Genomic DNA, 288,358 nt, shown 5'->3' on the forward strand with positions numbered 1-288,358 from the left:
TTCCGCTTTAAAATTCAACATCTTTTTCTTATAAAAAAGAATAAACCTCTCAAATCCTTTTCTAAAATATTAACTAGTAAGTGGATTGTCTTCAGGTTCTCTGAATCATCTCACGGGAGATGCCATGTCTTCCTGAGTTACCCTGATGCCAAATACTTTTGCCAAGTGAAAGGAGAACCTGCATTCACTGTTAGGAGTGGCATTTTGTCAAAATTTATCATTGTTATGGTAAATGTTATCACTTTGGTGAATCCAGTATACTGCAATTTAAATATTTAAAACTTTTAAAATATTAAAGATACATAATTTTTGAAGATGCTGAACTTTTATTCATTTCCTTAAACTGATTAGAAATACAATCTGTAAACTCTTACACATCTTTCATCTATTTATGTCTTTTATAATAAAGTCATAACTCTATCACCTCTCTACTAAACAAAATTACTATCACAGATTGTATGAACATGGACCCTAGTTCTGCTGTACTCCTTCTTTAAAGAATTATTTTTCTTCCTCTTCCAGCCCCTGTCACCTTCCTTTCATGACTCTTGCCTTTTAGTGACAGAAAAATCATATGTAACACAAGAAATAAATTGTCCTCAGTTACTGTGATTCCAGATTTCATAGTATTCTGAAGTCAAGTCTAATCTAACTAATCTAAACAATTCCTTTCAGTGTAAGAAATACTATGCTTATTTGTGAATATATTACTGTTTTAGCCTGGACAAATGAGGAACAGAAGCAATTCATCTTTCATCTCTCCTTTTGCATGGAGTTCACTGTTGGTTTCAAACATGAAACTGTTGGTATGTACTGAGTGTAACTCTATACTGGAGTAAAAAGATGCTATTCACTTTGCTATAATTCCATTTATTTTTATATTAGGGATCTATTTTTTTTTCCTTAATTCTGGTAGTTTTTAGCTTTAATAGTCCTTAGAGTTTGTCTTGCAAGCGCTATCAAATTCTTAAAGAGACAGAATTAGCACACTTCAAGGATTAAGTTTGAATTTAAATATTTAGCACTTTACATGAAAGTGACCCAGTTTCAAAACTCTTATCAGGAAAATTCCACATACGACTGCAAAGCTGGCATTGCTTTCTATGTATAGTTACTTATACCATGAGCAATTTCCAATCTAATTCAAGGGTATCTATGAGAAATATTAGAAATATGTTTCTCCACATGCATCTTTTAGGAACAAATTTAGGCTATTTCAGAAACACGCAGTCATACAGGAAATCTGACTTTAAAATTTTTACTGATCCTAGGGACTAGACATCTCCATTTTGAATGGGATATGTAGCTGATGTATCACTTTCACCACCATGTTAGTGATTAACCAGGAAAACTCCCATTCCAAAAAAGCATCTTTGATGGTGGCCTAGCCGAAGGTAATAAAAATGATTTTCACTTTAAGTAGTTAGGTTTGAGATGGAAAAATCTGAAATGACAGGAAATATTAATCATTGTCTTTAAAAATGAAATTACTAAAGAACATCATGACATTGGAGTTTCAGGAAAGTATTTATTACATTTATTTCAACAAAATTTAACACTCAAGCACTACCACCAGAATTTTCAAAGGGTCTTGTCTGGGCAACAGCTGGAGCCGCATCACAGAAAATGCAACATGACACCATTCAGAGTGACTTGGAAGAGCTTGAGAAGTGCAGCCATGTGAACCTCATGAGGTCCAGTAAGACCAAGTGCAAGGTGCTGCACCTGGGTTGGGGCAAGTCCCACTGTCAACACAGGCTGGTGATGAACAGATCCAGAGCAGCCCTGCAGTGAAGTACTTGGTGGTTCTAGTGGATAAGAGGCTGGACAGGACCCAGCCATGGGCACTCACAGCCCAGAGAGCCAAACATGTCCTGGGCGGCATCCAGAGCAGTGTGGGCAGCAGGGCAAGGGAGGGGATTCTGTCCCTCTGCTCTGCTCTGCTCTGCTCTGCTCTGCTCTGCTCTGCTCTGCTCTGCTCTGCTCTGCTGAGACCCCACCTGCAGTGCTGCATCAGCTCGGGGGACCCAGCACAGGAAGGACATGGATCTGTTGCAGTAGTTACAGAGGAGGGCTATGAGGATGACAAGAAGCATGGAGCACATCTCCTATGAAGAAAAGCTGAGAGACCTGGTGTTGTTCAGCCTCAAGAACAGAAAGATCTGGGGAGATCTTCTGTCCCAGCACATAAAAAGGGCAGATTCAGACTAGATATAAGGATGGAATTTTTTACCATGAGTGTTGTGAAACACTGGAACAGGTTTCTCAGGCAGGTGGAAGACACCCCATCCTTGGGGCTTATTAAAGATCAGGCTGGACCAGGCTCTGAGCAACCTGATCTAATTGAAGATCTCCCTGCTCATTGAAGGTTCTAGCTGACCTTTAAAGGTCCCTCACAACTCAAATATTGTATGATTCTATGAAGAGAGGAGATACACACAGTGCTGCAGCTCCCTGCAGCTTTGAATCCCGGGATTCAAAGCCACCCGGTAAGAGCTGGAAAGGGGAATTCTGCAACTGAGGTGGAAAACTCTGAGCTGGCCCACAGCAGCAAGCACACTATGCACACTAGTCACCCCAGTGGGGTTCCTGGATAATGCATGATTGGTAAGTGACTGTATTTACTTAACTAAGGCAAAATTGCCTGAAAAGGTGATGAGGTGATACAGTAAGATTTTAAAAGAACAGGTTGTCATATCTCAGTTACAGTTTTTCAGGGAAAAGAGAAGGCTCTAAATGCATGTGGAATAATTACAGACTATAAGGAGGGTACAATGAATATGCAGAGTTGGTCCTGGTGGGTGTCACAGAAAGGGATTGGGTTGACTTCTGTACAGGGCTCTTCAGGACACTTCAGGACAAGTGTGAGCCTGCTGCACTTCACACTGCAAGGGCCTTGTAAGGTGACAGACAAGAAAGGGTACATATGAGAATTCATATGTGCTGAATTTCTGATAATTTGTTTTCATCTGTTAGAAGCATATAATTAATCTTTAATAATAATTTTATTATTGGTATTCCATAGAACATTTAAACTCCTGTCCAATACCAACATCTATCTAAGGGTTTATAAATGTTTGCACTTTACTTTGGATAGATATGATCTTATAAAAATACTAAGTACAGATCTAAAAGCTGGGAGCAACATGTCATAGAATCATATATATCTTGGGCAAGACCAGAGAGTTTCTTACAAGGGAGAAATCACATTATTTTTCTATCTGGTTGAAATCTACATCTTCTGCAGAAAAGTGCCATTGTTTGGAAATGCATTCCTGTTGACATACTCTAGAAGCAGAGAGAAAAATGAAACCCTAAAAGAAAAAGCTCAGATGAAAATCAAATGGCATATTTATATCCACAAAGGGGCTAAGAAAGAATGTCAAAAATTGCAATCCAACAGAAATTTATTTTCCGGAGAAATCTTTGAAATGTTGATGGAATTTCATTAAAAGGAAGGATCTTAGCTTACCTCAGTGATACAATACTACTCAATGCAAACTGCTGAGCTTTGTAAATGGCAAAAAAAGAGATAAAAATGTGGAAAAGCTCTCAGGTAATAAATCACATCCTTGAGCCAATACAGGTACTATGTTTGTCCACTTGGACTAGTGAGATTCCTTAGTAAAGCACTAGACTCTGATCTGTGATTATTTATCTGAGCAAATAATACTGCACTGTATATAATACTAGTATTAATAATACTAACTAATACATGTCTAATATTGATTGTGCAGCAAAAGTAGGTTATGTTGTCACCAGGCTGACTGGTCTTTAACATACAGCTTCACATGTAACACCAATCTCACACCAAAAGACATATCAACTGTTAGATGAATTCCTGTGGTCATTCAGCCCTTAGAACAAACCCCCATAGAAGAGGGAATATGTGAAATGCTGGGCTTCTGCATGTACTTTTAATTTTTTCTTACGCAGTGTATTTGGATTGGAGGGCTCCTCATGCCTCTGGTTTCCTGGGATAGAAGAATCAAATCTGGACCACAGAAAAAAATTCAATGATCAACTTTGTTTTCTTACATACCAGTTTAGGTTGGAAAGACAAGATTTTGTAGCAGAAAGATGAAAGCAGAGATAATACTAGGATTAATGGTCTTGTGTTTGCCTTCATGGAGGTCTGCTGAATATTGATAATCTTGTTTGGGGAGGACATAACGCTGCCCATTCCTGGTGTTCTAACACCAGCTAGGGTATCTAAGTGTCATTGATCTAAAGTAAAAATCAATGCATAGAGGATGTCTTAATCCAAATAACATATTAATAACATATTTTAGGCAGACCTAGGAAGAACTCTTTTTCTACACACCAACAATATTTAGACTTATCTACCTGGCAGCTTCCTGGACAAGGTATTACTGAGCCATCCTCTTGACACAACTTGCTCCAATATGCCATTTTGTGCTTATTAAAAGTAAGTTTTTCCCACAGCCTTACACAATTATTATCAGTCATCCAGCATGGCAGGTATTTTGCAGTGACACAACTTCTCTTTACCAATTATTCTGATATGAATACTTTACACTTATGTGTGTAGTGACTGGTCATTGTTAAGGATTATTACAAATTAAAGAGATTTCTGTGAACACAGTAAAACTTCATGCAAAAAAATCTGTACATTGTTCACCATGGGTCTGCCAAGTGCCGTCATCACCCAGAGTGATTTTGTTTGCCTCTTATTCGGTGAACACTGGGAAATCCTGGAAATCTGGCTTAATAAATATGTGACAATCTATTAGATAGTCACAGAATGAAGTTATGAGATGGATCTTCTATCTCAGGGGCACATAAATTGAGTCTCTATCTACAATAGCTCATTTGTAGAGTGCTTAGTACCCACCCTTGTATCCATAAGGCCTATGAAATCAAATTCTTCAAAGATTTTAAATTAAAATAAGAAATCACAGCTGAGAGGGAAAAGTTATAGTTTCTATAAGTTAGCCCCTGTAAACTAATCACCATTCTCTAAAATCTGTGGCAACTTCATGGGTAGATTACAACCCGTAGAATAGAAACCTGTATGTCCTCCATTTCAGAGTCTTTCAATATGCTGTATTATTTCACTAATTTATTTTACTTTAAGGATGAACAATTTGTGTAAAAATCACCAGTTTACCTAATCCTCTTTTTTTCAGAAGGAAATTAATATAAAAATTTGTAAGTTGTGAAGACAGGAAAGTTACAGGATGGGGATTTATTCTCATCATAACTAGGTCTTGCTACTTTTCTATTTGCTTTGTATTGATGGCTGTTGACATCCGAGCAAAGAAAACAACTTTTCTGGGAAATTTCTGATATAGGTGTCCATGTATTGCATATCTGGAATTGTCTGGGTTAGCCTGATTTTGTCTGTTGTTTCTGATTTCCTTAGACAAGGTTATAACCTCAGAATCAGAAATGAAAAATGCTAGTAACTCTTAAAACCTCAGTTATTACTAAGTAAATTCATTTTAATGCCACTGAAGGGCACTTAGATGGTTTTGTATATAATTATATAGAAAAAAAACCCTCCACCTCTTCTGCCAGCATATTGAAAGGCAGGGATTCTCTCTTCAAATTACTTAGCTGCATGCTAAGCTTAAGCTACCAGGTAAATCATTTGGGCGGTGGTTGAATACACAGCATCAAACTTGTTGCTAAAATTATAACAGCTATGAAGCTCAAATGAAATCTGTTAATCCGGGTGGGGGAGAAGGTTTAAGCAGGAGAAAAAGGATTTGTCATGATTACAATAGAAATGTAAGGTTGCAAGGATCTGAAAGAGGTAATCTAGCCCATCCTCCTGCTCAGAGGTATACACCATCTCTAAGAGATACTTAATCTCTTCTTGAATCACCTTCACTGGAGAATTATGACAAACACTTTGTATAAGTGTATGATCCAAGGTTTAATTACACTCAACAGAAAGGATTTTTTTATATCTACAGTGTACCCTACGCTGTTCTTCAAGAATACATCCAGCCTGAACTCACCTCTGTTTCTGCAAGAGCAGCTTGAAACTAGGTTGTATTAAGTGCAATTATTGTATATATTTTGAGAATTTTCAAGACGCGTCACACATTTCAATATTTTACTTCTCATTTGTGAGTTTAATATTTCAAGTATGACATACTGACATATATATTGACATATATAAATGCTGATATATTAATTTTTGGGAATTGTAACTTTCTTCTACATGCCCAGTATATCTTTTGGTAAGAAGAAGGAAAAATGTCTCTTTTAAAATGAAACTTCAAAAAAAAAAAAAAAGTCCTGTGAATGAGCTTTTGAGGGCACTCTACAGAGCATCTCATTGTTAGAAAGTCTAAAGGAGATAAAATGAAACTTGCTTGTGTTTCAGAAGCTTTTCTGCCATTTGCCTGGATGGCAATGCTGCACAAAAAAAGGAGAAAATCAGTTACACCTTTGCCAGAGCAAATAAGAAAAAAAAAAAAAAGAAAAAAGAAAGGATCTTTCTTAGGGTAAGCTCTGTGACTCGGCTGGTACTTTATAGCACTTTACAAGTATGTCTCGGAAGTTTAGTAACCAGAAATTAACACAAATGCATTTGTTTAAGCCGACAGAAAAGCACATCTTCAAAACATTTCCTACCTATCTTCAGAGCTAAACATAAAAAGCAGTTTTCTCCCCAGTATATTTTCACTGTCTGTATACTATTTAGTACAAGTATAAAAAGCTTAAATATAGTTAAATATGTTTCACTGGGTGGGCCCAAAAATATTCTAGTTTCTTCCTTCATGATTTTTACATAGTGAGCTTGAAAACATTGTACTCAATTATAAATATTTAGGTGAAAAACTTTACACTATATTCATAGTGTATTGAGGCATGCTAATATTTTCAAATAACCGGTCTCCTGTGCCACTTGCAGCTGTCTTTGTCTGTAGCCATGCCAGGCCTTTCAGCCAGCCAGTGGATCTTCTTCAAAGGTGCCTCTGTCAATGTGACAGATTTTATGCCTCTAGCTTGTGAGAGATGGAGACCTCCCACCACCTCCTCCACAAGAAAAGGACTTGCCCAAACACTAATGCCTGCTGGAGTCCTTCCACACAAAAGTGCAGCTTCTCGCCATTTATGCTTTGATCCTGAGAGATGTCTGTGACACAGAATCCATTCTGGTACAGTTTATTCCTTAAAAATGGGTAGGATTTCACTGCCATAAAATGCCAGTTCTTTCAGAGTTGCCCTTCTACACCCTGAATCTAAAGGAATCCTTAATTTCAAATGATCCCAAAGTAGCAGTTCAGCTGCAACTGTACTGAGGTAAATATCTGCTTTGACTGGGAAGTTACTGCAATAAGTTCTTCAAATCAGAACATTTCATTCTCATTCCTTTGGCAAAGTAAGAAGTGGTAAGACATTTACCTGGGGACTGGAAGACAGTAGGGTTTTCAATTTTAAAAGTTTCACCATATCTGAAACCCAGGAAAAAGGAACACAATTTGACCATAATCCTTTAATAAAGAAAAAAAAAATGGATTGTTTCACAAAAAAAAGGTAGGGTATATTAATTGTGGTTGTTACAATGAGTAGTTACAATGTCTAAGACTCTTTTTTAACTCTAAAGACAAAACCATTATGCTTACTGTGCTTATAAATTATAAGAGCTCCCTAAACACAAATTTGTTACAATATTCCTAAAAGTCTTCATTTTGATAAGACAAGCAACTTAATTTTTCAAATGTACAATTGTTCAGAATAGCCTGCATGTATCATTTCTCTATAGTTTCTGAGATTAATAGGAAATGCAGTGAGATTTGAATTGGTATATAGAAGTTGATAAATCTTTTCAAATTTATTTTTTCTCTGACATTAACAAAGACAAAAATATGCATGAATCCATTTGCATGCAAATTTATTAATTTTTCCAATGAATCTGTCAAATTATTAACAAATGCATTTTAAGAAAATAATTGTATGTAGCAGTGATTTTTTAAAAAGACAACTTCTGCTATTTTTTCTTTTTTAGAAGACTTGATGAAAGTTTGTTTTCTGAAAAAACACAGGGAACAAAAATGCACCTGACTGCTTTGTAGGAGGAAATGGATGAAAAGTGCTGTTATAATTACTTCGATTTTTAAAAAAGTTTTCTCACAATTTTTGCTTCATAAAGTTATGCATCACTATATTTAAAAGTGTGCTCTAATTGCACAATCAAGTAAAAGGATATCTACTATCAGAAGTCTGTGCTAGTGATTGGAAGAAACCTTGGGATTGCTGCGCCATCATACTCATTTCAATGTTTCTATCTTCCAGGATTTGTGTAACCAAATCCACTGCCTGTCTTCCTTTAGAATAAATATCCTTTTAGCTTGCATTTAGGCCCTGACTATTGAATGGGCCCTGACTATCGAATGACTGAGGAACTGCAATATAAATAAATAAATAAATAAATAAATAAATAAATAAATAAATAAATTTTTTTTTCACTTGTATGTTGAGGAACAGGTATTTTCAGGATAGAACTCCATGTCCTCCGGGCAAGCCTGGTGTCTGTTTGGATGCTGACAGAGTATGATGCCATGCAGTTCTAGCTAGTTACTCAAATGTTACACTGGATGTATGAAAGGACATCAAAAAGGGGTGAAACTACAAAACAAGCACACTGACAATCTACATTAATTCAAATTTCAACATAATAACGTGCTAAAGTGCTGTGTGTTAAGAAAAATTACCTTATGTATGAATACCTGGTTTTGCTAACACTGTGTGCTACTAGTGCAGAAACCTACAGACAGCTATAGAATAACCTTTAAGGACAATTAAAGAAACTCCTCAAGGTTTCTTTTCCCCAAGGTGGAATAGCTCTACATGATTTGTTGCAGAAGCCTTACTGGTGGTGCAAAGATGGGATGAAAATATTGGATTAAGCTCTAAAATAGATGCATACATGCTAAAGTTATTTTAATGGGTAATATGTCACTGGATATTTCCTTCTGACAGAAAAGTGAAATTAGGTAGTAAGAAATGTCTGTTTATCACTCAGTCAAATTGCCTGATTGGAACACTGTTTTACCATAATCCCTCTGAGATTTTCCATGACGACTTGGAGAGGAGTGCAAAGAGAGAAAAGAAAGGAGCAAGAGTAGGGTGAAGGTTAAATATCGACATTATAGTTGTTCTGGGCTAACCTGTAGAGAGCAAGAAGCTTGGACAGAGGTTCACCTTCTCCTCAGTTTTTCTCCAAAGCAGTTTGCAATCTAATAGGAAATCTGCCTGTCTTTAGTACAATCAACAGGGAAGCATAATGAAACATGACCCCAGATACATAGCTGCCCTGGGCCAGACACTCAGCAGCAGCATATGGAATGAGTAAGAGAACACATAATGTATGTGCCAGAGCTATAATGACCACATTACTGTCTACTGCAATAAGCACACCCAGCTTTCTTATTCTTCAGTGCTTCCCCTATTATTCTGTGACTTTTCAACCAGTGTAGTTTTTCTTGGACTGCCATTTTCACCTTGACATCTTATAACTAATCCCAGTGAGTGCAGAAGTAGCTACCAATACAGGGAAGAGCAAAAGATGTTGCCATCACTGCTACAAATGCAGAGCTGGAGTAGAGCATGGTAAGAGAGGGAAGTGTGCTTTTTCCGAAAGCACTTTGTTTCTCTCATGTCTCCCAGTCTGAAAGCACTGAAATACATTCACACTCTTTTCACTTCTTGACTCCTTTATCCACCCAGCGATGCTCTGATTTTATGCACACAGAAGCTCTTTAGAGTGCAGCTCAGTCTGGAATAACAATGCAGTAAGTGAAATAATTATTTTATTTCTGTAGTTGCATTTGCTTTGGGAACAACTTTGCTCAGTGATTACTTTTCTTCACATTTTTGGCTGACAATTCAAACCAGTAGAGGTGTACAAAAACTTGTGGAGTGTTGGTCTTCGCACATGTGGAGTGGTGCCTGCAAGGGCAGAGATCAGTCATCCTGGGTAGCTCACTGACAGCTCTATTAAATTAGACATATGGCAAGCATGTTTGAGCTTTACAGCAATGGTTTCAGCACCTACATTTTCTATACAGAGAAAGCTATTATGGCTAGACATATTTGTTTAAATCTGAAAATCTAATAATGTATGTTGTTTCTAATACATAAGTAGTTAATTATAATCCTGAAGCATTGTAACTCAAATTTGTTAACTTGTTGAGGATTACAAGCAGATTTGTAGATATTTAAAACAATGTAATCTAGAATGTATGTGAGGAAGATGAAAGGTTAGTTATTAAACTTTGAGTGCCTAATTGAAAGCATTTTGACTCTCAGATATGGCAGCCATGCAAAATTCTGAATAGTTCATTATTCAGAGGTAGTTACATCAAAATCATATTTTTATATCTAGTAATGCAGTGGGAAATACATTAAAGTATTCTATCTTCAAGTAAGGCAGTTCTCTTTTTATTACTTTCTGACACTCATGCATACTGCAATTACCCAGGAAGTGCTATGTCCATCAGGGGGTAGCTTTAAACAGTGATACAATACAGATGAAGAGATGCTTAAAAGGAAAAAAGAACAGGAAGGGATCTGATAGACAGCTCAGTGGAACTGTTCTCACCAACGTACTGAAGAGGACAAGATGAGTCTATCAGCCTAAATGGGAAAAGGGGGATGTCAGACTAGTTCAGGCTCTTCTTGCATATTTTCTTATCCTCAAGTGAAAAAAATCTTTTTTTTTTTTTTTTTTTTTTTTTTTTTTTTTTTTTTTAACAGGTTCTTATGATGATCTGGGAAGATATAGTTGTATAATGCCTCCTTTTAAAATTTGTTCCATATAATAAATATGTTGACTTACTTTTTTAATCTTACAAGTGACCACATGTTCTTTTAACCTGACTGTTGGCTGCCCTTTTACACATTTAATTCCAGACGCATTCATAGAAACAGAAATATATTTTCAGATTTGAGCTTTAAAAAGAAATTACTTCATATCAGTATGATTATAAATGTGTACTGTGATTAATCATATTTGTTCACTAGTGCTGTGAAATAGTTAAAATACTTAATAATAAATGACTTCTAAGTTATCAAGCAGGTAGACTCACAAATAACTTAATTTTTATATTGAAATACAGTAAATTGACATTTTTAATTAATATAATTGTGTCTGTGTGAAACACAAGCAGATGTTAATGTTTGTTAAAGACTGAAGAATTCCTGCTAACAGTTGAAACATAACTGGTGCACGATCATTTTCCAGTATTTTGGATGACTAATCCAACAGCAGTCTAAGTTTTGAACTGAATGCCAAAGCTTCAGTAATTGTATTATTTTCCTGTATTGCCAAGAGCAATATGTACTGATGCTCTTGATGTATAAAAAGTAGACACATACAGCTCTTGGAATTTTGTAAACATTACTTTGGAAGCTAGGAATACACTATCTATAAATGATCAGAGTAATTCTATGTTGGGAGCCAATAAAATCCTATATTCTATACAATAAATTTTTCTTATACCTCAATTAAAAATGTGTGTCTAGGTTTTGGAACTCAGAACACTATTCTTCTCTATAAAACTGGATTGAATATATATTAATATTGATTAAAATTTTGAAGACATATATATTTAGAATACTAGATAAGACCAGGTATTCAAGAGTAAGTTTTGCAAAATTTTTCTTTTAAAAAAGACCAAAAAACCAAAGATTCTTAAAAAACCCCAACCAGTTAGGAATCTTCAATTTCATACAGAAGCTCCCTATAATGGTTGGTCATATATTTTAAATATTTTGAATTTATTTACTATTTGCACTGTTCATTTTCTAGGCACAAAAAAGCAGTTTTCTGGGCATTGCTGACTTTCTTTGTGAATGCTTCTGTGTGTATTTCATGACAAGAACAAAAAAAATCTCAGTTATCACAGCATATATAGCAAAACTGTAATTGTGGGTCTCATTTTTTACTTCAAATACATGTTTAAAGTTTAGAATATTTTAAAAGTATTTGCTGTACTAAGGTAAAACTGTTCCAGAGATTACAGGGTTACGTCCAGATCTATTTGTGCTTAAGACCTATTTTATTTTAGAGTAGAGCCTAATTTTGTAAACACTTAAGGTTGTGTACATTTTTCTCAGATACACCTTTGTTTACCTTAATGGGATGATTTGCTTGTAAAAGCAGTCATCTGTTTCTGCAATGACAGAAGTCAAAATAATTTTCCAGAAAAGCATATATAGTTTATGGCTCATATGTTAACATTTATGGATTACACAGAGCAAATAATATGAAAAAATAATATCTTGTTTCTTATTTTACTATTTCAAATGAGGCGCTTTTCCATTACTCCGCATCTGACCTGAGAACCTGAATTTTCACGTTACATAAAATGTGAAAATTATCACATTATGTATAAATATCAGGTAAGGTTAAAACAAACTAATCATAAATAAAACAGTGCAGAGGAGCACAAAGGGTCTCATGAACTCTGTGCATTGGGTTGGTCACAAGAGAGTGGGCTTTAGACACAGGAATTTTCCATCCTGGCCACAATTCAGGTCCATAACTTTCCTTGAAGGTTTAACGACAAAAGTGTTGTTTGACTACAGTTGTTTTTCAGGCAATAAAAATGAGTTTCCAAGCTTATTGATTAAAACACAGAAGCTCATTAGACAAGGCAAGTTCCTGAGAACAGACAGTGTTTCTGATAAGCTCAAGAAGCTTAGCCCAGGTGCTGTTCATCAAGGCCTAACGGGTATTTCTAAGATCATAGTGTGGTGGGGGGAAGCTGTTCCACCACAGCTGCTACTCTACATGTACCAAGGTTGTATGAATCGGGAGCCCTGCTTTCTTGACTCTGACTTTCCAGGTATCATCCTGATTTCAGTACGAAACTGACCGTGGAGGCAGGGAGAAGAGGTGAGGCAAGGAGAGTGACAGGCTGGCTGGGAGGACACAGCTCTCACAGTGGTGTGACAGGGTGTCAGCTGTCATTCCCTATAACCAGTTGATGTGTGGATTGGGGGATTATTTTTACTAGACTAGCTTTTGCATGGCAAGTAATTAGGGAGTTTATTCTGATGCTGCTTAAGGTCACCAGAAGCTGTGCAGGAAGGACAATTTTAAGCCAGTGGGGGACTCATCATGTCAGGAACTGCCCTCAGAGGAGAAACCCAAGGGGCAATGTGTAACACAGTGGCCTGCCTGGGATGAAGGAGTCACAAAAGGGAAACATGGAACACGAATTGTGTTTTTATTTAACCTGTCTAAAGATACGGGGCATGAGGCAAAGGTCATGGAATCATAGGATGTTAAGGGGCTGGAATGGACATTAAAGAACATCTGGTTCCAAACCCTCTTCCATGGGGCAGAGATAGACCTCACAAGATCAGGCTGCTCAAGGCCTTATCCAACGTGGCCTTGATCACTGCCTGGGTAGGGACATCACTACAGGCTCCCTGGGCACCTGCTCCAGTGGTTCCAGAATTTCTTTCTAACATCTAACTTTAATTTCCTCTCTTTCAATTGGTACCCATTTTTCCTTGTCCTAACACTACAGTTCCTGACAAAGAGCCCCTCTCTGGCTTCCCTGTAGGCTTCTGAGATGGATGGATGCAGTTAACGAGGTGACCTTCATAGATTAACGAAATATTCTGAGTTGGAAGAGATTCACAAGGATTATCTAGTCCAACTGTTAACGCTGCACACACATCCCCAGGAACCACACCGTGTGCCTTCCTTGGGACACAAGAGCTGCACGCAGGTTGGGGAGCAGGACGACTGCTCCTAAGCTGCTCTGCTGTGCACATGGGAGCCGCATGAGCAGGCATCAGGTAGATAAAGCTATTACATTAAGGCTCCAGAGCAGCTCGACCACCATCTGGTGCCGCAGGGGAGCGTGCGTGCGCGTGTGTCGGTGTGTGCGCGAAGCACGCCAGCCCAAGGCCCACAGCCGGCCCAGCACTGCGGCCGGCCCGGGCCTGGCCCCGCCCGGCGCCTCCCGGGGTGCCCGCGCCCCCTGCGCGCGCCCGCGGGGAGGGGCGGGCCACCGGGGCGCGCGGGCTGCGGCCGCGCGGCGCCCCCGCCCCCTCCCGCGAGCCGGTGCCGCCGTGACGCCGCGGCGGCCGCGCAGGCGCAGCAGCGCCCACAGCGCCTGTTGTATCCGGCCGGCGCCTTTTCTCCGCTCCCCGCCTCCTCCTCCCCGGCCGCCCGTCTCGCCCGCGCAGAGCCGCCGCCGCTTCTGCCGTGCGCGGCCTCCCCTCCCTCCCCGCGGTGTGCCCGGCCGGCAACGCCTCCGATCTCCCCCGCGCGCCCCATGAAGCGATGGCAGCGGCCAACTTCGGCAAGATCCAGATAGGGATCTACGTGGAGATCAAGCGCAGCGATGGTGAGCGGGCCGGGGGGGGGCGGCGGCCGCGGACACCCTCCCCCCTCCGCGCATCCCGGGCGGGCGGTGCCGCGCGCGCGGGGCGCGGGGGGCGGGCGGGGCCGCGCGCTCCGGGGCCCATTGTGTGCGCGGGGCCGGGGCGGGGCCACGCCCGGCGCGCGCTGCGGTTGTCAGGGGAGCGCGGGCGGGGCCGGGGGGGCCCGGCGGGGACACGGGGGGGACCCGCGGTGGGGCGGGCACCGAGACGGGCGGGGTGGCCTGGGGTGCGGGGCTGGGGTGGGGTCGCGGGCGTGGGTGGGTGGGAGGAGAGCCGACGAGCTTTTGGCAGGGAGGTAGGAGGGCCTTCGGGGAGGGGATGAGGTGATGGAGAGAGGGAGGGAGAAAGAAAAGGCCTTTCGTTTGGAGGAGGTAACTTCTTGTCTGCTCCGGTGCTCTGCAAAATGACACAACGGTAATGCCGTGACAGGAATGCCTTTGGACATTTCCATCACTTGGCAGAAAGCACGATGTTGTTATTTCAGATGTTCTTTGTGATTAAAATGTAGGAAGAGTACTTGCTATTTATGCCTGTGAGTTGTAATTTCTCCGTTGGGGATCCAGTGTTTCTTGTCTTGCCCAGCTTCTCCTGGTGGGAGGACGTGTGATGCTATCTGGAAATACATGTGAATCAAGGAGGCGTGTGTGACAGTTTTAGGGTGCTAACTCTTCATATTTGTCTCTGGAGATATTCAAAGCCCACCGGGACGTGTTCTTGTGTAACCTGCTCTAGGTGACCCTGCTTTGGCGGGAGGGTTGGACTAGATGGTCTGCAGATGTCCCTTCCAATATCAACAATTCAGTGGTTCTGTCTGTTAGGAGACAACTGATACGGGAAGTTCACTGAACCAATGGCAGGTCACTCATGACTTCAGCTCTTGGATTTGAGTGGGAATATGTAATCTGTTCTCAGCCTCTGTGAGGTCTGTGAAACCTGCTAAACTGGGGTGGGGTTCTGCTGGGATTTTCTGGGAAGTTGTTGTTGTTTTTGTTTATTTGTTTGTTTTTTTTCCCCTGGGATCCAGAAGCTTGCTTAAGAATAAGCAGATGTTTCTAAGGGAAGGGAGATGTGGTGGTCCAAGGCTCTGAAGCTAGCATGGTTCTGTCATGAGGCAGGAAAAAGGCCGCCAACAAGCCTTCTGCAGCTTGTCTTTCTTATGTTCCATGCTGCAATTCAACCCTACGATAAAATGATGGTTGGTGTTGGCTGGACACTGGATTACACCCAGCCCGTCAATTTGTGCTAAATGCCTTGTCTGCCACGTGAGGAATCTGATCAGTCTGGCAATTATTTGCATCACTCCTGTGGATCTCTGCCTGAGGTTTCAGAAAACCTCACAGTAGCAACTTTTTCTGATGTCTTTGTGAACTCCCAAGAAACATTACTGTTTGGTTTGTATTCCTTTGGAAATTAGGCATGAAAATGCTTTGCTGCTCTTGTTTTTTGCTCTGTAGGGTTCTACACACTCCTTAATATCAGAGGTGGTTTTGGTAACTCTCAAATATAACAGTATTTATTTTCATTACTGTTAGTAGTTTATGTATTTTGCTGTATTACTGAAAAAGGTGATGCAGCACATTAAGTATATTACTCATCAGTAATATGTATTTGGGGGATGTCTTCACAGCAGTTGCTCAAACTGTAGGGTTTACAGTATTTGTTTTAAGTGGGTCCATGTGTGAGCAAGACTGCATTGTCGTAATTAAATGGTGGGTCCTGGTTATTGTGAGGTGTCCTTGTTTTTCTTTGGGACTTGAAGAGATATACTGTTCTGGCTCAGGCTATGGCAGCTAAATGTCACTCTCTTCCCATGAACTGTAGGAGAAACTGTCTTAGGTATGTGGAAGGAAGCATTTTGAGGGATATATGGAAGGACAGCCAGCACTAGATTGCCTTGCCTCATAGAAGGTAGTTCTCTAACCTCAGCTGCAGTTCCTCAGCAGTGGAGATTAGTCTTGTTGCTGCTGACAAGGTGAGGATCTTGCTGCTCGTCTGTCTGTCAACTGAGTTGTCCTACAGACTCTCTCCATTCAGTGTGCCTAATGATTATTTTCTTCTGATTATTTAATATGTTAATTGATAATTTGATTAACTAAACACAGTAGAAAACATTGGAATGTGCTAGTTTTCTGCACAATTAGTTTGTTCCAATAGCTTACAGAGGATCCGTGACTTCAGCAGTATCAGTATGTAGGAAATACACATAGTCATATCACGATGACATGGAAGTCTTTACATGTGATCTTCTGCATCTGCTCTCCCCAGAGCTGTGTCCTAGGAAGAAACAGGGCTGTCTATCAAATCAGCTGCTGTTGGCTGAGAAAGCACCATTAAAACTGTTTAGGAAACTTTTGGAGAGAGGAATGTGTTCATATGGGCTTTCCTTTTTACATATTTTCTTGCCTGTGGTAAGTCCTTTCTTAAAACTAAATATTGTTTTGAGAGGTAGACATAATAATTCTTTAAGTTTTTCTTACTTTTTATCTATTTGCTGAATCTAGAGAAGAATAGTTTCACTTAGTTGGTGGGGTCAGTGAAAAAGTGTGTGGGTTTTTTCATCTATCTGCCAGTAATCTTAAACATTTTTTCTGAATACAGAGTTTTATTGATTCCAGAGAACTCTTGTTCTTTAAGTTAAAAGGAAAGCTAAAAGAAATGCATTCTTTTAGTGAGATGAGATGTGATTGTTATAAGTAAGACCAGAACATTCTGGAAAAAATAAGTCACAGATTCTCTCATTTCGACAAGTTCCAATTAGCCTGAAGTGAGAGATTTATTGTACGACTGAATAGAAAATGAATGTTGTACAAAAGAAAGGCATTGTTAGAAATTATGGCCAAAAACACATGAAAACCAGTTTGGATAAACCCCTGCATTTTCAAGGGCTGATGTTGCAGAGCTGCTTGCTGTTTTTTTTCAGTGGGTAAATATCCTTATGGCTGTTACCTACAACTGCAGATAGTATTTCCAGTTACAACTGGAATAACTAGTTATGTTCATGAATCATGAGAGGTACGAAGTGGCCACCTAGTTCAGGTTTTTTTAATAACTTCTGAAATTTACTGCTTGGTTTAATTTATGCATATTGCTTGAAATATGACTTGGTAGTCTGTCTTGGAAATGGGAAAGAACTACGTTGTTTTAAGTTGCAAACTGCTAAGAATGGACTGCATTTCCACATTTGAAAAATGTGCCTTATCATGTGGAAGATTAGGGCAGTTAGTAGGAAACCAGAAGGTACCTGCCAGACTTATGATAATGATCCTCTCCAGAAGATGTTCCTTGTTGAGGTCTAAAGATAGCCATTTTTCTGTTGATGAATTCCCTTTACACTAATAACAATAATAAAAGTAGCCTGCTGCTTTATATGTGAACTTACACCTGTATCTACACTTCCTGTACATTATCCCATTAATGATCACAAAGACCTGTATAAGTACTTGTAGAAAGAATCTTTCACGTTTTTTTCTCCATAAATGCAGTCTTTTGCTGAAGCAAGATAAATCACTTCTGACCTGCAGCCCTTTAGTAGGTTGATTAATTTTTTTCTTTTTCTGTCCATTTCCTCTTCAGACTGTTCCCATTCTCTCTGTCTTTACATATCTGAAATACTACCTAGAAAGGCAGATAAATTAATTATATATTTGCTCATTTTGAAAGTGGCATGGGAGGGAGGGACAGACAAATACAATTCTGACCTCACTGTGTCAGAAATAATGTACAGGCATGAGGAGATGGGACACTCTTGCAGTTAGGAGACTAACTTAAGATTTGACTGAACTTTCAGGAAAGGAAAAATGCTGAATTTTTAAGCCATCAAATGATGTAAAAAAGAAAGATCATGACTTTATGCTCGTGTTTTTCATAATATGAGAGTTGGAGAGCTGTCAGTGTTTGAAAAGGAAAACTTGGAACTGTTAAAAGAAAAAAGGACTAGGTACAGTTATCACATGAAGCTTGTTACCAGAGGAGATTGAATCTAGAAGTGCAGGATTTTAAGAAGGATGGTAAGAATATCCAGTTTTACAGTAAAAACTAAAAAAACCCCACCAACAACTGTGAACAATTTCTGTTCTTCCTGCATCTGTAGTTTAAATAACCTCTTACTGATGTGAGGTAGGAAGACATCTTGCCCATGGCTGTGATGTTTTTAACTGCCTACCTAAGAATTTTTCTTCATTTGTATCTGGAGCAGATAGGACTGGTCATGGTAGAGGATAATCCATTCAGTCCAAAAACCTACTGGGAGCTCCTCTCTCCCTAATCGTGCTGAAACATCTTGTTTTCACCTTCAAACACAAATGAGGCTACATTTTAGCATCAGTCAGGGGTATACTTTGTTTCTTTAAAACCCACCTTCTGTGGGACTCATGCTTCTCAAAGTTGAGAGGTCGATAGCATCCTCTGTATTCTGAGTAGTCCTGTATCTTCATGTGCAACTCCCAGCAGCAAGAATGATTTTATAACAGGAGAGAAGGTTTAATGATGCTATAAAATTTCTGTTCAGGTTTGGGTAGTCACCCTATTTTACAAGCTCTTGAGGATAGATTTAAATAGTAATGTGTTTTTACTCTTTCCTTTAGTGACATACATCTATTTGTTCCCTGTGATTAAGGTTTTTGTTACCACATTTAAATCATTTGACTCAATTACCTAATCCCTGTGTAAGCTGTACAGACACAATGTGTCTTTGTGCTTCCATAATAGCCAGAACACACCCATGGTTTCAAGTCTGCTGTCTCTGGTCCAGTTAATGGGTCCATCATTTAGGCTTATCTGGTGTAGGTTCTCATTGTTACGTCCAAAGTTTCTGGGGATTGTTCCCGAAGAAAAATTGACCAGGAGGATATGTTAAATTTTCTGTCTCCATTTTGAAGTCTCTTTAAATGCGTTCAGCTTTTATTAAGCTGTGAATTTTCATTGTAACTCTCAGATTCTCAGATATTATGTAGGCCTTCTTTATTTTGTGGAAATAACTTTTTGCAAGATGAGTAACAAAAGCTGAGTCCTGATCTTCAGAGAATCTTCTCATCTCTCTTCCATAAGTGTGTTTAATACAGGATTATTTACTGTCAGTAATGTCTTTAGAGCTGTATGTGGCAAATAAGATCACACAGCTTGTATTGCATGTTTTTCCCCCAATAATCATGTTACAGGGGAATCTGTTCTTTGTTTCCGTTTTATAGGTAAAATTACTGTTCTTTGCACCCATGCTCTGTGATGTCCTGTTGCCTGAGCCTAGTGTTGCTCGTCTTTTTTTCTTATGGCTTTGTGAATGGAGGACTTTGCTGTGCCGCTGTGTCACCAGGCATCACTTTTCCCCTTGTTGAGGGGGGAAGACAATAAATCATGGGGAAGAAGTCATGCTTGACTGAAGAGTAATGTCATTGCAAAAGTAACTCTTTCTGTTTGCCATAGGAGATAAACTAGCCTTTTGCATTTTTTTTTTAATACACTGACTTACTTTGGAACAAAATAGAGAAATGAGTGTGAAGTATTTACCAGGTGAGCTCTTTTTCTTGGAGCACAAAATCTGTAGCATATTTATTGCGTTGACTTGAAAAGTGTGCTAGTATGGTTTTTTGTTTTTTGGTTTTTGTTGTTTTTTTTTTTTTTTTTTGTACTTGAGGAATAAGTAGCAATGGAGTAAATTAACTTCATTGCTCCATTGCTATTTAGGTTCTTCCTTTCTAAACATTTACTGCTTATATCATAAACTGGGATTTTTTCCCCAACTTTTCTTCCTGTCTTATATTTTGTTGGGTTTTCTTGTCTTCCTCACCATATTTTATGACAGGATCTGAGATCAGGAGGAGAATGTTCCTAGTGGTGCATTCTCCTAGTGATGAATTCTCCTAGTGGTGCACCAACCTATGGTGACCACTAAAGTGTGCTCTCTATAATTGTTCACAATATGTGTATTCCATAGAGGAGAAGAACTCAGTTACTTTTAATACATTAAAGGTTTATGTTAACCTCAGAATTAAGTTAAATTTCTAATGTGATACAAGAAGTAAGATATGGAAGTTCACAGTAAGGACTATTAAGCTGTCTTTACATTGTCCAGTAGTGAGATTGTATGCAAAATATAATACGTGGTCAGGCCATGATGATGTTTGTGATTCAAAATAGAGGCGTTTTTAAGAATACATTAGATTTTAATAGTCAATTTCTCATTATGCCTCTGTAGCATAGATTAAACTGTTTGGAGGTGTATATGCTTTCAGTATGTATTTCCAGATGTAGGATAGAAGATTTTTGTGTAGCTGTAATACGTTGTTATATCTCTTCACCTATTTCAAAAACACGAAAAAGCTTTCAGATATATGAACAGTTCTTTTTCATTGCTTGAAATCTTGTGTATGTTTTCCAGATTTACTACTCATGTCTTTTTGGAAGTCTTTTTATGTTTTTGAAGATCCTTCTAACAACCTTTTAAAACATTTGCATGTAATTGTATATTCCAAACCTTTAGGTTTTATTGTGACTTGGTATTTGGGGTTTTATTTAAATTATTATCAGTAATAGACTGAATATAGACATAAACCAGATATTCCTAGCTATAGTTTTTTTGAGCATTTTTTCTTGTGTTTGAGCAGATACTTCCCTACTTAGGTAAGACTGTTAGACACTTTTCGTAATTGAGTTAGCTACAGTTAGTTTTGACTACTACGATGTCTAACTTTAGACTGCTTTTCTCTGCCCACTGCATTGGGGTTAGCTTTTAGTTAGATGTCTTGTAGGGAAATGAGGAAGGGAGGGCAGGGAATTAAAACTATGGTTTAGATATGATGTTTACATAGAGACTGTCTAAAACTGCTATTAGCTATATCCTCAAACCCATTCATATTGTGTATGTATGGCACATGTGCTGTTTTCTTTTCCTACCCTAGTTCCTTTCCCAAAAACATTTACAGTTTTGTATTGCTTGTGGGTACAATTTTTTAAAATTTTCTTTTAAAGAATTAAACAGTCTGTATTTTCTGTAGTGTTCCAAATATATAGATGGGTAATTGACATGGTTTTCCTACACCTTTGACTTCTGTAAAGGGTTCATTTGAGTTCTGTATTAAGTGTTCAGCCATCAGACAGTGTTGCCTGTGTCTGATAACATGGAAACACGGTTTGTTTGTATCCCCAAAAGGTATCATGATAAGGTCAATTTTGGCCTTAGAAAATTCACATAGCATTGATTTGCTAGAAGTCAGTGAATTCACCTACCATTGTTAAATTGTTTTCCTGATGTGGAGACCCCTGTGGAGGTAGAACAGGGCTTGATGCCAGTCTCTTGTGCCCCGCTTCTCCATCCCTGGTAATTGCTCCAGGGAAGTGGTGCAGCTGCAGGTAGTAGTTCTCAGGGAAGGTGTTACAAGGATGGCATTGCTGTTTCCTCATTAAAGAGTGTTCTGCAGAGCTAATTTTGCTGCATTTGAAATTGGTCATTGCTAAATATGTGAAACTAGGTTTTACATTTGTTACACAAAAGGCAATAAAGCTGTGTGTGAAAATGCATTAGATTTACCTTTTCTGGATAAGGAAGCATATCAGGCTATGCTTATGTGTTTTTATTAATGTATGTAGTGCACTGAACCGTTTACATGAACAGCACATGCCTAGAAGACTTCTGATAACTCTACTATTACTGTCTAAATTCAGCTGTTTCTTGTTGCTAGGATCCCTAGTTAATTTTAGAATTGCTTAAAGGAGTAGGTAGTGAGTCTTAAAGACAACTGTGTAAAACTGTGTCTAACCAAAACTTTTAATGATGGTTTTCAGAAATGTGAGTTATCAATTAGGTTTAAGTAAGCTACTTGATCAGTTTTTTCCTTTTTTTTTTCTTTTTTTTTTTTTAATTGAATCTTGTGTAGCAACGTTGGATCTGATACTGTGTTTTGACTCTTGAAAGAGGAATGAGGAATTTTGTTGCTTTAAAGGCTTGAATGTGGTAGTAGAATTTTTTATTTTGCTTTATTCAAATAAATATGCTTTCACAGTAGCTTAGTTTCTATTTGGTGGCAGCTCTTGTTCCATCAGGCGTAAGCTGCTTTTGGGTTTCCCAGGCTTGTGAAGGGGGCAGTCTGCTGCAATTTCTGCTGCTGATGTAACACCAGCACCCTGTAAACTAATTGGCTTCTCTGAATCAGTAACAAAGTGACTTGTAGCTAACAAAAAGTCTTTTACTTTGTTTTCATTTTTAGGCCTCTGTTGTAATTCTGTTCACATACTGGAATGTTACTTACTTTCAAGTTATCAGAAATCGCATTGAATCTTTTCGAAGTTAACGAAGTTTGATGTTCTCTTGGCTCTCAAGCACTCCCTGACTTGTGTAATCGCGGATATCAGAAGTGCTTTTTTAGTCTTTCCTGTTAATTACAGGATTATGTATTTAGGAATTGCCTTCCAGTGGAAGAGCACACTGGATGTGTGGGTGGAGGGAGATGGACAGTGGGCTTTGAATAAAACTTTCTCGTTAGAAGCATTGCATACTTGTGCTCTTGCAGAGTTTGGCTCTAGAAATTTTGTTGCACATGGCCGCACATTTTGCAATCACTAAAATGGATTACTTTTATTCTGTACCTAAACTACATATGGCATTTGAGGACTATTTCCAACTGATCTATGGTAGTGTTTGCACAGCTGATCTGTAGAAGATGCAGGAATATATAGTGATGTGCTAATGAGGGTCTCTGGCTCTAGGAAGAGGGCAGTGGAAGTAAATTCAGCTTGAAAATCACGTGAACACTTAGGTTTTTGAATACTCAAAATTTCTGTTTCCACTTTGGGTTTTCTTGTACTAATGTATTTTTATGATTTGAACTTCAGTGTAAATTTTGGTATTATAGTACAATAGGAATTCAGGTGATGATGAATAATGTCAATATTTTAATCACGACCATATGACTTTTTAAGTTATGATAAGCTTTCATCAAACACAGAATTAAAATACTACTTAAAGTTTTCTTGTTGGTTTGAACTTTTAGAACCATTTTAAGCTAAAATGCATACTTTAAATTTGCATGAGAATCAAGTCTTCCCACTTTTAAACTGAAGCAACAGTTGGCAGCATTGTAATGAATTAAGTAACAGTACATGTTCTTATTTAATATGGTTTTGTGAAGTAAAGGGAAATAAAGCTCCAATAAACAACAAACAACTGTTTGATGGGATGGGTCATGAAAAGCTAAGCGTTCCATTTGAAAATACCTGTAGAAGGTGCTGTTAAAACTTTCCTGTGTGATGCAAGAAGCTGTTGTTTTTAGGCAGGTATGGTTAACTTCAGAGAAAGTAGAGAGAACCATCAAAAGGAGGTCTCTGCCATTTATTCAAACAACAAACAAAATGAAAAAAGAGGAAAGAGATGGAAAAGACTAGCCAAGTAATGTTAGTCTTTTGTAGATGATATTCATTGAACTATTTTAATCCATCACAATCTTAAATCCTGTTACTAAACAAATTTCAACAACCACTAAAACCAAATGCTGTTTGAAATGCTGTTTAGGTTTAATACCAGGCAGCAACTGAGTACAACTGAGCTGTTTGCTCAGTCCACACACCTCCACACTTGGTGGGATGGGGAGGAGAATTAGGAAAAAAAGAAAAAGCCGAAATGTGTAGGTTGAAAAGAGAACACTTCATTGATTGAAGAATAATAACAATAATCCTAGTTGTAGTAGTGGTGGTGATGGTAAAAACAGTAATGTAATTGTAATGAAAGCAGAGACAACAGTAGGAGACAGCAAAATAAAATGCCAAAAAAGGCAAGTGATGCACAGAATGAGGTCTCACCACCTGCTGACCAATATCCAGCCTGTCCCCTTACAGCAAATTGGACCCTCCCAGCCAACTCGCCTAGTTTATTTACTGGGCATGACATTCTAGGTAGGGAGTGACAGGATCTCAGTCCTAGAATGATTTGGGTTGAAAAGGACCCAAAAATTTATCTACTACCACCTTCTCATCACCCCCGTCACTAGACTTGTTTGCTCAGAGCACTTATCTAATCTGGCCTTGAAAGCTTCCAGGGATGGGGCATTCCCAGCTTCTCTAAACAACCATTTCCAGTGCCTCACCACCCTCACAACAAAGAATTGTTTTCAGAATATCCAGTCTAAACTTATTCTCTATGAGTTGAAGGCTGTTACCCTAGTCCTATCCCTATATGCTATTGTAAAAATATAGAATATCCCTTTAGCTAGTTCAGGTCAACTTTGTCAACCTTCCTGATTATGCTTCCTCCCAGGCTCTTGTGCACCTACTCAGTGGCAGAGCGTGTGACATTTAATATGTCCTTGATTTGCAGTAAGCACTAACTAGCAACAACCAAAGTATAAATATGTTAGCAACATTATTCTCTTACTGTGTCAAAAACACAGCAGTATGCGGGCTGCTAGGAAGAAAGATAACTTTCCCACTCAGTGCTTTACCAGGACATACTTGAGCTCAATCTAAGTTTGCTTACATGTCAGAAGTGTAATGAAATTTATACTGAACGCGGAGGACCTGGATCTGCAAAAGTATATGAAGAAGTATTTTGAGAGTAACTTTGAGAAGTAGTTTTAGAAATTTACAGGAGCTGCCTGCAAAATTGTTCTAAAGGTCTCCAAAGAACTGCTGACTAAATGCACAAAAATATGTCAAATTACATTCAGTTTTACAAAACTATGAAAAAAATAAAAGATACTGAGCTATTCCTGCAACATGTTACCACATTATAAACTCATGGGACAGGTAGAAATGTTCTTACCAGAAATTGATTACCTTCAATTATGCAGCATCAGTAAAAGAAAAATTTGCTAGAGAGCAGCAAATATGATCCGGTAATATGTTGATGTGTTGTTCTCTTTTGAATAAAATTTGCATCCCTGATTGGTTAATCTTTCTTAAATTTGAGAACTGAAGGGGTTTGGTATGGGCCATGGAAGGGACCAGCAGGTGCTGGAAAACCTCACAGGAATTTTGGAAATGAGTAGATTATTATTGTTTTATTTTGGTTGTTCTTTACACCTTAAAGGAATATTGCTGTGTGAATATGTGACAAAACTTTACTTTATGAAAGGTGAATGAAAACATTTTCCTTCTCTCCATATAAGACTTACTGAAATTAGAGAAAGTTGGGCTTTTTTAAAAATCTTCTGAAGTATTTTTGCTTTTGGGGGGATTCTTCAGTCTCCTTACTATTTACAATATTTCCAGTAAGCTCACCACTTTGTATGAAGTACACTAGTGAATCAGATGGGTGGTTCATCTAACCCAGCAACTAGAGGCTATTGAGGAGAAGCACATCAGCCTTGTCTCTTTCCAAAGTCTCTGTCTGCCCCCACTATCCAGAATTATATCTAGGATGTTAGAAGTACAACTTTGCTTAGTCCTAGCCATTTATGGACGAGTTGTGGATTTATTGACTACCTTTGTGACCAGACTTACACTGCCTGCCTCTTGCAGACATAAGACCGAAAAGTTCCCTGATTTCTGCAGACAAAAGTGCATTACCACTTCCATCTATCTGTAACCTATGCCTTAAGAGACCACTCTCAGCTTTAGTGTTGCAGAATTTGGTCAATAATAGTTTTCACTCATTTTGTCTTTTTTGGTTGTAAAGCATAACAAAGTCCACCCTCAGTGTTCTTAAAAGTGAGCAGTTTTTCCCTGCTAAATATCCTCATTCTCTTTGTTTTCTTAATTGTCTTTTTAACCGCCTCTAATTCCACTACATCTTTTTTTGAGGTGTGCCATAATACTTGAGCTGTGAGTGTATCAAAGTTTTATATATAGTTTGAAAAGGATACTTGCTTTTAAGTTTCAACAGCTTTTTTTGTCAATGCGGGTGCATGTTTAGGCAATGGTGTTTTGAGAGAGCTGTGTCAACTAAAGGATTTCTAGAGCTGTAACCTCTAGTTCCAGATTCCGCATTATAAAGCTTTAATTAAGATTTGTTTTTTCTGGGTGTGTATTTTTCCTTTAATGTGTGTCTTGGATTACAAGACAGGTGTCTGCTAAGGAAAGCTGGAGTCTTTCTTGGAATGGAAAATGTAAACTGTTTTCCTCCGAATTATTATAACTTTGAAATTAAGGGGCTTTCAGGCAGAGATATGAGAAAAGGAATAACAGTTCTTTACAGTAAGTGTACATATAACAAGGCAAACAGTCAACAACAATGGCAGCAACAACAAACAAGAACAGAAAACCCCATGAAATCTCTTCCCGCTCTTTAAGCCCTTCCCCATCGCTGCTGTTTCGGTCACAACCAGCAGGGGCGCTGCTGGCTCCCGTCCAGTCAGAGGGTGTGACTAATCCTGCACGCCTGCAGGGGGCACTGTGGCGCGGGTCCGGCCATCTCCCTCACGCAGTGATGGTGGACGCAGCCGGCGGAAGGGATGGGAAGGGACTTTACAAACCGTCAGTGTCGTCTGATCCCAGTGCCCCTCTGGATAGCAAAAGGAGCTGCTGCAGGAATCTCAGAGTGGCATGGCAGGGCAGGCTCAGCCAGGGCAACAGGCAAGAGGCTGCAGAAACTCTGCAGCTGTAGCTGGAACCACAGGGCATCCCTTGTGTGTCTACAGTGCAGCGAAATACCCAGAGCAGTGGCAGAGGTAAGGGAAGTGGGCAGAGGCAGCCCAGCACCTGAAGAGCAGGGAGAGGTTCCCTGGCAGAGGGAAGGGGCTCAGGGATCCCGGGATTTCCCCTGAGGCACCCCAGCAGATGGTGAAGGATCCTTTTTTTGTGTGTGTGGCAGGGTGCCAGTAAGGTCCCAGTTCAGCGGCTGCTCTCACAAGCAGAGGCTCACCCACAGCACAAGAAGCAGAGCAGGGCTGGGCTCCGGCAGTGGCAACGAGTTTACGCCCCAAGCAGCAGCTTGGCTGTTCCCCTCCGAAACTGAGAGAGCAAGAGACCTGGGAGCTGTCCTAGCCGCTTTTTCCCCAGCCCAGTTCTCGGAGAAACCCCTCAGCCCACACGGTAAAGCCGTAAAGCCGGCTGCACTCCTCCCCCTTCTGTGTAGTTACTTCTTTTGTCACTCCTAAGTACGGATCGTTATTGTTTCTTAGCAACAAAAATGGAAGAAAATTCCCTAAGAGAAAGAAAACAAAATGAAGAAATACTAAACCCCAACAATGTTGAAGCTCATCTGCCATTTTTTTCTGTAGTCCTGTATTTTTGGGATGACTCTTCTGAAGTCATCTAACTACCCAAAAACCTGTCTTGTCAAAGGGTCAGATGACAAATTGAGTGTAATACGGAGTGTTACTAAACACCAGGCTCAAGATGTTCTGTAAGTTTGTAGCTAATGTTTTGAAAGGCCTGTATAATAGAAGAAAACATGCTTGTCTTTCCCGATGCCCTGCTTCTTTAGAACTTGTTTGCATGCAGTCTTCCTGTACAGAGGATTAAAATTTCACAATTTGCACTCTTTTGGCTGTGAGTTCATCTTGCATCTCATTTTAATCTAGTGTCCTGGTACTATGGTAATTCTCAGTGCACATGTGCTATTTCACTTCCAGGCTCCCATCTGGAGTGAACCAGATGACCTGCCTCCTACAGAAAGCCTGAACTTCTCTGTCTGGTTCTTGGGGAGAGGCCTGAATTGCATAATTTTGTCTGTCACTGCTTGGACAATCCTTTACTTTAGTAAGCATCATAGTTTCATACTTGTGCATGGGCATGCAGCACATGCACCTATTCATGCTCTTGAAGGCACCATAGTGGAAAATTGCAATGCAGTTCTCTCATTTTTGTGTAGGTCAAGGTGAATTAATGTCGGAGTCCAGGGCAAACCCAACAAATGAAGAGGTCTTGATACTCTAGATGTGCCATTTGGGACCACAGGTGCATCTGTAACAAGGGTTCAGTTCATATAGGAAGTGGACTTGAACACATATCTTGTGATCATCATTTACTTCCTTTTGCTGTGCTTTAGTTGACACAAAATTCCTTTTGGATTAAACATAACTGGAGGGTACATCCAAGATAGTTGCATGATGCCCTCTGGCAAAGGGTGTTCAGACTGTGGTGCTAGACCCAGTCCCGTGCACACAGTATGAGATATGAGTGGCTGATCCCAAGCACCACCAGGTTCGTGCTGCAGACCTCTCTTCACCTGCTGCAGCCGTGTGCTGCTTGCTACCACAGGCACAACTGAGGGACCTGAGCTGAGCACCAAAGTGTTGTACATCCAAGCAATATGCCATGAAAGATGCTATTCTAGGGCAGTTGGGAACATGAACCAGCCCCATACCAGTTGTCTTGGGGTTTCTGTCTGTAGTGTGGTCTGAAAGAAAGACACAGAAGGGATTTTCAGGACATTTTCTCCTACATATCCTAGTACTGCCTGGTGCTTGAGAATGAAGATGTTGGTCATGGGTTAGTTAATCCATGGTTCAGTCAGAGCATAACACTATTTACCCTGACAGTAAATGCTAGATCCTCCTCTGAGTTCCTTCTCCTCTTCATCACAAAGAGAAAGACTGTTGTAGTACCCCAACAACAAAACCAGCGTAAGTGAATAAAAAGATTTTAGGCCATGGAGCAACTGGCCATTGCTTTAATATCAGTTTCAGAGGAGGTTAAAGCTCATCCTACTTGATCTTGCACTAAAGTAAATGGAAAAATTACAAATCTAATCAAATCTTTCTAGGAATGTACAGTATTTTGACTAAAATAGGAGCAGTGGAGAAGAGATACTGAAGTGCTTCTATTCTCTGTGTCCTAAATTAGTGTGATAGAGATGATGCAGGTTAGCATGATGTTGAATCCTGGAATTGAGTGTGGGGTGACCTGAATTTGGCCCTGCCAGGGCATCAAGGTAGGAGAGACTTTGTGCAGCATTGCCAGTATTGACCATTTTGTGAAGGTAAGCCAGAAGTTCCTCTGAATTTAATAAACTGTTTGGTAGTGTATGAAAAATGATTCTGATGAAATTTAATACAAGAAAGGTAATGTCGTTAAGACAACTAATGATAGTGTACCTAGTAATTTTTAACTAATAACATACCTTGTGGGATCAGTTTTGGGACTTGCTGGCTAGTTTTTCCCATTCCTTAGTTATTAATTCCTGGTCATAACACAGAAAGTGACACTGCTTTTGGGAAGCTTCATTACTTTGTTGGAGTGTGATTGCCATCTGTCTGGAGATGTGTGTCGTACCAGAAGATTGAGAGGTGTGGAGCAAAACAGTTGGAGTAGAAGTGGCACAAAGTGAACATGCTGTTGCTATAGATTAGGAGATCATAAACTGTGAAGGACAGGCATAAAACCTTCGTGTTCTAGCTGGTCACAAAGTAAGTGTGGGCAGGGTGAAGTGCCAAGAGGAAAAGTAAGTGCTATTTCAGAGTTACTGTTATTTGGCAATAAGTACCCCTGTAGAAAGTGATCTGGAGCTTCTCTGGGATATTTCGTCTCTTGGTTCATGGTGTTGGAAAAGCAGATACTCTGAAAAGTCTGAAATAGATGGAGATGGTGCACGTACAGGTGTGTTTGTACAAGACATTAAAAAGAGCATAGAGTACAAAATGACTGTGGACCATAAAATCTTTTTAAAAGTTTGTATATATTGACATTAAAGTGCTAGTTTTCGAACATTTCAAAGTGAAATGTTTCCAATTTATTGAAAATTTACTAGGGGACTTAAAACAGCATGTATTAGATATGACTCAATGGCACTTCCTTCCAAATGCCTTTTTCTGTGGCGAAGTTAGTAAGTTGAGAGCTCACTCACTCTTAAAAATAATAGGATGACTGGCATGGTACAGCTGAGATAACTTGATGGTAAATATCAAAACATCAGTGCATCTGTTGTCATCATAATGGGACAGACACTTCGTTGTGAATTCAGCTGCTTTAGTTACATGTATCCTCTTCCTTTCTGACACTGGCACCTCCAGAGGCAATATGTAGTGTAAACTTCCAGTGCCACCAGGGTGAGATGCTATTGAAAACCTTTTGTGATTGTATGACTGCCATTGATTTCACTGGCAGTTGAAGCTTCTGAAAGCAAATAAAGACAAGATGTTTTAAGCAGAGCTTTTTAGTGTAAAATAATGCCATTTGAAATCTGCTTAAAGAGATACTAACACCCCAAAAGAGACTGGAGCTGCCTTGAAGGGAAATAAAAAACAAAGTGTTCCTCTAACTGGGGAAACCACAGAAAACTTGTTTTGAATGTAAAGGGTAATTTTAGAGATCAGCCTGCAAAAAAAAAAAAAAAAAATCAGCAGAAAACCCCACCAAATAACAACATGACAAGACTGGAGATAGAAAATTATTAGACTAGCAAAAACTATGACAGCAATGTGGGGATACAGCTTTTGGTAACTTTTTTAGAAGAAATGTTTCAGTATGGACAGCTAACAAGTTCCACTAGGCTGAGCATGGTGAGTTGTGATTTAGTGGTTCACAGTGGAGGGGGTGGAGGGACACGTTGGTGTTGGATGGATGTGGAACCAAAAAGTCACTTACATCTAGTTTGCTCTATGAGGAACTGTAGCATTTCACTGTGGCAGGATGGTGAAATGCTGCTACTTTCTCAAAGCTTCTCCTCCAGAAACTGCTCAGAGCAGGCCACAGGAACAGCCATTTCAAGTCCATGCACACACACATGCCTCAGTGGAGGAAAGACAGAAAGGGCCTCCTGTATGGTATGTTGCAGCAAAGTTTATTTCAGCGTGGTGAAGGGACCAGGGACAGAGGACGAAGGACTGTGTGGTGCTCAGTGGTTAAGCAGGGGTCAGGGACCAATGATCTCAGAGCACAGGGGCAGTACAAAGGCAGGGCAAGGCAGCAAGCCTATAGATGGGGATGAGGGATGAGCATTTAGGATGGGCATGGTTTAGTGACCAATTAGGAAAGCAGTCCGGGGTAGATTGGCAGTAGTTGTGCAAGACACCATGAGAGAAGTCTTTTCTTTCAGCCTGGGCAGGGAACTCTATGGTAAATCTTTCCAGGGCAAAGCCTGGACGTTTTGCTGAAGGGATTTTTAGGGTTCCTACAAAGAACATTAAATGTACTATTTGTACTTTGAAGCTAAATGTTATACACAGCTCAGTGACATGTCTGTGTGTTGTTTATTTCTCCCTTCCTCATTTCTTTGTGGACTGTCAGTAGTATTTGTGAACTCTGTTTTTCTAAAGCGCTATGTTTGATTGGTCCTTGCACAGAAGTTACCTACATATCTAACTTGGAATATTTCTGAATTTGGTAGCTTTTTATGTAGGGGCAAGAGTAGATTAAGTTGGATTTTAATTCAGAAGTGGAACTTAGAGGCAGAAGTGGGAAAGTTGATTTGGGTAATACTACTTTCTGTTCTCAAAATCCCTGTCTGTTACATTGTAGATGTTTACAGAGATAAGATGTGGTTGTAATATATGTGTCATATGAAGGACTTGAGTATTGCTGTGATTATTTAGATAATACAACAGAATGAGTTGGTAGCAGCTAGGGATAATTCACAAAAATAAATATTAAGATATGTATTAATTAAATTACATGTTATTTTTTGTATTTAAGAACTTGCTTTAGAAATATTGTAAGAACTCTGCATGTTTAATGTCCATTTGATGCTGTGATAACACTAACTAAAGTAACAGACAAGACAATAGGGAAGACTCGCAAAGCTGAAATAAATGTGTGATTAAGTAAAATGAAAGTGGTAAAAGTAGTAGTTACAATGAAAATCAAATACTAAATCCACTGATTTGTGAATAAATGAAACTTTGAAGCAAAATAAAATCAAATACATTTGGGTTTGTGGAGAAAGTAACGTCAGTCAGCAGTACCTGCTGGTTTTTCCTTCAGGGATGAACAGCATGAAGTTCTGTGTAGTGCAGGGAGGACTATGACAGGTGTTAATAGGAACAGCCCCATAGTTGACACTGATGGAGACACCAAGCCAGGAATTCTCTTTTTCCTTGAGAGTCTTTCTTTAAAGTTTTCTACAGGCATTATTTGGATTGGGTTTTTTGTTGTTGTTTTTGTTTTTGTTTTTTCTTTTTTTTTTTTTTCCCCCCTCCTTGAGCTCTGTGAGAGCAGGGAAACTCTTCCACCGGAGTTGCCAGGACTGGAACTTGTAGCACAGAGGATAATTTTCTGGACTACAATAATTCTGTCTGGTATGTGCTGCTCCTGTATTTCCAGCCTCATGCTTCTCCTAAACTTTTTTTTTTTTTTTTTTTTTTTTTTTTTTTTTTTTTTAAATATATGTGACTTGGAGTTTATATTACTTAAAAGAGAATGAAGAAAATTGTATTTCTCACAATTTTAAATTCTGACTATCAGTTGACAGAGGGTGAAGGTCAGTCATGTCCAGGTGTCTCTAGATGAGGTAACATTCACATTAGTCACTCATGAACATGAATAGGAAAATCATGGCTATTTCACAAATGTGTATTACAATCTTTTAAGGCATGAGTAGCTTCTGTTGTAGTGGTTGTCCTACTACAGCAAGACTATAGTAGGTGTGAAATTGTAGTATATTTTTGCATTCACCGAATCTGTTGATGCACTTGATAAAGCTATGTGCTTGGTTGATGGTCCACTGCCAGAGCTAATATAACACATTTGTGCTCCTGAAGATGTGGCAAGTACAAGGGATATAATGTGAGCCTGCCATGAGCCACCGTGAGGTCTGTTAACATTGCCACAGGCTGGTCCTGCTAAAAATAGTTGCCTGTGTTTGAGCTGCCAAGACTTAAACTGTATGATGGTCATAATGTAATACTGCAGGGTAGGGTCCTCCTACTGTTTTGGGGGTGGAATGGGAGGATCATAGTGGAAATTATGAGCCTCTCTTCTCCATAATCAATCTTCTCCATAACCCAGTCCAGAGCCTGAGTGCAAATTTTTAATTATTACAGCTCAAAGCTATTTCTAAGATTTCATAAAGCTTGTGCATAGGGTGAGTACAATGTTTTTTGGGGCAGACACTCTTCAATTATGTGGACGGGTGGGGAGGAATGTGGTCCAGCTCTATTTCTTGAGTCACTTGGAAGAATACAGAGGAGTCTGTCACATGTCAGCCACTGCTGTAGTCCAGACTGTAATTTAAACACCAACCCATATTTCACACTGATAACTTACGTTTCTGAAAAGTAGTAGGAAGATGATGGGGCTGTGGGTTTATTACTCTGATTGATCTCTGCTTCAAAATTGTGGTGGTTTGGAGAAGCTGGGCAGGTAAAAAACATTCTCTTTGCTTAGAGGTAAGGATCTAAGTACACTTGGTATTTGCAATGAGTTGGCACTGCTACCTAGGCTAAGGGTTAATTAAAATGTTTGATTTAGCCTTGGTTATTTGCTTTCACTGCTCTTCCTGAACCTTTTTGTGCACCACTAGCTGTCCTAAGAACTTTTACAATAGGGGATATTTATATCATATGTCTGCAGATCAGATCAGTATGCTTGCTTCCTTCTGTTTGTCAAATGTTTATCAGATGACTAGGAAGAAAGGGAATGGGGAGTTGACGTTTTTCACTTGATGGGAATGAGAATATTGTAATGTCTGTGTATTTAAAGTAATTATAATGTGTTGGCATCACACATTTTTCTGTTGTACTGCTGTACTGGCAGCAGTATTTTTTAACACAGCAGTATTTTCTGGTCACTAGAGATGAGCCTGATGTCACGTGCTGTATGACAGAGCATACCTAAATAATTGCTTTTTCAAATAACTTCTCCATTAGTTTTGAGCCCCATAGAATTATAGAATATCCTGAATTAGAAGGGACCTGCCAGGATTATCAAGTACGACTCCTGGCACTGAACAGGACAAGAGTCATAGCATGTGCCAGAGAGTGTTGTCCAAATGCATCTTAAAATCAGACAGGCTTGGTGCTGTGATGGGGAGCCCTACAGAAATGGAACAACTCAGAAAAAATCTGTTGCTTGTGATCTGAATTCTAATCATGTGAGGAGAAGCACTAGAAATTAAGAAAATGCTAAGTGAAGAGTTGTATCCGCTCTACTTGTCTTGGTTTTAATGTGTGTGTCTTCTTGAATTACTTGTTACTTCTTCAGCTTATAATGCTGGTTCATGTTTATATGGACATGCTTACGTGTCAAATTTTAATACCAGCTCTAGAAAGTGTACCAGAAATTAGGGCCATTGCATTGAAACATTCTCTGCAGATTGGCTCTTATGCTTTAGCATTTGTAGCTTGGTCTTGCTTTATATGCTAGACGAGGTTTATGCCAGCCTAATTGGTTGCTGGCATTCCTGAATTTCCCAGCTGCTGTATTCAGCTGTGTACTAGAAAAATATAATGGAATACTGTTTCCAGAGAGCAAGAGGCAATTGTAAAGATGTAAATGCTTTATCTGGCACTTCAATAACATGTAAACTTTTAGTAACAAAAAGAATTTTTAGGAACAAATTGTATGAGTACATTGCCAGTTTAAGCAGTGTAGAGAACATTTTCTGTTTAAGCTCAGAGTATTTGGAAGATGAACATTACTTTTATTTTTGTTAGTATGTGAGCTTTTGTGGTTTTTATTCAACCCTGACTTTCTTGGCCAGAGAAAGGATGAAATCTGGCGCAGAGATGGAAGATTTATTATGATTCTTTTGTTACGGCATGCTGGCTTACTGTGTTAGTTAGAGTGTGGGGTATTTTCTGTTGGTTCATCAGCCTGCTTTGATCTGTTTTCACTTGCTTTGGCAAAGATGAAACCTTTTTTAAATATTATTTGTTCTCTGTCAAAAGTAACAGAGCACAGAAACACGTAGCAGGACTTATATGATGGTTCTGTGACCGTTCGCAGTTACAGTGTCACAGGTTTCAGCTGCAAATAGTGGTTTTCTTCAAAAATTTTAAAATTGGATAACAGACTAAATATTATTCTAATATTGTATAGAATATGTTTTGCTAAACATATATTTTTCATACATTGTTTTTCTCTTGATTCTGAATTGGGAGCTGGCCAGACCTTAAAAAAGCAGCAGAAGATTATACCAATGTAAGCTTACATTCCCAGTTCGCAGAGTTTTTGTGTCCTTGCAGCCTGGTCTCAGCACACTCTTTGCAGAAGAGGCAGGAGTGACATTTCTATGGGAAGACAGCCACTTCTGTTGCTACTTTGCTGAAGGACCAGATAGCTCATTGAAGCAGTTCTACAACAGAGTTCTTGCGCAGAATTAAGTCCCTAGAGGTTATTAAATGCTGAAATATTAATGGAGAGATGTATTCAGGATGGTGAGGGTGGTGGTCAGGAAGCACAAATGGAAAGGTTTGTTCAGAAAAAAGCATGGGTCAGGGAAATAAAAACATGAGAATGCCAGAGGACAGAAACCATGTGAAGCAAAAAGGGGTGGATGGTGGGGAGACTTTTTATTTAGAATGTTAAGAAACTACTTAACCTGCTTTAGCATGGGAGTGACAGTTATGATTTGGGCTGGGAGAAGCGTGGAGGTTCTAAATGCACGTGTAATGTGTGTTCCTGGCGAGGCAAGTGCTGCAGATGTGTAAGTGATGCTGCCCAGGGCTGCTCTGCGAGTTCCCTGAGTGCTGCACCTCACCTGAGCTGCACCTGGTCTCTCCTCCACACACTGTCTGACAGGACAGGGATTTGCTGTTACCTTCCGTGATGCCTCCCTGTATTCTTCCTCCTTATTGAATCTTAACTGGATGTGAATGTTTAGACAGCCTTTGTAATAAAAGAAATATTAGAAGTATACATTTGTTACTCTCACTGTTAGCTGAGGATATCACTCATGGTTTTTCTTTCTTTCTGTTCCTCTGCATGCCCTAGAATGTTTAGACTGTAAAAACCCTTTTTTGGGGGTTTTTTTGTTTGTTGGTTTGGTTTTTTTGTTTGTTTGTTTTTGGAAAATTGTCAAATTGTGACTGAATTGGCTAAAACAAAAAGTTGAAGCAATCGATGGAGCAGAAAACTAAAGGGGATTTGTGAGGCCAGTAGCTTTAGAAAAGAAGAGAAAGTGCAAGGCAGAGAATGCCCAGGCTGAAATGTGTGCCAGTTGTGATGTGTTTTACCCTGAGCAGGTGCCCAGCAGCAGCAGCATATGCACAACTGCTCCAGGATGATCACTGATACTTTAGGAGCTGCACGTACTCCTAAGGGGTGACTCATGGCAGGTGGAGCAAAGGATTGCTTCTTCATAGTATGGACCCTTGTTATAGGAGGGTGTGTGAGGAGCAGTTCCTTTGGATTCGTGCTCTTTAGAAACCTCAATTCTTGGTACTTTAGGGCAGAGCGTGGATGTGAAATCAATGTGACACTTGGGTCTTGATCCTTTTGTGTCAGTGCATGGCTGTCCTGCTCTTCCAGTTGCTCTTCTGTACTGTGCATAGGAAAGAGGACATAAAAAAATTGCGATGTACTATATATTTTAGAAGAAAAATCCTTATTACTGCTGAAAATTTACTTGTTTTATATTACTCTATGGGGGCTTGCTTCCTTTGGGTCTTGCACTGGAGGAGTCAATGCAAAAGCACCTTAACTCAAGCTTAGCAGTCTGTGTAAGTAGCTCTTTCTAAAAGAATGGTTTGTGTTGTTCCAGGCAGTTTAATTTTTGTTGGACTACCACCTGATTGGTGCCTATAAAAATATGTATCACAACACAATTTTAAAGGGCTTAATTACAGTGTTGAGATGTGTAATGTTGTATCAGCCAAGAATGGGGATCAAACAAGCCTTTGTGAAGTGCACCTAAGGGGTCTTTGGCACCTGTGGCATTCTTGTGGTATTGGAGTTTTCTGCTCTCAGCGAGAGAGAGTCTGATTGGTGTGGCTTTCCTGAGAGGTTCTGTTTACTTACCACTCAATTTTCTGTTCATTGTGCTTTTCACTTGGATGCTGACTGTCCCATTAGAGCCTCCACTGGTGGGTCAGGTCTGAATCACTTCACACTGTGTGGTCTGCAATCACCTTCTATTTATCACCTCATTTTTTTCAACCATCTTCTTCCTACCTCTCTCTATATCTCAGTGCAGGGATGAAAATAGGTTCTGGAAATTTTTTCCACAAGTTAATAAATTATCACTTTTGTGTTTTCTTTCTAGGCCGAATTCACCAAGCTATGGTAACATCCCTAAATGAAGATAATGAAAGTGTAACTGTTGAATGGATTGAAAATGGAGATACTAAGGGGAAAGAGGTAAACTTATTTATTTAGAACTTTAAAAAACAAAACGTGTAATCTATGTGAATTTGCACTGGAAACAGAAATGAGATATGAATCTTAATTAACTTCACAATTCTTAGGTTACAGTCTGTTTTGTACAGAAAGTGTTGAGCAAATTCTGTTTTCTGTTGTAAATTTGAATTTCTGTGCTCTGTGTCATAGCTTTTCAGCAGGTGTTTTCATCTGTTGATTTTGAACCAGATTAGAAAGGGTGACTTTGTCACCCAATTTTTACAAGTAGAAAAATGAAAATTTTAAGAGGAGAATGACACACAGGAAGTGTGGAATGACAGGAAACTAGTAGGAGAGCTAAACTAGAAATTTTCTTGTGTTTGTGTTCTTGAGGAATTTAGCTGCCAGTTCATTTGCTTATTCATTTATTCTTGGTGGCCATTTTCCAGCCTTGCTTTCATGAAGAAACTGTGTCTTTCTGTCTAACACTTTCCTACCACATCTTCCTTTAAATTTTGGACCACGTTAGCCAGTTTCAGTTTGGAGAAGCATATCAGAAATAATTGCGCTTTACACTTTACTGGTTTTGCGAAAACACAGGAAAAAGGAAAAAAAAACTCCATGAGAAAGTCCTGGAGATTTTGTCAGCTGAAGACCCACAGAATCTATACAGCATTGAGTGAGGTCTTTGAAAGCTTCAGCCAAGAGAAGTAGAAGTCCACAGAGACAAAAGCTCTTCAACATTTCTACAAAATCATGTTTTTAAGATCCTGCCCCTCTTCCCTTACATTTTACAGCAGTTGGAACAACACTCAGTAATACTTTAAAAGAAAAAAAAAAAAAAGATAAATTTAACATGGTTTCAGCCGTGGTTTGATTTTTTTTGGTTTTTGCAATTTTGTTTCTTTTGCACTGTCTGGGAAACGTGAGGTAACTGAGATCTCCTCCTCTTTATTTTACAGAATGTCTTACATATTTTGCAGTATTTGTCGAAGTACCATAATAATATTAGCTACTTCTCTTTTCATTTGATCACCTTAAAAAATTATACTATCTATGGGTCATTTTTAATCTATCCTGTTACTGAATGATGTGTTTTCAAATAACGCAGAGACCAAGGATTAGTCTATTTTTAGTGAATTCAGATCTTAGAATGAACAAATTGTGGGGTAAAAACACTAAATATATTTACTGTTTATTGTCAAAAATAACAGGAGACAGAGGATTTATGTCAAGTGTCCTTAATGTGTTTTTTGCTTTTTCACAGATTGATTTAGAGAGCATATTTTCACTTAACCCAGATCTTGCACCTGATGAAGATATTGAACCTAGTGCAGAGACACTACCACCACCTGCTTCATCAGCCAAAGTAAACAAGATTGTGAAGGTTGGTAATATCTATGCACAATGTTGATGGTAACTTTAGAATAGCTCTATACATGATATTATACTAGAATTTTTAACTCAACTTTTGTGTCTGTGGTGCTCTTTACTTTTTCCTGTAGTAAATAGGGATTTCTAATTTTTTTAAGAACAAGTTCAGCAGAGAGGGAGGTGGGAACTAATATTTATATAACTAAACATCTTAATGAAGGATAAAGAAAAGGTTTTGGAGTTTTCTGAGACATTGCATACAGTTCACCACTTCCTGCAGCCTTCGTCCCTTCCCCGTTCATGGTGTGTTTTGGCAGTAATAAGATCTCTTTTGTCCGTGTCACGTTATTTTCATTGACTGAAAAGAAGCAGAAGTGAGGCTGCAGTTTATGCTTTCAATAATATGGTGATCAAATAAGAGAGACTTCTTTTTTTATAGAGTCGACGAACTGTGTTGCCTTCTAAGAATGACCTTCCTGCCAGAGATAATAGAGGTAAATGTTATCTCTTTCCATTTCAATGAAGTAAAAAATACAGTAACATTTTAACCTCCTGTATATCTAGTATTCTTTAATAGTTTTGTGTTTCTTATTTGGTATTTATGCCTGTGACATGTAAAAGATATGGTATATAATTCCTAGAATTCTTCCTATATATACTTAAGGATTCATACTGTACAAATAGTATTTATATGCAAGTTTAAACAATATATTGTTATGAAAGTTAAGCTGAATCAACTGACAGTGCAAAAATTTGAAGATAATTAATTATGCAATGTTAAGTCATGCAGGGACTTTTCATTTATACGGGTTCTCGGCTTATTTGAATGTTTCAGTATACACTAAGTGGTGCACATTGAATTGTTAACATTTTCGATTTTTTAACTTTTTTTGTCAACAGTCTGTTGTATTGTAGCAGTCTGTGTGTGAACAGTCATAAGAATATACGAATACTTAAGTCCTACAGGTTTATTTATCACTTTACACTTAATAGTGAAAAAAACTGAAAAAAACTGCTGAAATACCACAGGAGAATACGTGAAAAGTATGTATTGAATGAATACAGATGAAATGCATCTGTAATGTGTGAAAGAATAGTTATTGCTTATTGTTTTCATTTTCTCTCCTATGTTCAACTGAACTAACTTGTATTGATGATGGTGATGATGAGGATGAGGATGATTCTTCTTCCAAACATTAATCCACTAATATTTCTTCAGACTAGATTGCAGTCCATCTGTTTAAACTTGGAAAACAAGTGGGCTTGCATATCTTTGCAAGTGATCAGACTCTTCTGATTGGGACCACTTTTGCCCTTCTGCCATTTGGCTCTGAGGGTATTAAGCAGATGGAAAATACAAGAGTGTTTTGGGGTTTTTTTCCTACCTAGTGTTTAAATATGAGATGTCTTACTGATGGACTATACTCACATCCATACATTTTGTCATTTGTAGTAAATTATCTATTTGGTATGAAATAATCCTGTACCTTGTATTTTAATGAGTACCATGCCTCTTACTATTCACTGTTGGCCTAGATATTTTGTTTTTGGCCTTATAATTCAGCTTTTCTCAGCACAGTGTTTTATTTTGTGTAATCAATTTATACTGTAAGCTAGATCTCCTATATGTGGGATGTTCTGGGCATTTGTCTTGTCTGTCCTGTTCAAAACCTGTTTCTGTAGTTCTTTCTGTGTTACACAGTGTGCTGGCCTTGGAGTCTCATCTCTAGCAACTGATCAAAGCTGATGCCTTCACTTTAGTACTCTTCTGACACACTGTCAGAAGTGTGTGCAGGAAATGGGCCAGCTGAAGCAGGGCTGATCGAAGCAACTATTTGGAAAACAATTTAAAGCATTCAGCTCTATCACACAGGCAGGCATGCTCACCACTCCCACTGCATTCACTGGAAAAAGAAATCACGGCATCTTCAGAAACTGGCATTCTTAGCACATATAGAATCAATGCATAAGTTTAGACATATTGATTGTGTCTGTATCCCTTCTGATAGAGGCAAAAAGGCTTGTTTCTTCCACTTACAGACTGTGCTGCACTTCATTGGCGTTAATTTCTACTGCATTGCTCCTCCAGTGATCATAGGCTCAATGGGATTGGAGCTTTTTTGTAAAATCTAGAGAATGTGAAACAGTGGGGCATTTTTTCTTACTAGTTTTTTGGGTATAATTACAATATAAATAAAATTGAAGTACTTCATGCTTCAGGAATTGCATATCTCCAAGTAAACACTTCATTCTGTGCACATAGTAAGTTGTACTAATTCTGCAGTATTTAAAAATATGCACATGCAGCATTGGTACTTAATTATCATGTTGTGTTAATGTACAGCACTAGGATAAAAAAGTCTGCATACCAGATATTTTTATTAATAGACTTTCCATGAGTATGGCTCCTCCTCATCCAGAGTAAATTGTTGTGTTTAGAAAAGGGCCTCATTTTATCTCATCTTAACAAGGCATTTCAGAAATGTGTGGAAAGGTTACTCTTCCATGTCCAGATGAGCTTTTTGCTTTTCCTTTGCAGTGGTTGGTTCTGCACGTGCACGACCTACTCAGCTTCCCGAGCAGTCTGCCTCCTCTCAACAGAATGGTAGTGTTTCAGATATATCTCCAGTTCAAGCTGCAAAAAAGGAATTTGGACCCCCTTGTATGTAAACCGTGTATCAAGGACTCATTCATTCTGGGCATTACATGTACATTCTCTTGGATTATATTGTTATCCATAAATGACAAGTGGTCTACACGCTCAGTTGTCTGTGAGCTTTCTTGAGGAGCTTTTCAGAAAGCTGTGGCTAAACATATGCTCATTTTCCTCATAATTGTACTAGTATTTGGAATTTGATTTTCCTTTATTTTCTATCAACCATAGTGGTGTTGTTTAGCTTCTTTTTGTTTCCAATTTTTTTTTGTTTTGTCTGGGCTTACTTTTGATTCAAACCAAGAGATCACATGTATCTGTCCAAATATTATTTCAAGGTCATATATTTTGGTTTGTGTTCTTATTGTCCCATTCCCATGGCATTTTTCTAGTAAATTTTATGTATTTTAGAAGTTCAAATACTGTAATGATTCTATATTAATTAGATTTGCTTGAAAATATGGTCGATAGTTGATACATTCTAATTATTGATACATTAATTTAATTGAAGTTTGCAGTGTAAATATGGAAAGTATTTTAAAATTGCATCTTTTTTCTTTAAGCACGGAGAAAATCAAACTGTGTAAAAGAGGTTGAAAAATTGCAAGAGAAACGTGAGAAAAGAAGGTTACAGCAGCAGGAACTTAGAGAAAAGAGAGCTCAGGTTAGTATTTTTAGCTCAACTGGAAGTCATATGCCAGCAAGAGAAACTTGCAAATTGTGCTTTTTTCAGTCTTTAATAATTTTTATTAACTGTGATTATCTTGAAATTAAGTGTTTTCATTCAATATACAGATTTGACAAATATTTTGGTGTTTGGTAGGATTGCTCTCCTAAGTACTACTTCAGATGGTTTCCCCCCTCTTTTTCTTCCTAAAGAAATCATTGCTTTCAACTGCTGTCCTGCTGCGTGTTCTTCAGAGAACAGCTACCGATGATAACTATTTCTCAGGGAAAATGTATTTTTGACCATAACCAACCTTTTGACTTTTAGAGAAGTATATTATTCCACAGGAGGTAATACAACATTATGAAAAATTGTTCATTATGATCTGTGATGCTTTAAAGGTATTTTTGAGGCTCAAATTTTAACAGTGACTTCTGTACATTTGTAATTTCGTCATGGAAGCAGGTTGGCAACCAGTTGTTAAAAACTTTAGTGAAAGAAATGAACTTGCTAATCCTTTGAGAAAAATCTCTTAATATTAAATTACTTTCTGTCACAATGGTGTAAAAGCTTTAGCAAAGCTAGGAGTGTAATCTTGTTGGCAGCTGTGTGGGTATGTGTTAGTCTCTAAAGAGATAGTACCAGTCTGCTGCTGACGTGAGAATTACCACCATCAAGTAAATCATTCATACAATTTGCTTTTCATGGTTTAATGATGTTTCCAAGTTGACCTAAAATCACCTGTGTTAAATTTGTGTTTTATAATTTACATCCATTTACAGAAAACATTAATATGTCTTTATATGTGAGGAATGACCATATATGGTTTTATGTATTAAAATACTTTGAAATGCTGTTACTTGTAAAATTTTCTTTTTATTGCTTCTGTGAACACTTCTCTTGCATCTGAGTTTAAAACTTCTGTATTAGGAAGTTGTTGTGAAATGCAACAGATTCACCAAGCACTGACTTATAGTATACAAGACCTTTAAACAGGTCTTGAAAAATATTAGGTAAATGCTTTCTCCATGATAAGCAACACTCTTTTCTGAATGTTATAAAGAAACATTTTGTGAAGACTTACTGTCAGCAGTTTTTAGTTCAGTGTAGTCAGTGTGAATGACATCAAGGTATGATCAGCTTCTGATCACCAGGACAGTTTTTTCTGTGGTGAGGATTGGCTGTGACACAAGTGCAAAGAATAAGATGGCTCCCTTTCAGCTTAGTAACACAATCCAGTGCTTTTTGAGAGTGCCTACACTGTGTCCATAGCCAGATGTTATTCAGAAATTTTATATCATGTGGGGCAGCCGTGCAAAACTTAGTGGGGTCTGAGCACCAGATCTGGCTGTTTGGCATCAGTAGCATGTCCTGAAGTGTTGTAAAACAGGTATTTGCAGGGAGAAGTGATGGGAAGTTGTTTAATCAATTCTGCAGAAAACAGGGTAGGCTCAGGCTCAACTTATCAGTGCTCCAGGCATACGTAGCCTCTTGCATATCCATTCACTCTTGTACTGGTGGCTCCAGGTTTAAGTTATCTTCTGCTATCTTCGTGTTGTCATGGGCTTAGCTGTCCTGGCTATGCTGACCACCTTGCTGGTAGGGTGAGGATGAAAAAAAGACTTTGCTCTGTAAGTGCTGCTCAGGAGTAGCCAAAACATCAATACATTATCAACCCTGTTTCCAGCACAAATCCAGAAGAGAGCTGCATACCACATTCTTCTGTGGAGAAAATTAACTCTATCTGAGCCAAAACCGTCAGAGCCTGGATGTAGCCTACTGAGTATCCTTGGGATTGCTTCTGCTTTGCTGGGGGTCTGGGACCCTTGGAACGGTTTGCAATGTATCCAAATATGTTTAAATTAACACAGGACCAATAGTTGGACAAGCTACTTTACCTTGCTTGTATCCAGCAGGATTGTATTTAGAGCTGCTGGAGTTCCTGCTCTTTCCTCTGGTGTGTGTTGCACCTGTGTAGTGGAGTATCTGTGCATCTGTCAGAGTGCCATATTTGGGATAATGAAGCATTGACTATATGTTTCTTCAGTGTGAATGTGCTGGCAAAAGCAGGAGTAATTTTTCTTTCTTGAGTAAACTATTAATGAGTCCTCAATTAATAAGTATTTTCTATTACATGCCAACCAAAATGACATGGGAAGCATATAATTGTTTCCTTTATGATCAGTGAATTAGCTATATCAGAGTGGAAAAAGGCATTAAACTTAGACTAAACTTGAAAGAGACGTTTCTGGGGTTTCGCAGAAAAAATAAGATTTCAGTTAATGTGTATTTTTTTCAATAGGTAGTTAATTTAGCCCTTTTCTGGAAACAAAAAGGGTATAATAGAAATCCTGTTGCTTACTTTTTCCTAGGATGTTGATGCTACAAACCCAAATTATGAAATTATGTGTATGATAAGAGATTTCAGGGGAAGTTTGGATTATAGACCACTAACAACTGCAGATCCTGTAAGTATGCTAGCAACATGGAAATGTGTTATCCTTTATGTTTTTGCTGTGTGTTTTCACTTTTTTCCAATGTATGTTTGTATCTGTTAATGCAAAGAACAGATATTTTATTATATATCAGTATTCAGTATTACATGGGTTTATTTTCCTGGTAATTGTTGATACTGAAATGAGTAGGTTTTGGAAGTCCTAGTTTACTAAATTATTAAGTTATTTAAATATCTTTTTATTTTTAAATAATGCCAATATGTATGTACTAAGTAGTCACTCAGCCTTTGTATGGTAAACTTTCCTGGGATGCTAAGGGATGTGCACACAACGCCATGAAACTTATTTGAAAAACATTCTTCAACATAATGATTACTATTTGATCTTTGAAGGGGATGGGGTCTTTTGGTTTGCAGACGTGTCAGAGGAATGGAATCCTTAAATGATCAATATTGTCAAATTCTATGGAAATCAGAGATTTTTGTCAAGAGCATATCTACCCTGTTAAGCTGGATTTGCTTCCATAGTCCGATAGTAGCTGTTGCTCTGTTGGATTAGATCACTGTCTGCAGGGAGTTTTGTTAATGTATGGTTCTCCCTTTTGGGTTCTTGGCTACTGTGCAGGCAGAAGGGGTTTTTATATGTTCAGATGGCTCACTCTCTTAGTTTAAATGATTGGTTATTTAATTCAAAAAGAGAAGTCAAATAAAGTTAGATATTTTGTAAGTGGAATTGGGGTATAGTTCACTGAAAGACTTTCCTTTGCAGATTGATGAGCACAGGATTTGTGTTTGTGTACGAAAACGACCACTCAATAAAAAAGGTATGATTGTTGAAGATTTTGTTTATTTGTTTATCTGAAAAACTGCTTCTGATAGTAACATTATTTGTGTTAAACAATTCTGGAATTACTGATCAAAGATGAAACTCTTACGTTAGACAATATGTGTGATGAACCTAGAAAATTCAGACTTGTTAATACCTGGGAAGAAAAGTAGTTTACGTGCTAAAATTTTATGTATTAGGAGTTGAGGCACAGGAAGAGTGCATTTTTTCACCAAGCTCATCTAGGATGTATTTAGTTGTTCTGGAAATGACTTCTACTGTAATCTCTTCAGTATTCTTTGATTGTATTAGGATCATTGTTATTTGAAAGTATCCTTCAAGTGATCTCCTGAGCAGAGAGTTACACAGTGAAAACTTTCATACATGTTTGTGTGCTTATTTTTTTATACTTCCAAGTGGTCTTGAATCAAGGAAGTATCTTATGACACGGTTGGTGCCTAAACTTGTCCAAGACATCTTCACAGGGCTAGTGGATTACAGGCAAACAGAAGACTTGTACACCCTGGAGTTGTTGCTCAGAGTTACCCTAGAGCATTTCAAATGCCACTAACAAACTGTTAGGTACTAAAAGAACTCCTTTAAGACTTTTTATTTTATGTGATGAGTGTTTGAACTATTTTTATTACTGCCTGCTCATCAGACTGGAGTCTGTATTCAAAAAAACCAAAACCAAACAGCAAAAAACTGTTCAGCCTTCAATTCCAGTTAAATCCCAATCTTCCTAGGAAATTATTTTACTTTCAGTGGGAATTTAGGAACACAAATGCCTACTGGATTGCAGCCTGTCTGAATCCAGTGCTGCTGGATGTTTCTTTCCTTCTCTTATATTCTGTTCAGCTGAAGTGACTCAAAAGTGACTCAAATGACCATCACTCTGATGCTGAAACAACACGGGATGACATTATTTTTGTACTGTCAGAAGTACACATTTAGGATTATCTGAAGCATACCCAGAGGAAAATGGGAGAAATGTTTTCTCTTTCCCATACATATGTTGATAACAGTATATAGTTAGGTTTTGTCTTGTTTTTTCCCTTCACATTGCTGCTTCTATTTCTTCTTTTCATTTTTACTTCTACTGTTGGGAAAAATGTCACTTTCTACCTGTGCTGAAAGTGGACAAAGTCAAATTGCAGTAAATGAAAACAGGTTGTTATGGGACATGAGTTGGGATTCAGAAGTAGGAATCGATTTTGTAAAAGTTGCATATCTTTAGTATTAGTTGTTGGGAGCTATAAAAACGTCGATCAGAGGTGTTTGTAGAAAGATGAATGTCTAAGTAAAAATGAGATTGATATTTAAAGCTGTTTTGCATTTTTAAGAAAAAACTATAGTAAAAAAGGTGTTAACTAAATAATCTGTGTGGGGGATGATAATCCAGTACCCACATGATACAGTCTCCTGAAAACACTCAGTTCATAAGACACATTATTTCTCATAAAATCATAGAGAAGTATAAAAGAATTAAAGATGCTAGGTTGTAACCCTATGATTAGAAAAAAATAAAATTGATTTTTTTTGTTATCTTGAAAATGTAGAATTATCACCAGAAACATTGGGTGTTCTCAGCATCAATTGTTCTGTGGATTGACTTTGCAGGAAGTAGGTATTCAGAGTGACATTTTGAGACTTTAGTTCAATGACTTATAATTGTGAAATGTATGAATTCTCTGTTTCAGAGACACTATTCCTAATTTTCATCTGCAAAGAGTGCAGGTTCTCATACCAAATAGCTGGGAGGAAGTAAATGTCTTACTCCAAACAATTTTTTAAGAAAAATCCTCTTCTGACTGGTTAAAGTAACAGGTTTTTGCTGCAAAGAATTGTCCATCATACATTTCTTTTTGTCACTGTTCCTTACTTTTTATCTGTGATTGCTGCAGAATAATTGCATTTCATTTTATTGCAGTGCTGTTGAAAATTTGATTATATTTTGACTGGAATGTGCATTTCCGTTGGTGTGTAATGTAATGCAATGGTATAACCTGATCAGGATGTTAACTCATGATAAGTTTTTTATCTGGTTGTATTAAGTCATCAAATTCTCAAACTGCATGCCTTAAGAAATTTTACATAGAAATGTAAGTAGGACACATTAGTGAATCCTGACTGTACACACAAAGGGTCTTTATTTTTGTGCATATTATGGATCACTGGGTTCTCTGTTTTGCTGACTCATATACCATACAACAATTAGCAGTAAATTGCAGTGCTGTATAGTAATTATAATCTAGGATCTCACTGTTGAAGTCACAGTGAGAGGAAGGATCATTACAATTTTCAGCTTATTCTGCTTACAAGATAATCTTTAGAAAGGATTTTACTTTAGAGGAATTACATATTAAAGATATATATATACTATAGGTTCCAGGAGGAATACACAAATGAAAATGTCTGTGAGGAATGAAACCAAAATTTAAAGAAAATATCAAGATAAATTTTTAAAATAAAATGTATTATCATAAGGATGTTAATTTCTTTGTCTTTTCAAGTTAGACAGTCTAAGCAGTATAGTATTAGAATCTAGTTTTTCCACTGGAGAAGATATTTATAAATACTCAAAGGGTATGGCAGTGACCTGTAGAAGACTGTATAATTGCTGTGGAATAAGACGTGAAATCCATAGAAAGTGTTATAGAAGACATGACAAGTTACAATGAAAGTGCTGTAATTAATGATCATAGTCTTTCTAAACAGCTTGCTATCTCTCTTTAATTTCTAGCAATTGGTGGGATAGGATGACTAGATTTCCAAAATGAAATCTCTTACTTATCAGATTACTGTCTAGGCATCAGAAGCCCAAATCCATTGCAATGTTGTTACTTGGAGGAGCTGTGTTATCTGAGATGTTATAAGAGTGTAAACAATGGGAAAATGTAAAAAATAATGATGTGTTGTTAGTTAAATATATATTTCACTTATTTTATAGAAACTTTAATGAAAGACCTTGATGTAATAACAATTCCTAGTAAAGATGTTGTGATGGTACATGAACCAAAACAAAAGGTGGATTTAACAAGGTACCTAGAAAACCAAACTTTTCGTTTTGATTATGCCTTTGATGACACGGCTCCTAATGAAATGGTTTACAGGTATGTGTATATGCTTTCTTTTGGTGAATCTTTTTTCTCATGTTTTTTCCATACTAATAACTGCTACACTTACATTGGTCTTAGACTTTATACCTATTCTCTGTGTTACCAGATGGTATATTGCTACCTCCATTCTTTTACCTGTTTACTTTTGTTTTAACTCTTTATCCCTAATTATTCACCTGCAATGTCATTTCCATCTCTGTTGGCCTCAGTCCTACTCTCAGTCCTTCTCCAAGCCTTGCTGCATTCCAGGCTCTAGCAAGTATTGCCTGCCTCCTCAGCTGCTAATTACTTGAGCCACATAATCAGTTCTCCTTTTGCATCCAGGTTATTGTCTTATTAGTGTGTGTGCAGCACCTGAGAGATGTGAGTCATGGCTTTTGATCATCAGGAAACCTGGAAGAAAAGGAGAGCCCTAGCACCAAAGAGCTTGCAGTCTGAATATAGGATAATTAAGAGATGGAAACAAATCAGTAGAGGGTGAGAAAAGAGTACCAATAAAGTGAGAGAGTGTATATTGCAGTATTACTGAGATACCTGAGCTAACTTGTCTTCTGGAATCTGTCTGATGTAATGTGGAAGTGTATGGAGCTAAGTTATCTTAAAACACCAAATCTTTCTAATTAAAAAAAAAAAAAAAAAAAAAAAAAAAAAAAAAAAAAAAAAAAAAAAAAAAAGCCAGCAACAAAGACACATATTCTCTTTTAGGCCCAAGGTGTTTGGATTTCCATTTTGTTCTTTGCTCTTCCGTTTCAGTTCCACTGTTGGTATGGAATAATTCACACAGCACTTTTAAAAAGCGTGTTTAGAAGTAGCTATTTCCCTTTAACTAAAGTAACTAAATGAAGTACATACAATAGTGGGCAAGGTTAGACACCAGGACATAATCTTGGTCTTAGCATCTTAGAATCTTAGTATGCATGTAAATACTGTGGAGCTTTTTGCAGGAAATATTGATACTAAAAAGGAATTTGGTGAAGATAATTTTTCTTATGCTTGGGAAGTGCCTCCCGTAGTCTTAAAGAGTATTGAAAGAGAAATACGTTATTTTCTGTTCGTAATCCACAACTAGAAAATGAAAATGAGGATCATGCCCTGATTGATAGTGGATAACAAAAAAAAGTCATAGTGAAAGAATTCTTTTAGAAGATTGTGAAAATAAAAACTTCTGTCATCTGCTTGTTATAATTAGAGAAGCGGGTGAAAGGAAAATCTTATAAAACTAACAAAAGAGTTGTAAACAGCAAAGCTGTGTCCTTGGACATTTCTGTCTTTGCTGGTTGTCTGCTGGTAGCATCTTTACTTTCCTTGATACTGAAGAGCTGTGGGAGAGCCAGCTGCTTGATGATGCATGAAATAATTCTCTTGCTTGACAATCCATTCTTCTGATCTCCCTCCTTCCTTTATTTATCTGTGTGAACGAAATGTTTAATGTGAGGGGTGGTTTTGGTATGCAATGTTGTGTTTTTGCACTGAGTTTTTATAAGTTATGTAATACATTAATGGCAAAACAGAATATATTTTAAGATTATTGTATTCATACTGAAACGGTATGTCTCTAGTCTTTCTCCTTCTCCCTTATATGGCACAATAGTGATCATTACTTGAAGGGCAATCTCTTTTAGGCCCTTCCGTAATAACAGAAGTAAGAGCAACACACGTGTCACCATGTGCTCTCATCAGAGCCTCAGGGTCATACTGAGGAAAAAAATATTGTGTCAAGGTGCTGCAGTTTTGTCCAATATGCTAAATCTACTGTATATCTATACTGAAAAAATGTTCAATCCAAGGTAGAAAACTAATACTCTATTATTATTATTACTACTACCATTATTATTACCATTTTTACTGCTGTTATTATTTATTATTATTATTAACCTGTATTTAAAGTATTTTTAATCCATTAACCACAACACAGAGTTGCAATTTTTTTTTTTGATATTAAGAAACACTCACTGGTTGGAATTGATAGGCCTTATGAGTTCTTTTTAAAAGAGAGCCAGTTTACATTTCTGAAAGACTAAAATTGCAAATAACAGTTCTAGTAAAAGTAAAGTTGGACTCTTTTAACATAATATCATTTGGAGTTGTGTAATCCTTTATGAAAATATTTTAAGATATATTTGTATTTTGTCTTACTTTAAAATAGATACATTTAAGTCCCTTTTTATTAAATCAGTGAAGTAAATAGTTTCAAATTCAATCAGACAGAACTAATGGAGTGTGCTTCTAAGGTGGATCGACTGTGAGTTTTTAAATTTTTACATGTAGAAAGAACAAACATCAAAGTACAGGAATATCCTCTTGAGAAGATAGAAGGTATATACTTAGAAGAAGCAAAGAAAAAAAAGACTAAGGTTGTTCAGGAATCATCGGGTGTATTCTTGATGAAAATTCATGATTCAGCTAGATGTAGATTCTTTACATAACCCTGGGTTGCTGCTGAAAGGTGCAGTCTTGCCCATGTCATTTTTGTAAGCGATCTTGTGTTTGAAAGCAGAATGAAAGAAGGTTGTAGCATCTCAGTGTTTCTGTAATTATTTTTTCCTTTATTGGTTACTTACCAATTATTTATGTGTAAACAACTGGAAAAAGTTTAAAAAGAGTTTTGCAGAGAGAATCATCTCCATATGTAACTCTCCATTAGTTTACTCTTTGCTTTTGGAGTTTACAATGAAATAATGGTCATAAACAGCTGAAGTAGGAACAATAGCTCTGTGTTTCTTAAGATAAAATTAATTATGTAAAAAAAGAAATGCTTCAGATAATACTTTTGACACAGCAAATAGTATCTCAGGGATAAGTAGATTTTTTCATTCTTAAGGGCTTGGGTATCCATTATCTTGGGCCCTTTCTTAAGTGTATGCATGTTCTCAAAGATGTGCAATGTTGTTTTGGCCTCTTGTTTTTCAAATTTAGTCTTGGAAGTTGATTTGGGGAGGAAAAAAAACTGCAGGAGAATTTTAGTATTGACGAAACTGCTATCTGCTACGCTGTCCTACTTCAATATCTTCTTATTCTGGAATCTTGGGGGAGCTCCAGACTCCATTTAGTAAACTGTGGGGTGTTGGATCATTAAAACAAGGAAATCATTGTTTAGGGTTAGTACTTCAGCTTTTTAAGTACAGATTTTTTTTCATTTAAGGTTTACAGCTCGACCATTAGTGGAGACCATATTTGAAAGGGGGATGGCCACTTGTTTTGCCTATGGACAAACAGGCAGTGGGAAAACCCATGTAAGTAGTTCTTCTACAAGTCAGCAATACTCTTTTCTTACATGACACACTTAGATGAGGTCTAATAAATAAGAAATATGTAAACTACAGTTCTGTGATTTTTATGGTGCTTTTCTTTTTCTCTTTGCTTTTTTTTAATTTTTTTTTTTTTTAGACTATGGGTGGCGACTTTTCAGGAAAGAACCAAGATTGTTCAAAAGGCATATATGCACTTGCAGGTGAGACTTCATTGATCAGTTGGCTTTGGGCAGATCAGTTGAGATCAGTAAATTTTCTACTCTTTTTCATACAAATATAATAGTTTACAGACTTTGCATTGCAGTGGAGCTTTGGTGACATTAGAAGTTTCCCCTAGATGTGTATCCCTTACACAGTAATGTAAATATTACAAAAATGCAATAACAGATTATTTAAGTTTATAATTTTGGTGTCTTCTGCACCTTCCAGTGTATTGTGGCAGTTTAGATTGCACTGCTTTAGGCTTGGTTGACAGACCCTCTCTGTCATTCTTGCAAAATATGAGGTGCTGTAAAATAGACTGTTACACATGAATGAATCTTCACTAGATGAAAACGCATGACGAGACTTCTTTTTATTCTGGTAATGTATTCACAGCTCGAGATGTCTTTTTAATGCTAAAGAAGCCAAACTATAAGAAGTTAGAACTTCAAGTATATGCAACATTTTTTGAGATCTACAGTGGTAAGGTAAGTACCAGGTCTTTTTTCTGAGAAAGAAGGAGTTTCTCATACCCAAAATTTTGAGCTTGTCACATAAAATATTTTTTCCCTCTTTGTATTAAAAGCTGTATTTCAAAGAATTCTTTACATTTCCCTTCCAATCATGTATTTCCATGGAATGTTTTGCATTATTTGAAATGGAATTCAAAACAGGAATTTTTTTTTAAAGCTCTTTTTTAAACTGTTCTGTTTTCCTCCTTCCCTAAGGTTTTTGACTTGTTGAACAGGAAAACAAAATTAAGAGTGTTAGAAGACGGGAAACAGCAAGTCCAGGTGGTGGGATTACAGGAGCGGGAAGTCAAATGTGTTGAAGATGTTCTTAAGCTTATTGAAGTAGGCAACAGCTGCAGGTATCTTTAATGGCTTACACCAGTTTTTCATTGTATGTTAAAAAATTAGAACAAGATTTTTTGGAGGTATCTTTGTAGTGATGCCTTTTTCAATATGCAAGGTATTTTTTGATGATGCTGTTTGCAAGTAAAGAATCTACCTACATTTTAAATAGAGACGTTTAGAGTTTCTCTGTCTCCTAGAGAGAAATAGTTGTTTTTTCAAGAGGATGTGAATTGCATGCATTATGTAAGCAGCTTACGGACTTAAATTCACATAATTTAAAAATTGGAATGCTGCCAGATTCTTCGTCTCTAAAAGGCCTTGATGCATACTGGCAGGGGTTAGCACAACATTTTTTCCTTTTTTTTTTTTTTTTTTTGAAGACTTCAGCTTCATTGTTTTCAAAATTAGCCTTGAGCATGGACTCTTGCGTGATCAGATAAAAGTGCCATCAGCATTTTTTGTGTAAGATCTCTGATAATCTGAAATATTTGATGATCTGATTTTAAAAGGAAGGCAAAACATTACTAATCTTCCATTTCCATTCAAAGAGATAGAAAAAGAGGCGTAATTGTACTATTTATATGCAATTGTTAGTGTTCTGTGTCTAGTGTCCACAAGAGCATTAGACATGCTGTCAACATGTAAGAAAATATAGGAATCTGCCCTGGAAACCTATCATTGTGAGGTGTTGTGTTTAACATGTGTGGTCCTCCACCAGTTAATGTCTTTCTCTGCTCTTCTCCTGTTTGAAGGACATCTGGCCAGACATCTGCAAATGCACACTCATCTCGAAGCCATGCAGTGTTTCAGATTATTCTCAGAAGGAAAGGGAAATTGCATGGTAAATTTTCTCTGATTGATTTGGCTGGCAATGAAAGAGGAGCAGATACTTCAAGTGCCGATAGGCAGACTCGACTGGAAGGTGCAGAAATTAACAAGAGCCTTTTAGCACTCAAGGTAACTGATATGTTTCTATTGCCTTGGAGTAGGTGGAAGCCTACATGTTGCAGTAGTAACAAGTAAAATTATTGTTTTTGCATGCTTGTCTACATTGTCTGTTGATATGACGGGTAAAACGATGTATTGATTCTTCCTCTTAAATGCATGAGGGAACACTTAGTAAGTCCCAAGTAGAAACAATGCAGAAACATTGTGTTATCAACTTCCATGTAGTTTTAGTAAAATAAAATCAGAACATCCCAGCAAAACCAACCAACCAACCAACTGAAAAACAAAACAAAACTCCCAAACAAACAAGAAAACGCCCCTAAAAAACAGGTTCGCAAAAGTTCCCAGTGGTTGAATTTGCAGATATTTCTGATATATATTTAAAATAGGAAGAAGGCAAATGACTTACTTCGGTACTCAAGGTATGAAATACTAACAGGAAGTATTCTTACTGATATCACTATTTATTTCTTTTTTGAAATGAAAAATAGAACTACACTGACAACATATTTACTGCTGTTAATATATTGACTAAAGCAAAATAACAGCAGCATGTCCAGAAAAAAACTAGCAAATAATTGAAAAAAAACCTTGAAAGGTGAAATCCATTTTAGTCAACTCTTCTTAATAGCAAATTGTCTGATGCAGTCAACTTTACACATTTTCATACATCCAATCCAGGACATATAAACAGAGCTAAGAATATTCATCTGCCTTTTTGGTTTGATGTTTTATAGTGATTAAAAGAGGTTCAGTCTAAATAGGGAAGTAATTTTTGATTTCTAACTGAAGAAACAGTAGTTTTGAATGTCTTAGAAGTTCTCTCTGGTTTTGCTTAGTTTTGCTTAGGTTTACTTCTCTCAGCACCATCACTGGTTTTATATAAAAAATCTGAACCCCAAGATCTGTGTGGTTACTTTTTTATTCTCAGTATAAACTAGAGAAAAGACTATCCTCTGACTAAACAGATCTCACCACACCATAAAATTGTTATGTATAATGTGTCATTACAAAATTCTATGGCATGTTGAAAAATTGGAAGCAGCAGTTCCAAAACTTTGGCCTATTCTGATTTAAGATCAAAAAATCAATGCAGGGACCACTGGATTGATGTTACTACTCATTTCCAAATGTAATTGAATAAAGCTATTTTGTTTTAGGGATTTGGTTTGAGAGGGTTTTTTTCAGTTTATTTTTTTGTACTGGATAGTGCTCATACAATGTATTTGGTTGATTTTTATTCATCTTGTCTTTTTAATTGTAGTGAAAGGTTCTGCTGCTGCTGTACTAGTGATTTTCATCCAAATAATATGGGGAAGGGGAAAATAAAAATAAATTGAGGTCTTGCAGAGGTCTAAAACGTGGTACAAAAAGATAGAAGTTTGCCATTTTTCATCTATGCCAAAAACATTGCACTGCCTTTTCACTGGTATTCAGGAGCCATGAAGTTATTTTCAAGTTCCAATTAAACTAGTACATTATGACAAAGTGGTCTTTGTTGCTAATCCAAGATTTGCTCTTTCCACCTAGATATCAGTCCTGTCTTAAACTGTTCAGGATTTTGACGCAGAAAGTAATTTCTGTAATGTCTCTACATGGAAGTAGTGTTGTCATTTTGTTACCTGGTTTTCAGAGATGTAATGAAAACCAAACATTGTTTAAAACTGTATTACAAATTTAGAACCTGATGATGTCATTCTGTAATCTTTTAGTAACAAGGAGATAATCCAATTCTAATTTTGCAAGAGTAAGTAAACTAAAAATCATTATAGTAAATTAAAATATGAATTAAAAACTTTCTGATTGCCATATCAGTAATTCAGTATAGTATGTATCCACAGCTGGAGGATTAGTTGAACTTCTGTAGAATTATTCATGTAACACAAAGACCATTCCATCTATTAGTGCAGCTAAAAGCAAAGCTCTAATTTGAAATACATTTGAAGTATAATTCATTGTAGAATTTCTGTGTGTAGATACATTAAAAGTGCACCAAGGAAACCTTGCATATGAAGAGATGTCTGTTAAGGCAAAGGCACAGTCTGGAATTAACAGTCAAAATATTATGATGACAACAGTGGAAAAATTTTAAATTAAAATTTCTTTGTGTAAGAATAACTTATAGACAATATTGGAGTGCTGAGTGGACAGAAGTGATGGTTAGATTAATGGTATCTTGGTGTCACTGTTGTACTTAGTTGCTGCTGTAACTTCTGTAATATTTACACCTATACAGTATTGCTCACTGGAATCCAATCAGTTGCAAATATTAGTACAGCCCCCTTGCCTCTGGGAATGGAAGAGATCTTGTCCCTGTTTCTTCACATAAAGAGTATTTTACAACAGAGAGTGACTTGATGTTTTTAAATGTATTCCAATGCTAAGTAGAGAGCTTGCCTCCAGTAGAGAACTATGCCTACTTGGTTTGTGACCTGAGGAAGCTTTCAGAATTTTTTTTTCTAAGCTGTAAAGAAAGACAGTGGTAAAATCAGAATCAAAGCCACTACTTTTATCTGATACAGTTAATGCATATTCCTGCCCATACTGCTGTGGCTGGCAGAGGTTGCAGCTCATTCAGGCTTTTGTAGCTGATAATCGGGAATAATTGTTACCCTGAACATTTCACATCAACACTGCTTAGTTTTGTTGGATACAATAGATGTAAACAATCTGGATGACATTGAGATAGTTTTTAGGCTTCTAATCCTTTTTAAATTCTATCTTCTCTACTGAGCTTAATGAGAAGTAGAAGCCTAATGCTTATTGAATCCAAGCTTTAGCAGTAAATTTTAATGATAATTTTGGGTGAGTGCATCAAATATAAAGCATGTGTTTTCTGATTCTGAATTTTTATTATGTTTATTTTACCCATTATAAAGAATTTCTTTGTTCTTTCAGGAGTGCATTAGAGCCTTAGGCCGAAATAAACCTCACACACCCTTCAGAGCAAGTAAACTTACTCAGGTGTTAAGAGATTCATTCATTGGAGAAAACTCACGTACCTGTATGGTAAGTTGATTTGGTTAACTGTTCTAATAATTACAAAGAGAAAAGATGCTGCAAATTTAGGCTTTTATGTTTAAAATGGGTTGCTTGCTACTGGTAGTGTGTTGGACTTAAATTTGTTCACTAATTGACATTTTACATGGAGAGGGATTTCAAAAGAGACATTTCTCAATGGTTTAGATTGAATATTAAGAGAAATTTCTTCACCAAAGGGGTTGTCAAGTATTGGAACTGGCTGCTCAGAGAAGTGATCTAGTCACAATCTGTAGAGATCTTTAAAAGATGTGTAGATGTAGTTAGTGACACAGTGGTGGGCTTGACTGGGTTAATGGTTGGACTAAATTATTTTAGAGGTCTTTTCCAACACAAGTGGTTCTGTGATTTTGCAAACTTGTTCCCTTCTCACTTTTTTATTATTGCTCGTTCTAGTGTTCTAGCTAGGCTGGCAGCTAGAAACACTTCTAGCTTGAGAAGGTTGTTTGTTTTTAACAGTCTTAGTTATAAAAGAGTCTTGTTGGTTTTGCAGAATTCTGGAAAGGAGGGTGTAGGCTGGAAATACTGTGATGACTTGTGATTTTTAAGTGGCAAAGATTAAACTAAAAGTTGATATCAAGGTCATCAGACTATGCTTCAGGCTGTTGAGGGGGAAGTTGTTGGGATAGATGGGATGAATAGCTGTTGTAAATACTTAAAATATATATAAGAATATATAAATATATAAAATAGAACATAAATCAAAATTATTGTAAATATTATAAATTATTAACTATTATGAATATATAAGAATATATAAATATGTAAATAATTGTTGAATAGCTGTAGATGTGCATTTATTTGCACCAGTCTGAAAACAGAATTCTTTTGACAGATGAGTGAAAGGACAGATAAGGGTCCTGATGTACAGTTGTTTTATTTGTGCATCCTTAATATTTCTCTTTATGAGGATGTGAACTCTCTACAATGTGCACTGATTACTAGGCTTGTTTGTGTTGGTTACTTTTCACAGGCTCCTTTGAGTTATTTAATCTAGACGCCAGAGAAGTATGCAGACCACAATGTGAAAACCATGGTCTTAGAACAGCTTAGTCTTCCCTTTAGCTGTTAGGTATGGTTCTAATTTTTGAAAATGGTGGTAAAATAACATTTTTATTAACCTTTTTGTTTCTTCAGTTTTCTAATGAAACAACAGGATAGTTTTCTTTCCCACTGAGAAATACCTGACCAAGCTGAAGATGTTCCTGCTTACCGCATGAGTGTTGATCTAAATGACCTTTAGAGGTCTCTTCCAGCTCAAATCATTGTGTGACTCTATAACCTCATGAGCCCTGTGCAGTATAGATAGTTAGATGGTGCAATTCTAGCAGGTATTCACACTGCTGAAGGAGGTATGAAAAATTAGCCTGTTGGAGGTTATGCTCTGCACATCAAATAATAATTATTTGTGACTTTCATGGAAGTTCTTAATTTATAAAAAAAATCCCCTCTGAAAGTGGAAATATGCTTGAATTCTTGTTTTCGTCTTCTCATTCGCATAACTAAAGTCTCTTCACAATTAAGCTTAAGAACCCTGTTTGAGGATAAGATACTGCTTTCAAATCTATTCTTTTGCTATTTTTCTTAGTAGTAGGACCACTTATGACATTCTGGTTTTAGTGTTTGTTTACATTAATTTTTTAATTAAGAATGTAATCAGCAGAGTTTTGTCTTAAGATACTGTCATGGTTCAACCCCAGCCAGAAATGGGGTTATTACTAAGGACTTTCTCAGCAAGACAGATTTGATCCACTGTTGAAACGTGCTGTTTGAATAAGACATTTTGCAACTATGTGGTGCTTTTCAATATGAAATGTGTATAAAATGATGTAGTAAAATCTTGTGATTTTTAACTCACCAAAGGATTCCTGAAATAATAAAATACCTGCTGTATGTTTTTCACTTGCTTTTTGATACATAAATCTGTAAGGAGGATATTTGAGTAAAACTCACTGGGTAGTTTCTACACTTCATTTTTATGTGACTTTTCCTTTTATTGTTTATGGATGTGTTGCAGCTGTAAAAGGGATGGAGTATTCTCTCTATATATAACATTAAACTATGATTTGGAAACCCTTTGTTTTTTTCAAATTTCAGAAAAATATTTTGAAAATAACTTTATAACATTGACAGTTATGACTGGGATATGCTTCCTTCAGGAGAAATCTAGACACAGTCAGCATAAACATTTTTTTTTAAATTTTACCAGTCATTGCAGTTTTACTATTCTTGTCTTTAAATAGTTTGAGAAACCATTTTAAGTTTTTGAAGAGTTTCATTGTAGAATAATGAATCATCATTTGAAAGTTACAGTGTGACTACACAGAATAGTCTCAGTTTTTAACCAGTGCTGCTCCTTGACATGTTGGATCCTTCATGTGCTGCAGTCTTAGCTGAAGAGGTCAGACCCTTCAGCTCTCCTGGGTGGGAGTAGGAACATGCAGACTTTCATGTCCAGACAGGGCCATTGATGGCATTGTGATGGCTTACAAGCAGTGTAGATAGATTCAACATAGAAAGAATTATTATTGCAGGTCTTAAAGATACTCCTGTCCATAAGTGGTGCAGCTTTTGCATCCTCATTTGGAATTAGGAACAAGAAAATGAGCAACAGAAAGGTCTGTGTCCTCCTGTCCTACCTGGACTGGGCTTGTTGGGGCCTGAGGAGAGGTTACACACCAAGACTTGAGCACAAATTCCTGTGTCCTGAACAGGGTATTCACACAGACCAGGGCACCTACAATCACACTTCCCTAGAGCCAGCTGTACCTTATGCTCTTTAAAATGTTGTAGCAATCTCCTAGTGTTACAGCAGTGGTAGTAAATAGGTGAAGCAAAAGCCACACACACTAAGTAAAGGAAAACATGGAATTCATCCACAACTTCCAATTGTTAGGATAGTTCAGCTGTCCCCAGTCTCTATCACATGTAATGATGCCTTGGGAAGACAAGTGCCATCAATCTAAACATCACTGTCTGTGGCATGCACTGAATGTTAAAGTGCTGGAAGAGATGTATGCGTTTTTCATGTTATTTGAGTTTGTAAGGGCTTTAGGAACTTTCAGATTTTTTTAAATTAGATTTTGTTAATTGTTGTTACCCAAAACATGAGACATGGAGTTGTGTGATCTCAAATATAAGCTTGTTGTTTTCCTTAGTAATTGATGTGTACCAGTATTAGAGGTTTAAACTTGGGTCTGTATGGTCACTTCCACCACATATTTTTCCTTTCTCCCCAGAAGGAGAAATTCCTCATGGTATGACTACCTCTGCTTTTATACAGGAATGTCAGCAGCAGGATGAAAGAGAAGACTGGGATTATTTAGTCACCATCAGTTTCAGTCTCCTGAGTTTGTGATGCCACAAAAATGTTAGTGTGTAGGATCATAGAGGTGTTTGTTCTTGGTAGAGCCTTTATGACTGTTTAGGAAAGAGCACAGGTAGAAAAATTGGACTACTGAGAGAAACTAGGACAAATAATGATCCTGCTTTTCCCAACCACAGTTTTAATTTTTGCTGATTTCAGGAAAGGTGGTGCTATCTTCAGAGTAGTTAATTTAACTGGAAAAAGAAAGACCTTTAGATTCCGGACAGGTCTTGTGAAAGGTTTGCCATGAAGTATTGTTTACAGATAATTGGTAATTGAGAAAAAAATATATCTCAACTTAGGAAAATAGTTAAACTCAAGCTTATCTTTACTACTTTTAAGTTCAGTTTCTGATGTGGCCAAAATCAGCATAGAGTCTCCTTGAACAGAGAAGAGTCTCAAAAGGTACATAAAAAATAATGTGATAATTGTTTATAGGATATATTAGACTTAGGGTCTACTGAGTTGCATTTTCCTTTTTTGAGGAACATTCCTCAAAGATTTTTTAACTTACAATTTCACATTTAGACAATATGTTACCAAGATGGTTGGGAAAATTGAATTTCTATAAATTGTTGATGTTCCTTGTAGGGTTAAACGAATTAAATTGAAGCTTGTACTGGACATCTGTGTCCTTGAGATGTCATTGTATAAGGACAACTGTCCATAGCAGACATTTTTTGTAGAAGATCAGAAATGAAACTGGAGACTGAAAAATATATACTTTTAAATTCATCTACCCTTTCATTTGTACAAAGTGATTTACTAACATGTGGCCTGTTTTCTCCAGATCGCTACAATTTCTCCAGGGATGGCATCATGTGAAAACACTCTAAATACATTGAGATACGCAAATAGGTATGAAAAATGTTATTTCTTAAAGCTTTACTGACTGTTGATGACTGACAGTTGAAATAGTGTTGTTCCATGATGTATGATTATTTTAGCTACTTTAATAATTCAGTGGTAGTTGTGTTTCTTAATAAGATTAAAACCAAATTACTGATCCAGGCTCACATTTAATTTAAATTGTCACTTTGTACAACCATTACAAAAGAATGTATTAAAACCGTATCTATGCCATTATCCAGAGATAGATGATGTGGATTGCAAGGTATGTGGGACATGCTACTATTAGTTTTGCCCTTGCTTTGAAAGCACCATCTCTTGCATTAGGGATAGTTTGTGTTCATGATGATTCCCTGGGGTGTTGGCTAAAATACCTTTCTGGGACGTGATTTTTTTTTTCATCCTTTTGGTGGAATAGTGTGCAGTTGCCAGTCTGTATTATATATACATACAAAATGTTGTGCTTCCCAAATTCCGGCAAGTATTTGAGGACCCTAAGTAAAGCTTAAGAAGGCAGAAAATCCAACAGGCTTTATGATCGCTGTAGAGAAATTAGCACCTTCAGAGGCAGATGCATCGCTTGAGACCTGTACTGCTCTAAGAAAGTGTTGAACTCTTTCCAGTGAGTGAGAAAGGAGCCCTCACCTGCTGCAGTTCTCCTGTGTTTAAAATCTGTGGAGATGGTGCAATAAGGTCCTGTGTGTCTCTGCAGCCAGACCTGTGACTCAGAGACGCCCCACACTTGGCTGCAAAGGACAAAGGTGGCAGACAGCCTCTGGGCCAGAAAAGCCCTGGCTTTGCCAGAAGAGACCACTATCTGGGGGTCTGTTTGCCCCAGTGAGAGTTCAGGCAGAATTGCAACTGCTTCTCCATGGCCTACCAGGAAGGCTTACTGCCTGCTTGTCTCAATCTCTAAATGTCCCTGTGTCTGGGTTAATGGAGCTAGTAGTAAACCTGCCTGGCTTGGACCAGTCTCTGTCATTTTCTTCCTGAAGAGAATGAGGCATCTACTCCTCTGCTTAGAGTAATGTGATGCAGGATCTTGCACATTCAAGTCTTGTTGGAACTTCTACTCCTTATAGAACTTACGTTGCTGAAGTGACTCCATAAAAAGTCACTTCAAAATGAATTAAGTGCCTCTTTGTAGTGTGCTAAATAGTTGTAGTGAAACTATTTCCTCCCCTTACTGTTAAAATTGTATGTTGTTATGGAGTATATACCTATCACTTTGATGTTGCTTCATGTGTTTTGTATAGTTTATTGTTTTCTAACAATACATCATTTTCATAGTAGTTAGTTTTAGGTGCTGGACACTAGTGTGTGGGCAGTGACAACAGGAGATGAAATAAAATTTACTCTTTTGTAGCTGTAATGATTTGATATTTTAACAGAAGTCATTTAGTGGAATACTGAAGGTAGACCAAATCATATTCTATAGAAACTAAAATCAGGAATTACTCTTTTCAAAACCCTGCTGTTATAGTGTAGTCCCCTATAAATTTGCAGCACTGGTTTTGTTCAGTTTTGTTAGTGATCTGAACTGTTTGCAGAGAGTTTAAATATGTCGAAACACTTGTGTTATAACAATAATTTTGTAGTTAAACTATTGAAGAAGTATGCTAAACAAAGAGTTGTCATTTTAACTGTATTTATGAGAACATTTTCTTTTAATTTGCCACTGTATTTTGCTGCTGCAGAGTAAAGGAATTTGGAATTAGTCCTTCGGACATTCCCTTCTCACAGGGTAGTGGCAGTCGCTCTGATCTCTCTCCTTCCTATGAGTATGACGACTTTTCTCCTTCAAACACCAGGTCTACTTCATTCTATACATGGAACTTTATTTTTAAGTTATCTTTTTGGCTATGTAATTTTACAGACCAACCTTTCATTAGTCCCCTTGCCTTGAGTCACACATACTTTGTTTTAATTTTGGTTTGGCAGGTGATGGTTCTGCATGATACGCAATCATCTTCCCAGTATTTTGTTTACCCTCCTTAAACATCCACATTCTGTATCCAGGCTTGCTAGTTTCCTTCATACATTTAAAAAAATAGAAATGGTGATGTCACCTTTGTACATTTAGTGGACCAAATCTAACAATTCTGTGTTTAGGGAAATTTGAATATCTTTGAAAGAGAATTTTTTTAAAAATAAATATATAGATATATAGATATAAATCTATATATATACATATATAGATATCTGAAGATAAATGAAAAATATTTTCTATTGTAGTAAATAAGTGCTACTTAAAAGAACATTTTTCCCATTAAAGAATTTAGAAATATGTTCTAAAACTTGCTTTCAGACTTTCATGCATCTTTCCTAAACTTCATTTTAAATAGGCTTTTTTTGACAGAATCATGATCAATCTTTAAACTACTTACATTCTGTGAGAGCCTACCATTTTATTAAAATATTTTCACCTTTGAAGTTAATGAAAGGATCTATTTGTTCTCTGAAATATTTGGTTGCCAGTTATTATTTTCTTCAGAATTTCTTGGTTGATTTGCTTATAACAGCTAGTGCAGAGCTAATTGACTAACTTGTTTAAAGTGCAACTGTCTATGCAGAAAAAGAAACATTGTGATGTCTGGGGTGCTAAATGATCTTTTCTTTGAAATATCACCCATTGTCAAAGAGTTCATGTTGAGGGGTTTGAAATTTTTGCCCTCTTAACTTTATGAACTAGTAAGATTTCAATCAGAAAATACTTCTTGCTAGATTACTTTTATCCACATGCAAGTAGTAAAAATGCAAGGGTCCACGCCTTTTAGGAACTGGACGAATATCTTTCTGTCACTGAAAGTGCATTAAATTTGTGAAGCTGACATCATCATCTTTCTTATTAAATGAATTGATTGCACATGAACCCATAGAGCTTTATTTTTGGTTGTGACTCTTTTGCACAGGAGGTTATTCATTTTCAAATGAAACATTTTCTGCCCATAGGGTGAAGGAGCTGACGGTTGATCCTAGTGCTGCGGGAGATATCCGATCCATTATACACCATACTCCCAATCAGATGGATGACTTGGAGACACAGTGGGGTGTGGGAAGCTCTCCTCAGAGAGATGATCTCAAGCTGCTTTGTGAACAAAATGTGAGTGGTTTACAGGATTACATGGAAGGAGATGATGACATACAGTGGGCAGGACAAATCCAGATGAATAGCCTGTTAGTAAGATCTTAAATGCATATAGCATACCTCTTCACCTTTTCTCTTTATGGTATTATGCTCATTTCCATACAAAAGAAAAACCAAATCCAGAAATGTTTCTTGAAGGATTTCTGTATCTTCCTTGCTGATTAGGGCTTTTAATGTCTAGGCAGTCTGTGGTGATGATCTATAATATGCATTTTTTTCAACTATAGCATCACATTCTTTTAGGAAGTGGGAAGTATCTTAAAACTTATCTGTTTTACTTAACACCCTTTGTGGTTTTGAGCATTATTTTCCCTGCCTGCAAACCTAATTTCAATTGAGTTTGCCTTTCCCTGCATGTAGAAATTTTGCTACCCATCATTCCTCCTCCTAGCATCTTGGTTTTCCTAGGGTGAAACTCCAGTGCACTCTTTGGGAAGACAGCCACATGATGTTCCCAGTATGTCTCCCTGGGCTGGAGGAGTAGAGAGCTGCCTTCTAAAGGGCATTCTCCCTCATTGCTGATTATCAGATTTAGTCCTGGTCCTTAAATATTCAAAAGGGATTAAAATGCTATTTGTGAAAATGCCCATGAAAAATTGAAGGGAAAAATCCTTACAATCCTAACAATCTAATTTTTCACAAGGTTCTCAATCTTGTCGGACATACATTTGTGATATCTGTGGTATATCTCACTTTAGTAAATGACTTTTTCCAGGACTCTCTTTCATAAGAACATGGTAGTGATTCCTAGAGCTTTCGATTGGATGTTCCTTCCAACCAGAAATCCTATCATATCACTTGTTCATTGCTCGTGTTGAATGCATTTAAGCCTTACTTAATGTTTTAAAAAATATTTCAAAGGCATTGTGTAAGGAACTACACTGTCTTGCTAAACATTAATTACAGCCTACAGTACTTTCCTCTTCTATTGTTGATTGTTAATTTTTAAGGAAGCCTTCCTTGTCCCAGTTTATAAATCCTTGTGTGCATTCTTCTAATTTATCAATCTCTATGTACATTTTAGTTTACTCCCTTCACATTTATTTAACTTTCTTTTTCCCAAAGGTTTAATTTAATTTTGATTTCCTGGAATGTATTGAATGTAATTGCTCTTCTCTTTTTTAAAATTTTTTTTTCTGTCTGTTGCAGCATGCACAACAACAAAAATCCTGACAGAATCCCAAAGTTATCTGTGGGCATTAAAATCTATGAGAAATTATAATGATTCCCTTGAAATTTCCTCTTCCCATTATTTTAACTTGTTATTTTTGTGTGGAATATTCTGATTTCCAGTATTTGCTAGGATTAGTGACTGGAAATTTTTTGGTGAATATTAATTAAATTTAACTCTGTAAATATTTTGAATTTATTGCCCTTCTATTCATTGCTGAAGATTTTCTTAATACTTCTTAGAAGTATTGAATTCTATTTTTGACAGGCTTTGCCTTCTGCATATTTTTTTTCCATTTTCTGTGATGAAATGGGTCACATTCAGCATTTTTCTGTAGTCACAGTTCTTTCTGGGCTAACAAGCTTACCTGTCGTTTTTAGGAAGAAGAAGTTTCTCCGCAGTTGTTCAGTTTCCATGAAGCTGTGTCTCAAATGGTGGAAATGGAAGAGCAAGTAGTAGAAGACCACAGGACTGTCTTCCAGGTAAAAGATGGAGCTCCACTCTGTTTTATCCTAATTCAGGAATTCATATTTTCCCAATGAAAGTGTATACCCTTGAAGATGGAGGAGCATCTGATCTGTAGCCTTTCTGTCTATCAAAGGTTCTTAAACTGATTTATTATGTTAAGCTGATTGGATCAAAGAAATAGGAACAGATTCTCACTAAGATCAGACCTGATCTTAGTCCCCATGATTAAAGAAAAGTACATTTCTTGGTTATTGCAGAAATTTAGTAAAATTTTCCTTTGCTGGGCTAGTCATTAATAGTTATGTTTCTGTCAGCACCATTTCTGTTTGGTGATCTTCCTCCAAGTATTGTGTCTGAATCTGTTTATTCTTTTGTGACATCTCCCTCTCCAGAAGAGGCACATGTATTTCAGACTGCCTTTTTGCTTCCTGTCTTTACAGCCTTGTAAAGATTTCACTTGCTGTTAGTCAGAGCTTTTGGAAGGAATACTGCTCATGTACTGCTGGTCAGTGCTGTGGAACCTTCTACACTCACAAAATTGTGGCAATAATATGAATTACTTGTTTTCAGAAGGAAATGTGGATTGCTTCTGTTCATAACCTTAAAACCTTCAGGCAAGCTGTCTGTTTGGCACATCTGTTCCTAGAGAACAGCAGACCATCAAACCTGTAGGGAATACACATTATCAGCTTAGGTATCTAGCTTAATGGAATGTTGATGTGTGTTCATAATAAAGCAAGATGCTAAATAAAACTTCTTACAGTGAATGTAGAGACCTAGTTATTGTGGAACATTAGCCCTGAAGTAAAACATACAGAAGTATGAAAGTCATGTGCCATGTGCTGTGGCTATGTCCTAATGCAGCTTCTGGAGAGACAAGCTGCATTAGTTTAAGATACAATTGCCTCTGTCTGTCCATCTGGCCTTCTGCTGGAGATTACTGCTCCTTCTGGCAGTCCCTGGGAGGAAATGTCCCAGGAGCCTCAGGTCCCTTGGTTCACAGCCATGGCTTGTTAGTTTAAGCTGTGTATGTCCCTTGGTTCACAGCCATGGCTTGTTAGTTTAAGCTGTGTATGTCCCTTGGTTCACAGCCATGGCTTGTTAGTTTATGCTGTGTATGTAGGTGGGCTGCACTGATAAAAAATCTGACAGCTGTACCAGCCATCTTCTGTCAGCGTTCTCCTGAAAGCAGCTGGTACACAACATCCTTTCCTCAGAAAAATGGCTAAAATACACCCATGCAACTAACTGTGGTCTTCATGTTCAGGAGTCTTTGTCTTCGATATACAAGGTTATGCTAGATGAGATGAATCTTACCCCAGTGTAAGCTCCATCTCTCCTGAAAGCCAAAAAACAGACAAGGAGATTAGACTACTTTTCAGTTTTCCTTGAGCTGTGGAGCACAGAGGGGAAGACTTCATCTTAATATGTCAAACCAAGCTTTCTAGTGTGCCTAGAACTGTCAGCTGCTTTCTTTTCTTTAAACTAAAGCATTTCCAATGGACTCAGTTTTTCTGTTCAGTGTTTTGCACGGTTCTGTAACATTTAAACTCCTGGCTGCATTCTTCTTTGCTACAAGCTTTTTTTTCCGCTCTTGTTTTTTCGTAATGTCCAGAGTGCCAAGATGAGCTTCTTTACCCAACCTTTGTTGTATTCCTGTGTGTGGATTTAGATCATATAATAGTGAGCTTAAAATCGGTATCCTTTTATACAGCTTCTCTCAAAGCAGGACGGAATTATCTTGGCTTATTGAATGTAATAATGACTGGGTGACTACATAGTGGTAAGCAGCCCATACTTAAAGCCTGCCTTCAAAGTTTGACTCTTGCCTAAGGGGGCACAAACATGACAAAGTTCTGTTTCCTAAATTTCTCACAACCGTCTAATGTTCTGAATTTGAAGAGAACTGGGTAGCTGGGGCTTACCTGTGATGATGTGGCCACTGAAATTAAAGAAAAAAAAACGTAGAAAAAATGCAGTTTTGCTGAACTAGGAATAAAGTTTCATTTTTGGATTGAAATCTATTTCATTGAGGTGACTAGGCAGTAGAATATGTGGTCATTGTGCAAAAAAATCTTAATCAGCTCTTGGCCTTGACGCTTTGCTGATGTGTTTTGGTTTTTTATATTTTTAAACTTTTATTTAGGAATCCATTAGATGGTTGGAAGTTGAAAAACTGCTTCTTGAAATGACAGAAGAAGTAGACTATGATGTGGATTCTTACGCTACCCAACTTGAAGCAATTCTAGAGCAAAAAATTGATATTCTGACTGAACTTAGAGGTAAGGTGCTTTTGATCACTTCTCTGTGCATTATTAGCATATGCCATGGAGACTTGCAGTAAAAACAAGGAAGAAAAAAAAAGATAGATGTATTTAGTCTTTTTTTCCCTGCTTATGCTGGCCATCAGTGGAAGGAACTTTTATTCTGCAGTCTAAGAACAAGTTCACATCTATGATCAGTTCATCCTAACATAAGAGAAGAGTCTGTGCCTTACCTCCAGGAAGTACAAACTCAGTCTTGCAATTTTTCTTTTTTACCAAAACACTAAAGAAAGGTAAGAAAATCCAAAACAACTGTATGAAAAAGAACGGAAGGCCATGCAATGAGGGAAGAGCAGCAGGAACGCCCAGTCTCTGCTGTTGTGTTGTGTTGTGTAGTGTAGCAGGGGGCCTGCTGTCATTTTTAAGACTATGCTTAAGAGTGCCATCAGACTCTGAGTATTTTGTTCGTTTACTTTTTTTTCAACAGCCTGTGTTTGAATTTTGTCAGCCTGTCTTTGTTGAACAAACTGCAGCTAATTCTTAGTGCCCAAAATTAACTCTTCCACTTGTCTTGTAAAATCAGCTTGTCAGTTGGGTATGTCCTGGAGATAAATTTTCCTTTTCATTTTTGGTTAACTGTTTAGACTCCAGGAAACATACTGTTATACTGGCAAAAGCTCAAGGGTGGGTTTGAGGGCTGATGGAAAGGTTTTCTTGATCTATGTTAAAAAACTGTAAGTTAAAATATCACTTTTTACTCAGTCTGAGTATCTGCTTGGAATAAAACAAGCAGATCAGATGTGGCCTGCTTGTATCCTGAACATGCTGGTTACACTTTTGCTAGGATTTGGAGTTTCCTTTTGTTTTTATGGATGATGGTTTTCTCTTCAGAAGACAACAATTTGAGACACCAGCAGTGAAAAAATGCAGTTTAGGTGACTACCTGTTCTTCAAACACTTAGCAGATTCTGTTTTTCAAAAGGCTACTGAGGTGAAATGCTAAGAGATCTTGCATCTTTACAGCCAGCTTAGTATAACTGTAGTTTTACAGGATGTAACTTGTATAAAGTCAAAAATGCTGTTTTGTTATCATCTGTGTTCTGCTCATGGCACATAATGGTCACTAAATCATTCACCCTTTACTTCTATCACTGTGGGACTGACATATTTTTGCTAACATTTTGGTTTTCTTCTTCTCATTCTTGGGCATATTACTGGGCAATAGAAGGGACAGGAACAGAAAAATGAGGATGCCACACTTCCTTCCTTAGGTTTCTCCCATTCTTACTGAATTACAATGAAACCAGTGAATGATGCATTTAACTATGTACAGTGAGAAAGCTCCAAAACTTATTCACAAGTGTTCTTCAGATGCATAAGAAAACAGGGAACTAGAATTTGCTCTTCTGGGTTTTAGAATGTACAGAAATGGCAGGCTGTACTCTAAATAAGATTTTGTATGTTCCTAAGCATGGTTTGGAATGTGCTGGGAAGGAAATTATATAGGTGGTGTGTGTCTCCCTAGACTCTCTAAGACAGAAGCAGAATGGAAGTGTGAACACTTTCCATTGTGGGAATACAATTGTGCAGTTTACAAACCTATCTTGGCTAGAGACAGGGGTAGTATCCAAAAAGAGACTAAGTTGCTAAGCAACTTGTTTGTATGGTTTTGAATGCTAGCTTAGCTCAGTCCTCTTGTAGTTTGTAGTGTCAGCTATTTTTGTGGAGGAATGTTCCTTGTTATTTGTTAGGGCTGGGATGTGGAAGATCAGGGCTTGGTTTCAAAATCTGTTGAGCAGAGGTACATCAATACTCATTCTTTTGTTTTTTCCTTAAAGATAAAGTGAAATCTTTCCGGACAGCTCTACAAGAAGAGGAACAGGCCAGTAAACAGATCAACCCGAAAAGACCACGTGCCCTTTGAAAAGGGCCTCTGCTGCTAAAGGAAATCATGAACCTGTACTGCTGTAGCACACATCTGTTACAAAACCTAGTGACCGAGAGAACTCAACTACTTGAAAGTAAAAATGTTAGAAATGTTTGTGGAAATGTCCCGTTTCTTATTCACCTGAATGACATTTTCAGTTTTATGTGAAATGCTCCTATGTCTACAAAATGCTTCTAGACCAGACAGCACAACCATGCAGGGTTCAGATCTGTGAAGCACTTTGTTTTAAGTATTTCATTTATTCAAATAGTGAAATGTTTGGAAATACTTGCCATATTTTTAATAAAGTAAAACTGTGGCCATTAAAAGGCCACAGCACTTCCTTCTGACCATGTTGAGTTTTATGACAAAGACCAGCTGTGCAGTTTAAAATTGTGGCGTGCATGCACACCTCACTAGTGGTTTTATGTAACTTCCACAGACAGCTGTGCTTAACTCTTCCCATTCTGTGCCTTGATGAAGGCTACTTAACCCTAAACATCCTTTTTCTGAAGCACAGCCTTAAAAAATACATTCCTAACTTGTCAATATAAATTACTTTAGTGTGTGTGCATTCTTGATGTGTTTCAAGAAGACTTATTTTTTGGTGGCTAGTTTCATTTCACAGGATGTGCCATATCATTTTAAGAGGAACTGCAGGCTGTTAAGAGTGGATGAACAGCTGGACATTCCATTTTTCTTGTAAAAATCTGGAATCTTGATTTATTAGAATACCATAAAATGGTTATATAATTTTCACATTTCATCTGTAACAATTAAAAAAAAAACCAAAAAAACCAACAAATCAACAAAAACCCACAAAAAATATAAATTAGTTGATGTATATTAAAAGGTAATGTTCTAAGTACTGAGGAGAGTTGTATCTTAGGATAATGCAGATAATGATTATGTGGTATGGTGTGATAATGCTATGTATGGATAAGTTAACTATCAAACTTTGGGGATAAATATGTCCATACTGGCCTTTCACATACTGTTTAAAAACTTGGATTTTAATGCATGACAAAGTTACATGTACATTAACCGTAGTTTGCAGGTAGCTTGAGTAGTTCTGTTGCTTTAAGAAGTAGCTAATACCTATTTTTCCCTTTGTACAGTGCCAGCAGCTAAAAAGTGGGGTAAAATTGCATCATTTGACGATTTTGCACAATACCTCTACCTAGTGCTAATAGAAATCCCACAAGTACCTGAATTCTCACAAATGGCGCCATGTGTATCAGCACTTTTTAGGTGGTGGCACTCAAGTTATTTTTGCAAGTCAGTATCCAAAAAAGATTGACCTTTCATGTAAGAACTTCTTGTCAAATGAAGAACCGTAGACCTCTGTAGTTCTCCCTCCTTCCAGGAGTTTGTGTCAGCAGACTTTCGCTTGGAAATATTTAAAAATTACTTCTGGAATACAAGCCTGTTGTTTGTGCCAGGCCTGGGGGGGGTGGGTGGAATAAAGGGAAGGCAATGAAAAGAAAGTTAAATGAGCCAGAACTTCTTGTAGTGTTTAATGTTTGTATCTCCCATAGAAAAGTAGACTATGGGAAAGCTCTTGTCGCGTCATGGTTAAAAATAAAAAATCCTCCTGTGTGTAAACATGAAAACTGAACCAATGTAGATTTTACATAATGTGTTTAATAAATTAAGCTATTAAATGAATTACATCTGAGTATTTGTTGTTTTGGGAAGGGTTTCAATTTGTAAGCACATAAGCTACATTTCTGAAAAGGCCTCTGATTTCAAAATAAAGCCAACTCTTCTATACAAATTTGTTATATAGAAAGAACTTCCCCAGACCACTTTCCTGACTTTGCAGCAGCAGATCTTAAAATCACACCTCTTTGTGAACACTTTTTTAAGATTGTAGAAGTTTAAGGCAGATTTTTTGGAGGAAACTTCCTAAGGGGGCCCTCCCTCCCCTCCCCCAACTGGATCAGGGAAGAAAAAATCTCCTTTGAGAGAAGTGGAAAGAACCCTGTTTATTAAACAGACAAAGCACTCCCCAGCACAATAAATTCGACAATACCAGATGACAAGAACTTCGTGCTGCTCTGGAGAGATGACAGGATTAGAAAGAAAGTCCTTCCTGGAGGTGGTTGCTCTCAGTCCCTCTGGTGCTGGGACATGCTGTGCAGGATAGACATGGGTGGGTTCCAGGTGCAGGCCCCCAGGGCGCTCCCCCCGAGTCCTCCGTCCAGAGAGATTTTAACAGTTCCAAGGGAAGACGAAAAAAAAAGAGGAAAAAAAACAGGAAAGAAAAAAAAAAAAAAAAAAAGAAGAGAAAAAAAAGTGAAGCTTCTCTTCCTCTGCTAGCTACTGCCTAACTAGCTAACTATTGAAGAAAAAAAAAAAATCTCTCCATCCCTCGCTGTGTGAAGCCGTGCGCCTCTCCCTTCCCCCTGCTCTCAGACCCAACACCAAAGGCGCACAGGGCAATATCCAACAGAGACCCAACAGACAACTGGGGATACAAACCTCACAACATCACCCCACGACACAGATTTTCACCCATCACAGCTAAAAGAAAACAATGGAATGGAAGGCAATAGCTTCTGTGAGCAGGTGGTAGTACAGGTTATGTAATAGAGGTTTTTTCTGAAGCTGCTCTATAGATGTTTCTTGCTTTCTAAAAAGCTTCTGAAGACTGAGGCATCCTACAGGTGTAACAGTGGCTTCCATACAATTTGTCCATGCAATCCTAGCACCACAACCAGGCTGTGGCTTACTGTGGGTCCAAAGAGGACAGAAAGGATAGCTTTCAGCATCTTTTTACAAAGCCCTGTAAATTACATGTGTCAAGTAGCACATGCAAGCAGAAACTGTCTACTGCCAGTCTTTGTGCCAGAGCCTGCTTTTAAGTCAAATCTACACTGATACTGAAACAGTTAGAATCAAGAAAAATGGATAGGGGTGGTTGTGGCATTTGAGTTTCTGCAGCCCATTGCCTTAATGGACTGAAATTACTTGGAAGAGGATTTGAACAAGCCTGTCCTTGATTCCTCTCCAGTAAAAAACAAATGCACTAAGGAGGTTGACACATATCTTCAGCACTTGCTCCTTCTGTATCAGTCCAACCAATGTTCCTTGAGGCTATTTACCTAACTCTTCATCTGGTTCTGCATGAAGTGAAGCAGCACTACAATTGCTAAATTATTAAATTGTGAAATCAATGTGCAATTCATTTTTTGAAGTCAATGCTTCAGGATGCCTGTAAATTTGACTGCCTATTTTTATACATGGCTCTGAATCAATGACTTTTAAAAAATAGGATATCAATAGGGCTGCTAGCTGGACTCAGGACATCTTTTCCAACCTTAATGATTCAATGATGTGTATTAATAAAGTTTTTCTTAGAGGAGGTTTTGCTAATTTGCACGCATTGCTCTAAATCTCACTGAAAGCGATGATCTGTGTTCAAACTTTCTTCTGCCTTAACAGTGAAGTAGTTACCTTAAAAAATAGCTGCTTGAATTTAGTTAACAAAACCCCAACCCTGCTTCTCTGTTTATGAGCCCTGGCCTGCTGGTAGTCTTTTTCCAGTTCCACCAGTGGAGGAGAGGGTAAAGGCAATTTTGTAAATGATATCAAGCCCACAAGATAAATTCTTTTGTTTTCTGAGAAACACTCACTGGGAGTCTCTAAGAGAAGCAGATTACTAACAGGCTTGGAGTGCTGGTAGTTACCAGCGGGATGAGAGGAGACAGGCATCTCAAATCAAAAGGGTTTAAATATACTTTAAACAAACACACAAACGATTGATACCAAAAAGAAGAAATTACTACAATTTTCTTTTTGTTGTCCAGACCCTGTATGTGTTCTACTGTTGAGTATTGTGCATGAATACACTGAGGCGAAGTCCATGATCGGAGAACAGAGATGTCAATTATCATCAATCCATGTTTTGGATATATATAGAAAAACACAGTCAGGAGGTAGCCCAGCACCTCACGTCAGCTCTGAAAGAATTTACTGCATACTGAGCAGCAGCTTTTTGCCTACTGTCTGTGATAAAAGCATATCTAACTTTTTATTTTGAGTCCAAGCATATACGCTGTATTCTGTTCACTGCTTTTATGAGGAGCTTGTCCCATTGCATTCACTCTGGCTTGGGTAAAACTTCGGTGAAAAAATACAGCATCTTTCATTCTTCTAGCAGTATCTATGAAAAATGGATGCCTTCTGAATTGAAGCCATGTAGCAATCTGAAAGAGTGAAATACATATATTACAATTCTAGCAATTTATACTTCAGCTTGAGGCATTTTAAAGATGTGCAAAGAAAACAGCACGAAAGCAACCATCACTGATTAACTGCAAAGAAAGTACTTTTACAAATATGAAACTAGAAGTTATTAGCAAATTTGCCATTTTAGAGATGCAGGTTTATTTTCAGTGCAGTTACTTAGGATGGATCCTATCAGGTTCACTGTGTTTCTTCAGAAAGCATGACCTGTCTTAGTTCTCCAAATGACAAACAGCTAGAAACTTTTATCGTGCATTATGTGAGGATTCAAGATGCCACCGGAAGTAAGAGGGGAATGTAGCAGTAAATTATTCATATTTAAAATTATGCTATAGACTATGGCCTAATCCTCAAGGCAGAGAAAGACTGTGTAAGACTCCAGGGAAATTTTAATAACCAATTTACACTATGGCCATTTTTAAAGGAGACACAGAAGGCCTAGTACAGAAACACCTGAAACAGGGATCCTTAGCTAGTTGGTCCTCAATATTATAAACAGCATTTAAAATACGTAAGTGTAAGCTTTGAGTGTTTGCTCATGTTCAAGACTGGAAAAAAGGAGTGTCTGGTACTGAGAGGGAAACCCTACTATTCCTGTGCAATCCAATAATAATCTGTACCACACAGTACAGATGCAGACAGAATTTAAAGAAGCTTAAAAGAAGGCATAAAGAGAAAAAAAAAAAAAAAAAGAATACCGGATGAAATCATCTATATCCATTGAACGGGCTCGTTTTTCAGAGTAACCTGTATCTTTTAGAACTGTCTGTATTTTCTCTGCAATTTTGAAGTTTTCAGGGATTTCCTGCCAATGAAAAATGGGATAGAAATTATTTTCTACTCATAATAGAAACGGCTTAATTTAAATAATCTAACTCTTTCCTGCTTTTAGAACAGTTCTTGTTTCAAGTGATAAAAAGTAAGTTATACTTCTTCTATTATTAGTTACTGTATTTATTCTATTGTATCTGAATTTTTGTATCTTAGTTTATTCATTATATATGAATCACAACAGTATTGAAAAGCAGACACTAAATGTTTTATGAAATTAGTAAAAAACCTTGAGACACACATATATGGACAATATTGTAATAATATACTTGATTTTAAGCATTTTCACTATCATTTAGTGACCCTTTTGGATTTTTCTCTAAGAAAAAAGGCAAGTTCCTCCCACCTTCAAACTTTTTTGGAAAACCTTTGATGTGTTAAGCTTTTCAAAATTGATTTTTTTTACCCTTATAAAAGTCACTATGCAGGTCACAGGACAAAGAATGTAATAGATTAAGATGGAACTTACTGTATTATGTAAGGAACAATGAATTCGGTAATTATGGTCCAGCAACTGCTCTACAGCACTTGACCTGAAAGGAATACATGTTTAGCATGAAAACTGGGCTGAAACTATTGTTCACTTGATTGGTTGTTAATGTCTGCTACAAAAAACTGTTATGATTACTCAGAACTGTTCTTTTTAAACATCTGACTAGTTTTCTTCTGAAAGAAAGAGCTTGTGACATCAGTACAAATCTTCCACCATAGTTTATCATGGACTACATGAAGAAACACATTTGCACAAAAGAAATGGTTAACTGGATAGGCTTTCAAACTTCAAAGAGATTTCCTTTGACAGAAGTTACTTACTTAAATGCTGCAGAAAGTGTCTTGTTTTTCCTAACAAAAGCTATCCTTACCAGACCATCCCACTCCTGAAATTAAAAATTTCAGAATTTTAGAAAATAACATACAGCCACTACAAACAAGAACAGTCTACTGGCAACTTCAGAACAGTACTCAACACAAAGGAAAATCCTTCATGAAAACGTCCTTCTAAACAACACAAAACCAGCTGTGTCTTGGACAAAGCAATACAAATGGAGGAGAAAATACTTCACCCCCAAAACCCACTGAATTGTACTTTTACGTGCCTAGGCACTATTATATGCAGAGAAGGCAGATACTTGAAGAAAATCTGGCTAGCCTTGGGCAAGGCTGAAATGGTCTTGAAGTGGTTTAAAAATTAAGAATATGGCCAAAATGGTCTTGAAGTGGTTTAAAAATTAAGAATACTCTTCTGTAACTTTTGTCTTCTGAGATTACACACACTCGTCTGAAGATAAATCTTATATATTCCTTTGATCAAAACCTGCAAAATCATTAGCCAGAAACACCTCTGGGAGATGTAAACCATGATGAAAGGGACATTATTACTAGCAGTTCTCCAACTGACCTCGGTCTTATGAGAAATACTGTACACAAAGTTGCACCCAGCTGATGGTGGCATGTTCTATTAATGTCCTAACATAAGCCTGATCAACACAGAAATAAGCATTTTGGAAACTCTAAGGATTAGCTAGCAGTTTGTACTAGAATCAGCACATGGAACTGAGTAGTAAGGGGAGAGAAAAATGAAATTAAGTATTATCACTAGCATGTTATGCTGAGTGTACACTGCTTACCTGGAAGTTGATAGGTGGTGGTGGGTTCTTTGGCTCTATTCTGACAACACTGGATTCTACTTTGGGAGGAGGCCTGAAGTTGTTCTTTCCAACCTGTTAGTTAAGAGCAGTCAAGCAGTTGTGTGAATACGCACCAAATTCCTCACATCCCTTGCAACACTCTTCTTCTGTGTTTGGCAGCTGAGCTACCTAAATGCAGAATGACATACCTTCATCAGATGGTCCACTCGGGCCAACAGCTGAGTGTTAATGGAGAGCCTGCAGTACAGTTTACTTCCTGGTTTTGCAACCAAACGAAGTGCAAATTCCCTTTGAAACATAAGGATTGCACACCTGAGAGTAACAGAAATGAGAAAATCAATTCTAAGTAATCAAATTTTATGTCAGAAGCCAACTAACACACCTGGATAACAAACAATTTGCCTCAGCACTAAGAAGAGTAAGAAGTTCATAATAAACAACACTGCCTTAATTAGCGTGTTGAAAAAACCCCAAAACCCATCACAGAACTTGGTGAAGCCATCTAAGTCTCCTTAAAGCTGTTACATAATTTGATTATTTATACTGCTAAATGGATCAGGATCAAAGAGACAGTCTAGTCTCAGAGTTCCCTGACTGTAATAAATCATTTTGAATAACTCTATGCTAAGTCCTTCAAGTCCAAGCTTTCCAAAAATTGACTGGTAACATTACCAATGTTCCTCTCAGAGAAATTAAGAGCTGCTGACATACTGATGTCTGACACAGGCAAGGCAGTTACAGTTTTAGATCAGACAACAACAAAAGTGACTTGGCATTGATTCTACCCTTTCTAGCCTAACTTAGGTAGGAAGGTATTTGAAATGCTATGATGCTCTGCTTATCCCTGGAATAATGCTTAGTTGTATTACTAAGTAGGTGTAACTCCTGGTTTTATCTGTTGGGCCCTCACTATAGCCAAATTTAAATTTTCTTGTCACGCTCAATACTATCAACATAAATTTAATTTCCAGGCACTGTCAGGCTACGCATTACAGAAAAATTTTAGTGCAGCTCTGATCCATCAAACTGGTATTTTAGGAACTAAAAAAACCCTGCATTTGAAACTATTTTTAAAACTATTTTCCTTCCTCCCAGGTCATACAGAGCTCAGCTGTCCCACATACCTGAAAAAAGGTCTATGAAGCAATAACTTGAAAACAAAAGGTGAAGAAATCTGAGGAAAAAAATTACTAATGTTAGCATAATTTCTAGAAATTAGCATTTAAAAAGAAATTCTTTTATGTTGTATGCTATGTTGTTTGGCCCATACCTGGTAAGGCAAGTTAGCTACACATGCATCAAAAAATGGTAAGTCTGTTTTCAAGATATCTCCAACCTTGATTTCAAGTTTGTTCGCTAGACACCTGGGGGAAAAAGATACACTGTGGTTACCCTCAGGCAAGCAGGTTGTGAAATTTGTACCAAAGTAGTTCCCCTGCTTTAAGTGCTCCCTGTTTCCATAATTGATACTTACGTGCCTTGGACTCTCTTTTGAAGCTCACCAACAAGTCTAGGGTCAATTTCACATGCAATAACCTGAAAGACAAAGTATATATTTGCAACTCCTAATTCGAATTTAATCACAAAAACCCTAACTCTGTATCTATTACTATGGGTTTAAAGAATCCTTTAAAAATCCCTACCGGGCTGTGCACCTTCCTCCCTCACCAAACACATGCAAGCTTTACCACATAAATGGGTAACAGCACTGTAGTTTTATAAAACTACACAAAGTTTACGTGATCAGCTAAAAACCCATTGGGATTGTTCAAATGTTAGGAAAAGTATCAACAGAGTAATTCTACTTACGTGCACCGCGCCTACAAGGAACCTTCTTTTTGCCATAGTCTAAGCTAAAGCGCAGTCAGAACTTGGGAAGGGGGTGTATGTGCGGGAATTTGGACTTACTTTCTTGACTTTCTCCAGCATTTTTACTGTCAGGTTTCCAGTTCCCGGGCCCACTTCCAGAATGACATCCGTGCGGCGCAGGGCAGCCTGAGGACAAACAGCATTTCGACTGCCGCCCTAGTACCCCCTTAGTACCGATTTTGTGCAATCATTTGACTTTGGAATGAAAGTAAGCGCTTTTTACACAGTGAAAAGTTGGAACCGGGTATCAAGGGAAGGTGAGAGTCGTTTACAAAGGAACGAGTGGGAAACGAGGAGAACAAGCATGTCTTGGCGCTGGTTTATGCCGCACCGCCGGCCACGCGTACAGAACCAGCGAGCAGCCACGTTTGGAGGAGAACAAACCCAAAGGGCACCGCACACACCAATGGGCGGCATGACGGCACCGGCCGGGGTTCCGCAGCCCGGACGGGAGATCCGCTCCGGCCGCGCTTTCCCGGCTCGTCCCGCCGGCCCCCGGCCTGCCGCCGCTCCCACCTTATCGATGATGCTGTTCACCACGAGGGGGTTCTTCAGGATGTGCTGCCCGGCCCCGGTGTTGAAGAGGATGCCTAGGGCACAGACCAGCGTGTTACCGTGGGCAGCCGCGACCGGCGAGCACCGCGCCGGCCCCCGCTCGGGTGCGAGCGCCGCCCCAGCCTCGGCTCCCGGGATCCCGCCCGCCCGGTCCGGTGCGGTCCGGTCCACACTCACCGCCGGCGCGGCCCTCCCGGCGCTCCGGCCGCTTCCCGGCCCGAGCCTTGGGCATAGCGGCGGCTCCGTTTGGATCCCTTCAGGCTACTTAGTCCGGCTGGGCTCGGCCCCTCCCGGCAGGGCCCGGCCCCGCTCGGCTCTCCCCGGCCCCGCGCCCCACGTGCCGCGCGGTTCCGCAGCTGGCGAGCGGCCCCGAGGGCAGCGGGCGGTGCGGCGCCCCCTGGCGGACTGGCGGACCCGCGGCATACCGAAGGGCGCGCGTCCCGGCCCGCGCGCGCGCTCGGTCCTGCCGGGAACAGCGGGTCCGTCCCGCCCGCAGCCAGCCCCACGGCACGCCCCGCCCTCTGGCGCATGGAGGCGGCCAGTGACGGCGGAAGTCAGCTGGCTCACTAAAGGTTTCCACGGTTTATGAGTAAGTGACACACGGCGTAGAAACAGGTGTTTTTAGTACCCTGGCCTAGTCCTTAAGCACACGGCAGGGGGCTTTGGAAAAAGGGGCAGGGTGGAAAGGAAAAGAGAAAATGATAGATGAATGAAAGGAGAGGAAGAAAGGGAGAGAAAGAAAGAGAGGGAAAGAAAGAGGGAGAGAGAGAAAAAGAGAGAGAGAAAAAAAAAAGAGAAAGGAAAAGGATTTTGTAGGGCGACCCTCATCAATTTCTGCCGATAAGGTAACGCGGCGCTTTGACCCCCTGACTGCCCAGAAAGCGCCTGTCCGCTCACGGCCCGGAGTCGCAGTGCCGATGCAGTCATTCCCAGCCGCTGGCACGCCAGTAAAATATACTGGCTTTTTTTTTTACATACTTTCTGTACTTTTTGCTTTACTTTCTCATATATATTTTTAGCGTTATGTTCTGAGATAAACACCAGGCGTGTCCGCCGTGATGGCCGGCCCCGCGCGGCTGCAGCCGCCCAGAACTCCGCGGGAGCACATCAGCGGACCGAGGCGCAATTCCCGATTCGCGGGAATCATCCCGCGCGGCAACCGCCGCCTGACGTCAGCGGGCAGCGCGCCGGGGGACCCCGCCTCCGTCGCACCAGGTCCCGCCCCCGGCCCGCCTGTGCCGGCGGAGCTGCGCGGGCTCCGCTCTGAGGTCGCGGGCCAGTGACGTCAGAGCGGCGCGCCGGGGAGGCGGTGGTGGCGCCGCGGCATTCCCTGGTCCCGGTTCGTGGGAGGCCGGGAGGGGACGGGGAGAGGGGGATCGGCGCCTTCCGCCTCCGGCGGGGCAGCGCTCGGCGCATGGGTCCCCGGGGCTGTGTAGCCGCGGGCGGCGCTGCTCCTACGCACTCGCTTCGGCCGCTGCTCCGCCGGTTACGCCCCCGTCTGCGCTGCACGAGCCGGCGCGGCTCCGGTGTGGAGTGCCCGCCGCGGGGTGCCGGCCCCGGGGCACCGCGCCCCAGGTTAAGGCAGCGAGGCCTTCCCTGCCCATTATTCTGGCGGCTGCAAAGGGCCCGCTCGAAACTGGAAGGAAGTAACTGTTACCTAATTCCAGGGAACAGTTTCCCGTTTTCTCCTCGCATCAGTGTTTAATCAGGGAAAAATTAATGGGAAGGCATGGGAGGAGGGTGAGGCGTTAACCTGACAGAACTTGTTTTTTGCGGGAGGGGGCGTGTACTGGCCTTTATTCTAGGTGGTTGTTTTCTTCCTGCAGGCTGAAGAGCAGCCGTTTCTCTGCAGAGCAGTCTTCCCTTAATCAGAGGCAGGCTCAGTGCAGCAGTGGTGAGTTATTTCTCCAGTTTGTTACCGTAGAGGACAGTAGTGTGTGTAAAATAAAAGAACGAGGCCCTAAGTGCAGTAGTAAAGCTGCTTCCCACTTATGCTTCCGTGTGCCTTGCTTCCCATGTATCATACATGGAGTCATCTCTGTGATATATTTGACATGGCTTTTAAATCAGCCCACAGAGCCTATCAGCAAAATGTGGACAAATTCAAATTATATTCATAGTATAAAAGGTATACCTGAGATTTTGCAAATAGTGTGTTCCTTATGGAGTTTGGTTTCTTGAAACTTCATGGCAACACGAAGTTTGTCACTTCTCTCTGTTTTTCCTCTCTCCTTCTTTTTCTTCTCTTTCTTCTTTTTTTCTCTCATTCTTTCTTTGTACTGTACTCATCAAGGGCATTTGCTGTGATAATGATAAAGATTGGTGTCACCCATGCTTTACATAGAACATTTCGAAACTATGACCAGAAGTGGGATTTAATTGTAATTAAAATGAAGGGTTTAAACCCGTTCCGGAGCTTGAAGGCTGACTGAAACTTGCGTTTCCATCTCAGCTGTTTGGCAGTAGTGTGTTCTTATGTGGTGTGTCAGATCTTTTTGAAAATCCATTATATCAGGTAAATTAGGAGGAAGCCAAGGGAATGAGATTGACCTTATAGTACTGGTCATGATGCCTTGGGAAGGCTGACCTGAAACAGAGACTGGACAGAGCTAGAGAATAAAGCAGGTATTTATTGAAAGGTCTCCAGGATCCACCTTGGGCAGGACAGGAGCCTGGCCAGGGCTTCACCCAAGGTGGACTTAAAATGGTCTCAAAATGGGTGACTGGTCACAAGGTCTCACACTTTTGTAAGTTTTGGTCCATTTGCATATTGGGGTTTAATTGTCCAGTTACAGCTTTGGGTCGTGAGGTCTTATCCTTCTTGTTCCTCTCTTCAGTGCATGGTTGTTTTTGCTTTTAGGCGTGAAAGTTGTCCTTGGTCTCCATCTGGAAAATGATTTGTTTTGTCTTCCTACTGTGTGAAGAGAGCTCACTGAGGCTTAATGAGGTTCAGAACTATACCCCTAGGCAGCACAGAATCTGAAAAACATGAAAGCTAAAACTTAAGGCATCAGTCATCCTAGAAATTTATTATTGAACGTTAAAAATACTGTTGTTACTGTAAATACATTGCCTATGTATCCATTTGGCTTTTCCTGTGTCATCAGTACACAACCCCATGACAGAGTAATTTTTGAGTTAATCCTTGGAATTGTGTCACTCATTTCTTTACTCCCTGTTTTTTCTGTTGGGGATTTTTGGTCACTTTGGTGGTTTCTGTTTAATGTGAAAGGTCATTCTTCTCCTACGAGTTTTTTAATATAATCTGATTCACTTTCCTTAATGTTGTCAGTCTTGCTTGTTGGTGTGCTTTATTACTGTGATCCTCATTGTTCTTAGTTCTTGTATCCTTCATGTCTTCTGCATGCTTTTGTGAGACCTAGGTTTTAGTATCAATGTTAAATTCTTGTAAAAATGAAATTTTGGTAATTCTACTCTGGTATTTCTGTCACTAGGAGTATGGGGAAAAAAACACCTCTTGAGTCTTCCTGCTCAGATATTTTTATTTGTCTTCTTTACTGTGGCTTAAATTGGGCAAACTACAGATAGCTTAGTTCAACTACATTAAAAAAATATTAATGTGTAGGTTTTGAAAAATTTTAGTAATGCGTAACATTAGTCATTGTGTTGGTTTTGGTGATTGCTGTGGTTACTACTGAGTTTAAGTAGTACTTCAATAGCCAGGATAGTTTTAGTTCTTTTGGGTGCACTCCTTATTAGGACTACTAGCATGTGACATGATTGATAGAAATACTGCAATGCCAGAAAAGAGATTCATGAAAAACTTTGCAGAGGGCTGGAAAGACATCAGTGTAACTACTGACTTCTCCTGAAGGTGACAGCATGCTTGCTAATGTATCCTATGTGACTGAATGCCAGCATTGGTGTTACTTATTTCAGGAGTTCTTGTGGCTTTTCAGCATGGAAACTTTGTTTTTCCTGTTTTCCTTGAAACAAATGTGCTATAAAGGACAGTCCTAAGTTTCTACTTGAACCTTCTGCAGGGTGTAGCTTTATAGTTGTTCATTAGTTGTATAATCTGCTGATAAGAAGCAAGTCCTCTTTGTAAGCACTCTTCAGGGAGTTAGTTTTAAGTCTCTGCAAAGTCTTCCTTAGGTTCCACTGTCTTAAGTCCTCAGACTCTCCTCACGGATAATTGGTTTTTGACCACACTGTCCCAAGTAGCTCTGGCTTCTCTCCAGTCTGTTCCTTCTTGAACTGGGGAAAGGGAGAACTATGAGAACCAAACTGGAAGTGATGTCCTAGAAGCATCTCAGGCGCTGTGTAGAGAAGGATAACAACATCCACAGAGCCACTTGTGCTCATGAAGTAGTCCAGAATGTGTTTGCATTATGATTAGTGAGAGCACACTGTGTTTTGTGTGATAGGTTTATGGCTTTGTCGTCTTCTGTTTTCTTAAAATCTGGACTGAATTTGTTCTTGCACCTTCTTACTGAGGGAAAGAATTGAATTGTTAACAAAAGAGAACAAAAATACTCAGAAATAATTGTCTGGATATGAGTGAGTTGTTACACTGCATTCTCTTGGAGAAGGTGAAGTATGGAGGTGTTTTAGTGACAAAATCCTTTGTTTTGTACCCCTTTAGATGTTTGGCAGTCACCAATTTCTTTTCATGGCTGATGTGATTTTAAAATTAGGATGTATTTTAGTGTAATGGGAAAAGTACCTAGATACCTTTTTGTCTGTATAACAAGCGTTTTCTGTTAAGGAAAAACATTAAACTGGCATGGCTAGTATAAAACTAGAAAGTTTAAGACACTTGGAATAGTTTTGAAAGGTAAAATGTGTTTGTAGATATCCTCATAGAAAGGGAAGAAGTAAAGAGTAAAGAACAGAAATGAGGCTTGGATTTTTGCCACTTAAGGGAGATGAAGGAGTTTGAAAGTGGGAATGGAAGCGTAGAACATTGGGTGATAATGGTGAGGAACTGATATTGGTATTTGTGGTCTCTGAAGACCCTAACTCATTGTGCTAAGGGGTGGCATTTGTATGTTGTTTTTATTCTAGCTGTAACCACACTTTTTTGCTGCCAGGTGAGACTTGAGAATATGCTCTTGTCAAGTTCAGTATTGTCATACCCAGTGGGATCTTGGAGAGCAGCTTTTTCTTGTGAGGTGTGGATAGTCTCTTTTTCCTTTTGCAAGACAGAATTCTGGCATGGCAGTAAGAGTCATGCTTGGGTTTGCAGCTGACAGCATTGAACACTTTCTAGTGAAAGGAATTTCTTTTCCTTCTTCCAAAATGCCTGTGTGCAGTTTGGTTTTTATAGCTATGGGCATGGACCACAGAAAAGCAGGAGGAAGCAATGAACGTTCCTGTTACTGCTCAGTGTTTATTGTGAAGGCACAGATTGACATTAGTAAGTAAAAAAGGGAAATTACATCCTTACTCAGTATTCAAACCTGAAAATTCTGGCTGTTGTGGTGCAAATACAGACCTTGCCATCCTTCTAGGAATGTGTTGCTTATCAGGTTGAGAGACTGCCAGAATTTCTAGATGTGCTTCATGTCTCTGAAAGTACCCAAAAGACAATATTTAAGTCTTACCTCCTGAGTTTCATCGCTAGGACAGTCTTGTAGAAAAAGCTCAGTAGTGAGTAAAGCTGTAGAAGTCCCATGACCTATGGAGAAAGTCCTTGTCCCTGTGTTTTAACCAATCTATGGGGTAACCTGTGTCCCTTTCTGCCTTTCCCATGCAATAGTGAAGTCGGATATGTAAGAGGTGAAGATTGTCTCTATCCCATAGTATTAGAGCCAATGTTCATAGCCTTTGCAGTTCTGTGGGGTTAAGAACATCTATATATGCACTGTGTAAATTAGGGTCTGAAGAGCCCTGGTTCATCAATTAAAAAAGGAAAAAATAAAAGAGGTCAGTGTGAGGGCACCACAACAAACTAAGATTGGAGAGATCTGGGTTTAAACTCCTGAAGTACAGCTGTGTCTGTCTGCAGGAGTAACTTTCACATGTGCATCTGTACATGGCACTAATTAAAACTGTATTTTGAGCAGATCCCACTAAGATAGGAGCTGATGCCCTCCCTGAGTCAATTGTCTTTACATGGGGCATGCCAAGAATAAGTTCCTATAGAAATCCTGTTGGTGAGAAGGGAAGGGAAGGACTTTGTCAGGGTTGAAATTACGTGCTAGGACCTGATCCTGTAATGGCTTGACATTGCTGGAAGTCACATATTCGTCCTTGCTCCTGTAGTGTCCTCTGTTGTCTGTGGGACAGTGCGGCTTGGCTTCTTGGCTTGAGTTTTTCTGTTGTGTGTGCCCCCAGTATCCCACCCCTGCCTTTTGCATTTTGGTGGGTAGTTATGGCTCAGTCACAATTTGTAAGTTTGTTCTAAGTTTACATCACATTTTGACAAGAGTGTGAAATAAAAGCTGATTTCTATTCTGTCTGCTTTTTTATGCCTAGCACATTTACCTGTCTAGCAATGTGGTGTGAAAATGACTGGAAAACTTGACCTAAACCTGCGTTTTTCCCACTCCTTCCATCTTTGGGTATTTAAGGGGTTCAGGGAGAAGCAGAGGGTTTATACTGTTTATTTTGGTGACCATAGCTCTTTGTTTTAGCTTAACTTACTTGTAGCTAGCTTAAACTGGAAATTCGAGTTTTGTGCAGTAAGAATTGGTTCCAAATAGTTAATTGAAAATTTTTCACATTCTTTTATTTTCTTTTTGCTTTTTTAAATAATAGAAATTAATACAAGTAAAACTAGTCACTTACTAGAAGAAAACAGAAACTGTTCAGAGGAATTTTTATAAAGTAGTAGCAATAGACAGCTTTTTTGCATCTTTGCCATTTGTATTTGTTATGCATTTAATAGATGTTTTTCCTGTTAATTTTTTGCTATCAAAATCATACAGAATATACTGCTTCCTTAAATATTTTACAGTATTTATAAACCTTATCTAAAAGGTGATGCATCTTCAGGGACATTATTATATTTTAATTCAGTTTTTTTCTATTTGGCTTCATCCAGTATTGACAGCCTTTTCCAGTATTGTGTGAGGACGGTTCTTTACATGGCATCAAAAAGCTACTGTGCACATTCATTGAAGAATAAACCTTGAGGGCTGTTAAATTCCCTGCCTCTTAATAGAAAATCCTTGAACCAAGGTTTTCTGGATGATGGGCCAGCATTGTGTAGAAATGTGTTGACACAGGTATCTGCTGTGGTTTTGACAGAGAAAGAACTTTGGGTTAAATAAATTTTTGTTTTGACCCGATAAGTTTGGTTTGATTTTTCTTGCAGTTTTTTTTTGGTTTTTTTTTTTTTTTGTTTGTTTGTTTGTTTTTGTTTTTTTTTTTTTGAGCACTAGCTCAAACAGGAGCTGCCGAGTTTTTATATGGAAATACAAACCTTTTCAAGAGTGAGAAACATTATTAAAAAAGAAGCAAATATTTCACTTTGATTTTTGTTCTTTTTTGTTGTATTTAGAACTGCCAGCTGTTTTAAAATAAGAAATTGAAAACTGTTTTTTGTGCTTGCATTTTACTAAGTTAAATAAGTATGTCTTGTAATGAGGACTGTTCTAGATAAAGTATATAAATTTCCAGTACAATCAAAAGCCATCAGGTTTTTCCTCCCCCTCCTTAATAATGTTATCCTAGAGGTGCTGCCACTGTTGCTGTTGGGTTCAGGCTTGGCCAGTGGCAGGTGTGCCTTGGAGCCATCTGGCACTGCCTCTGGCAGACACAGGGTAAGCTTCTTGCAGCTTTTCACGGAAGACACCCCTGTAGTAACCCCCCTTCTGCACAACTGTTTGAAGCTCAAAGATTGGAAGATTCCTCACATGGGAAGTATAAAGCAGGGATGGAGTCACCTGTTCAATTAGAGATGTGATTTTGTGTTCTGCGGGTTTGAAAGTAGACTTTCTTCAACCTTAGGACCTTCAAATTTGAGTCAGCTTTTGTTGAGGATGATTGGAGATTTAGAGATGAAGATCTTTTTTTTAGGGGTGTAATTTTTTTTTTCAATTGTGCAATGCTATTACTGGTATAAAACGTCTTCAGTATTGTGGCTATTTTTGTTGTTAAGGTGATTTTTCTAAAAAAATCCAAAAAATTTAAAAAGTTTAAACCTATGTCAGAATAAATTTCATTTCTCCCACTTTCTTACCATTACTGCAACAATTTTAATCTTGATTTTTTTCCTGAAGGCGGAAAAATAAGCCTTTTTTTCCCATTAAACAAAAGCAAATCAGAGTCATTATAGTTGGAAAGGACCTCCAAGATTGAGTCAAACCTTTGACCAATTCCCACCTTGTCAGCTACACTGCTGCACTAAATGCCACATCCATTTCTTGGCCACCTCCAGGAATGACAACTCCACAAGTTCCCTGGGCAGCCCATTCCAATGGTTAACAATCTTTCTGTGAAGAAATTCCTCCTGGTGCTCCACCTGAACCTCCTCCTCTCTGCTCTTTGAAGAGAAGCTGTTCTTTGTTGTTTATTTACAAACCTATGTATATGAATATTTAAGTGTGTATGTGTTACTGGAAGTTGACATAGGCTTTAAACAGTCTTTTTTATAAGCAGAAAACAGACTTCATAGTTCCTTTCATATGTGTGTCTTTTTCTTCTTGTGATGTTGTTTGTGTGGTCATTATAAATGTAATCTCTGTCATCTGGAGAGCAGTTTTGTTTTGCCTTCGTAGAATGCAAAGGTGCATAAGGATGTATCTACACTGGAAATTTGGCAATACACATTCATAGTTCAGCTGGTTACGCATTTAGCATTTGTGTACTAAATAAGAAGGAAACCAAATATATTGAGGAAAACTGTTTCATACAGGACTAATTGTGAGACTTAATGCTTTCTTTTTTAATTAGTTTGAATTGTTTTGATGAATTTGAATTATAGAATTTACCTATATGAATGTTTCATTTTCTCTCTTGAAGGAAGAATAAAATGAAAAAATTTTAATAATCTGCATCTTTGCCTCTTTTAGACAACCCCATGGTTTACTCTGCTTACAGCTGAGTAATCATCTCTAGCTGCAGTTTTGCTCTTAGCTGCTGTGCTTCACAGGAGAGGTAACTGTTTTACAATCAAAATACTTCCTGCGGTTCCTCAAACCTAGCAAATGTGCTTCTATTGAGAGATTTAATGCTTGCTCTTTCTGCTAAGAGATTCCTGAAAGCAAATAATCCTATCCGTGTACCAAAACTGCCTGTGAGTGAGTGTCATGCTGTCCTTATACTGTGTAGTATAATGAAAAATGAGCGTGGGGTGTTTGGATAATATGGATGGAAGATACCTGTCTCTGTATTTGCTATCTTTTTCTCCCTATGTGTTTTTTCTCTTTTTTAATGTTTTCAGGTTTTCATGGATCTCAACAGTGCTAGCACTGTTGTTTTGCAAGTCTTGACACAAGCTACTAGCCAAGATACTGCAGTGCTGAAGCCAGCCGAGGAACAACTGAAGCAGTGGGAGACACAGCCAGGTTTTTATTCAGTCTTGTTGGTAAGATACAGTGGAAAAGTGCTATTAAGTAAACTGAATAATTTTGAGTACCGGTCTCTAGAACACAGCTGAACCATGACCTCTGGCTGAGAGAAGCCCTGAGTTATGATCTAGCCACCAGGATCCTTATGCTGAAGAGTATGTAGGAATGATATGAGAGTGGTAGGCACTGTCATCACTGTGTCTGAAGGTAAGCTCTTTTCCCACCCATTCAGAAGGTGGAAATCCAGCCCCTGGCAGTATGAGTGGGTGGTAGTGCTAAATCTTTACTGGCCTGTTGTGAATTGTGGATGGTAGAAGGCCAAGACAGCCCTTGTCAGAGGAATTGCCTTTACTACTTCAAGAGACAGGAGTCCTTTTATACACCAAGACAGTAATAACTTTTTGTTTTTTGTGGAGGTGATGCTTTATGAATACTTTAATAGAAGTCCCCTCATGCTTTCCATTGCATGCCTTTCTGGGACTGCTTTCCTTTTTTGTTAGTGGAGGTAGACTCCCAGGGGGATTATCTGACCTGGCTGTGGTAGTAGATATTGGGATGGGGAAGGTGAATACTTCTAAAAGTACTATGACCATTGCTGAAATGGATGCGCTAATGGGGTCAAAGTGATGACAACACAATCAAAAAGGAAATGAATCTATTTCAGCAAAGACACTTGAAAGTTAACACTGTTGTTATTCTCCAATATCTATGTATGTTTATAACAGTCTTAAAAACACAGGTAAAATATTTTTTCTACAAACATCTGTCCTCAGTCCGTAGACTGAATGACTCAGATTTGTAGGGTGACATGTTCTGGTCTCTGTAGACCTCATTTGTTTGGAAAGTTGAAGGTGAGCCCGAGGATTTCGGGAAAGGAGTAGAAGAAGATATTTGGAGCTGCCACATTTCCTTTTATGGACTGCCTTTGTCACAATGTAGCTGTGGTGGTAAATGTTCTTGGTAGAAAACAGCAGAAATTGCCACTAGTGACTTTTTTTTTTCTGGATGTTTGCCTTGAGACCTTACACCTCAGGGTGGAGACAAGTTGAGCACTCACAAGTGTAACTGGAACAGATACGAGTTGAATTTAAATGTAAAGGCTAAAAATTCAGGAGTTTAGATGCTTATCAAAGAGGATCAAATTCTGATGATTCCTTTGACATGGTTAGGTGGATTTGTTTGGGCCACATCAGCCTTTCTTTAGGTGTGAAATATCAACATAATCTTCCAAACTAAAGTAAAATGTCTACTTCTTTGTTTAACATGATCATGACAGATGGGCTGTCTGGGAGGGAAAATAGTTGGCACCTTCTTGTGGAGCAGAAAAGGGTGCTGGGTAACAGGTAAATGTAAATGGAGAGTGGATAAGACAGCTGCTATCTGTGGGATGTGGCAAGTAATATAATTACTTACTGTAAGATACACTTGCTTCTGGGACAATCAGAGTAGAGAAAATCATAAGTGGAGTTGCTATCATTACTTTTCTGTGTTTCTCTTTTGAAGGTATTACATATCTCTTTTGATTCAGCAATAAATTGGATGGTTTTGAAAAGAACCTCTGTACAAGTTACAGCACTTTGTATATTGGCTTCATACCTGTTATTTTTGTGACAGCATTACTGTGTTACGTTAAATACTTCATGTTTTAGGAAGTTCATATGAAGATATGTGTTATAAAGAGAAGTTCTACTTGTTTTTGGGTAGATTCTTTGGTCTTTTTTTTTTAATCTAGGCCTGGTCTTGTTTTAAGATATTTTTTTATCTGTGGAAGTTTTTCTTCTGTTAAGTATTTTAGCAAGGAGAGGAATAGTTATTTGTAAGATCAATGGAAGTTTCAGTATGAATAGTTTGGGTTTTCCATGTTTCATTTATTTTGAAATTTTTTTTTGTGATATGGAAGTGGTGTTTAAAGTTACCTGTTCATATTTTAATGTGCTTAAGTTGCATTTGGGAAAGGTCAGGTGTTTTAGAGATTCAGTCTGTCTTCCCAAATGAACTTTGGGGAAGGAGGGCAAATTAGGTACAAATCATTTCCATGTTATGTGGTATTCATTGTTGGCCTACCACCTTTCTGATATTTTTCTACAGTTTGCTAGTTTTGAAGTTGATATCTTTGTTGGCATGTAAGTCTGTTTACTTTCTAGTGATTGGAGTGTGCTAGGGGTTTTTTGGAATTGGCCATTACCTCTAGAAAGATGATCCTATTAATTGAAATAGATTTTGAGGGAATGTTAGGTTTTGAATCCATAGTGAAAATGAGTTCCTAGGTTTCTACAGCTGAGTTATTTGTAAGGTTTGTTTATATATATGCAGGCGTGATGCCCAAAAGTAGCAGATGGTTTTGACCAGAATTCCTGCATTTTTCAGGTCCCTTCATACTGGACTTCTAAAAGCAATGAATATAAGTGGTGCACTCTTTCTGCAGTGCACTGTATAGTGAGAACACTTAGCTCTCACATGCTTGCTCTCTTAAGGAGGCAGTAATGATGTCTCACCCCTTGGGGAAGATCCATCTGATGCAGTAGAAAACAGGAAGAGACCTGCTGTTCAGAGTAGTACCTGTGTTGAGATTCAATAGCACACCTTTATTTTAGTTTCTCTTGGTGGGTTAATTTTACAACATTACTGTACAAAATAAATCCTCTGTGTTTGTCTGTATGTACATACAGATATATAAGTGTATACAGATAGATATGTATGTATGTATGTATGTATCTATCTATCTATCTATCTATCTATCTATCTATCTATCTATCTATCTTTTTATTGGTAAAAACTAATTTCGTTGAATAAGCATAGTCAAATTTAGAATTGCAGACCCACCAGGTCATTGTTTAATGAACAGTATTTGTAGACAGGAGGGTTCTTGACACATGACAGCATAATAAATCTGAGGACTGGATTCTGACTAGAATAAGGAATTGTCCTGTATTTTGCAGTGGTGCAAACTTCTGACAGCTATGTCATTAAAGAATGTAAAAATTGTTGGATTCTAGTAACCACCCTTATATTTCCTTTTCTGCTAGACAAGATTAGCAATACATTTGCCTTATATGTTGTTTTTTAAAATACATCAAAATTCGGGCTAGTGATAAACATCTTTTCGGTCTCTAAAAATTTTTGTTTAGCACAGTGTTTTCACATTTCTGTCAAATACAGAGGTATTTCTACATAAACCAGGGCATGTGTTAATACTATTTCTGTCTTGCTTATGGTGTCTTGAGCAGTTTTTAACACTTTTTTTTTCTTTTTTCTTTTTTTTTTTTCTTTTTTTTTTTTGGCAAACAGAATATCTTTACAAATCATAGCCTGGATGTGAATGTAAGATGGTTAGCTGTCCTGTACTTTAAAAATGGAATTGATCGGTACTGGAGACGGGTCGCACCCCAGTAAGTTTTGAGTTCTTCCACTTGACAGTCTTAAAGTTGGCTTTGTTATGGTTGCCAGGCTGGAAAAACAGCAGATCCTTAGTTCATAGCAGTTACTTTAGAATTTATGGTGAAACTGACAACATGCTTCTTCAAACTTCAGGAGTTGCTGATAAAACATTTTGTCTTTATATTCTTGCTTGTTACTGTATTCATGATTTACTTTTGAGAACTGAGTTAGATAGCTGTTTCATAGATAATAGGTTTTGAAGTGATTCAGTGAGTGTTACAACATTGACACCTGGATTTACTGAGAGTAACAGAAGTGAAAGGAGAGTGGGAGAGATATTTCATTTTTTTAAGCTTATTTGAATTGGATGTGTACATGGGGAAGAGGCAGTAGTTATCGTACTAAAAAGTTTAGATCATTTTTTTGTTGTTCTGATATGTGGGCTCTGATAATGCATAACAAAGAGTTCTCCAAAGAAGATAAGTACTTTCTGTGAGCTCCATGTAACTTACTTAAAAACTGCAAAAAGTGCCTTTTTAATATGTAACCTGCAGCATTATATACTTCGCAGTCTTTTGTGTGAAGTGCTTATTTTTCCTTTAAAAACAGGTGTGATTTCACGAAGAGTTTCAATTCCAGAACTCATAAAGGCTTGCAAGTGTTCAGTCCCTCTTAAATGCTCGTAATAGGTGGGGCTGTCACTGTCAGATGTAGGGTATTGGATGGAATTCTAGGTACTGTTTTTCTGGGTCACAAATCTAAGGTAGTGTTATGGTACAAAGTATGATTTTCATTGTTTGTTGTTTGAGATAGTTCAATGTATTTTGCCTTGCATTGAAAGTTTTCCAAAGACCTACCAAAAGAGGGAAAAATTACAAAATTCTCTATCCACAGCTCATTTTAAGTAGTGTGGTACTCCTTCATTATTGCATAGAGCACTTGTGTATTTGTATATGTGAATTAATATATAATTGCAAAACATCTGCAAGCATGTGGGTTCTTTTTTATATGAAAGGAGAATACCATCTCTTTCATGAAAGATGGCATATAGCTTTGACATTTCTGGTTAACAGGATTCTGCTTACAGTAGTGGTATTTTGCAAGAACTGTTGGAAGAAGTTAATAATTGTTTCAATTTGTTAATACTTTTGGACACTAGCATTTCTGGTAAAAAAGTACAGTTTATTTCTTGAAGAACTAAAGACTAGAATTTTACTGTTAGAAGTGAAAATTAAATAAAAATATTTTAATGTAGTTTTCCTGTAGTTTTAAATTAAATGTAATTTTAAAAATAACTTTTTCTTGGCTGTAAAGATTCCATGGGTTAAATCTCTATTAAATTTCCAGTGAAACCCTATTTTCCCCCATTTCTAATTTTTCTGCCACTGATTTAATACAATTAAAGTATAAAATAAATTTGAAAAATTGTTGGCTGCTGTTAAGGACTCAATGTAGTAATGCATACTAAGTTTTTAGTCTGTGTCCAGCTGGTTTTTTTCCTAAATTTGTTAGATGTGACATTTTGTCTGCACTCACCCAGATCACGTTTCTCTTAGTATATGTTGAGGTCATTTTGAGAAATCCTGATTTAAACTAAATTCTCAGTAGATTATTTTGGGAACCAGTCATACTTTGAATGTCATGATTCTTTGAAGGCTTCATTGTGGAGGCTGCATTTTTGTTGTCTTTGCAAAATTCTTGTCTTTCATCTTGTGTTTCACTTCAGCATCTGTCCCCTCTCTGTCTGTGCATCAGAGCATATTTTGATATACAGATGAGGCTTAAAACCACATTTTCCAGCGAGAATGATTTTGAAGATGAGCCTAAGAACTTCCTCCTGCTTTTTCAGCAGCATTTCATATTGCTGTGGTGAAGAGCCTAGAGTTGTCATAGCCTCTTTTCAGGCACAATTTGGCCCCTTTTTTTTGAAATTCTTGTCAGCCTCCTCAAAAGCTGGTCTTACAGGATGATTGTATGCATCCTACTGTATGCATTTTTATTTTCTTCAGAAATAGTTTGTCTTGAACTCAAGAGTTGAATATGTTTTTGATTTTACAGACCATTATTTTTGTATCTTGTCTCTTGTGGACTTTGTTCTCTTATTTGAGTACCATATTAGCAACTTCAACAATACTTTCCAAATATATGTTTTTACTTGTGTGATAACTCCTCATAAACCAGAAATTCAAATCTGAAATATCAGACTTTTTTTCAAAAAGCTCCAAAAGAAGATTTAAAGTATTTGGATGTATATTTCTCCACACCACAAACCCAGAGAAAGATCAAAGTTATGTTGAACTTGAAAATTGAAAATTGTGAATGACTGCAGCATAGCAGATAGAAGTTCATGTGTAGATTAAGTTATTTGAATTTTTTGGGAGCATATAATTCAATGCTGAAGGGAGATAGCCGGCTCAGTGAAGCATATTCTTTCTAACTTCTCACCTGCCTGTAACATTTACAGATGGAATAGTGGGATTGTCTTTTCTTGTAAGGCGCTGGGGGCCATGGTGCCGGTGTGTCCCTGCTCTCCGGCAGATGTCACTCTGGTGTTGCGCAGACTGCGAATTCCTCCACCCAGGAGGAGTTCCAGGGTCACACGGTGCTCTGTGACACTTCCATCAGCATTGATTTCGTAAATCTTTTTTTTTATTATTTATTACTCTTCTCCAGTTTTGTTTATCACAGGCTTGTGTATTTGAGGCGTTTGTCCTCACGAATCTGTTCCTTTCCTTTCCTTTGTTTTGTCTGCAATGGCAAAAGCTTAATTACAGTGTTTTTGTTTACAGTAGGTAATGAACTGAATTCTTGCTGCTCTTAGACCGTGCATATGATAAGTTTACTATAATTATAATTATGAAAAAGTGTTTAAGGCCAGGGGTCTTATGAGCCCACAAAGTAAATGAAGTAATACAGTAAAACAATATTTTTTTTATAAACCAGATTTAGGTGCTTTCTGTTATCTCTGAAAGTGAGGTATTATACAATCTACATTTAATTGAGAATAGATTTTTAAATTTTATTAGTAAGAGCTTCTAAGTTTCAGAAACCACTTAGAGGATGTCTATATGTTTGGAAATTATATACTGCATATTCATATTATTAAAAAAAAAAACCACAATTTTTTTCCTGGAATATAATCTCGTGGATTTAGATTAATAAATTAACATATTTACATGCAGAAAAGCTTTTACTATTGCAGAAATCGCTGTAATTTTTTCACCAAAATGTTTTTACGCCTAATTTAATTTTATGCAAAAAAAAATATAAAATCATAAAGTCTATATCTTGATTTAAAAAATCAAACAAAATTGTGGCTTCTGGGTGCTATAACTACCTTGGAAAATAAGACTTAGTGTAGAGTTTTGAGTTGCCAGTGAAACAATGAATTATGAATTGCCCCCCTTTTGTACTATATTTCAAATGATGAGTCTTTAGGAAATGGTGATTATTTGAGTTTTATGCAGGGGTGAAGGGAAAATGAAAACTAGAATATTTTTGCAGGTGTTTGCTCTTATGGCAATTCCTGCCTCTATTTTTTATTATTTTGAGATTAATATTTAGTATTTGTCTAGATTAGTGTAAAACCTATGCTTTAGGGAGTTTCAGACATCATTTTAAACCTCACTATATAAAACTAGTTGGTTAATATCTGTGCCTGAGGTCAGACAAGAGGACATGTTAGTGTTGGTGTGTTTAATTTTCTTAATTTCCAGCCATTAGTCTTCCCTGAGATATGATGTTTGCACGCATGCTTCTAAGTCATTGCAATGTTAGCTGAAAATTTCATCAGAACAATCTTGGGTGATAACTTACAGGCTTTTTATGAAGAAGAAACATCTTTCTAGATGCTATCAGTAAATGAATATGTGTTGGGAGTTTTTTGTTTGGTTTGGTTTTGGTTTTCTCTTTCCCCAATAATATAATCTATAAATATCAACAAAACTTTTTTTTAAAGCAGCGTGTTGTGTTTCCTCACTGGAAATTGTAAGAAAATTGCATGATTCATATAAAGTCTGAAGTAATACAAGAGTGGTATCATACTGTAACTTGTAGTCTTAAACTCATAGAGATCACTTAAAATGAAGTATTAAGGTGCCACAGTGCTGCACTTGAACAAAAATTAACCTTTATGGCTTAGAATTTGCCCTGCTCACTATTTTCCCCTACATTTTATGGAGAAGGTGTCAACATACTTTTCACACAAAGGTATAATTTTCTACACTTTTAAGTGTAGGTTTATTACTTGCTTGTAGAAAAGGACTTATAATAGAAAAGACTTACTGCTTTTACAGAAAGGCGTCTTCTGATATGGTGATTGCCTTATTCTGGACATTTTTAGGCCATTGTCCATTAGTATACATGAGCAAATTCATGTTCAAATCCTTAATTCTGGCAGTAATAACTGTATAACAATTGTTTATGAGCAATCCATTTGTATTTTGTACAGTTTTGCATTTTTTCAGTATGTATCTGTGCATCCCACTCTGTCACTCTTGCCATTTATCTTTAAAAAGGTCACTTCAGGTCTCAAAATGTGAGACTCAAATGCCTTATAAGTATTTTTTTCACTGTTCCCTCTCTTTTTTAAAGATACTTGAGATAGTGGAAGAACAAAGGATGTTCTTTTGTTAGTTTTGATAGTGTTTTTGATAGTTACATATGAATTGATAGTAGTTTTTAAATTGAAAATAAATAATATTTTAATAAATGTATCCTGGCAGTGCTCTTTCTGAAGAGGAAAAAACTACATTGCGTGCTGGACTTATCACCAACTTTAATGAGCCAGTGAATCAGGTTAGTGGTGATTGTTTGTTACTCTTCCCAGGAAATGCTTTTATTGATAGGTAGTTTGGCTTATTTCTTCACAAAGCATTTAATTATTATAATAATAAAGTTGCAGTTTACGTATTGCTTTTCAGGCAGATCTTTAAGTGAGATCTTAATGACTTATGATTGTAGAAATGCTTTGGGTGAAAAGAACATGTTTTGTCTCTCGTTTGTTTCTTTTGGTGTTGCAGCAGTTTGTTGGCATTTGGTGAAATGGTTCAGGAATGGATGTAGCTCAAAAATAATCTTTCCTTGAGTGATTTTTTTGTTTTTTTTCAGCTGTGTCTGTTCTCATACCTGGCTCCCAGTGTGGCCATACAAGGAAGTGTGGCTGTGGCATAGCAGGAACGAGCTGTTGAGATTGCTGCTGTATAAACCCACCTGAGCTGAATTGCTGTCACATGTCTAGTTACAGCATTAGTGAATTTAAATAAGCTTAGTAAAGCTTCAGTGTGATAGTGTCTTTTTGTACATAAAGTGACTAATTGTAAGCCATGATTTTGATCAAAATAAGAATTCATTATTGTGTTGAGTATAGAACTAATGTTGGGGGCACAGAATATGTCCATACTAGATGAATCAATCCTATTTCTGCTGACTTACTTTTCATGTAAGTATAAGATTCTTCAAGGAAGTATTTGCTAATATTTTGAGCTAGATATTAAATAACTTTATCAAGGAAATACAGAAATGATAGGCATAAGATAAAGATTAAAAAGAAAAAGCTTTGGAAATAAACTTCTCTTCTGCAGACAGTTCAGTTTTAACTTTTCTTGACAGGATTAATGTAACTTCTAGGATTAGAGCAATTATCAAAATTAGGGTAATATAGTCTTTGTAGAAGGCCATTGTGAACTGAAAATTTTGACTAGAGTAAAAAATTTTCATTGCAAATACTATTTTTAAAAAAGCATATAAAGTATTTTAAAATTTGTTTGGGAGGTATAGTTTCAATGTAAGCAATATAACCAAATATTACTTGTTTCTGTATTTTAACCAAAAAGAACTATGACGTATATCAAGCTGAACCATAGTGCATGTCATTTATGCTTCTACTAGGTAGCATATAATTTATCAAATGTTTAATTTTGAAGTTTGTATGTTTTTTGCACATATGAACAGGCAAATTAATTATAGAAGTCTAATATTAACTACACTGTTTGTAAAACAAATAAAACTTTTTATCGATACCTTCTCATGCATTCCTTGGTATTTCATCAGATTTCCTGCTAAGGTGATACCATAGCATGTCTTGCAGTTAAAAATGCCACTTTTGATGAACAGTTCTGGAGTTCTCTGACTGTGGTTGCAGTTGAGATTGGAACCTTTTAAACGGACATTTTAAAGGCTAGTTGTCTTTAAAGGCTAGTTGTCTTCATGTTTTGATTTATGTGTTCTTAGGACATTTTTTGGGATGTCATTTTTTAACATGTGAAGACTTCTGTTTGTTTTTATGGCAGCAGTCTAAATAATTGCCCAAACAATTATGTGCGATACTGAACTATGTTTACAGAGCCGATATCCCTTTCTTTCCCCTTGTTTCCCAATCTGTGTTGTAGGTATCCTGAGGTGTCCCTTCAGAGGAATCTTTTGTTTAGCTCCCAGCCTGCTTGATATGTCTGAGTTTTGATATCCTGTGTTCCTGATAACTGCACTTTTCCAGTCACAGATAATTCATAACAGAGTTGCTATCTGCTTGTGCTTTTTGCATCAGTGAAGGCAGAAAAAAAATGTAACTCTTGTATAGAAAGAAAAACAACACAAAAAAGTGAGAAATAGGCATAATATGGAGATGTGATGATACAACTTGACTTCCAGGGGAGGTGGAGAGGAAAAAGAGAACATACCATCTGTGGAGAGCATAATTTCCATGCCCTCTGAATATATTTAGCATATGGAGGGACAGTGGAACAAAGTTCTTCAAATGTATGACAGGAAATTCTTTTTCTTCTTTCTCCCCATTTAAAAAGCCAGTCCTCAAGATAAAAGTGCTTTTGGCCTTCCTTGGAGGTTGCCTATGTATGACATAGGGAGAAGAATTTATTTGCTCCCCCTGCTCTCCAACTTGATCTGATACTAAGTAGGACTCCCAGCTCTTCCTTGTGAATGTTGACATCATTTTCTTGAAGCAATTCTTCTCACAAAGCAGCATGGTAGGAGTAAATATTGCAGAAGACTTGGTGGGGTTGTCTGACTCCAGATGAAACAGCTCAGGAAGCAGTAAAGAAGGAGCATAGCTCTGTCCTTCTTACGGCTGTAAATTTCTTGGATTCCTTCAGGTAGCCTAAGAACGTGGTTTCTTCCCCAGGTTGAAAGTGTGGTTATTCTAGTGTGTTGAAGGAGAGAGTGTCTGCTTCACTAATCCAGTCCAGGACCTTTTCAATAAGAATGGGATAAGAACTGGGAAAATAAGAATGTGAAACTTTTGGACATTTGAGGTAGGGTTTTGAGGGGCCATAAAAAATATGTTAAGGAATGTTTAGGGGAAGGCAGTTGCGCAGCAGCCAAGTGTGGAATAGACAGAAAGAGGGGATGAGAAGGGCCAGTCATGTATAAACTGTGGATGGTCTGTACCTATGTCTAAACTAACCCTGTGCCTGATGGCTGCTGCCTGTCCTGTGTTCTGATTACATCCCTTACTCTGTTCATCATGCATGTGTGCTGTAAAGGTTCCAGCTGCTGGCAAGACTGGTGTGAGTGGGATTTGGGCCCAACAACCAAAGTCAGATGGTATGAGTGGTGCAGGTGCCCCTAGCCTGTGGTTCTGAAGATCTGGAGCAAGAGAGTCTCAGTTCCAGTTACTGGAATGGGGCTTAGGCTTACACATGTGTGCCTGGGGCTGGGAATGGCTCTGTCTGAAAGTCAGATAAAGTAGAATTAAGGGTAATATGTACTCAGCAGTGTATGGTCATAGAAAGTGATAGAAAAGATCAGTAAGTAAAAAGTGGTTCCCAAATATTTGTTTCTTCATTAACGTGATTTCTAGAATAAATATAGTTACCAGTCTTCATGTAAAATTTAGACAAGGTATTAAGTTTTGTATTTTCTGTAAATACTTGCTGCAAACGTAAAATAGAATACTTTTTCTCCACATTTATTTGCATTCAGCAAACTTAAAAATAGCTTGAGGAAAAGCACACAAAAATCTAGCAATCCTAGTCTTTTTTGGTTCAGGTTTTATTTGGCTGTGGAGCTTGTCATTATTCATTTCCTAAGTGCCCTTTGACTTAATGGTGTCTGTGGTTTTTTTTGCAGATAGCAACTCAGATCTCTGTACTGATTGCTAAAGTTGCCAGAGTGGACTGCCCAAGGCAATGGCCAGAACTTATACCCACTCTTGTAGAATCTGTGAAGGTGCAGGATGATCTTCAACAGCACAGGGCACTACTTACATTTTACCATGTTACAAAGACCCTGTCATCCAAACGGCTTGCTGCAGATAGGAAGCTTTTCTATGATGTAAGTAGTATGATGCAGTATTTTAGAGCCTGCAAACTGTGTATTGTACATGCTTGCCTCTTCCAGAGTTAAGCTGGCAGGGCATTAATGGCATGTCTGTGGACTTTAATGTCTGCCCTTGGAACAGAAGTGCTCTTATGTTGTGGGTATCTTTATACTACGGGATAACTGGGTGAGATGTTTGAGGTCTTTATTAATTTGCATACAGCTTGAATGTTATCTTAATTTGTGTAAAGAGACAGAGCTTCATCTACAGAACAGTATCTGCATTTCAGCCTTATGATGTACATGATCATATTTTTCTAGGAATTTATGAATTTTTTTTTAGAAGTGTGTTCTGAGTTCATAAGTCAGTATAGTCTTTTAGAAATACTGGGGTTTAGACTTCCATACAACCGTATTTTAATTTTTTATCATCAGCAAAAATGTGTTTGAGGTTTTTCCAGGCCATCTCTTCAGGTTAATTAAAAGGCAAGATGTGAATGCAGATGCCAGATCTCATGTAATTCAGCTTGCATTCTCCATTGTAAAAATCCACTGATTAGAACACAGATGTAACTTTGACTGTAGACATCTCCAAACCCATTTGGAGTTGGCTAACGGTGTAGTACAGCTAACTGAATTTAGTGAGTTAACCATTTTTTCCAAACGTGTTACTCTTGAATTTTTGAAATTTTTGTTTATTCCTTTATTTTAAAGGAAGGAGTGAGCACTGAAAATGAAGACTGTTTATGGAGGTTTACCTATTTATCTGTGTAGAAATTTCTGTCTGTGTAATCAATAAGATGAAATTTTAACCATCAGGAGTCTGAGGCATTGAAGACTGACTTGTAAATAGGATCTTTACTAACCTTTACTCAGTCAAAGCAACTAAATAAACAGTCATGTGCTTTCGACTCCGTTGATATAGGGTGTAGCAGACTAAGTGCAGATTTCCATAATTAAGAAGCTGTCAAGTGCCACCATAACTGAGTGAGAGAACCTTTGTCTTCTGTTTGTAATTCAGATATCTTCATCAGTTAAGCTCTGTGTGTGGACTATAATGTGAACTAAGGTTTAGATTTGTTCAGTTCTACTTAAGTATTTGTCATTCTGTGTTTTTAAAAAATTGAGGGAAAAGATCAGTGTTTGTAGCTATCAACAAAGTTAGCTTTGGAGTAGGCATTGTTCTGTACTATTGCATCTGTAATGGTTGTGTCCGAGAGTAAGCTGATTCAGACATTAATTTAACTGTAAGATGGACAGCTTGTCTTTGTGGGAGAAGAGGTGATGAGGAAAGCTGATAATTTTTTGAAGTGTCATGCCATATTATACACCAGCAGCTGTATTTACTGAAAATCGGGTAAGAAAAGAGCCCTAAATAGTTTTCTTTAAGGTGACAGTCATAGACCCAAGTAGTTAGGGAAACCAGTGAGTTTATACTAACATCTTCAAATAAAGACAAGGTATTTTCTGTTAAATATCTTTAGATTAATGCAACTCATTACAACAGTGAAGCAAATTAAACATTGTGGCCTGTGATACATACAAAAAGCTGGATTAAATATTTTAAGAGTCCAAATCAGCCTTTAAAATTTAGGGATTTAATACGGTATAGCAAAAATTAAGGAGAGAAAACATATTCTTGATCTTCCTTTTGCAGCTTACATCAAGTATTTATAGCTTTGCTTGTTCCTTGTGGAATCATCATACAGATACATTCCTGCAGCAGATTTGTACAGGGGATGAAGCTGCAGCTGCAAATTCACTTGAAAGGACCTTGTTGTCATTGAAAGGTAATAATATAGAATGATGTTAAGGGTAAGGAATAAAATAACTTTCTTCACAAGGAATGTGTAGAACTTCTTTGATAAATAGTTCCCATTCTCTAACGAAGTCATGCCCACTGAGAGTATCTTTATTGTTGGTTTATTTTACCAGCAATAGTTGGTAGTGTTAGCAAGGCAGAAGGAGGATTGCTCATGCAGAAGGGAGAGAGAGTGGTGTTGTTTCTCAGTATGAGAAACTGTGCATTCCACTGTGCATGTTGTAAGAAGTCATTGTCTAGGAGGTTAGAAAGTGGATGGCATAACAGGATATTTTCTAACATGTGTTGTAATTTAGGTTTGCATGTCTTTAGTGCTTAATTGAGGAAGCTGAGCTACAAGTTTCATTCCATTAAATTCACCCTGTGTCCAGTGAAAAGCTAGCCTTAGCAGTTAATTTATGTTTTAGGTTGAAGCTCAAAGGCTTATGAATTGAGTCAATGCAAATTCTGACTACTTTGCTGATTTGAACAACTGAGATTTTTGTAGTTACTGCAGGATCTTTCAGGAGTTGAATTCTCAAGAGTTTTGGCAGAATTCTTCCTGATAGAGTGTTTGATAGAGTAATTACTGGAGTTCTCTTCATCATTTTACAAAAGATGTATTTTAAAGTAATTTCAGTAAGGTGAACGATAGGTATGGATGAAGCATCCGGGACCTAAAATTATATGTATTTTTTGAAGCATTGAGTTGAAAGAAAGGCATGGCAAATTGAATTGTAATTGTTTTCTGAAATTTGTTGAAGCAATATCTAATGAATAGCTACACAAGTAATTTTATTCCTAGTGCTTCGGAAACTAACGGTCCATGGCTTTGTGGAACCTCACTGGAATGCAGAGGTGATGGTGAGTTCAAGTAAATCTTGTAAATCTAGTAGTCTTTTGTGATGATTTCAGGTGTTGTTAGAGCTGTGTTTTAAAATCGTTGAAAGGCACGCATTTGTATTATGCAAAGGAAGATCAAGCAACATTCTCTCAAAGTCGTCCTCTCATCAGTCAAGAACTCTCAAATCCTAGATGGATTCTAAACACTATGACACTAATGGCATCATGTTTAAAAAAGGACAAGACACCCTGTCCAATTTATGCACCACATGATGGTGGCACTTTTTGCTTACTGAAAGATGTCTTACATGTGCTCTCCTCCCCTCAGTTAAAAGCATTTTGTTTGGTGAGGAGTGTGATGTCATGCTTGTCCTATCACATTAGTTTGATTGAGATAAGAGTCTGTGGTCTGCAGCCCATGGAGAGGGTAGCATCAGACAAAGAAACCCAAGTACCTTCCTCAACCTCCCGTGCTGCTTGTTTTACTGGAGACATTGAGTACCTATGACCTACAGCCTACACTAGGAAGTTGAGAACAGGGTTGAACTGGATAAACATCATCTATGCAGTCTGCTTTCCAGCTAGTTGTTAATTTCTTGAGGAAATTGTTCAAAATAATCAAGGAGCTCAGTTAAAAGTTAAAAGTTATGAGGTCATGTCTGAGCTGGTAACACATGACTTAAGTCTGACATTGTTCTTATAATACAATGCAGAATAAACTTCATCTTTCAAAGGCATGTTTGTTTCTTAGGGTTTTCTACATGCTGTATTTGAACGGCTGAAACAGTTTCTGCAGTGTAGTAAGTATCTGACTATTTATCTTTGAATCCATTGTTAAACATTAGAAGCTGCATGAAAATATACAGGCTAGTGTATCAACAGTAATCATGTAGGTGCAAGGAATTTTTGTATAAGTCAAAAATATTTCTTTAAATACTGCTGAAACTATCAAAGAATTCAGTAAAAGTGTCTTTTTGTATCAACGGATTAAATCACACTAAAATTGTATTTGGTGTCACATTTTAACACCGCTTTTTACAAGATTAGATGTCTAAACTGAATAGGAAGAATTTTTTAAAAATAAGTTATATGTAATTTTGATTTTTGATGAAATTCCTGGGTTCAGGCACCTGTACTTCAGTAAGAGGGCTGATCTGGGCTTTGAGCCTCATTTTAAAAGAGATGGAGACTGCCCCCCATTTCCCACTTTTGCTATACTACATTCAGGCTCCTTCTGGCTCTTCTTTCATTTTTGACAGGAAAGGTGCAGAATTAAATAGAGGGAGTTTAAGACTATCCCATACTGAAGTTTAGTGTTTATTGTAGTCCCCTAGAATATGTTTAGGATCTTTGTGTTCTAAGACAAGAACTGAGCTGAACCTTCCCATTTCCACTTTTCTGATCACTAAACTGTTTTGCAAAAGCAGGATTAGTGTTTACATTTATTATGTCGTGTTTCTGCCTGTAATACTCAATATGGCCCTTTCTGGTTTTTCTCTTTTTTAATAAAAGTTTTGTCTGGTTTTTTTCCTATTTCAGAATGTTTTCTAATGTCCATAATAAATTATTCTTTAAAGCGGAATTTCTAAAAAAGCATGTAATAGTTTTATTAAAAGGACGTCTTTACATTTTCAATGCATAATTATTTTTTGTCTATACTAGCATTTGCTTGCATTATTTTCACTGCTTTTTATCATTGAATTTTCTATAATGATGTCACAATTATTGTAGCCTGATCAAGTGCAGTGAATTTCACTGCAGTTGAGTGAAACTGTTTAGGATTGCTTATTTCCAGTACTCATTACCTTGAAATTGATTTGGAATTTATTTTGCCCTAGAACTTTTTTCAGGCTCATCTTAATCTCTTAACTACGGTAAAAATAAGTTCTTCAGTGTAAATTATTTAAAACTTATCTATCCAGAAAGAAAATGAAAGTCTAAAAAATTATAGTCATGAGATGTCTGATTTACTAGGTAGAAGTATAAGAGCAGAAAGCATATGCAGAGATCGTCTAGAAAAGACCATAATTCTGTTCACTAAAGTGGTAAGTAAAATTTCCTTTCAGTTACTGTGTAGTTTTTAGTTCTGGAGGAGCAGTCCCCATCCAGACACATATGTGCCTTAAAGTGAATTCCTTTTAGATCTTTCAAAGAAATGGAAGGTACTGCAACTTAAAACTTCTTTGTCATGAGATATATTTTTGAAGAAAAGGGTGTCTGTTTACTCATGCTGATGTAAGTTGCAGCAACAAAGAATACATTTTCTTAACTCCGACAAAATTAAATGCATTCCATAAGTAAATTGTTAAGTTAGGGTTTGTTTGAGGAAGAATTTTGGAAGCATTGATAAAACAATGGTAATTGTATTAAGGAATAAAGCAGACATAGGCTTTTCATCTTATATTTAGTTAGATCACTGTTTCTATGTCTTTGTTAGTTCTGTGGAATTACTGGCCACACTAATTAATCAAAAGAAAATGAACAGCATACTCCCTTGCCGTCTGAGTCTTGTATTGTGCGATACACTTGGACTTGTCAGCTGATTCTGTGTAAATGTTAAATGCATGTTGTGTTGAAGACAATTTTAACATAGACAGTTGGTCTGGTTTTTTGGTTTTGTTCTTTTTTTTATTTTTGAGTTGCAAAATCTATGGAGTTCCCATTGTTTTCAGATTCTGTCTGGAGGCCATGGGTCTATTTTAAATATTTAACATAGTTATCAGAAGTAAAAGGCACCTATCAGCTTCACCCAAATTGAGCTGAAGGTGCTCTAACACATTATTTTTGGTCTTAGTACTTAGATTGCAAATGTGCATCTCTTTTCACAAACCTGAAGAGAAAGTTAACTTGATTAATAGTTAATCTACCACCTATAGAAATTCACATGCAAGAATACAAGTTGAGGCATTTTTGCAGTACTAAAAGAGATAAAAGGAATCCACCGGTTTATTTTAGATCAGTAACTGGAAAAGCCAAGTTGGGGAAGTGCTTGTACTGCAGTGGTGGTGTTGGGGGGGAAGTTATATATCCCTCATAGGTCTTTTGCTTACACTGGTTCTAATAGGGATGAATAATCTGCTGAAATACTGTTTTAAGTATGGCTGATACATTTTTTTTACTATTAGCAAGCTGGTCCATTTGAAGACGAGTATTGTTCTTCGTACTTAAAAAAAAAAGTAATTTTGAACCCAAAACAGAAGTAATGCTTCATTAGCAGTTGATACTGATCTCTTCCTAATTTCCTGTCCATGTTCAGTTTTCTATAATTTTATATAAATTGGCACCTTTTCTTGATAACTAGTTTACTAAAGCATTTAATAAGACTTCATTAAAAGTGTTTTGATTTCTCTTTTTCTACTTCCTTTCTTTTTAAGCTTTTGGACTTCTTGGATCAACATCCTTTCTCATTCACTGCTTTGATTCAGAGGTCACTGGAGTTCTCTGTAAGCTATGTTTTCACAGAAGCTGGTGAAGGAGTTGTATTTGAGCAGTTTATTGTACAATGCATGAATCTCATTAAGATGATTGTAAAAAATTATGCATACAAGCCATCCAAAAATATTGAAGGTACTGTTACTATTTACTAAAATAATTTTTTATGTCTTGAGAAACATCCTGCTAGCTATTCTCAACAGTTAACTCCTTTATTAATGTTTTAATAATTATTGAAATGTGTATGGTTCTGTCGCTATATCAATAATTGTTATTTTAACTTTTAAAGTATTAATGTATATAGATAAAGACATTCCAAAGCAATTTTAAATGCAAAAGGAGCACGAATATATTTTCTTCTTTGATTTTTTTAGTTTCCATTGAACTAATTTTAAAAAGTACTGAGGTACAGAGTTTGGTTTGTTTTCATCAACTAGTTTGTTGCGTCTGTCCCATGAGATGTTTGATAAAATGGTGTATTTTCTGTAATTAACTACTACCAGTACAATGAAATACATAAATACAGTGGATTGGAGATGCAGTTGAATATAAAGGAATTCATATTTTTCATAAAGTAGTTTTGCTTTATGGGAGTGTGTTTCATTTTGAAACTTCATACATTGCTGTATGTGTGAGTTAAAAAAATACCTCAACCTTTCACATTAGTTTTACACATGGCAGTGGCTAGATAACAATTAGCATTCTCTATGAATCTGAAAAGAAGTGTTATATACTGGTACTGGTGTGTGTCAGAATAGATTACTTGTTTAAAAACCTGTCTTACGAGCTGAAAGTCAGTTTAAGTCTGCCATGAAAATACATTTTTCTGGTTTTCTCAGAGGATAAGTGTTTTTTATTTATTGACTTCCTTCTAATTTTACTAGACTAGTCTTTGATCATTAAGCCACTTAATTGTAATATGAAATCTTTGTTTTATTTCAGACAGCAGTCCTGAAACTCTTGAAGCACATAAAATAAAGACAGCTTTTTTCACATACCCAACACTAACGGAAATATGTAGGAGATTAGTCACTCACTATTTTCTGCTGACAAAGGAAGAATTGACCATGTGGGAAGAGGATCCAGAAAGCTTCAGTAAGAAACATGCTATATAGTTGCGTGTTATGTAATTAGATATTTGTATGAATGCTTCATATCCACATTGTCTCTTCAAATTGCCTACTGCAATATTGGCCATTTTACTTCCTGCCATCTTCTTAACATAGACAAATACTCCCTCTAGACATTCTTTTTGTAATAAAAGATTTCTCAGTAGGCTATAATATCCTCTTATCCTAACACTAAACTTTGTTTGTACCATAGTTGAAATAATACTTCCTTCTTTTCTTTGTGAAATAATAGCTGTGGAAGAGACCGGAGGAGATTCTTGGAAGTACAGTCTCAGAGTAAGTGTTGAATTTGAAATAAAAACATTAAAAATTCCTGAATGCAATTCTTGATAGTTTTACAACTGAGATAATATTTGAAAAAAAATCCTTATGTTTCTTCAGATATAGTAAAGTTTAACTTTGTTTTTTTTTTCAGTGTTGAAACTTGCTGAAATACACGGGAATCTATGCACTTCATATTTAGGGGGAGGGGGAAGGCATTTGCTTCAGCGTTGGAATTACGTAGCATCTGGTTAAAGCCAGCAGGAATTGTCTCTTTTTTAAACTGATAACTGATGTGACCACATATGACTTTCTTAGTAGACATGACGAGTGAAACAAGTTCCAGATGCATCTTTTTTAGTTATTTATATTCCTTAATTAGTTATTATATTAGTTAATCTAGTTCAGATCAGAAATACGCTGTTGTAGTATATCTCCCAATTGTAACTGCCATGGTTTGCTTTGCAGAGAGATCTCAAAGTTTTATTTGCTGAATTACTATTATTATAAAACTAAAAAACCCAGGATGGTGCATGTAGTATGTTGTGGTTGTAAAAGAGCGTTCAGTTCAAGTCCCTGACCTAGAGCCAGTTAGCCAATCCAGAAACAACCTGTGACATCCCTACAGTGTGGTCACTGGTGGTGCAGCACCGGCTGTTCCACTCCACACATTCATTGTTCTTCTGCCACAGAACTGGTTGATGTAGATGCAGCCATCAAACCCTTGCTAGAGTTAAACACAATGTGTAGTGGAAAGAGTGGTATTTCTTACAATGTTAGTTTTGCCACTATATATTGTTTAAATTGTGACCTTCAGTGTGAGGTATTCAGCATTTAAAATTATAGCATAAAATGTATTTTAATTGCCTTTATTTTAATAGATTCTAACCAGATCTTTTAATTTTTCAGCCGTGCACAGAAGTTCTTTTTATTGATATTTTTCATGAGTATAATCAGACTCTTACCCCAGTTCTTTTAGAAATGGTTCACAGTCTGCAAGGTAAGTTCTTTAAAAAAATCAGGGAAGTATAAAATGTAGAATGGTATACATTCATAACATACTCTTGTCAACTATTAAACTATTTGACCTTGTAACATATAATTTTATATAGTGCGTTCTCCGTATTTTTGAAAGGACATGTTAATATTCTAAAACTATTTCTAAACCTGCCATTATGGAGTGCGTTGTGTATCTAGTAGGAGGAAGTCCTAAAGGCTCTTTGGTTTTCGTTGTAACTGTTCTAGATGATTGATAAATGTAGCATTTCTAATTTCTTGAGGGTTCAGGCTTTCTTGGGAGTGATCCACAAGATTAATGAATTCTTCGGGTTGTTTTTAGTTGGGAGCTTCCTGTTCACATGTTGTTAGGCCAGGTTCATGCTGTGTCTCTGCCATAATCTGGGAAGGAGAAAAAACTTTAAAAGTAAAAGTTTAAGTTATGCTGTCATTTGGGAGAGTCTAGATGACTTTTCCAAATTTGAAGAATTGTGTGAAAAATTTGTGGGGTTTGTGTATGAAGACTGAATTATTCATAGGTTGAGGAGTGATTAATATTTTCTCTATTTTACTTTATGATTCTTTGCCCCCAAACTATCAAAAAGTTTTATAATGGCCAGAAAGATAATAAGTGGGAGTGGCTTTTTTTCCCCTGTCATTTCAGCTCAGATTTTTTCTCCCAGTGTCTTAGTTCAGTTACAATATTTTGTATTCGAGCTTATCAGAAAGGATCATTACATTCTATTAAAATAAAAGTAGATACTCATTTTCTGAGAGTGGTGTCTGACTTCACAAAATCTGTTCATAAAGTACTTTATGTATGTAGGTTTTGGGATGGCTTGTTGTACTGTAATATGGGGAGTAGTAAATGATTCCTTTTAATGGCGTTTACAGTTAATGTGTTTGTTTTCTAAAAATTAATTAAGTTAATGCTGCATTGCTAAAAGGTATACCTTTGCTTTTCTAATTCTCCTGGGGCCCGTAGCAGTTTTCTTCTGCTCTTCATGTTTTCAAATTGAGATTCACTATTGAAGTACTAGATGATAGGAAGACTCCATTAATTCTTAGAACTTCAGAAAATAATTATTTTTAGGTACACATATATAAAAAATCAGGGAACTAGGTCTAGGACCCTTTTGGATGTGGTACTAGGTGGTTGACAATTGTCTGCAATTGGCAAGTTTTGTGTCTGTTCATTTAGAATACTTGCTTCTGACTTATGTATATGTTGTTCTTAAAAATGTTCATATCCAAAAAAGTAAGTCAGAAATAGGGTGTTAAAGCAGAGATTTGATTTTGATATATTCACTGAACAAAGTATCAAAACTGAAATGACTGTACTTGTAAATTGAGTAAAAGCAGTGAAAGCAGTCTTAATTCATGTCTTCCTTTCTGAAAGCATTTGAGTACAAAGTTGCTTGCATTCCTTGTTTTGTTGACACTTTTTTTTTATTTTAACTTTGGCTTGTAGGACCTACCAACATGGAAAATACCAATGCTATACTGATTAAAGATGCTGGTAAATTAAGTTTTACTTTATTTTTGAAATAACAGAGCCACTTTAGTGTATGTGTTTTACTTCTTAAAAATTGCACAAAGAATTTGCAAGATTTTTTAAGTCATTTGTAAAGTGGGACCTAAATCTTAATTCTCCTTTCATTGATGTTGGTCTTCACTTTTGAAAATGTTTACGTAAAAATACACTGCTTTTTGGCTTTTTTCTGGAACAAGCAATCTTCTTTACTGTACTGTTCCTTCTGCTGTGCCAAGTCAATGACCTTCAGTATTCACATGGAGATACTCTGTTCACTTTGGAAATGAGGAGATTTTATGGCAAAAGAAAAGAATTGTTTCTTATGGAACCGTCCTTGATGATAGAATAAAATCCTCATGGTTCCTTTGGCTTCTAGCTATTTTTAAGAATCTAACATTTATTCTGTAATGTCTTTCTTTTACTAATAATTTCCACACGAGTTCCTGTCACCATGATCTGATAAAACTTACTAAAGAAAGATACGCTTTAGTTTTGTTTTCTTTATTATGTTCAGGTTACCAAAATGTGGTTTGAATATTAAATTAATCTGATTATTTATTAGTATTAAAAAATTAACATTTAAGCAAACAGTAAGCATGACTATTGTTTTTCCCCAGTGTATAATGCAGTTGGACTGGCTGCTTATGAACTATTTGATAGTGTGGATTTTGATCAGTGGTTTAAAAATCAGCTGTTAGCGGAACTACAGGTTTCTCATGACAGGTAAACACTTTGATTTGTTACGCTTTCATCATTTAAATACAAACTGTTGATAAAAATCTGATAAGATACAATGCCTGATAATCGCCAAGTTGAAAAATACTCAACCTTGAAATATTATCCACTAAATGAGGAGAGGTATGAAATGCCTACAGATAACTGATAGCAGTCACAGAACTGACAGTGTTCTTGACAGATCATATTTAAATTCCTATGTGGTGAATACTTCGCGGGTTCTGTGAAAGTACATTGTCTGTCTTCTTGCACACATTAGAGTTGACTAAACCTCCTCAGGATAACCAGCTTTGCTCATTTAAGAGAAGATGTTTAGGTCTCCAGACACCCAGAGTCCTCTAGCAGCAAAGTCCAACTGAAATCTGTGGAAATCGTCCCTGTAAAACTGTAGTTTAGCCAAGATGGTGATTTGTTCTTTTTAAGTTTAAATACAAGCCCTCTGTAATTCTGTTCAGTACATTTTGCTGCAGTAAAGAGGGGAAATAAGCGTTTGGGTTGTGTTGTAAAGTGTGAATGGTTGCAGCTTGTTTTTCATGAAGGGCTTTATGCAGTCCATCTGCTGTGGTGTTTACTTCTCACCAAGGTCCCCCTCACTTGGATGGCCTTCACACAAGTACTTCCTATTGTTTAGTGGATCTCATGGGGTGTTTTGAAAGATCATTTTTGGCATCTTAGTACAGACTGAGCTGTCGCTCTTCATAACTGTCTGGAAGACACTGTTCTTCCCTTTCCTTGAAGCTCACTGTTTCCCCAGGGGAGGGACAGCGACCACTATTGTGCATGCTAGTCCTTATCAGACAAGTTCAAATCAGCAATTGACTCTAAATAAGTATGTCCTGTTTTTCTCAACACAGTCATTAGCAGTGACCCGAATGTCCTCCGAAGACTGTTACTGTTTTTTTTCTTCTACATCTGCAATTCATCTTACCAGTGGCAGATTTTATGGGAAACATGAAGTAATTTGTTTCCTTATACCCTTAGGAGCTACTATAAATTGTAAATTATTTTCCATAGTGGGTTGCTAGTCAGCTCTTTTATTTCCAAAAGCTCTATATACAAAGACAGTTCAGTCTCCTGTAGAGTGGAACTTAAAATATTAAAATGCTTCTTTCCACAACAATGAACTTTGAAAAAATTAATTCCTTACTTTCAGATGTATAAACTTATGCTAGTGTGAAAGAATGTTTACCACAGTTGTATCCCTGCTGTCTCCTAATTTTTTTATTCTTCTCATTAAACTATTTTTTAAACTAAGATTTCACTTAATATTTACAAGTGGCCAAGTACTACTCTAATGATTAGGCTAAATGTCAGAAGAGCAGGAAAAAAATTGGAGATCTTGTATAACATTGTTAATATGCTGTTGTGCTCCACCAGCCCAGTCTCTAAATAAAGCTGTCATGATCTTTGCAGCACATGCTGGCTATGGCATTTTTATGCTCTTCACCCATATAGCTTAAGTAAAACTGACAAGTTTTGTGTTGCTGATACAGTTGTATTTCAGTCAGGAAGACACCTGATCTAACCATTTGGTTGGCATTGTGATATCCCGGGATGAAATTCCTGTGGGGACAGAAGCTTGCAGTAGAAGTTGTCTGGAATTTTGAAGCCCTGTTTTACCTCATCTGCTTCAACTGCCTTCATCATTGGAGACCACCATGGCAGTAAGGGCCAGCAGTGTTAGTGGCTTGAATGGAGTACTGCTTTAACAGCAGCTTTGGGAATACGTATGCAGTTCAGAGAAAGTGGGTTGGAGGGTATCCTCTGCTGTCCCACAGGGTGTCCCATGCTGACTAGAATACTTGTTCAGAACTGGTTGCTGTTTGGAATCACAAACCTATGTGTTGTCAGCAGTGGGCGTGGAGCTTGCAGTCTTTTGTTTTCTCTGAATGTTTTGTAACTTGTTGATAATAAACCCATCCACCATGACAATAGCAATAAAAAAATATGAAATTAATTTAAAAAGTTCTAAAAGACTTCTAGAAATAGGGCATTGCCAAATTTATCACTTGCCATGATGCTTAGTTTTGTACTGATTAATGAGAAGCTTTTCCATAATAGGAAAGTAGTTTACTGAATACTTTTTTTTTTTTTTTTGGCAATAACTCATTTGTAAAGCAGCATTTCCTGCTGAGAGAAAAAGTAAAGTACTTTTGTCTTGAATATCTGATGCAGTCCAGACTGCTTAAGGTTACTGTCTTATGACAAATGCAGCAGAGGTTGCCTTATTTTGAAATATGGTCACTTATCCCATGTGAGATTTAGGTCCACCAGGCTCAGTCACTGTGTACTCTTTTTTTAAAAGCTAATCTTCTGAAGTGAGCTTTTCCCAGAAGTAGTGAATGCAGAAAAAGTAGGACCTCAAAAATAAGCACCTATGAGAAACTCCACTATTAAAAAAACACCAAAAAACTCCAAACAAAAAAACTCAACCCAGATTATACCCAACCAAACACCACCTACCCCAAAAAACCTCAGTAACATGCTGAACTTTGTCTACCATGGAGAGAGAGAGAAATAATATAGAGATGCAGAGATAGGATGTATGTATTGAATAATAGATACCACCAGACCTGAAAATTTTTGCATTTAGCAGACAGTTACATAGTTGCATCATGTAATTTAAAACTTATCTTTATGTGATAGTGGTTTGAAAACTACCCAACTCGAATTTAAAGAAAATCACGTAGTTTTTTAAATACTATGATGTTTACCAGATTAAATGTCAGATACAGGTCTTCTAAGAGTAGAAAAAGTTGTATCTTCACAGTTTCTTGAACAAGTCGAAGGGTGCGTTAATAAGGCAATGTTTTGAGTAAGTCATGCTTCTGCATACATTATTCACGCTTCACTGCCACTCAGTAAGCATCAAGAAAAACTGGACTGTTATTCCTCATTAGATACGTGTCCCAGTCTAAGGAATTGCTTTATTATCTTTCTTAACTTTATACATCTGTAAATTAAACATATAAATCTAAGTTGTTTGCTCAGTGGAAAAAATAGCAGGTCTGTCAAATGCTTTTCTCAATCTTGTTCTGGTTTGTTCTTCATATCAACTCAAGCTGTTTGATTTGTACCCTTGTCATGGCACTCGTGCAAGATTAGGTAATGTCTGTTTTAGAATAGTTTTGGACTGATGAAGTGAACTACTCTGACAGTTGCTGTAGTGCAGTCCTTAACTTTGCATTTTTAAATTGTATCTGACTTAAAATTTTGGGGCATAAACAGAATGTCAAGGCAATTGCTGGGAGCTATAATGAAAATAGATACCATGATTGCAGTAATACATGTAACTTTTAATTTTTTTTAAATTCGTGTGCTGTATGCAGAATGAACTGTATCTCTAGGGAGACATTCAAGATTCAGTCGTTTAGGGTGAAAATTATCTTTTTCAGACTAAGGTGGTTTTTCCTGAGCCTTCTTGTGAAGAATTTTAATGGAAGAGGTTTTTGCTCTGAAGTTGATCTTGACAAACTAAATCTTTTGAATTTTTTTGGACAACAATATTTTCATCATGATTCTTGGCCTTCTTTTTCATCAAAGTATTCTATAACAACTACTGTAATGAGTTAACAAGTGCAGTTGTTCTCCTCCTATTTTTAAAGGTATAAACCAATACGCCGACGAGTAATATGGCTGATTGGACAGTGGATTTCTGTAAAATTCAAATCAGACTTGAGACCTGTTTTGTATGAAGCAATTCGTAACTTGCTTCAAGACCGTGACTTAGTGGTATGTATAAATAACTAATCTTTTGGACTACACATTTGTTGTAACCACAGATGAAACAGAAATACCTCACTTTGTGTAAAAACTAGATAAAGAATTTCATAACATCATGCTTTAAAAAAGTCTGTTGTGTCTTGCAGAAGATAAACCATTGGGAAGATGTGGTGATGTTTAATTGTGCATATACTGAACAGTAATGTCATTACCCTACCGTAAGACATTAAATGAAGCATGAAGATGTTCAATAAGTGGTGACTTCGGTGGGAAAATGAATTCCAAAAGCAACAATCTATTTTTTATAGGAATAAAACTATGAAATGTCTTACAGTAATTTATAAATGAATGGATACTTCATATAGATAGAACAGAGTTATTGACTACTCCCTTTATTATACAGCATTGGCCAAGTGAGTTTGCAGGTGACACTTGAGCTGGGTGGGAGTGTTGATCTGCTGGAGGCTCTGCAGGAAGGCTCTGCAGAGGGATCTGGACAGGCTGGATCATGGGCTGAGGCCACTGGTGGGAGGTTCAACAAGGCCCAGGGCTGGGTCCTGCCCTTGGGTCACAACAGCCCCAGGCAGGGCCACAGGCTGGGACAGAGGGGCTGGAAAGGACCTGGGGGTGCTGGTGACAGTGACTGAACATGAGCCAGGCTGTGCCCAGGTGGCCAAGAAGGCCAATGGCATCCTGGCCTGGATCAGCAATGGTGTGGCCAGCAGGAGCAGGGCAGGGATTGTCCCCCTGTGCTGGGCACTGGTGAGGCCACACCTCGAGTGCTGTGTCCAGTTCTGGGCCTCTCAATTCAGTGAGGACACTGAGGTGCTGGAGGGAGTTCAGAGAAGGGCTGTGGAGCTGGAGAAGGGTCTGGAGCGCCAGTCCTGTGAGGAGCAGCTGAGGGAGCTGGGGGTGTTTATCCTGGAGAAAAGGAGGCTCAGGGGAGACCTTATCACTCTCTACACCTGCCTGAAAGGAGGCTGTTGCCAGGTGTGGTCAGTCTCTTCTCCCAGGTAACCAGTGACAAGACAAGAAGAATTGGCCTCGAGCTGCACCAAGTGAGGTTCAGGTTGGACATAGGAAAAATTTCTTCATGGAAAGAGTTGTTAAGCATTGGAACAGGTGGAGTCACCTGGAAATGTTTCAATAATGTGTGGATATGGCAGCTAGGGACATGGTTTAGTGATGGTGGTGCAGATTTGGCAGTTCGTCTAGATGATCTTAAAGGACATTTACATCCATAATGATTCTGTGATTTTATGGTTATTTAGGCATTAAAATTATCTGCTAACTTGATAGGATAAATGGCATTGGTTGCTAAATTGCTTGAGTACAGATCTGTAGTTTTAAGCTACAAATTCAGTTTACCAGCAGGTGGGATGAAGTTGAGATGCTTGTTTTACTGTTGTTTATTTTGCTTTTATTTTTGAACAAACTGGGCTATCAGCCCACAAAAAAAAAGAAAAAATACCCCAATAAATACACTTTGCTAATTTGGTAGTCAGTAATTGCCAGTCATAACCATAATTTTTGTGATTCCAGACAGCTTTAGCAGAGCGGTGTATGTTTCTTTGACAACTGTTTTTATTTAATGCTTTCTAAGGCATTTCTAAGCATCTACCGGAAGAGCAGTCTCACTTGTTGAGTTTATTTGATTCTGATCTTCTTGGTTGACCGTAAACTGTGAGATAATTCTAAGTAAAACTCCTCCCTATTGCAAGAGTTTTTATCACAGTCTAGATAGATATCTTCTTGTTTAATTATTTCTTATGCTTGGTTTTGCCTGAGTAGCTTTTTCAATTTCTACCACTTTAGCGATGACAAATAAAATTTAAAGGATACTAAAATGAAGGTGAAAGAAAATGAACTAACTACATCTCTTAGAGGATTATGGAATGCAGAGAATGATTCAATTTCCAAAACATCATGTGATTTGATATTGTCAGGTACTCTGTGGATAATCAAAATGTTTAATGGACGTATGCATGATGTTTCTTGACTTCTGTCTTTCAGGTCCGTATTGAGACAGCTACAACACTGAAGTTAAATATCCTTATTTGCAAAGCTGTTTGATTAGTTTTTAATTCTGAGTTACTGGAAAACAATCAATTTTAAACTTACTATCACATTCTTTACGTTATGTTTTTTTGAGTATCCATGAAATATTTGCTCATTTGAGTCTTGGTATCTGTTTGCAGTCTGTATTATTTTTCCTTAATGTTTATTTACCTGTAGATGACTTTGAGTTCAGAACTGACCAATTCTTACCGGTAAGAGCATTTATAAATTCTGAGGTATAGAGAAAAGCAGGAAAAAATATTTTCCAATTTCATTTTGAACTACATTGTTTAGTAATTAATGTGTGTGCATATTTGTATTGTGTGTTCAGTCTTCACAGACCAAAATATATACTTATACTCCTGCTGTTAAGGTTGCTAGGGTGTAGATATATTTTAGTATTATGCTGTTATAACTTCATAACGGTGTGTTTAGTGCTCTATAACTCTATAACCCAGAGCTCTGGCTCTGTGTGTTGCCAGATAGTATGTTTCTTTATGATAAGAAAATACTAAAACAGTGTCTAACAAAAACATCTCCACCAATGTGACTTTCCCGCATGCTTGTTTCATGCAGTACTTTCCAACCTGCTGCTTCTTAGAAGTGTTACATACAGTAACACAGTGCCTTAAAAAGGCACTACTTTCTGGTTCTCCTGGTATTTGTGTTCTTTACCATGGTTATTACTGTTGTCATTAAGTAAACAGTAGAAAGAGATAAGTACACCAAAGTTATATTTCGCTCACTCAAATCTAGCAGATGTTTTTTCTTATTTCATTTTGACTTCCATATTAATTTCAACTGACTTGAGAACAAACAAACCAAAAATGCAGAGTGCATCTAGACTGTAAACACTGGAATTTTCTAAGATGCCTTTTTCAATTCAATATTTAACTTTTATCTACTGGCTCAAAAGCTGTACTTTTGGTTTGACTCTAACAAAGTGCTCCTTCTGGAGAGACAGCCTATTTTGCCTGTGAAATCATTTACACTTATCAAAACTTGAAAATGGCATACATTCAAACTGATCATGTTTGAACTGGTGTGTAGGAGTATATCTGAATTTTTGAACCTTGCTTAGGCAATGATTGGGTAATGTGCTTTTTTCCAAGTGAAAGAGTAACATTTTGCACACTTTATAAATGTTTTTCAAAGTTTATGGATGTCTTAGAGTTTTAAGCATACAGGAAGCTTCATGTGACCAGTTTTTTTTTTCCTTTTAGTACCTGGAGTCCATGTTTACACTGCTCTTTCAGCTGCTTCAGGAAGTAACACAATGTGACACCAAGATGCATGTTCTTCATGTTCTGTCCTGTGTGATTGAGAGAGTCAATATGCAGGTATTTTTTTAATAGATTCTTCAGTTTTAGCTTTGTCCTAAGAACACAGAAAAGGACTTTTGTGGAAGGATGATGTCATCAATTAATAGACTGGTTGTTGTTGTCAGAGATTCCTGCACTCTTGGTATTACTTGGTCCTCTTTCCAATTCTCATTTATCTTTTGTGTAAAATGTTAACTTACTTTTCTTAAGTTACGATGTATTTTTTCTATTGAGTCAACCTTTAGTGTACTGAAGGATTTTTACATCTTGTGACATTTCTTGCAATTTTATTTTTTTATTTGTTTTTTATTCTAATTGTCTCAAATCTGAATTAGTATTTTAATCTATATTACATATTAAAAAGACATTTTTGGGGGAAAATGCTTTGCACTCATAGGGAGTGTGCAGTTAAATTTGTAATTTCTTGTTGATACTGATATGGGTCAGAGTTGCCTCTACAGCATTCTCCTTAACTACATGACACTTTTCAAATTCACATTATGAATTCTCAGTACTTCAGTGTTAAAGTATATGCGTCAGCTTTTACATAAAGAATTTGAAGATGGTTTTGCACAGTTAAACAGTGAATAGTTGACTGCTTTTGTCTCAGGTTTTGTTGTGGTGGGTTTGTTTTTTTATTTTTTATTTCAGTGTTACTGTATTAAGGACAGAGGTAATGCATGTTTTTGAGTTACCTCGTCTTTCTACAAATAATCCTGTCTGAAAGCCAGATGAAGCTTTCATAATTGTCCCTTATAGAAAAAGTCAACCTGACAGCAGATTTCCCAGCAGTTTAGAAAAGCAGCATTAAAAGAAGTTGAGAAAGAACCCTTGAATATGTGTAGGTAAATTACTAATTAAATACTTTTAAAGACAAATAAATTAACCTTTTAGTATTGAAGACCATAATAGAAAAAACTTAGGCTAGGACAAATCTCTAGAAGTTACATAGTCTTAACTCCTGCTCAAAGGCTAGGTGACTCCAGAGGTTATTCAGCACCAATTTTTTTTTTCCCTGGGACTGTTTCTGGTTTTAAAGAACGCTGTTGTTTAGAAATCCTGTCTAAGTGAAGAATATACTAATATGAAAGTATCTGTGTATCAAGTTTTAAATATTTTTGTGTCCTATTTACTACATAAGCTTGGTTGTCATACACAAATCTCACCACAAGTAATATGTTCTTTTCAAACTACTCTGCAGTCAGAAGTTACTTCAGTCACAGAGTAAAGAGTACAGTGTTTTAGAAAGATTTAAACAAACTGTATTTTTACTGATACCAAAGCATCTCCTGTATTTTTCAGAAACTATGCCTGGGATAAATTATTAGTCTTGTTTCACATATTAAGAAACCAATTTGTGTTCTGCACTTTAGATACGACCATATGTAGGATGTTTGGTTCAGTATTTACCACTCCTTTGGAAGCAGAGCGAGGAGCACAATATGCTACGATGTGCCATTCTAACCACCCTCATCCATCTCGTCCAGGTAATGAACCTGAGTCACATAAACATTGTCAGTTCCTCCTACAGTTCTTTCTTGATGATAAAACAGTATGTGGTTATGTTGCCTGCAGAATCTGTGGTATTAAGTACTTCTTTAATAGACTATATGCCACACTACCTTCTCCAGCCCCTGCTGCATCTCAAAGAAAATGTAGCAGACTAGCAGAGGCCAAGAGAAGTGCTCCCATGGCAGTGTCTGTACAGTAACAGACTTAGTATGCAGGCAGTCTTGAACTTGTGGAAAGGCATGACTTATAAGGATGGTATTGTAGAGGTTAACACTGGAGAGAAATTGAAAACGAAATGACAAATATTATTATAGAAGGAGAACTTAAAGGTTCTTTCCAAAGCTTTTCCAAAGGGAAATTCTTCTTTCTGTCCCATGTGGAGGCTAAAATATGAATTTTTTTTAATAAGGTGTATCTCTTGGCATAGATAGACGCAAAAATGTGAGACAGATTTGTAGAAGAATCTTTTTCTTTTAAGGCATGTGTGTTTAAGTAAGTAGATAATCCACAAAGAAGCTGCAACTTAAAAATAACAAATAATTTTAAATTTTCCATTATCAAAATGCAGGAATTATGCAAATTCAGCATTCCACTAGCCTCAATTCTCTTAAGTAGTAATATTACAGTATTTTGTAGCGTGTTCAGTAATTGGCAGTTGTTCCCAATTTATTCTTCATTGTTCAAAAGTCGCATGGATCATTTAAAAACTGAATCACTGTCATCAATCTGTGAATCTTTGTGTAGCTATAAAAACAAAATTTCTCCTGAATATAAGATTATGTCAAATGATTCTGTAAATGATAAGAACTAAAGAATAATTCTTTTCTTGACCTGTAAAACATTCGGGTTTTAGTAATTTGGTATTTGTTAGACTTGTGACTTCTCCAAGAAAGAAAATGAGTAGTGAATGTTTTTAGGAATGTATGTCCTTTATCATTTTTTCTAGCAGACTATTGATAAGTGGAGTGTTTTCAAAAAGCACAACCTTTTAAAGACATGTTGAGAGAAAGCTTAGAAATATCAGACTATTTTATTGTTGTATTAAATGGAAGAAAGTTTAACCTTTGATTTCTTGAATATATGTTTACATGTGAATGTAACAGCAGTATAGATATTTTCCATGCTATTTTTGAAATGCTTATTTAAGGCTTTTGACATACTTTACGTTTCTTACTTATTTTGCAGGGATTGGGAGCAGACAGCAAAAATCTCTACCCTTTTCTACTTCCAGTTATCCAACTAAGTACAGATGTTTCTCAGCCTCCACATGTCTATCTTCTGGAAGATGGTTTAGAGCTGTGGTAAGGATGATTTCTTTCTGTTTCTAATTTTTAAACAGTTAATCTTATATCCCCAGAAGAAAAAAGTTGTAAAAACCTTTGAATATTAAAATTGGTATGTTCTTGTTACCTTACCTTGACATAACCTATATCACACCTTTTCTCAGAAGATACGAGGTTAGGAAATTTATATACTCAGCTGGTTTTAGTTGTGTTTCTTTTGTTATTCATTTTCAGGCGGTTGATACTGAAGGTACCATTCTGTAGTGATAATGAACAGCAAGACAAAAAGTCTAGACTCACTATAATGTGCGTGCTAACTTAACAATTTGGTGTGCTTGACTTTTGGAGAACAGTGAGCCAGTGGATCAGAGCTGGTTGCAGGAAGACATGTCATAATTACAGGGATAAAATGTAGAAGTTGCTTTCTATATCTCAGACTGGTGACTGAACATAAAACAAGAGGTAACACAGTGCTCAGTTTGCCATGAGCCTGATTTGTTTGTTTCTGGTGCAGCTGATGCTGTAAGGGAGAATGGTTACATGGATCAAATTCTGAAAAATAGGAAATACATAGAGTTTGTCTTAAAATAATGAGTGATTCCTTTGATCTAAATTGTAAATTAACCTTTCAAGTACAAATATTTAATGTACAAACAATATACAGAGCAATATATACAATATATACAATATAAACAATATAATATACAATAGAAACATATACATAAATATAATATACAGTATAGAATATAAACAATATATACAGTATATACAGCAAAACTGAGATTTATAGTGCTGGTGGCAGCAAGTCAAAGTGCGAGAGCTTCTCAAAATTTAACCTAGGGATCCTTTACATGTATCAGTGCAGAACTTCTATATCTTCTTAGTAATACTGTTCTTGAGGCTGCTCTTTTGCTGTCTGTGCAGAAGAATGATATTTTGAGATGTCCTAGGGCATCAGAGAAATCTGGAGAGCTGGCAGAGAGGACTCCAAGGGCTTCTTGAACCAGGAGCAGGAAAACAGCAAAGATATTTCACATAACCAGACATATTATTTAAATATGGTAATCCCTTGCCCAAGATCTAGGAAAAAATGGAATTTGTTGCTGTGGCTTTAAATACAAGCTTAATTTATAACTACTGTTTTCAAATCTCAGGAATTCTAAATTGTTATAAACAATGTATGATAATCAATATATCATTTCAGATACAAAAAAAAAAAAACAAAAAACAAAACAAAACAAAAAACCATAAACATGTGAGCTGGGCCATCACAGCTTCACCTTTGAGGTTTATAACATGTGGTGTCGTTGCTCTGTAGATATCCCTCTCTACTTTCTGCAGGTTCCCTGACTGGCTACTTAGACATTCTCACTGTTGCATTTCAGAGCTTATGTTGTCTTTTTATAAAGACAGTAGCATGTTTTTCTTTGTTTTCCTACCTTGGCAAGACCAGTGCCTCTACTGATGACTGTGTTGTAAGGACTATTGCTCTGCTTGAAGTATGCTTCTGGTAATTGCTACACACCGTTGATAATATAGATGGCTACTGGAAGTTAAAATGTTTACATCTGTCAAAATAATTGTTAAATGTTACTCATACATCATCTGAAATATTTTGCTTAATCTGTTCTTAGGTTAGTGACCTTGGAGAACAGTCCCTGTCTTACACCAGAACTCCTGAGAATATTTCAGAATATGTCTGCCCTTCTTGGTACGTCTCTTACTAATAAAATTACAGGGCTTTTTCCTGCTGCTTTCTTCATGCTACTGTGGCTGCAGGTACTAAGGAAGCTTGAAAAATTGTAACAAAAATTGAGGAACAGGTTTTTATTATCTGACTTTCTCATCTTTTTTAACATTTATAATCTGCTTACCCTGGTTCTCTTTTTTTAATAAATTGCAGCTGTTGTACATGAAAGATAAGATAAATTTCAGTTTATCATTTCAGAGGTTATTTTAAGAAGGTTCTGAAATTTAACACGAAGTGTGCCAAGTGTTACTGATATTGATTATATGGAATACTTGCGTGTTCTGCTTACAACCAGAACAAAGTTACTACCTTTCCCCTTATTCAGTTACTAACAATGTAGGATGTTTTCACGCTACCTAAATATGAACATTTGGGTCAAGCACTGAAATTAAAAACAGCAGTTTGTTGGCAAAATATAAACTTAATAATGACAATTAGGCTTCAATGCTTAGGAAATACTGATACTTCAAGTGCTTTTGGTTCATAATTAGGGAGTATAAAAATTCCGTGGTTTTATTTTATGTTAATATGTTTGTGTTTAGATCTTTAGCTGTGCTTTTGAGGTTTTTTTACTGTATTACACTAATACAGTAAATGGGTTAATTTTTTTTAGAGATATGTGTTCACAGAATTACAAAAATTAGCTTTTTAGTTGATAATTGTTTTCAGGACTTAATATTTTATTCTGTTTCTACTGGTCAGTAGAAAGTCATGTCATGGTAGGTAGGTGCAAGGTGATGTCTTCTGTTATTTCTCCTTGTGTACAAGATCTCCCATGACAAAACTGCTCTGTTAACTAGTGGCTTTATGGTTAAATACTCCACAGCTACTGCTAAAATTCTGTAGCTACTGAGTCCTTACTGTTGTCATCATCCATAACTGCACACCTACTCTTCTGCCTTCTTGTTCTGTGTCAGTCAGAGGTGGTATATGCTGCAGGAAGCCTGAACTGAATGAATGGCTGTGATTTTCATGGTTTGTCACACTGCTAATCTGCTGGAGTTAAATTTATAAATACTCTGTATTTGTGGCTTGTTTGTTTATTACTGATAATAAGCAGACAGTGAGTCCAGTCCTCATTCTGAGCCCAGTCCTCATGTGATACTTTTCAGAGCAGAGGTGAGTAGAAATGGAAACCTTGGCGAACTCTTTTTAGAAAAGGTGGAGGTATTCTGGAATATTCTACACTTGCAATGATTTCCTTGTTCTGTGAATGAATCCTGGAGAATAGTGATGCTCTTCTTTGGATAAAAAAAAAACTTTCTCAAGAGAAATTATTTATTCTGAAAAATGAAAGCTGTATGATGCTGGTAAAGTAAGTAGTACAGTTAAGCTGGGTAGGGTTTCCTAAGGATAAGCCTTCAAACCTGCTTATATCAAACTTTTTTTTTAATCAGAGTTGGGAGTGAGTGGCAAAAACACAGCAGCTGATGTGTAATCACAGAGTGATTTTGTCCTATAGGCTTCTGTACTACTTTGCTTCCTGAGCATTTTTCTGAGAAACTTTTTTGGAGTGTCATGTTCGTCAAAAATTTTGATTGCTTCAAAATGATACACGTTTTGCCAGGAAGTGGAAACCATTCTGGTATGCTCTTTGCCTACAAATTCTATCTGTTTATATCAGGAGAATCTGACTAAACACCCTCCACATGACACAGCCATGGTATTATGATGCTTAAATGGAGCTGGAATTTTGGATTAGTGCTAACCTTATTTTAAAACATGGTAGTTAGAAAACCAGTACAGTACTGCCATCTGCTACCCCTCAGGGAGCTACTTCATTCAGGACACTTGAAAAACAGATTCTTCACCTAAATCAAGTGCAACAGTAGAATTTAAGGTGCAGCATCTTGCAAAAGAAAACATAGTGATCAGGAATGATCAGCTGTGCTAGTTAATTAAATAACTGTTCAGTCTTAAACCTGTGTGTGAGTTTTTCCAGTACACCAGTAGCAAATTCAGCTGAAACTTCCAGCACTAAAAGTCAGACTCTTGTGTCTTTCTTAGCATGGCGATGTAGTTGTCAGAAAAAGGTGTTTTAACTAAGAAGTCAAAATTGCAAAGTCTTGTGTGCCTTAACTGTGTGAGATTAGGCAAAAAAGATAATCTCGCCAGGACTAGCTTTCAATTCTGTCTGAAGTCATCAAAGTTAAAGTCAAAGGACAGATGAGGTGAAGAGAAGTTCTGAATAGGTAACTACCATGCTTATGTTTTTTGGAGTAGGGTGGAGAACTAGAAAGAAGATGCTCCAGAAAATCAATTCTTGAAAATACAATGTAAGGAGTATTAGTCTCCTGGACCTTTTTTTCTGAATTTATTTTTACTGAATGGAATTAGTGTAATACGCAGGTAATGTAAGTATTTTTCTGGTATTTTTACCTTCTACATCAGCATTTAAGTCATTCAGAAAATATGTCAGAGGTCAACATGGATGAACTGGAAGAGCTGGAGGACAGGGAGAGAAGAATTCGTATGTGAGATTTTTCAACTTGAAGGGGAAAGATAAATATATATGGATATGTTTTTTATTTTCCTTTTTTAACTAATCTGAAAATAATATGTAGTTGTTCACTTCCAGATGTAATTGTCCTTATGAAAAAATCTTTTTTGTACCCATTTCAGGATACTGCTGTTGTTGGAAGTGGATGTCAGAGGAGTTATACAAGTCAATTAGATTTGCCTTCAGGAGCAGAATGTTGCTTTTGATATGAAGGCTTGATTTCACTTGCATAAGTGACCGACCTTCAAAGATTATGGTGCTCTCACTGATGTACAGTAATTATTCACAGCATAATTGTCATTCTTGATTTTCAGTTCAGCACTGCTGCTACTGTTTAAACTCTGTTGAAATGTAATTGCCCTGTAGAGGGATTGCACAACCTCTTTAATATATCTCTTGGAATGTATTGAATAATGTGGAATGGAGAAATAATTAATTACTTGAGGGTGGAAGCATTTCTGCCCTGAGGCAGCTTAAAATGACAGTTGAATCTGATACAATTTCAGGTTGGGAATATGGTTAAAATCTAGACATACCTGTTCCAAGAGTTTAATGTGCATGTGCTGTGTTTTTAAAGGTACAGGCAAAAACTAAGTTCCTGGAACTGGACTAACTCCTCTGATCCAAACAAAACTCAAAGGAGCACATTAATGAATTCAGAGAAGTATGTTTGATTCAGGAAAACCTAACAAGAGAATTGATATATAATTAGCTTCTAAATGTACTTAGTTGGATATGAGATCTTTCTAGAAAATTTTGCTGAACACTGAATTGCAGATGAGTGATAGAAGTTCTGTCATTTCCATCGCATCTGTCATACCTCTTTTCATTTTGACCTTAAGTACAATTTTTGCTACACACATTTTATTACCTTTTGTCAGTTATCACAGAATCACAGAATGGAAAGTTATGGAAAACTTAGTAATACTTCATGTTTATATGACCATTTATTTAGAATTTGTCCATTTGGTTCAGTGTCTGAAATCTCAAATATGATTGTGTCTAGTAAGGAAAAAAACACAAATGCAAACCTCTAAGGAGAACTCAATGTGTAACTCCAGTAATATGCTACTAAAGCTAAACTAACAGATGTCTTGCAATCTTTTGATATCAAAAGATTGGATTGATACTGGATTGATAGGTGATCTCTTTTCAAGTCAAGAGACAAAAATACTCAGAATAAACGATTGCAAGATATGACCTGTCTGAGTACTGACATCTGAATGCACTCAGGAATGCAAAGCTGTCCTATGGCCATATCAAATGGAAGAACATTAATATTCTACCTAATGGGTGGGGAAAAAAAGAAAATCTCTGCTGTACCTCCGCAGAACTATACAGATGTTATAATGGAAAAGCAACCATGGTCATGTTATAACTGTTTTTGGTAGAAGTTTTTATATATAAATATCACTAGTGTAAGCCACACTTAGGTATGGCTGCTTTCATCTAAGCCATGGGAGACGTATGAAGTCTTAGCCAGAGTCTTAGCCAGATGCTTGTTCCATCTGGTAAAGGAATTTTATTTAAAATTCATGTGAAAGTATTTTCCTGTTGCCTCTCCATGATGATTTTATTAGATATTTTAAAGGTGGTGGAGCTGAGGTCCACTTCTGTTACCAAGAATAGTTTGTCGCCCAAGTTGGTTTTAAGGAAATTTATCCCTTTGAGTTTTTTTGTTCTTTTGCGTTGTGTTTATACAACATGGACTTTCTGCACTAGTATCAACATCCATGTGAAACTTTGAAACTTTTAGTTTTACTTCGAGTTCTGCTTATATAAAGTGTTTTTTTTTTTTTCTTAAACAGTCTTACAGGTAGTGCCTGAGGATATATCTTTTTTTTCTCTCTTCAAGCTGCTGCTGTATATCACCCTCTGTGTATCTGTCTCTCAGATGGATATGCTCTCTTTACTGAAATGCTCAAGGTATGCCCCACAGCTCAGTGTAGCTCAATGCCATTTGAAATGGCATCTGGGTCAGAAGAGCAGAATGCAATTTTTATTTCATTCTTTCTGTTCAGCATTTACTGACTCAGTTGTGAGAGAGACCATTTATCAGTAATTGCAAGTCTCTAAAGTACATGTTTCTTTTATTCTGTCTTTAATATCCTCTTAACCCAGTATTACATCCAAAACCTGACTTCTGTTGGTTTGGTTTTTGTTTTTAGTTAGCATTGGCTTTTGAGGTTGTAGGATTTCTTGTGCTTCCATTTGAGCACAAGAGCTGTCATCCCACTTCTGTAATTGCCTCTGAAGGAAAAGAGAACCTGACTGGCACTGGAGTGAAGATCTTTTTTCTACTTGTTGGCATCTGGCACTACAAGCTGTGAGACAAAAAAGACTTCTGGAAGTAAATCATCTTGGTTATACTTCAGTTTGGTGATCAGGTTCTGAATTGTGATTTCTATTTTTTCTAGAGCTGAGTTCAGAAAACCTCAAAAATTGCTTCAAGATCATCAATGCTTATATTTTCTTATCATCGTCTGAATTTTTGCAGGTATGTCCATTATATAAAGATCCATATTACCACCTCAGTTCCTTACTGGCAAACTGTTTTTTCTCTCATCTTGGAACATACCATACACACAAACATACTCTTATTCAGTTATGTCTCTACAAACATACTGTTCCGATGCTCTTTATGGTTCACGATAAGACACTCCGATTTGAGAAATATTTTTTTAGAATTAATGCTTTATGGATTGATTTAGTAGTTTGGTATCTGAAAAGGTCGTATGTTGGGTAAAAATAGTTACTCTAATTATCCTACCAGATTAAAATTATGAATATACATTCTAGCAAGAGTTGAACTAGAGATATTATGCCTTGTTGTCACACCTTCTTCATTAGAAAATTCTTTGAGATTGTTTAAACGTCCTGCAATGTCAGAAGAGCAACAAAATGCTTAATTTAGATAATAATTAGTATAGAATGATTAACATTTTAGCAGATATGATCTTTGAAGGGAAACTGGATCTTTAGGCATATGTAAACCCCAAGAAACTGAATTTTGAAGTATATACAAATAATATAAAATGCATTGCATAATACCTTCTTTTTTATTTCAGATGTATTCTGCTGACTTATGTCGGTCATTTTGTGAGCTTCTGAAGGACATAACTACTGAAGGTCAAGTTCAAGTTTTAAAGGTGGAGTATAATGAAAATAATATCCAGAGGCTCACCTCTGCATATGTAATGTTTTCAAGTAGAATTTAGAACATGGAGAAGAAACCAGTGCATTTATCAGAATTTGACATGGGAATTAAACCATCAGTGGTGGTTTAATTTCTTATTTGAAGCCTGTGCATATGTGTAGAGACCTAGTGAGTGTAGAGGAAACTTTTCCCATCTTTATTGAATGTTTTCTGTACGTGGTCTCCATGCAATTCCTTTGTGTACTAACTTCCATTTGAACCAGACACAAGTTTAAACAGTTTTTGTTTACCTTTGGCATAGTTGCTGTTGTAATGGCCATAACTGCTTAAATAAAGTTGCCAAAGCACCAGAAAATTATATTTTCACACAGCCTTCAAATGGTGTTGTGGGACTCACAAGCTTTTGAAATATTAATAGCAATAATTTGAATATGTCTTTTGAAGAATTTCAGGAAGTAAAGTTGGAATATACATTGAAAAACAACTGAGTAGTAGCTGTAGTGTACTACTACTAACATTTCCAGTGGTTGCACTAACAGAGGGCTCTGTGTTGCTTATGAAAACTTGGACCTGAATTCAATTTATTGTAAATGTGATGGAGGATATAAATTGGATCCCACCTGTCTGTCTGGTGGATCACACAACTGCTTCCAGAATCCAGGACAGAAAACAACTGGTGAATTTGATAGTCTTCCCCGTTTGTAGTTACTTCTGTGAGGAGCTTAAGACTTCTAGTTCTGAAATTTAAAATGTCAATTCCAGTTGATCAGTGATACTATTTAAAGTCTGTAGCTGGGCAAATGTTTTATGCAGCAGCTTTTAATCAGATTTCTAAACTGGAATTATACTGCTAGTACAGAATCATTTATTCACTTGAGTCCCTTTGCAGACTTGCATTAGCTGCAAGATTTGTCCAGTACACTTGGAACACTTTTCTAGTACACTCTTTTGATTCCAGAGGGATAACTGAGCTATCATCCTTGTAAATATTTTTAGAAAAAGGTAAAGTTTTGTCAGACTTCACTATGCTGACCTGTTAAACAAAAAAAAACCACCAAAATCTAGATAAACATTGGGAACAGAAACACCCAGGGGTGTTCTCTGAAATAGTTTCCTGCAAACAGCTTTGGCTGGATTGTAAATAGACATTAGAACAGTAAATAAATAAGGTTGAAAAATACTAATTTGGACTGATAAGACAATTTGTTGCAGGATTGCTGAGGCTTGATGTGACTTGATTTTCTAATTATCTGACACAGACAATAAGAGGTTTAAGAAGACTGTGCAAGGAACGAAGGAGTTGGCCAGAACTTCCAGTACTCAGAAAGATGAGTAGGGGAAAAGTTATGTTAACCTCTGTACATAATAAGCCTCTTTTATCCCTCTGCATATTAAAGGTCTACAAATTTGAGAGGCACTGAAAAGTGTCCACTGCTTAACACTTTTCTCAATGCAAAAAATAAAGAGTATTAAATGAAGCTATTGGGAACAAGATTCAAAAAGGAGAAAAAGTATCCAGGGGAGATGGCTCAAGGACACAGAAGAGTTGATCCCTGTTGAAAGTCCTCTGAGGTGGAAGTAAATGGAGACTTAAGAGTGTTTAAGTGAGGTACCTTTATGATACCTTTATGTGCTTTATAAACACATCAGTGTGTTCACCCATGTGGCATCACTGTCTTTACCTGGCAGTAGGAGTGAGGAGCCCTCAGCCCATTATTCTCACAGCCTCTTCCCATCTCTCTTGGTACAAGGCTAGAGCACAAATATCTGGGCAAAAGAAAAACTGAAGAAGGCAGAAGAGGAAGTTGTTTCAGGGAGCAGCGCATGGTGGGAAAAAGGAGCTGAAAAACAAAGGGTAAAGAGTTTAAACATTGGGAGCCAGAGCAAGGTAGCCAGAATAGCACCTCTGTGAGCACGTCTGCAAAGAGCTGGTAGGTCCTAATCAGTGGTTTCTCAAAAAAGTGACCTGACCAAGCTATGGAAATACACCCTGAACTGCTGGTACTTCACCCTACCAGCCACCTCAATCACCTGCTTTTCCTGGAACCATAACAAGGTCTCTTTTTCCAAACCACATCATCAGCTTTCCCTGGGCCATGGGGAGGCTTATGAGGTGCTTGGCTAGGTGGGTTTCATTGGCCTGTCAGCTTTTACCAGGTGCATTTATGCAGATCACATTTGCAGAATATTTTACTAGAATATAGTTTCAGCCGTCTGGTATGGGTTTGCTGGTGTTTAGTGGTAAGCATCCTATGAGCACTTTATATGTGTACACTTTATATGTGAGCATTTTATGTATTTTAAAGCTTCGGTTAAGATTTATGAATATACTTTAATAATGGTCTAATTTGCTTTTGTTTTTAAGGTTGTAGAAAATGTCCTAAAAGTCAACCCTGTGTTGGGTCCTCAAATGTTTCAACCCCTGCTGCCATCAGTATTCAGGGGGATTATAGATGGGGAGGTAAGAGTTACTTTAACTGCTCTCTACTTTGCCTTTAGAAAATGACAGTACCTTCCATTATTTTGAGTTTTTGCATACTGATGTTGTATTTTCTCTTGTTTTAAGAGCATCTGATAGATTTTTGACATCTAGTTTAAAAGTCTGTAAAAGTAACACAGTAGCACAAGAGAAAACAACCTATCAGTTGTTTTGTCATGTAGTGTTTGTTTTAATAAAACAGCACAAATTTTACTCTGCTGTTCCACTGTTCCTTCACTATTAACACTTCTAAGAGCTCTAACATTAGGCCTGGTTTAATCCTTAGTCTGTTTTGGGGGTTTTTTTGTTGGGGTTTTTTGGTTTTGTTTTTGTGGGTTTTTTTTTTGTTTTTTTTTTTGGTTTTTGTGTGTGTGTGTGTGTGGTTTTTTTTGTGTTTTTTTTTTTTTTTTTTTTTTTTTTTTTTGTGAGGTTTTTGTTTGTTTTTTTTTTTTTTTTTAAATTGTACCTGGACTAGAGAAAAGAAAACTAAACCAGGAGAAGGTCTACTTGACCTTCTTTTCCTAAATGGCATATCTAATATGAAGAGCACTGAAGGGTGTGAGAATGGTTTGTGTGTGATAGAGTCTTTAAGATTTTGCTGGCTTGTGTGTCTTAATGTCTCACTTTTCTCTCTTTGTATTCAACAAAATTGGATGTTGGATGAAAACGAGTGAAATCAAATATGCTTTAACTGTGTTGTACCTTTCAGTTCTAGTAGGAATCAGTGGGTGGAATTCTTTAAGCTTTTTGACTTCTTTGATCAAAACCTTTGTTTTTTTTCAGTTGAAGACTTTAAAATATCAATATGTGGCTCTAATTACTGAATTGAATAAGATTCCCAAATTTAAGCTAAATAATAGTATATAGCAAAGTACTTTTTGCTGTTCAAGGCAAAAGAGAGTGGATTATTAAAATGTCTTCTGATTTAAGACTAACAAATTCATTATACCCTATTCAGAATGTATTCATCTGGGTTAGCATTTTCAGGTAAATATTGGCATGTTGTTTTTCAAATAGGCTATTTTACAAAATACAGTTGTATTGTTATATGCTGAATTTAATGTGAAAAAACCTATAGCTTCTTTAAAAGTCATAACCAAGGGTAGTAAACTAATGAACTTACTGTTGTATCCAGTTAATTCTGAGACACCTACAGATTAGTTATTGGCAAATGTATTATGGTTTCTATCTGAAAAAAGTAGGAGCTTCAGAAATACTAAGTGTTCTTAATGTTACTGAAATGGTAAGCTGTAACTTGGAACCATAATCAACTTGAAAAGTTTTTTTTTAACAGTAAACTGTCAGTTCCTTAAAATACAGGTTTTAAAATTTAAAGTAAAATCACCTTGCAAGTTGTCTTGGTTCATTTAAGAGCCTAGAGGCTCTTAAATAAAATTTAGTAAAACACATAAGGGATGCATACAAGTATTTTTCAGGTAGTGCTGCTATAACTGTCAAATTTTTCTTTTACTTAAACTAAGCACCTTTTGTTCTGGTTTATTTTTGTTTCAGAGATACCCAGTGGTGATGTCTACTTATCTGGGGATCATGGGTAGAGTTCTACTACAAAATGCAAGGTTTTTTTCATTACTTTTGAGCCAGATGGCATGTGAATTGGGTCAGGAGGTAAGGTTTATTGTCCCTTTTTGTCCATTTGGGGTTTTTGTGTTTTTGTATTACATAGGGAAGGGAAGTCTTGCTTTCTTTTGACCTGAAGAAACTTTTCCCTCTATTATGCATGCTTGTTCCTGCCGAGTTCATCATGAAAAGGGGCTCTTTCCCCCTTCTTCTCCTTTCCCTGAGCACCATGTAACAACTTTTACATGTTCCCATAATTACTTAAAAAACTCCATTAAGATTTTTATAGAGTCCCTAAATTATCTTCCTGCTGCATCCCACAATTAGCCATGTAAACCCCCTTAGTCCACATGTGATTGTAGGGTGAGAATTTCTTTCCCTGTGCTGTCTTGATGGGTCTTGCAGGATGGAGAATGGTCTAATCATTCTCCCCTGAGTTTCTAGTGTGTTAGGTTCAGTGTACTTCAGTTCCACTGGTGAAGTTACTGAGGGTCTTTTGCTACAAGTGCTTTATTCTGTGTTTAAGTGTCATTTAAGTAATTTGCTTTTCTGGAGTATGATACAGTTTTCAAACAGATAATGACAAGTCTATTCTTTTTTTTTTCTTTTTATCTTTTTTTTTTTTTTTTTTTTTTTTTGGTGGTTTTGTTTGTTTTTTTGGAGGGGGGTTTGTGGGGTTTTTGTGGGTTTTTTTTGTTTGTTTTTCTTCTTTTAATTTGTCACTGTGTAAATAAAACTGAGTAAATTCTTGTGCTTTGTTTCTATGAGGCTGTTAGGGGAAGACTGAATAATTTGCTGTCCTGAATTAGTTCCCTCTCCAGAAATGAAATGCATTTCAAACATCTGGGTTACAATTAATGGTATGGAGGGTTCAGGGCCTGGAAGCATTGTCATAGAAAATTTAAAAAGTACCTGTTGCTTGTTACTTCTGTGGGGTATACAACTGTCTAGTGTCTTTCCAAGACTAAATAATGTATTCAGTTGCTAGAAAACCTAAAACAAGTTATTTTCTATACACACTGATGCACTCATAATTGAAAAGGAACGTTGTGTTTCCCCATGCAGTTGGACCAAATTCTTGGTAACATGATTGAAATGTGGGTTGATAGGATGGATAACATCACTCAGCCAGAAAGAAGAAAACTTTCTGCTTTGGCATTGCTTTCTCTTCTACCATCATTGAATAGGTAAGCAAATGTACAATGCCTTACATAAGAATGCTTCAAAGGCCCTTGGAATTGTTTCTGAAGTGTTTCACAATTCTGCAGCTAAATATTCCAAAAGAAGTAGTTTTATTTACTTGTTTTTTTCTTCCAAGAGAAACTTTAAAGAGGTAGAACTTCCATGCTACATCATACTAACTTCTTATTTGGCTTCGCAGCATTACGGTAACCTTTCTTCCATTTTATAGGAAATGTCATTTAGTAAAAGTGAGGAACCAGCACTGCAGGTTTTATTGTTTATTCTCATATTAACTTAAAACTATCTGCTTCTCTCATCTGTGATTTAGTAGTTGCTTTAGTTGGCATGTTACTATTTTAGTGTTCCTTCCAGGGAGCACTGTTCAGTTTTCTTTCCTGTTGTAGGTGATCTGAACTTTCATCCTGGTTTTCTCCTTTATGATATTAAATGGAAGAAAGAGTTGCTGTGAAAGACTGTGTTGTTGCTGTGAAACAGTTTTTGCACTATAAATTTTATAACAAACAGAATTTACTATTATCCTTTCAGTAGCCATCATCATTGCTGGATATATGTAGGAAATGGAAGTTTTAAATGAAAATGCTGAATAAGGGTATTGACTTGGCAGTTGTCAATACTAGGAGTCATATATAACATGTTTAGGTGAGAGTTCAGTCCATAGTTACCTTCAGATTATTTTTATCTGTTTGGCATTCCGGGCGACAAGACTGCATGAGTTTATATTTAGTCTGCTGGGTTTCCTATACAGTCTTTAAGTATTGTCTTTTGGAAATTTAGATGTTGCTCCCAAATCCTAAAAGCTCTGTTAGTATCTGTAGAATGTGTAATATCTGTCAAAGGTGTATTCTATGTAGTCGCTATCTAAAAAAGTCCGGGAACACTTAAGTGTAATTTAGAGGCTTCATTGCTTTTTGTATGCACAGAAATATTCCTTTTATTTTGTCTAGTGGATAGTCAGGATAACCATCTAGCTAAAGGTGAACCAAGCAGCTGCTTTATGAGGTTTTTTCCCAGTCAATGTAACAGTATTATACTGTTTATAAGTACATTTGAAATGTTTTTAAAGAGGTGTTAGCTAAAATTTAAGGTGCTGAACTACATCTGTCTTCCTGTGAAGTTTCTATTAAAGAGAGGAAGGAAAAAAAGAAATTCCTTTCAATAACCATGTTATTTTGAACTATGTTCAGCTGCTCCAGATTTCCTGCTGTAATAGCCAATTATTTCTGGCAGTCCTTAACATAATAAAACCTTGTGCAAAATGACAGCTTTATTTTTCAGTTATTCATATCATTTAAGAAAGCTGCCTTTCAGATAAATAGCCTCTCTTCAGTAGACATATTTATGTCAAAGCTATGAAAATTTCACTTATACAGTTGATAGACTGCCCAATTTACCTTCAGACAGTGTGTGTGAAATGGATTCTGTCAATTGATTGTTTCTTTTACTAGAACACTCTGGTTTTGCTATATCTCAGGGATGATACTACACATACTTGCTGCATCCTGTATCTGTAGGCCTCTTGTACAAGTCCATTTGCATAGTTGAAGCAAAAAAAATGTATTAAATATATTACAGTATTTAAACAAAATGTTTTGATCAATGTAAGTGTTTTCAAGAAAAGCTGAAGTAATTTTTTCTGTTGGAATGCCTCACTAACTGGTTTCCTGATTAGATTTTACTTTGAATATCCAAGGTAAGTTCAAGATTTTTCAACTGCAGAGGCAGAAAAGAATTTTTTCTTCTGTGGATGGTTGATGGGCTGTTTTGGTAATGCCAAGGTGAGGGTGAGGTTCTTCCCTGATCTTGCTGCTCTGTGGTGGTCAGAACTGGTACCAGTAGCAAGCTCAGGTTTTCAAGGTTCTGCAATAAGGAAAACAGGCATCTGTGCTGTGTCTTAACACTTTCTGAGATTTTTTTTCCTTTTGCTTTCTCTAGCCTATAGCTGAAGCAGTGGTTTATTATAGAGAGGAAAGAGAAGGAGTAGACAAAAATAGAAGGGGGAAAATGAAGATAACATGTACTCTCATTCTTCCCTCAGAATTTTATGGATAAAATGTTGGGGAAAATATTAAACAGTGACCTTTTTTTATTCTCCCTGTAAATTCTATAGTATTACTTTATAGATTTTAAGTGTTTCTCTAGTTAGTGATCAGGTTTATAATTACAAATATGTGGAACTCTGGACCTTCTCGATTTTAGGGGAAGGTAAAATTTCCCACCATTATTAATAAAAATCAGTTTGACACAAATAATTTTCTGTTTCAAGTACAGCACGTTTGACAGTGCCATGAGTGAAGGATTTTAGAGCAGGTAAGACAGGATTCACTGCAGAGCAACTGTTCACAGTGGCTCTTGGGCTGAGTACTGTGAGTAAGCAGGTTATAAAGTGACAAATGGTTAGCCACACTTTAATTTTCTCACCTAGACAGTACCATCCAGAGATAGACGTAATGGCATGCTTTTGGTATCAACAGTAGTGTTGCATTTTAATCATGTATGCATGTCCTTCAATCCAGCATCCTGTTTATCTTCCCACAGCTGCACATCGTGTTACTGGTTAGAAATTCATATCAAAAAAAGAACAATAACTGCTGCTTTCCTGATTAGTGTGTTGGAGCACCTTTTCACGGAAGAGTAATTTCCTGGTATTACTTAGGGGTTTGTCCAAATTAAATGCTATATAATTATCTGCTTTTGCCATCCAAGTGTGGTCAATTCATGTTAGCATTTTTCTGTGTTTGACAGATAGATGCATTGGCAATATTTTCTGTATTTTGTATTCTTACTGCCTGTTTATCACTCATCCATCCATGTGCATTTTCTTCATTTATTAAAAAGATATTACTGTTTAATAAAATAGGTTAAAGACTCCTGTCTTTAAACTGTTGTATATAACAGTGGGGACCAGTAACATTCAGGCAGTAAGGAGGCACTTGTGGAGTTACATTGTCTCCATGTTCAGTACATGAGGAAATTTGGATAGGCACACAGCAGATCTAACAGAAATGGCTTTTTGAAATGGTTTTTTTGAAAAACATGCAAGGACTTGAAGTGTTTTGGAGGAAAATTTTATTTGAACTAGAGTGTGAGACATGAGATGTGACAGCAACCTGGATGAGTAAATTCACAAATGTCATGATTTTCCTACTGTTCAGTCATATTTGCAGTTGTCTATAACCTTTATGGCATGTTTGTGAACATATAGCTGCAAGAGTACTCTTTAAGACTGAAATGAGTTTTATTAGATGTGCCCTTGGTCCCTAAGATAGAGGCTAGTGAATATAGTCAGTTGCAGCATTCTACCTCTTATTTGTTGTGGAAAATGTTTGGGCCTCCATCACTATCTAGGGTTCTGCATTTGGAGCTCTTCAGCATCCTTTGTAGTTCCTGATGCCAAAGTGGCTAAAATAGTTACTATGTCGCCTTCTGCTACCCTTATCTATCTATCTGTCTATCTATCTATCTGGAAATAATTAGCTTGCTTACTGCAGTATAATGTCAATATTACAGTGTTTTGGAATGGCTTTCTTTGGTGTTACTGAAAACTTCTAATGATTTATTTAGCAGAGTAGATACATTTTTTTATTCCTTACAGCTGTGTGTATTTTAGTAGAACACAAACAACACTGAAAGATGCTAAAGAGTGATAGGAATGTTTGTTCTCTAATAAAGAAATGGAAACAGATTTTGGAAATACTATAGGGTCAGTGATCAGCCTAGTTTGGGGTGGTACCTAACTGTACCCACAAGTAGCATTTGACACCCTGTTGAAAGCTAAGCACTCCCCTTCTGCAGGTGAGTGTTATTTCTGCTATGTCTGCCACTCTTGAATGGGAGATTGCCAAGTTTACTTTTACTCAAAGTCAGTGCTTTCCAAAACAGGCCACTAATTGTGGTCCTTGAGGATAGGCTCGTTTGTGGTGGACCTACCTGTGTAGAGTGGTGCCATTCTAAAGTAGAAGAGACTTAGACTGATCTTAAAATATGAGGTATTTTAATTTATCTTTCTTAATTTTGGTACATGAGTAGATTTCATTTTACTCCTTTGAGTCAAATATGTTTATGTATTGTGGGGAAAGGGTTAAGAGGTTCTCCAGGTTTCCAATCATTATGTAAATGAATGTCTGCTTTTTCTCACTGTGTATCAAGTCTGATAGATCAGCCAGTATGAGTTCTGCCAGTTTCATAATTGGCATTTTGTGACTGTAAGTACTTACAGTATGCAATTATAAATCTTCATTAGGTTGTTTTGCCTCTGTCATTTGTTAAAATTACTTAGTTAGAAATTTTAATTTTCCTCTCAAAAAGTTGTCTATGTGTAATGTTAGTAAACGGCAAGAAAGTGCCTAATAAAACGTCGTGTTCTCCTCAGGATAGTTATGTCCTCATTTATAAAGTCAAAATTTCTTACCTAATTACTTGTACATCCTCCTTTCTTTATAGGGATGATACTCTGAAGCTCTTTTTTCTTCCCCTCCATTTTTCTAATCCCTCTAGTTGAAGGTATGCTCATCCATGCCTCTAATAGACTATTAGCATTTAAAGGAGCTCTTTAAATTATGATTTTGCAGTTGTCATCAGTGTTTGGCCTTGGATTTATTTAGGTTGCCTGACAAGTAACAGTGCAGTTTTAATGATAAGAATGAAAAATGTGGCTTTGGTCTTAGTCTGACTATCAGAGTCTGCATAATTCAGAAGGTTACACAGAGCACTGCCAATTTCTTTAATTTCATGTCACATTATGGCTTTGGCAAAAGGATGCACTCATTAAACTTTCCTTGTTCACAATCTCTGTCAATTTTTCTTCTACACTTGATTGCTAGTACAGACTGGTCAGGAGCATATTATCTTTTCTCCTAAGACCTTTAGGCCTTCATTTCAAGGAAAAGTGTACCAAGTGATAGCAAGGAATTATGTCACTAATTGCAGCTAAACTGCTGCAAAAGAAATAAGCTGCAGTGATGAGGGTTTGGTTGCTGATATCTTGTTTTTGTTCATGGCCTATATAAAATACTTGAGAAGTCTTTCTTAAAACTATTCTAATTACAATTTGCCTTAAAATTTAAGATTTTAATTATATAAAAGACGGCAAAAGATAACAGACTAACTAGCTTCCTTCAAACTCTTTACAGTGTATGGTTTACATGTTTGCAAATGAGATACTAAGTAAGTAGTGACTGAAGTATAGCATATTACTAAAAATGTGTAAAAATCACAAGATTGTAACAAAAGTTAAAAAAATAAAACAAAAACCCTAAACCCAAAACATAGATTTACAGCTGATTTTGCACTTGGGTTTGTTTGAGCCATTTTGGTACATCTGCTTATCTCTCTGTGCTGTACTCTGTGAAATTTGAGACTGCCATAGAGTAGCTCAGATTTTTCAGTGACTTTCTTTAACAGTGCCAGACTATTATGATAAGATACCAGAAGTGATAAGCACCACAACACGTGTCACTGCAAGACCTTCTGCAAATAAGTACTGTCTTGAAAAATAATGTTTCGTATTCAAACAATTTTATGAGAAAGTGAGTGTTTAAAACCAATCATCAAGTTTTGATATTAAAAAAATGCCTAAGTATAAAGAAAGCTTGTATTTTTAAGAAACAAATTTTGTAAATTTTTTTGTGGGTATTCTCTGTAGTATTTGTTAGGAACTGTTGGAGTTTTCTTTCTATTAAATTTTTGGAGCTATCAGTTGCTAATGCCAAGTGTATGCCCATCCTGACTCCTAAACTATCATGCAGACTGGTTTTGCCATTGAGTTTTGATTAAATTTCTAGAAGTTGAAATTTGGGAAATTAATTTGAGTTCTTTGGACCTTTTGGTTTGAATTGCATTCATATTGCGTACATTAATAGTTTTATAGTTTGAACAGAATTACTAAATATTGCAGTGAAAAGTTAAGGCTAAAGCTATAGTGTTATTGTCGGCATATCACATCTGTGCCTTACATTCATGGCCAAGCTTTTTTATGTTACTGTTTTCTTTCCAAACATAGTGGTTGGTCCATAGAAGTCTTAGATTTCTGAATAAAGGGAAAAACTAATTCTAACAGTTTCTCAGAGTGAGCTTTTAGTTTCATGAGAGCTTTCTGTCCTGTTATTTTACTGGCATCTAAGGTCAAATTGGGTTTATGGAACGAAAACTTATTTTCATATCCCCAGTAAGAAAAATACTTTGGAATTTTTGCTGTAGAAGAGAGAAATTTTTGGTAAATGGACCATCAAGTCAGGATTCTTACTGAAACAGAAATACTAAATACTAGAATGAATCTGCAGTATTAGTGACAATCAGAAATGTTTAGGTAAACTAGATAATGAGAAAAACAGAAAAGTGTTTTGGGATCTGAGAAGTTAATAAGGTGTAAACAGTTCACCTCCCTGCTGGGTGTTAATTAAATGTTGATGTCTGGGCTACCTAAACAGTGGTTTAGTTCTTGAATTGCTTTGATTTGTGGCCATTTCTAGAGATTATGTGGGCAGAAGGAAGTAGGTATTTCAAAAAAATTAAGTTGTACAACAGCCTACCTGTCGAGAGTAAAAGTAGAAGGAAGCCCTGCAAGAGCAGATGGTTGCTAAATACACAGTGGGAGGGCAATAAATAGTTTCAGTCTTATAAGCTTAAAAGAGTAATTACAGTGCTAAAAATTGTTTGTCTTCATTGTGGGCTTTATCATAATTTTGTAGTGATTATGAGAATAAAATCCCTTCTCAAAAATTGACTGTTTTTGAACTTGCTCTATGTTTTCTGCTGTCCCACATAAGTGGGACTTGGATGACTTGTTTGTCACCTAATATTCATTATATTGGCGTTAATATAACACGGGCGCAGTGCTTCTATGTTCTTTCAATTACTTTGATCTGTCATTTTATGCACAAGTTGTCAAATTGCTGTTAGTTCAGGCTTAACTCAAGTTACTTGTTAACTACAGTAACTGCTGTTACTCCGTCCAAATACTCCTTGTATTTACAAGGAGTCACTGTTGAACTAGATTTTAATGTTAAAAAGCAAGTAGCATTAGTAACTTCATCAATATTAGTATATGAAGATAAAATTCACTTGTGGGTTCAAAAATAATTTTCTCAGTGACCACGTGAACCTGTATTCAGGTACAGCCCTAGTAGGTCTCTCACTGCAAAAGAGAATTTGCAGTGAATAAAATATGAGAGCTGCCTAAGCTTGTTAGTGTTTCCTGGGGTTTTTTTGTACAATTTTCAAAAAGTAATGAATTTTATTGTTTAAGTACACGCCGGTTTGAGAGAGGCTGATCCAAGTTATGCATCTATCCCAGCCAGCCTTTTTTATGGTTTACCCCAAAATGGAATCAGTTATGTGGCACATAATAATGATAATAATTTTTCATCTTGTTCTTAACAGATACCGCTTTCAGATACTTTAACAAAATGTAGTATTAATGAAATAATAATTCTAAATTACATTGCAATCAGATCTGCACACCTTTGGGTGCAGTATTGACAAAGTGTAAATTAGGACTTTATCTAGATTTCCTAGTACAGAATGGAAGGAGCCGTGATCTGGATTAACACATTTTTTTCCCCATTTTGGGCCTGAGATTCAACTACCGGAAGAGTCCTCAGTGTATTCAGAACCTAGTGGAGCTAAGGTTCAAGCAAAAATTTTTTGAATATTCATAAGGTACTTTCAGTGCAAGACCACAGAGACATTTAGCCACTTGCTGGTCAGCAGCATTCTTTTATATGATCACTGCTCTACTGGTTCCCCTAAATTTTCGTGCTTTGTGATAAACTGCAGAGCTTCATTAATTCGTCTAGTTTTTCAAAATGTGTTTCTTCTGACATTTTGCAAAAACAGAGCTCTATGAACATTTGCCTTTTAAAACTTTTTTTTTAGTTTGTCCTGCTTCTTGTAGCTATAAAGAGCTATTTCATACAGCACACCTTGGAAGAAAAAGTTTTTGGGTTTTTTTGGGGTTTTGGTGGGTTTTTTTTAACACATACAGGTTTCACTACAAAGAGACTATAGGTAGTGAAGTTTAGGTAGAAGATAATTTCGTGTTTGAAGTCACTTTCCATTCCTGGCCAGTCTCTGATTTTCCCTTCATCTGACTCTATTGATAATCTTTTTCCATTACTCTTAGTGTTCTGTCCCTCACATCCAGGATACTTCACCAATCATCCTGTGAACTATACACTGTTTTCCCCTTAAGTACGTGGCATTTTGTTTTACTTTTCTCTACATCAACAATTATGTTAAATATTGTGAAAAAATATAAGCGTGAAAATAAATACTCAAATCTGAAGAAGAATTAGTTTTCCTATTGATCTATTGGTCTCAGGAAAAAAACAAATGCAGTTCTAATTCTGGGTTGTAACTAATACAGGCTTTGTCTAAAATGGCCCATGGACCAATTTTACTTGCTTGATTTCTTTTTTTAGACTAGGTATTTGGAAGAAAGCTTCTTCAAAAGCATGTCCTTTTCTATTCTGCTTCCCTTTCTCATGTGTGTCCTGCATTTCATATTGGATTATATATAGAGAGACATTTGGGTTACATTTCACCACTTTCGTGAATTCATGCTTCCTGTGTGAGATCACTGCAGCTGAAGGGACTTGTTTCTCCTGCTGTTGCACCTCTTTTTTGGCTATGGCTACTGATGGGCTTTGTCATCTTTCTTTTGCCAAGCAGAAGGTCTCGTTGCAGTAAAACCATGGGGTTTTAGTTACGTTGCTATTTGTAGGCTTAATCTCCTCTTTCCCCTTTGATGATGTTACTGAGGTTTGAAAGTATTTCTTCCCTGTGATGGAATAAGTGAGGGTATAATCTCCGGTCCTTAAGCAAGAGGGATATTTATAGCCCATGTAGTGTTTTTTTGCACAGGGGACACTGCAGGAAACGAAAGCTGTGCATGAAAGGTGTGGCTCTCAGAAGCAGGAACCATCTCATAGTCCTCTGTAGATAAATTTGCTTTTAAAAGGGTGGTTTAACAAAGTGCTTGGCTCGGGTCAGAAATACGAATACATAGCAGCTTAGAGCCACATCATGTGGGTCTCATGTCCTAAGATTTCATAGGTTTCTCTGGGCTTGCTGGCAAGTTGTGCGTTGCCAGAGGGCAGGAGACACTGGGCTCTTCCCTCCAGAGCTTGTGTCTTCTCCCTCTCAGACCACTGGAATGTTTGTTCGTGTGGCAGCCGTTTGGCTCTGTAGACAGAGAGCAGTGTTAAGTGTTGTTAGCAATTTAATAAAGCATTTCAGGTTCTGGCTGAAAGATAAGGGAGTTACAGGTAATGCAATAGTGCTGTTACAAGTAGTTGTGCTTTATTCTGAAAGTTGTATCTAAGATAAAACTTTTGAGCTCTCCTAATTAAATCAGTAGATTAAAAAACAAACAAACAAAAAAACCCAACAAACTAAAAAACCCCAGCAGTAACAGACTAAGATAGTTCTTGGTTTTCTAGAAACAAATCATTGAGGTTTCCTTTCCAACAATACTTCTGAAGCACAGATAAAATGGCTTCCTGTCCCAGGGTTTCCTGTATCCATGGCAACCTGACTTTAGGCACTTCTTTCCTAGTTTCCTGAACAAACTGTTGCAAACCCTGGGGCAAAAATGTGAGTGTTGTAGTACACAGCAATACTGCCTCTACAAAAGTTTCACAGATGAGTGTAGTTGGTCAGCTTATAACATAGTCCAGTGGACTGCAAACAGCAAAATAACAGAAATAATGAACTTCAGATTTGGGGTAAGTAAATGCTTCTATTAATTTTAAATGTAACTTAACTTTATAAAAGTAAAATTCAATTTGTAAGCTAGCTGCTAGTAAAAGGTAACTTGTTAACAGTTGGCATTTCTGCTGGAATGCTTTTGAAACATTTCTTAGTGATGGTTAACTATAAGAAGTAGGTAATATATAGTATTTTTAATTTAATAGAAGCTGTTATTTTTGCAGCTTTGATGCTTTTATGCTATAACCAATTAAATATTTTCTGGCTATGTTAGCAGTATATTTATTAAATTGTCCATTCACTTTGAAAATTTTTTTGCAGTGTAGTCCAGTTAGTAAGTTGGAGTTTTAAGCTGCTTTTTTGACGTGAAAGAATAATATGTAAAAAACAATCTTGAGAGCAATACTAATAATTTTAAGACTGTACACATAGATTCAAATAATTATTATTAATTAATATATATACTGAACATACTTTAATTAATAATATTTATATACTTCTTTTTATCTCTACTAGTGAGGTCAGAGATGAGTAAGAAGGCCAAAAACAGGGATATGTGTGTTCTGCAAAGTTCTCCACCCTGCCCAGGACCATTCCTGTATATATTTAATTGTTTTCTTTTGTTGCTGCTCCAGAAGGAGGCTTTTGGCTGTCCATCTGCTTGTCAGCTCTGCACAGGGAGACAAGTTAGCTGTCGTAATGCAGGGCTTTCGAGCATCCCTTGGAACCTTCCAAAAACAACAATTCTTGTTTACCTCAGTGGAAATAATATCTCATATGTCACTCCAAATGATCTAAGAGGCCTTCAGAAGCTTGCTGCACTCTACATGGAAAACTCCAGTATTTTGTATGTACACCCAAAAGCTTTTGTGGAACTACCCAAACTGTGCTACTTGCATCTAAATAGCAATAATATTAAACGGCTGGATCCAGGAATCTTTGAAGGCCTTTCCAATCTTCATTGTTTATACCTTCAGAATAATCAAATAGCTTTTCTTCCCAGAGGATTATTTAACGATCTTCTTTCTGTTCGATATTTAACACTTCAAAGAAATCGTCTCAGTGTCCTTGGAAGTGGGACTTTCTGGGGAATGATAAGTCTCCAAACACTAAACCTAGCAAATAACAAGATTTCACGGATATCAGATTCAGCATTTCATCATCTTGAAAATCTTGCATATTTGTTTCTTGAAGGTAACAACTTAACACTTGTGCCATCAAAAGCTATTGGAAGGCTCAAAAATCTTGAAAGACTTTCTTTGTCTGACAATCCCATTGGATCAATTCAGCCTTTTGCATTTAAGGGACTTAACAAGCTTAGATATCTGTCTTTGAAAAATGTCAAGCTAAAGTGTGTTGCTGTAAATGGATTTTTTGGATTAAACAACCTTAGCCACCTAATCTTAAGTTATAATGATTTAGAAAATATAAATTCCAGCACTTTCACTCTGTTGAACAATTTAATGTATCTACAGCTAGACAGAAATAAAATAGCCAGTATTGACAATGGTACCTTTGAAAAAATGGGACAGTCACTTAAAGTACTCAATTTAGCATTTAATAATATCACAGAGTTACAGCCTGAAGTGCTCAAACCCTTGGTGTCTTTAACTCATCTGCAGGTACATTCTAATCCTTGGAACTGCAGCTGCAAAATGCTTGCGTTACTTAATTGGCTAGCATCAACTTCTGTTTCTGCAAAAATCCACTGTCAGGATCCCCAGAGTATGCGTGGTAGACCTTTGCATTACGTGAAGTGGGCTTTGTTTTCTGACTGCATTGGCCCCAGTGCCAGCCTGGGTTCTGCCCCGAGTCTGGGATCCCTCGGGGTGCGTCACAGTGCTACCACTGTGCTGCTGGCCTGGCATAAAGGGAGCAGGCACAACACACTGCAGCAGTTTGTCACTGCAGATGCTAAAAATACTGCTTTCTGGGAAAGAGCTACGGCCACGTCTTCTACCCCACTGCCTTATGAGGAATATGCTGTTGAAATGCCATCACAGGCAGCTACAGTGTTATCAACACTACCAGTGCAAATCCCAGCAGAAACTATACCGACTGATAGAAGTGTAGAAAAAGAACGGTTGTTTACAACAGACCCTGCTCCTGTATCATTAAAAACAACCCTGATTTGTACACAACAGGTTGAAAAGCTAAATCAAGCTTTTGACATTTTACTAGCCTTTTTCATTCTGGCTTGTGCTGTTATCCTGTTCCTAACCTGTAAAATTATTCAGTTTAGGCAGAAACTGAAGGTGCTGGAAAACTCAGGGGAAAAAAGTATAGAATATTACGGCTTTTATCAGCCTGGCAGATACAACATAACTGACTCAGTGCAGTCTCTAACTCGGAAATCAGTGGAACATTCAGAACTGGACCAAATAAGGCTGCTCAAGCGAACAGCATCAGAAAGTCAGGCACAGGTCATCCTGTTCGAACATTCATCCTTGTAACTTACCTCATTTTATTTGGTGTTAACCGTGACATGAAAGGTCAAGAAATCAAGAACTCAATTCTGTAAAAATGCCCCCACCAATTAAAACCAACTACTTAATAGAACTGTGGAAAATGGCTCAGTTTGGATTCTGCATCACCATGTGCTTACTGAATGTTTTGAAATTTATTATTTCATTATGTCATTTCAATCTAACATAGATAGGTTTATTAACCTCAGTTCCTATTTGTAGTAATCATTCACCTAAACTCAAGTATACATGCAGTATAAAGTACACTTTAATTTATTTTGCAGTATTTAATGATGTAAGTTCCTATAGAAATTCCATAGCTATTGTGAAGTGAGCAAAACATCAGTTCTTAGTAGAAGCATGAAGCCAAGAAATCTTGGGGGATCAGAAAACAGTGTTTCATGTGTTTATTGTAATAGAGTTTCTATTCTTCCTCTATTTAATAAAGCACAGTGAAAAAAAAGCACATTTACAGCTAGCATGTTCAAACTCTTGAGTAAGAGAAAAATTTCGAACTATACAAATTCTATTCATGCCTGTAGCATATTGTAATATACAAAGCTGTGTGTTCAGTCTGTATAAAGAATATATTAAAGTGACTTTTTTATTAGTGTGTATCTGTATAATTTCATTAAATACCCCACATTGGAGTTCAGAAAAACTAAATTTGTTGAAATTTACCAAAGTTTAATGACCAAATTTATTACGTCTAAGATAAGAGAGCTGGTTAAGTGTTGTCAATAAAAGATCATCACCTATGTCATCTATGTAGTAATATTTTGAGGGACTTTTTAGCTAAGTAAGAAGTACAAATTGAAGAAATACACTACATCATAAATACATAATGCTAGATTAATGGCTGAAAACGTTTACGTATTTGGTTTATATTTGGATGGGGCAGGTGATACGTGTTCTTAGTGAAGGCTTCATCTTCAAAATAGGGATATTTTCCTATATAGTTTACATTTAACTTTTTATTTTTATTTCAAATGTTGATGTTCTGTTGTCAGGTTATGTATAGTATGCTGTACGTTTATTTTCAACCTGAATTTCTGTGATTTTTGTTTTTATGTTTGTTACTTCAATAATTCAAACTTTATTCAGGAATTCAGAGTCATAAAACTGTGTTCCAGGTAGTCCAATATTGTAAAATTTTCAACCAGTGGGACTTAGTCTTGTAGATACCGTTTGTCTTCTACAGGCCTGTGCCCTAGAGATTTCAGCCGTGTTGTTTGTAAGTTACACAGTTTACAGTTAGACTGTTTTCCTCAGGTAAAAGCGGGGAACAATGCTTTATTAGACTTTCCTCCATGGTGTTGATTTAAATTGTGTAGAAGTATGTTGCTGTTCCAGGCTCCAGCCTGGAGCCTGTGGCGTTCTCCAGCTGGGCCAGAACTGCCCTCGGCATTCTTGTTCTATACCCTCTCTTTCCCGCTGGTGTAACTCCGTGAGTATCCTGGTCATCCTGTTTGTCCATCTGCAGTTCTTTTCCAGAAGGGAAAAATCTATTATCTGCTACCAGGACATTTGTAAATCTTGACTGCACTGAGTGGGTGTGAATGTGCAAGTGTGAATTGATTGTTGTCTGTTATTAGTGTAATGAAATAATACTGTATTTGACTGTCACTTATGGTATCATAGACCAAATACTTCTATGGAACACACAATTCAGCTTCTTGGACAAAAGCTTAAACTGTTTTGCATTGCCTGAGTAGAAACTATTTTTAAAATAATCTTCTAACTTAAGATCAGGTGTTAAATATAATGGGAAAAGCTTTTAAGAAGGGAAAACACAGGCTGTAATTAATGCACTTTTTTCTAGAGGCTAATTCACTGCAGTCTCTTTCTGTTTAACCCATTTTTGTTACTTTCTCTCTCTCCTGTGTAATTCCATATGATAAATATTAATTTTGTTTTCTCTTAGTACCAGCTTTACAATCAATTACTGCACTGTAGTAGGTTCAGTAATTTTATGTGCTATATTTATAAATTTTTAATTTTACATGGACACATTCAGAAATGGATTTCAAATGCAGTAGAAACTTGCTAAGTTTTTCTTGCTAGAAATGCTGCTATGCCTTTGTTACAGAGGAGTTTTGGTAGTGCACAAAGGTTAAAAACTTAAATAAACCTAACTCTCAATTCTCAAAGAAGTCTGGCAGGGAGCAACTCTGTTATTTTAGGCTCTGATTTCCACAGCTGCTCTTTACAGAAAGGCATGAGAGGTTCTCTCTGTATCTTTTTCACTGACAGGCTGCTGTGGGAACTGTTTGCCAGGTATGAGTCTCACCATCTGTAGTGATGGAACATGAAAGGAAACTAATGTCGCAGCTGTTTGTGCAGCAGAGAGTTAGAACAGTTGAAAGCCATCCTTTGGAGACATCCTTCAATATCCACCTTGCCAACAGAGGGATTAGACTAACAAGGCACTGAGAGATTTATTACGCAGTTGTGAGGGAAGTGCCTTTCTTTAGCACTCAGTATCTTTTGTATTTAAATGTTCACAGCAGGAAACCAACCCTTTCATCTACACATGTGGTTCATATGCCTATTAAAATCATTAGGGAATACATTAGAAGCTTTAGTTGAGTCTGCCCTCATGAAGCAGAGTGGTGCTTCATGAAGGTCAGGTTTACGGTCACTCACAGGGCTCCCCTAGAAAGATTGTCTTAGCTGCTGCTTCACTGCTTTAGGAGCTCCCTAGAACTGTGCAGCTCCTAAGGTGTGTGTGTGTGTGTGTGTGTGTGTGTGTAATAATCATTTATGTCACTTACAGCATGTGCAGAGTAATCTCTATTTGTCCCACTCCACTTCTTTCCTTGGCTAATGAGATAAGATTAAAGAATTAATTAAGCTTTCTCAATGCGTACACTAGTAAAGATATGAAATCAAACTCTTCTTGGTGTTCATTGCTTCATCCTGGTGGATGTAGAAAAGCAGAAAATGTTTTATTTTTCCTTTAATCTCTGAAAAAGTATTTTTTCTTATATAGATTTTTTTTTCCTTCTCTGAGGGATATGCAGAGTAGATATGGGGTCCATTTTATTTAAGCACTACTAAAAATATGTCAAAACATGTTTTAACATGATGACAGCTTTGTCTACAGTAGTTGGTTATATAATTGAAGTAAAAATTGGGAATTTTCACATAAAGACTCAGGATAATAAGTTGTATAGATAGCTTTGTGCATTAGAAATTATAGACAGAATAAAAAAAAAAAAAAAAACAACAAAACTACCTTTTTATTTTCAGATCAGATATGGTCTTTTTTGTCCTTTGCAAAGCTTTTATTCTTTTATGTAAAAACTTACACAAACTTTGAAATAGAACTTTCAAAATTATTCATATGGAAGCTGCCCTGAATGCTAAATTTTGGTTTTTTTATGGGTAAGGTGAATTTTATTAACAGGCAGCATAAAATACCCTTTCTGTAATAATAATAAAAAATGCAGTCGTTTTATCTTTGAAACTGGGTTACAGAGTGTTTTAGGTCCTAGTTGTGCACCTTTTACTTTTGCTGCATACCAAAAGACGTGTTGTCCCAATAATTTAGGAAGACTTGGTAGATATAAAACCAGTTGTAGCTTGATGGTTTTGTTTTATTGCTAACCTGGATTGTATGCAATTCATGCTTAAATAGTGCCTTCCTCCACGTTTAAGATTTTAGTATGAAATATATTAAGTGTCTGTTTTGAAAATTCATCTGAATACAGCATTTGTCTTCTTTGAATCCGCTCATATGCATTCTCTAATTATTTCTTGAAATAAGCAGGCTAATTTTAGTATCTTTGAAAAGGTATTACATTGAGTGGCATGGCTTGCTTTCTTATCTGTGAAAAAAAGGCCTGATGTATTTTATATTGCCACTGAACTTTGAGGTTTCTTTTTTTAAAGCATGAGGCTGTGGTATATCTTTATTTTTCACCAGCATGTGTCTTGTGTTCTAGAAATAGTTGCACTGCTTAATGACTCCATACTTGGTAAAATTTTAGTGGGTCTTTGGTAGAAAGAAACTGTATGTCCCATTTAAATGGAAAAAAAAAGGGGGGGAGGGGAGAAGAAAAGGTGTTACATTTACTGAAAGCTGCAGGCAAATTACATTTTGAAAAGTGTTCTACATTCTTTGTTTCCCTTAAAAAAAAAACAAAAAAACCACCAAAAATTCTCATGAATCTTCCACTAAAGAAAGAAGTGAAATACTATTTCTCATTTATGTCATAAAGTAAGAATATCTTTTCCAAGAAATTAGTGGTTTCCTTATGTGCTTTTGCAGTAACTATCAAGAACAATGTTTTGGTGCTCTCTGCTGATGAGACCCCAGCTGGAGTGCTGCATCCAGCTCTGGGGCCCTCAATGTAAGAAGGACCTGATACTTCTGGAGCAAGTCCAGAGGCCACAAGGTTGATCACAGGAGTGGAGCACCTCCACTATGAAGACAGACTGAGAAAGTTGTGGCTGTTTAGCCTGGAGAGGAGAATGTTGTGTGGAGACCTGACTTCAACCTTTCAGTATCTGAAAGGGCATGGAGGGAAGCCAGAGAGGGACTCAGTTCATCAGGAACTGTACTGTTAGGACAAGGGGGAATGGCTTAAAACTGAGTGGAGGTTTTGATTAGATGTTAGGAAGAAATTATTTACTGTGAGGGTGGTGAGGCACTGGGTTGCCCAGTGAAGCTGTGGATGCTCCATATCTGGAAGTGTTTTAAGGCCGGGTTGGAAGGGGCTTTGTGCAGCCCAGTCCACTGGAAGGTGACCTACCTATGGCAGGAGGGTCAGAACTGGGTGACCTTTGAGGTCCCTTTCAGCCCAAACCATTCTGGGATTCGTGCAACTTGGAAGGAAGGAATAATACAGGTATTGGACTGCATCCTGTATTATTAATTAAATAGTGTACATGAACAGGGCGTAGTTTACTTCTCCAGGGCTCAAAATGTTGACATTTGTTCTCTGTTGAATGCCCCTTGTCTACTATTTACATGAATCTGAGGGCATCTTGTTGGAAAATACTAACCTTACTCGTGTTGGAAAATATTAACCGTGTTAATGGCATTTTCCTAGGGATGTGTTTCAAAAACAAGGATGAGGCAAAAGAGTCTTAATGGAGGTGTGCTAGGCAGCACCTCTGGCTTGGTGAAGAAACCTGTTCTGTCTCAGAGGGGTCATTGTGCAGGAGACTGAGGCACTGTTCACTTTCTCTGCTGTGCTGTGAGGTCAGTAGGTTGTTTGCTTGCTGTCTGCAAACCTCACAGAGATTCACTCTCGCAACGTGTAATGCCTCGCTGTTCTGAATGTGATGGGAAAGCCTTTTGGCAAAGGAATAAGTGTCTTCTAAAATACATAGCTGGCAATCAGGCAATAAAAGTTATGTCAGTTTTCATTTTGTGGAATTCAGGAGTTTCAAGTCTGGTGATACAAAATACACTTCAGATTCTGGCATACAACAGGAGCTGAATTTTAAAAAGGGAACAAAAATGAATCCCATTGAAACAAAGGATCATGAATGAAGTTATAATTTTATCAAAACAAATATAAAATACTTTTTATACTTAGTGTTCTAACTAGGTAAGCATTTTTTCCAAGGCATCTATTGCTATTTAACTGTTGTATGTGTAAAATTCTGTTGTGTGTCTGACAAGAAGTTTTTCAAAAGCAGTTGCTACTGTATAAGGAGCTGCAGTTCATCCATCTCTTCAGTTTTCATCCCAAATAAGAAAAGGAAATGAAAGAATATTAGGAAATAGGTCTGTCTTTGTTAAAACAATGATCAACTACAATCAAAGTACAATATATGAACTTCATGTTTGGGGTCTGTGAATAAATGGAATGTGTTTACCTCTGCCTCTTAGGGAGCAGCACCAGCAGCATCTTTTTGGGAGAATTAAGACTGAAATTCCAAACAGGGAGAAATAAACTGCTTCAGTCAGTGGCAGTCCCAGGGAAAGGGTTGTAGTTTACCATCACTGGTTAGGTCCTTTCTCTTTCTTTGCTGCATGTAGCCAGAGGTATTCCTGAGAGGAACATCTCTTCACTTCCAGTTTGTCTTCACACTTTGGCAGAGTAGGAGTCTGAGAGCCCAGATTCTACAGTAGCATGTGTGTGGGCATTAGATCCACAGTAGCAGGAAATGGAGCAGAAGCAGCAGCTGGCTGCTCTCCATTCTAGAAGCTGGTGGCACCTACTTTATCCATCACAGGGAGATTGTGTTTATATGCCCTTACCCTACAGGCATATCCTTTCTCAAGGCAGGGGCAAATGCAGATGTGTTCATTGTCATTTTGGGCCTGTCTAGTCAAGCCTTCAGGTCATGCTGAGCAAAGGTACTCTTGCTTTTTATTTTTAACTCCCAGGTGATACCTAGGAGCCCTTTGCATTAGTCTTAAATAGCCTTGTGTGTCAACTGGCAGAAGGTGCTTGTGTTTAAACAGCTACATCATGCTGCTCTTTCTCTGTATAGTCAGGAAAATCACATTCTTGCAGAACTGGGTGCAGGGTTTTTCCACCTGCTCTGGGGAGTTGGCCACCTAGGAGGGTGAAGAAATACAGGTAAGTAGGGGAGTGTACCTTCTTTACAAGCTGCCATGGCTCAAGGGGTTGTGTAGGTTTATGCATTGAATAGTGATGGTAGAAAAGGTGTAAATGTGTTAGGAATAGAGGCCACTATATAGCGTGCATGCTCCATGCTTGGCAGGAGCATGCCCTTCCCTGTCAGTATGGAAATGCTAATGTATTAGCTTCCTATGCTAATGTATATTTTCTTCTGTTCTATTTTCAATTACTTCTAGGTTTTCAGTGACACATTAAGTTTTGTAATGTTTAAAAATAATGTTTCTTGTATATTTTCAAGCTTTTTTGTAATTAAAAAAAAAACTGAATTAGATGCTTGATAACATGCTCAGCTAAGCAGTAAGCAAGGAAAATGCCTCTCAGTACTCTATAACTGAGCAAATTTCCTGTGCAGTTCCTTTAGCTAAGTCACTTTCCTGTTCTTTTTCAGTGTTATCCAAAATAAATTTTGTTCTTTTACAGTGTTATCCAAGATAAATTTTGTGGTATCATCAACATTTCAGTGGAAGGACTGCATGATGTTATGACTGAAGATTCTGAAACAGGAACATACAAAGAGTAAGCGGAAAATCTAATTTAAACTGCGTTTAACAGTAGCAGTACTGTCTTATATGAAGTGTTTTCATTTCAAAAATCTGTAGGCAGTTAAGACATGCTTGTTATAGTTCTGCGTTCTCAACACTGAGTGTTTTAGGAAGACAGGAAACTTTCAGTCTTAAAATATTTGCAGTGAAGAAAGAGGGCTTAAAATGACAGTATAATTTTATATTGTTCATTAAATTATCTACTAAATGATGTCTTAAAACATCCATATGGTTAGATTTGCTTTTTGCTTACTTGACTGTTATATCTAAACTTTCAATACAAGCTTGTGTGTTGATAGGGACCACCCTAGCTCAGAAGTAGCTCGGAGTTTCTTTGAGCGTGACATGAACCTCCTGTGAGTTTACCTGATGTGCAATATTTCACAGCCTGGAGAACTGGAAAGTATATCCCACAAGGACAGTTCTCCAGTTGTTCCATGTAACACATGTACTCCTGCAAGATATATCTCAAAAGACAGTTTCCAAAGCTAGGAGCAAGAACTTGCATGTGGCAGGAATGTGGGTGTTGGAGGTGTTCAGAGTGCCCTGCCACTCAGCACCACACTCATTCATCTCCTGATGGCTTCCTGGTTACTGGTTGTAGTCCTTGAAAGCTGGGGGGAAAAAAAAACCAACCTAATGATAGTAAGATTTTTTTTTTTGGACAGAGGTCCTAATGTCATTTTTATCTCTGTAGTGATTACTTATTTTAGAATGGAGAGTTGTAAGACATAAAAAACAGGTGCTCCGCAGGATATTCTTACAGACACTACATGCTAATAACAGAATTTACTGATACTCTGATGCTAAGAATCAAACATTTTCTTTCAGATCCCAGCATGGTGATGGAACAGACTGTATCTGAGCTAATTAATTAACTGCTTAAGGGGGTGTTTGCTGCCACTGAAACTAGGTGGCACAGAGCAGCCAGAATGCAATCCATTAAGTTCTTCTCCACTTTAAACAGGTGGTAGGCACACAACTATACATTGAGAACGGTCCACACTCACACTGAGCCTGAACTATGCCTAAGAATTGCTTGCCAAAGTACTTCCAAACTCTCAGTAAAGAAGATGTAGCTCCAAAGTCTGGGAATATGCAGAATGTCTGGCACTGTGTTTTGTTTACCGTTGGAGACAATGTTGCAGAGTCCTTCTATTTCTAAACATGTTGCTTTGCCAGCACTTGTTGGAAAGAGTTCTCACTGAGAAATAAATAAACTTTATCATAGTTCATTTCATATTTTAAGCCTGAAGGCTTTTAGAACTTGTCACTAGTTTTCCAAGCTCTGGGCATTGCTTTTATTTCATGAAATGCAGCCACACTGAACCAAGGACATATTTATGTTAACAGGTCTCTGAAAGAGATGTTTGAAAGATTTTGACATTTGCATAATATATTTTGACATTATTTGGAAGTAAAGTGAGAGCAGTCATCTGAAATCATGTGCATTGTTGTGGCTCTCCAGACTGAAGAAGAATGGCTTATGCCCAAACTAGTTCAGAAAAAAGATAATGTGTAGTCCACTGATTATCATATTAGCTAATTATTGTAGTGCAGGAAATAAAGTTAAATGTATGTCTAACACAGAAAAATCAAAGCTGAAACACTAAAACTTAAGCCACTGAAGGATGAAGAGAGGGTAAACATGTACAGGGAAAAAGGTAAAGGTTAAACAATGGCAATAGCTTAAGTGGCTTAACCACTTTTAATGAATACATTCAAACTGGAATTTTGAAGAAACTGCTGTAGTTAGAGCAGTGAGATTTTGAAAGTGGTAAAAGCCTTATCATTTTTTAGATTTATATTGGATTTTATTTAGGTTGTGGAAATGTTTATACTGTCTTATAATACAAAGGGATTACACTCAGCCAGCTTTCCTAGAGTTCATATTTCACATTGTATTGACAATTATGAGAGAGCTTTACAAACCTCAAATTTTCTGGAAAGGGGAGCATTCCATTGCCCTAGACTTGTTTCAGCAATGCTCAGATTTTTCCCAGTTTCATCACCATCTCTTCTTTTATTCTCGCCTCTCCTTATGTCTGGAATTTTGTGGTACCTAAAATTTATAAAGGTCTGAAAAAGTTAATTCAGTCTCGTATGTTGATAATTGACGTTTTTGTCTCTTTTTCCATTAGTAAACTGAGATGCAAGCAGCCATTTGTGAGCAGATGAGATACCAATTTTTGCTGTATCATTTTGTAATAACTAAATTCCTTTATTAAAAATGCCTTCTGTGTTGGTATTTGACCCTGCTTGCAGCAGGTGTTTCATACAGCTCTAAACACGTTAATAGAAAACTAAATATGTAAACAGAATAAGTCTGAAGATTTTCATATAAAATCACAACCTTTTTTTCATTTTAGTAACATTAAAATGGGTTATTCATCTTAGTCGATGGAGCATATTTCATGTGCTAGTGGAATGCAGCAATTTAAAATGTCCAGTAGTGTAGGACTGAAAATGAACAATAATCTGCTTCTGTCTTGGTGCTTTGTAATATGTGAATTATGTGTCCTTCATGTCTTAAATCATACCTGACACATGGTGGCAAGTTGTCATCACCTGAATGTTTTTAAAATTGTTTTGATTTTTAAGGCAGAAATTCCGGGAAAATATTTGATAAAGTGGTGGAATATTTGCCTATTGTTTCAGCAAAGAGCATGTAAAGTGAATGAAATACATGTTTTCTATAGGATAGCTTTCATCAATGTTTCTGTAAAGCCCATTCAAACCATTTCAGCAGACAGGAAAACCTCTGACTTTTAAAATGTGTTTTTTCTTCATGTTTTCTGATTTTATATTTACTTCAAAAATAGAAATTGAAATGTGGCTGTTATTTGCACATAGGGGTACCTGCCAGTTGAGCATTTCAGCAAAACAATAAATGAGTTTAAAACCTTTGTTCAGCATCTTGCAGAATTTATTGTAGAACCAATAGCACTGTCCTTAGCAGTTTTCAGGTCCTTTTGTCAAAGATATCACATAAAAACATGAATGCCATGAGACATCTTTGCACTCTTTGTATGTGTGCCACTTTGATTCAGTATATAGTGCTTGTATTGCACTTTGTTGAAAAGGGTGGAGAATTTTTGTAATAAACAGTCGGTTTTTCTATATTACTTTTGTTTAAGCCACGTAGTCTGTTTTCTATGTGCGCAAATGCATCTTAACCCACAACGTAAGCTAAAATATGGAGGGTAACTGAGATTGTTACATGGGTAGAGGTGACAGAAGACATGCATTCAGGCTTCATTAGATTCACTGTTCTCAGAAAAAAACTACTTGTGATGAGATTGCCTGACTTTCAGCAAACTCCGTATCTGTTCTGTGTTTTCAAAAGGGCTTTAAAATAATTTCTAATTATAATATATGTTAAAACTGTTCTTATTCCCATTCTTAGCTGCATGTTAATGTCTCATTTTGAAGAGCCCAAGGCCACGGAAGATGAGGAACCTCCCACAGAACAAGACAAAAGGAAAAAAATGGTAAGTTTTAGATCTGTTATTCAGTCATAGACCTGATTATGTGCTTCACTTCTGTCACACTAAATCCTTTTTGGGTTTGGTTGATCTGTTATTCTTGAAAATTCATGTTTTGAATCAAAAAAAGAAAATGTAATGCCATACCTTGCAACCACAACACTTAGACTTCTGCTTGCCTTTTGCATCTTGGTAACTGTTATCAAAATAAACATGATCTGTTCACAGAATGTAGGCATTACAGTACTAACACAATATAGAAGGAATTGACTGAAAAAAGCAGAGAGCTGAACTTTATTGAAATATCATGGCAGGCCAAATTTCTCGTATTTAAAAAAATTAATGCGCCTGCATAGAATTTTTTTTCTAGTGTAAAGATTAAGTGTTACAAAGAAGGCAGTGTATACTTGCACAACTTTTCTTTTAAATACTAATAAATATGTAGAAATATATTTATAAAAGCAATATAATGTAAGTCTTTTACAAAAATGCAAAAACCTTTCCATGTTCTTCTGCTACTAGAAAGCCTTAACAGAAATTCCTAGTGTCTTGCAATTTCAGATTTAAACAAAATGCCGAAATATCATTTTCTGTGGTCCTTAAAAATGTATTAAACAGTTCTATAATTGTTACTCTTAAAAACATCTCTAGACTCTGTTCAATTTCCTTCTTGCTTGTGGGCTTAAATTCTAGCTGTTTGTTGCAGAGTGATAGTATTTATTCTCAGTGGTTTTGTATGATCTCTCAATATAGATATATATGTGTATATCGTTATCAATAGGGAATAATACGCCTACAGATCAACAGGGAGAAAGACATGTTTTGTTTGTTAATCAGATTTAAAAAGCAAAGTAAATTTAAATCTACAATGCTTTTATGTTCTCAGTTTTGAGTATACTCAGACATTGCTGTCTGGATAAAGTTTTAATAGCTTTGTGTCAGACCTTAGTTTTTCTGTTGCAGGTTAACTTCAATAGTTTGGATATGTGTTGAGGAATTTAGGCTTGTTAGATTTGTAATGGACTACATTCATTGTGGGCATGTCAGGAAAAATGAAAAGCAGGGCAGATGGAATTATCCTATATCATTAAATGACACAACACAACAATATGTTGCTGACAAACACAGTTATAGTGAGGGAACTGTTCTGAGGTCACATGCAATACAGCATCAATGGTCATTTGAGTAAAGATAAATGTGCTTTGATAAGGAGGAGCTTCACCAAACTAATAACACCACATCAAAGGTCTTGATTTACTTCCCCTGCGTGTGTCTTCCCTTACATGTATCTTCCTTTGCATATCATTTTCCTTTTTTCTCTAAGGAATTGCTTGAGATTTGTTCCACATCTGCCCTTTAACATTAAGCTTAAACACGTTTTCAGCCTTTGTTTTCTTGGAAAGTTTACAGAGAATAAATTATCATGGATGAACGTCAAATTTTCATTTTCGTTTTGAATCTCATAGTCTAAATTTAACTATTTCCATGGTTGCTGTGTTTTCTAGATGCCTAAGCATTATGGAAGTCCTTTGTTTTCTCCTTTCAAGCTTTCTTTGTAAGAATAGTTGTCTATTTTAGTCTTCTCATTCTTATATTTAGTTAATTTTTCCTGATATATTTCCAGCTTAAACCTTCTACGCTGTCATTTCTTCAGCTAACATTAGTATGCACTGTATTCTTACTGGTTTTAGTGTAATTTGTTTTGCCTTATCAGAATCAGGCACATACCAATGAAACAGTATGGCCACACACTTAGGAACTCAGCATACATATTTAATACATAGTCCTTCACCAACTATGCTTACTGTTCTTCCAAACTTATGATTTTGTTTGCTTAGTCAGTGAAGACTGCAGCTGTCTGTTGAATATTGTTGACAAACTCATTATATCAAACTGTTTTATTTGTTTTTTTAGTTCTGAATACAAGTTCCAAAAAAGTAGAGCAAAAGAAAATCAATTTCTTGTTGCAGTAAACTCCTTCATTTACTTGAAATACTTTTGATGTGACTGTGTGAATGAAAACAAGTTAGTGTATTAACTCCTTAATTAAATCTGAAGACTCTTAAGTCACATTTGACTTACAGATGGTAGATGATGCTTCTAGCAGCAAGCATTAATCATACTGCAGAAGTCTCTAATGGCTTTGAGTGCTACTGCTTTGAATGGTGAGGCAGCCAGGGAGCAGTGAGATCTGTCAGAGAAACAAATCTGCAGACACCAAGGCCAGTGCTGAAGGAGGGGCAGGAGATGCTCCAGGCACCAGAGCTGAGGTTCCCCTGCAGCCCGTGGTGCAGACCATGGTGAGGCAGCTGTGCCCCTGCAGCCCATGGAGGTCCCTGGGGATGCAGAGATCCCCCTGCATCCCTGGTTGGAGCCGGTGGATGCCCAAAGGAGCCTGACCCTGTGGGAAGCCCACATTGGAGCAGGCTCCTGTCAGGACCTGTGGCCAGCCGTATGGAGAGAGGAGCCCATGCTGGAACAGCTTGTTCCTGAGGGACTGCACCCTTTGGGAAAAAAGGGATCCACACTGGAAGAGTTAGGGAAGGATTGCAGCCCATGGATGCACTCCTGTGGGAGAAGTTCATGGAGTACTGTCTCCTGTGGGTGGGGCCCCATGATGGAGCAGGGTAAGAGTGTGAGGAGGAAGGAGCACCACAGAAAACATGATAAACTGACTGCAGTCCCCATTCCCCTGTCCCTCAGGCTGCTCCAGAGGAGGTAGAGGATTTAGGGTTAAAGGTGAGCAAAGGTATAAGGAAGGGGTGAGAGGAAGGTGTTTTAAGGTTGTTTCATTTCTCATAACCCTACTCTGATCTGGTTGGTGGTAAAATAATTTCTGAGTCAAATCTGTTTTGATCATGTGAGAAGTTGGTGAGTGATCTCTCCCTGTTCTTACCTCAGCCCAGAGGCCTTTCATTATATTTTCTCTCCCATTCCAGTTGTGGAGGTATGATTGAGTAGCTCTGGTCAGGGTCACAGTGATGAGAAACACTTTTATTTAAATACCTGTTTTTCTGTGCAAAATTCCCTAGAGTAATTTTTATACGTGACTATTCAGAACTATAAACTTACAGAAACTAACTAAAAATGCATTATATTTCCCATTACAGTTTTAGGTGAACAAATGCAAATCATTCAGAAACTGGTAGATCCTTTGCTTGTCAAGGCAAGAAAAGAATGCCACTTTGGCAAATATTAATTAGAGTAGTTGTGATTTAGAAATTCCATTAGAAGAGTCTATTCTAGAGATTGAAATTACATTTACTGGAAAAAAAAATACCTTCTACAGAGTTACCAAACTTTTACTGCAATTACTTCCCCTTTCTAAAGAGTGTAGTGGTAATAATAGGTAATAAAATGATCAAGTCTTACCTTGAAATAGCCAAATAGTTTCCTGACCTTCCAGCATAAACAGTAGTGTTGTTTGAGTTTCACACTAAGATGAACAGATCACAGGTCTGCATTAATTGCCATTGATTCCAACATCCTACTTCTTTATGATGCAGCAAGTGCCAGGTGTCCCCAACTGTCATCCCCTTATGTCCAGCCTGGTGGACTGAGAGACACGTGTGGCATAGCTGTCAATGGCCTGAGCCTGCCCATGTGTCTGCTGGCACTGAAATTAGCAGTACATCCTCTGTCAATGTAGTCTCTTTTTTTACCTGTTTTTGCTTTCATTACAAGGCAGCTCATGTGGGAAAATAGTGACAAATATCCTGTCCTTCCCTGCCCAAAAGAAAATTGTATAATCCAGCTGGATTTATGAGGTTTACAGGTATCAGTAACGAAGTGTGTCTATTTTTGATACATACGGACAGTTCATTTTGTTTGTTATATAGTCTAAGCAAGTTCAACTTTTTCGGTGTTTTGTTTTCTTACTAATAAAATGAAACTGACCGTAGTGCATGCCATCACTCAAATCCTTAGTAAGATCTGATCGGATTTTTAGGAGTTACAGGAATCTCATTCAGCAGTAACTAATAAAGCTGCTTTGAAATTGTTTTTTCTTGCAGAAGCATGAAACCTTTCAGCAAAGTGTAAGACTCAGGATTTGCACTGTTTCAAATAGTTTTAAACTGATATTTGAGGTGATAATAATTAATTTGATCTTTGTTTTGCACAAGTGTTTCCTCTTGTTTCTCAAGTACGTAGAAAGAAAGTAAAAGCAGATTTCTTTTTCGAGCTGAGGTTATGATCAAAATGTTTAAGTCATAGAGCATTTTTTATTGCATTTTTATATATTTTTCTTTTACATGTTTTCCGCAGCTTGCACTGAAGGATCCAGTACACACTGTGTCACTGCAGCAGTTCATCTATGAGAAGTTAAAGGCACAGCAGGAACTACTGGGAGAACAAGGTTTTCACGCTCTTATGGAAACTGTGGATACAGAAATAGTTGCCCAGCTACAAGAATTTTTACAAGGCTTCTAAATACGCCGACAAAAGATTTTCTATGTCAAATTTTTATTTCAAAAATATGAAAGAACTCTAGCCTTCTGTCTTGTATGGACAAGTCTAATGAAAGGTGAAAATAACTTGTGAAAAAGCAATAAAAATAAGTTTCTGCTGTTGCTCTTAAACTATGCTCTTTTGGTTTTTTTAATAATAAAGGGTCAATTAAGGGTTTTATCATTAAGCCAACGTTTCCATGGTAGATGCTGCCCAAGGGGTAGCATCATTTTTTCATACCCTTGACCGTGTTTTTGGTTCACAAAGGTATGTCATAAAGTCAGAGATATGAAGGAACTTACTAATACATATTAATGGGAGGCGTCTATTAATTCAGCACTATAATTCAGTATCAGGAGCTGCTTCCTTTAATACTGTAGATCTATAACTTTCTCCCTTTCTGTTGCTCTTTTTAGACTGTATGTTCAACCTTACAGACAAGGATTTAGGAAAGCACTAAGACTGTGAACAGAAATACTCCTTCATGAGAGAAAGATTATTCCCATTTTAATTGTCTCAGAGAAAAAGAAACTTTGGTGTAACAAATTATATTTGAATTGTTAGAGAACATCAGTGTATATTTCTATAGACACTGTGAGATGTGAGATTTTCATTTTTATCACCAAGTTTTCTTTATTTCTGTTACCAAAAAATTAGTTTCTTGAGTTCCTTCCATTTCACTTTCAGCTGTCATAACACAGAGAAACTCACCAGAAGTAGATGAGTAATTAATTCTAATTAATTTTTGGCCATACCTAGACTACTTAGAAGTACCGTGTACAGTATCTCAATTCTTTGTGTTTTTTAATCAAAGACATGTCGTGGAGATACTTCAGAATTGTTGCTAAAACGTTTAAGCCCAAAGGGTCACAGTTAAAACAATTATTTACAAACATGGGGCTTAGTTTTAATTATTTATTAGTTACCTGCAGGGTAAAGCTGGTCCTTTCTATGTGCCTTTGTCTTTTGTACCTTGCAGCTGGAAGTGGGACGAAAATGCTAATTTCCATTTTCAGATTTTTCCTTTTAAATACTCATCTTCCACCTTCAAAGTTGAAATTAACTTTGCCCCACTAAGGGGATGATTTAGCTATGAAATCAGATTTTTTTCCAGAGAGGGTTAGCTGTTTAAAGACACCTACAAGCTTTTGACAATCTTAACAGATTACCAGATGCTTTTAAAAGTATGAGCCTTTTTTAACAGATCTTTTGGGGAGTAATCATTTTTAAAAAGACTTTCTCCTGTTTGCAGAAGGTGGCTTTTTTTTCTCTGGTCCTTTGGTGTAAGTGTCAGAGATTGTTTGGGCTCTCACAGTTCTGAATGCAAAACCTCCACTGTCCCCTGCTGCCAGTATCTGTCAGGAGAAGTTGTGTGAGAACTCAATTTATTGTTTCCTGCATTTTACCTTGGCACAGGGAGGATTGCCAGAAGAATTGCTACTGTTGTAACACAACGTACATAACATACTGTGTATGTTACATGTATGTCATTCCTCAATCATCCACCATCATCATCTCATAATTAAGAGGTTTGTTTATCTGGTTACATTTGGTACTTGTGAGGGAGGAGAATCAGTGTGCTGATTGTCCCATTTAGCTGTGAACCAAAATGACCAGAACCTGTCAACTTTTGGCTAAGTTTGGATTTGTTGCACAGCTCATCTGCTGATACCCTTAGCTTTTAGCTCAGTATAAAACCTGCATATCTGGTCACCCTTGCTAGGTTTGACCTCACCTGGCATACAGAAATGCATTCTGGCAGGAAGCAGCACTGTCCTTCCACCGTTCTGCGACATCCCTTGCGCAGTGCCGAATGGCGCTCCCTGAAGTTTCAGAGAGAGGCAGGTCCAACCTGCTGTATTCCAGCCCTGGCCTAAAAACTGCTCTCTGCTGTGTGCCCAAGCCACCTGTGCAGCATCTTGCAGGTCAGATCTGTCATCATGGCCGAGACAGTCCTGCCTGCCTGCCTGCGTCATTCGCAGAGCAGCTCCACCCCTGTTACCTCATGTGATGGAGTGTTAGCTGCAGGTTCTGTTCAATGCATGGTGGTGGCAGAGACCCTGTCAGGAATGATGGGCATACTTTCAGCTAATAACAGCACAGTAAGTTGTGATTAACTTTCTGAGTAATGTCTCTGAATAACTGCATGTGTTCATTTTCATATGCGTTAGGGAACAAGTTAAATTTGTTACTAGGTGTTTGGCTTGTGATCTTGGAAGATTTTACTCTGAGGCTTGGACTGTAATTGAAAACAATCATCATTATCATAACTGTTTGTGACAACCATTGTCAATGAGCACAATGCCAAACAAGTGCCCATCTGCAGCCAGCAACAATCTGGTACTCAAAGTGGAGAAATTTCAGCTTGAAAGGGCAGAAAAACTGTTACACACTATCATTATATATTAAACTCTTATACATATGAATAAATTTTCCTTATTTTCCTGGAAAAGTATGGATTAGGACTGCAGCAAGCTATAGCCCTTTCTGAATTTGATGGTGAAATTTTTAACTTTTGTCTCTAGGGAAAGAATGGAAACCAAATGTAGCAATTAGCCCCACACCAAAGCAGTAAAATACAGTTTCTGAAATTCTCATGAGGAAGGATTTTGGATTCTCTTGTTCTCTAGGCTTTGATTTTCAAGACAGAAGGAATTTAAATTGTTGATTTTTTTTTTCCTATGGCACAACTGAATACTTAAAAATGCTATCAGTTTACTTTTCAGAAGAAGCAATGATTAGGTGAAGACAAACTTTCTGCTTCTGGTAAGAGCTAAATGAGAGAACTAATTCAGCTGCTTCCATCTTCAGAACATTAGCTTTGGTGTATCGATGATGACCATTTTTAGGTCCTGGCCTAATTGAAATGATAATAACTCATGTGATCTTTTTCAGCTTTAGAAACTAAATCTATCCAAGCTCTGACTTAGTTCTATGTAATAGTTGAGGTGTTTGTCTCATAACAAATGCAACTGGAATAACTTCTAAGAATGTTTTCAGGTTAGATAACCTGTAGGCAGCGTGTCCTCACAGTGCTCTTTGCCTTGCCAGCAGTGAGGCTGTGGCCTCCCACCCTCCCTGCAGTGAAGTGGTGGGGGATTTTGGATCATTTGTGAGCAAGTGCCAGTATCAGGCTGTGTGCTGGAGACCTCAGCCATGGTCACGTCCCAGGAGAGGTGCAGAGGGGGTGCAGGGTGCCTGTCTCAGCAGCCCTCATGGCTGCTGCTGCTCCTTGCCAGGAAAGCGACTGCTTGTGGCATAGCTGGCAGATTGGCAAGCGATGTTCTGCCCACTCTGCCTTCCCTGAGAAGGGGTTCCACAATTCCAGGGATGAACACACCATGCAAGCCACTCATGTCTACCTCTTCAGGATCTTTGCATATACAAATAACTCATCAGTTTTTTCCCGCTGTATTTTCCCTAAATTACTGAGACTATTTCAGATGGGACTCTGAGCACCCTGGTCTAGTGGAAGGTGTCAAGCCATAGCAGAAGAGTTGGAACTAGATTTAGATTTAGGTTTTAAGGTCCCTTCCAACCCAAACCATTCTATGATTCCATGATTCTAAGCCTTGAAGGATTTGCAGGAGGGAAACTCAGGTGTTCAGACATGTTCTCCCAGGGTATCTGGAGTGAAGGCCAAAGTCCTAAGCAGAATCACAGCTTGTAGCTGTAAACTGTAATAGATAAGGTCTTTTCTCTGATGATTCAGCAATGATAAAATCACTTCTTTACATCATATTAACACAGATACCAGGTTTGCAGTTAATATTCAATACTGTTTAGTATGCTTAACGTTTTTGCTTAGTTTTTGTTCAATTCCAAACTCTAGTAATGCTCCTAAATCGCAGCTCACAGTATTAGAACAGTGAACATGCCACATCTTCATTTAGCAGAAGCAGCACCTTTGTAACTAAGATACACATTTTGAAGGGTCTTCAGACTCATTTACTTGTCTTGCTTCAATGCTGCTGCTTCAAAAAATAAATGATTACTAATTTTAAAATGTTCACAATTTCCATCATACTGCTAACTGTGATTAATAATGATGACTAATCATCAGGTAGTCAGATGTGACTACTTCTGTAAAAACATTTCATAAGGTTCAATGGCTTGTTCATAACACATTTTGCTGACTCTTGGGAAAATGGAATCAAATTAAGTGGAGACAACCGCCTTAAAAATTTAATTGGGTATTCATAAAGAGTAGTTATAAATGTTACATCCTCTGTTCCTCACAGTGGCCAGGCAGCAAGCAGAGTGTTAGGCTGTGAGTACTACTGCACTAACTAGTATATGCAGCATGCTTGGAAATACTGATTATAAAGGGGTGAGTTTTCAAATTTACATAGAATGGGTGATCGGTTTGGGTCTAAAATGAAGCGAAAAGGTGTCGCTGATGTTGGACACAGGCACCCAACAGGACATACTAAAGTTCATGTGACAACAGCAGAAGTTTGTTGTTGGGCACCCCCTTTTATAGGGGCCTCAAATTTCCTGTGCTTCCACACGATTGGTTGGGGTCCTAGCACCGCCCAGGCCACTGGCCAATGATATGTCTGCATTTGTGATTGACTGGGATTGGCTGGGGTCCTGTGTTTGAGTTGGAATCCAACCTATCATTATACCTGGGGATTTGTTTTTTTTTTCTAATGAGCTGAGGCTGGTGGAGCTGGAGCCTGTTGTGGCCAATTTATCTGTGAAGCTGTAGCTGTCACAAAAAGGATTAAAAGAATCTGCTACAAACATGCTAATTTCACCAGCAATGCATAAACGTATCTAGAGCATGCCTCTTAGAGAAGTTGATTATAGGGAATAAAATCACAACCCACATCAAGGTGTGTGTCATTTCTGAAGTGAGCAGTGAATGTTGGCATGTGGCAAAGAGGTTTACCTGGGCTGGAGTTGTGCAAGCAGTTGGCTTTTCATTCGCTTTCTGAAGAAGGGAAAATACTCAACAGAAGTGTATTACTTGACCTAAGGTTTAATGCTGTATTTCTCTGTTTTTTAAGACTTCTTAACCTGCTTTTAATAAAATACAAGCCAATTTTGGAGTCAAGCTCTCACTTTTTCACTTGACTGTGAAAAGCCCAAAAATGTTCACAATAAATAGATAAAACAATTTGCTGAATGTGCATATTGGTTCAGGTAGTATGAAAATTTTCAGTTTTCAGTTGTTACATAAATCTCTTTAAAGCTTATACAATTCTTTAACAGAGTGTAGTGCTAATAAAGAGATACTCCTTAAAATGATGACAAAAAATCAGTCATGTTGACTGTGATTGCAGGTTTTCATCCCCTCCCACTGGAATTTTAACCAGCAAAAATTTTTATTAAAGCAGCATTGAAAAATAGATGGAAAATGTTTAGATGACACAAATATTTGACCCAGAAGTTACATTTGTTTTTCTAATATTTGTACCAGCACAATCTTTGGTGTTAATCAGGGAAAGTTACAGAACATTGTGGGACCTGTCTGATAGATGGTAATTGTGGTTTAAACTAAGAATGTTTCATTAGTTATTCAGGAAACAATTGAATCAGTCATACAGTATAGACAAATACCCACTCAGCACCTTGAGAAAATGGAAATTGCTGATAGGTAAATTCTGAGCAGAGAAAATAACTTTGTTATTTGTTGCATGGCAGTGATTAAAAATACACCATGAGTATTTTCAAAAGTATTTTAGACCAAGTAGTCCTTATTTTATTGTTTGCCTTATTTTAATGGCAAATAATCAATTTAGTAATTGTTACAATTTGATATTTTTTTTTAGCTAAAATGACAAATATTTTTATAGGATACTGAGAAAAACTAGTAATTCTCATACGTCTGGATTGTGGGAATGACTCCTGACTCCTACCTGAGTTTTCAAGGCAATAGATACTTAAAAACTGTACCTTCACCCTGATGCTTCCCCAACCCAACTTTAAACATCAAGCAGGTATGCAAGGAAGCTTACAGGCATGAACTACATGCACAGACAGCTTTTCACCTTGTTCAGCTGTTTAAATGCTCTTCCCTGTATTCTCCCACAATTTACACTACCAGGTGTAGCTTTCTGATTTACTACATCTATGGCAAGTGCCTGCTGTCTCACAAGCACTTGTGTTTTTCAGTTCTTAAATACATAAATGAAATCCTTGTATGCTGGCCATCAAGCACTCTGGGGAGGAATAAATGATGCAGATTGGTTTGTCCAACAGCTGTAGGTGAAGGAAGTGGTGAGAGTCCCATATTCTCCTATCTGGCTTTAAAGGTATTTAAGCATTTTATTCAATAATACTTTAATGCCTCAGGTATGGATAGAACCCAGATCCCAGGAGTCCTCATCTTGGTTTTTGCTTCTAGCTGTACTCATTTGTTGAAGCATTTTGATATATTATTGTCTCCTGAGAATCCATCCAAGAGCCCTGCAAGCAGAATTGTTCTGCTCTGCAGAAGTTCCTTTTCATCCTCCCCCTCCTGAAGTACTTGTGAAGAAATCAACAAATATTTCTCAGCCTCTTTCTTGAGGTTCTGCAAATGTGGTGTCAGATGCATTGCAGAATGAGAGGAGTTGGTCTTTGGGAAGGCTGCAGCACAGAGTCTCCTTGGGTGGCTGGGTGGTAGAGCAGTCAAATGTGAAATGCTAACATCTAACAGGCAGAAGCCAAGAGTGAATAAGCAGTTTTCAACCTGGCTGAAGAAAGATTCCACAAAGCTTCTGTATTAGGGCTGAGTTTTATCAAACTTTGTGGATGGTTTAGGAGCACTGATGAAAGAAAAAACAGCCAGTGAAATAGAAATGGCAAAGAATGTAACTGAGCAGTGAGTCGGTGGAGTAGTGTTGTGGTTTGACTCTGGTGAAACTGCCACAACTGGGCAGAGGAGAGGAAAATTTAGTGAAGGCTTCATGAGTTGCAATAAGGACCAGGAGAAAACACTCCAAGGGCAAAACAGGCTCAGCTTAGAGCCTGTGAGTTTATGACAACAAAATAAACAGTGAGTTTATTACAACGAAATCAGAGGAGGATAGTGAGAAATAAAATAAGCCCTTAAAAACGCCTTTTTTTCCCCCACCCCCTCCCTCCTTCCCGCTGATAGCACGGGGAGACAGGGTGTGGGGGGTTTTGGTCAGTTCATCACCCAAGGTTTTCTTCTGCTGCTCAGGGAGAGGAGTTCTTCCCCTACGAGACCATGGGGTCCCTCCCACGGGAGACAGTTCTCTGTGAACTTCTCCAGCATGGTTCCAACCTCACAGGCAGCACCTTCTAATCTCACGAGCAGCAGTCCAACCAAAACTGCTGCAACATGTGTCCCTCCCACAGGCAGACAGTCCTCCCAAAACTGCTGCGGCGTGGGTCACTCTTCCATGGGGTGCAGTCCTCCAAGGATGGGCTGCTCCAGCCTGGAAGCAAGGCACCCTCTCTCTGCCAGGTCTCCCACAGGATCACAGTCTCCTCCAGGTATCCACCAGCTCCAGCATGGGCACCTCTCCCATGGGCTGTGGGTGGATCTCTGCATTCCCCTTGGATCCCTAGGGGCTGTGGATGGAACTCTGCCTTCCTGTGGATCCCCAGGGGCTGTGGGTGGATCTCTGCATCCCCATGGATCCCCCTGGTCTGTCCATGGATCTCTGCATCCCCTGTGGATCCCCATGGGCTGTCCATGGATCTCTGTATCCCCTGTGGATCTCCATGGCTTGCAGGGGCACAGCTGCTTCACCATGGTCTCCCCACAGCCTGCAGAGGAATCTTGGCTCCAGGGCCTGGAGCAGCTCCTCCCATCCTTCTCCACCGACCTTGGTGTCTCCGTGCTGTTTCCCTCACATGTTCTCACCTCCTTCTCTTTTCTGGTTGGAATTAAAACTGCACCACTTCTTTTGTTTTGCTTTCTTCTTGAATGTTATCATATTTAAGGTGTTGCCATCATCTCTAATTGGCCCAGGCTTGGCCAGCAGCCTCCCTGTCCATCCTCAGAGCCATCATGTATTGGCTCTTCTGGACATGGTGGAAGCTTCCAGCAGTTTCTCATGGAAGCCATTTCCGTGGCCCCCCTGCTACCAAAAAAAACAGGCCATGCAAAACCAACCCAAGCAGGAACACAAAGATGGATGAAGCTCTAGAGCTAGAAAATGCTGATCTGCCTTGTGACAGATGGTCCAGAGCCAGCCCTTGTGTGTCATGCTTTGCTTGGGGCTTGTGAAATGGAAATCTAGTGGGTCCCATTGTTGAGGGAGAGAGTTTAAACAAGCTCACACAGCTGGAAATGAGATCTCAAGAATCATCCAGGTTGGAATATTCTCTTGAGGTCATCACTGAGTTTACGCTCCTGCTCAAGACAGTCAGCTGCAGCAGGTTGCCCAGAGCCATGTCCAGTTGGTTCTTGAGTATGTCCACAGAGGAGGGCTCCAGAGCCCACTGAGCAGCCTCTTTGACCACAGTCATGTCTTGTGTTCAAACACATTTCAGTTTCTGTCTATTGCTTCTTGTGCTGTCAGTAAGCATCCCTGAGAGGAATTCAGCTCCTTTTCCTTCATCTCTCTTGTTGGATCTGCTAAGATCTCTCAGGATTTGACCGTCTCTTTCTGTGGAGAGGGTTTGGAGAAAAAAATCTCTCAAGGAAGATAAAATAGTGAAACTCAGTGGATCCTAATATTACTTGGTGTGGAGAAGAAACAGGATTGTTCATGGGCTAGAGCAGAGTACTGGTCAATGTTTGGGTTGGAGACTGGATGGACCCATAATAAGAAGAGGATATGAATTTTGGCAGATTGGAGGGGTCTTACAGGTACTCTGTCATGAAAAAGTAGAAATACCTGAACCTTCACAAAGAGGGTATGTCAGGAGCAAGACCAGAAGGAGATGAGGACCTCTTCAGGAGAGATGAGGTCATGTTTTTAGTTTGATTTTTTTTGTAAAGGAGGGATTAATCTGAGGAAAGGCAGAATTTGAAATTACTTTCTGCCTTGACACCTACAGCTGGCAAATTAATTGTGGAAGGAGTGGTCTGATCTTGTAATGTCTAATGTTGAATTTGCTCACAAAATCTGCCCTGAAATTGAAGAATGAAGAAGAGAATAATTTTGTCCTTTTTTTTAAGGTGAACTTGCACAACTTGGGACAGATGAACCCTGAATTTGTTTGGAGGCATCACATAGGCCCAGCCATGAGAATATTTCATCACAACAAAAACCAGCAATGTTGGCTTGGCCCATTTGTAAAACAGCAAGGAAATCATTTACCTTAATTTGAGATGGGAATATTGACTGTTTTTCATGACAGCACAATCTCTGGAGTTCAAGGCTCTTGTTTTAATATATAAGCATATAAGTGGGAGTTAAGCACCAAAGACATAATGAAGTCTTTAATGTCTTATTGCGCACAGGCATTGAGTGGAATTATCCTAATTTGCACTTTATGTAAAATCAGTTTGTAAATAGAAAAATAATGACAGAAACTGGCTTTAGAAACTTTCAGGGTTTACTGTGTTGAGTCACTTCTTCACAGTTTTGAAATTGCACTAGAGTAGTTCAGAACCCTTAGACCTAGCAGACCATATCAGAGGCTGTTCTATTTCTGCCTTTTATTTTTAACTTCTTTTGCTCTTTATTGTGAAGGATTCCAGAACACTGCTCTTAATTGACCACTGTGTCAGGCATTTTCCTATTCTATTTACCAGATTCAAAAACTTTTTTTCCCCTTAAACAGGGTTACCTTTACTGTATATTTCTTAGTCCATTGCTAATATGCTGCATTACCTTGACAGACATACAGAATACGCAAGTTAGTCACAAGCTGTGTCTAAATAAAACTCAGTGGCATTAGAGAATTCTGCTGACCCTAAATCTGGAGAGATTTTGAACTGGTACATAGAAATTGAGAAGATTTTCTCAGGCTTTCAGAAATATTCTGTGTTTGCTTCAACTGGCACTTGAGGAAGATAGTGATGGCAGTCAGGTGAAGTCCCAGGTGACCGGAAAAAAAGGAAACGTGGTACTAATCTTAGAAAAGGTGTCTTGGTTTATATAGACAGGTATCTGCCAGGGAGGGTTGGAGTCTCCCTTAAAATGTAAGCCCCTCCCCCCCTTTTCCAAATTATCATAAATTTGCAATTAAAAGGCTGTCAGGCAAAGATTTTGGGAATATGTATAGCAGTTCTTTACTAAGGATATAAAAATACAGATGCTGTAGTACAGAAGAATAAGCAGACAAATAAACAAACAAGAAATCCTAGAAAACCCTGACAGAGTCAGAAATACAACCTGACACCCTGTTGGTCAGGGTGTTGGAAGCAGTCCAAAGTAAGCCCTCCTGGAGTCGCAGATGTGGTTCTATTGGAGTAGAGATGGTCCTGTTGAAGAAACAGGGTCCAGTAATGGTGAGATGGGTCCGGTCTTCCTCCAGGGATCCGGTGGAAAAACTGGATACCTAGTGGGACTGTGGCTCCTTTTTATCTAGGTTAAGATGGTTTGGCTCCTCCTCCCTGTGTGGAGCAGCTTACAATAGTGCAGTGTAATGTGTCATGTCATTGATGAGCTCTTAATGGTCCATTAGCAGAAGACATTCCCATGGAAGTAGTGAATCAATGAAGAGAGATAAGTAGCACTCTACCATCTGATAAGTGACACTGACCCATTTGGGCAAAGATAAGCAATTGTGCTCCACCCAGATGGACTAGAACAATAGGCTCTTTACAAAACTCATGACAAAAGAGTAGAAAGGAAGATCCTGGGACCTGCCAACCTCATTTATGTGCCTGGGAAAATCATGGAACAGATCCACCTGGAAGCTGTGCTAAAGCACGTGGGGACCAGAAAGGTGATTCAGGACATTCAGCTTATCTTCACCAAGGGAACCCTCCCTCACCAACCCAATGCCCTTCTTTGATGGAGTGACTTTTCCACATCAGTGGAAAAGGGGAGGTCTATGGATGTGATTTATCTGGACTTCTCTAAAGCCTTTGACACAGTACCCCACATCTTTCTCTCCAAACTGGAGAGAGAGGAATTCTGTAGTAGGGGTGTTTGGTGGATATGGAAGTAGTTGGATGGTCACATCCAGTGGATAGTGGTCAGCTGCACAGTCCCAAGGGACATCAGTGTAAAGTGGTGATCATCAGAGGTTCATATTGGGACAGGAGTTATTAAATGTCTTCTTTAATGGCATAGAGGGGTCAAGTGCACCCTCAGCATATTTGCAGATGACCCCAAGCTGAGAGGTGCTGTTGACACACCTAAAGGATGGAATGCCATCCAGAGGGACCTGGACAAGCTGGGTAAGTGGCTCCTGGGAACCTCATAAGGTTTAACCAGACCAAGTGCTGCTGCTGCATCTGGGTCAGAGCAAACCCTGGTATCAGCACAGGCTGGGGATGGACAGACCCAGAGTAGCCCTGCCCAGAAGGACCTGGGGGTGCTGGAGGGTGAGAGGCTGGACATGACCCAGCCATGGGCACTGACAGCCCAGAGAGCCAAACGTGCCCTGGGCTGCATCCAGAGCAGTGTGGGCAGCAGGGCCAGGTAGGGGATTCTGCCCCTCTGCTCTGCTCTGCTGAGAGCCCACCTGCAGTGCTGCATCAGCTCTGGGGTCCCAGCACAGGAAGGACATGGACCTGCTGGAACACATCCGGAGGAGGCCATCAAGTTGATTAGAGGAATGGAGAACCTCTCCTGTGAGAAAAGGATTTGGATTGTTCAGCCAGGAAAAGAGAAGTCTTCAGGATGACCTAACTGGAGATTTCCAGTACCTGAAGGAAGCCTACAGGAGAGATGGAGAGGGACATTTTACATGGGCATGTAGTCAAAAGACAAGGGAAATTATGTTTAAACTAAAACAGGGTAGGTTCAGATTAGATATTAGAAAGAAATTCTTTGCTGTGAGGGTGGTGAAACTGGTTGCTCAGAGGAGCTGTGGATACCCCACCCATGGAATTGTTCAAGGCCAGTCTGGATGGGGCTTTGAGTAACCAGGTCTAGTAGTGTCTGTGCCCATGGAAGGGGGTTGAAACTAGATGGTTTTTAATGTCCCTTCCAACCCAAACCATTCTATGTTTCTATGGCTCTAAGATTTCAGGTGCACCTTTGTATTTACTGCATTTTTAAACTAATTCTCCCTGGCCTGTCTTACCCCAAAGCTACAAAGAATTTGACCATAACCAGTTTTTGTCTGCAATGTGATTTCTCTTCGTAGCTTTAGGGTAGGACAATTTTAACTGTCTGCTTACAGAAAACAGGGGAGTACAAGATTTCCAGATTTCCTCAGCAGGAGCCAAAGAGAAATGGACTGCCTTAGGGAGGAAGAGGATAGAAAAAGTGTGTTTAGGAGAAAAATGTAGTGGAAAAGAAAAGGAATGAGGAAAGTGATGAGAGTCGACATGGGAACAAACATAAGAAGTGAACGATACTAAATTATGAAAAAGATAAACACAGAAGGATGGAAAGCATGAAAAAGGTAACAGTGACAGGGTAATAATGTTCAGTTCAGTATGTATGCACTGACCTGTGTTTCTGTCACTGTTACCAGGATTATTTTATTCCTCAGAGCTTGCCCAGTGAAATAGGCCCTTGAAGCTTGCATCTGGGGCGTTCGAGTTTGCTAGAATTTCTATTTTGGAGCAAGAAGCTATTTGTTGCTTGCAGCCATATTTTATAGTAGCAATGGAAATCATAGCAGAATCGGTATGCTGTTAAGTGTAAGTTGTCCTCCTGCTTTAAATAAGAAACACAATGCATTTGCTTCAAACACCATGAACTCATAGTAAAGATGTGTAGGACTGAAGCTTTGGAGCTTAACAGCAGCAGATCAATGGAAAGTCACCAAGTGGCAAAAACACAGTCATTCCTGATCATTTTTGCACATCCCAAATATAGTTGTAAAGCCTTACTGTAGGCATCACCAATGAAAAATGTGACTTTGAAATAATGATTAAGAAAAGACAAATAAACAAACCCCAGAAGTACATTTGCCTCCCCTTCAGAGAGTGGGTTTTTTGTGTAATCTTATCTCTGGAGTTGTCAGTCTACCAAATACTAAATTTGCTCAAAGTTATTACTTTAACACTTCTTTCAGTAGAAATTATATTAAAATCTATATTATTTCCCTTTGCCCACAGTTATGTTTGCACTTCAAAGTCTATAAAATCTTACAGCAATAAAATCCTAAGCAATCTGAAGTTCAGGCAAGTACAAAGGACTCTGTGTGCATCTTCAGGTGAAATTGAAGTTCTAACTCAACTTCATTTTGCAGTAAATTTGGATAAAGTCACTAATATAAGCTTTAGTGCCCATAAATACGATACATTTTAGTTGAGGCTCTAGAGACACAATCTAAAGTGAAAAGACTGTGACATTAATAAGCTAACGTACACTATTACTATAAGAGATTTTAAGTACTGTAGTAGAGGCAGATTATACCTAACCAGGGCATCCATTCCTCTCCAGTCTTTTATGATGTGAAATTACAAAGCATAGGTCAAAAATAAACAAATTTGTGTGTTCTTGGGGTAAGAGATGGGAGGATTTGATTTTTCCCCATTAAGTTGTTAAGGGGCCCCATACAGCAGAATAATTGTTATTTACTGCTTGGATAATTTTACTATTAGAGAACATAGTGAGAAATGGAGCAGAGATGTTGTTTATACCATGTGGAGCTTTAGCAGGCTGTTAAGGCTCCAAGTCAAAGCTGGCAGTTCTTTCTTCTGCAGAACTGCTCATCAGGCTTTCTTTCTAGGTCTTGATTTCTGGAGTTCTGTTCTCTTTGTGTCCGTGTTGGACAGAGTCTCCCCTGCTTTCCCAGAACCTTGGTCATATTAGCAGACTCTTCAAGAATTAACTCAGGTCTAGCTGAGCCAAAACTGATGGTATTTGTTGCACCAGAGCTGGCTTTGCTATGAATACCCTTGTGTTGTTTCATGCAACATTCTCAAGTGAAGAAAGCTGGCCAGAAACACCTTGTTTGGATCTGCTTGCACAGGTTCAGAGAAGCCCTGATAGTTCTGGCTCCTCATAACGCTGATGCAGCAGCCACACTTATCTGTCTAAATTGGCCTGTAATTTAAAAATTCTGCTGAAATTTGTCTGTATTTGAGCTAATAAACCTTTGCCAAACCAAATGCAGTCAACAGCATGGCGATTAGGGTGTTTCTATACCTGTTGCCTTCCTAACCTGTAGCCTGAATGTCACAGTGGTGTCTCAACAACACTAAAGCAGAACATAAAAGGACCTTGAGGAGTCTAACTTGTCCACAGTTGACCTGCACTTGTAGAGCACAGGGGTCCAGATAATATGTAGTGTGGTCCTTTCATCTGTAGTCTGCCAAATTCTGTTTGGGATCTATACTTTTTTCCCAGAAAGCACACTGAAATTTAGAAGATCAGCTCTATACTATGGATTGGATGGAGAGGGCAGAGAATTAGAACAGTGCTTCATGCTCACTCATACTGGTGCAGGATTTTTTTTTTTTTTTCAGTAGTATTTTACTCATTGCTGCTGCTCTCAGAAAAGGCATGTGTTAGGCACTGCTGTCTGGGGCCAGGCAGCTGCAGGGCCTTGATATAATGCACCATGTGGTTTATCCTCACTGTGGTGACAGAGGTGGTGGTGAAGACACAGAAATGCTGCTCTCCTCATCTTCTTACTTGACTTCAGATTCATCTTGGACCTCATAACTGCTCCTGGGAATAGTATGATGAGTACTTCTGTGTGTCATACTTCATAGTAAGGGTTGTTAGTATTCAAGAAAAATAGCCCAACTAAAACTCTTATTTCATGATGTTTCTTGCTTTCATGGAATCATAGAATCCTTACAGTTGGAAAATGCATTTAAGATCATCAAGTCCAACCATGTCATCATTGTGTCACCACCAAACCATGTCCCCATGTGCCACATCCACGTGTTTTTTGAACACTTTCAGGGACCACTTCCCTGTGCAATGCTTGACAATCCTTCCTGTGAAGAAGTTTTTCCAAATAGCCAATCTAAACCTCCTCTGGTGCAACTTGAGGCTATTTCCTTTTGTTCTCGCTCTTGTTACCTGGGAGAAGAGCCACACCTGGCTAGACTGTCCTTTCAGTCAGTTGTAGAGGGCATTAAGGTCCTTCCTGAGCCTTCACTTCTACAGGATAAGCAACACCAGATTACTCAGTTGCTTCACATCAGATTTCTGCTTATTATCACATTAAACTGACAAGCAAAAATGAACTGGAGTGTGTTAACTCAAACTATTAAATTATTTGGTGCTAATTATGTCTACCAAAAACCCCACAAGTACTAAGGCAAATTCCTCTTTTGATTAAATTGCTATAATTTGGAGCAGACTGTAAACTACAGAGAGAGTGTTTGATTTAGGGGGTGACACACGCACCTGTCCTGGATTTAGCTAGATGCTGTACAATTTGCTGAAAGCATATGTTTGCCTACTGACACAGTGCATGAGCAGAGAGCACCCTCTCTTTTGGCAGGAAAGCCTCACTTGAGTAAAGTTTTCTGCTAAGGGACCTGAAGAAGAGAAGAAAAAAAAGCAGTGTAAATGGGATAATGTTAGTTTTTAATGATAGTACACAGGAGGAGAAGGTATAATCCTATATTAAATATAATTATCATAGCTGATGAATGTACACCCTAACAGCATGATATGGTTTTCTGTCTATGTAACTGATAAATGCTCTTTTTTCAGGTGGAATCTTTCCAAATACAAAATAACAATTTTACCCAAGAGGTTATTGCTTTGATGTTCAGGAAGGAGGAAAAATGATAAATCTTATGGATTTGCTTACTTTAGCAGGCTTTACCAGGCTTTGTTATTCAACTCTGTAGCTGAATATGGTCAATTCCATTAACCTCAGGAATCACCAATCCATCATATCTTGTGTTCCACTGCACTACTGCTGTGGGTCTTCTGCAGTAATATAGAAGCTGTTGGCAGAGCTGAAGTTCTGCTAATTGAGCAAACACACCACCACCCCTGAAAAGCATCAATATCAGAAACCTATACATACTTTCCTCTATCTAATATTTTGTGTCATAAATTAGTAATTTATTCATATATGGGAAAAGTACAAGATGAAAAATTGTCTCATGAAGATTTCATGGGCAGGGGTTTGGTTTGGCTCTATCAGTATCAAAACAACTGCTTTTTCTGGAATTAATATCTGAAAAAGGCAAGTGTTATGCAAATTATATTGCAGAATATATGTAACTGGTTTAGGGATTTTTTTTAGAAGGTCAGATATATTAGCTGATATAACTCAGCTGTTCAAGTATTTCACCTGGGGTTTTTGTTGTTTATTTTCTTTCTTTAGTGAAGTAATATCCTTAGGAATTGATATTTGGGGACAAAAAGCAGGCTCCGTGTTTCACATGAAGTATCATAATTTGGGTCTTAATTTCTAACAAATGGCATGACATTCAATTTTAAATTTGATTCTCTTTCAAGACTGAATTGTATGAGTTCTATGTATATCCTTGGACTGGAGTTATATTAACAAGTATCTGCTGTTAGCAATGAGAGAAGGATTGCAGAGATATAGCTATACATACATGCTATAGCATGCATATGGTTGCAACACCATTGCAACACCTGAGGCAGGATGAGTCATGTAATTAGAGAAAAAACTAAGGCCCTGGGGAAATCCTTTGGCAGTCTTTCTGTACCTAAGGTGGCCTACAAAAAGCTGGAAAGAGACTTTTAATATGAGCAGGCAGTGACACAACTAGGCACAATGGCTTTCAACTAAAAAAGGATAGGCTTAGATTAGATATTAGGAATAAATTCTTTACTGCAGGAGGGCAGTGAGACACTGGAACAGGTTGCTCAGAGAAGCTGTGGATGCCCCATCCCTGGCAGTGCTCAAGGCCAGGCTGGATAGGGCTCTGAACAACCTGGTCTGGTGGGAGGTGTCCCTGCCCATTGGAGGGGGGTTGGAAATAGAAAATCTTTAAAGCCCATTCCAACCCAGACCATCCTATTATTCTATGAAATGCAACTTAAATTTTTCGGTTTAATGCCGCCTTTGCTCCAGATCTCCTCTAGTGCCTGATTTACTGCTGGGCCATTGTTTATCTGAGAATATACAAAGATATAATACATGTCAATATAATATAATATAATATAATATAATATAATATAATATAATATAATATAATATAATATAATATAATGTAACGTAACGTAACGTAACGTAACGTAACGTAACGTAACGTAACGTAACGTAACGTAACGTAACGTAACGTAACGTAACGTAACGTAACATAACATAATATAATATAATATAATATAATATAATATAATATAATATATAATTTGGACAGAATATACAAAGAACATACAGTTGTTCTTAATATCAATTTTTAAAATCCTTGGTGCATTTACAGATCTCATTTTTAATCTTTTGTTCCTGTCATCAAGGATTCCCCATCTCACTGAGTTGCATGGCCTATTTGCACACAGTGTGTAAAAACAAACTATGAAAACCATGTTAAAGAAACTGAGCTGTCTTCTGTAATGGTAAAAAATGTTTCTACACACAATGAGAATGCATCTCTGAGTTTTTGAAAATAAGATTTCAGCACGTTGCTTAGGCTGCTTGCAAATGTCAGTCCTCTGAGCATTAATGAGGCAATAGCTAGGTTGAGAACAAATTTTGGTAATTCTGATGATACATTTGAGATAAATGTAAGGGGCTGTCTTGGGTGGACGTAGGATATATCTTTCTTTGGGGAAAATATTTGTGTCAGAGAAAACATTAGGCAATGTGAACTAAGCTTTATACCACCTGCATGTGCTTTTGAAAAATGTGCTTAAAAGCAATAACCCAGAAATAGAAGGTCGCATCCCACAGAATATAGGGGCCATTCAGGAGTCTCTTCACTGTTCAAGGGGAATCCATTTTGTGCATCCTTGTTGATAAACCCTGGATGAAGGCTGGATGCCTGTTAAGTCTACAGCTGTCACATATCAAAGAGATGGTGTTTATTAGGCAAAGCACTTTAGACCAAGATGTCAGGTGTTTTGTTCCCCTGACACTTGATTTGCTCAGGATTTCATAACAACTGGGGAGAAGAAAAGGTTGCTGCAAAGGACAGTGAGTTGATTTTGATTTTTTGAGACTTATGACTCAGAATCCTGGGACTACATGTGTGTCTTTTTACAGGTTTAGTGCCAATACATGGCATGTCAGAAAAGGGTTTGACTTTGCATAGTATTTTTTCCATCATAAGTTTAACAGTATTAAAACAAGAATTGTCTTTGTTTACTTGAATTTTGGCTATGCATTTATGGCCAACGTTTTCAAATGTGTAAATAGTTTCCATGTATGCAATTACCTGTGAAGCTGCAAAATCCTTATTAGAGGTACAAAGAGTGAGGTGAGCCTTGTGAGCCTGTAGAGTAGATGTGCATACATCAGAATTGGTCATTTTACGTCCCCAGAAAGGGACACTTTGAAATAATTCAAATAAATCAAATCCAAAGGTGATAGTTTCTCTCCATTAGCACAAATGTGTTTTGAGTTGACCTAAGGTTCTTTCATGCAGAAACTGGAATTTCCTGGGGCATTCCTGAAACCTGTGAAAAGTCATTCACCGCACACGGATGAAATGCATTTGACTGCTGAGCCAAATATGAGGCCTAAAACCCCACCCAATACCTGTTAGCATAGAGAGATTTCTGGAACAACTTTACTTTGTCTGCTTCACTTTTTTTTTTTTTTTTCTCCTCTCTTTCCTTTGCCTTGAATATTCTTCTTTGCAAGGCACTGTGCTGTAAAAATGAGAAAAGTAATCTGTGTGCTGGTCTAATGGCATGAAGGGTTTCAGGGGTTTCAAAAGGGTTTTAATCTTCTCCAGTGAACAAAAGCTGATCTACATGTGTAGTAACTGGGAGGTTTTTTATGGACTTTTGGTGAGAATACTATAGAGTTACAGAAGAACTGTGTAATGATAACAAAGCTGAATACAAAGTATTCATGAATATACAATGATGATGCAGTGTTTTGCTGGGAATGTTGGAGTTTAAAAGTGCTTATGAAAAAAGAAAAGACAGAAATAAAAATGCTTTTTAAAAACAAAAAAATTAAATATCAATGAAAAATTGCATTTGGGATGGTGGAATTCACCATCAGCTATTCATTTGGGCCAGTATATTAATATAATTCTTAAAAAAGGATGAACAAGACAGTTTTTAGACATTTGGAAGTTCAGCCCTTGTAGTGCTCTGTTCATAGGATGATTCTTCTCAAGGGTCAATCCTTTAAAAAACTCAGTAAACACAGTCTTTTTAGCACTTGCAGCTTTTCTATAATAATTACAGTCTCTGTTTGTGCATATGTTGAGTGGGAGGTTCACAGCTGTTCCTCAATTACCTATTCTGAATACTCCTATTTTTATAGTATTACATTTATTTGCTGGAGGTAGTTCTCAAAGTTTCTAAACCGTTTTTTGTGCCTTTGCTTTGTTCTGAATGTTTTTATGTTATGCAGGTAACAGCAGGAGGCATAGAGCCTTAATAAATTGGGTCTTGGTCCTATTTTTGGTCATCAAACCTCAGGATAGTCCTATTCATCATCTGCAGTGTCTAGGGAATGGCATTAATGACTGCACAGTTTATATCATGTTCTGAGATTAATTCAGTTACTGCTGATGGTGCTGTTTTAAAATAGCCTCCTTTTGACTAAAGGATTTCAGGGATCACTAAATTTCGAAAGGCAATACAAGGTCTGAAGGAACCAGAATCAGCTTTGTTGTTGTTGAACTTTATGTTCACATTGAGCAAAAATTGAGCTGGGCTGAAAAAATAGTGAAAGATAAATACAGGGAAAAGAAGTTATCATGCAATTCTGTATTCTATCTGTAGGGCAGGGTTTCTAAAGGGAGAAAGAGAATATTAAAATGGAGATAAAAATTATACATATCCTATTGCTTTAGGTAATATCAATAGGAGAAAGCAGAAACTTTTTAGTTGCGTCTGAGTAAAGACAGGAAAAAAAAAGAATTTTTCTTATAGCAAATTGTATTGAGATTTGCGTCCTGCTTTTAAGACAGTATGGTTGGATTTTAAGTAATCATCCAAACTTTTTAATCTGGGTTCATTTCCTAAACGACTTAAAACTCACTGAGTAAAACCTTGTGCTTTTTTGAAATACGAAAGCTGAGTGATGAACTCTTGTCTCTGCGACAAACCAGTTTAGGTCAGCAGGACTCAGTATTTAGAACCAAAACTTTCCAAAGAAGCCACAAAATATATACTAGTGTGGTTTCTCCTCATTTTTTTCTAAAATAGAAATTACTCTCACCGCCTGTTACGATGTGGGGTAACTTTCATTCATGGTTACTTCTTCATTCTGTAATTCTTTTGCCTGGATAAAATTTTATTTTCTCCCAGTGCCTTAGCATACCAAATAATGCCTTGAAGGTTAAAGCTGAAGAAACTGTTTTCATGCTCCCTAGAGCCAGACCAAGAAGCACTTTAGTTGGTTGAGTTATATAGAGATAAACATATATACATTTCTCTCTCTCAAATTATCTTGATTTTAAAAACAATGTTCTATGAGTCAAAGGTATATAAAAAAATATTTACTGATATTGAATTCTTTTCTACTATCTAGTTTATTTGACGACACAACATGATATAGGAGGAATATTAGGAACAAGAATTGTACAAGCCAATACTGCATCCTCTGTTTTCCACTGTATTCATTTGTGCAGCTGAGTCGTGGTTGTATTTTGTCAAACTCACTTAGTTTGCAGCTGGCAAGGAATGGGCAGGTGTGAGACTGCCAAACTAAATCTAGATGTTGCAGAAACTAGCACTGCAGATGGTGCACCTTCCTTACAAACACTTTGGCTTCTTTATGTTGAAGAGGGGGCTGTGCACGGAGGTAGAAAGTGTGAAGGCGACAATACAGTTGTCTAGGAAACAGGTTGTAAAGCTGGAAAGCAGGGAAAAAGTGTCAGGGTGATCCTGTCACACTATCTGTGCCTCCACACTGCCACCCTGGTTCAGCTGAAAGCTCATTTAATTGCTCTGTGTTTTGCGAGGGGGATTTTTTGCAGACGGCTTTGCTCCTGCAGTGCTGATGGTACCAGGGAGGGAGCAGGAGGGGGTGGGGTGGGACAGAACTCAGCTGTGATTTGTTGTCCCTGTGCTTTTAATATCCCTGCTAAATTTTCCTCTGTGGATTGCCATGGCTTAAGGAACACTCCCAATCTGAGGAGGGTTTCCTGCTGCTGCTGAGACAGCAGATACCCCAGACTGACTCCCCTTCTTCCAGGTGCTGTGTTGCTGTCCATGGAGCAGTGAAGACTGATGGCTTTGGTACCAGGGAGAGCTCCCAGAGCAGCAGGCTCAGAAGCGAACAAGGGCAACTTCGTCAATTTCAGCTGTGATCAGCAGAGGAGCTTCCTCTGGTGTTGAAACCATACCTGGGAGGCACTGCTTGTCCAAAAATACAGACTGAACAGGACTTTTCCTGCTTTACTATTACCCTGCACAGTTTTGCTATCACCGTGAGGTAGTTGGAAGGCCACTGTGCTGGGTACACACAGAGAGAAAAACGCTGCTTACAGCTAGCATTCCTATTCACTTCTTAAAGCTTTTAGAATTTCTCTCTTAGGGCTGAATCTGTCTCTGTTCCTATATCCACGAACAGCCATTTGCTCTCCCTGTCCTTGCTTTTGCTTCCAAATACAGTCAGAAAAGCTGTATGTTGCAAAGATTGGTTTATCTTCCACACATCTGACTGTTGACACATCTGAAATTCATGCTGTGCTTGAAGAATTTAGGTGCAACAAATCTTGACTTCTGTTCCACAAAAGGTCCCCCTAGAGAGCAATAGCTTTCATTCCTTCGTTCCATTGCTTTTGGAGAGAGATAACAAGCAGCCCTCATTAGAGACAAATGTCTTTGGTCGCTAATGTGAAATTTAACATGATCCAGACACATGTGAGTGACATGTATTATTCAGCCATTTGTTTGTGAGCTAATTGAGCCTATATTTCAACTCACAGAGTGGTGGTTCTTCATTGTGCCCCCACATACCAGTTCTAAGTCTCTCTCAGAAATGAAACATCTGCATTCATTAAGCATTTCAAACGTTATGTTGACTTTACAGAAGACTCTTTTGAAATGCAAAATCAGGCTTAGAATTTTGTTCTTTGTTTTGTTTGAGAATTGAATTTTGTTCCTGTGAGGATTGATTCAGATCAAAGCTAGAAGTTTCCCACCAGGAAATCCTTAATATTGTGATACCTGCCTTAACAGCCTGTACATTCAGTTTAGTTTTCTATAATTTTAAGGTGTCTGCATTGTTTGAATAACAGATTTGTCAGGTATTTTTGGTCACCAAGCTCTTTAATTTTGAAGGTACATTTTGGCTGATATAACTTACCATTTTTTTTTATCATTTATATGCAGGGTAAGTTATTTATAAATGAAAATAAAATTAAAGAGATAAACCACAGATCTGAACAACTTAGAGAAGAAACTGTCTGGAGATACACCTTACCTTTTTTCCAAATTATTAGTTGAAAGGTCAGAAAGCATCAGCACAGAACAAGTCAAGTTCACTCAAAAAGCCTTTGATTTTTTCTTTCTTGTTCAGCTTGAAATGTAAACAATATAAATAATATTAGGAATAGCAATAATTTTAAAAAATGAAAATGTTCTGAGTCAGTCACCTGTGCTTTTCTTACCATTTTTTTTGATAAACTGAGATTATGATTATAAGGGAAAGCAGATAGTTCTTTACAGATAAAGTACAAATAGTTTTCACCAGTCCAAGTCATTTCTCTCCAGCATGCCTCTGACCTCAAAGGTGAAAAAAACCCCTGAACAATAAAAGCAGTGAGAGGTAATGGTGCAAAGTGCTAGCAAGGATATTGAGTTTTCAGGGGAATTAGCTGGAATGAGTGAATAGGGCATTATAGCTCTTATCTCTGTGACTGTGAACTTTTGGCTGCTGTTGCTTTGCTACCAGAATCTGACTGAGATACTTGGTTCAGAGGTCTGGCATTTCTTGAGCCCTCTCTGCTCACACACATGTTCTTCACTCATCTGTCTCAGCAGGATGAGCAAGTCATTGCTGACTACAAGAACTGTTGTTAGATTACCCATTAATGGTAACCCTGGGCTGTGCTTGAAAAACCAGTATGATTGAAAGGTATGTCTGCAGTAATATTTTTTTTTTATTCAGCTATGAGCATCAAATCTTAAATTTGCACATCCATTTTTCAGATATGCTCATGAATATGCATTTTGCGTTGTGATGATCAGTTTTCAGTTGTGAGAACTAGGCTAAATGAATTGTATATTTAGTTAAACACAATTTAATCACATCAATATCTAACTTCTTACATGTGGTAACTGGAATCAATTTATCATGTGACCATCTTTTATTGGCAAGATACATATTTACAATGTTGTTTCTGTCCATGTACAAGTGTACAGGATTCTCAGATTTCTCTGAATTTTTTCACTTTTAGCCCATGTTGATTTCATACTGATGATACAACCTGGGGGAGTGGCTGATAGACGTGAAGGCTCTGCTGTCTTTTGGCTGGACCTTGGTAAGTTGGAGGGCTGGACAGAGAGAACCCTCATGAGGTTCAACAGGGGCAAGAGCAGGGTCCTGCACCTGGGAAGGAACAACCACAAGCACCAGCACAGGCTGGGGCTGCCCCACTGAAGAGCAGCTCTGCAGAGAAGGACCTGGGAGTCCCAGTGGGTCTCAAGGTGACAATGAGCCAGCAGTGTGCCCTTGTGGCCAGGAGGCCCAGTGGGATCCTGGGCTGCAGTGGGAAGAGTGTGGCCAGCAGGTCAAGGGAGCTGATCCTCCCCCTCTGCTGGGCCCTGGTGAGGCCACATCTGGAGTGCTGTGTCCAGTTCTGGGCTCCTCAGTGCCAGAGAGACAAGGAGCTCCTGGAGAGTGTCCAGCAAAGGGCCACAAAGATGGTGAGGGATCTGGAGCACCTCTCTTATGAGACTGACAGAGCTGAGCCTGTTTAGTCTAGAGGAGAGAAGACTGAGAGGGGATCTCATCAGTGTATGCAAATATCTCAAAGGTGAGTGCCGAGAGGATAGTGCCAGACTCTTTTCAGTGGTGCCCAGACACTGGACAAGGAGCAATGGTTGTAAAATAAAACACAAAAAGTTCCACCTCAACACAGGGAAGAACTTCTCTGTTGAGGATGGCAGAGCACTGGCTCAGGCTGTCCAGGGAAGTTGTGGAGCCTCTTTCTCTTGCGAAATTCAAACCCCAGCTAGACATATTCCTGTGTCACCTGCTTGAGGTGTCCCTGCCTTGGCAGTAGTTTGGATGAGATGATCTCCAGAGATCCCTTAAAACCCCAAACATTCTGTGATTCATCATGGCTGAAGGCAATGACTACGTGGTTTTGAAAGGGTGACCTGGCTTAGTTTGGAGAGGAAGGAATTGTTCACACATTTGTGATGAGGTTTTGTTTCAATTAGGCCATCCGCTGTCCTCATATTACCCTCTACAAAAGTGTCATGACTCTAGTTCCTTGACATGATGCCTTTCTCTCCATTAATGAACTTGAGGTGATAAAAGTTAACTTCTTAGTCTGTGCTTTAAATTCAGAATTCACCCTGCACATCCCTGAGCAGCTCCACTAGGGTCCTAGCCCTGTAGTAAGGAGAACATTTTCCCAGGCCATCCTACTGTGTGTTGTCAGTGTAAACACTGAGATATGTGTCACTAGGCAGCCCTTACTGGCATAATTTCATTTGCATTTGCAGGATTGACTGAATGTATAACACTGCAAAACGCAAATAAAAATAAGACTTGATGCAAGTGAACTAAAGTGATTAATTAGGCTGAGTGGATGTCACGGTAGACTATTAGGTAAACATATTTTAGATTAGAAAATCTTTGGGGTTTTTTTGTTTAGGTTTTTTCTTTTGTTCTTGCTTTTTTGTTTGTGTGTGTGTTTTGGGATTTATTTTTTGAGTGTTTTTTTTTTGTGTGTTTTTTTTTTTTGTTTTGTTTTTGTTTTTTTTTTTTTTTGTTTTTGTTTTTTGTTTTTTGTTTTTTGTTTTTTTTGTTTTTTTTTTGGTTTTTGTTTGGGTTTTTTTTGGTTTTGGGTTTTTTAGTTTTAGGGTTTCTTTTTTTTTATTAGTAGATATACAATCAATTTTTCTCATATGGGAAAAGCTTGTAACTTAAGAAAATAGATAAGATACCTGAGAGGTAGTCCATACTGTATATCTAAGGAAATAAATCTGTCCTGGCAACCACCAGTAGCTCTTCAGCTGTGATGAAGATAAAGTTATTCAGAAGTTCTCTCCCCATTTACTAAAACTATTGATTGATATTACTGTCATAATTCTGGGATTTTAGTGGTAAAACTTCATTATGATCCAGTTGTGCTTGGAGATATTTTGTCCAAGGATTGATCCAACACTGTTAGTTTCCTGCTTTAAGGCAGGATCCAGCTTAGGCTTTGCTCTATTGGGAAAGAGGAATGAAAAAAGGGAGGAGATGTTGGTTGGGAAAAGGTGGCATTGGGAACTAAGCCACTGCCTTGATGGAGACGGTAGGGAGAGATGGAAGGATTGAGAGCCTCTGGCTGCTGCTATTCTTGAGTCATAGAATAGAATAATTTGGAAAAGATTTCTGAGATCATCAAGTCCAATTAATAATGCAGCATCATCATATTCCCCTCTAAACCATGTCCCTAAGTGACACATCTTTTAAAAACTCCCAAGAAAAGTAGCTTTTTAGACCTTCCCCAAAAATCTGTCTCAAACGAATAATAGCATATTCTACACTGTGCACTTATAACCTTGGTATTACCAAAATATTTTCCTTTGAGATCTTTTATCCAAAGTCTTTAATGTCTGTGAATTGAACAAGCTTATATCAGGAACAGAGTAAAAACAAATATCTAATATGATACAACCCAGAATTATTCAGCTGCAAGGCATTAAGCCCATTTTTGACACATTTAGACATACACAGAGCAACCTCTGGAGGTATATAAACTGGAAAACAGTATTAGCTTCTTAGATTTTGAAACTCTTTTGTTTCATCTTTTGCAAATATTTTTTTCATCTTCTGTGACCATTGTTAAAGAAAGTCGGCTATCTTTTCTTCTTCAGCTGATATCAAACCTACCAGAGCCTTTCTTCCTATTTATAGACTTTTTAAACTTAAAGATGTAGAAGTAATACTTGGAAATATCAGTGTTTCAACATCAAGAGGAGAAAATTATCTCACTTTAAATAACAAAATACAAAAGTTAAAAAAATTTCTTCCAGTAAGAAAGATCATAGACTTTTCAACTCCTCAACCAATACTGTGGCACTATTCTATGACCTTTAGAATTTATTAAGAAAAAATTAAATTCAGAACAGGACAAAACTATTTGTGCAGAAAAGAGAAATGAAAACAATGCTATCATCATGGACTATATGCTGCCCTGGTAGTTTGACAGGGATTCTGATGCTAAAATACTGAAGTACTCAAAGAAAATTTGGCCAAGCAGTCTTCTGATTTTCATAGTGCCAGATTTCATCTTCCAGGTTTTTTCTACAGCCATTGAGGGAACTGCAGATCATTGTTTCTGTTATAAACCTACCTGCTCATACACCTTTCTGTTTGTCTTGGTTTGAAAAAAACAGGTGTCTGCCAGGGAAAAACCTGCAGCCGTCCTAGGAATCAACAGTGTAAACCCCCTCCCTCCAAATTATTAAAATTTTGAAATTCAGGAGCTTTCAGGTAAAGATATAGGAATAGGAATAACAGTTCTTTACTAGGAATATTAAAAATAAAAACATAGTAGTATAAAAATGCAAACAAAAAAAAAAGGAAACACTGACAGTCAGAATACAACCTGACACCCTGTTGGTCAGGGTTTTGGCAGCAGTCCAGTTAAGTCCTCCTGGAGTGACAGATGTAGTTCTGTTGGAGCAATGATCCTGTAGAAGAGTGTAGTTTTCCTCTGAAGGTCCAGTGGTGGTGGGATGGGTCCAGTCTTCCTCTGGGAGTCCAGTGGAAACAGGCTGTCCTGGTGTCCTAAATCTCAGATTTTATCCAGGTAGGAATGGTTGGCTCCTCCCACTGGGTGGAGAATCTCTCAATGGCATGATGTAATTGTATCAGTCCTGCAGTGAGCCTAGATGGCCCATTAACAGCAGATACGCTGTGGAGAGAGGATGGGTCATGGAAGAGATAAGAACACTGCCCCACCTGGTTTTAACAGCTGGCCCACAATAGAAGACACCCACCCCCTCCCCCCCCCAGGGTCACAAGGAATGGGTCATAGAAGAGAAAAACACCTCCCCAACCGGTTTCAACAGCTGATAATAGAATACACACTTTTGGTTTCATCTTACATTGCAACCCAAGACACTGTTGTGCAACACCTACACATTATGTCCCTCTGTTATTGACCCCTTTGTAGATCATACAGGTGGTCATACCCTGAGAAGGGTCGGTCAAGACTGAGCTTGACACCTCCCTACACACAGCCAACACAGGTCTTCCTCTCTGTCCAGCAGCTGCCAGAGCCATGAGTGACCATCAGCACAGCAGATTTTGTAAGGCACAGCAGCTGGAATCTGTCCTTACTATGGGTAACCTGCCTGAGGGGGTCAAAGGGACTATACTTGTAGTGACTGTGCATAGGATAAATGCTAAAGAGTTTTGTACATCCATTTGTCTTGGTTTACTCTGCACAGGTGTCTTCATTGCAAGTTCTTCTAATACAGACCACATTTCAAAATTGTGCCTTATGAACACTGGTTAAAAATGCCACTGCTTCATGTATTTAATTTGATGTTCTTTTGAATCACTCTGGACCTTCATTACATAGGGAGTTTTTGAAATGCAGCACTTGTCTTTGCTGTTTGGAACCTCCCATCAAACACACAATCTCTGGTTTTAAGTGGATTTCTTAGCACTGGCTGAGACTTCACCTTTAAAAGAGATAAACTTATCAGTAGGTAAATTAATTTTCATCACTTCTGTACTTGATTTATTAATAGTAAGACCCATTGGCTTGGCAGAATTTACAAGACCATCTGTCTTTTTGTGAATATCTTAAGCTAAATGCTTTTCTGTGCTAAGAAATCAGGCTTGGTGAACTGATCCAGCTCTGCCAACATGTACTATAAATTTTGTCTGAATGCTGAATAGAATGTCAGTTGTGGATAGAGGTGATGTTCGCCTACACTTATACAATGATTGGTTGAGAAGAAGGGGTGATGTTTGACCTATCCCTAGTCATCATTCACTGGCTGTGTGCTTGCTTTGTCTACATGTTGGCCAGCTTGGCCCTTCTGAATAGTGGTCCAAAGGCTGAAGCTCTGAAGAGTTAGAAAGAAAAGGGCTTTCTCTAATTCATTTTAGTTTTGCTGTGGGTGTATCTTTCAACTATTGCTATCTATTCTTTTAGTAGTAGTTTTTAAAGAGCGTGGACCTATGCATAGATTTATGATACTACAAATCCCAGTTACAGACCTAAGTTGACTCAATGAATCAACCTTTCTGAAAAATTCAGTGTAGTAACTACAGGTAGAACATCTGCTTTGAAGAATAAGTGCTACAAGCAATTCAGGAAGAAGCAGCTTTGATGGTCTTGATCACTTCACAGAATATTCTGAGTTGGAAGGGACATACCTGACTCATTGAGTCCAACTTCTGGATCTGCTCAGAATGCAATAAAAATCACACAATGTACCCAGGAACATTGTCCAAATGCTCCTTGAGCTCTGCCAGGCTGGTGCTGTCACCACTGCCCTGGGGAGCCTGTCTCAGCACTCAAACACCCTCTGGGTAAAGAACTTTCTCTTAACATGCTTCAAAGCAGTGCAAATGAGAGAGCTATTTTTCTGTGTTTATGTGCACACCAGTTGAAGAATAAAAATCAGAATGGAAAATACTACCAAAGTGCTACTATTTTCTAATTAACTTTTAAGAATTAGAAACTTCAGATGCTATAAAATTCTCAAAAGGTGAAACTTCTAGACCTATATAGGAGGGGACCAGCTTAGGGAACATTAGCTTCTCTGAAAAGACTCCCATGCTGTTTTAAAGTTAGGTGTTTTAAGGATTAGTACACCAGAAATCATCTTTAAATGGGAACTTTTCCTGTAGCCCAGGTATGTATTGCTGTACATATTCCTCAATCTTTCCTGAAGAAGAGCAAGCCTTTGCAAGCCTTTTTAGCCTGGCTGGTTGTGGATTAGCTGTTTATAATTTTAAACTATTCCAGCTCGGTATTTGGGTTTGTTTTAAAGAGCTGTACCTCTTCTGTAATGTACGAGAGACTCACTTTTTAGTTTTGAAAAATATTTTTGTGTAGAGAAAGCTGCATCTTGGAGTTTCCTTCCATGTTTGAGGCCTTTCTTACTGGCAGTTGTTATGATAGTAAATTTATATCAAATAATTCTTTTTCGTGTGTTACTGTATTCAGTAATATTTTTGACCTTACACCCCCCTAGCTGCTGCACAGCAGTGGTAAAAACAGGAGTAATCCCCAGAGGCTCGTGTTTTCAGAATATGCTATCTTTTGTAAGAAAATTTGCATTTGAGATGTCTGAAGTTACTAATGGTTTTTCAGAAATCCTCTGACCATTCCTTTTAAGAAACATTGTCAAATTTTCCTTTGGTGCACCTCACAGCTTTATATTTCTCCTAGAATGTGCTGAAAGGTTGTTCTGGGCTCACTTTACACCTGGTTATTCCAGCACCTGATGAGTGGGTGGCAGGCAGCTGGAAGGACAGCTGCAAAGTGTAGCTGGCTGAGGCACAACAAAGGCAGATTAAAACAGAAGGAACCTCAAACCCAACCTGCCCCACTGAAATACTGAGATAAGGTGTTTTACAAAGGGAAAGATTGAAGGGAAAACTGACAAGTGGAGAATTCTTGCTTATATTGTTACTACAAATTTCACAAAGATTATTAAAAAAAATCCAAATCAGCAGAAAACCAAATCAAGGGAAAACCTGACTACCATTCATAATACCAAAAAAAGATTACCATCACATAACCAAGCTAAACCAACCAACCAAACACTCTCACCCCAGCCGAAACCAACCCAACCCAACCCAACCAAAGAATCCCCCAGAACAGCAAAAAACAAACAAATAAATCAAAACAAGATGTAGAGCTATGACCTAGGATAAATCATCTTACACCAGTGGGTTACTTTCTTAATTTAAACAGAGATATTTTTGACTTTGGAGATTTTAAATGTGTAGCTATTAAAAACTGAACAGCACAAAGGAGGTTTTCAGTTAAAAAGTTGCTATTTAATTAGAAAAAAACCTCACATGTATAATTTTAAATACAGGAGCATTCTTTTCCAAGGCTCTTTTCCTGAATGCCCTTTGCTTTAGCATTACTGGCACCCTGGATATTCACACCTGGTGCTCCCTCCAATTCTGTTTTGGTTTCTATGTTATGAAAGCTTACTTTCCTATTCCCAGTTTCTTCAGCCCTGAAGACTTGTGTATTATAGACAATTACATTTTCCTTATGTAAAACTTACGTAAGACAAGCAAAGGATTATATGGAATTTCTGGTCTTGTTGGAACCTGGAAAGTTATAAGGGAGAATAAGCTGTTAACTGGGTGTTTGATGCAGTACTTTAGTCTACAACACTGGGTGATACAGGGAGATTATGGTTGCTTGTTCTTAAGGCTAAATACATCTTTTTTTCTTTAATACTAATGCAAAGATAAAGTCCCTGGGATCAAAGGCTACCACCAGAAAGAAGCATGCAGATTTGACACATAATTTCAATTTGCTGTTGCCCCAGTGCTCTCTTGTTCAAAGATATTCTTCATGTTCCCAAGAGAGGAATGAATCACAGCCATTTCATTTTGTATACTGGATACTAAATAATTTATTCCCACTTAGCCATTCATCCTCAGCATCAAACTATCCATTCCAGACATTGTAGTGGGGCATATAATTTTTATAACTGATGTCTATAGCATATGTCCAGGGAGTCAGCTGAAAGTGGTTATATTTTTATCGGAAATGAAATAAAATTACACAGCTACACCATTTATAAAGGGTTCTAAAAGTTTGATCTCAGCAGAGGCTGTTCAGAAGAAGTATAGACCTACAGAGATGTTTAAATAGTAATCAGAGATTGATGGCTGTTGAGATTGTGAACAAAGAAAAAGCTTTATTGCTTCTGGTTTTGTGTTTTGCCAGAAATATAGATGTCTTTTCAGAGAGATATTTCTCTAGATACTTGACCTCTCTGAATTTAAAGAAAAAAATACAGAAAGTAAGAAATCTTACAGTCCTGAAGAACTGAAATAAACACTCGAAATTAGAAAGGAACATTAAGTAATGTCAGCATTCGTGATTAGTAAATTATGCCAATGTTATGGTACTCAGTTAAGGCAGAACTGCTTTCATCATTGCTTAAATCCCAAATTGCAAATGCTCTAAATTAGCAAATGGAAGTTCACACCAAAGTAGGTCCCATCTTGATTCTTGTTCTTCCAATTCTTTCTGCTTAGTCAGGTCATAATTTTGATTCTTGCTCTGGTCTTTTTTATTAGTGGAAGATAGAAGTGTTTGTGCCATTGAATTCACTTCAACTGCATCAGATTATGAAATGCACAATACTTGTTTGTGATGCTACTTTATTTTCAAAGATCTTTTTTAGTAATTTAGAATAGCTCTTTTATTCCACCCTTGAATTCATTTTTAATAATAAAAAAAATCAACAAATCATTAGTTACTTGAAAGAAAAAATAATGGGTGAAAAATAAATAAATGTATTTCCTTTTTTTTCCTGTGGGAATATTGTTTTGTGCAGAAATTTACATTTCTATTTCAGTAAGAAACCTGATTTGTAGAAACAGGCTGCTGATATTTAGCTGGATGGCTAAACCAATGCATTATCGTTGAGAAAATGATGAAATTTTCTGGGATGTTTGGCTCTCCAATAATGACCACTGAGTGCCTAGGACTCTGACAATGAATGTGTCTTATTTCAATTACTAAACAGCATGTTTTAATAAGGAATCAGTGTTTGATAATGGCTAATAAAGCTTATTGTGGTGTCCTGTGACTGGAGCATTTGGCAAATATCAACTTTCCTGCACAAATGCTTTCAGAGGAACACGGCAAGATTTGAGTAAGTAGTTCTCCCAGTATAAGCACACTCATGCTAAATACTCAAGTATCTGTGTACCTTGTCAGTTCTTAACTAAAAATGTTAGGAAAATTTGGGTTTGTATCACTGCTTGAGTTGTGTGAGGGATCATGTAACACTGCAGCTTGGCACAACATCTGACTGTAATTCTTGGTCTCTGACAACACTACTGAGGCTGTTTGTGGTAAGTGAGCTTCTTCCTTCCAGCAGCACCCTGAGACATTTACCCACGTCCAGAGGAACAAGCCAGTGTCTGAATATTGTCTAAATCCCATTTCAGCCTTGCAGAATGGATGCATTAGTAGCAATGTTATGTGGAGTGATGCTCTGAACTTCTCTGCTGCCAGACTTTGTATCAGGCTGAACAAAATCGACTTTGTCTGAGTGCATAATTACATTGAATAGTGATATCTAAGCCTGCCTGGGACTGAGCCAGGTGGCAAAACTACTGCAGAGGCTATAATCCAGACTGCTCCTCTCCCATTTATGTAAATTGTGTAGAGTTGGTGTATTTAAGAGATGAAGGCTATTTATCCCAAAGGGAAACAAACAAAATGTTAATATTTAATTTGAGCGCCAAGCTTTCCAATGTAGATTGTAGTATTTTGTGCATGAAGTGTACTCTGGCAAAGGTCCACAGCAAGCTTTGAGACATTTTATAGCAAGTGGTACTGCCATGCTGACATGTCCTGTGCTACACAGTGCCCATGTCTTTCTGATTATTCTTTTGCTCCTGAAAAAAAAAAACTGTTACCAAGAAACTTGCCAAATGTTTGAAATCATGTTTCTTCTCCATATCTCCTCTTCAGCAGCTTTTCAGTAGCATGATCTTCTAGCTTCCTTTTGAATAAAATGTGAAATATTCCTGCCAGAGTCTGCAGCATGTGCCTGGTCTAAACTGATGTAGGCAACATGCATTCAGTAGAACACTATTTTTTGTTTGTTCATATGGTCCCCATGCTGGTATAGGAAAATCTTTGCACTTTTGCTTAATGTAAATGAAAAAAAATTTAATTGCATGAAGGACTTGTTTAAAAAGCTAAGTATGATTTGTACTGTGACCAACTCAATAATCCATCCATATTTATTATTGACAGACTTCTGTTAAATGCATCATGACCACAGTTCTGGGCTCTATCATGCTTTGAAGAATGACAACACACGGCAAAAAATCCCCTTTAATCTGTTTTAAAACATTTGCTTTTGTAAAACAGGTATGGAATTCCAAATATCTTTCATGTGGGTTTTTTTATGGTGGCCTAAAGAAACCAAGTTGTGTCTACTCTGTAGATGTGGCCAGTAACAATATTAAAAAATCAAACCAAAACAACAACAACAAAAAAACCCCAAACCTAAACAAAACAAAACAAAACCTCACCGAAAAAACCCCAACAAAAAGCCATAAAATTACCTATTTTGATTTTCCTTTCTATAGGAGATTAAATAAATTATTTTCAAGAAACTTTCTACCCTATCTCACAGAAAGAGAATGGAGTGGTTAACTTTATTACCCCCTCCAGGAATTTTCAGAAGACACTCCTACAAGGATGCAACCTACTCTCCCGTAGTTTCCACATAAATTGAGGGCAGAGAGGTTTCTTTCCCAGAAAGTATTATGGCTGAGTAATTCTTTTGGTCTCTGTGAGAGGCTAAAAGCTCTGCCCTGGTCTCTCTGGGTTTCTGTCTTTGATCACACAAAAAAGGAATAAACTTTTATCTTACTACTCTTACGAAAAAATGGATTTTCTGTGGCTGGAGCTTTTTTCATGTTGCTGGAAAAATGTTTCCCTTCTTTTTTTTTTTTTTGTACAGCCTCTTGATATGCCTTGCTTTTTGCCTGTGTATTATAATAGAAGGGAATATTTTAAATTGTATTCACACCAGTGCAAAAATCTTAAGTTTCATGGCCACTTAGTTCAAAATTGGCAGTGCAATAGTATACCAGAATTTAGGAAACCTCAAGTGATTTTCAGTTGTGAATGACTACCTACATTGTGTATCTCTTTTTGCAAACTAAGCATGTCTAAGTTAGACAGCAAGTTTGGATCCTAAGGAACCAAGATGCCCCTTAGGACCTGTGTTCAAATACCAAATAGTTCAGTTATTGCCAAATCGATCCTATGGTAATTAAAATGATCAAGATGAGCCTTTGCAGTAAGAGGGTCTGATAAATAACTGTAAAAATATAACAATACTGTACAAAAAAACCCCTACACAACACTTCATCTTAAAAATAAATCTAGAACTTTATTTATTTATTTATTTACTTACTTATTTATTTATTTAGTAAAGCAGTGACTCTGAAAACTATCGTTAATACATATAGATATATATACACAAAATGGATAATACATGCAGTAAATCTCCCAGCTGTCTAACAGTGAGTGTATTTCTTTGTTATTGATTCCCTTTTTTGCATAAAAAGTATCCTTCATATCCAATTCATCTATGAGCATCAATGTTTTTACTTCATTACGGCTGCACTGCACAAGCTGTTAGCAGGAAGCAAATGAGTTTGGAAACAGATTAGCTGAGAATACTCATTGTTTCTAAAGATAATATGCACAACTAATAAAGTGAAATTATTTTATTTATAGTTTTATTTTTTTGTTTGCTTTACTTGAATCATGCTCTATTCTTCTTTATTTCAAGGAAGACCTGCAAGGAAAAAGGTAATTGATGTGACATAATTTTCAGCTCCTTTTTGATTTTTTACAGGAAAGACAACTATTCTTGATAGTACAACTTCTGGGCTATTAATTGTTTGGACTGATATTCAGGTTCTCCCTGGCTGGAGGATGTGCATCTTGAGGAATGCTTGAAATTATGACAATAATTAAACAAACCTTGAACAATTTCTAGGGTAAAGGCCAAATTAAACTATTCAGTTCTCTCTGCTAAACTGTCAGGAAGTAAGAAAGATTCAACAACAACAAAAAATTATAAAACCTTCCTCGAAAACTTATTGAAATGTCATTCTGAAAAGTCTTCTAAGATTTAGAGACTTTTATTGAAATCAATGGGGTTTGATGCAAGTGCAAGACAAGAGAAATGGACACAAATGAAAAATTCCTTGCAGATCACTTGAACATCTAAATGTTTAGTTGTGAAAAAAAGAGATGCATAACAATTTCTTTCCAGAAGTAAAAGCAAGAAAATAAAAATCAACTTATTAATGCACAGTTATTATTTGTGGTACAGACTCTTCAGAAAATGATGTGTAATAATTTTCACGCTTTTGGGGATTGCTTCTGACCTCACATTCAAAAGTGCAGCTCTCCAGAAAGGGCAAATTACCTCCATTCTTCCAAATCAGGGGTTTGATCCCAAGTGCAAAGGACATTTCAGCTGGCTCATTGAATTTGAGTGAGATTATTTGCATATATAAATATGATACGTTGTTTAATTATGCCAAATTGAGCACAAGACAAAAGCGCTCACAGAACACAACTTCAAAGGACATGCTTCATCAAAGCAAGAATATATGAAGGAGAGTTTTCAGAATCTTTTGGTGTCAGGATTCATGTCACTGAGAAAAATGAAAAGATGTCAGTGTCCTTCATACAAAGATAATGAAAAGATTATTCCAGTGTATATAGAGCATTGTTTGGCTGTACTATTAAAGACCTTGGCTTGCTATGAAAATGATCTCTGATGTTTCATTTTCTTATGATCTATGCACTGAATAGAAATCTCTTCATGGGCTAGTACTCTTAATGGAGGTCCTAAATATGTGGTAGCTGAATATATTAAAGCAGATTATTGTAATAATGGGGCATGAAAAAAAGGAACAAGAGCTTTTTTAAACGTAAATTGGTACATGGCTTCTTGGTGGAAAAAAACGCTGTTAGGTAAGTGATCTGCCACCACTGTAAAATATTAAAGGAAAATTAAAGGAATAAAGTTTCAGTATTTCTTTGTCCTGGAAATCTGTGTGATTAAGTCCTCAAAGACCTGATCCTCTGTGACCTCACTTTTTTTGGTGAAAATTGAGTCAGTTCTCTTTTCCTTGAGAGAGTTCCTCTGCACTGGGTAAAGTCAAAAATTAAAACCCTAAGGGTGTTTACGCCTCCATCACTAAACCCTAATTTGTCTTGGTAGTGATCTGGTAGGGCCAGGAGCATAGTGGTTAACTATTTTCTAAAGGATATCTACAGAACTGCTGGAGTAGCATTATCCCCATTAAAAACAAAAACAACAGAGAAGCAACAACCCACAACTAAAAAACCCTCAAAATCCATCACAAACAAAAAAAAAACCTCTCCCAAACAAAAACCCACATGGACTTGGTATGATGACATCCTAGCTGGGTACTTTTCCAGAACTTTGTATTGGTGCAGAGGGACTCAGAGTTTAATTCTCCACACTTCTGAATACCATGACTGCCATGTGGCATGTGACTACATTTATAGAGGAAAAATTGCTTTTTGCCAAATCTTCACTGTATTTGAGGGGGAAGGAAATATTTCCTGTTTACAAGTGGAAATATTCTTACAGCTGTTTTTTATGTTCATCAACTTACCAATAACTCTTTTTTTCATCAGCTTGTGGGGTAAATTAATACTTCCCTTGCCTTCTGGCTTTCATGCACTTGCAGCCCAGCAGTGCTGTGGGACTGATGGATTGCCAGGACTCTGATGGAACCATGCTTGGAGGAAGAGGTTTAAGCTCCCTTCCCCCAGATGTTTTCAACCTGTAAGAAAAGTTTTTAAAATCTAATTTTGTGGTGGCTAAGTCAGCAACTTTTCTTTCCAAGGCCCATAAAACCGTTATCCCAGAAAGAACGTAGTTTTTAAAGAACAAAAATCGTGACCCAGGATTAAATTAATGCTCTGTTTTCTGTAATTTACTACGAATTAGGTGTAATCATATTCCTCCAGGGTTCACTTGTAAAGAAGATTAAATCTTACCTGACTGTTGTCCAGTAACAGGTACAGCCAGGCTGAGATAAGGGAGAAAATTTTAGGAAATGGCTTTGTAATTTTCTTTCCAGTTTTGCAATTTTATTTATACTTGATTTAATTCACTTATTTTAATTTGAAATTGATTGCTAAATCAGATGCTTTCTGCAGAACATAATATGGTAACAAACCAAGTAATCATGTCTCTTTGGTACAGCGGATGGAGCAGTGCAGTCACTGGTCTGTCCAGCCTTTGTGAAAAGTAAACTGAGGGCACGTTTCATTTCATGCAGTAGCTGCACATACGGTCTCTAAAACCAAACCCAAGACACTGACTGTGTGCTAGGATGAGATGCTGCCCAGTGGAGCTCACCTCTGAGCCCTAGTTTGGGATGTGCATAACTCAGTCATTGATTTTTGGGGATTTTTTTAAAGCTTCTTATTCATTCAAAAGCATTTATCTTCCAAAGGAGATTTTCCAAATCCATTTTACAAGGATAGAACTTCTTTAACTCCATTTTGCATTCACGTACCTGAGAAATTTCGGTAAAGAGAGGAGATAAGCATTATGCTGAGCAAACAAGGGAGTTGTTTCCATGGTGAACACCAGGCACTGCTAGCTAAAAGGCTGCTGAGATCAGGAGACAGCTGAAGTGGTCAGCACTCCAGAAGATGATTTGCACTTCAGAAAATAATTTGGCTTTCCTATTTTTTCTGAAGAAGTTAAGGAGCCTTATTATTATATCATAAGTGGTAAAAGTACATAGAATTGTTAAAGAAACTACTTTTCCAGGGATCTCCTTGTACTTGCTTTTAAAATAAATTATTACTGTATCTTTCAGTGAACATCTTCAGGAGAAAAGCAATTACATTCCAAAATTTTTCTCGAAGTTCATATATAAATTAAAAAAAAGTTTCCTTGAAATTTCACTTGTAAGTGCTGTATATGGTCTAGTTGCTCCTGCATCGTGGTACTCAATGAATTCTTCAAGGAATAGAAAACATATCTTTGGTGGAGATATAAGCAGAAAGATTCTGTAAGAGTCTCAGAACACAAGTTTTCCTCAAAATAACATGGATATGAGTCAGTATACAGGAAAAAGCTCCATTTAATGACAAGAACAATCTCTGGGGGCAACCTAATGACATTTCACAGTGATGTCATTGCTTAGTACAGACACTGCACTGTCTATTTAGAAGTGCTTAGGTGTTCTCTTATTTTTCTAACTTTTATCTTTTCTTCATTCCTCTAGAACTTCATTGCACCTCACCATGGATCAGACTGTTAGATTATGAACTTTGTTTTCGAGACTATGTGCCATTGTGCATGTGCATAGTATTTAACACGCTAGGAAACTAGGAGTTAAGCCCACATACTTTCATGGAGAGCTGAAAATTTTTCACATGATTTCAGCAGTACAGATATGTAATAAACTTGCCTTTCTTTTCAAGAATTAGGAATAACTGTGCATAAACATGCATATGTTTCATCTACATCTCTGTCTAGGTTTAGATAGACAGGTATCTGCCAGGGAAGATTGGAGTCTCCCTTGGAATGTAAGCCCCTCCCCCCCCGCTCCCCTTTCCAAATTACCATAAATTCGTAAATAAAAGGCTGTCAGGCAAAGATTTTGGGAATAGGTATAGCAGTTCTTTACTAGGGATAAAAAAATACAAATGTTGCAGTACAGAAGAATAAGCAAGCAAACAAACAAACATGAAATCCTAGAAAACCCTGACAGAGTCAGAAATACAACCTGACACCCTGTTGGTCAGGGTGTTGGAAGCAGTCCAAAGTAAGCCCTCCTGGATGACAGATGTGATTTTCTTGGAGTAGAGTTGATTCCATAGGAAAAGGGTCCAGTAATGGTGAGATAGGTCTGGTCTTCCTCCAGGAATCCAGTGGAAAAATCGGTGACTGGTGACACTTGTGGCTCCTTTTATCTGGATGGAAATGGTTTGGCTCCTCCTCCCTGGGTAGAGCATCTGACAATGGGATGATGTAATGTGTCATATCATTGGTGAGCTTTAATGGCCCATTAACAAAAGATATCCCCACAGAGAGAATGGGAGGGTGAGCAGAGATAAGAAACACTGCTCCACTGAACAGAGATAAGAAACAATGCTCCACCTGGTTTTTAACAGCTGGCTTGTTCAGAGAAGGCAGTTACCCCTCCCTTCTGGAATAACAACAGAAAAAGAAAAAAATCTCCCCAACCAGGTTTCAATAGATGGAATAGAATAACTTTTTTTTTCTTTTTTGGTTACAAAACCCACGATGATCCCACATGCTTCAATTTACACAGTAGTTTGCAAACAGTCTGATTGATCAGCAACAGCTTAAAAAGGGTGGTTATCCTCTGTACCTGCTAAAGCTATACACCCCTATAGTCTATAACTTCTCAAATTAGGTAAGATCAATTTTTCTGGGTTACAGTTTGCATAGAGTGTTTCTTCTAAATTTTGTGTCAAATTTCACTTAAAATTCTTACAGCTGACCTTTAAATTCATAGAAATGCTAATGGGCAGTTATTAGGAGGGTGGGCGTTGCCTTACTTATATTGATGCTAAGATTGCATTAAATCCCCATGCTCAGCATTACAACCCTGAAACAGTTGATGCTAAATAGGCAGTTGTCAGCAACAGTCCTCTCTAACCAAAGAGAACACCTGGAATGATGGCTAATACCTTGAAAAGGCACAGTGTGCGAACAGTAACATACCCACTTTAAAAAACATTGCTGATCCTGTGACAAGTCATGCTGGAGGTTCTGATGTCCTCTAAACTGTTGTCTTGGTAGATGATCACTGTTTATTTTTATCTAGTATAGCATGAGTAGTGAGGGTATGGTATATATTGGTATGGTACATATGGCACAGCACAGAAGAAGGAGGTTCAATCTCTACTTCACCATCCAGTCCTATGACTCATTTATTTTCAGGGCATTAAAACAGTTACTCTTAAGGGTACATCACAAAGCCTGTTTTTTTTTGTGAAAAAAAATCTGGGCATAAGGGATAGCTGAAGTTGCCCTTGTTGTGGAGTGGTAGTTTTTCAAATTTTTTTTTTTTTTTTTGAGTTAGCCTATCTTGTGATGTCTGTTCTAGCTCTGTTTTAAGGTGGAAAGAAGAGTAAAAGCTATCAGAAGACTGTAGGTTATCACTATTCTGGTCTCCTTGTATTCTAAGTGGAATCTAAAATTATTATTATTTATCATGTATTATAAGTTGTTCTACTACATAAATTCCTGCTAAATTGAGATATCTTGACTTGATCCAGCTACAGGTCAGCTGACATATTCCAGAGAAAACAACTTACATGTTTCTGTGTTCAGCATAAATATGGTTTAGGATCTTAAAATAAGAATAAAGATTTGAGAGCAAGTTTAAGAAAGCTGCTGGGAATCAAGATCATCATTTCATCTGTGTTCTTCTTTTAATAGGGGAAATCAAAAGTCCTTTTTTAAAAGATCAGTTAGTGATAGATGAATGAAATGCTGCCACATTAGAGAACTTGTCAATTTCTTGTCTTGTTTTCTTCACAGATCTCTTCCTGTATATATATAACAACACTATTACCGATTTGAAGTGTTTGGGCTTTTTTTTCTACTGTTGCCAGAAAAGTATTCTGCTGAGTAAAAAGCTTTGATGCTTGTGCTGTATCTGTCTGGGAGTGCAGACCTGAAGCAGGTAAACTGAGGTGACTGGGAAAATGACTGGCAATGTAATCACAATGAAGGGATGGCTCGGGGAACACCTGAATCTCATTGCTGCTGGAGCCTTTAATTCTTAGTAGAGATCCCAGAGCAATGGAAAATGGGGGAGAGAGCCTGGAGGACAGTGTTCTGATGGCCAGGAGTTGTGGAATCTTCCTGCTTCTCCTCTTTGTATTGTCTTCCACTGAAATCCTTCCCACTGTGGTCCCTGGGAACTCTGGTAGTGTTTGCCTTCCCCAGCTGTGGTCTCCTGGGAAAGGGGCAGTTCTATGAATAGAGAACATTTTACATGCTTGGCTTTCCACGTTAGGAAGAGAGATGTATGTGTGGAACCTTTCTTGATCAGATCCTAATGTCTCATTAATTTTGTTTCACTCCAAAGCATGGTATTTGCTTTGTGCTGATCATGAGGAAATGAGTCGAAATACAAGTCCTAATGAAAGCAACAGTCATTATTTTAAGTGTGGTTTTGTGTTTAATTTATAAACACCAGTGAAAGTCAGATAATGAAGTGATCAATCATTTTCAAATAAAAATATTATCTTGTAAAAATGTCTAATCAGTGAAATCAGAGCACTAGAGGATGCTTTTGCCAATAAAACCAGAAGCCCAAAAAACTATGGCAGCCTTAATGATGGTAAAAATGCACCACAACCATCCAAACCCATCTACCTCTTTTTTAGTTACTGTTTTGGTATTAAATTTGTAGTTAGGATCCTTGATTACCAAGGCAAGAAATATCCGGAAACAATTCCTTGATTGAGTAATAGTAATTTAATATAGATTTCTAAATGTTTTACTGAGAGCTTTTGTTCTTGTTTTATAAGCTTTGGAATTTGTCTTTTTGTTGGGGAAAATGGTGAAGGAAAAGAATTACAAATAGATTTTTGATGTCTACCCATATAAAACTTGTCACAATTGAACAAATACAGGAACTGAAACAGGAGGTGTGTCATGTGGCAAATGGAAAGCTGATTAAACTACTGTTAACAATGACTTCATGTGAGAGGCACATGATCTTTCCACGACTGACATTAAATAATATGGGAAACATTAAATAATATGGGAAACACTTGCTATGAAATAGTGATGTATACTTTTAAAAAAAATCCTGAGCAAACAGAAATTTTATTCTGAATCTTTGTGGGATGACAGAATGAAACAGTTACATAATTTTGCAGAAATCATGTTGTGTTCTCACAGATGTTTTGGAGGAAGGAAAGAGAGGAAAGAAAATGTGCAGGTTTTTCAAGTGGGACCATAGGCACGTACAGTTGTGTCTGGGTGGAAAGCTGCCTCTTACATTTCTTCATTTGTGACAATGCCCACATAGAGCTGTGTTTATCATTGTAGGAATTTCATAGTTCAGATGCAGATATTTTAATGGTCTGATGTAGATATTACTGGATTTAGTTATGATTTTCCAGATCAGTATACAGGCAAAGAGAAACGAGAAAATGAATGACATCAATATTATAATAAAACTTTGGGTAAAGTGTTTTGTAGAATACCATACCATCCTCCACATTTTTTTTTTCCTGCACTGTGGATAGTCTTTTTTGTTTGTTACTGTAGGATGGTTTTCAAGACTTAAGCTGTCCTTAGAACTTTGTTTTGATGAAAGTGTGTGCATAGAATTCTCAGTCTGTGCTGAGGTGTTTACATTGACAAAGCTCCTAGTGAAACCTGTGAGAGTTTTGTCTGTCCTGTTTTGTTCAGGTTTAACTCAAGAAAATGAAGACTGAAATACAGAAAAAAGGAAAATCTGCATATTCAACAGCAGAGAACTTGATTGGACCTGTATTCCCACAAACAAGATAGAAGAAATGAATGCCAAGACCATCTGGTCTCATCATCCTCATCCAAAACTTGTGCAAAAGTGTTTCAGAAGGGGTCATGATGGAAAAGCTGAGTTCTCAGACATATCAGTTCATCCTTTCACATCATGTTTTAGCACAATTATAGGAGTATTAGTGCTACAGTTGTCGGGTTTGGTCTCCTCTCCCGAGCTTAAAGATGGTAAAAAGTCTTTTTTCCATCTAAAAGCCCCGAGCCAGGTCACAAGAAAGAGGCAGAGTCCTCAAGGTTTTGTTCCTTTGATATTTCATGTTGTTTATTGTTTCATATCTTAAACTGTTCTCCATGCCCAGCCGAGATCTGAACAGCAGCTAGGACATGAGGCGACTCCCCCCACAGTGGGACATCGCAGTCCCTTTATACAGAAAGTTACGTATCACCTGTTTACAGTTATATTCCAATACCTATCACCTATACTAAAATGGTCAACTTTACTTTAATCCAATCTCCTTAAACTACTTTGTGCCACCGTCACCAAAAGATGGAGGCCAGGGGAGAAGAAGGAAGAACTACGGGCAACAGCCTAAATACTCCCTCTTGTCCCCTATGTACCTATATTCTAAAAACTCAAAATGACATCATGTCTCATCCCATACCAAACTAAACTACTTTTTTCACATCTTTGTGGTTTCTAATTCTTCCCTCAATGTTGGAAGCTGTTCCCATGAACTGAAGTCAAAGGCAGTGTCCTCCTGAGCTCTGTGCCAGGGTCTCCAACCCCCCTGTACAGCTCCAAAACCCCCCTGTACAGATCTCAAACCCTCTTGCTCAGGTCTGTGGCCTCCCAGGGCATCCAGAGGAATGCCCCGGACTCTGACAACAGTGTGCCACATCTTCTGGAAATTTCTTTAAATTCTGAACATTATATGTTTTTTTTTTTTTCCCAGTTAGAAAATCATAAAACTGAAATACCCTGAACTTCTGTTGTTCATTGTGATATACAAATTGTTTATGTACATCATACTATATATGTGAGGCTTTCAGGAAAGACTCACTGATGTCCAGCCCAGCAGCAGCAGCAGAAGAGGTGGACAAAGCAGTCAATGTGTCTCTCTGCAGAGACAACATAATGTTTCAGGACTCCCATCTCAGGGAGTCTGGCAGTGCATAGCAAGGAGGGAAATTCTGGGAAATGGCATTTTTGGGATTACTTATTGTCTGTGTTGTGTGCATCCTGGAACCATCCCCTACTCTGTGATGAAAAGATGTGCAGGCACATTTGGGATGTATGGACAAGTCTTCTGACCTTAACATGGGTCTAGGTAGGCTACAGTTATGTGGAACATACCTCCATTAAAAAAAATTTAAAGTGGGCTTAACCTTACAGGAAGTAGGTAACTATAGAGTATCTTCTGTGTAAAATAAACAGGAATGAAGAAATCTCAAATAGATTTGGATTGCACCTGCCCTTTTCCTTGCATTGGGGAACTTAGTGTTCTATTTGAATGAAGGGGTGAATACAGGAGCTGGAATATTATGACTGGTGGAAAACTTTATTTGCAATATTATCTGAAGATGCCTGGAGTTTTAAATTAACTCCAATGGTAATCCATATTTTAATCTCCTTACTGAGAATATTTTCTTGCTCATTTGTCATAAAATATTAATCTAGAAAAGATTGTACTCATGTGTTTTGATTTCCCATATTGACAGTATACAGATTCTTTGCAAAATTTCCTCTTTTGGAGTGATATGTTCAGAAAACTGGTGATGAAAGATTTTGTTGTTGACAGATTTCACTGCAACGTTTGGTAGATTCTTTGTAATCTCCATCAGTTGAAATGAAGTAAGGTACTTTTGCTTATTTCAAATGTAATGGGATTTGTCCATGGTTTTATCATTATTGTCCTGTCAGAGTGCAGATGTTGCAGTGTTTCACAGGGTAAAAATGGACTTTCTGGTGTTGCTTGGATTTCATCACTTAATTTCAGTGGAAATGAGGGTTAAAAGGTTGTAATGTCATGAGAATGTCCCTGGGGGGCATCAAGACCTCAAGCATGTTGGACCTGCAGGAGGTTGGAACACGAGAAAGTCAGGCAGCTGCCTTCAATTCCAGATGTTAAGACTGCATCATCCTCATGTTCAGCCTCAGGTGTGTGGAGGGTCACAGCAGCCCATGGTGGAGACGGAAATGCACAGATCCCTTCTGAGAGGGGGAGGACAAAACCACAGAAATCATGAAAACAAAGTAAACAAAGTAAGCTCCAAATATGTGGACACTGACACTTCTGCTGCCAGTGTATGGTGAAATCCAACAGGTGTTCAGGGTTTTGCACAATGCCGATGTGTAGGGTAACTGCCATCAGCAAATGTAGAGACAACATACAGACCAGGTCTTCCACAACCAGAAGCTTCAGCTGCTGCTCAAAATGCCTGATCTTTCCCAGGGCATATAATTATAGCTGAACCAAAGAAAAGGATATGAGAATCATCATCTGGGAAGGGAAAACAACCACAACCACCATTTCTGCCAGAGACTTTGTGCCAGAATTTAAAATAATATCTAGATAACGCTGGTTCCAGCTGGGACCAAAGACAGCAAATACTTCCACCCTCAGTCACCCAGTGGGTCTTTGCTATCCTGGACAATTCTCAGTCAGGTGAGGATGCATCAGTCTCCATTGATCCTGAAACATGGTGATCCTCAGCCTTGCTTAATTTCCACATTAGCTTTGTTTTTTCTGCATTTTCTTTATCCTGTTTATGTTGCATTTTCCTATTTACTCTATGAGACACTGACATAGGTTCTCCCCTTTTTTTTTTTTCAGCATTTTAAAATGTTTCATATATTGCCTGGCATAAGCTCTATTATATTCTGTCACAGCTCAATATTTTTTTTTTTTTAAATAAAGCTAAGACAAGGATGAATAGCTGTGTCATAGTGGTCACAGTAGCTGAATGTCAGACTAGGGGTTGCAGTGGCATGACAATGGAGTTATTAGTGTCTTGTATTCTTTTTGTAAGTACCTCAGGTAAGGCTTCCAAACACCTGAGAAAATTTATAACAAGGCACCTTTCCAAGGCTGTTCAGTTGTATGACATATGCATGGTAATGCACATGGAGTAATGTGTTAAAAAAACCAACCCAGATCTTAAAAAAAAGGTGCATAAACAAATATGTTAACTATCAAAATTTAACTGATGATTTAGAAAAAGAAATAAACCCTCTGTTCTGGGTATCCATGGTAGGTTTATTTTACTTTATTGATGTGTGCTTTTGGAAGGACTCAGCAGTTTACTACTCAGGTGAAATATGACATTAGTACTTGGGAACCACATTTTTGAAAATTAGTATTTGAAATTTCAAACCAGAAAAATTAACACTACAATGGGAGAGATGGAGTTCAAATAAAGTCTCAACTCTCTCTTTATACTTAATATGATCTCTTGGGGTTTTAGGGTTTTAGAAATTGCACGCTGAGTCAGATTTTAGCTAGAATAATGAAACTGAGTTTCCATTAGTGATTTTTTTATATTTGCACAATTAATTCTAGAGTTTTTCACTGTCCTTGTAGTATTTGTGAGCTCTTTTGTTTATCAAGAATATTCATAGATAGAAAATATCAAAATAAATTTTGCTGCAGACAGTGGAAATGATTTTAAGCATACACAATCAGCCAATTTAAATTACGAAGTAATTGTCCCTTGACCTTTGTATCACATGGTAATGGTAGAATACATAGATCACATTATATAATCATCATCATATGATATAAAAATATCATCTGAATTTAAAGAATATAGGTTTGCTTATAACTAGTTCCATCTTTTGTACATTTCCAAACAAAGACGGTAAGGCCTCTGTCTTCAAAAACAGTTTGGGAAGTGTCAGCCTTCAGCTAAATGTATGATTCTGTGGAATGAATGTACATGTTTGTCAGATGTGATGCTGAAGGATACACTGCATGTCATAAAGTTGTAGCCAAGGGAAGGAAATCTGCATAGTATCTTGAATCTAAGAAGCAGCACAGTTGAAGACAGTGCAGGTGTATGTCTCTGGAAAAAAAATGTGACTAATTCTGCAATTTGCTGAGTTCCAAAACCAGTGCAGCCATTATAATTTTCCGTAAAGTGAAAAATGGAGCAAAATTTAGAATTGCCTCAGCTGGGCAAACATTTCAATCATTGCTGATATTTTGCCTCAACTATAACTTGTTCAATGCAGAACACATCATGTTTTATGAAGGTAAAATAATAATTTGATAGAATTCAATAAATTTAATGGAATTTATGGCATTTTAACAGTGGTTTGAAAATACTTAATAAGCTTGATGGCAAGGTTCATCTTATTAGTTACTGTATGGATGAAACATAGAAAAACTGAGTTAGAATCAAGTTGGAATGGTTCATGGAATTAGTAGTATTTTGTTATTAATTCAGGATAATGTCAGTCACTTACTGAGGATCTCTCCGCACTGAGCAAAGGTATTTTAGTCTCAGGTAAGGAATCTTAACCTTGAGAGATATCCTTGCTCAAAGGGTGAGTCACCTGTTGTACAGTCCAGCTGCAATTCAGGGAGAGCTCAAACTGGGCCCATCCTGATGGTAGTATTTACAGAGTTGAGGCAAGATAGTTGTCCTCACGTTAGCTCTGGTGTTTTGCTCTGTACTTTTGTTGTCTTGCTCTTTTGGGTCTGAAAACCACCTTTCAAAATACGTTTCAAGACACTTTCATTCCCCTGCACGTGATCCAGGGTCTTTCCAGCTTGTCAGGCCACCCCAAGGCCATGAGGCCTGAACCAAAGTACCTGGGTAGAAATTTGTGATCAACAGCAGGTGTGCACTAATCAGGTCCAGGGATAAAGGATGGAAATAAAGTAAGATGGTGCACGATATGGAAATTAACAGAAGGTTAGCTTTAGCATAGCTTTTCCAGAAAGATAGATTAATAGAGATGCTGCGGCCTTGAGTGCAAAGGACTGCTTTTATGTTGTTCTCAGTCCAGCTCAGACAGACTTTAATATTCTGTCACTGCAAACTGTGCTTGAATCCAGTGGCACCTTGTGTGACAAAACTTGGGATGTGCAGCTAAATATTTGCCTTCAGTTGTCTCTGCATCTTGTTCACAAGGCCAGTTATTATACTGGCTCACAAAGCACCCATTAGCTCTGAGATGATACACACGACCAAGCTACAATATGGGAAATAGGGTTCTTCAGCAGAAGTTGATTTCTATCAGCAGAAGCTGATAAAAGCCCACAGGAGAAGAGAGAGTACAGCTCTGAAAAGTGAGATGGAGTTTAGTGGTAATTGAAACTGTCTGTGGTTTCTTCATAGTTCTTCATGCTTACCTAGTATAATAATATGTAATCTGATGGGTTTTATCAGCCTTGAAAGAAGACTGATAATGATTTTAAGTAAAAAATCTTACTATTAGCTTCACAGATGTGTTCCTGAAATAAGGCAAATATAGGTTTGATCAAATTCCTGTAGGAAATTCTATCATAGGAAATGGTGTTCTTGTTATGTTGAAGCCAATTGCTTGGTAATTGTTACATCTTGTGGTATTAATGCATAACATTTGAAGAGATTCAGCTTTTAAACAGAATTCATAAGTTCCAGAGTTTAATGGTTACAGTATCAGAAATAATTATGATATTAATAAAGACTTAAAATTGACTCTGTAAGAAACAGATATTGCCTGAACTTTGTCCAAATCTGCCTGAATTGCCAGGAAGATCTAAGTTATTTCGGTATAATCTGGGTGTGGAAGTTTTTAATGCCTAGAGATGCCTAGAGTTTCAGAACAATTTAAGCCTTACTTAATTTTCTAGGTCTCATATCTTTGAACAGGTTTGCCTTTTCAAAATTAGCATTTATCCTTGTATTACTTTTATGTTGTTTCCCTCATCACTTTTTTTTTGTCTGGGGGAGACATTATTATTGAGATTCTCAATTCAATAAATGTTAGATTTTCAACATTTTGTCACACCAATAGAGAGGTTTTGGAAAAAAGTCAGGTTCTTGTGGTTTTCAGATTTCATGTGCAGTAAATCTTTTATAACTCTGTTAACTAATATACTTCAGACATTTTAACTTAGTAAGAAAACTGTGCATCAGTTTTCATGTGTAATTACATTTAGTGCAGCTAAACTAGAGCTAATTTGAACTTGTGTATAAAAAACAGGACCAGACAATATTTGTTATTTTCAATAATGGAATCAGCTTTGAAGAAAACGTGTAATTAGACTATTCTTTTTCAAAAACTCTTTAGAGGTATTTTTGATTTTTGTGTTGTATTCCCTGTTGATTCTTGATATAGAGTGTAAACTTTCTGCTATACTAAACTCAGCCTGAATCGATCTTAGAAGACATAACCTGGCAGAGTTTCTATGTTTAGAACAAAAAGTTCTGGTTTAAATTTGTCATGGATTTATGGGGAATACAGGGTATGGCTCCAGCAGGTAACAGCTTTGTAATCAGGATAAAAAAATAGTAACAAAAAATCCTGTGCCAGCTAGGCAGCATTTAACTCCTTGGTTGGGAGATGTCACAGCCCCTAAAGTTCATAACACAAGCAGGCTTGATCAGTAAGGATGTTCTGATATTTTAACACATAACCTTTTTTTGCTGATGCTATTTAACCTAAAACAAGAAAAAAACCCTTTAAAAAACCCAACAAACAAACAAACAAACAACAACAACAAAAAACCAAAGCCAAACACAGCCACAAACAAAAACACCAAAAATAAATTCATTCAGCACGGGTTATACAATTTATTCAAGGAAAATGAGCAAGTTAATTTATGCAGTTTCACAGAGACTTGCTGCTCCTTGCACATCACAGTGCAAGTGTAGCACTGTCCTCACTGAGCTGTCCTGCTGCAAAGGTGTATGACAGGTAATACCGAGACCTGTAAATACTTTGTGCTCCACAAGAAAAACAGAGTTTGCATAGAACATGACCCTAGTCATGGGAGCTGTGATATCCAGAAGTAAGGAAAATAAGTGTTTCTGCTTTCTAGGATTTTGTCCTATATGTAAGTTCAAGATATTTAACTGCTTTGGCTTGTTCATGAGTACTATATGCTTACTGGAATTAACATACAGATAATGCTGATATGAAGCAGTTGTCAGACTCAATAAAAGTAATTAGCTACCTATAAGGCAACACCATTTTGTACATTAGTTTCAGCTAAAATTTCAGTTTCACAAACACTGAAAAATCTATAGCCAATACAATATCATTCAGGTATTATACATGAGATACAGAGTTTTTCTTATTGTTTTCAGGGTCAGGTTCTGCGGGTGTGGGATAGCACTCAAGAAAACCACTGAGACTGCAAACAAATCAGAATATGCCAAACATCTTTCATGGTCATAGGATGTAATTCTAGATGAAATTGTTTTTGTAGTTAATCCTTGCAGTTCTTAAAGTAAAAAAAAATATGATGTCTAAATTAGAATAACAATATAGTTTCATTTTCTACTGAAAAGCAAAAGGGTCAGCAGAGGATAAAAAGAATTTGAAACAATAAAAAAGGAAAGAAAATTATGTTGAAATGAAGCATTGTTGTGCTTATTTATTGTGTGACTACTTAATAACTCTAACCTGCATCCTTTTACACATTTATGATAATGTAAACACCCATTGCCCAGTCTTAATTTGCAAGAGAAAACAGACAGAATGGTCTAATGAAGGAATGATAAATTATGAGCTTATTCTTACAAGCCAACTGGATTGAATACAAGTGAATCTTCAAAACTTTATTTTACTAAATTGCCACTACAAGCAGATGGTGTGGACAAGAAACACGTAATTTTATTTCCCCAAAATCAACACAGAATGTTTTAATGTAATTCCTATTCTTATCTCTCATCAAGTTTGATGCTGTTCTTCAGCTAATATTTCTGAAGGAACTAGAAAGAAGCAACTAGGATGTACTGGGTAGGAGTTTGTGTAGAATAACTTGTTTTTCCAGATACGTGGAGGTTGCTGGTGTTGTGCAGTGATGTGTCTGACTAGCCAGCTGCCTTTGGACATTTATGGTTACTGTCCAGTGATGTCTCAAATAACAAAGTGGACTGCCAGCTGCTAAAGAAAGCTGTAACACCCCACTCTGATATTAAGAGGAATAGGGAAAGTGCTTCAGCTTCACAATTAATGGTTTCCCTTGCATGCATGTGTTCCATTTAAATCTGATGTACAGGCTCTGAGCTTTAAGATCTCCACTGCACAGAGCAGCTGCTGACATAAGCTGCAGACACAGAGTTCCTCTGAGTGGCTGTGCCAGGGTATATCAAGAAACAGGAGAGGAAATTGAATTGGAGGTGGTTGATGAGGCTGGCTGATAACTCCCACTCTGGAGGGAACCATACGGTGTGCTTCTGCAGTAGGGGAAAAGCAGGCAAGCCACTCGGAGAGAATAATGGCAAACATATTTCCTTGCCATTTATTAATATACATTCTGAATATCTGTGTTGGTGACTGTTGGGCCATTCCAAGGAAATGCAAAAAACCACCTTCTGTTGTAACCAAGGAAACATATCTGAAGTTTAGGGCACACGGTCTCTGAGAGCAATCCAGCCCTCCTTTCAGCTACCTTTCCACAGGCATTGCAGCAAGGCTGCCTAGGAGGGATGAGCTCTGTAGGTGAGAGGCCTGCTTTGCAAAACCCTTGCTTGTCCAAATGAACTTTGCAGAATGTGGATCCAAGGATCCACAATGCATCAGGCTGCTGCTGGGAAATTGCTGCATCTTTCAGGGAGAAGGACGAGAATTTTCCTACAGACCTGTGGTCTGACTTCTCAAGTGACAGGCAGGACCAACCTCATGGGGCACCTCCCACCAAGAGCTCAGTTGCCACCCCTCTGAGGTCCTGCTTAGGTGGCTTTTCTGTCAGAAACTAGGATGAACATCTAATTTCTTCCCCAAAAGATCTGAGTGCAACACACACTGTTTCTCAAAAAACTATAGTCACAGGTTCTGTGACAAGATTTTTTAAATATGTAGATGGGAAAACAATGTAAGGAAGCAGGCCCACATGTGGTGGACGGGAGGATTTGGGGAAGGGACTCCTGGTGGAGCAGGCTGGCTGTGTGAGTCACCAATACTGCAAGGGTGTGCTGTGTCCTGGAATACGGCTCCTTTCTGAACTTCTCTTTGATTAAATGGTTCCCTTCAACAAGTGATGTTTTCCTCCCTTGCTGATAATGTGAAGGCCCATCCTAACCCCTGTGAGAGATGGGACCAAAAACAAGACAAGTGAATTACTCCTTTTTTAAAAGGATCCTTCTCTTATAATGGTTTTATGCAGTATATTATATTTCAATTGAATTCCAGTTTAATTTTTTTTTGAAAGTCTATTCAGACTTTTTTTCTTCTGCTAGAGGATGAAAATAACAGAATGAAATCATCAACAGGAAACTTCTTAGTTTAATTTATGAAAAAAGCATTTTGGGAAATCTATGTTTATCATTCTTTTGGAATGGGTAGGATTATTTTACAGCTTTTCAAATAAAACACTGGATAATGCATAAATGCATTGGATAAATGTAATATGAAGGTGTCATTAGAAACATAGGTGAAGCTGGAACTTAGCAGGTGTATAACCATCTATTTTAAGAAATTTTTTTCTGATATAAGGACAAGCATAAATTTTCACATGTAAAATTGTAATAGAAGTTTACAGGTAAGTGTAGCTGAACTGTCAGTCTAAAAAACTACCTTACTATTATCTAAATCTTAATGTAGAAAGACAAAACCTAGGAGAAAAATAGACCATATCTGAGGGTTTTTCTCAGAAAGTCATGTCTTCTCTCATGTGGCCAACTGAAAAATAGTCCACCTACCATAATAATCTTAAAAAATATTAGAGGGAGAAGATTAGATGATCTGTCATGAGTACAGTGATCTGGCAAAAAAAAAAAATCATACAAGAATCCAGTCTTGTGACCAATGAGGCTGCAACATATACTAACAAAAACAGAATCTTAATATAAAATTAAGTCATATAACTAATTAAGCATGATTTTCCCATATATTAAAAATAGTAAGGGAAAAGGTGGATTTGTGGTATGAGGCTGAATAGAAGCCAACTATGACAGAGGAAGCAGAGTCTGGCAGTTTTAGTCAAATAAAATGGAAAGATAGCTCAAATTAGTACAAGATGTCTACTTTCATGTGCCCCTTCACAAATCATTCTGGTACATCCTGCCACTTGAAAACAGGTCCTACTGTTACTGATACAGACCATGGCTGTTATTTTCACTGCCTTAAACTCTACTGAAAGTGGGTTGGAAATATAAACCCTATTTTCAGCTTTGAAAGTCAGAGAAATAGATTCAAGTGGAATGAAGTAATGAATTTAAGTGATATAGATAAGCCAGTATATCTGGAATAGCACCTTTTTCAGTGTTGTCTATTACATCTCATTAAAGGTGAGAACTACTTGCATATATATCCACACCCTTACTTTCCAGATAGGGCTGATGTTGTTAAAACTGTAGATTAAGCTAAGTACAAGAAGAACTAAGAAAACTAAGAAAACCTAGACATTTTCTAAGCTTGAAATGCTTCTGATACGTAATTTTGCAATGAATTAAAACTTTTCTCTTCTTCCTTCTCCTGGACACCTTAAGATTAATATTTTATGGAAATAAATAATTTGAGCTTTTCTCTCAAATGTTTTTACATTTGCTTTGTAAATCTTTACATGCTTTACAAATAGAGAGTAAAATACTGAAGAAATATGGATGTTCTTTGATGATCTTAGTTTATTTATAAAGGTGGTAACAGGATGGTTAATTTTGGGCAAGTATGTTATTTTGTTTAAACTCAGCCACTTGGATTGTAGTGTTTTGTGAATTTCTGGGAAATTCACTAAAAGTTCCATGTTAAATCATTTTGAAAAATAGGAAGAAATTTTGAAGCTTTGTCCATTTTCTATTTTGTGTAGTGTTAATTTTTATTATTGTAAGGATGTTAAGCCTGCAAAAGACTTCTTTCATGCTATCACTGTGCTGGCATGTAATCATTACATGCTCTTATTTCAATCTTGTAAAAGCTACCTAGAGCTGCTGCTACCTATTAATTATATACTTTTTTCATTTTGATCTTCATTTTTCCCTTGTTTGCTGTAGTGTCTCAAAATTTTATAGAAATTAGCCTTAAAATGAAAAACAGATAGGAAACATTAAAAAGAAAAAGAAAAGAAAAAGAAAAAGAAAAAGAAAAAGAAAAAGAAAAAGAAAAAGAAAAAGAAAAAGAAAAAGAAAAAGAAAAAGAAAAAGAAAAAGAAAAAGAAAAAGAAAAAGAAAAAAAAAAGAAAAAGAAAAAGAAAAAGAAAAAGAAAAAGAAAAAGAAAAAGAAAAAGAAAAAGAAAAAAAAAGAAAAAGAAAAAGAAAAAGAAAAAGAAAAAGAAAAAGAAAAAGAAAAGAAAAAGAAAAAGAAAAAGAAAAAGTTTCTAACCATTATGTCATAATAGGGTGGGCAAAGAAATTATGAAAAATTATAAAGATGGAATTTCTGTAAAGACATTTTAATTTTACTTTCAAACTGGGCAATATGGATTTATAATTTCAATAATCATTTCAAGTCTTTCAACAAATCTTTTTCAAATCAATACAATTTTATTTCATCAGAGATATTGGACTTTTTTTTTTGCATTTCATTCAAAGCTTTTTTACATTTAATTTGCTAACACTGTCAGTGGAAAACTGGTATACAAACAGTTTAAAGGGCCAGACTTTCCTAACAATTAATTTTAAAAGATTTGTAGAAACCTACCCTAAGATGCCTGGCTGTTCTATTCTAGTAGATCTGCTGGAATTGAAGCAGGTAAAATATCAGGGATTGTGATTTTGCATGTAGTATGACAATTTTTCAAGTTGTGAATCTTGTCCTGTAGTACTAGGAGCAAAATAAGAACACTCATTTCAGCTTATCTTAGAATTTTCCTTTTTTTGGCCTTCATATCCCCCAAACAAGTCCTGCTTCCTTGTGGAGTACTGGGCTGGTCTCTGAATGAGCAGATAGCACGGAAAACCAAGTGATGAAGCTTTTCCATTTGACCTTGGATTGCTTATACTGTACAGCTAGCACTCCTCTCTTCATCTGCAGGAGTTGGGTTGTTATATTCTGAGCTGCTCTGCCATGTTCTTCATCTGCAAACTATCTTGCAACATCCCATGTTTCTTCTCCATTGCCTGACAACTGTTTGGCTGGGGTACTTTGCTCCTTGCTGTGAGAATGCAAACCTTTCAGCCTTATAATTAATTTTCTTCTTTTATTTCCTCCCTCTTTTTCAGTAAATGAAACTGCTGCTCTAAAAGATATTGGTAAAAATTTAATATAGATTTGAGTTCTGATATTGCTAGGCAGAGCTGTCATTTATTCAAACTGGTAAGAGAGAACTGCCTGCTTGTTTAATTTGGGCTGTTCTCTTCCTTTCATTATACAAAGTGAGGGTTCAGCAGACATGAGGAGGAGACTAACACTGTGGATGATGCTTTGTGATACCAGCTTTGTCTAGAAAGGTACCTGACAAATACCAAGCACACATAGTGCCAGAGCTCTGCTGAGGGGTGAATCAACCCTTCAGTTGTTCTTTATTGGCCCCACATGACATTTGCTAGCTTTACTCTTAATTAATGGGTTAATAGTTTATGTCCCTCTGGCACCTATTGGCACCTTTGTACATATCCAGTGTGTCTCCAGGCTGTTTCATTCTCACTTCCTTTTGTCTCCTTTAGTTTTGCTCATTCCTCATAGCCTGGAAATGGGTTTGCTGCTCACCTTCAGGGGAGCTTTCAAAAATGTAAAACTGAACTTTTGGGCAGGTTCTTAATCCCTGGGAGAAGCACAGCATTGAGTAGCGAGGGGGGTGGGTAGGTGTATGAAATGGGCTCCCTGGTGATGCCTTGGGAAGGCTGACCTGAAACAGAGACTGGACAGAGCTAGAGAATAAAGTAGGTATTCGTTGAAAGCCCTCCACGATCCACCTTGGGCAGGACAGGAGCCTGGCCAGGGCTACACCCAAGGTGGACTAAGAATGGTCACAAAATGTCTGACCAGTCACAAGATCTTACACTTTTTATAACTTTTGGTCCATTTGCATATTGGAGTTTAATTGTCCAAGTACAGCTTTGGGTTGTGAGATCTCATCCTTCTTGTTTTCCCTCTTCAGTGCAGCATTGTTTGTGCTGTTGGGCTGAAAGTTGTCCTTGGTCTCTGTGAAGAGGGCTCGCCAGCACTTAATAAGAGCCTCAGAACTACACCTAAGCGGCAGCACAGAATCTGAAAACATGAAAGCTAAAACTAAGGGCATCACTGGGAGTTTTCCAAAGCAGGTGTGTGCAGGGAGTTGGGCTGTGAGCTGAGTGTACAGGAATGAGTTAAGAAAGATCAGGCCTGCTTGGTTTTCATCTTGAATTGGCTGGTTCATCTGCTGCTGGAGGACACAATGCCTAAACATCTCCTCCAAACAGGCATATTTTTTCATTACCATGGAACTGAGATGTTATTACCCCATAATCTCTGAGTACTTAGGTACCTTGTGACATGCATAACTTTGGCAAAGCTCTTTGTAATTGAGGGATTGGTTGCTATGGGCTGCTTTAGACGTCTTCTGATGTGAGGGAATAGAACATTGTTTAGCTAAAGCTGCACAAAAACTTACAAAATCCTTTTTATATTGAACTTTTAAATTTTATATTTCAGATTTTAAATCCTTTTAATGAAGGAAGGATAAAGTTTAAAGGTACTTCAGTTGTAAAACACCTTAAATCTGCTGCATAAATCGTAAGTATTTAGCTCTCGTACATGAGTGTAACTTTGAGGTTAGCAAGCACTGTGGAAATGCATACATTCTTTGAAATGTGCTCCTCATGACCTGATTCCTCGGTGTCTTACTGTGCTTCACCTCTCACTAGTGTATATACTAGGAGTAATCAGAATTGTTTGTGACCTGTACCAGAAGGGCTAAAAGTAAGGGCCAGGCCAGCCTGGGCAAGGTCAAAATCTTCTTTAGAAGTTACACAATCCCATTTCCCACATTTGCACAATTTGAGGCAAGCATGCAGTTTTCAGAAGTGTCACATCTGTCCTGCAGCTTGCTACAAAACTTGTCTTCCTTTTTCCCAAAAGGACAAAAGGTCTCAGAAGAGATTGCTGTGATTCACTCGCCCTGAGGCTGACTGCGGAGGTGGAGAACATACCCTAGGTGGCACAGACACAATGAATGGGTCAAACTTCAGCTTGATATTAAAAAAAAAATTAAAATAAATTAGGATGCAACCCATTGTCACAGGTCAAACAACCCAGATCATATGCCTCAGGGTTAGTGTAGGAAATTTACTTGATGTCTGAGGAGTCCTCCTATTGAAATATTATAGGGAATGGAATTTTCACTTTTAGGAGGTGTTTCTAAGTTTTCAGTTTGGGTTAACACAAACAAACAATTAATACCACATTCTATTCAAGAAACCCAGCTATTCAATATGGCAATTGGTCTATCTTAAGAGCATTTTAGTATTAGGGAATGTTATAGTGAGGGATTATGCAATGCAGCACACTTCTACAAATATACTACAAATAGTGAGCCCTGTCTAAATTGTATTTTAATTTACAAATAGTCCCTTTATGCAACCTGCTGTTCTCTGTGTTCAATGAAAACAGCAGAATGATCTGTTTTGTAGCAAGAACCAGCACTGTCCTCTCAGAAAATCAGGCATACACATGCATCAATATTATCTCTTCTGTTTTCTTACTTGCCTATAAGAAAAGGGCAGCAAAGCTCATTGCTGGTCATTCATTTATACACATTCCTGACTCTGCTGTATGACTGCAGGCAGAATAACAACTTTTGGTAAAACCAGGTTCTTCAGATATCTGCAGCATTGTTGCTACAGAAGGAGTAGGGTGTTTTTTTCTTAGTCTGTACTGCAGTTTGTGAGACCGCATCTCTAGAAATGTTTTAATCATTATTGCAGTTAACACATTTGTCATTATAAAATGGAGGAAGAAAGTAATTGGTGTCCAGTTTCAAAAGCTCAACATGTAAAAAGACAGAAGCAGAAATAGCAATGTAAAATGCTCATCAGTATCTTGCACAATTTAACTTTGTACTAAAGACAAAAAAGGCACATCTGCTCCTTTTTCTCTCCATCTGTATTGGCTCAGGATGGGAAGATTTTCTTTTCATCTTCTACAAGGCATAGGATGTCTTTTAGTCAATGTTGTGAATTTTCCCAATAAACTTCTCTCCTTCTTTCTGCAGCTACTTTGCAAGATTTTTTCTTCATTTTGGATAGCTTGCATTTTTTATCTGTTCCTTAGAGAGACTATTATATCCTTTCTTCATTGTGGCCTGCAGATTTTTTATTTGTTAAAATCTTGCTAATTCTGTAAAGTTTTAAACTGCTTTGCATGTATGCTTTTGCTCCTGTAATTCTTTGTTTTACAAATAATTTTGTAAATTAATATTCCTCTTTCAAGGTTTTTTTATACAGACAGTCACGTAAAATCTCTGATAATTAGTGGCAGCTTATTATTCATTTTCATTATGCTTCTGTATGAATTTTGTGGTTAAAGCTAGGGAAACCATAAAGTTTCTCACCTTAAAAACTTTGCATCATGTCTGCTGATTGATACATTACTATTTTATCAGTGATCCCTGATGAGGAGGAGTTTGTTTTGTATTAGCGCAGTCTGAAAACCAACAGAGCTAACAGGTGGAGATATTTGGGGTAATAGCCCTGGAAATTTGTCCTGTTTCTTGGTAAAAGTTGAATGCTTTGTCTATGCTTAACCTAATGCTGTGCAAGACAAAAAAGTATCCAGGCCTCATGTGGGATTCTGGATGTGAAATTGTGTATTTCCTCTGTGGTCTGGTGTATCTGTGTCAAAACAACTCTTGTGTAAGGCAAGGAGATGTGTGAATGGTGTTACCTTTGAATCAAGCCTAGAACAGAAAATTTTGCAATCTATTAGTACATTTTAGTTTATAAGTTTGCAGCATACATGTGACTCTTAATATAAAAATAGCCAATGGAAAAATACCTACTGAGCCACAAAGGTTCACTTACATTGTATCTTAGCTTGATGTAAATCTGTCTGTGTTACATGGCATATACTGGGTTCTAACTTAGTAACATAAGGAATAGTTATTACTTCTATACTAAGAAGCACAAGGAGTCAGTGTGAATTTCAGTTTTTATCCCTGTAACAGTGCAGTTTTTCTGGCTGTCTGTGATCTTCGGTTCAAGCAAAACAAGTTAAAACCTGGGATTTTCTTCAAGAAAATAAAGCCAACAGTAGTCCAATATGCAGCCATGAACTCTGGGTACTGGATGGAAACTTGAGCAAGGGCTGAGTCCTCGCATTTTCATTGACTTATAGGGAAGGCAGTTAAAATTTGTGAATGAGAAAATGTTTTTGATCTTTAAATGTGGATGAGGGCAAAATAATTGCACTATCTCTTCTGTCTTATTTCTCTGCTAGAAATAATTTCTTGTGTATGAAAATCTTCAACATATCCTGAAGGCATGTGTGTGTAAATCCCTCCTAAATGTGTCTTTTATAGCAAGGACATCAGGAAATCATGTCTGGAGTGCCCCTGTATTTTTCATTACACATGCAATATTATGAAAACTGTGTATGTTAAAGATGTGGGTTTTGGGAATAGAGTCACATCAATATCATCCATGTTGGATCCTGTTTGGTTTAGCCTCCCAGAAAATAATCTCCAGCTAAACCATAATTTCCAGTATGTTAGTAAGTAAGACCAAACAAGGCTCATGGCACCCTACAGGGTTTGAGTGGGTCCTTGATTGTATGAGATGAGCATATTTACTGCTGTGTTTGTAAGTTGTTGAGTGAGTGTTTCATTCTGGGCTAGAGTATGCAGTAGGTCTGCTCAGCTGGTGCTCAGAGATGAGCAGGTTATAGGCATGTTTCTTCTCCCCAGCTCTTTGGAATGACTGTTAAGGAGGTTTCTGGAGAAACACAGCATGCCTGCATAGAAGCAAATAATTACATGGATTTTGGTTAGTAAATGCAGAGAAATCTGTAAAAATGCCACAAAGTTCTTAAAGGATCAAGAGCTGCAGTAGTGTTTGCATAGGCATGTTACAAAGTGTGCATGAGCAGCAAATGCAGTTTGCCAGCTTTACCAAGGAACAGAAAATGTGTATGTGGTGTGGTTAAACCTAAAATTCTATGGCAGTAATATTTTTATCTTATATATTTCTAATTTCCTCTTAAAAATTAGTATTTTTGTACTTAAACTAGTAGTCTTGCACCAATGTCGTGATAAAGGTAAAAGCAGGACTGTTGAGAGAGGGAGTATCCTTTGGAGATTGATGGCAGTGTTGGAAAAAAATGGCTTAGCTGTTTTCCATGCAGGGCCCCTTCAGATCTGAAACAACAACAAATTTCAAATGGCTCTGATGGAAGAGTACAAAAAAGTGTGGACTTTTCTATAGACTAAACATCATAACACTGCAAATATTTGTCTTTGAAAATCCGAGTTATTCTATTAGTTCTTTCTGTCAAGGGCAATATTATATTCAGGTCTTGTGCACACCTGTGTTTGGTTCTAGCAAACACTTTTTCAGATAATTAAACTTCATAGAATGGCATTCCATGATAAAAGTCAGCTGAAAAATGAGAGAATAAAAAAAAGTTTAGAAGTCTAGAACTACTATGACTAGAACCTGAGAAAGTGGCCATGAGGCACTTCATATTGTGACATAGATGGTAGATAGAGTGCGCCATTATTTACAGGGTTTTTTTTTATTTTTACAAAAAAAATTTTGCCATACTGTATCTTAGAAGGTCAGGCTAGTATTTTCAGGTCTGATTAAGCAAGATCATTTTGAAAAGGAATTTAAAAGAAGAGAGGATAGAAGATGGCAGGTGGGGCTTCTAAAACAGGGAATTACTTGGTTTAAAGTCTGGAAGGGGTACACGAGGGAAGGAAATGTAAATTAGTTGGCTAAGTTTATAGAATAGCCTTCTATAATAATGTTCTAGCAGATGGCATGTACAGACTAGTTGTTTAAGAAGCCCAGTAAGAGCTCAATATTACTTTTAGTTTGGCTTATTCAGAAACTTATATTTATGATATGAAAAGCAATCAGGTAGGAAAGAAACTTCATTCCTGGATCATAGAGGGTTTTTTTCCACACGAAAGTTGTCAAATCCATAGAATCTTAGAATGGTTTGGGTCAGAAGCGACTTTAAAGATCACGTGGTTCCAGCCCCGATGCCATGGGCAGGAACACCTCTCACTGGGCCAGGTTGCTCAAAGCCCCATCCAAACTGGTCTTGAAAACCTCCAGTGATGGGGCATCCACAGCTTCTCTAGGAAACCTGTCCCAGTGCCTCACCACCCTCACAGGAAAGAATTCCTTCCCTATGGCTAATCTAAAATTAGCCTTCTTCTGCTTAGGGCTATTCTTCCTTGTCCTAACACTTGCCCCTATACTCTTGAGAAGCCTTCTTGTAAGTGTGCTTTAGACATTGGAAAGAGCTAAAATGTCTCTACAAAGCCTTTTCTTCTCCAGGCTGAACAACCCCAGCTCTCTCAGCCTGTTCTCACAGGGGAGGTGCTTCAGTTCTTAGATAATTTTTGTGGCTTCCTCTGGATGTGTTCCAACAGGTCCATGTCCTTCCTGTGCTGGGACCCCAGAGCTGATGCAGCACTGCAGGTGAGGTCTCATCAGAGCAGGGCAGAGGGGCAGAATTCTCTCCCTGACCCTGCTGCCCACACTGCTCTGGATCCAGCCCAGGACACATTAGGCTCTCTGGGCTGTCAGTGCCCATGGCTGGGTCAAATCTATCTTTTCAGCCATGAGAACCTCCAAGTCCTTCTCAGTGAATTTGTCTCCAGCCCTGTACTCATGTCTGCTGGCATAGCCATAATCCAGGTGCAGAACCTTCTCTTGGCCATTCTTGACTGGGATTTCATGACATTCCCACTGGCCCACTCCTCAAGCTTGTCCTGGTCCCCCTGGATGGCATCTCATTTTTCTTTGGTGTCACCTGCCCTGCTCAGCTTCCTGTCACCTGCAAATGTACTGAGGATGCGCTCGGTGCCACTGCCTCTGTCACTGACAAAGACACTGCAGGACCTGAGTCTCACAACAGCCCTGAGGGACACCACTCACCACTGGCCTCCATCCAGGCACAGAGCCACTGACTGCAGCTCTCTGGCTGCATCCATCCAGCCACTTCCTTATCCACTGAACAGTCCATCCTTCAAATCCACGTCTCTCCAATTTGGAGATAGGCATGTCATGGAGGACCCTCTCAAAGGCCTTACTCAAAGTCTAGATAGATGACATTGGTCAGTATTCCCTTTCACACTGTTGCAGTCACTCCATCATAAAATGCCACTTGGTCAGGAGTGATCTGCCTGTAGTAAGGGTGTGCTACCTGTCTTGGATCACCTCCTCATCTTGCATGTGCCATAGATGCTTTTTTTCCTAAAATGCACTTAATTGCAATAAGAATAAAAATTAAGGTTACAAAACCCATGTAATTAAAACAGCATAATTTGACTTTTCTCTTTCAAGCTCAAAAATTGTGCCATTATCTAAGTAGGGAATTAAGAAGCTCTGCAAAAATTTGCTGCTAACCAGCTATGCAGCAGCAGTGAATAAATATTTGAGAAGTACTCTAGTTCTTTAAAGAAGTAAGATTTTTTTCCCTGGTTAATCCAGGATATAAATGTTTTAAAGTATCTATTTCTCTGCTGAATACTCATGGTTTGAAATTTATTATACAACAGTCCTTTAATTCCCTTTGGCTGTGTTTAAAAACCAAGGCAAGCAACCTAGAAATCAACTAAACAAGAATAAAATCCTTTGTAATTACTAGTGAGAGGATGCTTGTGTATGCATTATACCAATTTTGGGATAGCAGTCTTAATTCAGCAGGCATTTGTGTTGGTTTTGGATGGCTTGGTGTAGCATTTTGAATGCAAAACCAATGAGACACTCCAAGTCAGAAATACAATTTAATAGGAAAAGGGAAAAAAAGAAGTAAAATAAAAGCAATAATACAAAAGACCGCTGACAGAGTCAGAAATACAACCTGACAGCCTGTTGGCCAGGGTGTTGGAAACAGTCCAAAAGTAAGCCCTCCTGGAGTGGCGGATGTGGTCCTGTTGGAAACAGAGCTGGTCCTTGTGGAGCCAAGGGCCTTCAGAGTCTTTCTTTGGGAGTCCCGTGGGAACACTGGCTGTCTGGTGACACATGTGGCTCCTTTTTATCTAGGTGGAAATGATTTGGCTCCTCCTCCCTGGGTAGAGCATCTCACAATGGGATGATGTAATGTGTCATGTAATTGGTGAGCTTTAATGGCCCATTAACAGAAGATATCGCCACGGAGGTAGTGGAAGGCTGAACAGAGATAAGAAACAATGCCCCACCCAGTTTTAACAGCTGGCTTGTTATCACAGAAGGCAGTTACCCCTTCCCTTCTGGAGTTACAACAGATGAAGAAAAATCTCCCCAACTGGGTTTCAACAGATGGAATAGAATAAACTTTTTTTTTTTTTTTTTTTTTTTTTTTTTTTTTTTTTTTTTTTGTTACAAACTCCAAGACACCTGGTTTTGTTAGCAATGGGGGCACAGAGGCTTCTGTGAGAAGCTGCTGGAAGTTTCCACCATGTCTGACAGAGTCAGTCCATGATGGCTCTGAGGATGGACATGCTGCTGGCCAAGGCTGGGTCAGTTAGATGTGATGGTAACGCCTCTGTGATAACACAATTGAGAAGAAAATCAAAGCAAAGTGGAGCACAGCTTTTCATAGCTAGAAAAGAGAAGGAGGTGGGAACATGTGAGGGAAACAACACGGAGACACCAAGGTCAGTGGAGAAGGATGGGAGGAGCTGCTCCAGGCCCTGGAGCCAAGATTCCTCAGTAGGCTGGGGTGAGACCATGGTGAAGCAGCTGTGCCCCTGTAAGCCATGGGGATCTACAGGGGATACAGAGATCCATGGACAGCCCATGGGGATCCACAGGGGATGCAGAGATCCATGGACAGACCAGGGGATCCACGGGGAATGCAGAGATCCATCCACAGCCCGTGGGGAGGTGCCCATGCTGGAGTTGGTGGATGCCTGGAGGAGGCTGTGATCCTGTGGGAGACCTGGCAGAGAGAGGGTGCCTTGCTTCCAGGCTGGAGCAGCCCATCCTTGGAGGACTGCACCCCGTGGAAGAGTGACCCACGCCGCAGCAGTTTTGGGAGGACTGTCTGCCCATGGGAGGGACTCATGTTGCAGCAGTTTTGGGAGGACTGCTGCTGCTTGTGAGATTAGAAGGTGCTGCTTGTGAGGTTGGAATCTTGCTGGAGAAGTTTACAGAGAACTGCCTCCCTCGGGAGACACAGGTCTCACATGGGTAAGGACTCTCCATGGTCTCACAGGGGAAGGACTCCTCTCTCTGAGCAGCAGAAGAAAACCTTGGGTGATGAACTGACCAAAACCCTCACTCCCTTTTTCCCTGCACTGTCAGTGGGTAGGAGGGAGGGGTTGGGGGGAAAAGGTATTTTTCAGGGCCTATTTTACTTCTCATTATCCTCCTCTGATTTTGTTGTAATACACTCACTTTGTACCTCTAAGCTGAGTCTGTTTTGCCCTTGGAGTGCTTTCTCCCAGTTTAATTTTAATTTTTTTTCCTCTCTTCTGCCCGACTGTAGCAGGGGAGGGCAAGTGAGTGACTTTGGTGGGTGCCTGGTGTTTGACTAGTGTCAAGCCACAACACCATTAAGCACTAAGATGAGTTGAGGAGCATTTATAATAAGTATGACATTGCAGAAGTGCTCAGATACAATGAGAGTGAGTTATTTAGAAGAGCAAAAGTGAAAATGCACAGTGTCTGCAGACCTTTTCTTCCCGTAACATTGAATACACATGTGTACTCCCCTAGTACAAAAGCCAGGAGAACTGTATAAACATCACACATACTCTGCACTTTATGAGAGAACATTTTATGCTATTTGGTGTCAGCTCTAGAGATGTGGAGTTGGAATGGTGTTGGTTTAGAACAACCTCAACTGAATACAGCAGTGTTGCTGGCATTGCTCCCAAAATAATCTTCTGAAGAGACATAGATTATGTCAGATAGCAAGTAAAGCAGGGAAGGATACAGCTCCCTGCTACTTATTCAAACAGCAGGATTCAAATCCTTTTCAGAGGTGCTGGTGAGCAGACACAATGTCCATGGTGGTAGTTTTTAACACCAGCCTAAATAAAACACCAGTTTGCCACAGCTTCTGCTGGTATCCAGTACCAGTACCTTCTGGCTGAAGTGCCTCCATCTGCTTTCTCTGTACACTGGACAGGGCACTTGCCTTTCAATTAACACATTTTTTATACTGAAGCTCTGAGTGTTTTAAGTGCTGAGGTCAGGAGAGGAAATGGTTATTGTTGTATTTTACACTCCTGTCACTTTATGAGCCACGTTTACATCCTGTGACTTGCCACAAGCAATTCTTGTGGCAAGAAAAAACCGTACGCCAGTTTATCTACTCAATCCCATGGATCTCTCTATGGAGCAGAAATTTTGATGGATAATACATTCCAGACTGCACACATTAATGGGGAGCTGGAAAGAAGATCAGCCTTTTCAGAAGCTTTTGTTTTTCTGACTTCTCCAGGATTTTTAGAATAGGAGGCTGAAAGGCTATGGATTTCTGGCTGTATTAAGGGTCACAGGCATACCAAACCATTGGCCCCTTGCAATGCCATTGGCCTGGATGCTGTTCCTGGAGATGTCACTGACTGCTGTGAGCTGTTTATTAATGCAGGGTGCAAGTGGTTTTTAAGAGCCCATAGCAGGTGCAGTTGCACAGTAGGGATGGTCATTCTCCAGGAGCTGAGGTATAAATGAATTTTACTGGTTTAGAAAGTGAGTTTCTTCTTCTGATTTTGAACAAATAGGGAGTTTTTGTAAGGGATGGAGATGGTCAGTAACATGAAAATGCAACTTGAAGCAGAAGGTGCTTTTGGTCATTTAAAGAACTTTTATATACTGCTTAATTCCTTTTATTTTTATTTCTTAGAATTTAATTGTGTGTGATGAGTCAAAACTGTGAAGTTACCAATGAGTAGTGCTATAGCTAATATCATGCCATATGTTAGAAATAGTTTGAAAATCTCATTGCATTAGTATTGTGTTTCTGCAAAAGGAAAGTCTGGGGAGAAGAACACATAAAATAAATGTTAGTTTGTGCTCTAAACTGCTCTTGTTCCTGTATTGAGATGTGTGTTTTTATGGGTTGAAACAGTGTACCAAAGAAGACATGTTTAGATTTTACTGCTGCTGAGAAGTTCTCTGTCTTGGTACCCTGCTGTAATAGAAATATGAATCTTCAATATTTCCCATAAAGAAATTGAAGATATAGAACCCAGGAATAAGGTAATTTTCCTCCTCAAGATGAAACTATCTTTTTAGTGCTACAGAAGAAAAAACCTTCATGACCTAAGCTAATCAACAGACAGAGTCTGGAAGACATTATTTTCTTTTATGGTACAGCATGCTTCTCTAGAGACAGTTGTACAACTGCCCTGCCTCCTACTGAAGCACCTGACATAAGTAACTCCACCAGAAAAAAGTATGAGAGGAACTCTTAGGTGCCCTCTTCTGTAAGAAAGCCTATCCTATGAAATGCGTAGAAATTATTTTCTATTGACAAAAATGTAATTTCACCTTTAAGGCGTAAGTCTTTGACATTTTTGAGGAGAATCTTGTAATTTTACAACAGTACATTCAGAGAAAAATTTTATTGACAGTACTGAAGATCAGTCCTGATGGGACATTAAAGGCGCTATTATGTTTTCATCAAAGAGTATAAAATTTTATTTAGTTTCTGTAAGAAAAACTAGATTTTTACTGCTTTTACTCTCATCATTACAGAACTTTTTAGCTGTGTGTTTTTGGTCTTCAAATATGAGCCAAACTGTGTACTTCAACTATATCAATATTCAAATACTTAAATGATCCAATATTTAGCAAATAATTATTGTGTTTAAGTTGCATTTCAGAGTTGAGATTATTTAACAATTAGTTGCCAACACTTTTCTAACTTTTCTAAGTCAAAATATTTCTAGGAAGAAATCCTTTATATACTCTTCTGCTTTTACTCTCTGGTTACAAAATGGAAGAAGTAGTGAGTCACCAACATGAGACTTTTCAGCCTTAAACAAGTCCTTCTTTTGTATGCAGAGATGACTTATCAATTAATACTTTTTCAGAGACAATGTTCCCTGTCAGCCTTTCTGATCTGAAAACCTGTGACTGTTGAGCTCCTTGTAGGTATTATGCTGTTTGTCTCATTAATGAAATAACACATTATCCAAACTTAAAGACCTCCTAATGGAACTGAACCTTCTATTTTGTCTTTCGTATTCAAGTAGCTGATGGGGAAACCGATCCTTAAGAGGCAACGTGTTGTAAAAGTTAGAAAGTTCATTTCCCTTTTTACCATGGACTTATTGGGTCACTTGGGCATACACTGGTCAACATGCAGGTGGCTGCTGAAGGTAATGCCACATTAATCCAACTTTTTTTTGTTCTTGTTTCCATGCTTTGCTCTTTGTGAGGAGATAATTTCCAAGTCTATTAAGAATATATTAGGGGCTCATATAAAAGCATTCCTTGCATGTTTTGGACAAAGAATGCTAGTGGGCTATTTTGCTAAGGTTTGTCTTATAAAAAAAATACCTTCATCTGTTGCAAGGCAGGCCTGTTGCAGGTCCTGCAGCTTGTTGGAGTGATGTATGGAGAAATGAGAGTGAGAATCTGTGTCCCTACTGTGCACTGCCTTCTTTTGAGTTTTGCACTGAGAAGGTACATGAGGCTCTGTGCTGAAGAGCTCTCCAGTTTCTTAACTGTCTTCACAGCTGGCAATAGGATTCTCAAGTAAGTTCAATGTCAAGATGAACTGATTATGTGTGTATTTCTACAGAGTATTAGTATGGATATATCTCTAAGAAAGTTGTGCTGTTTTTGTAGTGGTCTGTAAATCTTCAGACAGAAAGCATTAAGAAAAGTTTTTCTCCTCCACTGTGAATGCTATATATCTTTTTTCACTTTGATATAAAGGAATGGGATGATATCTCCATTTGCACAGACCCAACACTATTTTAATTTTGATATGGGATAGGAATAGACCACAGTGAAAACAGCAGTCAGTCTGTGCAGAAGGAAATATCATCCTGTGGCAGTAGGATTGGAACTCCAATCTACAATAAAAACATGGTTCTTGTAAAAGATATATGTTCCATGGCTGGAAGATGCTGTGAGATGAAGAAAAAAATGAAACATACATAAAAAAAATCTGAAAGATTTGAAAATGTGTTCCTACAATTGGGAACTATGAGGCATGAACACCTTCTGAGGTCACATAGCCAATGACAAATTACTTGAAATAGCTAACAAGCAAGAAAAGCCAGTAGTAAAAATCTGCAGTTTGCTTCCTCTTCCTGGGTTGAGATGAATCTTTATTTTCTAGTTATTGAGAAACTTTTATGGATTACAGTCACTTGGGCACTGTTGGATGCCCAAGCAGTATATGTAATATTTCAGAAATATTTGCTACCTATTTTATACCTTTCATCTCCCATAACTCTGTTTAAAAAAGATTATAGAAATGGTCTCGTTGTTCATTCACTGCAGAACATTTAAAACTTGCCAGAGTTTCTTCACACAAGGAGTGAGCAGTCAAGCCTAACACTGAGGAAAATAACCCTGGCTGTGAAATTGTGAACAACAGCTGTCTGCTATGCTTATCAGAAACATGCTGTTTTCAAACAGATTACAAAAATTTCTCTGGTCTACTTTTGCAACAGAAGAAAAACACTCAAAAGCTTTTCCTGAAGATTTCTATTCATGCAGAGGGTACTTAAATCCGATATCCTGAAGTAGAGACGTGTTTTGTTGAGTTTCCCTCTTTTTGTTGAGGGGAAGGTTTCCCTGAGATCTGTGAGCTGTGTGCTACAGCATCATTGCCAGGCTCTGGCAGTGTGGGGTGTGTTCCCAGCTGTGGGTTGCTCTCCCCCTGTTCCTACCCTGACAGCTGCAGCAGCACTGCCAGCCCCTATGGGCACACTGCACTCAGACACCCAAGCTCAGGCTGCTGTACTGCTGCTTTGTCATGTTGCTTTCTGCTTTCTGACCAACCTGTGATTTTTCCACCAGAGGACACAGGTGTGTGCATCATTTTCTTGTACTCTTCCAGAGGCCTGCATTCACTTATTGGCCCATTTCACTGAGATAATTTTATTCACTGTTTGTATGGTGTTGGCAAAATGTCATTCTGCAGGGTAGGGGTTTGCTGCCACAAGAGAAACAATTGTAAGAGGCAGAAAAAGACATATGAGATTTCAAGTTTGATTTAAACCCCTTTCTTTATGAAACAGTGGCTTGAAGATACTGGTGCTGATCTGTGTGCGTACATCTAACTCACACACTTATTTGTCTTTTGTTCCATTATAGGTGTAACATATAAATAGTTTTGCCATTTCAGTTTTCTCATGTAAATTAGGCTGTATATAGCACAAGATCCCATAGGCAGGCTGCGTGTACAGAGGCTTCTGCTACAGGCAGAACCAGATGTACTTCAGAGTCAGTAACACTGCTACTCATAGACTAGGTACTGTTTGAAAAGGACTTAATTCCAGGCTCACTGAATGACAGAACAAGAAAACAATTCCTTAAGGGAGCATTAACTCTCCAATTTTTTAACCTAAATTTACTTTATATATATGTATCTAATCTACACGATATACATATGTGTTTTACGTTCTTTAAGAAAAGCAAGATGAAGAAAACCATATCTGTTTCTTCAGCATTTGTTGAAGACATCACTTGCCAACTCTAAAGAGCAGCTGTTACCCTGTTTATAGGCTTGAAGTGTTCCTATCGTGTTCTTATTTTGTAACTTAAAAATGCACAATATTTCTGTTTTGAGATTAACAATGAACATGTTCTCACCAGTAGCTTCATAAACAGGTGTACTTCTCTAATATATGTCTCTGCTGATACTCATGATTTATGAAAAGCAGAATCTAATTTTATTGCCAGTTTAAAATTTCCTAAGCTCTTCTCTGCCCTACAGTCAGCCTTTCTTTTGTAGTGTGGCCTGCTTTTCCCCCTATTGGTTATTATTTTGTTTTATAATGATCATTCTTTGATTAAATTGAAGATTAGTATTTTCTTTTTACTAAGATTTGAGCAAATCAAGTAGGATTTAGTCTCTGGCTTTTATGCCTAATTAAAGATCTTTGTTTTGAAAGATTTTAGATTGCCATGCATGACTGCATCCCATTCTCTCCCTAATAATCCCTTTATAATACTCAGTAAGGTTCATTTCAGCTCATGGTCTTCATCACTGCTTTAGACTTACAGTCAAGAGTGCGCATTTATCTGAAGAATAAGAAATTCAATGCAGCACATAAGAAGCAGTATGCTGTTAAAGTGCCCCTACAGCTGTGACCCATTTTGCACAGCAGTTTCAATCCCAGGAACATTCTTGAGGAAGGAGTTTGAGACTCCAACACAAAGATAAGGCTAAAAAGAGGACACAGTTTGGTTTAGACTCTCTGGCTACTACCTCCACTGTCACTGAGTGTGTTGAACACAGAATGTGCAACATAATGCTGCCTGTGTATTTTGTATGGTCTGTTCTGTGTACTGCAGAAGCACCAGACTAAATAATCTGGCACAAAGAACCCCAGAGCGGACACTTCTCTAAGGAGTAGGAGCAGAAACAATTTTGAGTATAGATTTCAGGAGATGGGCCAAACAGACCATATGTCAGATAACACAGAGGCTATAGATATCTTTGAAATGCTGCTGCACTGGTCTGGATACCTTTCTCAGTCTGGAATCCTGAGCTACATTATGTTTGCTGCTTTCTGGTTTTCAGAGTATAATGATTACTAGTATTACAAATAATACAAATATGTTGTGCATCTGTTGTATATCCACTTGTGCCAGATTGTTGCTGAAGAAACATAAGTACCTCTGAATAAAATTATTTTTCCTTAATAAGTGGTTTTTTTCCCATATTCAGGATTCAACCATGAAAAAATTACTATAGGTGCCAATATGATTTATAGCTTTTATCCATCTGTGTCAAATGTTGGTGCCTCATACTGAGCTGTTATTCTCTATGTGTCATGGATGGAGTGGTGCACTTTACTCACAAGAGAGGAGCAACAATATACTTTATTGATATAAAACAGTGAATTTACAATGTTCAATGGCAAATGTGACAGTGGGTTAACAAGATTTGAGGACAAAGTCTGACAAAGCTGACAGTGAGATTCTTCCATTGGGTCATGACATTTAGACAAGATCCTCTTGTGCCCTAAATGTCTTCTCAGAGAGGATTTTAGGTGGGGCTGGTTCCACACTCAGTCTCAGACTTGGTCAACAGTTCACGTCTAAAGGATACATGTGCACAATTATTTCTTGGTATTGCTTACCTGAGACTTCAAAGGTTAGCATGCAGTTAATCACTTACTGAGAATGTGCCGCTGCAAGGAATAACTCTCTCAAGGAGTAACCCTGAGAGGTGTCTCCCCCTCTCAAGGGGAGACTCTGGCATGCAGCTCTTTACATGCAGGAGAGCTCAGTGGACCCTGAAGTGTCCACTATTTAAGAGTTTAGAGGACTGATTTACAGTCATATTTGCACAGCTGCAGGATGTCTGGGACAAAATTCCAGATAACTGGTGGTTACAGCATAAGCCAGGGGCAGGGGAAGGAGGGTGTCACACTGCCATGGTATGAAAACTGAACAATATGGTCCTTTGCATCAAATAAAAAATGAGAAAAATATGGTGTTATGGCAAGACTTGGGGTAAGGTACACATGCTTATCTAAATTCCCCAGCTGATTCAGATGAAATTCTGTTTACAATTAGGGAGAGGTTAGATTGTCACACAAGAATTTATACTGCAAGTGTAAATTCTTCTGGCCATTCTTTCTTTGGTGACATACCGTTCCCATCCCCACCACAGAAGCCATTCTCTCCCTAATAACCCCTTTATAATACTCAGTAAGGTTCATTTCAGCTCATGGTCCTCATCACTACTTTAGACTGACAATCAAATTTGTGCATTTATCTGAGGAATAAGAATAATCTAAGAATATCTATATATTCTGATATCTAAGAATAATCTGAATCATCATGAAGTGCAGTACACCCATAAGGAAGTGTAGTGGTGTGTTTGTAGGTACCTGTAGGCTCAGAAGTTGGTCCTGGAAGGATTCTAAGAGTCAGGTACAGAATCAGATGTGAATTGGATTTTCCAGAGGTACAACAACTTACACATACCCTTGTAAAGTATCTTGCTGCTGTATTACTGGATGGCTCTGAAATGTGACATATAGAAAAGGCTGCTGATTTGAGAAAGCTGAAGGACATATTAGGTTTCTTCAGATCCAGCAGACAGGTCTAAATAAATGTGATTGAGAACCCTTTTTTAAAGACCTCTTTTTTCTCTTTTTCCAGATGAGTACATTCTTTGAGGCTGTAGTTTCTGGTGTTTCAATCACCCACCCTAAAAAGAGGCAGTGATTTCTCATAAATAAGAAGGTGGTGATAATTGCAAATTATGATAAATTATTTGGTGATTATTGTCTGCCATTTCATAGAAATACAAATTATAAAAAAATTGTGTAGAAACTACTCTCAAATTTCCTTGATCTGACAGCTGTATTCCTCTGGCATGCAATGCTGGTGAGTGACCAAGTTCTCCAAAGAGGCCTCCATCTCTCCACTGTTGCTGGAAGTGTGTATTCCCCTGTATAGCATCCAAGATGTCACACTACAGCCTGATGTGCTCTGCAGAAGAACCACCTCTTGTTACAGCAAACTCTGGGCATGCCTGTGTGGAGGTCTCAGGACAGCACACTGAATGTTAAACTCCTGCTGGGGTATTAACACAGCTGCTCTGAATCTTGCCAGAGACACTTCCATTTGTAATTTATGCTGTGAAATGTCATTGCATACCAAGTTCAACTAGTTCCAGTCGTGCATTTTCAGTGAACACTATTTGCATGTTCCCATAAAAGAGCTGGCCAGCAGTAATCTCTCCCAGGGATGGTCTTTGAAGAAATCCAGAGGAGACATGTCAAGGTCAATGCTCCCTTTTCTGTAAGACTCACTCATATTTATACAGTTCCTACATTCCAGTTGTTGAAACTTCTAATTTCCCACAGTTGAATTGATTCTCTTTATTGCATTGTGCAAAATGCCATAGTTGAGTCCTTGGATACATAAATAGAAAATTATGGTAATGCAAACCTGTTCAATTGCTAATAGAATTGAGAAGTATTCAGTGAATCACATAGACATGCAGACATTATACATAATTACCACAATTTCACTCGGAATTTTTTTTTCTGTGCAAAGTGACCACAAAAAACTTATTTTGCATTTTTTTTAATATCTAAACAGATTCTTCTCAGTCAAATGGTAAGCTCAGGAGATTATTTTTTGAATGTAAATAAGTAATTTAGTGAAACAGCTTTAATTTTCCATTTATAATGGATCTATAATTTTTTATATTTCAAAGGTGTCCTGGGTTGAAGTATATTCTATCATCATCTTCATGAACTGTTGAAACCAGGTGAGGCAGTGCTCCCTGCCTCCTCCACTCTGGCTTATCTTCTGTTAATGGGCCATCAGCACCTTTGCTGCACAGCTCACAGATAACCCCCTCCTGGACTACCTCCTGTTAATGGGCCCATCAGGCCTTATCACATGACTCACCATCCCATTGTGAGATGCTCCGCCCAGAGGGAGGAACCAAGCATTCCAGCCTGGATATAAGATGAGATTCTGAACACCAGAGGGGTGCTTACCCACTGGATTCCCAGAGGACCCGAGGTACCAGACCTTTCTACAGGATCACTGCTTCAGGAAGACCACCTCATCTGGACTGCTTCCATCACTATGCTCAGGCTGTATTCTGACTCTGTCAGTAGTCTTTTGTATTATTGCATCTATTTTATTTTACTTTCTTTCCTTTTTTTTCCTATTAAATTTTATCTCTGACTTGGAGCCTCTCATTTGTTTTGCTTTCAAACCACTACAAGAGGAAAGTTTTATAGGGAATTACAAGACTTCATTGCCAGAGTGCAATCTTTTTTTGGTGAATGCAGAGTATCATATGCTGTAAATAAAATGCATTTCTAACAAACAACACGTGCTCCCTTGATACAACCTTATGATGGTTAAATTCAGTTGTGCAAGGTATTCCTAGCCTCTTGAACAAAAGGAGTGTACAATTTCATTACACAGAAGGAATTTTTATGAGCACTCAATGATCACTGCAGTTAATGTGTTTGACATTGACTCCAATTCTGTTCTCACATGAAAATTTTCAGAGAGTTTGATCTCAGTGGTGAGATGGAGCAGTCTGTTACTGTGAGTCTTTCTGAAATTGTTCCTCTCCTGCTCCAAGGCTGTGGCAGATCTAAATTTTTTGGGATTAAAATTGTCTGGATAGTTTATGGAGAAGTTTATTTGTCAGGATTTTTTTTAGATTCTGAATAAAGTAGCAAAAGTTGCTTCTGGCTCATGCTGATGCTCAGTTCTAGTTTCTTGTACTGTAGTGAAGTGGCAAAGACAGGGGTTTTTAAAGCATGATTTTAAACTTCCATGTATAACTATATGGTCTGACAAAAGGACACTATTTCAGGCAGCAGAAAAGGGACCTCCAGTGGAGAGATCATGTTGAATTTTATGAAGCTTTTATTCTAAACTCAAGTTTTCCTCCAGTGAGAGCAGCATGAGAATACCACCTTTCCAAAATTATAGATTTGTGCTTTTCTTTCAAACAGTAATGTATATTTTCTTTCAAGCAGTAACGTTATATAAAATGTAACAGTAAATAATTTCCTTTAATTTATTTTGTAGATGATATATTTGAACTTATGTAAAAGATACAAAAGTGTAAGTATTTGAGAGAAGGTAGAGTATGCAGCAAGCTTGCTTTGTGACAGGGTTTTTCCCCTCAGATTTCATTCTGCTAGCAATACTGGTTCTCTAACCAGTAAAGAACTACAATTATTGAGTCTACTGTTAATTATTCCACATAAACCAAATTTTACAGTTGTATTTATTTTCTGTCTGTTGCCTAAACATTTCCTGGAGCAATATACCAATAAACTATTCCATGGGATGACCAAGCCCCTATTCAAGTTGATGAAAGTTCATCATGAACTAGATGAAAGTTCATCTAGTTATGATGAACTAGACAGAAAAGTAGTCTGATCACTCTGAAAAGGTGTTAATTTAATGTTAATTTTCCTTTTTGATGACAATGATTCAGCAGACACAATTTTTCTTTCTTCTCCCCCATTTCTTTTTCAGCTGTGACTTTCATCTGGAAGGCAGCATCCTTATGCAACCTTAATTATTAAAGAATTAACATGAATTCTCTAATAAGTTTTACAAAAAGCCCCTGGAACCCCTGACATACTAGTGCAAGTGAGGAATTTTAGTTTTGTGGTGTTCCCATGTGAAACACCACCCATCTGTATTGTTGCAGAAGCAGAACCTGAGGGGATTCTTCTGATGGTATGGTTGCATAATAAGACATTTTCCTGGGTATGCATAGTCTTTAAAATTGTTCCACATCTTCTAGATCCTCTTCCCATGTAAACACAAATTTATGGATGCTGATGTTCATGAAGTTGCTTACCCATTGTTTTAAAAATCATACTTTGTTAATTCCAGGCTTCGTTCTTCCAGTTACAAGAGGTCATTGTGGAGACTCTCGAGGTGAGACTCAGATGTTCAGACCCCTGAGTCCAGTGAAGATAGGATGAGTTAAGTACCTGGAAGTCCACCCTGTCCCTCTCTCCCACAGCTCTTCAGAGTGGTGGAGTTTGTGACACTTTTGGACAACCAGGAGTTTTCAATGGGGGAAAATAACCTTTCCTCTCTCATGACCCATTTTGTGAAAGGCAAATAATTTAAAGTAAGGGGGGAAAAAAAATCCCCTTTGTAAGTCAGGTTCATTTTCTCTGTTCTTTTTTCATTAGAAGAAAAAGGCATTTACCAGGACCTGCTTGAACACAGCTCTTGGAAGTGAGGAGCTAGTTTATCTGTATGCCATGTACCTCATTCACACTTATTTAAAACAACTCACAACAAAAAATTAAGAGAAGACAGAAATCAGGCTGATTTGCTGGGTATGAAGCAAACGGCAGAAACAGTGTAACTTCTTAGTATCAGTGTTCATGCTGCAAGGATGAGCATGGTAAATGGTTACCTATTATTAGAATAAATAAATGCAGAAGTTGCACACTGGATAAGTTTATGTCATAGGAAAAAAATCCATTTGTATTTAAGATTAAAAATATTTGCATACAGAGAGGATCATTTAAGACAAATAGACTTAATATTTATGCAAATACACTTCAAATACTGTTGGTGATATGTGGTAAATATCTTTAATACGAAAAGACCTTTTTGTTTTGTAGCCATTCTAAGGCAAAAAAAGAGAAAGCCTTTCACAATATTTTATATTTCTTCTAGGATTATAGAAGGATGACTGTGTTAAATACTAACAAATCAAGAGCAAACAAAATTAAATGTTTGCCAAAAAATATATTTTGAGGAATATTGTGTGCTGCAGCCACATTCCCTTCACCTTTATTCTTGATCTTCATTTTCTGCCTCAGTTCATACCTGTGGCTTCTAGAGTAACCTGAGCTTGTGCCTGTGACTTCTGGACCCTGTATTTATTTCTGTTGGGTGCTCAGGTTATATTTTTTCTACTTATTTTTCCTCCCCTTTTTTTTTTTTTCCTTTTTTCTTCCCCTTCCCCTTCCCCTTCCCCTTCCTTCCCTTTGTTTCCAGAGGTGAGGGGGAGAGCATAAGAATAAAGAATAAGGGCAACTCAAAATTCACCCGTGAATTAAAGAAAAAGGGAGAAATTCAAGCTAGAACAGTTGGCCAGAGCTAAAAAAAATGAAACATCTGTAAATGAGCAAGGCAGAGGGCAAAGAGCCAGGATAAACATGTTGGGTGGGTATTAAGTGGGGTGTAACCAAGAGAGAGATTTTCAGGCTGCTTCCCCCTCACCAGTCTGTAGGGAGGAGATCACTGTTCCTTATGTTAATTCTAGATATGCTACACCAGTGACTGTTACTCTGAATGAAAGGATGAGTCCTGAAAGGGAATTCTCAGCTGTATCCACTCAGAAAAATAAAAAAAATTACTGCCTTTCTAGGTGCTGTTTCTCTCTTCCTCCATTTATAGCACAGATAAACTCAAGATGCAAATAAGATCATCAGTAGGTGAAAATTGCACATTTCTTGTGACCATAAAGATGAAGTATTGACAAAATCTGCAAGAAAAAAGGAAGAAGAAAAGATAATGGCAGTGGAAATAAGAGAGAAATGAAATTCTGCTCTTGAGAGCTAGGTATCTGCACACTGGTGCAATTAAGCTAGTGACACAGCCTACCTGTGTGATCCTCACCGTTCATATGTGTACTTACAATGGGCCTAAAATGTATATTTGGTTAAGTCTGCATTTTTCTGAGCTCTTTCTTTTGAGAAATGTTGATGAAGCCCGAAAAGTCAATGAAGCCCAACTGAAAACTACAGTTTACTGTAATTTTTTGCTATTATGTGATTTTACTATGGTTAAAGTAATTGAGACTTGTGTTGTGGAAGTACAGCTTCCAGAATGATGAATTTTTTCCATTACATCTGTTTTTGCAAAGAAGGAGAAACACAAGTTTTGGTACACTTTTTACTAAAATATAGACTACCTGACTACAGCTCTGTAACTGTTCATTTTTGGTTTTTTACTAAGTCCTGTTATGGACAAATGTGAGTACATTGCCCAAAAGCTGCTTTGCTCCTCATGATCAAGAACCTTCTTTTGTGATTATTTTTGCCTGTTAGTGCCACTAAAAGATCAGAAACTTCTGGAAAACTGTGGTGTGCAGAGGAGATGTGTTGGCTTGAGGGAGCTGTTTGTCCTTTAGGAAGATTTCAGTGTCTGGAAGGTTGAAATGATGCTTCCATTAAAACAAACAAACAAACAAACAAAAAACCAACCAACCCCCCCCCCCCCCAAAATAAAAAAAAACAAACCCAATAATAATGCTTATAGAATTCTAGGAAAAAACACAGGTATCTGTCAGTCTGTGTGAATTTAATGAATGTACTCAACTGGACATATGATACTATTAGTTACTATAAATCTCTACTTAGTGAACTTCATGCCATGTGTCACAAGGCGAGAAACATTCAGAAAGATTTTTTTGGGCCAGATAGAAAAATTGCTGAACTGGAAAGCTGTTGGCTGCACAGAGCTTCCTGAGTGCAGCAAGAGGATGGTCTTCTAGAAAAGCATGGAAAATTGTCCTGAAAACAGCTGTCCCCTTATTCCAAGTTGAGCATACCACTGCTTTGGTGAAATCACAGACTTTTCTGAGCTGGAAGGGACCAGTAAGGATTGTAGAATCCATCTCCTCAGTGAATGGCCCATACAGGGATCAAAGGCATGGCCTTGGAATCATTAGCACCATCTCTAATCAGCTGAGTCAACCTAAGTAGTATCACCTCTGTATCATCACACACATACAATGTGATTCAGTTTAGCCATAGGGCTTCCCCTGCTCTAGTGACAGAGGGGTTTATACAGCAGTATGGACCTCTGGTTTTGCAGTCATTATGTCAACAATGTAACACTGTAAAAAGATCTAATAATGCTTAACAAACACCCTATTACAGAAGAATATTAGATGCTACTCCTTTTTTTTTTTTTTTTTTTTTTTTTGAGTGTGTGCAATCGTTGACAGAATCATTGATCAGGAGTAGGAAAGCATGGTAGTTCTCTTGGAGATGCAACCCACTGAAAACACATTTCTTCTTCTGGAACTTCGGTATTTTTTATATATATTTATGCCCACTGGATTTTTGCATGCTCTGCTTGTATGGTTTTAGAAGTTCTTGAATCAGTGTATGTATCTTTGAAAAATTATGGGAAAAATTTGTCATTAGACACTTACTCAGTGTAAAAGAGTGATGAAGAAACAAGTTTTAAAAGCTACATCTGGACATCAGTTCTCTACTCTGGTCCACAAAGGTGAATGTTTTCCCTCTAGTTGCTATGAAATTTTGCCCGAATTTACATTGAGCAGGAAGTGAGCAATTGCATTCACAAAAAACGGAACAATTCTTTGGGGTCATAAACAACAAAATAAATCTCTTTATTTGTTGCAATCAATGTTTATTTTCTCTGGGGTTAACTTAAGTGCAGCCCAACAAGTCAAAATACAGCATCACAAGAGCAGAGATCGCCTTTGTGTTGAAATATACAAACACCTTGAGCACTGATGCTGTAGCTCTGCCTCTGCTCTGCATACCCAGTTGATTCCTTCCACTGTAGCTGAGTCTCATTTAAGTGCATCTGCACAATTTTCAATCATCAGTACATTAATCCAAAGCTAAATATTTAAGAAACCCAGTACAAAGCAAAGATTTTACAAGAGATCAAATTCTGCAATGTTTATCTGCTCTTCAACGAGGGAGGTTTCCATACCAGCTAGAGTGCCCCTACAGTGTAAATACCTAGTTATAGTTAAAATATACAACAACAATCCCATGTCCAAATTTTAAGATTTTTTTTTATTTCATGAAATGATTGAGATAATTACTCGAGCAAGGATGTAAAGATGTTTCTTTTGCTCTTCTTTTGTGATTCTCTTAAGGAATTCACAAATGAAAAAGCAATATTCCTTATCTCTATGGGTCTGCATTTATGTAATACTCACAGTCCATACCATTATTTGCCTGGGAAATATTTGTAGAAGCAACTCTAATTTTAAGGTGGAAAGAAAATACTAATATAATCAGATTGCTCATCTTGTTTTGTCCATAACCCTTTCCGGAACTGGAATGGATGTTAGCAACAGTTTGGCATGGGAAAAGGCACAGAGAGCCTTCTTTTGCAGGGTGACGTCCCAGCCATCCCAGCCCTGTGCTTTTGTCTACACTTTTGATTGTTATTAAGGATTCACATAGAGAAACAAAACGTTTGAAGTTCCAGTATATAGAGAAAATGTTTGACCTGTGAATCTCTGCAAAAAGCCTATCATCAGAAGAGAAAGATTGTTCTATAACAAAATTGCAGCAGTTTGGAAAGAGACTGTAGCTAACAGCACTTAGAGGTGGAAAAGAAACTAACAAGCCATGATGTAACCAAATCCTAATGTTGAATTACATCCAAAGGTTGTAAATTAGAAAAAAGACCTTTTATTTTTTTTTTCTCTTATATGCATGGACCTTACAGTATTGAATGAATTGTGAAAACTCCAAAGTGCACTAAGAGAAAATGTGACAGCATTGTGTCAGGAACTAGAATCCTTTCTGCTGTGCAGAGCAGCTCAGGTAGGGTGCATGGAGACTGAAGACATAGGACGTGGTTGTGAGCTGGAGATGCAGTGACATATGCTGTGGAATTGGCATAAGTAGTGGTAAGAACAAGGAATAATCAGCTGTAATAAACTTGAGGGTCCATTGGATGTCTCCGTTGTTCTGTTTCAATGAAACAGATGCTCTGCCTTACAGATTCAGCACAGTAGCTCTGGGGTTTGGTTTTAGGATGTTCAGAGTTCTGCAGAAAATAACTTGTTTTATGGGACGATAGCAATGAACACTATACTGAAAATTGCCCAAATTGCTGCTACAGGATTTGCCATTTTGGTCAGCAAGATGTTAGGATTCTGGATTCCCATGAGACATCAATGATTCTGTGATAATAAGTATAATAATGATGTTGGAATTTAATTAAAATTAACAGTTGGCAATTTTCTAAACAAATGTCATTTTATAATGAAAAAAAATGATAAAGAAAGGTCTTAGCTGTTTAACTGGTTTGAAATGTTTGTTGTTCTCAGTAGTTTGGGTTTCAGTGAATAAGTTGTTTATGGAAGACAATTAAGATGTTTGAGCAATTCCACAAATACAGAAATCCACAGAGATCTTACAGTGTGCTTCAGTTTCTCAACTGTTTAGGGAAGCGTTGGAGAGAGGATCATAAATCCAGCAGCCATAGAGTTTAGCTGCTGTTTCTGCCAGAAGTACCATAGCATAATTGTTTCTATTACCTTAGTGTTATGCACAGGAAAACACTTTTGATAACATGATGGTGAGGTGGACTGCTCCAGCTGAGGAAAGGGCAGACACAGTTACCTGCATCTTTGCTGTAAAAAAAGGCAAGAGGAGAAGGGAATAGAGATAATTTTTTGTTTATTTCTGAATTGTTTAGGTTAGAAGTTCCGTCTTCAATTTTTCATTCTATCTCAGTGCTTAGTGTTAAAATTTCACTGATTTTTTTCTTTTTATTCTAAGTGCTGTGTGTAGTAGTCTCTGTTTCTATATGTTTTAGAAGGAGGCAGCAGGGCTGTTTCAAAAAGGAACTTGTTGTAAAGTCTCAGGAATTATTTCATAAAGACTCTTCTGTGCAAGGTGGGAATAGTTGGAAGGCGGAAGTCACTTGTCTAGAAGTGCAGCTGTGCCTTTGGGATGTGCTCTAGCCCTTGTTTTTATTCATCCTCCTCCTAGATTTATTTTGATCCTCAAGACACATTGAAATGCTGCAGGTACTAACAGGTACTTGAGAATAAGGAAAGATGAGAGCAAGAGAAAAGAAAAAAATTTCATAATGTGTGTGTGAGACAGGCATAGGTTGAGTTACACTTTATTTTATGGATAAGCATTGCATTTTTAATGACGTTTAAATTATCTAGGTCTTAAAATCGGTGTCTGATCTATTACAGTGAAAAATCAGTAATCCTTTTGATAGAAGTGCATCTGAATAGCAATTTACTTCATTTGTAGTTCTTCCTTTAATTTTTTCCCCCTGCTCATTTTAGACAAAAACTTTGTCTCTTTTTTAAACAAAATACTTTTTTTCTGCTTTGGGGGGATTCAATAGTTAAAGAGAGAACAAAGCAATTCTGAACTTGAGTTGTCCATTTGTTCTCATTATAGAGAGGAAACTGGATCTGTATCTTCTAAAAGGTACACAGGAGTGCTACAATTGATGCAAACGATGTGCTTGGAGCCTGGAATCATTATCCTGGCCTGGATAAGCAACACTGTAGTAGACAGATATATTTGGACAATTCCACTGAATTACAGAAACATCATCAACAAAACAATTAAAAGCTTGTGGGCAGTAATTTATTTAAAGCAAATGCAAGTGTCATTTCTGTAGCAGAAAAAATATAAGGAGTATTTTTGCAGAGCTTCTATTACTCTCACATCCATGGCAGTCTGTTTAAAGTGAGTTGGGGGATTTGAATATTCAAATCCTATTGACATGAAAAAGGAATTGTCAGTTAAAGAGTCTAATTGGAAATCTCTACACACTTAAAGATACCACAATCCAGAAGGTAATTGTTAGCGAGAAAAAGCATACCTTTCTTTTGAGAAGGAAGAGCATTTGTGGGGGCCACTGGTCTAAATAATTAATCTGTCTCTCCTGTTTGCCTAAAATTTCTTCCATAGGAAATGTCAACTTTGTCAACTAAGTGGGAGTTCTTGCTCAGAGGATGATAGTTTTAAGATATGAAGAGTATTTATAACAGTGTTCAGCATATCTGCTCTGTACTATTGGGGTAACTGCTGACAGTGCCAACCCCGGACGACAACATTTGTTTAGGCAGTGTCTTTGCTTAGCCTCTAGAAAGAGTTGTAATTCCTGAACTTCTGATTTTAAAAATGTCTCTGTACAAGTTGGGTGCTTACCTATTCAACATAATAACTTAAAAAACCCAACCAAACTAAAAAAAAAACAAACAAACAAACAAAAAAACCCCCAACCACACATTAAAAGCAGACCATAAAGAAACCACAGATTGTAAATACAGCAGTGTTTTATTAAGATGGCTAGATTCCTGAAGCCATATACTGTATGGTTTTTATAGAGAAATAATAGGTAGATAATATTTTATTTGTGAGCCGTTCATTGTTGTTTCAAAAACTTGTAAAGAAAGGGTAGGACTTTCATGTTTTTCAGTGACTCTACAATCAAGAAACTCTGGGAAGAAAGGTAAGTGTAAACCACTACATACATTCAAGAATCTAATGTCAAATGTATCCAGAACCTTCCTAGAAATGAACAGTGGTGCCCTTGCACTATGTCCTCCGTGTTTCCCCACAAACTTCCTTCTGGGAGGGTTCTTATGTCCAGATTTAATCCAGTAGAAAGGTGATGCTTTCCCCTTGCTGCAGTAGCCTCTGCTGACAGGCCTTGTGCAGCTCTGAGCAGGGGAAGATACCTGGAGGAACCAAAATGACAGAAAAGCCAGGCTCTCAAGTTTAACCTCTAAGATAATATATCACTGGCCACTCCCATCACTCGCAGAATCAGTCAAGCAGTTTTTGGTGTATTTTCCTTTCACCTTGTATCCTGCCTATTTTTGACCATGTAAACTAAATGACTCCAAGTCCAGATAGCAGTAGTTTAAAGTGTTTCTGACACTTAACATACACTTTGTGGGATTTGAGATAACTCCCTGTAACGAAAATTGTTAACCCTAACAGAACCTAGGAAAAGCTTTTAAAGAACATTTTAAGAGACCTAAATATACAAGTATATGTTTGCACTTGTACATCTCTAGTATCAACTAAATAAATTCCTATAACCCTCTGTGAAAAACAAACTGTTTCAAACTTCTGAGGGCAAATAGAAGTAAAGCATCATCCACTTTCCCTGTATAATCTGGATATAAGTCTTTAGCAACATAAGACAGAATGGTTTTTCACTTCCTATTATTTCTGTGGATGAAGTTAGCCATTTGTCTTTTGTCTATAAAGTATTATGCAGTATTATTCTTTCCCATAGCAGGAAAGAATGAATTATAAAAATAATATACATTTCAAAGGAAGTGAGGATTACAGCAAGTTGCCTTAACAAGAGAGAAAGAAAATCCTCTAATGCTGAAAAAACACTGCTGATTCAATACCGAATAAAGAAAAGATGAATAGGAAATTTGCATATGAACTCTATTTGAGAAGGCAGATGAACAAATTTCTACTTTACATTGCAAATCATTTTTAATAAAGTAAAGAAATAGAAGATTTCATAAATGAATGTGAACTCTGCCAAAACATCATTGTAGCATGGAGAACCAAAAGAATGACATAGAGAGAGAAGATGAAAGAAAAATATTACCATAACCTATTGCCTAAATGATGATTTTTAATCCTCCCCTTCAAAGCCACCAGGACTGAAGCCACTTCTCAAAAGGATCCAAAGGGCATGTTGTCTCTATTTCCAAGCTGCAATCAAATTTTAGTGTCTTTCTCCCAAACATTTAACATTAGAAAAAGAAATTATTTCTTTTTAGCTTTTTGGTGGTGGTGGTGGTTGGTTGGCTGTAATTTTTTAATCTGAGCAGCTTTTGAAATCAATCACTCTGCTTAGTCTGAGGAGCTTTACTGATGGCAAACCAAGCCAAAGCCTGTGCCTTTGCTTCCAAGCACAAACCTCATCCTGCTTGGCTTGGTGGTTACCAAGGAAATATTGTGATGCAACATCTGCTTTCCTTTTTGTGGCAGGTTTTGAGAGTGAGAGTTCAGAGAGAGAGCAAAAATTACATTGAATGATTGGATATTAGTGGTTAACTGTGTTAAATAGCTGGAGGTTTATTCTCCTACAGTTTTTTCAAAAGAAACAACTAATTTCTCTGGGAGTTTAGAGTTTTTCAGCTCAAAAATCAAAACTGTGATCTGTTACCATACGGCCTGTGGTCTTACAGCAGTAAGAAATGATACGTTCAAGAGATGTCAGTGGGTTGTATCACAGCAGTCTGTCTGTATCACTGAACAGTCTTAAGCTTTATCTATTTGTTGGAGGTGTTGTGAGGTTGTAGAGGCTACCATGCTGCAGCTAGACTGTGGTTTTCAGGCACTCATCCATCATCTTGCTCAGAGGTTATGTAGAAAAGTGCTTCCTTGTAGAAGCAATCCACTATACACCACAGTATATAAATTTGTATCTTTTTTTCTTCAACATAAACGTTAGTATTTCACAGTTGAATAGACTGACTTAATGTGAGAGTACATGCTGTCCACAGTGGAACCTGTAAGGATATTTGGTCATTTAAGCTTTGGACAGATATCTGATATCTCTAGAATAATCTGCCTGGATGAATTTCTCCAGTGCCAAAACAAAGTTTTTCCTTTGGTCTCCCTCTCTCTCTTTTTCCCAGTCTTATAGTGTTTATTTACTTGTTTTTATATTAATTCTCCCATCAATCTCTGTTACTTATTTTCCATTGAACTTGACTGACTGATGGATGAGAGGCAATTGCATGGGTTTGCCCTTTTCTCTCTCTCTCTGACAGCAGTACATCTCTTTTACCTGTGTCCAGAATCAGCCAGCTGCTCTTGATACAGCAGCTAAGTTGTCTGTTGGATTGTAGAGGTGTGGACTGGCTCATTTTCTTTCCCAGTTGCTTTAAGATATGCCAGATGACAAGAGACTGGGGTCTGCAGACTCTGTAGCTGAGGAAAACAATTTTCTAATTCCGTGTACATTTTCATTATTCTGGAGAAAAAAGATACTTGGGAATGAAAGAAGACACTACTCCACCTGGTAAGATGCAGGAGATTGAACCATCTATGCCTGTTGAACTGAGGTAAGTAGGAAGGGAGTGGGAAAACCCAGTGGGTGGCTTTCAGTGCTTTGGCTATGCTAGTTTGAAGCGTAGTTTTTTCATTGATGTGAATTATGGCATTATCTGGAGTGCTTGGAAATACAATTGACCGTGACAGTGATGCTTTCTGAAATTATGTAAGGCAAATGGGAACAAGAGCTGGAGTTTTATGTAGATTAAAAACCCTAGAGTTCTTCTTATTATAATTCAGTTGAAATTTTGTAGTCAAAATCACAGGTCTGCAACACATAAACACAATCTAAAACACCCAAATCTCAAACAAAAGTCATCGAAAATTGTACAGAGTTCTGAATAAAACTATTTTGCTGTGCTGGCCAGCATCAGACAGCAATAAACAATCTGTGCATTTCATTCAACCATACATAATGGTTACATGGGAAAGCAAACTTTTCTTCCTCTGCCCCAGACTTTTATGCTGAGCATGATGTCATGTGGGTTGGGATATCCCTGTGATCTGTAGGTTTAACTCTTAGCTTGTGGTATCCCCCAGCTCCTCACTCATGGGGTGAGACGAGGAGCAGAAACGGCCTTGACCCTGTGTGAGCTCTGCTTAGCAACAGCTAAAACACCCCTGTGTTATTAATGCTGTTTCCAGTGCAAATAAAAATGACTATAAGACAAAAACCTCTATGCCAGGCAAAATCAGTTCAGCCAAACAGGCCAGAGCCTCTGGTTTCAGATGAAAAACTGAACTCACAGAAGTTCTCAGTTACTAAAACTGAAAACATCTATACAACTAACTGATTTTGCCCTTAATGGAAGTGCTATTACAAAGCAAGTTTAAAGCTAATGGAATTGAAGCACTAAGGAGCAGAAAATCATTAAATTAACAAGAACTCTAAAAAAATCTAAACTTTTTTATGGCACCTGAAAAAAAATAAAAATTGAGAAAAAGAACCAGTTCTTCAATGACCCAGAGCTCAGTATTTCTGCAAGAAAAGTGCATCACACCTTTATAGAAAAACGTCCTTTTGAAAAACTCAGAAATAAGTCCTATATAAACTTTATAATAAAAACATACGTGCATAAACTTAGATTATTTTATTTGATATTCTATTCTAAGATGCATTTTCATGCATTTCTAGATTAAATAATCTTGAATAACTTAAATGACTAAATAATCCTGACCAAATAATCTTAAAACACCTAGCAAATATTTAATTGCAATATTCAAAAGTACATTAAAATAAGAACGAGAAAAAATACCATATGCCATAGAGTTGCAGGTTCCTGAGAACCTGACCTTCTTGGAAATAAAGAAATGATTCCCCATATTTCTCAAAATATAGGGACACATGAAGAAATTTTTGAAAGAAACAGTTGCATGTTATAAGCATTTACTGTCTGTGTTTTCCTCTTTTCTTGGGTCTGATTGAATACCAGTAGTGAAAGCTGGTAGGTCCAGTTCAATTTAATTGAACTTGGTGATGATCTGAGAATTCAGAACTGCAAGGTATAGTTCTCCCTGTTGATTATGATTAAAAAGAAAAAAAAATTAAAAAGAAAAAGAGAATACCTGAATTTTTTACAGAGTGATATAGATTTGCTGTAGAAATTAAAGAACAAAAAAAAACTCTGAAGGGATTTAGTAGATACCAACATTACCCAGGGATATTTAACTCTTTAGGTACACCTTATTCTTTCCAATTACAGATTTTGATATTAGATAAACTAGATTTTCAGGAATTAAATACTAGCTCTATAATTTCAGTTGTAAAAAGGCACATTGATTTTTATAAACTCAGTTTGAGTTCTGATTTTTGTTCAAAGGATAAGAATTAACAAGAATATTGGTGTGATTTCTTTGCTTCCTTGTAAAGCTGTGGAGTGATAAAAAGTTATGTATTTCAACAAAATTATTCATGAAGTCAATATCTCTCTTCAACGCTGTAACTTACAGACAAGGGGCAGGTTGCCACTAAAGAACTGTTAAAAAACCCCCTCAGTCAAGGCTTGTGGTAGGAAAAGGTTTTTCCTACAGTATCTGATGTTTATTTTATATACTTGGACAAAATTGCAGCATTTGTGGAGATGGTCTTTCAATTTGCACCTGGTGTACCATCTTTGTTTGATGCTAATGTCTGTGACCATGGCACAACTTTTTCTTTGATTCTTAGGGAACTTTTTGACTTATCATACAGTATGGTACTGGCAGTCAAGAATTTTTATTCTAATCAAAGGCTACTTTACCTGTTAGGTAAAAATGAAAAGCTACTTTACCTGTTAAGAAAAGCCTGTTAAGACTTTTCTAGAATTTTTTAATGACTTTAGGGGCTTTAACTATGGCTTGGCATGGGGCTTTAATTCATCATGTGCAATTGCTATAATCTCTGGAAATCTGTGGTTCTTCCCATTCCAATTTTCTTAATAACTGGAGAGTGATTTCTTCTGTTCCAGGCAAAGCCTACCCCACATTTCTGCACTAAGTAATGTGGTAATTCATTAACCGCCTCTGTTCATGAACAAGACTTGTCTCACCACTTGGAATATCAAGTACCATTAGTGGGGGTGGAACCTTTTGGAGGAGCTTCTGAAACTTTTTGAGTGTATTTTGCTGTATTTCCACAAATTTCCACATTTTAAGGCTCTGGTAAGTTAACAGTTCATGGTATCTTTATACTTGAGAAGTTATGACTTGCCCTTGTATCCTGTATTCCATTTCCTTCCTCTGAAGTATGCTCAAGATCCTGTCCCTAATCTCTTAAATGCCTTATATGTATTATGTGTTTTATACAAAGTCCTCCTGAAACCAGCAGTTTTTACATCGTACTGTTAAATGAAGTAATTTAGAAGTCCAAGTCATGCTTTGAAAGAGTTTAAGGCCTGTGTTCTTGAAAGTGATTGAAATCAATCAGGTGCACACATCAGTGCATTGGCGCAATTAAGCTTCTGCCTCTAAGGACATTGAAGTACCTTTTATGTCTAAATAGAATTTCAGCCCATGTATCAGTTAGGTTCTTTTGATAATGGTGGCCATCATGTATCCCTGAAGCCTTCCTGGTTTTACTGTTAGGTGGCCAGAAAAGTGAATAGGAAATTATTTGAGAATGCATCTTTATTTTTCCACTCTAGCTTAATATTTTTGTTCCTGATTCTTCACACGTTATTCATACATAGCCCAATGTCTTGTTTCCTCCTTCAGTTGGCATGAACATTTCCACCTCATTAGGGATCTCATAAACGCATTAGGCAGGGGTATGAGAAGAAAATAGAAATTAAGCAAAATGTAAATTTCTTCTGTGACTGGCACAGAGAAGGATGGGAAGAACCTGGCCTGAAAAAGTGGTGAATTTGAAGCAGGAACAGAGCAAATAAAACTTACTTATTAACCTTTCTGAAACATGTCTATGCAGAGGCAAATTTTAGGGAGTGGCTCATCTCTGTTATATAACTGGTAAAACACTGGATATAAACAACGCAAGAACATGACTGAATTTAACCATCTTCCATACCCTTTATCTAAAATGTGTTTTTGAAATTCAGTAAAAAGTTGCCACTCCAGTTTTCTGATTCACTTGCATTTATGGTCATTTTCATTTTGCAGTTTCATTTCTCTCTGGCATCCATAGTATAAGATACAACTTTTCAGAATGCCAGTTTATTCCTTTCACAGGAGCAGAAAAAAAGCCCTGTAAAATTTCCTGATAGCTTTTTTATCTAGTCATTCAGTTTCTAGTGTGTGTTAAATATTGCAGTGCAGTTACTGCTCATTTTTGCAACTGAGATCATGACAGCAAGTGCTTCTGAATATTTTTCATTTGGTAGGAATAATTTTTAGGATTGTTTTCCTTTTCTGCACAAGAGGAACAAAACCCATTTGCATCGCATTTCTTCAGACATGTTTCTGAACTTGAGAAATGTTTATTTCAGGAATTAGTATGCCTTGTTGACTCAAAAAAATTAATTTTTAATTTATTCTCATTTTTGACTTTCATGTTACTTCATGTTTCCATCTTTCTGATTTTAGAGATTTTTGGGCCTTTAAATTTAATGAGAAAAATAAAGACTTCTTGAAATTATCCATAAATTACACATTTCCCAATACTTTTCTTCTAAAATGCATCACAGTCGAATTTAAGTTTTGTAGCAGGGCAACTGCTAGGTTGCTCATTTGGAAAATGTTTGGGTTTAGATACAACTTTAATTGTTGACTGATAGTTTCAGTTAATTTGTGTTTCAAACAAAACCATTCCAAATTTCCTAATTAAGCAGTTAATGAATGTCAAGACAGGGAAGATTAAGACTGTGTTTTATGTTCTATGGATTTTTTTTACTTGCTTTTAATTTTATTTGGCATACACTAAAAATCTATTATTAAATCAGCTGCACATACTGGAAAAATCTTGCGACTGAAATGCTATGAGCTTCACATTGTCTTTTCTGTGCATTTTAATACTGATTAAACTTATCCAGTGCCCCGTACCAGGTGAAAACATGTTGAAAACATTAGCAATACTTACACAAATTGGTTTTGCTTTCTTTTCACCTTGAGTAATTCATTGCTGCTGCCCACATTGATGGCAGCCGCTGGTCTGAAATATTTGTTTCTTGAACCTAAGAGAAAACGTAACCAGTCATTTAATTGATAAAATCTAGCCCTTAGTACTCAACTGAGACCACCCACGGTTCTGTGAAGGACTGGTTGTGCTCTTCTGCTGCAGAGGCAGAAGCGCATGAGTCTGGGTCTTGCTGCAGGCCCCACAGACATGATGCTGAAGGGTTTGCTAGATCATTTAGCAAATCCTATCACAAATCATGATGAGAGAGCTCCATTCCAAAAAAAAACTAAAATAAACAGCCTTTTCATTTCTTCGGGGCAGAGATGAAGTATTAGGCAGATTGTCAATTACCAATATGCACACTTTAATACTTGAGTCTCAAAAGATGGTTTATTTGTGTGTTTGAAGTGAAGAGCATGAAGAAAATAAGAAGAATTTTGCTCTTTGGTGTCTGATTCTGTGGCCTTAGAAAGCTGACAATTGCCCTTGCTTTTGATAAAAATAAGTAACTTCAAGGAGGCAATACTGGTGCTTCCAGGACATACAAACTATACTTTAGTCTATAGATCTATGGTGGGTTGACCTTTATGGGGCCAGGATCCAGCAAAGCTTTTCTATCACTCCTGTCCTCAACTGGACAAGGGAGAGAAGAATACAACAAAAAGCTTATGGGTTAACAAAAGGACAGAGAAAGCTCATTCAGCAACTACTACCATGAGCAAGATAGATTTGACCCAGGTAAGTTAATTTATTACCAATCAAACCAGAGTAAGATAATGAGAAAGAAATCAAAAGTAAATCTTATAATATCTCCCCTCTACCCCTCGTTTCCTCCTGGGCTCAACTTCACTTCCAATTTGTCTACCTCCTCCCTCAGTGGTACAAGGAGGTGGGCAATGGAGACTGTGGTCATTTCATCCCATGTTTACTCTGCTGCTCCTTCCTCCTCACTCTTTCTCTGCTCCAATATGGGGTCCTTCCCATGGGACACAGTCCTCCATGAACTTCTCCAAAATGAGTCATTTTCGTAGGCTGTTATTCTTCATTAACTGCTCTAGCACTGATTCCCCATGGGGTCACAAGTCCTGTCATCTCCAAGCATCCAAGCATCTCCACTGGACCATGGGTCTTGCCAGGATCCTGCTTCGAGATGGACTTCCCACAGGGTCAGAGCCTCCTTCAGTCATCCACCTGCTCCAGGATATGTTCCTTTACAGGCTTCAGGTGAATCTCTTTTCCCCTGTGGTTCTCCATTGGTAGCATGAGGGCAACCTTCTTTGTCTTTGTCTCTGTCTCATGGTCTTTACCATGAGCTGCAGGAGAAACTCCACTTTGGTGCCTGGAGTAGCTCCTGCCCCTCCTTCTTCACTGGCGTTGGTGACTGCAGACTTGTTGCTCTCACATATTCTCTCTTGTCTCTCCCAGCTGCAGTTGCAGTTTTTTCCAAAATTCTTTCTTACTATTCTAGAGGTGCTGCCACTGTCACTGATGGGGCCAGTTGCAGGAGCCAGTCAGAACTTGCTCTGTCCAGCTTGGGATCAGCTTGTCGAATCCCTCTGCTACCAAAGCCTTGCCGCACATACAATATGTTTAATTACTCTTCAGAGATGAAGAAAAAAATCTAATGTTTCTGTTGTGCTTTATTTTAACTGTTGTTGTATGTAACAGTCACAGCCATATCTAATGCTGAAGGGCTGAAGTCATATCCAGTAACTTGGTATTCAGGCTGAGCTATGCAGTTGTAACAAGGAGTTACTCAGATGAAGCACAGAGGTGCAGAAGAATGGTGTTTCAGAATAAATTAATTGAATTCTGTAGAAGGTTTCATACAAGTGAAATGTACCACTCAGGCTTTGGTTGAAATGAAGCTGAAGGCATTGAGCTGTACACGAACAAAGGAGAGAGATGATAGCATTTAGAGACTTGAAATGGCTTGGAAGTTACTCTTTAAATTATGATTTGATTTGTAGATGAAAGTTAAATTTTAATTGAAATATTCATAGCATAATAATGATGGCAGAGTGTGATCTGGCTGCACATGTTTTCTGACAGCACTCCAAGAGACACTGGTATTAAAACCTGGTGTCTCTCCTCCTATTCACCATCACTTCTCACATGTGTATCAGGATAGTTTATTTCACGCATACACAAATCAGAAGGAAACACTGAAATAAAATGGTATGTTTAGAAGTACTTGTCAGATTCAGGCAATGGAAAGCCATTAATAAAATAAAAAGAGTGAAAACAAATAAACATAAATTTCACATTTAAGAAGAAGAGATTGCCTGATTTAGTCTCAGTCTTGTCTTGTTTGTAAAGCAACTGGAGAGTCATAAGTGGAATAGGAGATAAATTTCAGTCCCATGATGTCTGCTTTTCAGCAGAATGCAAACAAGAATGCAAACAGCCATGGATGTGTTGTGCATTTTTGATACCTTTTCTGTTTCATGATCATAATTATATATTCTTACTTCCAACCCTAAAAACTTCCATTTGTGAGAGGCCTCCTGTTTTGTAATGTAGCGTCAGTGCTTCGTGCTTCATGATGTCAGGAATTTTACATTAATCTCAACAGCTCTTCCTGAAACATAGTTATACTAAAATAAAACACATTAGATAATAATAAAGTACAATGTGCTATGTTATCACAAATTTTACCAATATAATATGAAGTCTGTGTTGATACAAACTCAAAACCTTTTTCTTGTAATTTCAACAATGGGTGTTATCTGAAAACCTCTGGATCCTGTGCATTGCAGCCTAATATTCTGTAATTTTTGTTCAGGTATTGAGGCTGAGGGTAGACTATTTTTCACATTGCTGAAACATTTGAAAAACAAACAAACAAGCAAACAAACAAACCTACCCAATTTATTATCGTAACAATTTCATCTGTTGTTTCACCATCTCACCTGATCTTGAAGGAGAACTTCTGAGTTTAGAGGAATACTTTTCAGGAAAGCATCCTACCACTAAAAGTAGCCCTGTTATCTAAAGAAGTTGACATTAAATGCACTAAACAAAATTAGTAAGGCTCTGGGGAACTTCAGAAAAATTATTTGAGATAAAATACCCTTATGAACAGTCATCAGCAATATAGAGGGATAAATAAAGTTAGCACTCATCATGATTGATATACTGTGCCCCACGTGGGTTGAAATAAAATACCCTAACGTGGCAGCAGCATGTTTGTTGAATAATGTGGAATATTCTGGTGTTGCTCAGTACCCCTTAGTATTACATCAGTGAAATATTTCATATTATTTTGTATCCTGCTGAAGATGTACTGTAGATTAATTTTTGTGTGTGCCTGGGGATTTTTCTGTTGATCCTATAAAGTTGCAAAATGGGAGCATGGGTTAATAACATGGTGGAGATTTGATAGAAATTCGCCCTGTGCTTCTTGGAATACTTCTCCAGAATACTTATTTTAAATTACTAGTTTCACCTGTGACATAAACATAATTACTGTTGGAGAATAATCTTCACTGGATGACTTCAGAAAGGGCAGGAAATTTTAGCAATTGATAGTCCAAGCTCTAAACTTCTGTTTTGCACAGACATCCAACCAGTGAAGTAGTCTTTCATGTTATGAGAAATATTGCTCTTGAATTCTGTACTTAAGTTTCTTTCAGTTTCTCTTTAGTGACTATATGCCTGGTTTAGTAATCCATTCAGGACTCTCCCCGGAGTGTCCTTATCAGGGAAATTCAGGCACAGATATGTAAAGACATCCTGCTGCAAACTGTATAGATATGAACCACATTTTTTGGCTGTACAGTTTTGAACTCAGGTTGCTCCAGTCAGAGCAACTATTCTAGTTCTTTAATTTCTGCATTACTCTAAAAAAAAAAAGGTAAACACAGACCAGAAAAGTACAGCTTTTTAGCAAATAGTTCAAACACTTCCTCATGGTGTTTATCCTGCAGTAATTCAGAAACAACAAAAATACTATAGTTCGCATCTATAATAACATCACTGACTTACCCCCAAATACATTCTGAAATGTAAAAATATAAAACGTAGTGTTTAGAAGTAGGTTTGGGAATAAATTTTAAGATATTTTAAGTATGCTTTTTAGCATAAACACAATTCTGTCCGTTATTCTGGCAATGAATTTACTCTTTTGAAATAATTGGAATAATTAGTCTAATGTGTGTGTCTGTGAAGAAAAAGAGAATTTTTCCCATTAAATGTATTATCATTAAAAGTGGGCTTTTGTCCAACACATTTCAAAACTGGACTACAGGTGTAAACATAATGTTATATTGAGAAGAGCAATTTAATTTTCCAAATGGGCAAAGTTTAATAAAACCCACACCACATAATAGTTTAGTCAAAATTATTCAACAAATCTGAAAATATTATTTTTTCCTGCTTGTGTAGAGGCACATAGAGCAATGAACACTTGCAGCATTTTTTTCCAAGCTATCCAGCTGTGTTATTTCAGTGGAGTCTGGTGGAGGCGCACAAGAGACTTCTAATGTTTATTGATGGTAAATGGACTCCTGCTGATTACTAGAAATTTTGACTTTCACTGCTGCTCTGCAAAAGTTCAGGCCACAGTCTATGAATTGGAGTGTACATCCCAGAGAAAATTCACTCCAGAGGAAAAATTGCATTTCCCTCTATTTGATATTTGTTCCCTTAATAAATATGAAAGAGCCTTCAACCTTTAAAACATATTGAATTTGTATATTTTTTTTTCTGAACAGTGTAACAAAGTTGTAGAAACAAACTCAGCATCTTTCTATTTTCTTAGGCAGAAATATTTGGATAAAAGAAAGTGTTGAAAGGAAGTCCAACTTCCTGACTCAGAAGTTCAGCAAAAAGTAGTCTATCAAATGGGGGACGTGGCTCTTTGTCTTATTCCAAGATTTTACACTGACATTTATAATACTGTCAATGAAAGTATACTAACACAATGAGCTTGGTGGTTATATCAGAAGCTGCACAAGATGAGTCTAAGGAAATATAATCCTAAAATATTTATCTCCTGTTTCCACAGCAGGACATAGTGAGATTCTTGAAAAAACTCCAAGATGGATGCTATATTTTTGTTATGTTTATCTATCTCTTTTCAATAAACATTATTAGCAGCAGAGACACTAAGAAGGGACTTGAAAAAAAATATATCAAGAAAGGCCTAAATTTTATGACCTCCAGATATGCACACATTTTACATTCTACTCACCTGTATTTGAAGAGACAAACAAGCATGACAATATATTAATTTATTCTTCTAAAGCTCTTGAGCACCTTGGTCAGGTGAAAGGTCACCCTGCCCATGGAAAGCAGAGGATTGGAACTAGATGATCTCTAAGGTCCCTTTCAATCCAAAGTATTCTATGATTTTACGATCCTGAAAAAGGTTTTTGAGAAGTTCAAACAAGCACTGCTGCTCAAGTCATGTCCTTGGCCTTGTCCTACCCTCCCATACTACAGTTCTTCTTCCTCCTCTATCTCAAAACTTTCTGCTCTTCTACAGTCCCTCTTATCATGAGGCTCTTTTGCCCATCCTTTGATGATCCAGTGGTCCAGACTTCATCTGGATTTTTTCCACTCCCATGTCTTATGACTTACCAGAATGGATGAGGTGTCACAAAATAAGTGTTTTGTCCTTTTCACTATTTGGGGAGTCTGAGGAACAAGCAGGTTAATAATATGGAAAAAGGTATAATATTGGAATTCCCATCATATTTATGAAAAAATAGAATGAAGTCACAATCCTGTAAGAATTTTTTTTAATGGATGAGACAAAATGAATATCAGTGTTTGTATACCAAGTATGGCATTAAGAGGTTACCTGTTTAAATATGGTAATTAAAAACATACCCAAAATGTACTCTCAAACCTGTATGTGAGAAGGCGGAAGGGGTTTTGGGTGAAGGTAGTGGAACATTTGACCCTTTGTCAAATTCAAGGGCATTTGAAAGTTATAAAATGCATTAAGCAAATACCAGGGAAACAGGAGTGAGTGTGTGCACACATCTGCATGTTGGTGAGTGGCTGGAAAGAACAGTTATACCTGTGAGAGTGAAAGAGAGTGAATGAGATTGTAAGAGTTTGCCATGTACTTGCTAACAGTCTCATTGCCTTTTCTTTTTCTGATCAGGGAGTGCCAGAACCTCTCCAATGAGGTGGCACATTCTTAGGTCTGGGCAGATCATTTGCCATTGGCATAAGTCCAGTACCCTGAGACAGGACCCACATGGCATAACAAATTATGTGATAGTTTGTCTGCAGGAAGTTTACCCAAAAGCTGGGGCAGTCTCTCCAGATGCAACGCCTCTTACCATAGAACAGCAGAGCATGGAAGGGTCACAAAGAGAGTTAAAGATATTGCTTGGTGCTCTTCATCTGTAAAGTGTTCCTGATATGTGTTTCATGTTTCAGATGGGACTTTGGACTTATTTACAGGTAGAGGGAAACTGGTCAATTTGAAAACCCAGCCATTAGTACAGTCTGGGCAATGGTAATGCCAAGGGAGTGGGAATCAAGGCTGTTTCCGGTAGAGCTCACCTTATAGCTCACCTTAACAGTTTCCTTTTGTTTTACTCTGACCATGGACATAAGAGGTACCACAGAAGACGATTTCAGTGGCAATAGGAAAATACTGTGATAATGTCTTTAGAGCTGCCTAAGCCGTATGGGCTCCCTTTGTGCAAACCAGGTGGAAGATGCTTACAAAGCAGTTTACAGCAGGACCTGGACAGGTGGTGCCTAAAGGAGAAAGGTAATAGATGTAAGAAACAACTTCTCACTTCAAAATTTCAAAGGTTTATTAGGCCTCAACAAACACAACAAAAGACTCAATAAGGAAAAAGGAACAATGCTAAGAGCATGGCTGAGTGTCAGCAGCTCATCCACAAAATGGCTGCTCCACCTTTTATACCCCTGGTGTCGTGTCAGCCAACCCTGGTCACTCCCAAAATCCATCAGTCAACTCTTCTTCGCCATCCACTGGTGGAGACCTTCCTGCAACTTGACTGGAAGTGAGATGTTGTCATGCCAAGCCTCCCCAGCAACAAGGTTTCCCCGTTCCCAGCTGCCCCATGGAAGGGGAACAGGGACACACCCTCCCTCCGTATGTCCCTGACAACCCAGGCTGTCTGGTGGCAACTACACAGGGGGAAAGGGGACTATGGGGAGAACAGAGGGTGTCCAGACAACAAACTACAATAACATAACCACACATCAACAAAATTTCTCTTAACATACGCACAATATTCATCCCTTAATTGCGAGAGCCAATCATCATATTACCCATCTATGACAGGAGAGATGAAATATCACTGAAGTCAATAGCCAAGGGCAATTAAATGAGAATTCAGAGAACAGCTTGTGAGAGCTGCTGTCTCCCAGTCCTCCAGGTGAATTTTTGGACATTTGTCTGCAGGTTCACTGATGGGTCTCAGACTGTGATGTGGGTCAAGGCCTGTCTGTATGAAGACCATCATAGCTACCCTTAGAATTTATGGGCACAGGCCTGTCTCACCAGGAGCAGATAGCTCCTCTAGGGCTGGCAGCACTGTCCCAGAGATGAGATAGTCTTGCCGTGTACTGCCCAAAAACACGAGGTCCCAAGAACTCTTAAACAAATGGACCAAAAGGGGATCACTGCAGAGAAACAGGGGATGAAGGCCAGAGAAGGTGCCAGCATGAATAATATCAAGGAGAGAACTGTGTAGTGGCAGGGGAATTTCTGTCTGCCCTGCTGATGTACAAGGGAAGCTTCCAGATTATTTGACAGCGTTGTTTTTCTGACCAGAATCCTGTGCAAGTATAGCAAGAATGATCAAAAAAGGCTGATGGCTTTTGCTGTGAGCATTTCACCCATCGGTGCCCAAGGATGAGAGCCCTGTCTGTCTTCCCAAGACACTGGAGTTCTGAAATGGCATGTCCCAACAGACACACCATCTTACTGATGAGGAGGACACACATATTCCACGCTCTGGCTTTGTTCTTCCCCACCTATCAAAGTCAGGGCTTCAAACACATCATTCCAGCATCTAGAAAATCATCTAAGAGTGTGTTTGGCATTTGTGTTATACTGCATCTCCTGCAATGTGTCCAATATTTAAAAGGTTTTATGAAATTGGCACACAGATCCTGCTTGGGTTTATTTGTTTTGAAATGGCATAAGGGGTTTTTTTGCCTTATAATTTGCTACTTATTTGAAAATGGCCTTTAATGTTCTCCTTTAGCATGTGACAATGCAGATAGACAGGAGCTGATTTATGATTCCAATGTCGTATAAACATATGGAATATATTTTAATTTACAGAGGGACAATAATCTCATAAATACTAAACATGTTTAGCAGACTTTTAGGCAGTATCATGTTGGAAGAAACCCCTCTGCTAAATTTTTTCTATACCTGTCAGAGAGCAAGCAGAGGCTTGTGGAGTGAGCAATTCCAGATATGGGTAGGAATTTCCAGAGGGAAGAGAGAATTATAACTTCAGAAAAAGAAAGCATATTAAATGCCTCTACATCAATGCATACAGTAAGGGTAACAAACAGGAGGAGCTGCAAGCTCAGCTTTGAGGCCAGTCCTGTTTTACATCTTTATTGATGATTTAGATGTCAGAATTGAGTGGACCCTCAGTAAATTTGCAGATGAGACCAATTTGGGTGGGAATGTTGATCTGCTTGAGAGCAGGAAGGCTCTGCAGAGAGGCCTGGACAGACTCCATCAGGCTGAGGGCACAACTGTAGGAGGTTCAACAAGGTCCAGTGCAGGGTCCTGCTCTTGAGACACAGAACCCCAGGCAGCACCACAGGCTCTGGGAGGAGTGTCTTGAGAGCTGTTTGACAGAAAGGAACATGGTCGACAGTGGCTAAACATGAGCCATCATGTGCCCAGCCAATGGCATTTTGGCTGTAGCATGGCCCGTAAAACTGGGGAAGTTATAATCTTGGCACTGTACATGGCACTGGTGAGGCTGCACCTCAATTCCTGTGTCTGGTTCTGGGTCCCTCACAATAGGAAAGTCATTGAGTTCCTGGAGTGTAAATATCCCACCGCAGACCCCCCCGGGACTAGCTCTAGAGAGGCTTTGGAGGGATATCTCAGAGGGGCAGGACAAAAGATTCCAAAAGAGGCTCTTACCCCAGGATTATTCCAAGGCATTTATTCTTGAAGGGTTCCAGGGGGCAAGAGAAGGAACAAGGAAGTACAGGGGTCTTATCTAGTCTCTCACTCAGGGAGGATGGCTGGCACTCAGCCAATTATGTCAAGAAAGGAAGGAAAGGTCAAACCATACGGTTACAGGCATTAGGAGTCTTGGGGGGAAAAACCGTTCCCCAGAGAAATACAACACTGGAGGGTATCCAGCAAAGTGTGATAAGCCTTGTGAAGAAAATGCTGAGAGAATTGGAGCTGTTTACTCTGAAGAAAAGGAGGTTCAGGGGGGACCTCACTGCTCTCTACAAGTCCCTGAAAGGCAGGTGTTGCCAGGTGGGGGCTGGTCTCTCCTACACTGCCTGCAGTGAGAGATCTAGAGGAAATGGCCTTAAACTGAGACAGGGGAGATTCAGATTAGATACTAGAAAACACTTTTTTTTACTGTTAGGGTGGTCAGGCATTGGAATAGGTTTCCCAGGGAGAGGGTGGTGTCACCATACTGGAGGTGTTCAAGAGGTGTCTGGATTCAGTGCTGAGTCATGGTTTGGGGGTTACAATGGTGGTGCTGGGTGGATGGTTTAACTTAGTGATCTTGTAGGTATCTTCCAATACTGATGATTCTATGATTCCATGAGATTAAGACTAGAGGGAATTAGAAAAAAAAGAATGTTCATTAAAATTTCATCAAAGATACGGGGTTTTTTGAGATATTTCATGACAGAAAAGGATTTTATTTGTTGAATATTTGACTGCTAGAGTTGCATTGCCATAGCAGAGATCCACATACTCATTGCCTGTACCTACTGTTCATACCAAACTCTCTCTTCCTGTTGGAGAGTCCAGTACCTCACATCAGCAAGCAGCTGGCTGTCACAGTGCCTCTCTTTCCCCTTCAGAACTGTGTGTCACCCATGAGGCTGCTCTAGAGAAAGCAGCGACAGCTATGGGGAAGGAAAATGACCATTTGCAAGGTCGCATCAGTTGAAAGGTCATGGCAGGCTATGTTTCGGCAGAGTGCATTCTTTGTATGGTAACACTGGCACAGCCAACCCCATAGAAATCCACATGGAGAAGCAGGACATTAAAAACTTGCTTAAGAAATTCTTTTGGAGGGATCTAGCCAAAGCCATGTTCCAAGGAGGGCAAAATTCAACCTTTTTAGTAGGTGGATCAGGGCAGTGGTGGTTCAATATCCTGAAGCATATCAGCCTCCTGAATGGACAGGTGGCAACCATAATTTTGTGAAAACAAAACACTAATATTAGCCTAAAACTGTGTTCCATCACTTAGTATTTTCCACTGTGTTGCTGGTGTTCAGTGCATTGTAACAGTGTTTTCCATGCCTAAATGGCAGATAAACAGTTGGGTTTTCTCCTTCTAAGATAAATGCAGACAATGGACAGCATTGCAGATAGCTCAGTGTCTTCAGGTGTGCAGGTATAATCAGGGGAGAGGAGAGGAGAGGAGAGGAGAGGAGAGGAGAGGAGAGGAGAGGAGAGGAGAGGAGAGGAGAGGAGAGGAGAGGAGAGGAGAGGAGAGGAGAGGAGAGGAGAGGAGAGGAGAGGAGAGGAGAGGAGAGGAGAGGAGAGGAGAGGAGAGGAGAGGAGAGGAGAGGAGAGGAGAGGAGAGGAGAGGAGAGGAGAGGAGAGGAGAGGAGAGGAGAGGAGAGGAGAGGAGAGGAGAGGAGAGGAGAGGAGTCTTAATATTTGCCACAAAACTGACTGAAATCGTCTTAATCTTTTGAGGATAAATCTCCAACAAAAGGATATTTTTAACTGAGGTGGAATCATATTCAAAAAACAAGATCAAATATGCTCTGTTATCAGACAGAAAAAGTAAATTACATTTCACATATTGAAGCTTTGATGTTTCAATGATGTTTTTATTTGAAAATTACTTCTCTCATCTTGTGTAGAATGCAATTTTCATCACAATAGCATGTTAAATTGCTGAAAAATTATCATTTTCTCTTTTAAGTTGTCACTTTTCCCCCAAACAGTTTAATTAGTTATTTCATCGAGTCATTCATTCTCACCTCTACTGTGTCTATTTAAAACTCTTAACGTATCTTTACATCAGCTATAAGCTCTGGGAAGTAACAAATATCCCTCAACAGATCAAGTTGTTTTGACAGGGCAAAGTATTACTCCTTGAATTTTCTAGAGAACAAGAAACTTCCTGTGTGATAAACAAGAAGAATGTTCTGGGTAGTGTCATAATGCACTCCACTGAACTATTTTTTCTTGGCAAACCAGTTGTGCAGATTTATTTCTATCTTCACACAGATAGGTGTTTAATAGCATTTATCTAGCGCAGCTATGTCTAAGAAAAAAGCTTGGGTGGGATGCCTCTCTGTGCTGTTTATTAAAACCTATTGAGAAACTGTACACTTGAGGACTGACTGCACCCCTAGGGAGAAGAAGGGAGAACGAACCTTTCAGGTGCTGAATGCACTCAGCTTCCAGGGATGATCTGGGTGGTTAGAGCAGACTCAGATCTCCCCAGCCTTCTCTGGAATTGTGTGAGATTTTTCCAAGAATTATGCAGAAACTCTCTGCTCATGTTAGGATATGGTCCACTTTCCAAATCTGTGAAGTACAGTGAACATTTCAGGTTCTTGTCTCTTGTTCATGTTCTGTATCCACTTTTCCAGACCTGTGATTTGCAGGATGTTTTTCCTTGTGCTTTCAGTTGCTGTATATTCCAGTAGGTTACAGTAGGGCTTGCCCACTGAGCGCCCCATGGGGTCAGAGTTTTAGGGCAGCATAGTTACAATCCCTGCAGCCTGCCTTACTGTAGGTCCTTATTATGGTCTTCGGAAATCCCTGCTTACCTGGAAAATCTGCTGAAGCTCAACTATTGTTTTGGAGACAAAGTGAAGGGGAAAAATTCTTTTGGGATTGGCTTAACAGCAGGAGGTGGCTTGAACCTGTTTTACACCACAATGACACAGACTCTGAACTTCAGAAGGCTGAAAATTACTTCTTTATTTTTTAGGATGTGTCTCCCTTATATATTTTTTTACACAGACCAATTTGATTGGTGACAAGAAGACTTCAATCACATTGGTCAGACCAGAGGGACATCAAGAAGAAGTCCCTCCTAGGAAAAGGAATGAAAACAAAGTTACAGTTACAAAAACATGTCTCTTGTTTACAGAAAATTCCCTGGGAAGAGAATTTCAGGAAACCAAAACATCTCAGGCATGACACCAGGGCTACAATGGCTCTGCCTTAGTTCCTTAGTTTCTGCTAAGGAAACCCTGAGCACTCTCAGGGTCTCAACAGGGAAGATGAGACAAGGAGTAAGACTGGTCAAACAGGGTACCTCTCAAAGCTTCCCTCCTAAGTTAAAAGTCTGCTATCTCTGTGTGTGTCTTTACTATAGGACTTGTCCAATAGCCTTTCAGCAGGGCTGAGGAGCACTGCAGTGTCAGAGCTCAAATTTGCTTTTTAAACTTTTTTCTTGCAGATTTCAGTAGCACTTGGTCCCAAGTGTGATGTCTGTTGACCCCTGCAGCTAGTATTATTTGCACTTCTCAAACTGTCATTGAGTCGTTACTACAGTGCTGCGCAGATTAGAAATTTCAGTAGAAGATAAACAGGCTGCAAAAGTGCACAGGGCTGTAGGGGATTTTCATAGGAAGAGGCATCACCTTCTTGTTGTGCCATAGGTTCAGCATGGTCACTAGTAAAGAGACTCTTCCAAACCAAGAAGGGACAGTGAAGAACTTATATATGTTCGCTTTCAGACTAAAGCTGTTATCTTCCTGCTGTGTGTGTACTATTTAAAATGGAGAATCATCACTGTAAAGGAAATGGAGTCGTACAGACATGTTCACATATATACACATATAACACATACACACACACACACATATATATACACATACACATATATAAATATTCTGCAGTCATGACTCCGTGGGTTAACCAAATATGCAAGATGTAAATAGTTGCATGATTTCCTTGTCCATCCTCCACATGATGGAATATATTTTCATCTATGTTGCATTACCTTGTACAAATGGCTGTTCTGCCATCTTCCAGCTCTTTGTATACCAACATACTAATTTGCTTTTACTTAATTCTACCCACAATGGAATTTCCTGTGTTTGCTCAGCTAGGAGGAGTCCTGTATTAGTAACTTCTGTTGCCTTATTCCTTTCCTCCACCTTGCTTGTCTTTCTCTCATGGAGCAAAGAAAGAACATAAACAGAACTGATTTGATCCATGTATGTCCCTGAACATAAGGGCACAACTTTAGTACAAATATTCTGCTTTAGTTGAAGTGTTTCTTGTTCTAGAAGTGCTCCTCTGATGAGCTTGAAGATACTGGAGAGACTTCTTGTATTGTGGGTCAACTGCAGACTGAATGTGACATGAACATGACATCACCATCTCTTAGAATGAAAATATAAAATCTTAATCAGTTCACAGAATCACAGAATCACAGTATGTGTAGGTTGGAAGAGACCGTCAAGATCATCAAGTTCAACCCAGCCCTTACACCTCAACTAGATCATGGCATCAAGTGCCACATCCAGTCTTTCTTTAAACATGTCCAGGGATGGTGACTCCACCACTTCCCTGGAGAGATTATTCCAGTATTTAATCACTCTTTCTGTAAAAAACTTCTTCCTAATATCCAACCTATATTTCCCTTCATGCAGACTGAGACTGTGTCCTCTCATTCTGTCAGTTGCTGCTTGGAGAAAAAGACCCACCCCCAGCTGTCTACAACCACCCTTCAGGAAGTTAGAGAGAGTGATAAGGTCACCTCTGAGTCTCCTTTTCTCCAGGCTAAACAGCCCCAGCTCCCTCAGTCAGTCTTCACATGGGTTGTTTTCCAAGTCCTTCACGAGCTTTGTTGCCTCCTCTGGATGTGCTCAAGTGTCTCAACGTCCTTCCTAAACTGAGGGGACCAGAACTGGACACAGTACTCAAGGTGTGGCCTTACCAGTGCACAGGAAAGGGGAAGAATGACCTCCCTGCTCCTCCTGGCCACACCATTCCTGATCCAGGCCAGGATGCCATTGGCCCTCTTGGCCACCTGGGCACACTGCTGGCTCATATTCAGCCAGCTGCTGACCAGTACTCCCAGGTCCCTTTCTGCCTGGGCACTGTCCAGCCACACCATCCCCAGCCTATAAGATTGCAGGGGGTTATTGTGGCCAAAGCGCAGGACTCGACACTTGGACTTATTGAACTTCATCTTGTTAGACTCTGCCCATCTATCCAACTGTTACAGGTCTCTCTGCAGACTCCTCCTACCTTCCAATAGATCGACATATGCTCCCATCTTAGTGTTGTCTGCAAATTGACTAATGAAAGATTCAATAGCCTCCTCCATGTCATCAATGAAAATATTAAACAGAACCGGCCCCAGCACAGACCCCGGAGGAGCACCACTGGTGACTGTCCCCAGCTGGATGCAGCACCATTCACCATCACTCTCTGGGCCCAGCCATCCAGCCAGTTCCTAACCCAGCAAAGAGTGCTCCTGTCCATGTCCCGGGCTGGCAGCTTTTCCAGGAGTGTACCGTGGGAGACAGTGTCAAAGGCCTTGCTGCAGTCCAAATAGACAACATCCACAGCCCTTCCTGCATCCACCAGGCGGGTTACCTGGTCATAAAAGGAGACCAGGTTGGTCAAACACTACCTACCCCTCCTAAACCCAAACTGGCTGGGTCTGATACCCTGGCCATCCTGTAGGTGCTGAGTGATGACACCCAGTATAAACTGTTTTGTTATCTTGCCAGGTACTGAGGTCAGGCTAACTGGTCTATAATTACCAGAATCTTCCTTCCCACCTTTTTTGTGAATGGGTGTCATATTGGCCAGCTTCCAATCATCCAGAACCTCACCAGTGAGCCGGGGCTGTTGGTAAATGATGAAGAGAGGCTTTGCACGCTCATCTGCCAGCTCCCTCAACACCCTGGGATGGATCCCATCTGATTTATGAATATTCAAGCATCTCAGCAGTTCTCTGCCTCCGCCTGGATAACAAGGGGGCCATTCTGCTCCCTGACACCTTTTACCAATCCAGGAGCACAGTTGTCCTGAGGACAAGCCATTTTCCCACTAAAGACTGAGGAAAAGAAGGCATTATGCACTTCTGCCTTCTCCTCATCTGCAATTACTAAGTTCCCTCCCTTATCCAATAGAGAACAAAGGTTGGTCTTACCCTTCCTTTTACCATTAATATATTTGTAGAAACATTTTTTATTATCCTTTACAGAGGTCGCCATTTTAAGTTCAAGCTGAGCTTTGGTCTCCCTAAGTTTTTTTCCTACATGCCCTAGCAGCCCCATTAAATACTTCCTGAGAAACCTGACCCTCCTTCCAAAAATGACACATCCTCTTTTTATTCCTATGTTCCTTCAAAACATCATTGCCCATCCAGGCTGGATATTTGCCTCATTGACCCATCTTTCAGCACGCAGGGACAGTCTGTTCCTGTGCCCTCAAGATCTCTGTTTTGACGCACACCTAGTTTTCCTGAACTCCTTTTTTTTTAAGGGCTGCTTCGCAAGGAGCTCTCTGAATAAGTCTCCTAAATAGGCCAAAGTCTACCCTGCAAAAGTCCAATAAAAGATTCTTATTGATGTTCCTCCTGATTACATCAAATATTGAGAACTCTATAATTTCATGATCGCTGTGCCCCAAGTGGCCTCCAACCACCACATCTCCCACCAGCCCATCTCTATTTGCAAACAACAGGTCCAACATAGTCTCTCCCCTGGTGGGCTCACTCACCAGCTGTGACAAGAAATTGTCCTCCACACACTCTAAGAACTTCCTGGACTGCCTTTTTTCTGCTGTATTAAGTTCCCAGCAGATGTCTGGTAGGTTGAAGTCACCTACAAGAACAAGGTCTAATGATCCTGAAACATTCTCCAGATGCTTATAGAATAAGTTGTCCACCTCTTCTTGGTTGGTAGATGATAACAGACTCCCAGTAGGATGTCAGCCTTTTTGGCCTTTCCCTGAATTCTTACCCATAGGCATTCAACTCCATCATCATTAGTTTCAATACCTATGGCGTCAAAAGCCTCCCTAATATGAAGGGCCATCCCTCCACCCCTTCTCCCTTTCCTGTCTCTCCTGAAGAGCTTGTAGCCATCCAGTGGCTCCAGCTCCGTGAATCATCCCACCACGTTCCATGATGGAGACTACATCATAGCTTTGCTGTTGTGCCCTGGCTTCCTCTTGTTTGTTCCTCCTGCTGCTTGCATTGGTACACAAGCACCTCAGCTGGGCTACTGATTTCACCCCTAACCCAGGCTTACCACCCTTGGGCCTGCTTCCAGGCAGCCAAACTGTGTCCTCTTCCTCCTAGTTTAAAGCCCTCTCAACGAGGTCTGCCAGCTCATGAGCTAAGAACCTTCTACCCTTAACAGAGAGATGTATCCCATCTGGTTCCTACAGAGCAGATGCCGTAAAAGTTGCCCCATGATCAAAGAATCTGAAATTTTGTCAATGACACCAACCCCACTTGTTAATGATGTGAGTTCTCCTATTTCTTTCATCATTTTTCTCTGCCACTAAAGGGAGCAGAACACTACCTGGACTCCTGTCTTATCAACCACTTGACCTAGTGCCCTAAAGTCTCTTTTAATTGCCCTGACACTCTTTTCGATTCCATCACTGCCAGCCTGGAGTATCAGCAGAAGGTAATAATCACAGGGCTGAATCATCCCAGGAAGTCTTTCAGTGATATTCTGTACTCAGGCCCTAGGGAGGCAGCAGATTTCCCTGTGGGATGGATACGGGTGACATATGGGGCTCTCTGTTCCCTTCAGAAGGGAGTTATCTACTACAATTACCCTTCTTTTCTTCTTGATGTTAGAGATGGAGATCCATCTTACAGATGAATTAAAATTGGGAGGCTCACTGGGCAGATAATTACCCTCTAAATCATCAAAATTATCTGCCTGACTCTCTAGATCCAGGGCCTCATACCTATTCTGAAGTGGTACCTGGGTAGATGATGGGAGTCAGGAGGAGTTTATATCAGCTCCCCGAGCAGGGACCCATTTCCACTCCCCTTCATCCACCAGGTGCCCTTCCATTGCCTGGGAGTGGGGGTCATGGAAGTCCTCTGAATCTTGATAGGCCTCCCTTAAAGAAGGAAGGGCTGAACGCCACCAGTCTATTTCACTTTCCCTGATACTCCTTAATCTTTCAACTTCCTCCCTAAGTTTGGCCACCAGTGAAAGGAGGTCATTCACTTGCTCACACCTCAGGCACACCTCTTTCCCAACACCCCCTGAAACAACTGATAAGCACAAACACTCCGGGCAGGAATGGGTCTGTGCAGACGCATCCTTTTTGGAGGGCTGCACTTGGTCACATACACTTGTACCAAGCACAGTTTTGGACCGTGTTGAAACCATTACTAACAGAAACCCCAAGATCAACCAGCCAGTAGAAACACCTCAAACAACACACAGCATACCTTACCAGCAAGAGAACTAGCAACCCTGCCTGCTTGCCCTGCCCGCGCGAACTGCTGCACAAACTGCCGTGGCCACGCCCCACAGACGTGCCACGCCCCTGTTTGCCCGCTAGTTACTAGATAACTAGTACCACTGAATGGTCTGAATAATTATTTAAAAAAATAAGTAATTGATGTTTCAGTTTACTGTAATTCAGCTAACCCACAGTTTAGGTGTTCACTATGCATTCAGTAAGAAGGACAATGTCTGACTCTTTATGCAATATCACATGTCTGTGTGTCAAACACAAAAGAACTGAAGGCCAGCAGAGAAGGTTTGTTTTGATGCACATCCTTCAATGAGGGCCTGAAGAGAGTAAGTTGCTAGATAGATGTCATCACATTGTAGAAAATGGGAAGAAATGAGGCTGATATCTCTTTCAAAAGAGATAAAAGGTTGAATGCTCTGTATGACACAAACCCCCATGAACTTCCTATGTTTGCCTTCTTCAGAACACTTATTTGGCATAAATATTTTTTAAAGTATGTGTTAACTTTGCAGCTTGGGCTTTGCAGAGCCCAGACAGTGTCACTGGTGTTGGACAGCTATGGGCGCCCTTCTCTACAGATACGTTGGATGCTACCCTCCTCTGATTCTTCTCTGGTTTGTTTCTGGTTTCTTTTCCCCAACATGGTGTTCCTGTTCAGTAGTAATCTTCCTCCATTTTTATGAATCCACTAATGAAACCACTAACTCCTAGTGATTTTTACTCTGCTGAAAGGAAATTTATTTCCATAAAATTCTGTAGGTTTCCCCTGGAAACTTCATTGGCTATGGTAATTCACAGAAATTAGGATCTTTTCTGGAAACTGATTTTTGTTTGTTCTGTAGCTTCTTTCCAATAGACATACTGGAATGTACTGTACAACATACTGTGTATGCTATTGTATTTCTGGTTTAGGTATAGAATTCATAAACTCAAATCTGACTCATAGTCTGTGAATAGCACCTTCAAACTGGCACATCACAGAGCAATAAAATGCAATTTTTTGCTGTGTATCTGTTGGGAGTTTGGTAGTTAATTTTACTCCATGCAAGGAAGGCCTTGGGATACTAATTTTTTTATTTCAAAAAATTAGAGAAAAAATGAATAGAAAAGTCTTTGAGGTTGTGTAAAGTTCAAGAAATGAGGAAGTGTTAAAAATTATCATTAACAGAGATAATATTTAATCACTCTGCCTGCTTTCACTATGCAGTATATTTGTCCCAGTACTTCTCAATCATTTCAAGAGAACTTCAGTGCCAATAAACTAACAATGGAAGTCAGAACAGATTGCTTAAGAATAACATACCTGCCCACCAGTGTTACAGTACTAGATGGGCAGAAATGGGCACTGGAGAGGTCCTACATACTGTCTCATATGACATTGTAACAAAGAGGGACTTGAAAAATAGATGCGAAAAGTAGCTTAGGATGAACAGCTGCACGAGTCAACAGGGAAAATACTTGAAGAAAACTGTCTACAGGAGAATTCAAATGGGCACCACAGGTTATCTGTCCTGCTTTATGTCCAGAGAGTGACTTGCAAGGTGAAAACAAGTTGAGAGTCTTTCTGAAGAACAGGGGACAGGGCTCTATGGCATATAGGATTCACAGACTGGAGAGATGACGTGGAGAAGATGAAATTCAGAGAGGACAACTGCAATTTGTGGAACTGAAAGATAAAAAATTAACTGTGCAGGCATAGAACTGGGAATAACTGGAGTTATTGCAGGAGTTCAGCAGGAAATTACGTAAGGAGCACCTCACATAACATCATCTTGGAAATAGAGATTACTTATTTCAAAAAGTTTCCAGAGCTTTGAAGAGTACACTCAAAGAAAAATATAGGCAAATAAAAACAATCTGAGAAAAAACAACACATGGTAAGAAAATCTGCCTCTGGAGAAAAGCTGAATGAACAAACCTACAAGATCTTATTTTGTTTTCTGATTTATCAAAGTTTGTTATAGAAGAAAAGAATGACTAATTCTGGCAGGATAGTACAAGACAAAACTGAGCTTATCTGAGAAATAGAAGAATTGTTAAGAAAAAGATTCCAGCTACCAAGAAACAGTGCATTAGAACAAGCTGTGAAGAGAAATCAGAGAAAAAAAGTCATTTCTCTGAGGTGGCTTGGTTGCAATTTACTCTTGCAGAAGGATGGACAGGATAGGACCTAAAGTCCCTTCTGGCTCTGCCTTTTTATTGCTTTTCTGACCTCCTGTTTCAAAAAGAGACTTATCTGAGACAAGTTAGAAACCAGAGGTCTGACAAATTGGTTTGGTGAAAAGCTGTTGAAAAGGGACATGAAAAAAAGCACATGGGCACCAGCAACAGGAGACACTTTCCTGTGAAATACAGGAGGCTTTGGAAACCTGCTCTGTCTGCCTGTTCAGCTCCTTATCCACCACTCCCTCGTCATTTAGACCTACATCTAAAAAGAAGAATCAGCCAGTGGAAGTCCTGTGACTGTTGTCCCAATGGGAAATGCCACAGAAAAGGTTTGTAGAGGACTGTTTGTCCTTGTTAGAGTGAGAAAAGGTTTATCAGCTTCAACTCCTGGGACTGAACAGCTCTGCCACTGCTGTGTCCCTGAGCAGCTATCAAGTCCCTGGGCTGGACATTGCAGAAGAGATCAGGTCCTTTCTCTTTCGTTCTGGAGGAGACCATTTTATTTGCTTGGTACTATTTTTTATTCTGTTCTGACTGAGTTTTGCCAGGGTTTGGGTCACAGCAGCAGTGTCAGAGGTGTTCAGTCTTGTGCACATAACAGGTGATGAGACTAAGGACAAGGTTGTTGCAGCATCAGTGGTGAAGCTGAATAAAACACATACACAATTTGTGAGTAGAGAAAAACTAACAAGCCAAACCTAAGACTCCATTTCTTATTTTCTTCTAAGGCCAAAAGTCATTGCAGCTTGTGATATACACGGTTGCAAAGTCAGTAACAAAGTCTGGCAAGTTTCTCTTCTCAATATCAACATGGATGGACAGAACACCTTTATTTGTGGAATCTCTGAAACAAGCTATAAATGACAAATAAAATGAAAAAAAACCAAAAAAATCTTAGCTTTCTTTCTCCCTATTAAAAATAGTTAGCACTGTGCTCTTTGCTGTGATCTTTAGCTCAAATATACCTAGAAACATCCATGTAGTCATTAATTTTTAGATTAAACAAGTAGAACATTTCCAAAGTTAAACATCTATTTTTCTGTAATTGTTTTCTCTGAGATCCCTTTGATACCCTTTTTAAAATAGAAGGAAAAGAATTACCTTTTGTCCTGTTCATACAAGGTACGATATTTCCAGGCTCTCTTTCAATGAAATAATTCAAATTGTTCAGAACACTCTAACCACTCTCAGAATTTTTTAATTTCACTTTAATCTTCAGAAATATTTTCAAGCAGCCTCAGAAAAGTTAACATGATGTCTCTAACTGGGTACTTATCTCAGGAGAAAGGTTGGCTGAAAAACAAGAACACCATTTCATGGCACATCATCAGACTGTAAAGGGAGGCTTTCTTCTGTACAGAAAGAGACAGCTTACCTGCTATCCTACACTGCTGAACGATTAGCTCTTCTGCCATTACTTCCCTCTCAGTCCAAAAAATCTTTCTGTGACGCATCCTTGAGTAATCTCAGTTTTTCAAAAATAACCCCACTTCTTTTGTGACCCAGGGATCTTACTTTTCTGGGTTTCATAGCTTAATTGATAATACCTAGTGGGTTCTTGCTTGAGAAATGATGATCTCTGCAGTCTTTGGTGAGCAAGTGTTGAAGCTGTTTTATTTATAACAGAGGTACCCTGGGGATCATAAACTTGTTTGCTCTGGATAAGGTGAAAATAAGTTATATTCAATTTATGTTACAGTTTAAAATATCTTTTAAGCAACAGAATAATCTGTTGTTTTATTTTCTTTTTTGAACGAAAAGGTTTCTTTTCTTTTTTTTTTTTTGTTTGTTTGTTTGTTTGTTTTCTAAGGGCTGCCAGCAGTCTGCTGAGTATTTAACATACTTTTAAATACTTTAGCTTTCCCTTACCCTGTATTCTTCATGATTTTGTCACATAACATCTCTCTATTTTTTACTGATTTGGACAGGTTCTCATTTCCAAAATAAAAACAGTAACTCACTGCAGAAGGAATGGGAAAAGAGACTATACAATTCTCTCAGTGTAAATGAACAAGCATGGATGATTGTAGAGTTGAGGACAAAAGAAGTGCCTGTCTGTAGACAGATTAACGGAAAATTCTGAGTGTCAAGCCAGTTATTGATAAAGAGGAGATAGGCATGGTAACTGAAAGATGCAATTAAGTGTTTGTAAGAATTATTTTTATTGCTATTGGCTTACAACTTTGAATGAGAAGAAGCGCAGGATTTTCTTCTAATTTTCCTCTGATTTTCCTCTAAATGTAATTTTTCTATTGTTTTGCTTTTTTACTTCTGCTGTGTGTAACAACAGAATTATTCCACTTGTGATTTTTTTCCACTCTGCATTAGTCTACATTACTGTCTAGGAAATGAAAGGCTGGGGTTTATGTGGTCTTACTAATTGCTTTTCTTGCAGCAGTCAGTTTCCAGTCTCTCGGCAAGGACATAAGCACAAATGCTGACAGTCTCAATGGGTTAAATTAAAGGCTGTACACACTGAGGTGGGAAGTTTAAGATGTTTGATTATTGTTTTGTTTATATAACCAAGGTGTTCTGCAGGGATTCAGGTTTATTGCTGTTTTCTTAATGAGGGAATACTTTTCATTTGCAATTTTGTTTTTAAAAGTCATGTAAGCTCTCCTTGGATTCAGTCATGTAGAATTACACTGGAAATGGTCTGAAATCCCTAGCAGTTCATTATGGTAGTCACTATACCACAGCTGAAGATAAAGCCTGAACCTTTATCTGGGTTAAGTGTCGGGGTGTGCTCTGCAGCACGCATGTTCTCTTTGGTGCCCTTTTCCCACTGATTCTGAGGATCTCTGCCATCCTCTCCACCAGCCTGTGGGCAATCACCCCTCCCTTTACTTGCTTATCAGCCAAGCTCCTCCTTGGACTTGAGTCTAACCTGGCTTGTACCAAAGGTCCCCTACTCTCCTCCTTGATCCCTTCCTGTAAGCCCCCTTCCCCATTGTGCCTCTTCTTGGGGGATTTGAGGAGGTGACACTGGAGGCAAGGCAGCTGCTTTTGTACAGTGCTTGAAACATTGACTCTTGATACAGAAAATTCCCATAGTACACATATCTAAGCTTGAAGTACTTGAATAATAATGTTTTTTACCCTCCTGAAGTTATTCTTACCTCACTGCTGAAGAATAATTTACATATTTTTTAAATTGGTTAGAATTTTATAGGACATTATGAAAAGAAGAAAGGCACTAGAGCTGAAATTTTTTGACAAGCTGAGAAAAATATGCCTCAGATTTTTGAACCAGGTAATCAGCATGTTTAAATTCTCTATCAAAATGCTATTCTCCCTTTCTGTTTTGATGTCGTTGAAGTGTGGCAGTGAAAGGCATGAGATTTTCCTGCAGTTAATATCAATCTCTATTATATATCAATCTCTATAAAATGCAAAACTGTACAGAAAATGATGGGTTGGGTAAACTGATTTTTTGGGTAATGCAATTATCATAAAATTCATGGCACTACGAAAACACATTTGCACTTTGGAGTTATTGTTTTTAGTTCTGTATTGTCATAAATACAGAACACTGAAATTTTACTTCTTTTCCTAGTTATCAGAATCATAAGAATTGTGTTTCTGTGGCCCCATTATCAAAGAAATGTGTCTTTGATAGGCGTTCAGATGCCTCAAATATTCCTTGCACTGTTGTAGTAGCTCATCTATATTCCATAAATTAGTCTTTGTGGCTGGAGAAAGTCTACGTGATACTGTCTTGGCTCTTGTAATTTTACCTTTTACAAAATTACAGGCACTCAAGGGATGCCGGATAAAGTTGGAAACACCAGCTCTCCATAATTATTTGTATGTGCCATTAGTTCCGGGAAGAACAGCCAGTGGTTTTGGCTGGGGACCTGTCCTCCAGAATGAGATATTTGTGCCTTTATGTGAAGCATCAAACATTGTTGTTACCAGAAGAAGTCAGCAATATCACGTTATGTCTAGCGACAGCAAATGCTGAAGGACAGGGTTGACAGTAGGGTTGACAAAAGGCTGTGACTTGGCACTGTACATTCAGATGACTCGAAGAGGAAGAAAAAAATAATTGTTTATTTTTGCTTACTTTCAAGTCATTTCCTTGACAAGGGAAAACAGTAGCACACTAAGGGAAATGAGAAAGGTTGTTACACAAGCTGAAACAACTGGGAATCTTGAAGCTGGGCTTTGAAGCCGAACAACATGTAGAAAATACCAAAAATGTTTTAATTTTCTATAAAGAAATATATATCATTGTCCAATACAAAAGCATTCTGGTATTTTCTCAAAAAAAGCTGAAAAAAACCCTAAACAAATAAGAAAGAAAAATAGCAATTGAAATGCCCTTTTCATACTCTGACTTCAGTGGCTTCTGGTAAAAGGCAGCTACAGAAGTATTCCAGGAGAACTGTGCTGGGATGCGCAGTTTGTAACACAGAATATTCTTGCATATGGCTGCATATTCCATATAATTCACTTTTTAAAATATCAGATACCAAATAGGCCGTGGAAACTTCTCCAGCATTAATAGTACCACCATTTTCCATTACAGCCTCCTTTTACTCATCAGCACTCCAAACATCATCCAAATGGCAACTCCTTTAGCCCTGCTTTGGGGGTACAGTGATTAGTATAATGAACAGCTGTTCCTGACAAAGACTGCTGACATGATATAAAACTATATTAAATAGTTTTACATGATGTTATAATAACATATTAAAATTGTATGTGTTAAGCAGCTAAAATATTTTTCTGTATTCCTCTTCAATATTCCCTTATTATCCTTTTCCATGGTAGTTATTTGCAAGTAATAGAGGGGCACTGGAGCAGCTCTCTAGGTGTAAATATCATTCGTTTTGCCTCTTCTGGAAGCTGAATCCCAGAAGTGCTATTTTGTTCTTCCCAACAACTGTCTCTGCTGGCAGAAGGGCTCTGCATCTCACACCTTGCCCATCAGGATATTTGAAGGATTTAGGAATCAGAAGACTTGATGAAATGCTGCATAGTACTCCAAAGAGGTAAGTGCTATTGGATCTGGACCTTATACTTTGGTAAGCAGGTGCAAAGTGAGCTTACTGGTGCTGCAATATGAGAGTGCATGGTTTCCTGCTACTCAAAGAGAGGAAGGAGTGTGCAGGTCTCTGGCTTTCTGAGTTTGTTTGCGAAGAACACTGCTGTTAAAATATATGCAGTGAACAGCCTGGTCAATGGCTGTCTAAATGCTGTGTGACAACTCAAGTGAATGTTTTTCAAATTCCCATTTCAGCTTTGCAACAGCAATCTTTCTGCTTCAGAAAATTACAGACTTGAGTTGTAGTACAAGCATGCTATTGACTAATTCACAGAAATCAGGGTATTGATGGGTTTTGCATGCACTGCATTATACTCAGGTATATATGCAATTCCATCACAAAAAAATGGGGATGAAAATGTTTGCAAATTTGAAGTTATTGTCAAAATTCCCTTAGGAGACAGGAGAAGTAAGTCAGGTAAGTGATTCCTGTAGTGAGGCAGGATAGATGGGTAAATGGTACATGAAAGTATCTGTATCATGATAGCCAGCTTGTGCTTAGTTTGGATAAAACAACATCCCTGAAGAAACATTATGGAGTGAGTAATAGCGAATAAAGCTATGCAGCACATGCAACAGGAGAGCAAACACACCAAAGGTAGAAATGTCTGCCATTAGAAGCAAAAGTCTGAGCAAGTATCTTCACCGCCATTAGTGCTTGTGCTAACTGATGCCAGGCATTACTGCAGCTTTACCTGCATTTTGCTATCTGCACATTTCCTCACAAAGGAGCATATCATCATGATTTTTAGGTTTTTTTAAACTTTTTTGTTGGCTCTTGCTCTTATTATCCCTTCCATTGCTAAAGAATTTTTTTTCCAACCTGTTACAACTTCAGCTCGTAAATTGGTTCCATTTTGCATACCAAATTAGAAATGATGGGATACTGCAAGTATTTTCAAATTTGTGTAAAAAACTGGTGCTTGGTTTTACAAACAGACAAAAAAACCCCCAAAACCAAAAACAAACAAACAACAACAACAACAACAACAACAACAACAAAAACAAAAACAAAAAACAAAACTGAAAACACCAAACAAACAAACAACAAAAAAAACCCAAAAAACAAAACCAAAAGCCAAACAAAACCAAACCAAAAAACCGCTTTTGATTATTGTAGTTGTTTTATGTTTGTTAATTTTTGTTTTCAAAATTAGTGTAGTGGTTTGAGTGCTCACTAGAATTGTTTACTATTTTTCTGTTGTGAGATAGAATTAGGAGAAAAGCAAAGCAGGATTAAAACTTTAAAAGGTATAAAACCAGGTTTATTAATAAAACTACAAGAAAGAAAAAAAATAAGAAGAATTAGAATGAAAGTTTTAAAACACTTTTCCCCCCTTACAACTGTTTACCTTTCTACTGATAACATAAAGAGATAAAACTTGGGATTTATAGTCAGTTTTACTACTTTAAAATTGTCTTTTACTAGTTTTTAGGGAGAGGAGGGTTTTTTAGAAAACTCATGGAGACATGGTTACAAGAAACAGTTTTCTGGTGGTTGTTATGTTATGAATTTGTAGCTGCTTGGAAATTTTGTAAACTGCAAAGTCTTCTTTAGTAGCTTTTCCTGTAGCTGTGATTATGGGTATTTCAGTTTATTAGGACATAGTTCAAGAATGACTGTTTTGTATAAAACAAAGATTTTATTTATTTATTTTTAAAATTATTTTTATTTTAAGAAATACAGGTCTTCTTTTTCCCTGGGGGTAGAGGGCTAGATATATATATATTTGTGCTTGTTTAAAATTTTTTATTAGATTACAGTTATGTTAGCTTACAGTTATGATTAGAATTTGGTATTTTCTCCAAAAGCATTCTACAAGTTATAGGGATATTTTAATGTACTCTCTATGGCTTTGTAAGGGAAGGCTACTTCAAATTAGGCAACTTTAATTTTCTTCTTACTCAGGATTTTTATTTTTTCTGTTTTTTTTAGTGACTTCAGTTTTATGTGGCTTTTTTTTACATCTTACTCTGTCTTTTTCTTCTTACTTGCAAAGAGGGTTAGGGTCTTCAGGTTTCATTTGTGCAGTGAGAGTTAATATTTTGCTCAGATTTTTCTCTCTTGGGCTTCGGTGTTGGATTTTAAAGCTGTGTTGATAGTGGGGGGCCTCAGTATCATTATTCTGACAGGTCTGAGTGATTGGAGAATAGCAGATTTTAGGATTTTAGTAGCCAGGCAGGCAGATGGATGCTTTCCCTTTTTATAGATACATATTATAAAGTTGGCTTTTTGCAAATATTAAAATGAAGGTATAATATGGGAAAGGTTTGGTGTATTATTTTACTTCTGCCATTAATGAAACTTAGAAATAAGTAGTGTGATGAATATATATATATATGTATTTCTTAGTCTTTAAGATATGATATTAAAGACTGGTTTTTTGTAACCTCTAAACTGGCTAAACTGGAGGAGGGAGAAAATCCCCCACATTCCTGAATTATCTTGTCCAGATGAAGATTGCTGACCAGAGCTTCAGGAAAAGAATTTATTGAACCTCTGTTATCAGTATCTTATCCAGATGAAGATGGCCAAAAACTCCAGGAGAGGAATTTCTTGAACCTATGCTATCAGATAGAATGGAGCCACTTGCAGATGGGTCTACAAGATAAAATGGTTGGAGGGGAGTTGAAACTGAACAGAGAAAATTCAAACTCAAGAGGAATGTTTGCATCATGCATGTGAATTTATAATTATGCAAAAAGCTGGTACTTTAAGGAGCGAGCCTTTTTGTTAGCAGGTGTGCTTTTGACTGAATGCCAGGTCACCCGGCCGTATAATTAATATTTGCTTTATTTCTGTGTTCCTTTTTTTTTTTTTTTTTTTTTTTCCTAAATTAAACTTAAATTTTACCAAGAAAGTGAACCTCGTGTTTCACACCCTCAGCCCTCGGTGGCATCGGGGTGGGCCTGGCCCAGCCTGGGCACGGAGCTGCTCCCAGGGGCTCAGCAGACACATCCCTCTGCCCAGGCGGACACCTCCCTGTGCCCAGGCCAGTGGCTGGGCAAGTTTTAGGGCTGGCTGGATGTCAGTAGCTCTGGCCTCCCCTTCCCCAGCCCCAGCAGCTGCTGGGGCCCAGGGGCCTGGCCGGGGCCCAGGGCCAGGTCAGGCCTGGCCCTGCCAGCAGAGCAGAGCGGCGGGGCCTGGCCCGGCCTGCCCGGCCTGCAGCACAGAGTGGGCCAGGCCAGTTGTTACCTGCTCCCCAGGCCAGAAGGAAAAGGATTTTTCCTGAGAAGTCTCTGATTTTTAACCTGTGTAGCCCCAAGGCGTTTCTAGGTCTCTAATCAGTTCTACAGGTTGTCAATATTCAAAGCTAGTCCCTGACTGGTTGTACTGTAACTTTCTTGGAAAAACCCCTTCCATGCAAGCCCAACACAATTATAAACCTGAAACGGGTAACAAAACATTTAATTCAAAATCAACAAAACAAAGGTTTTGTCAAGCCCAAATGGAGTTGTCTTTTACTCTTCATGAAAGAATCAAGTGTTTTTCTGTTGCTCAGACACTATAAAGGGCTGCGAAGCTGCTGTCAGGAGGGTGACTGGGCTATCCCTGCATGGCTCCCTGCACATCCCTGCAGGCTATCCCTGCATGGCTCCAGGCTCTCCAGAAGGCAGAGGATGCATTCTGCTGGGGTGCCCAACCGGCAGGCGTCTGAATCCAGGCCATGTGCATGCTCCGGAATCTGTCTGCAGTTGTATCTTCCTCCCCTGAAATCCAGTGCACCCAGCCCACGCCCAGGTGCTTTTCTCAAGATTTGTTTTGGGCTTTGCTTCTGCAACTCCACACAAGCAGGTTGCTGCAGCTCCTGCTTTCCTCTTCCCATTGCATGGCAGGGACTGGAGCCGCTCTGGAATGGAAACTGCTCTTTGGAGTTAGTAGGGCAGGAGTTCACATGCCACTGAGCTGAGTGGAGCAATTTGTAAGGATCTGGTCCCCAGGATTTCTGAAAGACTTAGATCAAGACACTGATTCTAATGTGAACACATATAGTGACATAGATTTCATGAGAGTTTTGTAAACAAAATTTTATCAAATTAAGAATAATGTAACATTTTCAGCAGATTGCTTAAGAAAAGCCTCTGTCATAAAAAAATAAATTTAAAAAAAGACAAAACTTAATCAAACATGCAACTTCCCTGTGAGATATTTTTGCATTAGACCAGTATTCCCCCTCTTGGTGAGTGTAATTTATGCAAAATACATGCATACATACATACATATATATATATATATATATATATATATATATATATATATATATATATATATAAAAGCAGATTTTCTTAGTTCAGGCTTGTTATGCAAGCTACAGCTGTCATTAACATATTCAAAATTCAGAATTATCGTATACCAGGAAATTATCAACTGAATATACATAAATGGTGATTATGTATACATTTGCTCTCTAAACTCTGGAAAAGTGTTAAGCTGCTGATAAGTTGAAGTTGTTAGAAAACAAGACAGTAATTAAGGTTTCCTCTACACACTTACACTGTTTCTTACTAAGAACTTCTGCAATCACCAGAAATGATATGGCATTTCGAAGACATGATCTCTGTAGTTGGATTCCTACAGGGCTTGTTTTGGTTAGGGCAGGTACTTGTTTCTTGTTGGGAAGTTTTGGAGGAAAGGGAAGATGCCATGCTGCATCTAAGAAAAGAAAGAAAGGCTGCATAAAAACTATGTGGAAAATCAACATATTTTGTGCCAAGAAAAAATAAATTTGTATTTGGTGAGGAACGTTACTTCTCATATTCAAGTGGGGACAGCTGTCACTTAACTGGCCAAATACATCCTTCAGGGTGACATTTGGCAGGTAGCAGAATTCTATCTGATACTGCTCTGTACTGGGACTCCATGAGCAATGCTGCTCCCTTGCAAGTCCCCTTAGTGTAATCTGGCAGAAGTGGCCTTGTGTCTTGGGTGTGGAAAAAAATGTTGGAGACACCTGAGTTTTGATTGCTTATGAGTAGACTCTGATATAATTCCCAGTGATGTGACAGGATAATCCTTCCCCAGTATGCAGAGGAATTCAGAAGAGAAATAAGCCCTTTACTGAGAACACATGGTCCATTAAGATCACTTTGAAAGACAGTGATGGAAATAACTGCAAAGCCAATTGCTGCTCCTAAGTGCCTTCTGGAGAGATGAGTGAGCACCGAAAATCAGCACCAAATGCTTCATCTTGCAAAAAGAGTCAGAGGGAGTTACACAAGTGATTGCTGTGTAAAGCTGCCAAAAGGATTTTGTCAGACTTTGACTGATTTGCATCAGCAATGTCAAATTCAGTCTTGCTTTGTATTTTGTCATTAAAGTGTTTGCTTACTAAACTAGACTGATAGCTATATACATGTATTGATTTCAAGTTAAATGCTGCCTTTATAATAACTGCAGTAATTTCTGGTAACCAATAATTTCATACAGAATCATTTTACAGTTTATAATGACTGCAGTATTTTTTGGTAAGCATAAGGTTATTATTTATTAGATAATATACAGAATCATTATCTATTTACTTTAGCAAATTTTTATTAACATTTTTATATTTCACAATTTAATTATTTTTAAAATGATAAATTGAATATTTTTTTAGATTATCAGTGGTTTCTTTATGAATTTATTTATGAATATTTGTCTGCTTACATTTTAGTTTATGTTGGAGATCAATTAAAATGCACTGAAAATTGTTACAGTTACTGCAAGAACTTCAGGAAAAATACCTTAAATATTATAAAAAGTTTTATGAAAATGAGCATGGCATATAAAACTAGTAGGCTTATAATTATTTAAAAAATTATAAAAATAAATAAATTTTTTTTAAAATTAATTGACATGTAATACTGACTGATTATGGTCACCAAGTTTTTAGGTATGCTTTTTGAACTATGACATTTTTTGTTTCCTACATTTTCAGTCAAAAGTACAATGAGGCAGTAGCTTTCTGATATTCTCCTCTCATAGGCTCTCATAAAAACAAAGCAGCATATCCACATTTTAAATTTTTAAAATAACTGCAAGAACTTCAGGAAAATACACACTTGGTTTTTAAGCAATATGCACAGAGACAAAGGCAAAAACTTTGTCTGGAAAGGGTGTGTTCTCATACTTGCTCAATAACTATAAGTTGTTGTATAAAGTATACGACAATGAAGTATAACTTGCAGAACACATGAGCCTCACATCCAGCTTGGTGTAGTGTTACTCTCCTTCTACCAAAAGTCAGTTTCTGTCTGTGTGAAAGTCTTGATCAGTGTGGGATCCATTCCTGTGATTATGCTACTCCTTCCTATGGCTCATGTGGGTCAGTGCTGTCCCCACCTCTGCCATCGTACAAAAACTTTGCTTTAGACTGGACTCAAGAGAGTTGTGGGTGCAATACTGAGATTCCTAAAAGAATATTAAGCCCTTGTGACTGAGATGTTCAGAAGGAAACCTACTGTTCTCCCTGCAGCTTGATCTGGAAGTTCTGTGGGACAGACCACCTACAAAACCATCTCAGCTCTCCCACTCCCCCTTCCACAAGGAAGGCAGAAACTGTCTCTTCCAGTCTTCAAGGAAGAGGAACACAACGGGAAGATTTGGCCCCAGTCTGTGTACCAGGATATAGAGGGATATTAATACTAGCACAGGAGGTCTCTATGGATAGACATTTATACTGTCTCATGTGCTAAAGGGTACCACACCCTGAGCACATCCAGTGGCTCAGCAACATGATTCTAAAACTTTTCTACATCTGTATGTTCTTGTCAGGTCAAGTTGAGCACTTCAAAAATCTATCATATCAAAATTTCACTTACAATTCATGAAACTGATTTAGTTTAGGCTGGAAGAGCAAATACACCACATCTTCTGAATAGTTCTCCTCGGTCTGTGGAATTTTGTTGTGATTGATGTGACTGCAGGATGCTACTTAACTATTCCTGCCTCAGTACTCTGTAGCCCTTCAGCACTTGCCCTTGGACTGTCCTTCATTGTGTGGAGAAGAGCAGACTGAAAATAAGACAAAGTGTTTATTACCCCTACATCTTTATCGTCCACACTTTTACTTTCTAGTCAAATCTTTATATACCATTTCTTGAGGTATTATTTTTACTTTTTAATTCTGCATTACAGTAGCAGTCTCATAATTTCTTCTAATCCATGAAATTTATTTCAGTATGTATCAGAAGTTTTGTGTTAGTCCATAGCACACTACAATTTAAACTGAGGAACTGAACATTATTAGTTTCATAAATCCTTTCTAACTAATCTACTCACCCTTTCCACCCTGAATAAACTCCAGTATCATGTTCATGAATCTTGTCTTTAAACTTGAGATAAATGCTTCAGATCCTACTCTTTTATAGAGAGGAGGGAAATTTTCCATACTGCAGAATTTCATATGTACAGAGAAGACCAGGACTATTCAGGGGACTCCACTGAGATTTCCTAGAACAGAATTATGTATCTAGATCTAATTTCTGAGAAACTTTGCACAAAAGTATTACAGTTATTATGCATAGAAATATACTTCATAACACATATACACATAGAGAGAATTATTTTTCTTTCCACAGTTAAAAAAATAGTTTATACTTTCTATCTGCAGAAATAATGCCCTTTAAAATTTGCCTCTACTTTGGAATGATATGATACATTACATCCTTTCTACATGGTAATATACATTCTATTAAGTATCCCTGCATAAATTCAATAACCTGTGCAGTGTTATATTGCTTTAATTGTGTGAGGCTTAACTTGAATTCTTATTGACCTGGAGTGAATAAAATAAAGCTTTATTTAAAAACTAATTACCAGAGTCTCATCTCTCTCTAAGGAAGGACAGGTTTGAGCGAGCTCAGCTGCTTCTATTCATGACATAGAAATAGATTCACTGGTATCTCGATATTTGTTAATTGATATTTTAATAGTGGTGACTGCTGATTCATTTTGTGCCCAGTTTAGTGTTCTTCTTTCTCTGAGGATTCTCTGATGAGATTTTTTTTTAAATGAAAATTTGTATCTCTTCAGGAATATAAGAACAACTCTGTTGCTAAGGGTCAGCCTCTGGAATGTTTTCTACCTTACAGAATCTTGCAAAAATTGTGAGTCCTGTAAAGTAAAATCATGCCATTTTTCTTTTTAATGCTGACATTTTCCTCCTGTGATATCAGTAATTATTATCAGATTAAAAACACTATATAATTGTTGTATATATTGTTCAAAGCTGAGAATTTCAGATTATAGATAGTGTTGCACATTTGAAATATTTCTTTGCTCTCACATTGTAAACTAAAGCTAAATTGCCCACTTGTGTGGAAAAGCTGTGGAAGGCATATCAGAAGAGATAATCAACAAAGTGTTTTTCAGGACTCATATGAGATTTCTGCTGTGTTCAGGAAAACAAAAATGTTGAATCAAAGAATGGCTTGGGTTGGAAAGAACCATCTCCTTCCATCTCTCCTGCCGTGGGCAGGGGCACCTTTAACCATACCAGGTCACTCAGAGCCTCATCCAACCTGGCCTTGAACACTACCAGGGTTGGGGCATCCACAACTTCTCTGGGCAACATTTTCCAGTACCTCAGCATCTCACAGTATTTTTTTTTCTAATACCTAATCTCAACCAACTCTCTTTCAGTTTAAACTGTTTCCCTGTTGTCTGTCACTTCATGGTCTTGTAAATAGTACCTCTCTATCTTCATTGTAGGTTCCCTACAGTTTCTGGAAGGCCAAAATTAGGTCACTTCAAATTAGGTCACTTCTCTTTTCCAGGCTGAACAGTCCCAATTCTTTCAGCCTTTCCTCACAGGAAAAAGCATCCCTCACAGACATATTCCATCCCTCTGATTATTTTTCTGGCCCTCCTCTGGACCCACTCCAACAGGTCCTTCCTGTGCTGGGTCCCCAGACCTGGATGCAACCCTGCAGAGGGGTCTCAGCAGAGCAGAACAGAGGGGCAGAATCCCCTCCCTGTCCCTGCTGCCCACACTGCTCTGGATGCAGCCCAGGACACGTTTGGCTCTCTGGGCTTTCAGTGCCCATGCTGCCTCTCACCCACCAGCACCCCCAGGTCCTTCTGGGCAGGGTTGCTCTGGGTCTGTCGATCCCCAGCCTGTGTTGGTACTGGGGTTTGCTCTGACCCAGATGCAGCACCAGCACTTGGTCTGATTAAACCTTATGAGGTTCCCATGAGCCACTACTCCAGCTTGTCCAGGTCCCTCTGGATGGCAATCCATCCTTGAGGTGTGTCAACATCACCTCTCAGCTTGGGATCATCTGCCAATCTGCTGAGGGTGCACTAGATCCCCTTGTCTATGTCATTAATAAGGGTATTAAATAACTCTGGTCCCAGTATAGACCCCCAGGGACAACACTTGTCACTGATGTCCAGCCTGAGCCATTGACCATTAATCTCTGGATGTGACCATCCAACGACTATCTTATTCACCTGACAGCCCAGCCACTGACTCCATCTCTCTCCAGTTTGGAGAGAAGGATGTTGTGGGGGACTGTGTCAAAGGCTTTACAGGGTCCAGATAGATGACATCTGTAGCCCTTCCCTTGTCCCCTGGTGGAGTCCCCTAGTCACTGGGTTGGTCAGACAAAACTTGTCCTTGATGCTGTAACCTCCCTGTCCTCCATGCTCCTTAGCACAGCTTCTAGGAGGATCTGTTCCATCATCTTGGAACTTCCCTCATAGGGCATGGATTGGACTCATCAATCTTGAAGGTCTCTTCCAACCTAATAATTCTGTGATTTTGTGATTCTGTGATCTTCCCAGGCACAGAGGTGAGGCTGACAGGTTGGTAATTCACAGTATCCACTTTTTTTTCCCTTTAAAGATGAATGTAGTATTTCCCCTTATCCAGTCATCTGGGAGTTCTCCTGTCTGCCATGGATTTTTTAATACCATGGAGAGTGACTTGGGAACTACAACACCCAATTCCCTGAGGACTCTCAGATATATTTCATCAGGTCCCATAGACTCATGCATGCTCAAGTTCCTCAGATAGTCATAAGCCTTATCTTTATTTACAGTAAGAGTTAGGACTTTGCTTCTCCAGTCCCCATCCTGCTGTCCATTCATTCATAAGGTATGGGAAGAGGTACTGCCTTTGAAGACGGAGGCAAAAAAAATTACTGATTACCTCTGTCTTCTTTCACTTGTACCAGTTTAACAGCACTTTTTATCAGATGGTATGTTTTCTTTCACCTTCCTTTTCTGATTAACATACCTGTAGAAGCCCTTCCTGTGACACTTTGCACACCTTGCCAGGTTCAGTGCCAGCTTCAATAGTAGAATTGATCTTGCCTCATTTTACTAATATACCCACTGGTCATAGAATTAACTGCATCTAGAACAGAGTCCTTAAGAATCATGCAGAACACAAAAATTTGCTTTACCTTTTTTCATAAGAGATATGTAAAAATGTTATGCAAAACAAGGTTTTGAACTACCCTTACAGGAGTTTGTGCTTTAAAAAAATGCATTTCAATTGCAAAGGCATTATATTTTGAGCAGGTGTAGGATGCAGTGCTTATTAGAGAGCAGAGTCATTGGAGATTAATTGCAATCATAACTCCAGTCCAAGTTAACTATTGTTTTGCTTTATGGTAATGTGGTGTCTTATTAAATTCTCCTGGTCATCCACCTAAATAAATTTAATCTTGGTATCACCCTTGAAAATTAACAGGGTTATTCCCATTTAAAGGAAGAGAACACAAGAGTGCAAATAAACTTGTCTTTTAACATCGTTTCTGCATCGTTTTTACATGACAGAGACTCCTTGCATCATCAGAACTGGCCACTAGGGTTGGAAAGAATCATTTTAATGGTGTCTTATTTTTTGTCCTTAGGAAAATTTACTGAGATCTACCTTAAATCCAGTATGAATATGAGAAGCTGATTCTCTAGGCATAAGAACTGCAACAGGAGTTGTAACTAATGTTGAGAAGCATTTCTGTTTGAAGCAAAGCCTTTTAAAAATCCAATTGTTGGTTGTCCTTGGGGTATGAAATCATATTGTTAAACTATTGCAATTGAGCATACAGTGAATAGAGAGCTAAGAAAAAATGAGGACAATTTTATTTGGCCTGGTCTCAGAATCTTGGCTTTGCATGCAGGTGCTGGGGCTGAAGTAGAAGACAACCCATTGCCATCATGGACCATGGAGAAAGAGAGAATCCCTGTTTCTGGGATTCACCTTTGCTGTCAAGTAAGTGGTTGCACTGGCTCAATAGCTGCATCGGGGGAAAGAAGGTAGTATAAAACTGGGGTAGCCCTGTAATTGTGTAGATAGAGTTAATCATTGCCTAAAGCAGGCTTAGTCAAAACCTGCACTATTTCACGCAAATTAATTTGGAGCACTGATTTTGGTCTGGTATAGGCATTGGAGATTTTCCATCACGGGCATGCATTAATGGTGAATCTCATTTTTTTTTTTTTCACATTACTACTGGCTAGTGCTAAGATGTATGTTATTGTAACAGTCACCAAACTCATAAACCACCTTGGCAGGGAATGTTCCTTACAGCTGATGTAGAGTGGTCTAGGCCAGGCTTTAAAGATGCTCACTTTGAAGCACATTAGAGGTCATTGAAGAAATGTTGAACGGTCATAAAATCCTGAAACACTCAATCAGTATTTTTTCCTTTAAATTGGCCTAGTAATAAAGTTTTAGCGGCAGTTTGCACCTCTCCAAGTTACATGCCATTCAGTTATGCAATTTTTCATGCTTAGATTATATTTGTAGCTGAGACACTGCTATAGATGTGTTTATTTTATCAGGATATTGAGTTGAAAAGCTTGAACTCCGGGAAAATTAAGTTGGAAATCTGTTAAGATATTCTGCAAATCCAAGGGATAGAATTAAGGTAGTCTAAATCAGGCCCAGGAAATTTAATCATTACCTAAGTATCTCTTTGTATGTTACTCAGTAGCTACTTTGCAGTCCACTGATCTGCCTTACATTTTGTACTGAAGGTTTACCCACTCAGATGGGAATTCTTAAGGTTTGCAGTGGAAAAGGAGAACAGTTTGGATAGGTAATGCAGAATCCAGATCACTTTTTCTAAAGCTGATTGTCCAGTTTTAGTAAAAAAAAAAAAAAGAAAAAAAAAAAGAAGAAAAAAAAAAGAATACACTTGATTTGAATCTAAATGATTGTAACTTTCTACTGTATTTTCTTTATAGATTATAGTGGAATAAAGTTTAAATGTAAAAAACATAGTCCACTGCATTTATAGGCTTGGAAAGACACAAATACAGAAAAATAAAGCTTGATACTTAAATTTTAATATCACCCATGGGTATTTTAGGAAATAAAATGTTATGAACTGGTTTTGTTTTCACTGTCATGTTCATATTTTGTTAACATTTCTTCTTCTCTGCTCTGTTTTTAGACCCTAAAATCTTCTGCTGGTTCCCATCTTCCAGAAATACATCTGTAGACCAGAGATTATTGCTGAACCTTTTCCAAGATAGGCATTCAAAGAGAAGACAAATCTAAATGATCTTCAACTTTTATATAGTATACTTATCCTCTGTATTGTTCATCCAATCCGTGAAAAAGGCTTCAAATCTTGGAGATTTAAAAACCTTCATTTGCTTACAATTCTGCATATTTATGAGAGTCATATGCCCCTTTCAGCTTTTAAAGTGTTTTAGAGCAATGTGTAATTAAAGAAAAAGATCATATCTAGAACTTCAAATACATACACTCTTGCAGTGAAAAATGAGATTAAAGATACTATTTTGGTCTCTAATATTACCTCTTCATTTTCTAGCCAAAATGGTATTAGCTTCTTTGTGTGTAGCTGATTCACCAAAGCAGTAGCACTTCTGCACTCATATTTGAAATAATCAGCAGTCTATTTTTATTAATT

The 288,358-nt window shown here is 37.9% G+C and overlaps 4 protein-coding genes across 12 annotated transcripts; 3 read left to right on the forward strand and 1 right to left on the reverse strand.

Annotated features, from left to right (window-relative positions):
• The first annotated feature begins 14,114 nt into the window (after nucleotides 1-14,114).
• KIF2A (kinesin family member 2A) lies at nucleotides 14,115-71,721 on the forward strand. Of its 8 annotated transcripts, none has more exons than XM_066181191.1 (21): nucleotides 14,115-14,348; nucleotides 37,388-37,482; nucleotides 38,729-38,848; nucleotides 39,275-39,329; nucleotides 41,375-41,497; nucleotides 42,052-42,152; nucleotides 44,528-44,623; nucleotides 45,380-45,434; nucleotides 48,387-48,549; nucleotides 51,698-51,788; nucleotides 51,943-52,006; nucleotides 52,404-52,495; nucleotides 52,736-52,878; nucleotides 53,617-53,821; nucleotides 56,711-56,821; nucleotides 61,009-61,076; nucleotides 62,765-62,878; nucleotides 64,020-64,170; nucleotides 65,767-65,868; nucleotides 68,001-68,136; nucleotides 69,957-71,721. In XM_066181191.1, the coding sequence occupies exons 1-21, from the start codon at nucleotides 14,285-14,287 to the stop codon at nucleotides 70,040-70,042; spliced, it is 2,235 nt and encodes a 744-aa protein (XP_066037288.1). In that variant the 5' UTR covers nucleotides 14,115-14,284; the 3' UTR covers nucleotides 70,043-71,721. The 8 variants fall into 8 exon arrangements, with proteins under 8 accessions (XP_066037288.1, XP_066037289.1, XP_066037294.1 ...); XM_066181192.1 differs by having other exon boundaries at nucleotides 41,375-41,440; XM_066181196.1 differs by lacking the exon at nucleotides 14,115-14,348 and adding an exon at nucleotides 14,665-14,680.
• A 2,042-nt stretch (nucleotides 71,722-73,763) lies between these two features.
• On the reverse strand, nucleotides 73,764-79,515 carry DIMT1 (DIM1 rRNA methyltransferase and ribosome maturation factor). The gene is made up of 12 exons (XM_066181199.1): nucleotides 79,378-79,515; nucleotides 79,162-79,235; nucleotides 78,685-78,771; nucleotides 78,251-78,312; nucleotides 78,047-78,140; nucleotides 77,901-77,950; nucleotides 76,965-77,088; nucleotides 76,756-76,848; nucleotides 75,941-76,005; nucleotides 75,597-75,660; nucleotides 74,995-75,101; nucleotides 73,764-74,256 (listed from the first exon to the last, which is right to left on the reverse strand). Exons 1-12 carry the CDS (start codon nucleotides 79,430-79,432, stop codon nucleotides 74,214-74,216), a joined length of 918 nt encoding a protein of 305 aa, XP_066037296.1. The 5' UTR covers nucleotides 79,433-79,515; the 3' UTR covers nucleotides 73,764-74,213.
• A 961-nt stretch (nucleotides 79,516-80,476) lies between these two features.
• Nucleotides 80,477-161,010, forward strand: IPO11 (importin 11). Its single transcript, XM_066181201.1, has 32 exons — nucleotides 80,477-80,539; nucleotides 81,027-81,094; nucleotides 88,182-88,266; nucleotides 88,553-88,696; nucleotides 91,968-92,068; nucleotides 96,782-96,854; nucleotides 100,143-100,346; nucleotides 101,989-102,121; nucleotides 102,938-102,996; nucleotides 103,727-103,775; nucleotides 104,950-105,020; nucleotides 106,350-106,542; nucleotides 107,350-107,502; nucleotides 107,770-107,813; nucleotides 108,708-108,798; nucleotides 110,266-110,313; nucleotides 110,946-111,051; nucleotides 114,669-114,795; nucleotides 116,800-116,833; nucleotides 117,016-117,056; nucleotides 118,068-118,184; nucleotides 119,540-119,653; nucleotides 120,864-120,979; nucleotides 122,596-122,672; nucleotides 127,629-127,708; nucleotides 128,280-128,360; nucleotides 130,734-130,829; nucleotides 132,360-132,473; nucleotides 133,491-133,612; nucleotides 152,824-152,919; nucleotides 156,352-156,436; nucleotides 160,697-161,010. The coding sequence occupies exons 4-32, from the start codon at nucleotides 88,559-88,561 to the stop codon at nucleotides 160,859-160,861; spliced, it is 2,928 nt and encodes a 975-aa protein (XP_066037298.1). The 5' UTR covers nucleotides 80,477-80,539; nucleotides 81,027-81,094; nucleotides 88,182-88,266; nucleotides 88,553-88,558; the 3' UTR covers nucleotides 160,862-161,010.
• LRRC70 (leucine rich repeat containing 70) lies at nucleotides 143,189-146,388 on the forward strand. 2 transcript variants are annotated; one of them, XM_066181202.1, is made up of 2 exons: nucleotides 143,189-143,350; nucleotides 143,850-146,388. In XM_066181202.1, exon 2 carries the CDS (start codon nucleotides 143,861-143,863, stop codon nucleotides 145,784-145,786), a length of 1,926 nt encoding a protein of 641 aa, XP_066037299.1. In that variant the 5' UTR covers nucleotides 143,189-143,350; nucleotides 143,850-143,860; the 3' UTR covers nucleotides 145,787-146,388. The 2 variants fall into 2 exon arrangements, with proteins under 2 accessions (XP_066037299.1, XP_066037300.1); XM_066181203.1 differs by having other exon boundaries at nucleotides 143,969-146,388.
• Nucleotides 161,011-288,358: the final 127,348 nt, after the last annotated feature.

This window comes from Chamaea fasciata, unplaced genomic scaffold (genome assembly GCF_029207755.1).
Source record: "Chamaea fasciata isolate MVZ Bird 193981 ecotype frontalis unplaced genomic scaffold, bChaFas1.0.hap1 SCAF_4, whole genome shotgun sequence".
NCBI classification, from domain to species: domain Eukaryota; kingdom Metazoa; phylum Chordata; class Aves; order Passeriformes; family Sylviidae; genus Chamaea; species Chamaea fasciata.

What these genes read in the sequence shown, in the direction of transcription:
- LRRC70 (XM_066181202.1), top strand. Translation starts at nt 143,861, where the DNA reads ATGAGTAAGAAGGCCAAAAACAGGGATATGTGTGTTCTGCAAAGTTCT.
- DIMT1 (XM_066181199.1), bottom strand. Translation starts at nt 79,432, where the DNA reads ATGCCCAAGGCTCGGGCCGGGAAGCGGCCGGAGCGCCGGGAGGGCCGC. An exon ending in CCGGGAGGGCCGCGCCGGCG is followed by an intron (nt 79,236 to 79,377) that starts GTGAGTGTGGAC and finishes TCTGTGCCCTAG; the next exon opens with GCATCCTCTTCAACACCGGG. An exon ending in TAGCTAACTTGCCTTACCAG is followed by an intron (nt 77,951 to 78,046) that starts GTATGGGCCAAA and finishes TTTTTTCCTCAG; the next exon opens with ATTTCTTCACCTTTTGTTTT.
- KIF2A (XM_066181191.1), top strand. Translation starts at nt 14,285, where the DNA reads ATGGCAGCGGCCAACTTCGGCAAGATCCAGATAGGGATCTACGTGGAG. An exon ending in GAAGTAGGCAACAGCTGCAG is followed by an intron (nt 52,879 to 53,616) that starts GTATCTTTAATG and finishes TCCTGTTTGAAG; the next exon opens with GACATCTGGCCAGACATCTG. An exon ending in TTTTCTCCTTCAAACACCAG is followed by an intron (nt 62,879 to 64,019) that starts GTCTACTTCATT and finishes TTCTGCCCATAG; the next exon opens with GGTGAAGGAGCTGACGGTTG.
- IPO11 (XM_066181201.1), top strand. Translation starts at nt 88,559, where the DNA reads ATGGATCTCAACAGTGCTAGCACTGTTGTTTTGCAAGTCTTGACACAA. An exon ending in GCCATCCAAAAATATTGAAG is followed by an intron (nt 106,543 to 107,349) that starts GTACTGTTACTA and finishes GTTTTATTTCAG; the next exon opens with ACAGCAGTCCTGAAACTCTT. An exon ending in GAACTGACCAATTCTTACCG is followed by an intron (nt 117,057 to 118,067) that starts GTAAGAGCATTT and finishes TTTTCCTTTTAG; the next exon opens with TACCTGGAGTCCATGTTTAC.